General features: G+C 39.5%; 11 protein-coding genes and 1 pseudogene across 18 annotated transcripts; 7 read left to right on the forward strand and 5 right to left on the reverse strand.

The window, feature by feature from the left end:
• Positions 1-4984: 4984 nt before the first annotated feature.
• Positions 4985-8275, reverse strand: CRYAB (crystallin alpha B). Of its 2 annotated transcripts, none has more exons than XM_033121024.1 (3): positions 7867-8275; positions 6611-6733; positions 4985-5332 (listed from the first exon to the last, which is right to left on the reverse strand). In XM_033121024.1, the coding sequence occupies exons 1-3, from the start codon at positions 8065-8067 to the stop codon at positions 5129-5131; spliced, it is 528 nt and encodes a 175-aa protein (XP_032976915.1). In that variant the 5' UTR covers positions 8068-8275; the 3' UTR covers positions 4985-5128. The 2 variants fall into 2 exon arrangements, with proteins under 2 accessions (XP_032976915.1, XP_032976916.1); XM_033121025.1 differs by lacking the exon at positions 7867-8275 and adding an exon at positions 6809-7015.
• A 434-nt stretch (positions 8276-8709) lies between these two features.
• Positions 8710-10359, forward strand: HSPB2 (heat shock protein family B (small) member 2). Its single transcript, XM_033121023.1, has 2 exons — positions 8710-9214; positions 9698-10359. The coding sequence occupies exons 1-2, from the start codon at positions 9121-9123 to the stop codon at positions 10150-10152; spliced, it is 549 nt and encodes a 182-aa protein (XP_032976914.1). The 5' UTR covers positions 8710-9120; the 3' UTR covers positions 10153-10359.
• A 3127-nt stretch (positions 10360-13486) lies between these two features.
• Positions 13487-19965, forward strand: C11H11orf52 (chromosome 11 C11orf52 homolog). Its single transcript, XM_033121026.1, has 4 exons — positions 13487-13708; positions 17415-17452; positions 18755-18813; positions 19052-19965. The coding sequence occupies exons 1-4, from the start codon at positions 13677-13679 to the stop codon at positions 19298-19300; spliced, it is 378 nt and encodes a 125-aa protein (XP_032976917.1). The 5' UTR covers positions 13487-13676; the 3' UTR covers positions 19301-19965.
• Positions 19966-20432: 467 nt separating this feature from the next.
• DIXDC1 (DIX domain containing 1) lies at positions 20433-94953 on the forward strand. Of its 3 annotated transcripts, XM_033120540.1 has the most exons (21): positions 20433-20578; positions 21654-21745; positions 56858-56987; positions 60805-60930; positions 63037-63268; positions 63870-63977; positions 69390-69502; positions 70929-71077; positions 73689-73778; positions 75046-75099; positions 76458-76508; positions 78550-78654; positions 79043-79096; positions 79593-79685; positions 79913-79984; positions 80702-80791; positions 81135-81296; positions 81803-81869; positions 88996-89101; positions 90059-90167; positions 91675-93966. In XM_033120540.1, exons 2-21 carry the CDS (start codon positions 21689-21691, stop codon positions 91753-91755), a joined length of 2049 nt encoding a protein of 682 aa, XP_032976431.1. In that variant the 5' UTR covers positions 20433-20578; positions 21654-21688; the 3' UTR covers positions 91756-93966. The 3 variants fall into 3 exon arrangements, with proteins under 3 accessions (XP_032976431.1, XP_032976430.1, XP_032976432.1); XM_033120539.1 differs by lacking the exons at positions 20433-20578; positions 21654-21745 and adding an exon at positions 28140-28490; XM_033120541.1 differs by lacking the exons at positions 20433-20578; positions 21654-21745; positions 56858-56987; ... (1 more) ...; positions 63037-63268; positions 63870-63977 and adding an exon at positions 66297-66782 and having other exon boundaries at positions 91675-94953.
• A 2118-nt stretch (positions 94954-97071) lies between these two features.
• Positions 97072-123392, forward strand: DLAT (dihydrolipoamide S-acetyltransferase). Its single transcript, XM_033121828.1, has 14 exons — positions 97072-97689; positions 98128-98229; positions 98555-98679; positions 98843-98996; positions 101123-101249; positions 103016-103203; positions 104154-104307; positions 108802-108869; positions 109729-109821; positions 110166-110273; positions 114128-114243; positions 117387-117549; positions 118115-118251; positions 118831-123392. Exons 1-14 carry the CDS (start codon positions 97411-97413, stop codon positions 118958-118960), a joined length of 1944 nt encoding a protein of 647 aa, XP_032977719.1. The 5' UTR covers positions 97072-97410; the 3' UTR covers positions 118961-123392.
• Positions 123393-124235: 843 nt separating this feature from the next.
• On the reverse strand, positions 124236-131092 carry PIH1D2 (PIH1 domain containing 2). 3 transcript variants are annotated; one of them, XM_033121829.1, is made up of 7 exons: positions 130706-131092; positions 130383-130530; positions 128346-128548; positions 127601-127724; positions 126980-127225; positions 126378-126643; positions 124236-124429 (listed from the first exon to the last, which is right to left on the reverse strand). In XM_033121829.1, the coding sequence occupies exons 1-7, from the start codon at positions 131060-131062 to the stop codon at positions 124295-124297; spliced, it is 1479 nt and encodes a 492-aa protein (XP_032977720.1). In that variant the 5' UTR covers positions 131063-131092; the 3' UTR covers positions 124236-124294. The 3 variants fall into 3 exon arrangements, with proteins under 3 accessions (XP_032977720.1, XP_032977721.1, XP_032977722.1); XM_033121830.1 differs by lacking the exon at positions 130706-131092 and having other exon boundaries at positions 130272-130462; XM_033121831.1 differs by lacking the exons at positions 130383-130530; positions 130706-131092 and adding an exon at positions 130272-130293 and having other exon boundaries at positions 128346-128564.
• Positions 130520-139872, forward strand: NKAPD1 (NKAP domain containing 1). 3 transcript variants are annotated; one of them, XM_033121835.1, is made up of 6 exons: positions 130520-130650; positions 131784-131860; positions 133952-134052; positions 135535-135684; positions 137079-137132; positions 137563-139872. In XM_033121835.1, the coding sequence occupies exons 2-6, from the start codon at positions 131792-131794 to the stop codon at positions 138059-138061; spliced, it is 873 nt and encodes a 290-aa protein (XP_032977726.1). In that variant the 5' UTR covers positions 130520-130650; positions 131784-131791; the 3' UTR covers positions 138062-139872. The 3 variants fall into 3 exon arrangements, with proteins under 3 accessions (XP_032977726.1, XP_032977724.1, XP_032977725.1); XM_033121833.1 differs by having other exon boundaries at positions 130521-130650; positions 137560-139872; XM_033121834.1 differs by lacking the exon at positions 130520-130650 and adding an exon at positions 131063-131201 and having other exon boundaries at positions 137560-139872.
• A 177-nt stretch (positions 139873-140049) lies between these two features.
• On the reverse strand, positions 140050-142106 carry TIMM8B (translocase of inner mitochondrial membrane 8 homolog B). The gene is made up of 2 exons (XM_033121837.1): positions 141951-142106; positions 140050-140440 (listed from the first exon to the last, which is right to left on the reverse strand). The coding sequence occupies exons 1-2, from the start codon at positions 142032-142034 to the stop codon at positions 140273-140275; spliced, it is 252 nt and encodes an 83-aa protein (XP_032977728.1). The 5' UTR covers positions 142035-142106; the 3' UTR covers positions 140050-140272.
• SDHD (succinate dehydrogenase complex subunit D) lies at positions 142104-150902 on the forward strand. Its single transcript, XM_033121836.1, has 4 exons — positions 142104-142261; positions 144809-144922; positions 146433-146577; positions 149916-150902. The coding sequence occupies exons 1-4, from the start codon at positions 142210-142212 to the stop codon at positions 150079-150081; spliced, it is 477 nt and encodes a 158-aa protein (XP_032977727.1). The 5' UTR covers positions 142104-142209; the 3' UTR covers positions 150082-150902.
• A 48954-nt stretch (positions 150903-199856) lies between these two features.
• On the reverse strand, positions 199857-221031 carry IL18 (interleukin 18). Its single transcript, XM_033121249.1, has 6 exons — positions 220830-221031; positions 213816-213902; positions 213012-213023; positions 208943-209077; positions 207868-208001; positions 199857-202819 (listed from the first exon to the last, which is right to left on the reverse strand). The coding sequence occupies exons 2-6, from the start codon at positions 213892-213894 to the stop codon at positions 202601-202603; spliced, it is 579 nt and encodes a 192-aa protein (XP_032977140.1). The 5' UTR covers positions 213895-213902; positions 220830-221031; the 3' UTR covers positions 199857-202600.
• Positions 221032-224077: 3046 nt separating this feature from the next.
• TEX12 (testis expressed 12) lies at positions 224078-229430 on the forward strand. The gene is made up of 5 exons (XM_033121250.1): positions 224078-224114; positions 225690-225768; positions 226511-226622; positions 226721-226772; positions 228901-229430. The coding sequence occupies exons 1-5, from the start codon at positions 224110-224112 to the stop codon at positions 229043-229045; spliced, it is 393 nt and encodes a 130-aa protein (XP_032977141.1). The 5' UTR covers positions 224078-224109; the 3' UTR covers positions 229046-229430.
• A 6306-nt stretch (positions 229431-235736) lies between these two features.
• On the reverse strand, positions 235737-236220 carry LOC117031054 (pre-mRNA-splicing regulator WTAP-like; annotated as a pseudogene).
• Positions 236221-243364: the final 7144 nt, after the last annotated feature.

Genomic DNA, 243364 nt, shown 5'->3' on the forward strand with positions numbered 1-243364 from the left:
TCTGCCACCACATTGTAATTTGGCTCTAACTCCGCACTGTCAAACAAGGCTGCAGAGAATATTCTCATATATGTCCCTTTATAGACCTGTGTAAATTACCCTTTTTCTGAATTGCTGAGGCATGAGGTATGCGTATGTTTAAATTGACTGTTGCTCTCAAGAATGGCTGTGCCACTCACACACCCACCACCAATGCCTGGGGTTTCCTATGTTGCCATATCTCTGCCAGCACTTAGCATTATCCAGCTTTCTATTTTTTTGCCAAGCTGATAGATGTGTAAAGTGGTGGTTGTCAACCAGGAGCAATTTTGTCCCTCAGGAGACAATTGACAATGTCTATAAACATTTTTGATTGTTATAACTGGTATGTCTACTGGATCCAGTGGGTAAAGGCCAGGGATGCTGCTAACCATCCTACAATGCACAGAAAAGCCCACAACAAGGAATTATCTGGCTTAAAATGTCAGTAATGCAATATTGAGAAAGCCTGTTTTTAAATGACACTATTGTTATTTTGATTTGCATTTCACTAACTACTAATGATTTCCAGCATTTCTTTGTAAGCATTTTGGCTTTTTGGTTTTCATTTCTATAAATTTCTTATGTATAGTCTTTGTTCATTTTTTTTTATTGGAATAGCTGTCCTTTTCTTGATTTGCAGGAGTTCTTTGTATGTTCCATCTATTAATTCCTTGTAAATTTTAGAGAGTGCGTATATCTTCTCCCTTTCTATCAACTCCTGGGGAGAACTCAAGATGGCCACAAATTCCTTGACACTTCTCTCATCAACAGGTGGAAGTCTACGCCCCTTCCTTTTAAATGTAGAATCTATAGTTGCAGGTTCTGGAACTGCTTTGACCAAAAGAATATGGCAAAAGTAACACTGTGCAAATTCCCAGGCCCAGGCCTTAAGAAACTGGCAGCTCCCACTTCCTGTCTTGTGGAACACTCCTTGGAGCCCCGAGCCACCATATAAGAATTCCAGCTACCTGACAGAGAAACCCAACAGAGAGGCCCTGACTCTACAAAGAGAGGGAGAGGGGCCCAGCTGAGCCCGGACTTCCACTCATCGTCACCAAGCTAAGGAATGAGAGTCATGTCATCTTAAAGCGTAAAGATCAGACTACCTACCAGCTGAATACCACCAAGTGACCCCAGTCAATGCCACGAGGAGCTGAAGTATTGCCCAGCTGAGCACTGTGCTACAAAATAGTAAGGTCTAATAAAATGATTATATTTTAAGCTACTAAATTTTGGGGTAGTTTGATATGCAGGAATAGATACCCAGAATAGTATTCTATAAGATTGTATCCTACAAACTTGTTGAACTCTGTTATTGGTTCCAATAGTTTGTCTGTTGAGTCTGTTGGGGTTATGTTGGCAGATGATTATATAATTTACAGATAATGATAGTTTCATCTCTTCTCCTCTAATTCTTACATCTCTTATTATTTTTCTTTTATTATGGCATCAGCCAGAACCTTTCATGCCAAGTTAAATATTAGGAGTGATAGTGAGCACCTTTGTCTTGCTCAGAATTGTAAAAGCAGTATATTCAAATTTTCTTTGGTTAAATATAATGGTTGGTTTTGGGTGTTGCTATGTCATGTTTACCAAGTTAAGGAAACTCCCTTGTATTCCTGGTTTGTTAACAGACAGGAATTTTCCCCCCTTTAAATATGGGGCCTGAACCATACATAATTTAAGATAATCATAAGATTTATTTTCTTTTACTCTATTAAGGTAATGAGTTATATTGAGAGATTTTTCCAACATTGACATCCTTGCCATTCCTGGAACATTTTATTTTGAGTGATAACTAAAACCATGGGTTAACAGCTATTCCTACCCAACCAGCACTTTGAAGTCATTACTCCATATTCTTTTGATCTTTAATGATGCTGAGAAGTCTGCTGTCGGTCTATTTGTAATTCATTCATAGTCACTATATCTTTTTGTGTTCATATCTTTTAAGATTTTCCCTTTATTTTGAATTTTCACAGTGATGTTTTTTACGTTCATATTTGGTATTGTTTATCCTGCCCAGTGTCTGAGGACTCAGGTTTGACTTCAATTCTGGAAAATCTGTTCAAATAATGCTTTACTATTTTTTTCCATTAATTCTTCTAAACCACCTATTTGGATACATATTGGAGTCTCTCATTCTTTCTACCATATATCTTCACTGTTCTGATTTTTTTTTGGGGGGTGGGATTCAACAAAAGCAGTGTTTAAAGGGAAATTTATAGCTTTAAATGCCTATATTATGGAAGAAAACAAGAGTATAATCAATGATCTAAAGTTTCAACCTTAAGCAGGTAGAAGAGGTAAGAGCAAATTAAAACCAAAGTAAATAGAAGAAAAAAATTAACAATAAAGCTGAAATCAATAAAATATAACAGAGAAAATCAATAATGTCAAAGTTGGTGTTTTGAAAGGAAAATTATGTTCATGGAGTAGAAGACTCGGTATTATAAAGATATCACTTTTTCCCAAAATGATTTATAGATTTAATGTAATAGCTATCAAAAGCTCAAGATTTTTAAAAGAAATTGACAGGATGATTCTGTTCTGATTTTTTAATACCTTTTTTCCACAACTTGCCTCATTCTGAGTGAATTCCTCAGCTATCTTTCAGTTTGTAAATATGAAGCTTTGTCCCTTATAGCATTTATAACATCAGCTGATTTCTAATATATATAAATGGTTCTTTTTCATATTCATATGTTTTTTAACGTGTCTGCTTCTCTTTGTTTAATATTTATTATTCTTTTCAAATGAAGTTATTCCTTCATTTTTCTTTTTGTTGATTTTATCGTTGTCTATTTTGGTTTTCAAAATAGGTCAAATAATTCCTTGATTTCTGGTTTTGACAACTGTGTGAACTGATATATAATATAAAAAATTAGTGGTTAAGATACATAAAATAGAACTATGGGATTCACCAAGATATGGAATACATTAGGAAGAAAAAAAATTGAGACAGAAGGTTATGGATACAGTTGTAAGTATTTTGAGTTGTGATGCTTTTATATATAATATAAAAAATTAGTGGTTAAGATACATAAAATAGAACTATGGGATTCACCAAGATATGGAATACATTAGGAAGAAAAAAAATTGAGACAGAAGGTTATGGATACAGTTGTAAGTATTTTGAGTTGTGAGCCTTTGGGAATTCAAACAAACGTTTGATAAGTAGTTGGACATGTAATTCTAGTTCTCTGGAGACACATCTGGCATGGAAGTATAAATTCAGAATATGGAAGCACATTGGTGAGAGTTGAAGATATGGGAGTTAATAGTATAATATAAGTTTATCAAAAAGAGGGATGGGAAAAGGCCAACAACAGAATTATTGGAAAGGCAAACTTGAATTACTGGCAGAGAAAGATGAGCTCATAAAAAAAGAGAAGTGATCAGGAAGATGGGAGAAAAACCTGTTTAGCACAATGTCATAGGAACCAAGGGAATGAGATTTAAAGAAAAGGTGGGTAGTCAAATGGATTAGCAAATGCAGAGTATAAACGTCAACAATAGTGGAAGTGTCTATTAGCTTTAGCAAAACTTTCACTTTCATAAATACAGTCTCAGAAAAGTGGTAGGTTGAAGAGTAAATAGGAGACAGACTTTTTGACAAGATAGAACAGTAAGTTCATGTTTGATGCAGTCCCTCTATTCCTAACATAGCAATCATAGAGTTTTTTTAAAGCAGAAAAGATAACAATATGGACAAAATAAGTAACAAAATATTTAAATAAATAAAAATAAAATTCAGGAAATGGGCATGTTAGCTTCTAGGTCTAGAAGAAGACAGTGGCAGCTATGAGTTTGACTTCTATGGAATAAAGGGATTAAAAATGTTCAATCCAAGATGGAAGAAACCAGCTCATTGCTTAAAGCCAGGAAGCTATTATGGGATTTTCCCATTTGTGAAAAATCTGGGAGAATCCTGTTCATCAAGCTTCTGGGGGGCTGTAGTTGAATAGAAACTATGGGCTTAGTGAGGTGGGAGACACAGACATAGCATTGTGATTACAAACTTATATAAGCCATCCTGTGGCACTGTGATGATACCCAATATGATAACAGGACAGCAGCCCCACTCATCATTGTAAAACCTGGTTTAGAACTGGGGAGGGATGTAGAAAATGAAATGGAGACAAGTGCAAAACTACTGGGGAGTAGGGAATGATGAGCCCAGAGATAAAGAAGAAAAAACATTTATGCCAGATAACATACACCAGGGCTATTTTTCATTAATTGAATCAGAAGTTTTGTCTAGGCTAACAAAATAAAATGAAGATGTTTTTATAGAGTAATATGTCCTTGTTTAAGCTAAATAATAGACTCACTTATTGATCAGTTATTAATTATAATTCTAAAACAACTTTTTTATGGTGGGTCATTGAATTGGGTATTTCCCAGTCTTGGTTTTAATAGGTATTTGCTGGATAATTTAGAGACTACACCTGAGAGGCTTGTTTGATGATAATCACTCAAGTCCTATTGAATTGCCTTTGTGAATCAGCTGAAGGCAATACTTATCAACAGGAAAATGTCAAATATCATGGGCGGTGAGGTGGTACCATCTCCTCCCTGGAAACATGATTAATTTCAGAGAGGCACTAGGGCTTTTTATGCGTTGTTTTCCAGAGTTTATTCAGATTTGTTGTTGGAACTGAGGGCCTAAATCAAAGAGGGAGGACAGAGAGGAACTCCTTGAACTCTGCCAAGGGCTTTAACTACTTTTTCTCCTTAATTTACTCCTTACAACAAGCGTACAAATCAGTAACCCCATGTTATAAATGGAAGTCCTACAGGCTAGAAAGATTAAATGACTTGCTAAATTTATAATGTTAGTAAGTGGTGGAGATATTCATTCTGACTCTGGAGCCCCCTAAATCATAATGTGATGATTAAATGGATGTGCTGTATTTGTCCATTTGAAAAAGTAAACGTGGAATATTCAAACACAAGACAGTTATCTGTTGCTGAATGATATTTTATTAGCTTAATAATTTGGGCCTGCCCTTAGCATTAATAAACTTCAGCACTAGTCACAAGATTTCCATTCACTGGTGGGGAAAGTTTTTTGTTTTAAAAAATGCAATTAGAGAGAGGGCATCTACTTCTTGGAGGCTGCAGTGACAGCAGGCTTATCTTCACGGGTGATGGGAATGGTGCGCTCGGGGCCAGAGGCCTGTTTCCTTGGTCCATTCACGGTGAGGACCCCATCAGATGACAGGGACGAAGTAATGGCTAGAGGGTCCACATCCGCTGGAATCCGGTATTTCCTGTGGAACTCCCGGGAGATGAAACCATGTTCATCCTAATCCAAGAGAACAAGGAAAGAGGCAGAGAGATAAGAACAGGAAAATAGCACCACTTGCTTAGAACTCAAACATCCTCCTTCCCCTTAGGAATGACCAATACTGTGGCAACATGAAAAAAAGCTGTCCTTTTTGGGACGAAGAAGAAGCTGCCTAGGTGGTCACTCCTACCAATGAGAATCTGAGAAGTCTGAAACAGGCAAAACTTCATAACCCGGAGGCATGGATATGTTTAGATGTATTTCCCAGAGGATTAGATCTATGTTTGTTGGGCCTACAGGATTTGGAATATCATCCGGCATTGAAGATCTGAATCCCTAAGGAAGCTTAGAAATTGTCTTGACTCTTCAGGGAAGGTCCCAGAATGTTCCAGGCCAATAGGACTGCTACCATTAGGGGAAAAAAAAAAAAAAAAAAAAAAGACTCCATCCAGGGAGACTCTGACCCAAACTAAAATCATACACACAAAACAGAAACAGGCGGAGGGACTAAAACTGTACTGTTTGATGAATAAGGTTCTCAGTTATCACCAATTGGTAAGAAGCAAACCCATCAAAAAACCCTCCCAGAAAGTGATGAGAAGTTATTCCATCCTTGAGTATTCTGCTAAAGAGCAGTGGACCCTAACCCTTATATCTGCTGAATCTCAAGCATTTATCCAGACAGGCTCTTAATTAACTGATTTCTACATGGGCTCTACAGTATTAGGAGCTGAGTACAGCTCTGAAACTTAGGCAGACCGTGTAGTTCAGGACTAAGAAGGGCTAAACAGAAAAGGATTCCTGAACATCTAAAAGAAAAGTCCCAAACTCAAGAGCCTTCGGGGTACATGCAGTTAATGTAATTATGAAAAGCAACCAGGTGTCGGACAAGCACTATGCCTAAGTCAGCGGTCTTCATCCTTGACTGTACATTAGAATTACCTAGGGAGCTTTATAAAAATGTTGATGCCTAGGTTCCATCCCTAAAAATTCTGATTTAATTGGTCTGAGATAAACCAGAGCACTGGAATTTTTTACAATTCCCTTTGTGATTCTAACGTGGCTAAGGTTTCGGACCACTGGCTTAAATGGGAAGCCCATTTGTCCTATCTAAGGCAATCAAATCAAAACAAACAACGGATCATGTCTCTGGCCAAAACAACAACAACAACGCCAGGTCTATCCCTGTTCCAGACCCTAATGGTTTAGGACTGAAATGTTGCCAGCCTCAAAGGCTGATGGTATGTATATAGTATGCCCTGAATGAATGAACAGTAGAGAAAACAAGCTGCATACCTGGCGCTCTTCATGTTTGCCGTGCACCTCAATCACATCTCCCAGCACCTTGACCTTGAGTTCCTCTGGGGAGAAGTGCTTCACATCCAGGTTGACAGAGAATCTGTCCTTCTCCAGACGCATCTAGAAATAGTAAGGTGGAGAGGAGGGGGTAGGAGAAAAATATGGTAGGAATGTGGATAAGTAGTGCAGTCTTACCATTCTGCTGACTTGCTTTCTAGGCAGGTAATTTAGTCTCCTCTTTTTGGCAAAAAAATTCCTTTTTAAATAAACATGATTCTCTGGTTTAGGGGAGCCACCACAGTGGTACCCAAGGCACAGCACTTGGTCATCAGGATCAAACTTTATTTACAGGGACAGGGAAGACAACAGGCCACCCAGGGGGAATAATCACAAGGATGGGTCTGGGCCTGGCTTCTACTGCCTCTCTGACCCCAATGCCTGGCCTTGTCATTTGTCTGTTAGACAAAGGCCTCTTCTTCTTGCTCAGGTCTCTGCCAAGTTTCCCACCCACTCAATCTGGAATGTTGTGCTGGCCATGATTGTCTTTCCAAAGCCCTTGCCCACTCAGCTCCTATTTATTCACACTTGAATATTTTTAAACTAGAGTGTTATCTGTGACGGCTTCTGTCCACCTTGTATGTTCACTCCATTCTCTCGCCCTCTTAGGACAAGTGGGGGTCCTAAGACTGGACCTACATCTTTCCTCCTTAGGCTTAGACCCAGGCCAGTGCCCTGTCACAGCCCTGAGAAACTCAGAAAATCACAGAAGAGGGAGTAAGAAGGAAGAAAATAGCGGTTGCTGTCTCCAGCTCCATTCAGTGGGGATGACAAACTCACAATGAGGTAGGGCTGTCTCCTGGTCTGAAACTTAAGATGATAAAATTTGTCAGGAGTATGAGGTATTAGAAATGGTGAGCAAAGGAGTTTGAAGGCAGCTCTTTCCCTGTAGATACTTATGAACAAAACCAGAAAGGGGCATCCTTCTTAGAAGTTAGGGTATGGATGATCTTCCTAGCACATGGGAAAGATGTAGTAAGTAGGATATAGAGAAGCATCAAAGACAAACAGGTGACTGGGGGAGAGACAGAGGAACTAGTAACCTCATCTTTCTTCGCTGCAGGACACGCAATTGCGTAAGAGATTTAGGACACTTAGACATAGCCAGATTTAGACAGACAGGAGAAGTAGAGCAGACAGACATTTTTCCAGAAGGTTCAGGAAGAACTCTCCTGTCCTACAGAGGGGAGACTTACCTCTGAGAGCCCAGTGTCAACCCAGCTGGGTGCCCGCAGGAATGAGGGCAGCCGAAAGTAGAAAGGGCTCAGGGAAGTAGAAGGTGGGAAGAAATCAGACTCCAACAGGTGCTCTCCAAAGAACTGGTCAAAGAGGCGGCTGGGGGAGTGGAAAGGAAAGAAGGGGCGTCGGATCCAGGGGTGGTGAATGGCAATATCCATGGTGGCTTTTTGACTGCTGGGGGTCAGCTGGCTGGTCAGCTCCTTCAGCTGCAGCTACAACCAGCGCTTTATATATGCAGTCTTGTGAAGCTTCTGGAACGGTGATGTCAGGGGTTTTATTATCCTAGCTCACCACCCGTTCATAGAGACTTGTGATCGGAGATTTGGCAGTGTGACACATACCCAGTACTCACTGAGCTAAGAAAAGAGAAATACAAACACGTCTGAGCTGTCCAGTGACTTGCCCTGGACTTGTTTCACTAGCTTTCTGCCCACACCCTATCCCCCCCACCCCGTCCCTCCCGCCCCCCTTGACTGGGACAGAGTCAAGAATCCCAAGCAGGCAGGAGGTGTGCCCCTCCTCCTCTCCAGCCTAGGGAGCCAGGGGAATCCAGCCAGCAACTATCTTGGGCCTGGGCAGGAACTGGAATCTTCCTTGGCTGGGCCCCAGAGACATTAACTCTTTGTGGGTCCCTGGAGGAGAGCAGTGATCACCAACATGTCTGTGGCAGGCATCTGTGTGGTGCTCAAAGTTGATGTGGGTTCAGGTAAGGACCCTGACATTAATCTGGGCAGGAAGAGCCCTCACCCCACCCCAAAGAGAAGGAAGAAAAGTGTTCCTCTTTCACCTTATAAGGCTGGCAGAACATTAAATCCAGGAGAGCTTTATGAAGTGGGGTGCGACTGAGGAGGAGAAAAGGTGGCGTGGACAATGTGCAAACTGTGAGGGTCTCAGCGAGGCCTCTCTAGGGCCTCTAATGCTAGCCACCGCTCCCCAGCTCGCTCCCCAGCCAGGACCCCCAGCTGTCCTCTGGAGTCCCCTGCGACAGCTGAAGGGTGTGCAGGGGAGGGGGCGGGGGTCCAGGCAGCGCTGGTCACACACTCTTGGCTGGCGCTCAGGGCCCCGCTGCCCGCCCCTCCCCGAGGCTCGAGGCTCGACACTATTTTGGGTGGTGTAGACCCCGCCCCCACCTCGGACCGAGCCCTGGCTCTCCAGGCAGCTGGTGGGGTCTCGGTGCACCTCGGACCGGGGCCTCTGACACGTCTGCAACCATGTCGGGCCGCTCGGTGCCACATGCCCACCCAGCCACCGCCGAGTACGAGTTTGCCAACCCGAGCCGCCTGGGTGAGCAGCGCTTCGGAGAAGGTATGGCACAGCCGCCACTTCCTTGCCTCCCACCCCCACCGCCTGAAATTCTGGGCTGACCTCCCAACGGTGCTGGCCTCCACCCCACTCCGGGCTTAACTGAACTCCTGGGGCGAGCCATCTCCCACCCCAGCTCCCCCCTCACTCCCTCCAAGCAGGGCTCTTTTCCCTTTCTACTGACCTCAGAGTAGAGGTGGTAAGAGCAGTGCTCTGACACCTGCCCCCTGCCCCCCTAAGGATGCCTCTTGTTCCCCTTCTGTTTACCCAGTTCTGCTTTGGTTTGCCCTCCTCTGCCCCCATCTCATTTCCTTTCTCAATCCCTTCTCCCCGTTGCCTCCTTCTAGTCGCTGTGTCCCCCACCCTCTCCCCTTACCTACTTCTGACTCCCCTCCTGCTCTCCCCAGTCCTCATCTCTCATTTCACCCCGTTCCTACCTCATGCTCCCTCATCCTGCCTCTTGCCTTCTCTTTCTCTGCCCCTCAGGCCTCCTACCAGAAGAGATCCTGACCCCCACCCTCTACCATGGCTACTATGTCCGGCCCCGGGCCACCAGAGCTGGGGAGGGCAGCAGGGCAGGGGCCTCCGAGCTCAGGCTCAGTGAGGGCAAGTTCCAGGCATTTCTGGACGTGAGCCACTTTACCCCAGATGAGGTGACCGTGAGGACTGTGGACAACTTGCTGGAGGTGTCTGCCCGGCACCCCCAGCGCCTGGACCGCCACGGCTTCGTGTCCCGAGAGTTCTGCCGCACCTATGTCCTGCCTGCTGATGTTGACCCCTGGCGGGTCCGTGCTGCTCTCTCGCATGATGGCATCCTTAACCTGGAGGCGCCTCGGGGTGGCCGACATTTGGACACTGAGGTCAATGAGGTCTATATCTCCTTGCTCCCTGCACCTCCTGATCCGGAGGAAGAGGAGGAGGCAGCCAGAGTTGAGCCCTGAGTGCCACAGACCCAGCACCCAGCACTTTCTCCCTCGTGCAATGATATGAGCAGCTGCCACCACCGGAGAGGCAGCAGCATCCTTGGGGGAATGGAAAAGTGCATGGGCCACAATGTATGGTTTGGTCCCTTGGGACATGTCCTAGTCTTTGGTTTAGTTCTGGGTGGAGCTGAATAAACCCAAATCTCAGGGCCTTGTTTGTGCCGCTCCCTATTCTGTGGCCTGGAGGAGGGGGTGGGCAGGGAGGGAAGAGGTCTCATAGCCATCTAGAGAAAATGCTCCTCAGTTAGGTGTACCCAGCACTACAGAACCCTGAGCTCGCACTTGGATGCTGAGGTCACACCCAGAAGCTAACACTGGCTCCAGATTAAATTCCTAGCCATAATTTTCTCACAATGCAACAAAAGAGAGAGTGATCCTGGGAGGGAAAAGGGATATGCCATCCAAACAGCCCAGAGGGCACTGTCTGAGCTGGTGATTAGAAACACAAAAACAAGGGTCTCCAGACTGTCTGGCTTATTTGGGGTAGGGGTTGGGAAAGCAGGTTTTGGCTGGAGAGGATTGCCTACAGCCCTGTTTTCCCATCCTGAGGTCTGTCCACTGAAAATGGTCTCTGATTCTGAAGGACCAAGTATGTATACACAAGGGTACAGACGCAGAAATCTCTGCCATTATCACCAAACCACTATCCTCCGCACAGGGGAGGCCCATGACAGAAATTTGCCTCCTATCTTGGAACATACCAAGAGAGGAACCACTGCATCACTACCCCACACATGGTCATTCCAGGCTAAATGCAAGGGAAACAAGGGCTGTTGGTGATGGCCAGGGCAGCATCCTTTGGAAGTGGAGTCTTATCACGAAAGGTATGATGTGTGCAAGAGACCCTGGGTATCTGACCCCTCAATTACTCTCTGTGATCAAGAGAGCAGGCATGTGTATGATTTGGAGAGGACCCGGACCTCCCTGCCCCAAAATATATATTTTATGAGGCTGTGGTGGACATCTGAAATTCTTCCATTAAAGTGGTGGATTCTTAGCTTTGTTGGGTTATAGACCCATTTGAAAATCTGACAAAAGCGATAGATCCTCTTACCAGAAAAATACATATGCTCCCAAATTTGGCACACAATTTGAATAGGTTCATACAGCTCTTAAGATCCATTCATATACCCCTCTTAGGGATCTGTGGACCCCCCAGGGTAAGAACCCTCACTTGATTAAAGGATTTCCGTCAATTTAAAATGAGAGCATGCTTCAGAGAAATAACTGTTGATATATCCATTTGTTCGCTCAACAAATATTTGTTAAACCCAAGTAATATACACTATAGGGGATACACATTGTAAGTATAAACTATAAAAACTATGGTCTTTTATTGTTTTCTCTCGGGAATATTAGTACCTAGCTGAGAAGAAAAAAAGTAATAAAAGGATCCTATTCAGACTTCAATCAGAACAGTTTCACATTGATCTGTTTTGTAACTGGGATTTTTACATAAGCTTTACTTAAAAGAAAGGGTTCCTTAGCTAGAAAAAAAATTGAGACCTTTGATTTAGTTCAAATCCCCACCCTGTTCAAATTGTTTCAAGATTATTAGTGAACTTCTGGGACATTTTGAGTGACATAGAACTAAAAACTTCATAAAGTAGCCTACTTCATTTTCCTTTTAGTCAAATCTGTTATAAATTCTTCCTTCTATTAAACCAAAATCTGCATTTCAGTAACATCTGCCCATTGGTTTTGGTTATGTCCAGAAAATAAATGCAATTCTTCTTTCACTTGAGGTTCTTCATCTGAAGGACTTAAAGATAACCATCCTATCCTCCTAAGGCTTCCCTTCCCCAACTAAACATACCTAATTCTTTTACCCATATTTTACAGGACATTCCATAACAATTATTACCCAGACAACTCTCTCTTGAACACACTGCCTTTTGACAACACAATCTGAAATCCAACATGTAGACCTAAAATTATTATTCCACGACTGACTGGTACAGCCTTTGGTGAAGTAATCAATACCCTTGTTTATCACTCTAGACTTCTATTAGTGCTGTTTTAAGTGTATCACATTTTCTGGAACCAACCGCTACACACTGTTGGTTCTTTTGGAGTTTCTGGCCATATAAAATCTCTTAGGTGTTTTCCTTTACATTTCTCCTTTAAATTAGAGAAATTGTCTGGAAAGGGACCAGATGCGGAGGGCTTTGAGTGCCAGGCTAAGAAGCTCAGGTAATAGGATGAAAAGGATACAGTTAATAGTAGAGTACAGAATGGATTGCCGGGCAGAAGCATGACTACAAAATAAGGCTGGTGCAATGACCTAGCACAAGATACTAAAGCAAGATGCTTTACCATCTGACAATTTGCTGAGAATAAGAAGTAATAATAATAACAATAGCTAGGGCTTACTGAGAGCTCCCCATGTGTCAGACCCTGGACTGGCACATTATCTCATATAATCTTCACCACAATTCTGTATGGCTGTCACTCCTACTGTCCCCATTTTTCATAAGGAAAGAAGATGGAGAGGAGTGAAGAGTCCAGGGCATTCTCTGTGGAGTGCAGGGCTGAGTGGTGGGTCTTGAATACCCATAAAGAGCACACAAATAACTGGGCATTGGAGCAAGACACTAAAGATGGGGGTGGGAGGATAGGAGACAAGAATTACGGGTTTTACAAATTCTTCTAGAGCCCATTATTTTCTACAGAGGAATTTGCTTGACTGCATCCTAGTTGCTGGTAAACGTGGAATGAGTGTAAGTTCGGGTCATTGGAAGGAGAAGCTGAGTTGAGGTTTAAATGGAGATTCTGTAATTCTGTACTGAAAATGGGGAAGTGAGTGGTTAAGAAGTACTGAGGCCATTCCAATCATAGAGTCCTATGATTTTTGACCAGAAAGGGGATTAGGTAATAGGTTCAGCACTCCATTTCACAGTCCTAGAAAAAAGGGATTTGCCCAAGTTAATTCCAAAAGCAAGGGAGAAAGAATATAAAAGGAATACATTTCCCTAAATTTAAGTTTCCAAGAGACTCCGGTATTCAAACCCAGATTCTGGACAGAGATAATAAGAAATTGATACTGATTGCCTTGAAAGTGAAACTCAATTAAAGCTGAGTAGTGCTGGGAAACATACGGTAAGACTATTATAGAGGATATATTTCAATGACAGTGTGATGTAGTGGAGAAACATTTCCTAAGGAAAACCAGAGCCCTTATCTAGCTCAGGTTTCTTTTCACTGAAGCTTGAAGCTCCAAGTTCATAGCTTCATCAAAGCAGCTCCAAATCCCAAAGCTGAGATAGTTCTCACCTGGCGTCGGTGTGTGTTCCTCTACCCTTTGGCTGGGAGCAGTCACCTGGGAATCATTCCAGCAGGTGGCTTCCAAAGTCCAACCTGCTAGGTTGAAATCTGACACTAACAGAGACTCCCCGGGAGTCTGAAAGCTAAACCAGGAACCAGGAAATGCACAAGCCTCTTTATGTAGAAAAACAGCTGGGCTCCCTCAGAGACAGAGCACCATGGGAAACCGCCTGTGCTGCGTGAAAAGCTGGTGAGTAGGGGGTAAGGGGGAGGGTAACATCTCTGTCAGTAGACATGGAAGCCCTGAGGATAAGATAGAGCCTGCACATTAGATAGTTCTCTGCCGATCTCCTACTGCCACCTTCCTCTGCCTGGCACCTCCTGGTGCCAACACTAGAACAGCACCTCCTTCTGTGCTCACTCCTTTCAGGAGACTTGGGAAAACACAGCCAAGCCAGCTGTCTATAGCATACCCAGAGAGCTGGAATGGTGAATTGGTATTGTTTCTCTTTGTCTTCCTCTTCCTCTCCTTTCCTTTCCTGTCCCTTCCCTTCTTCCCCAGATGATGATAATTGTGGCATTTGATAGCTTACTATGTGCCAGGCACTTTACACACAATCTCATTTAATTTCCCCCAACAATTCTAAAGGGAGGTGGCCTTACTCCTCCCATTATTTACAGCTGAGAAGCTGAGGTTCAGAGCAGTTGTCTGAGGCCACATGGCTTCCGTGTTTCCCTGAACATAAGACCTAACCGGAAAATAAGTCCTAGCATGATTTTTCAGGATGACATCCCTGAACATAAGCCCTAATGCATCTTTTGGAGCAAAAATTACTATAAGGCCCACTGTTATTTTCGGGGAAACTTGGTCGTAAGTAAATAAACCAAGATTCCAAGATAGGTCTGTCTGATTTCAGAGCCCATACTTTTAACCACTGCATAACACTGCTTCCCAAATCAAGCAAATCACCTTTGGAGAAATGTTTATTTGGAAGGGCAGAAGTGGGGAGGACACTCTCCATGGAATATTTGAATGTAACTTTCATGCTTATTTGCTGTGTGGCCTTAGGCAAAGCCTGTAACTTCTCTTTTTTCTCATATATCAAATAAAGATAATATGACCTATGTAGTTAGACCACAGGCTTGAAGAGTAGAGAATATGTGAAAGCCCCATTGTAAATTAATCGTAATGTCTTTATTGTTCTTTCTCAGAATTGTCATCACTATAAAACCCTGGACCCGGTTTTATCATGTCTAGTGTCTTAGCTACACTGTTCCATGCCTGGGTCAGTCTTGAGGATGTCTTGTTTATGAATAAAACATTATTATATTTAGAGAGATAGGTGAGGTACATTGAAAAATGCATATACTTACATGATTTGAAGTCAGTACACTGGATTCAAGTCCTGTTCCTACTAAATTATTTATTAAATATTTTATTGAACATTTATATGTACCAGGCATAGTGATAGATGCAGAAGACATAGTAATAATAAAAAATTTGGTCCCTGCTTTCTTAAGATACAGTGTTATGGCCTTAGGTGACCCATCTGTAAAATGGGAACAATAACAGGATTGAAAAAAACAAATAAAGCACTTTTTAAACCCTGAGATGTCCTACAAACGTAAGACATCTAGAAACATACAAGCTTCTAGAGAAAGGGATGTAACAGCTACTTTCACTTCCTTTCTTCCCAAGTCTTCATATTCTTCATTTTTGGTTATTAGTTCCTCTGATGGTGGTGTCATAGGAATCAGCTTTTCCTGATGCTCATTATATGCCAGGCACGTAGTTGAGTAGTTTACATTCATTATTTTATTTAATTCTTACAATAGTCCCATGAGGTTTAGGTTCCGTTATTATCCTCTTTTATTAATAATAAAAAAAGGAAGCCTAATGAAATTAAACACTTACTAAAGTTCACACAGCCAGTCTGATACCGTCAGTCTGACTCTAGAACCTGGCTAAAGACGCTATATCAGGTATTCGAACCAAAATATATTTTTTCCTCTTAAAATATTAGTCAGACTGGATAAATATTACTTTTCTCTATTTCTCATCTCAATAAACTTCCAGACACTTAAAGATACTATGATAATTGAATATATTTTTATTTTAAAATATTATTTTTTTGATTACAAAAGTAATACATATTCACTATAGAAAATTTAGAAAATACTAAAGAGTAGAAAATAAGAACCATAAATCTAAGCACCCAGAAACGACAGGTACATTTGAGTGTATTTCCATGTAATCCTTTTTAAATGCCTACGTGCATAGTTTTTATCTCCAAATATATCTTACTATCTTTTTTATTGACTTAATAAAGAGTAAAATTTTTGATGCTATTAGATGTTCTCCCAACATCTTGCTTAAATGGATATGTAATGTTCCATTGATTGGAGATGCCATTTATTCAGTTAGTTACCAATGTTGGACATTTAGGATATTTCCTGTTTTTGTGGGGTTGTTTTTGCAATTGTAAATAATGTTACGAGCATCCATATTTGCACCTGTTTGATTATGTCTTAGGATACAGAATTGCTACATATTTATATTTAAGGCTTCTTATTGCCAATTGTGTTCTAGAAAAATTGCACCAAGTTTTACTCCTACTACCAATAGAGGAGAGTGCCCATTCAGTTTCCTTAATTCTAAGCTAAAAATAAAATCTTATCACCTGTGAGTCTAACTGAATATTCCATTTGGGTTGTGTCCAGGTATTGTGCAATATCCAACTTGGGAACAGGCTCTGTTCACCAAAATTGGGTCACGCAAGTATGTTATTTTAGAATTAATATTTTCTTCTTTCAAGTAGAAGTAAGCAGGAAGACAATAGTGACAAGGAGCAAGGAATTAGAGGCTAGGATAAGGTAAGAGAAAGGAAGAGCTGATGTGGCAGAAGAGAAAGTAGAAAGACCTAGAAGTAATTTCAAAGCTTTTCTTCTGAACCACCTATAGAGTTAAGATGGTGACTCTAAGTGCTTTCCACTCAGCAAGTTAAAACCAAAAATCAAACCGAAACACAAACCTCTTGTCAGATTTGTGTGGAAAAATCCTGATTTTTCCACAGTAGTGAAATGGACATGATTTAGAAGTTTACTTCTCTCTTTTTAAGTAGCAAAACAAGGAAATGTCCTTGGGGAGACAGAAGTCAGACTCTGTGAGAGTTGGAAATGTACTAGCAAGAAAAAGCAATGGAGTAAGCCCCAAACTATTCAGCCTATTTCCTCAGACAAGTGTGGTTTCACTGGCCATCAAGAAGTTGACAATCACAGAGACATATTGTCTCCACTGGGGACCCCAGGGGCTCAGAAATGAGTATAACAGGTCTGTACTGCAGCAAGGGCGGGGTAGCTGAGTCATTCACCAAATTCAGAGCTCCCTGTGCTGTGGACTTTAAAGGTTAAACATCTCTCACTTTCTCTGTTAATTAAAAACAAGACAGGGAAGTAGGGAGGTAGGTCACCTGTTAGGATAGGGCTTTGAGGAACGCTAATTAGTCAGCCCTTGTTGTGGCAGCTACTGTGACTCCCAGAATGAGAACTCTGAGTGGCAGTGACCCCCCAAAAAGCACCGAAGCAGAAGCAAGAGGGTCTCTGAATCCAGGAATATCCCATTGTTTGGCAGGTTTCCCTTACCCTCTGCTGGGATTAGCCTGTTAGACAATCCCAGAATAGCCCTCAGCTCAGCTACATCCCTGGCATGTAGTGCCTGATGCTGTATTTTGGGTTTGGTTATGTCAGTTGTACCATGCTGCCTTCCAGAACCATCCCTTTGGGAGGGGTGTTATACCCCTGATAAATGCTTTGGGGCTAGTTTAGGGGCGACTATGTTAGAGGGAGGTGAGGGAAGGTCATCCCAGAATGTTAAGAAGATGACAGAGCAAATGATGAACGAGGGAAGGTAGAGGCCTGGGCTCTTACACATGAGTGATCTGTTTTTCTTTTCGCAGGAGTTGCCCATCAATTTTCCAGAGGAAAAAGAAAACAGGTAACTGTGGGGAAGAGAGGGACTTGGGTGGGGTGGGGGACAGGGCGTAGGGGGCTAGCAAATTAGAAAAGATAATAGAAACAGTGTCTTTGGAAAAGAGGAGTCTTGGAAGGGACAAAGAGAGATAGTACATCAAAGAGAACCTTTGGGTTACCGGGTGCAAGACTAACTCTGAAACTCTGAGTCTCATCCTTTCCATTATCTCAGAGTAGCAAGCTTGGTTGTTCATTCATTCATCCAGCAAAAATTTCCCAAGCACTTATCCTGTATGTGAGGCACCGCAGAATTCCAAGCAGGCAGAGCGGCACAAGAGGAAGGATACACTGTCTAGGTCCAGCAGAGCAGAAAAATCACATTTGAGAGATAGATACGTAATTTGTAATGCCATCCACTCGCGCTATAATAGGTGCATGTTCATGCTGTGGGACAATGGGAGGAGTTCACAAGTTGAAAGAGGAACAGGGAGAAGAGGCTATTTTTAGGCAGAGGACTTATCTCCTGCAGAAAAAAGAAAGAAAAGAGAGAGAAGCGACTGACTTGATTGAAAGTGACCAATTGTTTGGTGTAGCTGAATACTTATCACGTTGCACTGTAATAGTCTGAGCACTTATTTGTCTCCCCCAATAGACTGTAAGCTCCCTGAGGCAGAAGAAACAGCCTACTCACTCTTCTATTCCCACAATGTGGCACAGAGAACCGAATGGGCTTTCAACATATATTTGTTGAACTATGTTAGGGTCTGGTGAAAAACGAGGATGAAAGATTTTTTTTTTTAATTTTTTTATTGGGGAATGTTGGGGAACAGTGAGTTTTTCCAGGGCCCATCAGCTCCAAGTCAAGTCATTGTCCTTCAATCTTGTTGTGGAGGGCGCAGCTCAGTTCCAAGTCCAGTCACCATTTCTAAGAATTGAACCAGCAACCTTGTTGAGGCTCTAACCAAGTGAGCCATCCGGCCACCCCTCCGGAAGCTCAGCGGCAGCTCGTTGTCTTCCATCTAGCTGTGGAGGGCGCAGCTCACTGGCCCATGGGGGAATCTAACCAGCAACCCTGTTGGTCAGAGCTTGCGCTCTAACCAACTGAGCCATCTGGCCGCCTCCAAGGATGGAAGATATTATGAGATTGTGAAAGGGCCAGATTGCACACCCTGCTAAGGTGTGGGAATGGTAGAAGTGAAAAAGGTGAGAACAGAGGCAGGGAGATTAGTTAGAAGCCCACCATATAGTTTAATAGAGATTTGAAGAGGGTAACTTCAGTAGAGACAGGGAAGAGAGAATGGATTTAAGCTGGATTTCCTCATCTCAGGGAGTCAACCAAGATGGACACTGAAGCAGCAGCAGCAGCAGCAGCTGAATGGCACAAAGGTAATGATAGGCCTCTGTTCCTTCTTGCGGGCTGCTTAGATATGGGATCCCAGGACTTGGCTTTTTGACCCTGAAACAGACACATCTCAGTCATCTGCAGAACTTGCTTGTTCTGCCCATCCTCCTCTGCTCCCCAAAGGAGCAAAGTGAAGGGACGTCAGTCTAACTGAGCCTGCATTGAAGGTGAGGGGCCAAACCAGCCAAGAATCTCCATTTTAATACTGTCCATTCCTCACAGGGCCATGACTCAACAGGACACAGGTGTGAGCGGGTGTTAGAGCAGCCTGCATCTCAGGAGAGGAATCAAGGCCTCAGATCAGAGGACAGCGGCTTATATTACGCAGACATTCAAGTGTGCAGCCGGACCCAGCCACGCTCTGCCCAGGAGGTGAAGCACCTGCAGTTACAAAATGCTACAGAGTATGCCACACTTTGCTTCCCCCAGGCCACACCCTGCTATGACAGCAAGAACAGGACCCTAGTGTGAGCCTTGTGGAGGAAGGACCAGTTTCCATCATTTCACCGCTACTCCTGTGGGAGAATCTATTGCCCAAGGATGGCGGCCACATTTTAAGCTTAAAGAATTCAGGATCCCCTGCAATTGTGTATCCCCTATCTTGCTGTCTCCCCTAGGCCTGTCTCTTATTTGCTGCCATTAGCTTGGAGTTGTATTTGCGTTGGCTAGGGGTGGATGGAGTTGCACAAAATGAGGGGGTTAGGCTGATGTGCAGGAAGGTAGGTATGTGACCCCTACCTTTACTCCTGCTCTTAAGAAAAGTGCAGAATACCCCTAAGCACTTGAGCTGATCTTGTTGAACTTAATCTAACGGTATCGTTAAACTCCTTAATGCTATCCTTAAACTCCAAAGCTGAAGAAGAGGTGCTCTGAAAAAGCATCCTGAGCTTTTGTACACAGCCCCGAGGCCTGGCTTGGGCCATTTCCTCAGTGGCTGGGTCAAGGGTCCCCGACCTAATCAGACGAATGAGAGCAGAGGCTGAGGCACGGAGGAAGCATTCTCAGACCATTGGTTGCAAGGACTTTAAATCAATGGTACTGACAGTACTGCGTGGCCGGGAAACTCCCCTGGGTGGGCCTGTTGGCTTTCACAGGTGCGGAGCGGCTAGGATCAATAAATCGCGTACGGAACCTTGTCTGGTGCGTTTTCCGGGTCGGGGATTTGTGGGCTCCCGTTAGTGCAGCGGGTCTCGCCCACCCTAAGGGCGATTTGGAAGTCCAGCAGGTAGAGGCAAGGCTTCCCGCCTCACTCTTCAGGCCTGCCCTGGGGCGGAGAGGGGGTGTGGTTTGGACCGACCAGAGGCGAGTTCCCAGCTGCAGAAGCCGGAGCTCTCTGGCCAGGGCCCAGACCGGTATGAGGCGCCTCTGTACAGGCAGGGGACGCAGCCCAGGCAGGCAGGAGGCGGGGTCCAGGCCGGTACGAGACCGCACCTGCTCCGGCCAGCAACGGGAGGGTCAGGACGAACAGGGGGAGGGGCCAAGGCCTGCGAGGGTTGTGGTCTGGGCCGTTAGAAGGCGGGTCCGGCCCGGCAGGGGGCGGGGTCTGGATCAGCGAAAGGTGGAGTCCGAGACGGCAGGGGCGGGGTCGTCAGGGGCTGACTCCGGCAAGCTGGAGGCGGGTTCGGCGGTGGCCGGCCTCCGGGTCACCATGGCAGCGGGAACGCTGCGGCGACGCTGTAGCAGTAGGAGTTCCTGCTCGGCAGGGCAGGGGACAAAGATGCTGAACCAGACCGACCGATGATTTAAGAGGTAAGTGCTGAAAGGCGGCGAGTAACTAGGAAGTATTATTAGCACCGACTGATCAGAAGTGGGGACACGAGGAGGGGCGAGGGTGGGGTGGGATGAAGGAGGCGGAAGTTTCAAGTTCCGAACCCGCTTGGAGTCTTACAGGTTCTCAGTGTACGATTCCTGATTCAGACTTTCAGAGCTTGGCGAGGAGTGGTAATGCACTTACTTCCCTTTCTCAACCTGGATACCACCCTCTGGATACCACTGGCCCTCAGTTTGTCCCTGATAGGGATGAATCCTTAAGATGGATAGAGTGAAAATGGAATCACAGCACACAGAAAGTTGGTATTAATAGAATCAACTTCATAGAGTGTGAGAATTTTAAGCGCTTGGAACTGTACATAGTATGTAAATGTTAACTGCCATTGGCATCATGATCACTGTCACTATTTTCCCGACCTGTTCTCTGGCACAGACCTCGTGCAAGTGGATTCAGAAGAGATGGCTAGAAAACTGCCTCCATCACTAATTGGCAGAGCAATTCCGTACCCTATTTCCTATTAGCTGGGAGTAATAAAATGAACTCTATTTCCAAGAGTTCTATGACGGTCAAATAAGATGATGTAGGTGATAGCACTTTGTGAACGTAAAGTCTATATAAAAATTTCTGCCTTGGAATAAATGCTGCCTTTCCAGGTTAAAACTGAATTTCTGAGGATGAAGGAAAGTGCTCTCCAGACGCAGAGCTCCCAGTATTTCTCGTGATTGTCTTCAGAATCCTTCCTATGGTCTTGGACTGATAAATGTCGGGAGGAGGGAAAATGCAGCTTTACTTAACTAATGATAGGGAAGCATTTGTCTTTATTACTATTAAAACCTAAGTGGCCAGTTTTTAAAATGCCTTTAGGATACCCTTGCTGTGATTATAATACCTTGGGCTGGACTTCCTGCTAACTAGTGTCCTATTTCTGATTCTTCTAGATGACCAAAGTTGGTAGGTTTGAGGCAGGAGCCTGACCCCACTCGATTGGTTTAGCTTTTGGAATTTTTTTCCTGTCCTGTATTTTTGCACATTTCTTCCTTTTCCCATTTCAAGGTGGCCCTGATCTGGCTCTTCTAGGGACTCTGAAGATGGGAACTCAAATGGTTATGAGACTCTGTAACTCCCTGCTGCCAGCAGAGCCCTCTGTAAGTTTCTGGTGTACTATTTAGAGGAATGTGATGACATTAATGGATTTTTAGTACAGTTCCACAACTGCGGGATTTCTCCATCAGGACTCAGTTCCTGGAATAAAATTGTAATATATTTGCTTTCTTTTCTTGCTTCCCCTTTTTGTGGAAATTCTAGCTCACATGATTCATTGCCTTTATCAGGAATTAATAAAACCATGCAGAGGTTGAAAATTCTAGCAATTAATCAGAACATATGTACTTTTTAAAAGATTTAAATAATGTTTTAATAAAAACAATTCATATTAGTTGTAGAGTATTTGAGAAATACTGCAAACCATGATTTAAAAACAAACAAAAAAACCTCCATAATTCTCCCATCCAGAAGCAATCATTGTTAATATTTTAGAATGTTTTCTTCTAGTCTTTTTTTCTATGTATTTTATTTACATATTTGAGGTCATGTGCACACACTTTTTGACTTTTGTTTTCTTAACTTAATGCTTGTCAATACGAAATTGTTAAAATGTTTGTTATAATGTGGGTACCAATATTTGATAAACATTATAATGTCTGTAATTTTCTTGGTCTTTCCTCTATTTTTGGACTTTCAGGTTTCAGTCTCTCCATTGTAAATAACTAATTGATTTCCTCATTTAAGACACTTTTTCTTAGGGTAGAGTCCCAGAAGTGGAATCCGTAGGTCAAAGGATGTGAATGTTTTAAGTAATAAGTACCTTTTAAAAGAATTGTGGTGTCAGATTTTGTATACATCCTTCAGATGTATACAGAGAGACATTAGCTGGGAGACAGAAGGGTCCTTAGTAGGAATATGGATGGCTACCTCTGGCAATGAGACCCTGGAGAAAGATGATTTCATGGAAGCGTAAGTAGGAATGTGAAGAAGCCCTGACACATTATGAAAGGCAATTCAGAGGCATAGGGGCATTTACAGTGTTTTCATAGTAGAGAAACTCAAGGTTCACTTCCAAAACATCCACCAGATGTCGCTAGTCTCAATTTAATTTTTACCTGCAGGATAGCGGGCAGAAAACTTTGAAATGTGAATTTTAAAAATTCATGTTGAATAAATATATTTGCATATCTGCTTTGGTACAGTTTATATTAAGCACTAGCGTCTGGTGATTACTTTAGTGACATCCTACTCTAGTCTCTCACCATTCTGTCTCTTTTATCCTTTTTCTACCCACGCAGTCTGTCACACTCACCCTGTACACTCGGTCCCCACATAATTAATATTGGATTCTCCGTCTTACTAGTCTCCTTTTACCATTCTTTCAGTCTTGTTTCTTGTGTATGTGTATATTTATGTGTAGCTGAGTTGAAGTTTTTGCTAAAAGAATAGGACCTGTCATTTAGTAACATATAATAGTGCTCAACATATTTTTAATAAATGTTTAATGAAAGAATGAATTAATGAAGGAGAGGAAATATAGAAAGATATCAGCAATTACTTATATTTGTTTTGGAAATACAGTAAAAGAGACAAAGATTCATATTCCTAAATCAACTGTAAGTGCTAAATGATATAGTATACAGCTTGCTATGACCTTTGAATTTTAAAGAGAGGAAGATTCATTCATTTATTCAGCCAATATTTATTGAGAATTTACTATGTCACAGGAAATAATTCCTAGTTCTGGAAATAAACCAATAACAGAACATACATACAAAATTCCCTGCCCTCATAGAGCTTGCATTCTGGGCAGGGGGACACTGACAATAAGCAAATGAACAAGTAACTGTGGAATATACAAGATGGTGATGATGTTAGGAAGAAAAATAAAAATAAAGCAGGCAAATAGGTTTGGGAGGTGGGAGTGAGGGAGTGTTGTCATTTTAAATAGAGTGATCAGAGAAGGCCAAACAGCTAACACGGCATTTGAACAGACCTGAAAAAAGAACAGGAATGAACCATGGGATATCTAGGAGTTGAGTTTTCCAGACAGATTATGATCCGATCTGTCTTGATTTTAACAAAATCAGGAGTGGTCAGAGAAGTTTTACAAGAAAGTGGAACTTGAACTAGGGGTAGCAGAGATTTGAGTAGCAGAAGTGTGGGGCATTCTAGCAGAGGGACAGTCATGAAGGCATGGAGGTGAAAATGAGCCTTGTAAATGAGACATTTACCTATGTAATGTCTCTAACCTAAGAGCCTGTTAACCTAAGCCTAGGGGATTTGTGGGGAGGCTTTAAGAGCTGGGCATGAGGAATTCATATCTGACATACTAGGAAGAGGGAGTTTTTGAAGACGTTTGAGCAGTTGAGCAGCAAGATGAATGTATTTTCTAAGGAAGATTAAGGGATACAGAGTGGCAGAAAAGCCTGGAGACAAAGGGAGCAGTTTAGGAAGCAGGACACGTTTGGAACCTTTGTGGGTAGATGTGAGCCCTTTTGTGTATATTTATGATAATGTCTCTGAAGATAAATGCAATAGAAATTCTAAACATATGTTACTACCAAGGAAATTGTTAATGTGGGAAAACAGAAGAAAGATTAAGAAATTATTTCAGAGAGTCATTTAGAATATTTTTATTGGCCGGTTTTTGGTTTTTTTTTAGTTTCAGGTGTACGAAACAACATGATGATTAGACATTTACACCCCTCACAAAGTGAAACCCCCCCAAGTCTACTACACTACCCCTCTGACATATACACAGCTATTACAGTACCATTAGCTATATTCCCTATGCTGTGCTTTACATCCCATGACTATATATATATGGTAATATATATGTAAATATACATATATATTTAATTATAGTTGACATTCAATATTATTTTATATTAGTTTCAGATGTACAGCACAGTGGTTAGGCATTTATATTACCTATGAAGTGATCCCCCCATAAGTCCAATACCCATCTGACACCCTACATAGTCTTTACAACATTATTGATTATATACCCCATACTGTGTTTCACATCCCCGTGACTATTTTGTGACCACCAATATGTACTTTCTAATCCCTTCGCCTTCTCTCCATCCCCCAACCTCCCTCCAATCTAGCAACCATCAGTTTTTTTCTCTGTATCTGAGTCTATTTCTGTTTTGTTTGCTCATTTATTCTGTTCTTTAGATTCCACATATAAGTGATTCATTGACAATTTTAATTATTTGTTTACACAAAACTGCCTATCTGCTTCTCCACAGTCATTAATGATTGCCCATAATAGATGTATTAAATTTTACATAGGCGTGTCTTTCACACATCTTCCTTCTACTCAGGGAGAAGTCACAGTCAATATTTTCATCAAATGACAGTTCAAAGCCTAGTATCTGTATTAATAGAAGTGATGAATGAGTTTGCTAATGTTTCCTCCACTGGCTCATTCATTCATTCATTCAACTAAAAATATTTACTGAATACCTTCCATGTTGCAAGCATTGTATACTCGTAAAAGTATTGCATAATGATTAAGAACCTGGACTTTGGCATCACCACTTAGTAGCTATAGGGTCCGGGCAAATTACTTATCCTCCAAATCTCTCTTTCTTCATACGTAAAATGGGGACAATAAAAAAATCTACTGTTTATGGTAATAGTGACTATCAAATGAGCTAGTGTATCTAAGTGCTTAGTATAGGGCTTGGCACATAGTAAAAGCTCAATTTTGCTATTATTATGGTTGTATATAGATATTTGGGTAGCTTTTAGTTTTAGTTGGTGAAGGAGGTATCTGCCACCATTGTTAAAATAATGCAGGACTGAGGAAGCCAGGTATAATTTCTGAAATCAAGCAGCATGGCAGCGATATGCAGAAAGCAGCATGCCTGGGTCGTTCACTTGCGCCTGGCGGCGTGAACACCAGGCCTGCAGCAGTGGGAAGTGGTTCTAGCTACCCAGACCAGCTTGTTGTTTTCCCACGTACAGGCATGACAGGATGCAGATCATTGTCCTAGTTATTCCTAGTTCTTGTAGTTAACCCACTTATTTTCCCAGCTCTTATGTTGCTCTCACAATATAGTGTGATGGGGAGGGTGGAAGGAATAATAAATGTTAGTGCTGCTTAGAGCAAAAGCTCAATTCTTTACCTGGACCACCTTCGAAGGCAGACCTTGATAAGTATGGTGAACATACCTTCTGAGCAAAAAAAAAAAAATTGAGATTATATGGTCCAACAGGAATTTTTTTTTTCCAAGTATGAAAAGCAGACTATATATGCAAATTTTTGGAACATTTCAATAGTTGTTTGGGGACATTGGACCAGAATATTTTGAAATTGTACTATCTAAATTTAAATGAATTAAAATTAAATGCCACTTAAATTTTTGTTCTACATTTGCATTAGCCACATTGTAAGTGCTTAGCAGTTACATATGGCTAGTGGCCACTATATTGGACAGCACAGATATAGAACATTTCCACTATCACAGGAAGTTCTGTTGGACACTACTATAGAATATGTGGTTGATATAATTATAGACTTTCAGAGACTAGTGCAATCTTGGACCATATGCCCTATAATAAATCTTTTATCAATTCACCACAATGCTAATTCCTCCAGCATGCTGTGAGATACAGCACAGGGTTGGTCATTAGAAGCCTTTAGTTCAAATCTTAGCTCCCACAGACTAGCTGAGTGACTGTGAGCACCTCCTCTAGCCTTGGTTCCTTTATCTATGAGATGAGGGAGTTGGGCCAAGTGAGATCTTTTTCTGTAGCTTTAAAATTCAGTGATTTAATGAGTATTTTCCCAGGTAAACTGAGTTCACAGGTCCTACTTTGATAAATGACTTGTTTGAGAAACAGTGACCTCTTGGGATAGATAACTGTTAGCCGGACCTCCCTCTGATGTCTCAAAATTTTCTGTTGTGTAGAAAGCATGATGAACTGCCAACCAATCAGAATCCTCTCTCCAGGGATCCACCAACTAGGTGTTTTGGTTTTCTATCGTTATGCATGTAGATGTGTTGCATGCAATTTTATACTTTTGGAAGTATCATACTTCTCTTTTAAAAGGGCCTGATTGTGTTAACATGGATTAGTGACTTACCTGATGGCATTATACCTTGAACTGTGGTTGTGGTGGGGAGAATTCTTGATAACTAAATTCACCAGCTAGATTATGAAGGACAGTGGTCCTCTGACTTGTGGGTTGCTCAAGTTTAGTTTGATTTGTTGTCATGGCTTCTCCCCAGCCTTAACCAGAATGGAACGCAGTGTTCAACCAGCAGCAGCCACTAACACCTCCCTCCTCTGGCTTTCTGCTTCCTGCTTGCTGTGGTCAGAGTAAGGTGTGTCTCTTCTCAGAAGCGTCTTTGTGTTGAGCAGCTTTAGACATTCAGGCAGGATGTTGCTAGTTCTGACTGCTCTGGGGTAAAGATTGTTCTCTAATGGCCTGAGGAGGAGGTCATTAGTTTGAACAAGAGTCTGCTGACTTTTCTTGCTAGGGTACTAATGGGGATTTGGGGAGGGATTCTGGGCCCTGGGCAAAATTATGAGTGTAGAGTCCTAGCTCCTCAAACTGCCTCTGTCACTGACCAGCTGTGTCCTTGGACAAGGCCCTGACCCTTCTCTGAGACTTAACATCCTGTAAACCCTTTCCCTCCATCTGGGATTACGAGGTGTAACATAATACGTCTGGATGTTCTTTCAGCTTCCAGTTTTCCTATAGAAACAAGAGTGTGCACTGAGAGTACAAATGACTAGTCTTCTTAAAAATAATCAAGGCTATGACTTGAATAACTAGAAACAGAGGGGAATAGCGCTCAGTTTCACTTGAGCAAGCTTTACTTAACTCTTTCCAAACCACCAGGACATTTTGCGGTTTTTTATTTTAATTAAAACCCATTTAATTAACTTAAAACTCATTAAAATTACAGGGTTTACATTTTAGCAGTTATTTTAAAAATAAAGGTTTTTTTTTTTTTGTGAAAGCCCTGGTTATCCTTAGTTTGCCCTTGATGTTTCTGTTCTGATCCTTTGTGATTTGTTTAACACGCTATTTCTATTAAATGTGTCCTAATAACCATCAGGAAAAGAAAGAGAAAACTTTAGTTTTAGTTTTCTCTCTCCTTTTTTCCCCCTCTCTCCTTCTGGATGGTTCTTCTCTTTCTCTTTTTTGTTTCTCTCCCTTACGCTTTTCCTTCTTTAGCCTAACCTCACTGTCCAGGCCCAATGTGGGTAAAGGTTGCTGTTTTCAGCCAGTCTGGGAAAAAAATCCTATGATTCACTCCCCTTCCCACTCACCACGTGGTGGGGTGCTTGTGGCCTTAAATCAGCAGATCGTGTGTGTGCGCGCGCGCGCTCACGCCGGCACGCCTACCTAAAGACCTGGTGTGTGTGTATGATTGTAAATGCATCACACACCCGTACACACACTCCTCGAGTGTGTGTGTGTAGTGCGCGCACACGCCAGCCAGCCCGCCTGCGCGCCCACGGTGCTGTCCCTCAATCAGCGGGGCCCCCTGCCGCCCGCCAGCGCCCCTCCAGCTGGTGCGCGCCCAGCTGTTTCTATAGGAACAGCAGCAGCACCCAGGCCCCTCCAGCAGAGGCCCCCGAGCGAGCATGCCCAGTGGAAGTCGCTAGTTTGACTCCGGTCTGGGTTTCCAGTAAGTGGCATGCGGGACTCGGGAGTGATCCCAATGAGCTGAGCAGAGAGTCTTTGTGTGCAGAGGGAGGCGGAGGCGGCGGCCGCCTGGCCTGGAGACCCCGCCCGGGGAGCCCCCGGCAGGAACAATGCTAGCCTGCCTGACCCGGGGGAACTTACTGGACGTCCTGCAGGAGGGCTTCAATGAGGTAACTGCTCCTCCCACTCCCTAGTTCTCCTCCCCCAGTGACTCCTGCCTGATTTCTGAAGGGGTCCTCCGCCCCTCTCCTCCAAAGGACTCCGGAACAATTCGTCCGCGGAGCCCTAAGGGGGCAAAGGTGGTGGGTACGGTGTAGACGGGCCGGGTGAACCGTGATAAATCAAAAGGGCCGCCTGTCTCCAGCTAAGCTGGGCAGTGACCTTCCCTGGGAGTTTACCTGAGCCCAGAAATCAGGACCACAGAGTAAGAAGACATCTCCCAGAAGAGGTCTCCACCCTCTCCGGGGATTCTACCCAAGGAAATCCCCTGAATATATGGCAAAAGTGCTCATTTTATTTGAGCGTAGGGAGGGGTGCGGATGGTATTGCATTGGTAGAAAGTTTGAGAGAGGGCAGGGTGACTAGGTGGTCCATATGAAGTGCCCTCTTCGTGTTGATATCTTTTTCTAAATCCACTGCAGTAGATTTGTCTACTACCAAGGGCATGGTTGGCAGAGAGAACCGAAGAGAAGAGAGGAGGCCTGGATTTCTGGCCCAATTCAGGGGAGCCAGCATTTGCTCCCTTCGGTGTGAGAGTGAGGGACTGGGGCCCCCAATCTGACAGACAGTATGGGCAAGGGCTGGCTAGGGTCTTTTTCTCTTCACTGTTTTCTCTCAAAATTCTATCATTTATCCCGTTTCCTTCTCTTGTGACCCCTCCCCCTTGCGATTTGCTGCATTTCTTTCTTTGCTTCTGAGCTCCACCCCTTTGGGTTGCCTTTTCTCAGCATCCAGGGAGATCCCTACAAGGAGACCTAGACTGTTAGTTGTGTATTTCTTCCTTTTTCCTTTTCTTTCCACCTCTCCCTCTCTTCCCTCTCTGTCTTTCTTAAATTTAAGATTTTAAAAAACAGTTTTTAGTTAAACATTGATCATGTGAATACATTCTTTTCTTAAATATGAACATTACATGCAAGACTGAGTGGCTTGGCCACCCCTCCAATCCTGACCTTTTCCCCTGAAGTAACCATTCTCATGAATTTGTGTATGAGATTTTCTTTCTACAGCTGCACTGCAGGCTCTTTCCTTAATTTCTGTTTTTGATTAAAAGTCTCTGCAGCCTGACCTGTCCCAGAACCTTCCCCAGTCCTGTCCTCTGTCCCCCAGCCTTGTTCCTGACAGAGAGGAAAACTGCAGAGATGCTGTCCCAACCTAACCGACTGAGTCAGAATTTTCCTTTGGTCGTGGGGTGTCACTACCTTCATTGAAGGGCAGAGCTTGCATCCTGCCTGCACTGCAGGACTCCTCATCTTTGCATGGGTCCTCTTTGAACACATGTAAGGGGATTGTTAACAAAGAGCTACAGTCTGAGAGTTGAAACACAGACAAGCCAGGAAGCCACCTCTTTTGGGTGTTTCTGGCATTCCTGTTTCCTCTTTTCTCAATCTTTGCCTTTGGGCTTCCCCTGGTCTCAAGTTTCATACATCTGAGACTGACTCATGCACCGATTGTGGCAGACGCTCCTTAGGTCCTTTTCTGGCCTCCGTGTTTTAAAACTCAATCCTCAGGTATCAGGTCCCTCTACTTTATCAGAAGGAGAAAACCAGCATAGAGTCAGTCCTATTCTTTGCCTTCTTCTCATTTTCACTTCCAACCCTTTCAACTGAAGAGCCAAGAGACTTAGCTATCTTTTTCATGCTTTTTTCACGCTTTAGTGTGTCCATAAATATTTCTTGACCTCCAATTCTTGTAAAACGTAAGGGAAAGGGTGAGTAGTAGTGGAGTCTTCATAAAAACAACAGACACACAACTTTATTATTAATTCATCTCTAGAATAATGCAGTGATGCCTCTTTTTTCTTTCTGACATTTGATTTTTCTACCCATTCTATAAACTTCCCTCTACCCTTTCTACAGGCTAATGTATAATCCATTCCCTTCTATTAGTAGATTTGTTTTCTGATATTCAATGAGTACTTTTGGTTTCTCTGAGAAATTGACAGCAGCTAAATAATACTAAAGTAGTATGTTAAATCTCAATGGTTCCTTATCGTTTAAATAATTCTTTCATATATATAATAACTTATATTAAGTAATTCTTTTCACATACTGTATCACAGTTAGTGTTATTGAATAATACTATGATTACTTATTTCAGAGTTGATGGAGCCCTGATTGACCTATTCCAGCCTCTAGGGTTGCTTAATAGATCCAATAATATTCAATCTTTTTCTTAGAGTCATGTGATAAGGATGTAGATAGGGACTTAAAAGCCAGTGTCAGAATACACTTCAATTCCTCTGAGAAACTCTTCCTACTGAGGCTAAGAATACCACACATGTATCCAATCATCTCTGGGGAATGATCCAAGCATATCTGAAGCTATTCTTCATCACGCAGATGCTTTTAAGGTCTGTGTGGTTAGGGCTGTGACCTCATTCTCTATGGCAAAGAACTGCCACAGGAAATGAAGCTGTAGCCCTCACTGTAATTACTCGGGGAACCCTGCGGCAGAGGGAAACCTTGCCCTCTTAATCAAGGCTTTCCTTTACCCACTGTTGGCTTCTGTTCTCAATCATATGCCACTGTGCATAACTGTGCATGACAGAATTTTCTTCTACCATGTTCCCTGAATAAAGCCCTAGTCTCAACGCACCTGACAAATTACTCACAGAATTGATCCATATCAGTGCTGTCAATGCAGTCCCTTTTATTGACATGGTTAATTTGCACTGTGAATTTTCTACAAGTTTTGGCTACTGCCACATTCTGTAGCCCACCCTGGCTGTCATCCCCTGTCTCCTATGTTCTGGATATGGATAGGCTTTCTGCAGTTCACATTTTCCCTTTCTGCATCTGCCTCAAAGCTATTTATTTGTTTTCTCTGCCACTTGGTATTGATGTTGTCATATGAATGTTGTCTTTGGTTATTGAGCCAGCATGAAGTTCTGCAAGAGTTTTTCTGGGAGCTGGACTTTAAAAAATACTTTGGTGCTTATGTTGGAAGGTTTTGGTAGACCTAAGACTACAATGTAGTTTGGCCAATAAGCATTCATTCATTCAGTTATTTAGTTCATTTATTGGGTGAGCGGATGAATAAAATAATTGAAAAACACCTGGTTCCTGCTTCCAAGGAATTTATAGGGAGAGGTTTAGGTGTACTGATAAAACCATAATAGGATGCTTAATGTGAAAAGTGCCATGAAAGAGGTAGTGTTTATGGGACATCATAGAGATATCTTCTACTTAATGATATCATGAGAAGTATCAAATATTTACCAACCTACCTGCTCACCAAGACCAGACATTTTTTTCCTGTCAGTCTGGTAAACATGCATGCACTCAATTCAACAGACGTTTACTGAATTACTGTGTTTACCAGGCACTGTGCCAGGCTCTGAAACTAAAAGTCAAATAACAGAGAGTCTGTGCCCTAGTGGAGCTCACAGGTCAATGAAAATAAAGTAAATGTTCAATGTGTCAAACTTGGGGAAATTGTGGTGATGTAGAAATTCTGCCTGTCAGGCAGAGCGAACCTATGCCTGGCTGGAACATGAATGGCCCGAAGGACTGAAACTTGTGGGGATTTAAAACGTTGGTCAACAGGAGATCAGTTATCTGAGCCTTTTGACCTGGGAAACTTTCTCAACCAGTTTTTCTCCATGTAGAAAAGTAGAAATTTAAAATTCACGTGGAGATTTATCTGCTTGGTAGTTAGTCCCTGAGAAAGAGCCTTTGTCTGGTGTCATCCCCATAAGGGGGACGTAGAATGAATGAGGAAGAGGGTTGGCACATGGAGCAGCTGCAGCAAACCTCTCTCCTACGTGCCTCATGCCTTCCATGAGGTAGGATTTGCAACATGGGCCTAGCAGAGGCTTTTAGACATTTCCACAATTAATTCCTCTGTGCTTTGCTGTAGAAATTAAAGGCCAGTTACGTCTGCAATGTAACAAAGCACCACACTCCCCAACCTTTTTTCTATCCTGACTGATTCCTCCTCTCCTCACCCAAGCTCACTGGCCTTGCTCCCACAGGAGTCGATGCCAGCTAAACAGACGCTCCCTGGCAGCCAGCTATCAGGCAGCGTTATGTTCCTCACGGTGAGTGATGGGCTGGCCAGGCGTGTGGAGCAGTAATAGGGCACTGTTTGCCAGGTGCTGCTCCCCCAGGCAGTTCAGAGAGTCTGGGGAACACTAGAAATGCTTCGTCAGCCATGACTCGCCTGTTACCTAAGCCAAAAGGACCAAAGACTCAAACTGCGTGAAATCTTCCTGACTGTACCCTTATTTGTTATCCCCAAACCAGGCCCCATGTAAGTGGTCATGGACATAACTTTCAATGGGCAGATATGGTAAGAGCATAGGGAACCAATCCCGAAGGCCCTAAGGGTGGGTTCCATGCCCTGTTTTTGGGGAAAAGGACACTCATAGACTATACAGTGATAAACTCATTCATTCATTCACATGCATTTATTGAACATTTACATTATAGCATATACTTGTGAAGAACAGACGGTTTACGGAACTCACAATTAATGGAAATTTAAAAATAAGGTTGGGAGATGAAATCTTTCAAAAAGTCTTTAGCTCTTTACTTTCTGGTATATTATCATTTGATCACTGGGCTGAATACTAGTACAAAGAGCCCCTACCCATACAGGGAAGAAAAATTTAATTTTTTTTTTTTTTTTTTTAAGATTTTATTGGGGAAGGGGAACAGGACTTTATTGGAGAACAGCGTGTGTTTCCAGGACTTTTTCCCAAGTCAAGTTGTTGTCCTTTCAATCCTAGTTGTGGAGGGTGCCATTCAGCTTCAAGTTGTTGTCCTTTCAGTCTTAGTTGTGGAGGGCGCAGCTCAGCTTCAGGTCCAGTTGCCGTTGTTAGTTGCAGGGGGCCGCAGCCCACCATTCCTTGCGGGAGTCGAGGAATCGAACTGGCAACCTTGTCGCTGAGAGCCCACTGACCCATGTGGGAATCGAACCAGCAGCCTTTGGAGTTAGGAGCACGAAGCTCCAACCGCCTGAGCCACCGGGCCGGCCCTGAAAACTTTAATATTTTTATTTGTGAACTTTATTTTTACCTAATTAGCCACCAGGTTCAATGAATAAGTAGCCTTTCCTGGTTCAGTAAAGACCTGAAGGAGTTAATGGAAAAGAAATACCATATTATGTTATTTTACTGGCAGAATTTAGGCCAATAATAACTCAAGATTTCCAAATGTCGTGCCTGCCTCTCAGTTTCTCAGCGATGTCCCCACCCCCATCTCCTCATCTTCTGCTGCTTGAGGGTCTCAGAGTTCTAACCAGGTATCTGGTTTCACTGTAAAACTGATTTGCTTCCTGAGCCATTCAGGTTTCCTGAATTCTCTCTCCAGCACACCACAGGAGCTCTGCTGCTTTTCTTGTTTGCATTTCTTGCTTGCCAGCAGGAAGCCATAAAGCCCGCTTCTTGGTTGTTTCTACACAAGGAATGGTAGGTCCCACAGACTTCTCTGGTGAAGCCCAGTTAGTGCTTTTCAAACTCTAAACAAACAGGTCTCCTGTAGAAATTATCTTCGACCTTGAAGCTCAGAGGAGACAGAGAGCAGAGGCTGGGTTTACAAACTCTTTTGGAAGGAAGGGCAGTTCCCAAAAAAAACCCCAGAAAGTTTGGCAGCAGGAAGATTTAAAAGTCCAGATTTCCTGCACAAATTAAGATGGTGGACAGAATTGTCTATGCTGGAAGAGTTTTAACTTATATTGTAGGGTTATTTGGAGTGTCTTGGAGGAAGCAGCCACTCTCACAGCTTTAGAGCGCTCCAGTCTTGGCAAGCCAAAATCCTGCTCAGACAGCTTTCTTTTCTTTTCGCTGAGACTTGACTCAGAGGGTTGTCAGAAAAACCCTCAGTCTTTCTAGACATCTGGATTACTCAGGCATCCTTCTAGCTTCCTCAGAATAAGTTAGAGATGTTAATTCTCGGCCGAGGTTAGTTCTATGTGGTCACAGACATCGTTTGAGTGTCTTGCAAGAGCCAAGAACCCAACTTGAACTAGCAGAGATAGAGTCGAATCTGTTGACTCTGTGGAATCCAAAGAAAGGCTGAAAAACTAAACCATGGAAAGGGCAAACATGGAGCAGAGTCTCAGAGAAAATCAAGAACTCAAACACCGATAGGATCTCTCCCTCTGCTCTTTGCCTCTTATCTCTGGTTCTTTCTGTGAGTGGCTTTATTCGCTTTCTCTACAGACTGCTTTTCTCTCTCAGGTGAGCAACATGGCCTATGGCAACATCTAAATGTATCTTACAACTTTGTCGAAGAGAGCCTGGGAGAAACTGAGAAAGAGGGTGGGAGGTGGCAGGAAAGGAACTGATTCTTTTCTAAATGCAAGATGAAAAAATTCCAGAGATCTGCTGGGCTTGAACTCAGGTAGAACAGTCAACTGTGGCTGGTGGTGACATGTTTCTACAGAAGAGGAAATCATTATCAGCTGGACAGCTATCCCAAGAGCTCTTAGCTACTCCCTCCACCCCCTCTGCTGTGGGCCTGATTGTAGTCCTACCTGCTTCTCCAACTGTTGTTAGAAACAGAGCAAGAACTAGGGGTGTTTTAATTTTGCTGCACCTACTGTATGTTGTCTTCACTGAATAATTGACTTATAAAATGATAGTGCTAGAAGTAAACAAAATTCAATGGGCTTTTTTTTCTCTAGCTGATACAGGAAGGCCTTAAGAGGTTACTTCACATGGCTTGTGCTGGTGGGGGTTGGGGGGGAACAGGCTCAGAATCCGAATCCCCCATCTTGGCCCTAACCAGAGAAGCTCTGCTTTTCCCTATTTTACATATCAGGATTCACACAAGTTATAATTTGAGAAAAGATTATGAGGCCCCAAAAAGAAAAAGAAAAAAGAATAAAAGAAAACTGCTAGGTCACCCTCCAGAGAATAACAACCTCGTGCAAAATGCATATGGTATTTCATCTGCTACAGAAGTACCTCTGGTAAATTTTAAAACTAAGCAGTAGAGTGACCCAGGGCCTAGGCTTGCACTACAAGCCTGTTTTAAGATCAAATATCTTTGTGGGGGAAGTGGGTGCTGTGGCTGATCCTCGTGAGTGTCTGCTTTCTCCTTCAGATCAATTTTTTCAGAGCCAGTAGTAGGCATCTATAGCAAGAACAGGGTCTTTCCTGCCTCTCGGGTGAGAAGTTCAGATATCTTCAGATCAAAGGAGACCAACTGACACTTAGGTTAGCGGTTGGATCCCCAGATTGGATTTAGAGGGAGAGGTAGAGACCTAAAGTCAGCGTAACCCTTAACCTGGGGATAAGAATAGCCCCACTCTGTTGTGAATCTCTGTTCTCTTTGTTAGATGCCATTTAATAGGTCCCTGTCAACATGCGGACATGGTAGTCACATGACAAAGGACTTTCTTCAATTAAAACTATTTTTTATCAATGATTTCATTGAAGGCATGCTTATCAGTTTTTAAATTACATGAATCTGGGCAGAATAGCAAATATCCTCAGCATTTTAATATCCACCTCTCCCTGGAATGACTTCAGGATTCATGATGAAGATAGTCGAGCCTCCCAGTTCCTTGACCATCTCACTGCAATGATTGTCCCCCTCTGTGCCACTACAGTGCCACATACCGAGGCTATATCCTGGAACTTACTCCACAGAATGGCCCTACCCTTGAAATCTTGAACTCTGAAACTACTCTCCATTTAAAACCCCAATTTCCACGCTCCTCCATTCCTATTAAACTTACGCTCAATCGCATCAAGTTCTCCTCTCCTTACTCTTCTCTGCCCTCTCAGTTTATCTGCTCTCCTTTAATTTCTTCTCCCCGGTGCAGATTCCACATCCATTACTTCTAATACACTCTCCCCACCATCCTCACTCACTTCCTTTGCCCTGGTGATTGCTGCTTCTCCTCTGACCACTTCCAGTCCTAGATAGTCCATTCTTGGTTTCCTCCACTTATGGCTCAGGCCATGAGGGAATCAAAATTGTGTGATTTCTAGAGGAAATCACATAATTTTGCTGATTAATTTAATTACAAAATTATGATGTCCAGTCTTATTGAGTCCATGGTGCCCCCAGGAAATCTTTAGCAGTCAATGTTCTTTCCAGCCTCCCACAGTGTCCCTTTCCTGAACTCTTCTTCGTTCTCTTCATTCTCCTTGTCCCTTTCACACTCAACAGGTAACCCGCCTACTTCATAGTGAATAGAGGGGCAATTGGATTTGGGCCCCTTAAATTTCCCTGTTCTCCACCTCCAAATTTCCCCACATGCATACCTATTTCTGCTTCCTCACTGTCAGAGGAGGAAGTGGCCCACTTCCTCTCCTCAGGAAACTTGCTGCATCATTCACTCCCTTCCCCTTGTATCTGTTTCTTCTTCACTAAACCCTCAGCTCAGCCTACAAATGTCCTCTCATCCTAAAACCCCTCATTTTCTATTCCATCTTCCTCTCCAGCTAATACCCTTCCTCCTCCCCTCACTGCTTCTGTTTTTATACTTTCTGAGGTCTTCTCAGTTCACTGCCATCTGACTTTTAACCCCAACACTCTACAGTACATGTTCTCAAAAAAGTCACCAGAGCCTGTTAATTATTAAATGAAATGGGCCTTTTAGTCCTCAGCCTGACTTTTGTACAGCATTTGAACTTACTGACCACCCATCTTAAAATTCTCTTATCCCTGGGTTCCCACATAACACTTTCTCCTGATTCTTTTTCTTATCTCTTTGGTTGCATATTCTAAAATAATTTTTTGTTGCTCATTTCACTTCACTTGTCCTTTTTATGTTGATACATCCTATCCTCTACCCTGAGTATTCCCCTTTTTTCTCTCATTGTATGCTCTCTTTGGTGTAGTAGAAATAATGTATTCTTTGGAGTAAGATTGAGTGGGTTCAAATTCCAGTTTCAACACTTGTTGGTGCTATCATCTTAAGCAAGGTTTCCCATATGGAAAATGGGGCCAATAATATTGATTTTAATGTTTGAGAATGAAGATTAAAGGAGGCAATGCATATAATGCGCCTCTTTCAGTGACAGACAAAAATTGGTACTCAGTTCATTTTGATTCCCTTCCTTCCCTTCAGTCCCCTCTCCCCACTCCCTTACCTGCCAAATAACTGCTTATAGTTCACCTTACTTTTTGGGATATTGTAAACCCAGGATTTGGAGCCAGCATTGAGTTCTGATCCTTCTTCTGCCACTTACCAGCCCTGTGACCTTGCGCATGTTGTTCTGAAACTTGTTTTCCACATGTATAATGTGGGAATAATAGTTCTTTATATGATCAGTGTTGGGGGGGATATGTATGTATGTATGTATGTGAACAAATGTGGTAAAGTGCTTAGCATAGTACCTGGCATGTAGTAAGTGCTCAGTAGATGGGGGTCATTATCTCATTTACATCTATGGCTATACCTGTCACACATAGATAGATGCTCTCAAACATGTATTTTCTACCTCACCCCCATCTTTTTGCTCTAGACCTGTATTTTGCCAATTGGCTATAGAACATCTCTACCCTGATGTTTTACAAATAGCTCAGACTCTTATTCAAAACTGAATTATTTGCTTTTCCCCAATACTTGCGCTTCACATATTCTCCATCTTGGTTAAAGCATCATTATCCATTCAGGCATGACTTTTCAGACCTTTTTTTTTTTTTGCCACTGCCTGCATCCTATCAGTCACCTCAGACTTGTTTCTGGAATATGTCCTTTTCTAATTATACTTGTAATGATGAGCGGGAAAAAGAGAGTGGAGGGACACACTCTAGAGTGGGACTAATGAATTTATTTAGCAGTATCTAATCAATTTATTTAGCAATATGTAATAGCAAAAGACAAAGGCAATTAATAGCATATGCTAATGACAGAAAGTAAAGGTGGTTAAGACTAAACTATATACATTGATAACAATGTCATGTCAGAGGAGTACACATACATATAAGTTTAAGAGATCCCAACATATGTTTACTATTGATCAAAAATCACCTGGTTAAATACACAAATATCGTCAGTAAGGAGTATCCAAAAGCAGTAATAAACTCTATAGGATAGTAACTATTACAGTAGATGTCAAAAGCTCACCAAACCGGGGAGAACAGCACTTGAAAAGTCATAAATCAAAACCTTGCCAGGTCTGCAGCTGAGAGAAACTCAGGCGTCTCCCACACTGTTGCTTGCTAGTTCCCGAGGATGCTGCTGCTGTTGCCCTTGCTGTTGTCGACGTTGTTGTTGTTGTTGTTGTTGTTGTTGTTGGAGGTCAAGGCGTCTTCTGATGCTGTAAGCTGCAAGCTGCTATAAATTTTCAATGTGTTAACAAGTTCTCAAGAATGTTGTTCCTGTTGCTGTTGCTGTTGGCTATTGTTGTTGCTAGAAGTCAAGACATCTTCTGATGCTGTAAGCTGCAAGCTGCACACAAGTTTTCTAGATGCTAACAAGTTCTCAAGAAGGCTAACCGTGAGGAACAACACTGGAAAGGTCGGAAACCAGCCAGACATCACCAGGTTTGCTGCTGGAAGTCAGGACATCCCCTGGTGTTGTAAGCTGCATGTTGCTGGAAGTCTTCAAAATGTTAGAATAATGATGAATCACCAATGACATATGACCAAATGACAAAATAATAATTACACTGCCAACTGAGGTCTGTCTTATATATTTTCTCAGATGTACTTTAGAGCCAAGTTTCTTGTTCCTGCCTCCCCCTCCGGGAATGGTCAGTTCTGGGAGGGTCCGGCAGTTACTGATATGAATGCTGCCCATCCGGCCGAAGGGCCAATTCATGCAGATAAGCAACAAGCCCTGGCGCTATGCCTGTCACATCATTCTGATATAACTTAGCTACTTCTTCACTTCATCTACTGATGCGGGCGAAACAGACAGAAAGCAACTTTATCTCATATCTGCCCTTCTCCAGAAAATGAGACCAAAGGGGGAATTCTCTCAACCGCTAATCACAGAATTCTTTTAACCCTAAGCTAACTATCACCTCACGTGCAGCAAAAAGTCTCACAGCACAGACAGAAAAGCAACCTCATCTCATATAGAAAGCAACATTATCTCGTATCTCCCACTCGGGAGAATGAGACCAAAGGGGGAATTTACTCAACCCCTGATCACAGCATAGAAATCACCTCACATGCAGGAACAGATAAAAGCTAATAGACAAAAGCTCACATCAACCAGTGAAGGCAAATTTTCCTCAACATCTACCCTACAATACTGCTTCAGTTTAGGCTCTCATCTTCTCTCACTTGAATTGTTGCCTGGTCTCCTCGTTGGTTTCTCCAAATCTAGATGCTCCTCCTTCTATCCCATATTCTATGCTGTGTCGGGAGTGATCTATCTAAGATGCAGGTCTCACAGTTTCACGCTCCTGTTTCAAAATTCCAGACTTTCCTGCTAAAGGTCTTTAATCCTTAAGTCTGAGTGCTGGTTGGTCTTGTGCTGACCCATTTCTACATGATCATCGTCTGCCACTGACAGCTCTGGCCACACACTAATTTGTTAACTGGTTATCCCTTCGATATACTATATGCCTTCAGGGCGCTTACTTTTTTTTAATCACCTCTCTCTGGGATGCTCTTCTCCAACTGGCAAACATCCTTAAAGATCCAGTTGAATGTCTCCTTCCCTCTTGACCCTTTCCTGATCCCCACATCCTTCCATCCTGTTGCTCCTTCTCTGCATAGATAGTATTTTTTAGCGTTTCTCCATTGCTGCAGTAATCCTTTTGTGCCACAGTTATTCATGTGCCTGTAAATGCTGGGTTTGGCACAATTCCCGGTAGTGTTGGTTGATTTGACTGCGTGAAATGACAGGATCTTGTGAGATGGACTGTAACAAATTGACATTTATTAGAGGTAAATATGGATCAAGAAGACAAACCTTAAAAGAACGAGGATGGAAGAGATTGGTTTAACAGGAGAATGTGTTAAAAATTACTTACGGGTTGTGGTTGACAGGACTGTGTGAGTCAACAATATGAAGTGGAACAAAAAAATGAAGAAAAACGGAGGAAAAGAATGTGAAATATTTTGGATGAGGAAGCTAAGTGTCTGGTTTTATATCCAGAGAATTGTGTTTGGTTTTAGGTATCATGGTTTTAGAGGGACTTAGGCCAGAATAGCAACAATTCTTGAAAGCATTTTTTCAAAAGATTTTTTGAAAATATTATCAAAATAGACAAACTACTAGCTAACATAATAAAGAAGAAAAAAATAGAAAGCAAAAATCGACAAAATAAGAAATGATAATGGCAAAGTAACCAATGAGACAAAAAATTATGAATCTTTGCAGGTCTATGCAGATATATTTTAAAAGATTGAGGAAATGAATAATTTCCTTGGGAAATTCTGTTTATTAAAATTGATAGGGACAGAAAATGTAAACGGACTGATTTTTGTAGAAGAAATAGAGAAGCTTATTACGGAACTATTTCTCAACAAAAATACCAGGCCCAGATTATTTCATAGGGGGATTCTACCAAACCTCCACATTATCAGATAGTCCTAAAACTCTATAAATTATTTTCTAGTATTGAACATGAAGAGAAACTTCTTACTTCTTCATATGAAGGAAAGATAATATTAATACCTACATTTGATAAAGACAATGCAAAAAAGAAAAATACAGACTAATATTTAGGAATACCTATGAAGAAGTGCTACATATATAGTAATAATATAGCACTAATAAATAATTTATTAACGGACAGAATCCAACACCACATTAAAAATATAATTCACTATGATCACGTGGGTTTAATTCCAAGAATGCAAGCTAGATTCCTTATTAGGAAGTCCATTAATATCCTATAGTATTATATTAATAGGTCTCAGGAAAGATAATCATAAAATTATCTCCATAAATGCTGACAAAACTTTCAAAATTCAACATTCATTCCTTATAAAAATAGTGAAAAAAATAAGACTTGATAGATACTTTCTTAAAATGAGAAAATATACATAATTTAGATCTAGAACCAGTAACTTACTAAATTGGGAAATATTACAAGTATTTTCTCTAAGTCCAGAAACAAGGGAAGGATGCCCACTATCTCTACTTCATCATTGTACCTGAGGTATTAGCCAATGCAATTAGACTAGAGAAATTAATTAGAGGCGCAAGGCTTAATAACAAAGTAAAACTATTTCTTTTTACAGATATATGATAGTAATCCTGGAGACCACAGAGAATCATTGATAATAAAACTCAAACAATAAAAGATAGTGAAATAGGTATCAAAAAAGTTGTAAAATAAAAACTACCACTGTAAAAAAAAAGAAAAAGATAAGGTAACAGGTTATAAAATTAACATACTGAAATCAATAGCTTTCATATACACAAAAAGTTACCAATTAGAAACCATAATGGTAGAGAAAACCTCATTTTAATTATAACAAAGAAGATTGAATACTTAGACATGAACTTAACAAAAAAAATGTGTAAAGCCTACAGGAAGAAAATGTTAAAACACTCCTAAAAGACACATTTGAACAAGTAGAATAACAATGATTCTTGAATAGGGTACTTCAGCATCATAAAGATGACTGTTCTCTCTAAATTAATTTATAAATTTAATATAATCCCAATAAAAATTCCAACAGGCATTTTTTGGAAGTTAGGTAAATAGATATTAAAGTTAATATGGAGAAATAAACATGCAAGAAAACACACACAAAAAAGAAGTTTTTCAGGGATAGGGACTAGCCATATTAGACATTACAAGCCTCTATAAATAAAACATTGTGGTACTGGTGCATGAATAATAATCAAATATCCGAGTGAAGTAGACTACAAAAGCCAGATACAGACCCAAGAACTTATAGAAATTTAGTATATGATAAAGGTAGCATCTCAAATCACTGGATTAAAGAAGGACTTTTTAATCAACAGTGCTGGAAGAATTGGGTAACCACTTGGAAAAAGATAATTTGGATCCATATCTCACATCACACACAAGAATAAACTCCAAAGGGAACAGGGATCTAAATGTAAAAATTGGAACCTTAAAAGAACTAGAAAAAAACAGAGGTGAATTCTTCTTTTTTCTAACCATGTCTCAAAATTCAGAGGCAATAAAATAAAATATCAATAAATGTGACTATATAAAAAAAAAATTTCAGGGTGGCTGGTTAGTTCAGTTGGTTACAGCATGGTGCTAATAGCACCAAGGTTGCTGGTTCAATTTCCGCATAGGCCACTGTGAGCTGTGCCCTCCTAAAAAAACTAAATTTTAAAATAAAATTAGTCAGGATCAAAATGGCGGCGAGAGGTGAGCCTCTGTAAAGCTCCCCTGGAATTTACAACACATGGAATACCTATAACTCCACAGAGGACTCCCTGCACAGCAGACAGGCAAGACGAAGAGGCCCACTACTGAATTCACCTAAAGGTGGGTGAATCACGCGAGCGGGGGAGGATGGAAGGGAGAAGTGCGGAGTCGGAGCCCTGCAGGCGCAGGACGCAGACCTAGCTCAGTGCTCTGAGCTCACTGCATCCTGGAACTACCGCAGCTGTGGGAGAGGGAAGAACTCGGACTGCTAGGGCTCTGTTTATGGCCCACAGGGCTGAGGGGACAGCATATAACACGACTGAACCCAACGTTCACGGCAGAGACCTCGGAGCAAAGACTGAGGGAAGAAGGCTGAACACGGTGGTTTAAGCCCTCACTGCCTGAGCAGAGAACGGAAGCCTTAGGCACTGAGACTAGCCGCCCTCTCCCTAGCCTCCCAGAGCTCGCCCCGCCCCCACCTGCCCGGTGCTAGAAGCGGAACAGTAGCAGTGTCAGATCAAAAGAACACAATATTTGCTGTCCTGAGAACTGTGGACCACAGACACAGATTCGCAGCCCAACTAGTTCCGGCAAAGGGGAGGGAGCTGTGGAAGCAGGACTGGCTGTGGTGGTGGTCGCCGTCATTGCTCTGGGCCACTACTCACAACCCACCCCACTCCTGGCCCTGCAGGAGTAAACAGAACTGCTGAAACACACGGGCTCTGAATCTGGTGCAGGAAGAGCTTTGGAACTTCAAAAGCTCTCCGCATACCCACACAGACACTGCGCCCTGTGACCCAGGTGAACTATTAACAGAGGAGAAGCCGTCTCTCAGGGAATCCCCCCATTGTGTGAGAAGCTGAAATAATGCAGAGAAAACATAGCACTACAGTGTGAGAGAGAAAAAAAGGCTGCAGTCGGAGAGAAAATAAAACATTATACCAACAAGTACTGGAAAACAAAAGAAAGACCTCTTACTATCAACCTGTTGCAGAAGCCACACCTGTAGATGTCTAGGAAGAGAAATAATAAATCAGTAATTACCATGAATAACCAAGGCAACAAGACAGCTCAGAAAGAAAGTGAAAAGTCTCCAGAAAAGGAACTTAAAGATATGGAAATATGTGACTTAAATGACAGACAATTCAAGATTGCAGTTTGAAAACACTCAACGAGCTGCAAGAAAACACAGAAAGGCAATTTAATGAACTCAGAAACACCATCAAAGAATAACAGGAGCATTTTACGAAAGAGATTGAAATTTTAAAAATGAACCAAATAGAATTTCTGGAGATTAAGAACTCCATAGAAGAAATTAAGAATGAAATAGTCAGCTTAGGTAGTAGAGTTGATCAGATGTAGGAGAGAATCAGCGACATTGAAGATAGAAACCTGGAAATGACGCGAATGGAAGAAGAAAGAGACTTGAGACTTAAAAGAAATGAAAGAACTCTACAAGAACTTTCTGACTCCATCAGAAAGAGCAATATAAGAATAATGGGCATACCAGAAGGAGAAGAAAGAGAGAAGGGAACAGAGAATATATTCAAACAAATTGTCGATGAGAACTTCCCAAACTTGTGGACGGAACTGGATCCTCGAATCCAAGAAGCAAATAGAACACCTAATTACCTCAATCCCAACAGGCCTTCTCCAAGGCACATTGATTTGAAGCTGTCTAAAATCAACGACAAAGAAAGAATCCTCAAGGCAGCCAGGGAAAAGAAGACGGTAACCTACAAAGGAAAGCCCATTAGATTATCATCAAATTTTTCAGCAGAAACTCTACAAGCCAGGAGGGAGTGGGACCAAATATTCAAACTATTGGAAGAGAGAAATTATGAGCCAAGAATAATATATCCAGCAAAGATATCCTTCAGATATGAAGGAGTAATAAAGACTTTTCCAGACATACAGAAGCTGAGGGAATTTTCTAATATACGACCTGCACTACAAGAAATACTAAAGGAGGCTATTCGACCACCATCAACAGGGACAATTTGTGGCAACCAAAACATAAAAAAGGGGAGAGTAAAGGCCTGAACCAGAATACGGGAATGGAGAAAGTAAGCATGCTGAAGAAAATGGAATACTCTAAATATCAAACTTCCTTTTACATAAACTTAAGGGTAACCACTCAAACAAAATCCAGAACTGAAATATATACTGAAATAAAAGAAGAAACAGAGGGAAACATCATAGAATACCACCACACAGAAATAATAGACAACAGAAAGGCAAAGAAACAATGGAGACACAGCCTTACCAGAAAACTAAAGATAGAATGACAGGAAATCCTCACATATCTTAATCACCCTAAGTGTAAATGGACTGAACTCACCAATAAAAAGTCACAGAGTAGCAGATTGGATCAAAAAACTAAACCCAACCATATGCTGTCTCCAAGAGACACATCTCAGCTACAAGGACAAGCATAGACTCAAAGTGAAAGGGTGGAAATTGACACTCCAAGCAAATGGTATCCAGAGAAAATCAGGTGTAATCATACTTATATCAGATGAAACAGACTTCAGTGTGAAAAAGGTAACATGAGACAAAGTTGAATATTTCATAATGGTAAGGGGGACTATACAACAAGAAGACATAACAGTCATCAATATTTATGCCCCCAATCAGGGAGCACCAAAATATACCAAGCAACTACTAACAGAACTAAAGGGAGAAATTGACCAAAACACAATTATACTAGGGAACTTAAATACATCATTGACACTTATGGATAGCTCATCCAAACAGAAAATAAATAACAAAATAGCAGCCCTAAATGACACATTAGATGAAATGGACATAATTGACATATATAGAGCATTTCACCCTAAAAAATCAGACTATACATTTTTTTCTAGTGTACATGGAACATTCTCAAGGATAGACCATATATTGGGACATAAAATCAGTCTATGCAAATTTAAGAAGACTAAAATCATACCAAGCATATTCTCTGATCACAAGGCTTTCAAATTGGATATCAACTGCAAAAAGAAAGAAGGAAAAAACACAAATACATGGAGATTAAACAACATACTGTTAACGAACGACTGGGTCAAAGAAGAAATTAGAGAAGAGATCAAAAGATACATAGAAACAAATGACAATGAAAATACATCCTACCAAAATTTTTGGGATGCAGGAAAAGCAGTTTTAAGAGGGAGATTTATATCATTACAGGCCTATCTCAAGAAACAAGAAAAATCTCAAATAAATAACCTCACGTTACACCTTAAAGAACTAGGAAAAGAAGAACAAATGAAACCGAAGATCAGCAGAAGAAAGGAAATAACAAAAATCAGTAGAACTAAATGAAATAGAGAACAAAAAGACAATAGAAAAAATTAATGTGACAAAGAGCGGGTTCTTTGAAAAGATTAACAAAATTGACAAACCCTTGGCTAGACGCACTAAGATAAAAAGAGACAAGACACTAATAAACAAAATCAGAAATGAAAAATGGGAAGTTAACACGGACGCCACAGAAATACAAAGGATCATCCAAAAATACTACAAAGGACTATATGACACCAAATTCAATAACCTAGAAGAAATGGACAAGTTCTTAGAAACATATAGCCTTCCTAGGCTGAACCATGAAGAAGTGGAAAATCTAAACAGACCGATCACCAGTAACGAAATTGAATCAATCATCCAAAACCTTCCCAAAAGCAAAAGTCCGGGACCAGATGGCTTCACTAGTGAATTCTACCAAACCTTCAAAGAGGATCTAATACCAATCCTGTTCAAACTCTTCCAAAAAATTGAAGAAGAGACAGTACTCCCCAACTCATTTTATGAGGCCAACATTACCCTGATACCAAAACCTGGTAAGGACAACACAAAAAAAGAAAACTACAGACCAATATCTCTGATGAATACAGATGCAAAAATCCTAAATAAAATTCTAGCAAATCGAATACAACAATTCATTAAAAAGATCATTCATCATGATCAAGTGGGGTTCATCCCCGGAGCACAAGGATGGTTCAACATCCGCAAATCCATCAATGTGATACATCACATAAACAAAATAAAGGACAAAAATCATATGATTATATCAATTGATGCAGAAAAAGCATTTGACAAGATACAACATCCATTTATGATTAAAACACTTCATAAAATAGGTATAGAAGGAAAATACCTTAACATAATAAAGGCCATATAGACAAACCCTCAGCTAATCTCATAAGTAATGGTGAAAAACTGAAGCCCTTTGCTCTACGTTCAGGAACACAACAGGGCTGTCCCCTATCACCTCTGCTTTTCAACATAGTCTTGGAAGTCCTTGCCAGAGCAGTCAGGCAAAAGAAAGAAATAAAAGGCATCCAAATTGGGAATGAAGAAGTTAAATTGTCACTCTTTGCAGATGACATGATGCTATATATAGAAAATCCTAAAGATTCCACCAAAAAGCTATTAGAAACAATCAACGAATACAGTAAAGTTGCCGGCTACAAAATCAACGTACGAAAGTCCATCGCATTCCTATATACTAACAATGGAATCTCAGAAAAAGAAATACAAAAAAAAAAAAAAATTCCTTTTGCAATTGCAGCAAAAAGAATAAAGTACCTAGGAATAAACTTAACCAAGGATGTGAAAGACCTATATGTTGAAAACTACTAGACATTTTTAAAAGAAATTGAAGAAGACACAAAGAAATGGAAAGACATTCCGTGCTCATGGATTGGAAGAATCAACATAGTTAAAATGGCCACATTACCCAAAGCAATATACAGATTTAATGCAATCCCCATCAAAATCCCAATGGCATTTTTTAAAGAGGTGGAACAAAAAATCATCAGATTTGTTTGGAACCATAAAAGACCCCGAATAGTCAAAGCAATCTTAAGAAAAAAGAACAATACTGGAGGTATCACACTCCCTGACTTTAGCTTGTACTACAGGGCTACAATAATCAAAACAGCATGGTATTGGCAGAAAAACAGACACATAGACCAATGGAATAGAATTGAGAACCCAGAAATAAAACCACATAAATATGGACAGATCATTTTTGACAAAGAAGCAAAAAACATACAATGGAGAAAAGACAGCCTCTTCAATAAATGGTGCTGGGACAATTGGATAGCCACGTGCAAAAGAATGAAACTGGACTGCTATCTGTCACCATGTACTAAAATTAATTTAAAATGGATCAAAGACTTAAGCATAAGACCTGACACAATAAACTGCATAGAAGAAAACATAGGTACTAAACTTATGGACCTTGGGTTCAAAGAGCATTTTATGATTTTGACTCCAAAGGCAAGGGAAGTAAAAGATAAAATAAATGAATGGGACTATATGAAACTTAAAAACTTCTGCACAGCAAAAGAAACCATCAACAAAATACAGAGGCAACCAACTGAATGGGAGAAGATTTTTGCAAATAGTGCGTCCGATAAAGGGCTAATATCCAAAGTATACAAGGAACTCATGCAACTCAACAACAAAAAAACAAACAACCCAATTGAAAAATGGGCAGAAGACCTGAAGAGACATTTCTCCAAAGAGGACATACAAATGGCAAATAGACACATGAAAAAATGCTCACTAATCATCAGAGAAATGCAAATAAAAACCACAATGAGATATCACCTCACCCCAGTCAGAATGGCTACCATCAACATGACAAATAGTAACAAGTGTTGGAGGAGCTGTGGAGAAAAAGGAACCCTCATACACTGTTGGTGGGAATGCAGACTGGTGCAGCCATTATGGAAGGCAGTGTGGAGGTTCCTCAAAAAATTATGAATAGAATTACCATATGACCCAGCAATCCCTCTCCTGGCTGTCTACCCACAAAATCTGAAAACATTTATCCATATAGACACGTGTGCTCCAATGTTCATTGCAGCTTTATTTATGGTGGCCAAGACATGGAAACAACCAAAATGTCCTTCGATAGATGAATGGATAAAGAAGTTGTGGTATATATACACTAATGGAAAACTATTCGGCGGTAAGAAAAGATGAAACAGGACCATTTGTGACTACATGGATGGATCTTGAGAGTATAATGCTAAGCGAAATAAGTCAGACAGAAAAAGCAGAGAACCATATGATTTCACTGATATGTGGTATGTAAACCAAAAACAACAAAAGAACAAGACAAACAAATGAGAAACAAAAACTCATAGACACAGACAATAGTTTAGTGGTTACCAGAGGGTAAGGGGGGAGGGGGGTGGGAGATGAGGGTAAGGGGGATCAAATATATGGTGATGGAAGAAGAACTGACTCTGGGTGGTGGACACACAATGAGATTTATAGATGATGTAATACAGAATTGTACACCTGAAATCTATGTAATTTTACTAACAATTGTCACCCCAATAAACTTTAATAAATAAATAAATAAATAAATAAATAAATAAATAAATAAATAAATAAATAAAATAAAATAAAAATAAAAACTGTCATGGCCAGAAAAACACTGTAGACAACATCAAAAGACAGCTGACAAACTGGGAACTATCTGCACTATGTATCAAAGACAAAAGGATAACAGTCCTAATATATAAGGAATTCTTAAAAATGGAGGAACAAAGGACTAAAAACTTTGTTAGAAAAATGGGAAAACAACATGAACACACAATTATGTAGATATGAAAAAAGAGAAAAGATATAAAATGGCTCAAAATAGTACAAAAAGGGTTCAAACTCATAATTAAGGACATGAAAATTAGAAGAAGACTAAGATACAATTTCTCACCTATCACATTGGTAAGAATGAAAAGGTATAACATATTCTGTTGGCAAGAATGTGGGAAAGCATACTCTCACATATGCAAAGTGCTGATGGGAATGCAAATGGTCCAACCCTTTTGGCAGGGAATTTGGCAATATCTAATAATACAGCTTACTTGCCTTTTGACCCAGCAATTCTACTTCTTGGAATCTACCTTGAAGATAGACTTCCATCAACATGAAAATGCATATGCATAGAGTTACTCATTACAGCATTGGTTGCAATTTCAAAATATTGGAAAAAACCAAATGCCCAATTATAGGAGAATGGTTGAATAAACTATGGTATATCCACATAATGGAGTACTATGTATCTGTAAGAATGAATAAGGAAGATCTCCAACCCAATGTAGAGTGTGATTTCCAGAATATATTAAGTGAAGTGAAAAGTGCAGGTGCAAAAAGAATATTAATACTATTCTATTTTTTGCATACGAAGGAAGGAAATAAGAAAATATGTATGTTTTTTTTTTTTTTCTGGATAAACTGTAACTAATGAGATTGATTACAGGAGTGGATAGCAATGGGGCGGAAAGAATGGAGAAAAAGGAGTAGAAAGAATGATGCGGGAGTTACACTTTTCTGGATACATGTTTTTTGTATCCTCAGACTTTTAGAATCATGTTAATCTTTCACCTACCCCCAAAATAATTAAAATCAACCTAAATGTGAGAGAAACCAAAATGGACTACAAATGGTAAGAAATTAACCTGTGTTACAGATAAGATAATGTAACCACACTGAAGGGGGCTGAGAAGAAAAGAACTAACCTAAGTCACTCTGGAAGAAAAGAACTAACTTAAGTCACTCTGGAATCGGTATTTTGACTCTATACTGTAAGGCTAGGGACAAAAAGAACTATATGTAAATATTATGGTTAGGAAATTAATTTTTCATAATGTATGGATTAGCAAGTCTGACACTGTTTTCTAGGATTGAGCAAATATTAGTAAATGTATTGTGGGTAGTGAGAGTCAGGTTTCTCATTATGGAAGAAAGGAATTACAGATAACAAAATGGGAAAGAATGAACCCTGTGGTCTTGGGATAGGGGAGGGTTTAGTATAATTTACGGTATAATTCATGGTGTGTCTTCATCAAGATAAGTAGATACAGATATGCGTGTATACATACACATATTTCCTATATTACTACTGAGAAGGCCAAGAATGTTACCCCAGTGGCATGAGTACACCTCATGCCTAAATTTTGGTTTCTAAAAACTATTTTCCAATAAAAAGAACCGGAGTTCTTTTGAGAAATAGCTGATTCCAGAGTTGAGGCAGGGAAAGTATAAGATGAGGAATCTGGAATATCTTATGATGCCAGGAAGTAAGGAAGTGCTCAAAAAATGATCAGGCCATATGATCCAGCAATCCTACTTCTGGGTCTATATCCAGAAGAATTGAAAGGAGGATCTTGAAGAGATATCTGCACACCCGTGTTTGTAGCAACATTTTTCACAATAGGAAAGAGGGGAAGCAATCCAAATGTCCATCAACAGATGAGCACATAAACAAAATGTGGTATAAACATACAATTGAATATTATTTAGCCTTAAAAAGGAAGGAAATTATTTTTTTAAAGATTTTATTGGGGAAGGGGAACAGGACTTTATTGGGGAACAGTGCGTATTTCCAGGACTTTTTTTTTTTTAATTGGGGAACAGTAGTGTGTTTTTCTTCCCCAGGACTCATCAGCTCCATCCAAGTCAAATTGTTGTCCAAGTCAAGTTGTTGTCCTTTCAATCTTAGTTGTGGAGGGCGCAGCTCAGCTCCAGGTCCAGTTGCGTTGTTAGTTGCAGGGGGTGGAGCCCACCATCCCTTGCAGGAGGCCACAACCCTGTTGTTGAGAGCCTGTGCTCCAACCAACTGAGCCATCTGGCCATCCGGGAGCTCAGCTGCAGCTCATTGACTTCATTCTAGTTGTGGAAGGCACAGCTCACTGGCCCATGTGGGAATCGAACCAGCAGCGCTGTTGCCCAGAGCTCGGGTTCTAACCAAATGAGCCATCCGTCCGCCCCAGGAAGGAAATCTTGTCACATGCTACATCATGGATGAACCTTGAGGACATTATGCTCAGTGAAATAAGCCAGTCACTAAATGACAAATACTGTATGACTCCACGTATCTGAGTTGTCTAAAGTAATCCAATTCATAAAAACAGAAATTAGAATGGTGGTTGCCAGGGGCTGAGAGGAGGGAGAAAATTTGAAAATGTTGTTTAATGGGTATAGAGTTTCAGCAATGCAATATAAAAAAGATCTGTAAGATTCTTTACTCAACAGTGTTACTATACTTAACACTACTGAACTGTACACCTGAGAATAATAAAGTTGGTAAATTTTGTTATGTGTTTTTTACCACAATTTTAAAAAATGACTTGGACATATGAAAAGGATACAGGAACCAACATTTATCCCAATGTCCAAATCAGAACAATCTGAGCAGCAAAATAATGATAGTAATAGATTAATATAATAAATAAATAAAAATAAAACAAATATCCATGAGCCATACTGATATAAATAAATAAATGGGGGGAAAGGAGAGAGTTCTTCCTCATATTATAAATTCCAATTAATAAGTATAGAAGGAATGATTAGAAAATCATCATTGGGAAGCACCACAATAATAATTGTTGCAGGAAAGAAAAATAAATGGATGTTGAATTTAAAATGAACAGGTAAAGAAAGTGATGATGACCAAAAGGGTATTTGTATAGTCTCAAAGCATTTTCCCACAAGATACTTACTAATTACAAAGGGAAAATGGCAACTTTACAGTAGATAAACCTGGCAGACAATAAATACCTTAAGCAAGTGATCACTGTTAACTTCACCAATAATAAAATGTGTCGGTATCATGTGCTTTTTGATAGGATGCACTGAGAAGAGCACAGTATGACTTCTGTGGTATTCTTGTCAAAAATCCATACGCCGAATTTAATTACAAGGAAACCCCAGACAAATCTAAATTGAGGCACACTCTACAAAATAACTGGGCCAATATTCTTCAAAATTGTCAAGATCATGAAAGACAGAAATTTAGCAACTCTCCCAGACTGGAGGAGACTAAAGAGACATGGCAACTAAATGCAGTGTGAGGTCTTGGACTAGATCTTGGACCAGAAAAAGGACATTAGTGGGAGACTTGGTGAAATTTGAATAAGATCTGTAGATTACTTAATGATATTGTGTCAATGCTAATTTCCTGTTTTGATCGTTGTACCATGGTTATGTAAGATATAAACATTTGCGGAAGGTGGGTAATGGGTATAGGGTAATGTGCCATTTTGCCACTTTTCTGTAAGCCTGAAATTATTTCAAAATGAGCAGTTAATAAAATAAAAATAATGCGTAGGGATTTTGAATAAACCCCTAGTGTGTGTTCTGGTGGCCAAGGAAGGAAAGTGAAGGAATGAAGAAGAAGGAAAGAAATGAAGTATAAATACCTTGAATGAGGAATCTGCATGTCTCTTTTTATACTCAGAGTATTGTATTAAGTTCTAATGTCATGATTTCAGAGAGATTTAGAGAGGAAGATCAATAATACTTGAAACCATTTTATATAAAAATGGTTAACCTTGGCTCGCAACTTTGTATGTACCTGGGAGCACTTAAAGAAAGTTCGTATACCTGGGCCCCACCCTCAGATTCTGACTGGTCTATGATGGAGTCCAGATATCAGCTTTTTAAAAAAAGCTTCCTAGGTGATTCTGATGGGTAATCAAGGTTGAGAACGCTTTTGTTAAGGGAATTGGAATCTTTAGCTAGAAGACTCAAGTTAGCTCTATAAGAATTATGGAGGAGCTTGGGAAAATAAAGCTTTCTGAGTTCTACTTTCTGGACAGAATTTGGTGGATTTGGACTAACGGTCTGCACATCAGTACTTTTGAAAATCTTTCCTCGTGATCTTGATATGCAGCCAGCTATGGGAAGAGTGGGCTGACCAAATTTCTCAAACTTTAATGTACCCATGAATCACCAGGGGATCTTTTAAAATACAGGTTCTGACTCAGTAGGGCTGAGGTGAAGCCTTAGCGTCTGCATTTTTGCCAGCCTCCCAAGTGACGCTGATGCTGCAGGTCCGGGTACCACATCTGAGTAGTAGACAGCTACTTAGTGTAGAGCGTTACACAAGAGACTCAAATATTGGATGGATGTGTTGGAGGAACTGGTTTAGGACTAAGGTGCCTTCCGTTCTGAGAGTTGGAGTGAGGTCTTTTAAACCTCAGGGATGCATTGATTTAGGTGATGGTGTGGTAGAGTGGAAAAAGCATTGGCTTGGGAGTTAGAGTGAATCTCATATTCATTACTTACTATCTGGGTGACCTCGACAAGTTATTTCACCTTTTTTGTCTCAGTTTCCAGTTAGCAAGATAGATACAATAAAATCTCCCTGGCAAATTAGCATTAGAGAAAATGTGTTTAAAGGAGCTAGCAACAAAGCACTTGTCACAGTATAGGTGTTCAGAAAAGTGGTGACTATTATTTTTGTTTATACTGTAGAATCCTCTTGTTGGAAGACCAGAGCAGTGATTAATGTGCATGAAAAGTACTGTTAGGAACCTCTAATCACTTTTGCATCAGAGACCACTTCTGTTCAACAGCCAAAAGAAGGTTATGGTTACTTAAGTAGAAATTATCTTGGCCTAATGAAAAAATACTTGTTCTTGTCTGCCCCTGCATCATTAACTTTAGCAATCATTTTAAGTCTTGGACTGATGAAATGTGACAAATGAGTCACTGATTCAAACAAATATTGGTTGAACACCCGCTAATCTGAGTCCAATAATTTTGAACTATTGTAACTTCCTACATAGAGCATAGTTCAGACCTGAGCTCCTTTGGGCTCACTGACCTTTGCCTCCTTTCCTCCTTCAAGAAACACCCCCTGAAGTGTGTTTTCTTAGCACCCTAAGCACCCCTGTTATAGCACTTGTCTCTCTACCAGCATACAAGCTTCTCCTTCTCTTCCTGTCTTCCTTTTTTCCCCTTCAAGCATAAGCTTCTCTGTAGCCCCATAACTTAGTACAGTGCCTGTACTCAAATTACGTTGAACTATTTGTGTGACAGGCCATCCTCAAGGATATCAGAGTCTGAGGTGCGTGGGAGGGTCAGGGAAGACTTACTGGAAAATGTGATGCTTGAGCTAAAACTTAAAAGGAGATAGTAGGAGGCAGTGGGAGGTTGAGTGGCTGGAAAGTGAGGTGGATTTGGGGCACTGCATATGGTTTGGATGAGTTGAAACATGAGGCGGGGGCATATGGGAGAGTAGTGAGTGGAGCTGCAGAAGAGGCAAAGGCTAGCACATGACAGTCTCTAATGCAGCTAAGGATATTGGATTTTATCTTAAGGATCACGAGAGGCCAGTGAAGGATTTTATTCAGGAGTGTGTGGAGAGTGGATTGATGGTGATATTAGCTACAGGGAGATTGGTTAAGAATTATTTTTTTACATATGGTTAGGAGATTTTATACATCAGCCAGGTAATCAGATCCCAGCTGTTACTCTTACTGCCTTTTCTGGTTTTAACTCCTTTCCCCAGAGCAGAGTAGTTTACTGTGGAAGCGCCCTTTCTCTGGTCTGCCTCACACAGTGCTTTGGCTGTGCAGTGGGAGCACACCTTGGATGGCAGTCTGGCCCGTGTTCGGCAGAATGAGTTGGATAGCAAGAGGCCCTTGGTAAATGCTTGGACCACATTTACTGTGTTTCAATACCAGGTCTGCTCTGTCCTAGCTATGGGGACATTGGAGAAATTACATAATGTCTCTGAACCTCATGCATAGACCGGAGATACCGACCCTTCAGTGCTTTTGTGAGAATTGAATTAGATGATGATAATGAGTAAAATAATAATGACCATTTAATAAGCATCAATTGTGTAGCAGCCCTGTTCTAGGCATGTTCATTAGCTCATTAAAACATGTATAAAAACACCAAAAATAGTGTTTAGTTCATGGCAGGTACTCAGTAAATATTAGATTCCTCCCTCCACCTCCTGCTGATCACTACATTTCCTATAATTTGTCAGTAGCTGATACTTATTGCCTTCGTACTATCTTCCAAAGGATTTTATTTATTCCCACAAATCAACATAGAGAAAATAATGAAGATTTAATTTAAGCTCAGGAAGTAGCCAGTGAGTAATTTCCAATATCATTTTATTAAGGAAGTACTTGGAGCTTAGAAATCAACTGTACTTTAACCCAATTATAACTTAATACTGTTAGCTCTTGAACTTAATTTTTAGGTTCAGGGTCTTGCTGCCTGTATTATAACATTGTTAATGTGCTATTTTGATATTTAGTGCCCGTCCTCAGACCACATAATCAGAATAAACATCCACATACAAGCTCTGTTTAGGGAACAAATGGAATATGTAGGTTTTCTGAGGGTTGGGATGAGTTATGTGTCCCTAACTGGGCCTAACAGGCTTTCTTATGAGTATCACAGTCGATTGTGCATAAAGGGCATAAGCGATTGCTCCTGAGAAGCATGATAGGTTGCTAGCAGCAGTGATTACACCCAAAAACTGGCTGTGGTTCTGGGCCCAGCCCTCATCCCTGGTTAACAGAGCAAAACTCAAGGAAAGTAGGAGTCTTAGTCATTGAAACACTGAACTCAAGGAAAATAGGAGTCTTAGTCATCGAAACACTGGTCTGCTTATATGTGTGAACATTGCCACACAAGTCAAAGGTTATTAGCTTATATTTGGAGACTAGGATAAAACTAGAAAGTTTTAGAACATGCTCCATCTCTGACCATCTTTCTTCCCTTCTTTTTTTTTTCCTTTTCGCCTCCCACCCCACTCCGGTTCAAGCCGTTGTTTCTTAGTCTAGTTGAGTAGGACACAGCTCCCTGGCCCATGCTGGTGTTATGAGTCTTGAGTTCCACCGGGCTTGAAGTAGTCGGTCAGCCGCTCAGAGCAGCTCACGGCAGCTCTCGCCAGCTGCCGGCCACTCATGCTGGCCACTGGCCGCTCATGTGGCAGCACACGACAGCATGCGTCAGCAGGCAGCAGCTCATGCCAACCTTGGGCTGTTCATGGTAGCCCAGCTCCAGGGAGAGCCGTTGTTGACAATCTTAGCTGTAGAGGGCGCAGCTCACTTGCCCATGTGGGAATCAAACTGGCGACCTCAGCATTAGGAGCACTGTGCTCCAACCACCTGAGCCACCAGGCAGGCCCTCTTTCTTTCCTTAAAACCTCGTTTTCCCTCTGGATATAGATTGCTCACCATAGCTCAATCTCAAATGCTGCCTTAGAGCGTACAGGGTAGAGATTAAGAATAATATGCAACCTTTCTCTTATTTCCACCTTTCATTTTCTAGCAGCAGCTGCAGGCATATGTGGCCTGGGTGAATGCACAGCTGAAGAAGAGGCCAGCGGTGAAGCCTGTGCAGGACCTGCGACAGGATCTTCGGGATGGGGTGATCCTGGCATATCTAATCGAGATTGTTGGTCAGTTGGCCCTGGTCCCTGGTGCTATCATAAATGAGAACATGGCTATCTTTATCCTCCATATGCCCTTCAGAGCAGATTGTTTCTTCTTTAAAATATATGCAAATAGACTTAAAGTACTGGCCCAAGGTTAATTCATGTATTTATTAGTCAATAAACACTGTGTGTGTGCCAGGCACTGTAGTATGCTTTCAGAATGTGATGATGAGCACAGTCTATGTTCTCAAGAGTCTCCCAATCTAGTTGGAAGGACTGGAAAGTGAAGTCATTTCTCTTAGTGTACTTAGTACTCTGATGGAGTAAGTACAAATAGGAGCACATTGTGGGGTGCGGGGGGAGTCATCCAGTCCAGTCTTAGGGGTTCAGGAGTGGCTTGCCAAAATAATTGATGTCTGAACCGAGCTGGAAAAGGAAATAATAGCCCGGCAAAAAGAAGGTGTGCTACCAGCAAAAGGACCCCTCTACGATACTCAGTATCACAGGGCTGCATGAAAGTGCTTGTCCTCTTGAAGCCCTGGAGTTATTGTCAGTCATTCTTATTAGGTGGTACCGTAACCTTATTTTCATAGCATTTGTCCAAAGCTCTTATTATATTCCATTCACTGAGTGGTAATTGTTTACCCAGCTCTCCGGTATAGACTGAGATCTTTAAGAGAAGGTACAATATAAATTTTTCTGTTTCCACAACTTCTACCCAAGTGCCTGGCACACACTAGGTACTCAAACATTGATTCCCTGTTTCCCCGAAAATAAGACCTAGCCAGACAGTCAGCTCTAATGTGTGTTTTGGAGCAAAAATTAATATAAAACCCAGTATTGTATTAATATATTATATTATATTGTACCTGGTCTTATAATAAAATAAGACCGGGTCTTATATTTATTTTTGCTTCAAAAGATGCATTAGAGCTGATTATCTGGCTAGGTCTTGTTTTCGGGGAAACACAGTTATTAGATTAGTCAACTGACGTTGCTTAGAGTCTTTGAGGGATGTGGGGCTTGCAAGTGGTATGGAAGAAGCCAGGTTTGCTACCGTTAGCCTATACATGAGTACCTCATTGGGACAGTTCATGGATTCATCGGAGTATGCATTTATAATGATAATAATAATGGCAATAGTAATAGCACCTGCCATTTATTGAACACTTTCTGTCTCGTGAAATTTCATTTAATCATCAAGCCTGGAGAAACAGATAATATCCTCATTTTCAGGAAACAAACAAAGAGAAGATTTATGAAAATAAATAAAATTATTGAGTACTTAGAATATATCAAGCGTTGTGCTAGCCATGCTACTTTGATTGATTTATGACATAGTATGATACGAGAACCACTATCTTACTCATTTTATGAGGTTTAGAAAGGCTAAGCAACTTTACAAGATCACATAAGTGTAAGTGGCAGAGCAGAGGTACAAATCTGCTTTGATTCAAAGCTCATTTTAAACATTTAATTTTCTACTTATTTGAATAGATTGTACTTAGAAATATAATCAGGTAAAAAAAATCCAGAAAATACAAAGGATATTAAGTCAAAAAGTTTTTTCCAACTATGTGCCTCTGCCAGCTACTTGTTCTTTCTGGAGGCAACCAATGTTAGCAGCTTTTTGCATTTCTTTCCAAAGATATTCTGTGCATATACAAGCAATATGAATATGTTCCTGTTTTCCCCAAACCCACATTTTTTTGACATTTTATTGTCACTTTGCTGTCTAGAAAAACTCACTGAATTCACTTCCTTTTTTCCCATTCATCCTTTAACCCTCCCTCATTAGGCTTTTGATCCTACTACTTTACTGAAACTAGTGTCCCAAGGTTGCAAACTCTGTCTTGTGAAATCCAGTGGCTGGGCCTCAGTCCTCATTTTATTCAACTTAACAGAATTTGACACAGTTACTCACTCTTTCCTCCTTCAAACACTTTTCTTTAAAAAAATTTTTTTGGTGACATTGGTTAATAATAACATATAAGTTTCAGGTCTACATCTTTATAATATAATATCTGTATATTCTATTGTGTGCCCATCACCTGCAGTCTAGTCTCCTTCAGTCACCACATATCTGACCCCCTTTACCCTCTTGGGCAGCTCCCAACCCCCTTCCTCTCTGGTAACCACCATTCTGTTGTCTGTGTCTATGAGTTTATTTGTTTGTTGCTTTTTGTTTTATATCCCTCATATGAGTGAAATCGTACGGGTCTTGTTCTTTTCATTCTGACTTATTTCACTTAGCATAATATGCTCCAGATCCATCCATGTTGTCGCAAATGGCAATATTTCATCTTTTTTATGGCTGAGTAGTATTCCATAACATATATGTGCCACACCTTTATCCAATCATCCATCAAAATGAATGGGACTACATCAAACTAAAAAGCTTCTGCACAGCAAACGAAAACCATCAATAAAATCAAAAGACAACCAAACATTTTCTTTACTTGGTTTCCAGGACCCTGTGGACTTAGTTTTCCTCCTTCCTCACTGGCTCCATGTTTGCTTTGCTGGTTTTTCTCCTTCTTCCTGACCTCTGAATGTTGAAGTTCTCCAGGTTCAGTCCTGAGCCTTTGTATATTCTTCCCTGTGTATATGTTATATCTTTAGCCCTAAACTTTTCCTTGAGTTCTAGACATGCATATCAACTTACTACTCAACATCTCTACTTGGATGTCTAAAATGCAACTCTAACTTCACATGTCCTAATCAGAAGTTTTGATTTCCTTCTCCCCACTAATCCCTTTATCCTCCAGGTTTCTTCATCTAAGTAATGCATCAGAGTGCCAGTCACCCAGCTCTTAAAGCAGAACACTTAAAAGTTGTCCTTCATTATTCTCTTTTCCTCCTGTATCATATCCAGTCCTTCACATGTGCTCTCTGCTTTAAAAATTTACCTGATACCTGACTTCTCACCTGGCTGCCTCGTCCACTCTAGCCCAAACCTTCATTATCTGTTGCCTTGACTATTTTCATTTTCTTTCTAGTTAATCTCCGTTTCCTCTCCGTATAATCTATGTCCACATAGAGTCAACTTTTAAAAACATGAATCATATCATGTATCTCCCTTACCTCAAACTCTCCATTGGATGCCCATTATACTTAGAATAAAATCCAAGCTCTTTCCTGTGCTCCACGGAACCTTACATGACCTGGCCTCAGTTACTTCTCTACCTTCTCTTAGGATTCGACGCCTCTCTTTCTCCACACTGGCCTTGTTGCTGTTCCTCATAAGCTGAGCTTATCTCCTCCCTGGGGTTTGTACCTGTGGTCTCGCAGTCTGAAATGCTTCCTCCTCAAATCTTAACATCTCTTACTTTATTCAAGTCTCTGCCCAAATGTATTATCAGAGAGGCCATTATCACTCTTCTGTGTTTTTCCTCAGAACACTTAACCACTACCTAAAACTCTATTAAGCATTTATTCGTTAACTTGGTCAGCTGTCAGTGCTACAGATAGAAACTCTATGATGGAAAGGACTTTGTCTGTCTTGTTCACTGCCATTTCTCTGGTGCCCAGAACAGTGCCTGCTCAATAAATATTGAGCACACAGTGGGTGCTCAATAAATATTTGTCGAATAAATAAATATACACACAGTGATTTCACAGGCCCCTGGGAATGGACTTGAAAATTTGAAGGCCCTCCAAAAGGCTTTCATTTTCCTATTCTCTATCCAAATTACAAATACTAAGGCTTTACTCACTTGGATGTTTACATACATAGAATCTTAGTTTTTACATCAAATATTCCCTTTCTCTGTGTCTGGCTACTATGAGACTTTCATAATATTCCTACTTATAACTTCATATGTTTTCTCTCTTCTAACAGCAGGAGAAAAGCTGAGTGGGGTACAACTGAGTCCTAGTAACCAACAGGAAATGAAGAACAATGTGGAGAAGGTGCTACAGTTTGTGGCCTCCAAAAAGATTCGTATGCACCAGACTTCAGCTAAAGGTCAGTGCCTCTTCACGTTCTTGGAGGATGAGTGCACTCATCTTTAGCTGGTCATTGTCACCCTCAGAAGTACCATCGGTTGTGTAGCTGCAGGTTCTAATAGACATGATTAGGATGAAGCCCATGACCTCATATCATTTTTTCCCCATAAAGGTGTCCTCTCAGGACGGAGTGATTATCAAACTCTGACTGCTTTGGAAACCTGGGTAAAGATAGAAGTTCTCTATTCATTTTAATTGAGTAAAGGTTTGCTTGAGTGTGTGTAGGACAATTGATAAAGAAGAAATTATAAAATTGTGATATTAACTTGAGAATGTCTCATATAAGTTATCAATAATGAGGATAGATTATGTTTTTCAAGTTTCTAGGGTTTCATGACCAAGAGTTATTTCAAGTCATAATAGCCTACATTGTTTCCCGTCCAGTTTTCCAGAAGGAACATATTTTTTAGCTTTTTTTTTTTTTTACATCATAGAACAATCCAGGCAGGATAAAAAGGGCTCTGTGACCTCTGCATAGCCCTCTCCTATAGCCACATGGCCAGAAGAGGACACTTCTCAGTCTGTTTTGAGCTCAGGCTGCAAAGAAGAAAGGGTGCAGGTGTCCTCGGAGAACATAGGCTCCCTAGGCCTCCCGTCATTTCTCGGGAATGGATGGTGATCTGGTTCTGTTTCAGCTTTAGTTCCTGAGCCTGATCGCCTGTGGCTCTGATGAGAATCGGGGCAGAGGGAGCACTCCTTTCATGTTAGATTATTGATGTCCTCTGTGTTGGAGTCATTCGGGGGGCAGATACTGACCCCTGAGAGCACCTTGTAGAAGGTATTAATCAATCCTTTTCAAAGCTTTGTGTATTTAAAAGGCTTTAAAGGAAATGAAAAATAATAGAATTTTATCCATTTCCTTACACAAACTTTCACCAGCCCTATCACATTGTTTTCTGCCTGCATTCCTCTTTTCTTTCTAGGGCAAAATTTAGAATGCAATAATATCTCTCATCCAGTCCCCATGAGGAGTGGGCTTGGGGATCTGGCCCATTAAAGTCAGCTATTTTGAGGGAACACTGCCACTCAGGACATCATTGTCTTTTACCTGGAAAAGGGCAACAGCTTCCTGATGAGTCCCAGTGCATTGATTTTTGTCCCCTTCCCATCTGCTCTCCACACTGCAGCCAGAATGATCTTTCTAAGAGTATCTACGCTCATGCCAGTCCTCTGCATCTGAGGGCCCTTAGAATAAAATCCAGAGTCCTTCCTGCGGCTTGTCACGCTCTTTCTGACCTGACCTCCTGTTCATCCCCCTCATCTTTTGCCCTCTCTTCCTGGACTCTGAGCTCTAGCTATGCTCACCTTCCTTCAGTTTCTCTACACAGCTGTGCTATAGAAATAAAATGCAAGTCACATGCGTCACATAAAAGTTTCTAATGGCCACATTAATAAAAGAAACAGTGAAACTAATTTGAACATTTTATTTAACCCAATATATTAAAAATATTATCATTTCAACATGTAGTCAATATAAAAAAACTGTTAGATATTTTGCCTTCTAGTTTTTGTACTAAGTCTAATGAAATATTTTTCCTTGTATTGAGTGTGTATGTATATGCTAAGTAAGCAGTACACTTACAGCACATTTCAATTCAGACTATACCTACCTTGTAAGTGCTCAGTAGCCACAAATGGACAGTGGCTCCCATATCGGACAGCGCAGCTCTAAGGTGTCATGCTCTCTCGCCTCTAGACCTTCATGCCTGCTGTTCCCTCTTCTTGGAATACTCTTTTCCTTTTCTTCCCTCATCTGATGAAACACTATTCAGGTCTCAGTATATAACTCACTTCCTCTAGGTATCCTTCCCTGAGCCTTCCAGACAAGACAAGATGCCTCTATTCTGAGCCCCCGCAAAATCCTGCACTTCTGCTACCATAACACATTATTGTAGTTTCTTGTAATTGCTTTTAAATCTTCTGTCTTCCTGCTGAACATGGCTTTGTGAGGACGGAGACCTTGACTGCCTTGCTCACCTGCATCACTAGCAAACGCGTGTTAAATGAATGAGTCTTCAGCTCTCTGCGTCCCTCTTAGGGCCTCTCGGTCTGTTCTGTCCCTCAGATATTGTGGAAGGAAACTTGAAGTCTATCATGAGGCTGGTCCTTGCCTTGGCAGCTCATTTCAAACCCGGCTCTAGCAGGACAGTGAGCCAAGGACGGGACTCCAGAGCCCCTCTGCAGAGTCACCAACCACACTGTGCCACTGCTGTGGCCCAGGGAGCAGCTGCTGCTCTGGCTGATGTGTGTCATGACATGTCACGGTCAGGACGGGATGTCTTTCGATACAGACAGAGGTAAGGGTAGAACTCTGGGGATGGGAACTTGACTCTCTCTGATATTGCTTCTGTGCAGTAGATGAAAATATCACCTAAACAGCCCCACATTGCAGAACAGAGCGTGGAGTGGAGGTTGGAGAGGGTACTCCAAAAGAGAAAAATGCCCCTTCTTTTAGGGATGTTTATTTTGCAGGTAGCAGAAAGTAAAGGAATTATATATGTAATCGTTTGCTCTGGTGCCCAGAATTTTTACTATATGACTTTGGCACGGTGTGTTTTTTTTTCACTGGGAGATATGTGGGAGCAATGTTCCGATTCATCTGGGGGAGTTTCTCCCTGGAATGTATCCTGAAGGCCAAGCTGTCCTGGAGAGTCATGGCAGGAAACGCATTTGTGTGTCTGCTGAGAGAGAGCAAGATCCTGAGGTATTGCAAAGATTGGTGGAATTACTTGTTTTTGTGTCTATCTTCCCTACTAGGTTTCAAGTGTGTTTAAGGCAGGGGCTTTGCCTTATTCATCTTTTTTCCCGTAGCCCTCACAGAGTGGCCATCTGTCAGTACTTGTTGAGTTGACCTGAAGGACTGACACCTTCTCCTTTGCTGGTGCCCTCTGACTTTAGGAACAGCAGCATGGATGAGGAGATTGAGAATCCATACTGGAGCGTGCGAGCTCTGGTGCAGCAGTATGAAGGGCAGCAAAGGTCCCCGTCTGAGTCCAGCTGCTCCAGGTAACTGTGGCCTTAGATTCTTTATCACTACAGTCCTAGCTAAAACCTGAATTCTTGGGGATTCTCAGGGTTCTCGATCTTGAATAGAAAACATAACAGACAATAAGGCACCTAAACCCTTTCTCTTTCCCTCAGTTTATGTTTGGCTTTCAAGGGTTAGCCTTTCAAGGGTTAACCACTGCCTTGTGGTTTTGTGCCAGCAGAAGGGTAGGGTGGGTTGCCGGTGAATTCCCCACATGTGGAAGCTTTCTTTGTGCAGAGCTCCAGTGCCAGTTCTTAGCTGTGACCACATGGGGGCATGACTGGGACCTATCAGGGCCCGGCTGAGTGGTTCTGATATTTGCCTATCAGCTGCCAGTGTTTATGAGAACCAGTTCCATTGCACTTTGTGCCTGAGTGTAACTCTTAAGTTGTGGCCTGAGAAGGATGAATAAAGCTCATAGCAAGAGAAAATGAGCAGAGTTGTCTTACAGCATCAGAATGTTTCCAACTTTCGTTTTTAGGGCTGAAAATTGTGGCAGATTAATATGCATTTGAGAGGGCTAATGATGTATGTGACTCTAGCTGAAAGGCTGTCTATTTCCTTTAGAGCCAAGTGTAGAGACCAAAACAGGACACAGTGCTCTAATAAAAGCCTGATCAATGCCAAGTAGAATGGCAGGAAAAGACTACTTTCCTGGCTCATGTAAATCATGCTCCTATAAACACATTCCCAGATCATGTTAGCTCATTTACTAATTTCATTGCTGAATCATATTTAATTTATGCTCTTTTTACCTTTTCTCTCCTACTTCAACCCAGCTTAGTCTGTCCTAGTTAAGCCTAGTTGTCCTTTGTCTTATATGTATTTTATGTGTCTTTGTTTTCTTCCTTCTATTTCTTTTTGTCATAAAATTCCATCTTAGTTTGATGGACCATTTCCTAATTTATTGAGGTCACCTGGAATTCTTTCCAGCATTTTAATATACTGGTAACCTTACTCGATTCTCTTTAATTTTCACATTTAATAGATGTGCTTTTTTATGTGTAAATTTCACATAACAAAATTAATCACTAATCATCTTAAAATGTACAATTCAGTGACATTTAATATCTTTGTAACGTTGTGCAACCATCACCTCTATCCAGTTCAAAAATATTTTCATCACCCCAAAAGGAAACTGTGTACCCATTAAGCAATAGGTGTGCTTTTAATGAGAATCTAAACCATTTCTTCCTTGCTTGCTGCTTAGACTATCACCCGGGTACAGAGTCAAAGGATGTTTCGTTGTATAATGAGATCTATTGCTTCCTGCATGGCTATAGGCCTTTTGCTCTTCTGTGTCTGGTAGTGCCTGGCAGTTAGAGAGAAAGAAAAAAAAGTCTGGATTTCTTCCTGAAAGCACCTGCTTTCTTCCTCTCTGGCAGGACTCAGATTGGGGCAGAGGCAGTGAGGCAGTGTGAAATTGGGGCCCTCTGGAAATAGGGCTGCAGTGGGCTGATGGTGACAGTTTTCTAGTAGGGACTCAGAATAGTTTGCATTCCTTTGCCTTTCACTCTTTCCTGATTTTGTCATTTTCTTCTAAGCTGACCTCTTACTCACCTTGTTGGGTTGCTTAGTCGGCACCCCGCTTTTTCCCTGAGACCCAGCAGGCTAGGGCGCATTCTGCCTACTCCCTCCACCCTGGGGAGCCCATCTCATGGCACAGTGACTGTGAAGGCCAGGAGACCCTGGGATGTGACTCAGAACCAGAAGAAAGTTAAGATAGGAAAGATAGCCCCCAGTATCTAATCCCACCCCCCCAATATCTCCCCCCGACACACAACTCCTTGAGAAACACCCTGGCGAAGACCTGGCTGCCTGTTGCTTCCAAGACCTCGGGCCAGCCTCTCACTGTATCCAAGCAAAATGATCCTTAGTTGGGAAAAAAAGAATACACGAAATGCCCAAGGGGAAGATGGGAGGAGATGGGCGTTCGGCGGGTTTCCGAGGCAGACCCCTCCCGCGAGGAGCCGGCTTAGACCTAACCCGACCTCCGTGTCCACGGAGGGAAGGCTCAAGGTAGAAGAGGCAACGTTTTCAGACCTGAGGTTCTCAGGACGAGGACCATAGCCCCTCCTGGGGATTCTGCCCACCCGCGGCCCCTCCCAGACTACCGGATGCTCCCACTCGGCCCCCAGCCCGGCGCCGCCCCTGCCTCCGCCCTCGCCCTGTCTCTGGCCAGAGCTCTAAGCCTGCTGTTGAGAACCCGTCTCGGTCCGAGCCCGGCGCTGCCAGGCCGCGTGTGACAGCCTGTGTAGGGGGTGGGGAGGGGAGGGGCAGGGAGGGAATGGGGAGGTGCTGCAGAGCTGGGATCGCTCGCACGCTGGTCGCCCGGTACTCAACCGCGCAGCGGGAGCCGCGGGAACGTTTCTCCGGGTCGGAGATGGGTTGAGATGCCTGCGCCCGGGGGTTTGCCCGGAGCCGCGCGGCCGCGGAGACCACCATGCCGCTGCCGGAGACCCGCAGCTTGCGAGGGGAGGCGGCTTCCGCCGAGATACTGCTGCAGTGTCTGAGCTGCCCGGACAGCGCTCCTCAGAACCGGGAGCATCCCGGTCCCTGGGGCCGAGACGCCTGCCTCTCTGTCCTTCCTATTCTCTCCCGCGATCGGGGCCAGCAGCTCTGGTAGTTGGCCTGCCCGTGGAGTCGTTCTTCTTGCCCCAGCTCTGGGAGATATGCCCGAATTTGGGAGTGCTGTGACTCTCAGCCTCCCACTTCACCCAGGGAAGCAGGCTTGCTGAAGCCAGAGCCAGGAGAGGGACCATGGGAGGGACGCAAGTCAAATGGTGAGCTGAGACCACTTTGGCTTTGGAGGTGGGGGCATGGGTGGGAGCAGGGCCAGGACTGAAGGATGCTTTTGGCCAGCGACAGATGGGCATGGGTGGGGACGCTATACTGGGGAGAACAGGCTGCTGGCCTGAGATTATCCCTATGAAATACAGTGGGTTAAGGAACCTGGAGCCAGCATAGGGAAAAGAGGAGTGGCCCCTTACCGTCTTGTCTCTGCTAAGGGAGGGCATTTCAGGAAGGGAGCAGTACTCTCTTCCTTATCACCCATTACCTATTTTTTTAAAAATTGATTTGACTCTCATTTGTAAGTATCTTTGCTGGGAGACTGCTTATCTGATAAATTAAGGTTGGAGAGATGTTAGACCTGTGGGAATTAAGAAGTATATCAGTTGGATCTGATTTGTAATACAGTTGTTCCCTGACTTGAGTGGATTATGATGGCAAGTAGGGGATTACTTGTTTATTAAAAAAAAGGGTTTTAAGCTAATCAGGGAGAGCTTATCATATATCATATAATTAATTAGCCATGAAAATACTTTTCTCTGACTTGAGGCAGAGGATTTAATAATGCACCATCCTCATCCATGAGGTTCTTGGGGAGGCAGCAAGATGCGTGCTCTGCCACGTGCCTCAGGGTTTTTCTTCCTCAGGTCTTTTCTCTTTTAACTCGACCACCTAGTTTCATGGTCTTACCTCTCTGGCCTCACATACTGGCAGCCTCAATTCAAGAAAGAGAAATGTTGTTTTCTTCTGGCTCCTCTGCCACTCCCCCACTGGGGTGGGATATGCAGACATCCGCCTCCTTCTGCCCTTATATGGGAGACAGCTCACTTAGGAGGGAGAAGGTGGAGCTGAGCATGCGTCTCCGCTTTTAGGAAAGCAGTTTTCCAGGTTCACAACACCCCTCCCAAGCCCCCCTTTGTCTCACACATTACCCACTGTAGCCCAGCCGAATGCAGACAGTGGGACATGTCAACCATAGCACCTTGTCAGCTGAGAAAGTGTTGTCTTATTATTTCTCAAAGAGGAGCAGCTGTTGCAGGCCTCTTTCTGCACTTGGATCCCAATTTCTATAAGAAGGTGACTGCTGAGGCCTGAACAGTCATAAATCTGTTCTCCTTATAAACGACATAGTACCCTTAGACTAGTGCTTTTCCAGCAGCTAATTCATGTTGGCCGGGAAGTCAGAGTGCCTGAGTAGAGAAAGATGGATAAGAGCTCTATAAAGCAAATACCACTTCTTGCCACTCTTCACCCCTTTTACCTGTTCCGGTTGTAGATCTATAGATAGGGTTGAGTGCCTTTCTTTAACTTGAAGAAGCAAACAACTTTAAATTTTTTTCTGTGGTTCTGATAAGGATGAGACCGTATTACTGGTTGAGGTCATTCCCACCAAAACCCTTAAACTCTGGACCACGAGGAGGATGAGACCCTAGTCCTCAGGTTAGTGCAGAGGTTTTGAAATCTCTAGCTACATCAGCTCGTCTTGGCTCTTGTTTTTACTGGTTTCTAGAGGACGAAATGTTAACTTCTGATCGTGGTTCTGTGAGGATTAGCCTGGGAGACTTCAGGGGCACATTAAGTGGGTCAGTGAATCCTAGACACTGTCACTGTTGTCTAGGTGATGGATTTGGAAAGAATTCCTGAGAGGGGGCTGGGCCTGCAGACCCCACAGCCCCTGAGATTGTTTCAGGGCTGATGTTCTCAAGGTGCAGTGCAAAGCAAACGGGCTTTTCAGATGGAAGCGTCAGCCTCACATTCCATCTTGTCTTATAGATTTGCTGTTCTGGGGATTTAAAATTCCACTTCCCTAAAAATCTGAACAATTTCTTCCAAGGCTACTAGTTTTATCAGAACTTAAGAATTGTTGTGAGGTTTCTGATGACAATTTAAAAGTAGTATGGCAGAGATGTAAATAACTCTTTGATGGGAATAAATCAAGTAAACCTCTACCATTTCTGGCAGCTCTTTTTCCCTTTTGACCTATTGCCCTTTGCCTTAACGCATACTAGCTTTATTGATGTATCACTGCCCCTTTGCCCATCCTGGTGATGTCCACATTCTAGCAATTTCTCCTTGCTAAGTCTTCCTCCACCTCATCCCCTCCTTTGGGATCAGCCCAGAGCTGATCTGCTATGATTATTCTGCTAGTGTTGCTTGTGTCTGTGATAGGTCAATGTATTAGAAATAGATTTTCTCCTTCCATCTCCCAAAGCACTGAAACACATACTACACCAGTCTCTGAACTCGGGCCCAGGGATGGTGGTGGTTGAAGTAGTGGTGATGGTAAGTAAAAACAAAACAAAACAAAACTTGGAGCTCTTTAAAATGTTAGATTATCCACCCTTCTGATAAATCTCTTCTCAATGAATTAGGCTTAAAGGCAGCCTTGCTGTAGAAAAGATTTCCATGGATTGGGTCATTTATTCATTCAACATTCATTTTGTTCATTCAACAAATATTTGTTCTTTTTGTGGGCCAGTTACTGTATTAGGCAGTAGGAATAAGATGAATAAGAGTACGTCTCTGGGATAAATTATGATAGTCGGCTTCTAAACAACTGTTCACAATAATTGTTTCTCTTCCTTTTCCTTTGATCACAGTCTGACTTCACCCAGTCCTATCCACAGTGCAAAGAGCGAATCCATTATCACCCAGTCGGAGGAGAAAGCAGATTTCGTGATTATCCCCTCTGAAGGAATAGAGAACAGAACAGGTACTGTTTCTCAGCCCACCCGGGTTGGCTCAAGGAATAGCCCGCAGCTTGAAGAATTTGGGGATCCTGACTATCCTGTAAGCTCCCTGGCCCGTGCCTCTCCACAGTCTGCATACACGGTCAGCTCTGGAGGGCTATAATGCTTTGGAGCCAATTAATGTAATTATCCTCTTACACAGTGTCACTTCCTATCACCTAGCTGTCATCGTGTAGCAGTATAGACAGGCTGTTCCTCAGTCGGCTGCCTATGAATTAGGAAATGACTGAAATAGTCAGAAGCCTTACTTAAGTAAATAGTTTTTATTATTTCTGTGTTATACGAATAATTTCAGTACTTCCCTAACTTAAACAGGGGTCAGGAAAATAGAGTAGGAGCTGAGGTGTCTGTGAGAACACGCAGTGGGGAGTACGTAGGTCTACATCAGACTTGGTATGAGGGCTGCAGAAAGGACCACAAGGAGTTGCATTCGTTTAGACTTCTCCTTCCTCTGTTTCAGTCACTCTTCTTTTACTTACATAAACAAAGAGGGAAACATGGAAGAACATGATTTAGGTAGAGTTTTATTCATCTATAAGGGATGCAATGTAACCAAAGCCCTCAGAAGAAAAACTGGAATTAAATTCTTCCTTATTCCACTCTTCCTCTAGCCCTGGCATTAGTATCACAGAATCAGTCATGTTACTGAGTCAGAAACTCCTGGGACCCTGGGGAGGGAGAGGGAGGGAGAGCAGTTACTGAGTGCTTTCTCTGAGCCAGCCACCACAGGGCCCTGCACATGTTACCTCATTTAATCTTTACAACAACCCAGAGGGATTATATATTCATTCTTATGAATGAAATCAGAGCAGAGAGACTGTTAAGGTAGGAAAATAAAACCAGAGAGAGATTAAACAATTTGTGCAAATATGCTTTTACTGGTTCGTTTCCTGTGTAAATCACATGGTGTTATATGTGTTATATATGCATTCCTTTGACAGCGTGGTCAAAGGAATATTGAGTTGAGGTTTCCCCTCTGAAGCGCCAGAGCAACCAACAGAAACTTTGTTTTCACTGCATCTGACAGCTCCACTCTTTGTACCTGGCTGAATCAAGCTCTGAGAGTACCAGTTCTGGAGATTTAAGAGTAAAATCTATGTCCCACACCAAGACCCCCAAAGAGGCGGTCTTATTGCTTCCTAAACCTCTAAGGAGGACATATTTCCCCAGCAGAGTCAGGGTTGCTCCCTTAAGCCTGGAGTCTAAGTCAATAGCCTATTCTTTATGTGTCACAACCCCACCTGGTGGCGGGTCCAGTTTGTGCAGTGAGGACAGGTTAAGAAGGCAGGTGACCTGAACTTGTGAACACAGAGGACTGTCTGTGAACTCTTCCTGCTGGAAACTCGGTTTCCTTCAACATGAACTATACTCCCTCCTTTCATTTTGCAGAGGAGACAGACTCTCCATTATCCCGAGACTGGCGACCAGGTAGCCCCGGAACCTATCTGGAGACTTCATGGGAAGAACAGCTGTTGGAACAACAAGAACATTTAGAAAAAGAAATGGAGGAAGCCAAGAAAATGATATCAGGATTACAGGTAGCTCTTTCCCTTGTAGTTTGTCTTTGGTGCACCAGTTTATTATTATTCTTAAGTCACTGGTATCTGTTGAAAATAAACTGACTCAGTTTTGTGTGAGGTGAGTTGAATGGGGAATTTAGATAGAGGGAGTCTTACACAAAGAACAGAAAATTCCTCTTAAATGGACGTTATGGGCTCTTGTTTACAACACAGCTGTTAGGAGTTCTGCAAGCCTGGGAGCCATCATTGAGCCCTACCAAAACCTTATTCTGGCTTTCTGCTTATAAGTGGGTTTCTCCCCTACTTGCAGCTACAAACCTGCAATGGCAGCTTTGACCAAAGAATGGCACTGTGAATAGTCAGGGATTTTCTCCTGGGAATTTTTCAGCAGGAAGGGTGTAAGAGCCAGTAATACCACAGGTCTCTATTCCAATCTATTAATAGCTAAGGGATTTAGTTCACTCCTAATGCATTTGCAAGTGGATGCCAAGGCGTGGTGATCAGGTAGAAGAGGTTTTCATGGAGCAACAAAGCCCTTAGTTTTTTACTATACCTTCAGAGCCAGCTTAGCACATCTCCCCCAGAGACCGACTGACCCACTTGACTTAGTTTCTACCCTGAAATGACCCCCCAGTCCTCTCTTTGTGCATCTGTCCCTATTTGGGGGAGCCCTTATAGTGTGCTGATGACCCTGAAATTGCCTAGGAATATCCCTTTCTGTTTGTGCTGGGAACTGCACTGCCTCTGAATTGTCAAATATTTATGGACATGTAAACAAAGGCCACATTATGTGTGAGGGCTCTGGCAGCCGGCGGGCGGTGGAGGGCGTGCTCCCAGCAAGCTAGCAACAGGGTGGGGACACAAAGCGTTCCTCAGGAAAGCAGGAGATTGGTGCTGTGGGGAAACAATTTGCATAATATATGCCTCAGGAACTGAGAAGAGTTAGAGAAATGTTTACTGCCTAAACATTGCCAAAGATAGTTGTTGATTTCTCCCCATTTGCTGTGTATTTTTAAAATGTCTGCCTTTTAGATCCCTTTTCTGCTACTCCATTAAGGAATGGTTTGATTAATGGAATGGGATTTTTTGTGTGTGTGTTGTCCTTTTATTGGAAGTGTTAAAAGTATGGGAAATTTTGGGATTACACCCAACCAGGTTTTTCCCAGGATAATTTCATTATATGAACATAGATACCCATCAGTTTGGCTCTCAATCTGGTTTGCATTTTTTCGTCTTGGAGAAATCCGGTGGCAGGTTATATAGAAAAAGACGAGAATCGATAAGCAGAAAGTCAGCATCCTAATATTCTCTGCAAAAAGAGGAATTTTAATTCTCAGCCACATGATCACAATGACAATTCAGTTCCAGTATAGAATACAATGGGGCTCACAGCATCCATTGGGCTTCTTAACTCTTTCAGTGATGAACAAGTTGCTTGTTGAGCCACATCCAGGATTTCTGACACTTATTAGTATGCCTAAGTTAGAGCCAGTCGAACACTTTGCCATTAGCATCGGTATTTCTGTAATGTTACTCTCCTTTAGCTCCCTGCAGCCCTGTAGCTTCTTACACTTGTCTATACCTTTTGCCACAACTCCATGGGATAACCAGATGAATTTGCTTTACGAAACTTTTATTGTTAATTAGTGCTTGGTAGACCAACCAGTGGTTGAATGTGTAAATGTTTTTATATATCAACATTTGTGGTACAATTTGTGTTATATTTATTGAAACAGGAATTTAATCTCTGTAACTCTTCTCTTTTGATTAGATTGAGAAAAACTCGTGATATAAAATGGGGACACATTTCAAAATCTTTTATTGAGCTTATAGGTCTTGTGATACCTACCTGCAGCCCTCTAGATCCAAGTTTTGTGAGTCCTAAATACATAATTTTGGGGCCATCTTTAAGAATAAGATTACATTGTCCATACAATATAGGAACTTGGGAGGACAGCGAACATGAGGGGGCCCTGGGGCTTGAGCTTCCTTAGCTTCAGGGTAAATTTGTACCCCTGCCCCCAATATTCTAATGAAAACAAAGCCTGGTGTGGGGAGTGGAAATGAATGAGGACATCTCTCTGCAAATATGTTTTCCTTCTTGTTCTATTCAGGTTGCCTTAGAGAGTAAAAATGCAGAATTATTAAAACAAACCCAAGGCAGTGCTCTAAATGTATTCTATTAGGTTGGTGCAAAAGTAAATTGCAGTTTAAAAGGTTAAAAATAATGGCAAAAACCCCAATTACTTTGGCACCAACCTAGTTACTAATTTATTATAATAAACTTTTCAATGCCAGAATAATTCTACACTGCTTTTAGTTCACTTTTCAGCTGGCAAAATTCAGTTTGAGCAGCTCAGGTTTGAAATGTCACTTCTGAGAGGAAAGTTTATTTTTGATTGTTTTCTGGGGCCAAGGAACCTTGGAGCAGAGGACTTAGGGGCGTCCAGAAAGAACTCCAGGTAGATTCAAGATGAGCAGTTGGAGGTATCTAAGGATCAAAAATTACCAAGAGATTTCTAGAGGAAGCCTGGTTGTGATTTCAATATGGGATGAGCCTACCAAGCCCAACCCTAGACTTGGTTATCTGATGGGAGTTCCATTTCTTTCTGCCTTTGTGGTTATTCAGGCCTTGCTGCTCAATGGATCCTTACCCGAAGATGAACAGGAGAGGCCCTTGGCCCTCTGTGAACCAGGAGTCAATCCCGAGGAACAGTTGGTGAGCGCCTTCCTTTGTGACTGGACACCACATAATCGGGTTTATTTACTGGATTTGTTTTTAGCATTTGACCCAGTTTTCCACGCCTTCTTGAAATGCTCTCTTTTCCTGACTCCATTTCTCCTGGTTTTTCTCATATATTTTTGACGACTCTTCCTTTCTTTTTTCATATATTCATTCAATCAATAAATATTTATTGAGTGCTGACTCTGAACCAGGCACAGTTTCAAGGTGATGGAAATATGCTAATAACAAAACAGACCTAAGACCCTATCGTCATGGAGTTGACGTTCAGGTCCCCTTTGAAGCTTCTCTTTTTCTGCCTATGCCTTAAATGTTGGTACTCTTCAGGCTTCCGCTCTGGGCCCTCTCTTCTATCTCATACATTCAGCTGGGTAATATCTGCCTCGATGACTTCACTCACTTTCCACCTGATTCAGATGCTGCCTCTCCAATATTTAATTCTGGCTCAGCCCTCTCTGTGCAGTGCTAGATTTGTGTATGCAACATTCAACTGCCTGTAGAATATCTCCATCAGCATCTCCATTTCGATGAGTCGTCAGTTAAACAGCTTTTCTCTCCCTTCTCTCCCCACGACCAAAACTACTTTTCATTTTGGGTTTCTTTCTTATTACTATTCACCTACCCAAATGCCCAAAACAGAAATCTGAATTATCGTCCTTGAATCTTTTCCGACCCTTCCCTCTGCATACAATTAGTTACCAAGTTTTGTCAGTTGACTTTTTAAATATCTCCATACCGTTTTTCTCCATACTCACAGCCACTACCTTAATTCAGGCCTCCATTCAGTATTCTAGCGGCCTTCTAACTTGCTTTCCTGATTCCTCTCCTGTCCTCTAATTCATTTTCTATAAAACAGCAAGAACAATTTACCTTCAAGGCAGACTTCATTGTTTCATCCCTTTGCCTAAAACTTCCCATTGATTCCCCATTGCCCTCACTGGCCTGTCACGATCTGGCCCCTGTTTTTCTCTCCAGCTTCATCCCTTGCCATTTCTCTTTTCACTTGCCCAACCCCCTGCACCCGACATACACACAGTCATTCTAAACTGGCCATATTAATTTACCTGTACCACCCCAGGCATATGCTTCCATTAGAGGGCAAGAACTGTTTGTTTCCTGTTCTTCTTTGTATCCACAGTAGGGGGCTAGTGTCTAGTAAGTGCTCAATAAATATTTGTTGAAGGAATGATCTCTGAGTTTTATAGCATAGGTACATAACCATCTCTTTGTGCCTTATATTCAGATTATAATCCAAAGTCGTCTGGATCAGAGTATGGAGGAGAATCAGGACCTAAAGGTATGTCAGGACATGTACATTTTACCCTTTGAAAAAATAATGGGAATGGGACACGTCAACTTCAGGACAGCAAGGGGGAGAGGGAAAGGGATGCAGACTCAGGACTTTAGTTGTATATGTATTATGTCTTTAATTGAAAGAGAGAGATACGTCCTAAACATGACAAAAAGGTAGTATCTTTTTAACCTCGGTGGTGAGTAGTAGGTGTCTAAGTCATTATTGGTTATACCTTTCTGTATGTTTAAAATGTTTCATTGTTTTCCTTTTTTAATTAGAATTAAAAATGGATCTAATATCAGTATGGTTCATTTTTTGTACTTGACATATAACATTATATTAGTTGTAGGTGTAAAACATTGATTCAGTATATGTATATATTGTGAAATGGTCACCACAATAAGTCTACTTAACATCCATCACTGCACATAGTTATAATGTTTTTCTTCTGATGAGAACTTTTAAGATCTACTCTCTTAGCAACTTTCATATATACAGTACAGCATTATTAGCTATAGTCTAATATGATCATTTTTAATGACTACGTCCCAGAATTCTTTTAGGTCAGTAGGTTTTAAGTTCTGTGGAGTCATAAGTATATTGCTAAAACTATTAACCGTCTCCCCAGAAATATGCATGAGTGCATGCACACACACTCACTGACTTGAATTTTTATTAGCCCACCTGTTGCATCCAGGTTAAATCCCCATTTTAGATATGTTAATTCCAAACTCTTGATATGATGTAATAGGAAAAGAAGAGAATGGGGTCCAAGTTATGAGTGTTCTCTCCTAAAATCTCTTTCCTGATGACAATCATGCACATATATTTAATCAATTGTAAGGGAGGGTTAACTAGTATTTCATTATTGGCTAAATGTGTTTTTCTTTGGTTCATAAAGAACAATAGCCTCTCAGAGAATCAGAAGCGCTCTAACCCTTTGTCAAACATTTAAAGCTAAGATAACTTTATGACATCGAGAGTAGGCATATTAAGATATGATTATGTATTTCAGTGAGAGGGATTTAGATCATTATGATTAAGCTTTCCTGTTGGTGAAGATTGCTAAATACGGGAAGGAGAGACTATGGGAATGTATAGTATCTTCTTTCTTGGCAAGACCCTTCTGTACGTGGGCAGTTGAGTCTGGGTACCACAGGGCAAAACAGAACGAGTCATGTTTTTGTTTCTGTGGGTCAGCCTTTACTGTTTACCAGACCAGACCTGTTTTCTGCCTCAATAGATGGTTAATTTTTCATGGAATATTTTATCTGAGTTCTGTGTTTTTACTGACAGAGTGAGGTAATGATTCTGAAGCAGCCCAGGCGCCAGTACCTGATCTAACTATATTTGGTTTGCAGAAGGAGCTGCTGAAATGTAAGCAGGAAGCCAGAAACTTACAAGGGATAAAGGTAAAAAGGAAGACATTTAACTCTTTAAGTAAACTATCTACAAGGTAAAGAAGTCTACTGGTGAGAGGGAAGCTAGTGGGTCCTATAGTCTGTTCTTGCGCGCCCTTCACCGGCTTTGTGCTGTGGGTAAAGGGGGGCTTTGTGGATGGGAAGGGAGACATGTTGAGGAATGTACTTTTGTTGTGCTGAGGCTCATATCTGGTGCTGTCACTTCCCTGTGTGCCACCTTGATTGTTTCTATATGTAAAAACAATCAGTTTTTTTCCTTCAGGTTCAGTTTTTTATTAGTTTTCTTCAGTTCTAAAGAAGAATGTCCTCTTAAAAAAAAAGTAATTTACGTAGGTTTTGAATAGTTAATAATGTTCAAATGGTTTGAAGTAAAAAAGATACAAAAGGATAATCCTTGAAAAGTCTGACTTCCAGCCCTGACCACCCCCCCCCCCGCCCCATTCACCTAGTTCTTTTTCCTAGAGGCAGCTTGTCAATTATCAACAAATATGTGTGTATATAATTTCCCCCAAAATAATAGTATACTATAAATAAAGCTTGACACATTGCTTTTTCTCACTTAGCAATGTATCTTGGAGGTCATTCTATTTCAGCATAAAGACCTCCCTAGGTCTTTTCCTATGGTTGTATAATATTCCAATATATGTGTATATGATAATTTATTGAATCAGTCTCCTACTACATAATGGTCTTTTAGGTTATTTCCAATCTTTTGCTAATATAAAACAGTGATTTATCTAGTAACATTGAATAGATGTTGTTTCACCCAAGTGGGAATATATCTGCTATATAAATACCTAGAAGTGGAAAAGGATGTTCTTAGACTGCTGCTTTTCCCCTCTTCCCTACACTTACATTCATGGGCTTGACTAGAGTGTAACTCAGCGCAGTTTTCACAGTATATTCTATAGCCTTAGTCCTTTGAGATACTTCAAATGTGTCCTATGATCAAATAAGTTGGAGAAATGCCCTACTGACTTGAAGAGGACTTGAAAAGGTTTCTCATAAAGAGGTTGCCTAAAAAAAGTTTAGAATTATTCACCACCAAAGCACTTTTCCTCCCATGCAACACTTACTAACATCCGATACAGCACACTTTGGGAAATGTTTCTCTGAGCTGCCGATACCCGGAGCGTCTTAGCATACCTTTGCCATGTGATGTTATGGCAGACAGCATATTTGAGAATGAGCTCCCACATTCTCCAGAGCCCACACCATTTCTTTGCAGTCTGTAGAGAGAGAAAAGTCAAGGTAAATATACTGGAATGCAGCTCTAGTTCATAGTTTCGTTTGAAGTCACTGTGGTTGGAGGAATGTGTTAATGCTGACCTTAAGCATGTTCCTTAAGCATGGTAGGAACCAAGAGGGTCCATGCTGAGGGAAAGATGGCCTAAAGTTGGTAAGATTCGAGGATATTGAGAAGAGGAACCATCAGTCCAAGAAGAGTTTTGAGCATGGAAATATAATCCCAGTCCTGGACCAGACAAGGCATGGAAGCCAGTGGCAGAAGGGCAGAAGCAGGGCTCTGGAAGGCAGAGTGGGGGTGATTTCAGGGATTCTATATGAAGAGGGTGTCAGGCAGAGATAGGTCCCAGCCCCCTAGGAAATGGGGAGTTAGCAGAGAGGTAGATTGAGCATTTATATGCCCAAAATATAGATGAGAAAGCCAGGGTGGGAGGAAGGAGAGTGCATTGTCATGAAAGTAAATGGTAGACTTGTAATTTGAATCTAAGTCTGTCTGATCCCAAAGGTCTCGCTCTACTATATTATTCTGTCAGGAATAAGGTAGAGGGTAGTGGTGAGAAATAGGTGGGGGAAAAATCAGATTTCAGTCAACTTGGTAGAACAGTAGATAGGATTTCCCTTTATATACTAGTGTCCTTGAAGGGGACAAGAAAACCCTGCTTACCTCCTGGGCAAGACCCTGAGCTCCTTTTGTCTCCCAGTTTGCATTGAGGGGTTTAATAACTTTTAGTAATAACTGGCTGATTGATTAATAGGAGCCTCAATAATTAGTATACTTTTTCCCCAGGATGCCTTGCAGCAGAGGTTGACTCAGCAGGACACATCTGTTCTTCAGCTCAAACAAGAACTATTGAGGGCAAATATGGACAAAGATGAGCTGCACAACCAGAATGTGAGTTAAATGAATGAACTCTGACCCCGTTGTGTCCCAGTAGCAAAATAGGATACTACCCTGTTAAATCTGCCATCCTAATCTCTTATCTTAATTCCAGGAGATCTGCTTTCAGTGTCTGCAATTATTTTATTCTGTGTCAGACTCATCTCTGTTCCTAGATGAAAGCCCACACCACACTGGCCTCGACCTTTCAGCTTTGAGGACACTGCTGAATATTGCACTAAAGACATGGAGAGCAGCTGTGTGTTTTTACCATAGCCGTTCCCTCTCTGGGCTGTATACTGTAACTGCTAACATGAATTCTGGTTACTAAATAGCCAATTTCCTACTAGGGTCAGCAGACAATACCTCCATGCTAGTTAATTCTTTCTTATCCTTCTTGCAGGTAGATCTGCAGAGGAAGCTAGATGAGAGAAACCGGCTCTTGGGAGAATATAAAGTAAGAATGAGCATCAGTGTGGAAATGATTTCCATCTAACCTTTTATGAACAGCCCATTGTTGCTGTTGTTCAAAGAGCACTTAAGTACTCTGTTCTCAAATTTGCTTTCAGCAAGGAAATCCTTCTCTGTGTTCCCTTGATTCACTAACCCTGAAGGTAGAGAACATGGCTAGGAGAAGGAACACAGAACTAAGAGCCTGGAAGCTTCGGTTCAGTCTTAACCTTTATCTCTAACTAGCATGGATTGCATGTAGTGGTCCTCCTACAAACAGTAATTCCCTTTCTCCTTACCCTCCCAAGAATCCTTTGCCCTCCCAAGAATCTTTTGCACTGGGCAAGACTGCCATGGTGTGTGATGTCTTCTGGGTGTAGCTTGAAGAAAGGACCGTTTCCCCGAGGCTCTACTTTCCCTCAGGTGGAAACTGCATCACAAAGGGTGAACTGTTCAATGTCCTTGGATTTGCCATACATCTGGAAACTCTCTTTCTGTTGCAGAAAGAGCTGGGGCAGAAGGATCGCCTCCTTCAGCAGCACCAGGCCAAGATGGAAGAAGCACTCCGGAAACTCTCTGAGGCCAGTTACCAGCAGGTGGGAACATTTTAACCACTGACTTTCCTGCCCCTCCAATCTGAAGAAATCTTTTTCTCCTTTCTTTATCTTTTTTTTTTTTTTTTTTTTTTAAGGAGGGTGCCCCTCACAGTAGCCCATGTGGGGATCGAACTAGCAACCTTGGTGTTATCAGCACCACACTCTAACCAACTGAGCTAACTGGCTACCCGAAGAAATCCTTGTCTGATTTAGTCTCTGATTTGCAGGTGGATCTGGAGCAGGAGCTAGAACACAAAGATGTCCTTTTGACTCACTGTGTGAAAAGAGAGGCAGATGAGGTAACAGTTCGGGGTCTCCCTCCCACACTTACAAGGGCAAAGAGGGAGATTCTGTTTCTGACTCAGGGCTGAACCAAGGCCACAGGTTGGTTTATTAGGAGGCTATTTGATGAGGGGGTTATGAATGCAGATTCCAGGATAAGAAAATGGTTCAGGTTCCAGCTTTACCACTTTTGACCGTTGTGTGACCTTAATTTACTGAGTTTCGGAGCTTTAGAAATGAGGCTCATCTGGAAATTGGAAGTAATAGTGACCCTCTCTGTCATTAGGAAGAACACCTAAGATAATCCAGGTAAATAATTAAACACAGTCCTGGTAGATCCACCCGGCACAGAATGAAGCTCAAGAAATGTTAGTCATTTTTCTTAATTTTTAATTACTGAAGCAAAGACAGGAAGTGCTGGAGCAACATTCTCAGACCCTCCGGTGGCCAGGCAGAGGCTGGGTGGGGATGGGGCCTCCAAGCTGAGGTTTCCATTTTCTTCATTCTACATTCCACAATGCCTACCAAGTGTCAAGTACTGGGAGTACAGTAGTGAACAAAAGGGATAAAATCTCTGCGCTCACGAGGCTTACATTCTAATATAGAGAGACACGAAACAAATACATAATTTTATACTATGTCAGGGCGTGGTAAATGTAAAAAAGGAAAATAAGACAGGACAACTTGGTTTGGAATTCTCTCATAACAAGCATCATTTCTTCTTGCTGCCACAGATGACCATCTACAACAGTCACGACTCTCAAAGCAATGGTTTTCTCCCTCCAGTGGCAGGAAAAGGAGCTGTTTCAGTCACTCACAGAGGGGTAGGTTCTCAGGACTCAGTACCACCTGCCACCTCCAGCTAAAAGCAGAAGAGTACCTTAGCCATCGCCAGTGGACTAGAGCTTTTATATCCCAGTGCCCTAATTCTTGCACCTAGTGGGTGTGGAAAGATGTAAGGCACTTGTTATCCAAAATTAATAATTAGTAGGCAAACAGTAGGCCCGCTTCTGTGGAGGAAAGTTTCCTACACTCCACATCTCCTCTCTCAAAAATAAAAGATCTCTCTTGGAAACCTCTCCCCTGTGTCTTCCTAAGCCCAGGGGTTGGGATGTGGTTCATAACATGGCACGGCACCATGCCAACAGCACCTCACTTTGCCCACAGACCAGCGACCTGCAGCTTGTTCGCGATGCCCTCCGCAGCCTGCGCAACAGCTTCAGTGGCCACGACCCTCAGCACCACACCATCGACAGCTTGGAGCAGGGCATCTCCAGCCTCATGGAGCGCCTGCATGTCATGGAGACACAGAAGAAACAAGAACAGAGGGTAATCCTCTTTCTAGGGTGTTTCTCCTAGGCAAGCTTCCCAAAAAGCTTGGTTTAATCCATTTTAATGTAGATGAATGCAGTGCTAAAAGTTGAGACCCTGCTGAAGGTAAATGTTGCTTTTCTCTTTGGTTTTCCTCCCGGCAGAACTAACTCTTCATCATGGTGTGACAATCCAGGGAAGGAGTTCATGATAACTCTTGCTCCTAGAAACTGTATTACTGTCTAAGGAACTGTTGTTCTTGACCCCCTAGGTCTCTCTTTACTGCTCATTCCCCTTCCCCTCCCCCGGTGAATGAGCTTGGCATTGGATGAGGAAACATGGGAAAATGCATAGGAAACCAGAATGCCTTTTATAAATGTGCATTATTATTGTTAGGATAAGTATGTCCAATTTTATATACTGTGGTAGACATGAGTATATTTTAGGTACACTTTTATGATTTAATTTCTTGGTTAAGTTCTCTCATTTATCATAATTCTTGTGATTTTTGTGTGGCTCCCCAGGTTCGGGGCAAGTCACCCAGAACTCAAGCAGGTAGTGAATACTGGGAGTCCTGGCCCCTTAATTCAAGTAAGTACTCATTATATTAGATAAGAAGTTTAGTATTTTTCATGCTACTAATATTTAGGGGATAGAATTTTTCTTGTAGTATCTCACTTTTATAATATGTTGTTTCTGTAGCAATAATAGAATCAAGTTATTTCTAGGACTGTGAAGACACATACCATCATCATCACCTCCATCACCCCAAGTACCACTTAGCCACCTGCAAGATGCTGATGACTTAAAGAGGCTAAAATATCTTTGGAAAATCTATGCTCAAAATATTTACACTGAACAAAGCAAAATATAAAACAACAAGCACACACACAAATCATCCTACAGTCCCAAATAGCACAGAAAATTTCCAGTTCTTCCTAGAGGCAAAAGCTGTTTCTTTGGGGATTTTCCTTAAAACTTTGAGTGCTTTCAGTTTAAGCCCTGCAAAATAGTTGCGCTATCTAGTGGCCATGGCTAGGAAGTATGTTTTAATCAGCTCTGTGCCCACGCTACATTTTTTTCCATATTCTTTCCAACATGTTGGAAATCTACCCTGCTTGGTAATTCCTATTTTACTTTGTATCTTACCTTTTGGTTTAACAATTTTCACATTTTCTTATCTTTTATCGTTTACCCATGTTTAATCTAAAAATATCTAAATAATTTACAAAAAACAAATAGTAAAAAGCTAACTGTAACCAATTTTGTATGTTACATATACAATTTAAAAAAACACATTAAAAACAAAACCTAAAGTAAAACACTTAAAATGTTTACACAAATATGAAAAGTAGAATTTTTTTATCAAGTAAGTAAAATAGCATTCTCAAGCTTCCAGATATATTTTCTTCTTGAATAAGGGATTACACTGGGAATGAAACAAAGGTTGTTAGTACGAAAATTAGTTTCAGTTCCTTTTTCCAGCATTGCTTTGGAACAGTCACTCATGTTTTCTTGAGAGGCTTTTTATTTTATTGTTATCCTCTCCAATACTTTATTTAGGTTAGTATAAACTGCCAATGTAGAGAAGTCTAAATATTTAGAAATTATTTTTCAAAAATTTTTCCTCCCTGGAAAAATCCTTTTGTATATATGAAGCACTTAATCAAAATACTACAAAAAGGGCCGGCCCGGTGGCTCAGGCGGTTAGAGCTCCATGCTCCTAACTCCGAAGGCTGCGGTTTGATTCCCACATGGGCCAGTGGGCTCTCAACCACAAGGTTGCCAGTTCAATTCGTCAAGTCCCTCAAGGGATGGTGGGCTCTGCCCCCTGCAACTAAGCTTGAACACGGCACCTTGAGCTGAGCTGCCTCTCGGATGGCTCAGTTGTTGGTTGGAGCCTGGGCTCTCAACCACAAGGTTGCCAGTTCAATTCCTCGAGTCCTGCAAGGGATGGTGGGCAGCGCCCCCTGCAACTAAGATTGAACACGGCACCTTGAGCTGAGCTGCCACTGAGCTCCCAAATGGCTCAGTTGGTTGGAGTGCATCCTCTCAACCACAAGGTTGCCAGTTCGACTCCCACAAGGAATGGTGGGCTGCACCCCCTGCAACTAGCAACGGCAACTGGACATGGAGCTGAGCTGGGCCCTCCACAACTAAGACTGAAAGGACAACAACTTGACTTGGGAAAAAAAAAGTCATGGAAGTACACACTGTTCCCCAATAAAGTCCTGTTCCCCTTCTTCAATAAAATCTTTTTAAAAAAAAATACTACAAATAAATTCACAGCAGCCTGTAAACTAGGGTGTTAATCTGATATATGTATTCACATGTTAGTTGAAATCTCTCATCGGAAGATACAAAAATTAATGTAACTCACTAGCCATCTCACTACTGACTTTTTTCTCTTATTTTCCTACATCAAACTTCTTGAAAGAATAGTCTACACTTGCTCTTTTTCATCCTTACTTCCCATTCATTACTCAAGCCACAAGTTGGACTTTTACTCAGTTACCCCACTTAGTGTTCTTTTTGTCAGATCAATGTTGGCTTCTTGTTGTTGAGTCAAACATATAATAAGTACATTAAATATAAATGGTCTAAACATATCAATTAAAAGATTAGAGATTTTCAAATTGGATGAAAAAATAAGATTTAACTATATGTTGTTTATAAGAAACCCACTTTAACTATAATAACACAAGTACTAGGTTGAAAGTAAAAGGCTGGAAAAAGATACCACGGAAACACTAATGAAAAGGTGTGGTTTTATTAATACCAGATAAAGCATACTGCAGAACAAGGAATGTTTACAGGTATAGAAATATAATACAATGATAAAGAGGTCAATTCACCAAGAAGACATAATAATCCTGAATGTGTATGCCTAATAATAGCTTCAAAATACATGAAGTAAAAACTGATAGAAAGGTTTTGCAGTTGGAGACGTTAATACTCTTTTTGCAGTAATCAATAGTACTAGTGAAGAGAATATCAAATAAGAATATAGAAAACCTGAAAAACACTATCAATCAACTCTTTTGATTGACATTTAAAGAACATTTCACCCAATGATAGTAGAGTACATATTCTTTTCAAGTACATTTGGAACAGTGACTGAGATAGCCCCATATTTTGACCATAAAACAAAATTCAATAAAGTTAAAAGAATTGAAATCATATAAAGTGTTCTCTGACCATTATGGAATTTAACTTGAGATCAATAAGAGAAAAATATCTGGAAATTCTCAAATATTTGGAATTGAACTGCATACTTCTAAACAACCTATGGGTCAAAGAGAAATTCATAAAGGAAATTTAAAAATACCTTGAATAAAAAAATGAAAACAATATCAAAATTCATGGGATGCAGCCGAAGCAGTGTTTTGAGAGAAGTTCATAGCATTAAATACATTAGAAAAGAGGAAAGTTCTCAAATCAATGACCCTCTAAATGATCTAAACTTTCACCTTAAGAAATCTGAAAAGAAGAGCAAATTAAACCCACAGAAAGCAGAAGGAAGGAACTAATAAATATAAGAATGGAAATCGATATTAAAAGCAGAAATTAGAATAAAATCAATCAAACAAAAAACTGGTTCTTTGAAAAGTATAGTAAAATGGATAAACCAGCCTGCCAAAGAAAAAAGAGAAAAGACACAAATTACCATTATTAAAAAGAGAGGACACCACTGTAGATCCTGTAGACATTAAATGCATAATTAAGGAACAAATAACTTTATGCTCATAAATTTGACAATTTTGATTAAATGGATAAATTCCTTGAAGTCACAAACTACCAAAACTTACTCAGAGGAATAGATAAGCTGAATAGGTTTATAGTTATTAAATAAATTGAGTTTGTAGTTGAAAATGCTCCATCCATCAAAGAAAACTCCAGGATCAGATGGGTTCACTTAAGGAAAAAATAATACCAATTCTTCACAAACTCTTGCAGAAAATAGAATAGGAAGGAACATTTCCTAACACATTTTATTTTACCCTGATTCCAAAACCAGTATCTCTAATGAACATAGATGCAGAAAAAAGAAAGAAAAGGCATAGAGATTAGAAAAGAAGACAGAAAACTGCCTCTATTTGTAGATGACATAGTTGTCTATGAGGCAAATCCCAAATAATCTATAATAAAGCTACTATAAGAAGTGAGTTTAGCAAGGTCACAGGATACAAAGTCATTATACAAAAAGTCAATTGTGCTTTTATATAGTAGCAATGAATATTTGGAAATAGAAAAAAAAATTTAAATACCATTTATAGTAGGACCGAAAAATGTTAAATATGTAGGTATAAACTTTACAAAATATGTGCAACGTTTCTATGTTGGAAACTTTAAAACAGATGAAATAAATCAAAGAAGATCTAAAGAAATGGGAAGATAGACCATGTTTACCGATTGGAGTACTCAACATTGTTAAGACAGTCCATTCTCCCCAAGTGATATAGCTTCAATGCAGTTCCAATAAAAATCCTACCAGAGTTTTTGTAGATATAAACAAGTTGATTTTAAAATTTATATGGAACAATAAAGGGACAGGAATAACCAAAAAAAAAAAAAAAAGTTGAGAAAGATGAACAAAGTATTGGATAACCACTCTGTATGATTTCAAAACTAACTTAAAAATTACTGCAGTATAGGTGAATGGATAGACACATAGATTAATGGAACAAAAAAGAGAATTCATAAATAGACTCACATGTATTTGGCCAGTTGATTTTCTACAAAGGCTCTTTAATGGCAAAAAGAATGAAGGTTTGGGTCATCCAACCAGAAAAAAAATGGCAAAAGGATAGGCTTTTCAACAAATAGTCCTGGAAAAATTCATGTAAAAACGAGCCTTGACCCATACTGCATACCATATACAAAAATTAACTCCAAATCATAAACCCAAACTTAAAAGCTAAAACTGATTTGTGATGCCTTTTCAAGTCATGTATTAAATTTTCATACACAAAGATGTTTGTCAGTCATTCTCTGAGTGTTTTGTACATGATTTTTCTAGTAATGCCACACTGAAGTAACAATTATCATTTTATCATGATTTAGTGTTGCATAAGACTCGTTCTCCCTCATTACTCTCTTTTCCTTTTTCACTAGAAATTTTTGTGTAACCCAACTCAGTTTTCTTTACTAGTCAATTGAAACTACTCTCACTAATGACCGATGACCGATGACCGACTCTCACTAATGACTCTCACCGATGACCAAACCTATCTTTATCTACTAGACCTCTTTGTGGCATTTGACATCATAATTATTCATTCCTTGAAATTTATTCAAAATATATACATAACATTTGTATTAGTCAGCTGGGGCCACCATAACAAAATAACATAGACTGAGTGACTTAAACAACAGGACTTTCTCACAGTTCTGGAGACTAAGTCCCAAGATCAGGACGCCAGCATGGTCAGGTTCTGGTAAGGGAGAGCTCTCTTCCTGGCTTGCAAATGGCCGCCTTCTTGCTGTGTCCTCACATGGTGGAGAGCTCTGATGTCTATTCCTCTTCTTATAAAGGCACCAGTTCTGTGGGATCAGGGCTCGCTCCACTCTTATAATCTCATTGAACTTTAATCCTTCCTTAAAGGCCCTATCTATATTACAGTCACATGGGGGTTTAGGGCTTCAATACATGAATTTTAGAAGGACAGAATTCAATGTATAGCAATATTATTTTTATATTTTATTGTAACTGTTTTGCTCTTTCACACACACCCCTACCCCCCACTAGACTTTGAGCTTCTTAAGGGTGAGGATTGGATCTAATTTATCTTTGCAACTCTAGTACTTACATAATAGACAACCAAAAGACATTTTAAATGAATAACAGCTCATTTCTGTTCCCCATCTTGGTTAATCATACTACCATGCATCTTTTTTCCCAGATTATAACTCTCATTTTTGTTTTTTTCCTTTTTCCCTGATGTTCAATTTTGTCCCAAGTACCAAGACTTTTACCTTATAAAGTTCTCTCAAATCCATCCCTTCTATGGTTCTAGAACTACATTTTGCCCTACCTCATCTTTCAAATGGTTCTAATTGCCTCTTAATGGGATTACTGGTTTCTGGAGTTCCTCCCATTCAACCCATATTTTGCTGCTAGGTTGTCCTTTCTAAAATGCCAGCCTGATCATATTAGTCCCTTTTAAGTATCTCCCCAACACTGAAGACTAATATCTAAATGTCTTAGCCTGGCAGAGTCCTTTGTGATCTGGCCCCTCCCTCCCTACTTTATTATCCCTATCTTCCACAACTTCTTAACGTATTCTTTGTGCTCCAGCCTTATAAGTTAACTTTCAGTTTTATAAATGCATGATCACATTTCATGCCTTTACATGTATCCTTCCCTCTTGGAATGCCCTTTCCAACATCTCTATCTGATGATTTTTTTAAGTGCTTTGTTTAAGGATTCCCCAACGGTGGAGTCTTGCTGATCTTTTCCAGGTGGAATTAACCTCTCCATCTTCAGTCTTTTTGTGCATTTTATACAAATCTGATTTTAGTGTATTGTAATTATTTGTAATCATATCTGTCATCCATACTGACTATAAACTGTTTTGACATCAGAGACCACATGTGGTTGATTTTTATACTCTCAAAATCTAGCACACGGTAAGGGTGCAATAATCGTTTATTGAATTAATCAATCAATCAAAATGTAATGATAAAAGTGAATATTTTATTTTATTAAACAGCTACCATGTGTCAAGCATTGTTCTAGGTGCTGGAGTCAAAGGAGCGTCATGGCATGTAGGTTTCAATAATTGGCATTCTTTGAAGAGAAATTCTGAAAACGACTGTGATTCCTTTACAAAGGGAGAATATCCCCTTGTCTTTTTTCTCTGGTATTAATTCATCCCTCACACTCGCCCTATTTTAAACCCCTTCCTAGAAATGCTCTCCTGTGGCTGCCAGTTTGATTGGGATCAGTGCCTGGAATTAGTTAAGAAAATATGTGTAGATGGAATTTCAGGAGAGATTTTAATGGAAGTTTAATTATTATTTTTTGGTCCTTATGATAAACGTTTCTGATTGGTCTTTTCTCCTGGTCTCTTAAAGTCATAATCATAAGTACTCATTAATAAAATTTTTCCATACGTACCTATACAAAGGGTAGAGACAAGATGTGGATCAAGAGACCTGAGTTAAAAACCATGGAACCAACACATACTGATCCTTTGTAGCTAAGGGATAAGGAATGTTTTACACCTTTTAGACTGGAAGCATGAGGCCCCCTTAGAATCTGGAGTTTCTAAGGTTGTTTCACTCATCGTTCTTGTTCCTGTTCATTTCTCTTTTAATGAATTGCATGAGCATTCTCTACCACTGACCTCCAAAATCTAAACGTTGGCAATGTCTGCAGCTCTTGCTGTGTGTTCATTCTGCCATAGCTGAAATCGTTTGATTCTTAGCAATAATGCCTGTCAGAACAGTTGCTATTTCCCTGCTAGAAATACCTGAAATGGGTAAGAAATGATGGTCCTTATGATGGTGTCCATGTCCAAAGCACCTCTTGTCTTTGTGACCCCAGTGGTGACTTCCTGTGTGTTATGCCCTGTGGACATTGTGTTGGATAAGGATGTACTGTACTGTGACCTCAGGCAACTTCCTTCTCCTGGGACATTTTGAATAATTGGAAATGAGGGGTGGTTGGGAGAGAGTTGAATGTTCTGAACACAAAGTCTCTCTCTGATTGCAGAGTTGCCTCATTCACAGAGCTCTCCAACTGTCAGCAGCGCCTGCACTAAAGTGCTCTATTTTACTGACCGGTCACTTACGCCCTTCATGGTCAATATACCAAAGAGGTGAGATTCTAGGATCATTATTTCTCTTTTAAAAAAGGACAGGAAGGCAGAATCATTAGTTACTGCCTATCGAACCAGCTGAGAAGTAGTTGAGAAGTATGGTCTAGTGAGAAGAGCAGAGGAGATAGAGATTCTAGATCTAGCTTTACCAGCGGCATTACAAGGGACAAGTCAAGATTTGTTGCTAGGCACAGACACAATAATAATCCTTCCAACCTGCTAAGCAAATATGCTCCAAGTCAGGAAAAACAGTTTTTTTAAGTGCTCAAAAGAGCTCTTGCTGATCGGCCTTGGATTGCAGTGTAGCACTCCGGGGCGATTGCTGATTGATCTTTGTTATTATTCGGTGACTGGAACTAATCTATTGAATTCATGTTTAAACACGTTCAAACCCTCAGCTAATATACTCCATTCTAAGGTAAATGGCTTTAAAATAAAGATTTTTAAACCGCGGAACCAAGTACTGAGAAAGGTGATAGGATTTCCCTTTCCTAGGCAGTCTGCTCACTTGGTCTGGGTTAGAGGTGAGCTTTCTAAAGCTAGAAGGATAAAGATGGTGATACATCTTGATTTAATTCAACCAGTCTAGAGAGTGGAATATTGTTGCAAAAAAGGAAATCAAGAGAACTTAGACATGACATATTGATAGTTCAACAAATTAGATTTCAGAGGCCTTATATCTTATTTCCAGAGAAAAACAGAGAAAAGTGATAAGGCTGCTGCTGAAGCAATAAATCTATTTTAAATCCTCAGATCACCCCATATGCAATGTCATTTTCAATCCCTAATGGTGACTGGTTCCCTCACCTCTGCTGTTTTAGAATCATCTGAGTGATCAGGGACAGTGACCTAACAAGGCCATGCTATTTCTGCCTCAAGAGACTTTGGCAAGGACCTGGGTTTAAAGCCAACACCTTATATTTCCAGCCTATTGATAAACAGTCTATTTTGTTGCAGGTTGGGGGAGGTGACACTTAAGGATTTTAAAGCAGCTATTGACCGGGAAGGTAATCACCGCTATCACTTCAAAGCACTGGATCCGGAGTTTGGCACTGTCAAAGAGGAGGTACAGAATCCCTGGGGAGTCTGGGTGGTATTATTGGTTGCTCCTGAATCCCAAAGCCCCCTACTCACGGACTGGTACCCAGAAGTACCTGAGTTCCCTAACCAGGTCAGAGGAATTTCCCAGAGCCTCAGACCAGTCAGATTACTGTGAACTGAGAAGGTCAGGGCATGGCCCAAGAAGTTGATAGCTTCTTTAGACAAGGACTTTATCATTTTGACCAAACTTGGATAGAATTTTTTGTTTCAAAAGGAAAAAGTTTTCTTAGGAAAAATAAAGGACCAAAGCTTGAACGAAGCTTGGTTTTGGGGTCACTTTTCTATCCGTAGACAAATCTTAGAAAACTTTCTGCTTCCTATGTAGAGCAAAATAAACAAACAGGTACGAATATATGGAACTGTATATTGTGGTGGTAGTTTCTCGGATAACAAAAATGCTGAACTTCTGGAAAGTCATCTGTGCTTCTTCTTAACTCCTTAGCTATTTTCTTAGCCTGCGCTTCTCTTTATAATCCATTTGTCAAAAATTGGCTCTTTTTTTTGGAAGAGAGTTCTGGGTTATGTTCTGGTGTAGAATTAACCCCTGGTCATTTGCAGAAGATGAAAGCATTCACAGACTCACAAGGAATAGGAGTTAGAAAATTTATCTACGAAGAAAGGTGCTGGCAGAGAGGCTGCTGGGGGCAGAATCTCCAGTGGACAACTGCACCTAACTTTAGGTTGGCTTTTTCTTACATTGGGAAGGGGGAGTCAGTCAGCAGGTTTGAGGGCTGACATCCTGACATAGTTTCCTGGGGTCTGATCTGTTTGAAGATAATGTTATCTCTGGACTCTGGACTCAGCCTGGGGCTTTCTGTGTCACCAGTAAAAACTACAAGGGAGTTGCAAATTGGATTCCGGGTGTCCGGGCACCTGAGGATTAAGAAATTGCTCTTTTCCTGACTCATCAGGTTACAGTGTATTGCAAGTGCCCTCATTGTGGTTATAGAAGGAAAAGAGTTGGGAAAGCCAGTCTTTTATTTTGTAAAAATTTCCTCACTGAAACTTTTAATAACCCTGTGCTATTAGTGGCTTAGTAAATGAATGAATGAAGAGAACTGAATGCAAACATGTTAAGACTGGTCTTTTGAACCCTTTCTTTATAAAGCCCGGGACAAAAATTTTCCCCTTTCTCATTTTTTTAATGCTTAAATTACTGCTTTTTCCTGAGAAGCCCACAGTGCTCTATGGTTAGTAATTTATTAATTCATATAAATTTCTATGAGCAAAGACTGGTAGGGATGCTTTTACCATTTTATAGATGTGGAACTAAGAATATTTATTATTATTATTATTATTTTATGGCTTATAACTTTAGGGACAGAAACCAAAGGGACATAGACTCTAACTCAAAGCTTTCCTCTACACTTTCTTATGCTTTAGTTTGAGGTCTTATTTTTATTAGCAGCAGTTGTTTAATGAGACTCTATCTTACTGTTATTTTTTCATTGTGGCTTTTTTTCTTTCTCTAGGTTTTCCACGATGATGATGCCATCCCTGGATGGGAAGGGAAGATTGTAGCCTGGGTGGAAGAAGACCATGGAGAGAATTAATGCTGAATATTAGATTGGGGCTTGTATAACTTGGCACTCCCTGGCAGCTTCACTCAGGAAAGAGGACTAAAACTAGAATACACTAAGAAGTTTCTAGTTTGTGCTGCCAAAACAGAAGCTTCTCCAACTGTGACAGCCACAGGCCAGTCCTGTTTCGGTGCCTGGCATACGTGGTACTAAAATCCCTGTCCAAATGTTGACCATGGGTTCATCTGGAGTTCCTTGTCCATGGGAACGCAGTGTTTTATTCTACTCTGAGGACAACAAACCGAAGGCCTTAACCAATAGGAATGGATGATCTTGCTCTTGTAGGGGCATGGCTGCTATTATTTGGACCTGGGGATTGGATGCATCACTCCTGTGTGTTACAGTATTATTTTAATTGGCCTCAATGGTTGCAGCAATCAGAGTCCCAGCATTTGTACTCACAGACAAAGCAAAGGTACCAGCTTTTTTGCTTCTTTGCAGCTATGAGAAACCAAGAATAACTCATGGGGTGGTACCAAAGATGAAAGCCACTCTTCAGGAATCTTTTGGACTGGACATGGATGGTGCTGAATTGTTCATTGGATGGAAAAAGGGCTGCCCGTATTGTGCTATGCTATGCTAAAACCATAATTAAGTAAGACATTGGGCCGCCTCTTGTGTCTTAACTGGTTCTGCAACTTGTCCTTTAGCCCACAGAGGGCATATTTTATGTACGGCTAGTTCTTTCTGGGGACTCTTCAACTTTAGAGCCATTATTTTTTTTCCTTCCAACTGATGAACTTTATGTTTGAAAGGAAGAAGGAGTGAAAATCTCCTTAAAAATCCAGGCGGGTATGGAAAGGTGCTGCTACCCATATCTTCTAGACTTTCTTTCTCTCATGACTTTCTTTGGCTCATGGCATCTCCTTGGCAGTCAAAAGGAGACAGAGCATTAATTTCAGTATTTGTGATTTATGAAGTACTAAGCATGAGTTAGTCGTCTGCCTCTCTTCGTTTAAAGGCCAGAGTTAATTTCTATTATATATTTAGTCTAGGCTGATCCTTTAGGGCACAAAAGAAACCATGGGGCATGGAGCATGAGTTATAAATGGCAAGGTTGATTCTGGGTGAAAAAACCTAGAATCCTTCCTCTTGTGCCACACTGTCAACTGTAGAAACTAAAAGAAAATAGTTAGATTTCTAGAGATTACTTAATAACTTGGGTTTTCTCATTCATTCACCAAACATGATCAACCAATTGGCCATTTTACATACAGAGAAAGAGAGAGAGAGAGAGAGGTTTTGCCCCCCAAAAGCAGTCTGCCTGCCTGTGACCAACAATGTACACTGCCAACCAGAAGAGGAGGACGGATCAGTTCTGGGTTCCTGACCTGTCTCTAGCTCATCTTCCCTTTTCAGCCATTTCAACAGACTACTCGTTCGAGCTCTGAGATGACATTTTGTTGTTTTATATAACTGTGTCTTTTTAAAATTGTTCATGTTTGGAGAATTCTTTTGTACTCATTAGCTTTTTTGTCTGAGAACCATGTCTATTTTTATAACTTGAGTGTGAGTTCTGTATATTCTCACATTCTGTATACTGTATCCATTTTCTAGAGAACCCAGTAGCTTTTATACAGGCTATTTTCTTCTTATCAGCCCTTGTGGTTTCAGAATAAGCTTTATTTTATTACAAGCATACTAATGATAACTAACTCCTGTTCCAATTCTACCTGCCATTTTAGTTGTGGAGGTAATTTTACATAATCTATTTGATTGCTCCTCTAAGCAGGCAGAAGGAGCTCAAAAGACACCTGATGTCTTTCATTTAAGTTTACCTGGTCTCCTATTGAAAAATGATTTCTCGTAAGAAATGACTGCGAAAGTTTGGGAAAGTCATTCTACAGCAAGAATAATTCATTATGAAAGCAAACAGAAGAAAACAGTATATTCTCAGTTTCTTTTTCCCAGGAAGTCTGGAGAAAAAGTCCACGTTCTCTGTTGCATGAATTTTAGTGTTTTACTATAAGACAGCATGAGGGTTAACAGGCCAAAATTCGTTATAGTATTTCCATTACAATTTATCTTGAATGTCTGTATCTTAATTCAGTTTCTACTTGTCAGTTCTCTTTCAGTAAACGTTCTTACCATTATGTAGAATTTACCTTTTCAGAGAAAATTAAATCAGAGAAAGTCCTCTACCTTATTTGTCTTTTATCTCTATGTCCTTTGGAAAAGGAGCTGCATGGCCTTAATGCCTCCATAGAAAGCTGAAGTTGAGTTCAGGGGAGAAAATGAGATAATTTTCCCCCTTTAACTCATTAATTCCATATGCCACAGGTGATAACTAAACACGATTACAGGATGTCACTCCAGTAATTCTTGTGTAAAATGTGTTGCTAATCCTCATTCCAGTTTCTAAAGACAGAGGAACCTTCTGAGGAGGAGTGTGCATTGATTCATTCTAGCTTGGACAGTCTCCTCTTCGATAAACTGTGGCTGCACTCTAGGATGCCTCTTGACTTATTCGGAGATTGTCCCCTAGAGGCATTTGTGTGGATAGTCCACCCTGTTACTGCTAACGGTCCATTTCTTTGAGAATACTAAGGAACTAGAATGTTTAGAGTTCTAAATTAATCTGTAAAACCCTGTTAGATTTTTAAAAAAGACCCTCTTGTAAAAACTAGTTTAGTAGAAAGTTCAATTCCTTAAAAAGTCTTCATTTAAAAAAGACTGTTTTCACTCAGTTCCCTAAATTAGCTGGAATTGGAACACTTTACAATTTATACCTAAAGAATTTAGGTTCAACTTACTTGAAAATGGCAATCCTACTTACTGACCAACTTTTCAGCTCATTTTTGACCCAGGATGGTTGTAAATTAGGGAAAATATCTTTATGCTCTATTTCCAATCCAAGAGGACTCTGATTACTTAAAAGCATTTAGGTCATAATTATAATAGTTTTCATTGTTTTCCATAAAGTAAGTGTTACGATTGCACACTCCTTCTATTGTCTGAATTTATGTAAGAGGTATAGCTTGCTTAAAATATATATGTAAAGTTATATTTTCTTAGAAACATGGATGTTTGCAACAATTGCTTTCAAAGAGATTATTACTGTGTATTCTCCGTTTTACAATGTTTTCATGAAGACTGTGTTATACCAGAGGCTTCTGATTATCAAAGTAATAACCAGTTTTAATTGCCTGTATATACCAGATTTGTGAACTAATTAAAAAAAATTTGAATAAAATGGAGTTTGCAAACTAAATACTATTAATCATTTTCACTTGCATTTATCAACTGAAATTAATCAATAAAGCAATTTACATTTAGTGAAAGTAAATTTCCTCAAGCGATCTCCCTGGTAGCATGTTTACTCATTACTTGGGGAGTGGAGATAAGGACTACTTTATTGCTACAGATATTTTACTGTTGGTATTTCTAATGTAAGCACAACATAGGTTATTATTATCAAAGAGAATTCATTGATTTGGCATTTCTTTTGAAATTACATATAAACGTGCAAATAAATTACATATAAAACAAATAAGAACTCAAGAGAGTAAACCTTAGAGTTTTGAACCTTCCTTTTCCTTAAATTCCTTCATCCAATCTGTTTAGAGATATTGAGGCCTATTTTCTCAGAACTGATTTGACAAACCTAAGAATTCCTAGCCTACCTCTGGGGTCAACTTACCCCCCACCCCGGATTGTTTGACGTATACCCTCCTATGATTCAACTGCACCTGTCAAAAGCATATTCAAAATGCAAACTTGCTATGTACAGAAAAACAGAAAACAAGGTTTAAGTAGGTCTACCTAAGTAAGTGAACAGAAAACTGAAGATTATCTCCTACAAAGGCTAACTTAGGTCCATTTGTTAAATTCAAATGCAGTGGAAGTATTAATTTATTTTGGCCAATTCAAAATTGTTACATTTTAATAGTAATTTATAAAGTTATAGTATAGCCCTTTCATTAATCACAATTATTTTTCCATTGATTCTTCCAATTGTTATTTGTAAGCAGTTTTACATAATTTAACAATAATTGCTCTACTCAATATTATTTCAAATGTGCTTTTCCATTTAACTTGGAAATTTTATATTCAATTGTATTGCCTGCATATTATTGTTAGGCAGCTGTGCCTGCTTAATCTTGTCCTCATTTTTGGATAGTTATATTTTTCCATTTCTTTCACTGTTATAAAGATACTAAAACATTTTTTTTTTTATCTTGTTTTGAATGCTTCAAGGATACTAGGATAGGATTTTGGGGGGGAAATGTGAACATTATTTTCTCATTATTGCTATTTCTTACTATATTGCCATCTGTAAAAGACAACCAATATTTAGTGCCCTCAACGAGTGCATCTTTCTCTGTAATCTCATTAATACTGGGTTTTTAGACTTTTTAAAGTTTCTAATTTAAGTAGGTGTGAAACAGTACCTCCTGGCTGTTTTAATTTCCAAACGTTTAATTACTAGGAAGTTTCACGTTTTCAAATGTTGCATTTTCCTATTTCTTGTGTTCTTGGCCTTCTCTGACCAACTGTACACTGGGGACTTAGAGATATTAATACAGCACTTGCTTCCTGCTAATCCAATATCATTCTCAACTCAGAAATGAGGTATTTTCTAATTACAGGACGATATTCCTACAGTAAAGTGTATCTAACAAATGTAGGTAACATTTTGTTCGTTAATTCCAAAGACATGCATGCATTCAGCCTCCACTATTGCCCAGATACTAAACCTTGGGGAGACATCAAAGAACAATATAGACATGGTTCCTGCTCCATGGGCTTTTAGTTTAGTTTTAGTATGATATAGTTCAAGCATAACAAAGCTTTTTGCGATTTAAAGGGATTTTATGGCAAATTTAGAAGTGCAAATCTGTTTTGTAAACCTGCATCTTCATACAGGGAATTGTTCAAACCCTGCTTACACTACACCTGAATGTTGGAATATACTTAGCTGCCTTCACACCATTTGGCTGGAAAAACCTATTCACTCTGGTTTCTGGTTGGGCAGCAAACCTGAAATTACATCTTTGTAACCCAATATAGCCTGTGCGGAGCGGGGCCCCACCGTTGAGCCAGCAGGAGCACACCACCAGAGAACACCTACACCCACCACCTCGGGCGGTTCCTCGCTCGCTTCGCGAGAGGAGCGCTCCAAACCCCGCCCCTTAGTCTAAGGCTCAGCGGGTCCTCAGGCTCCCTTCCCAGTTTTTTAAAACTTGGCCACGCCCCTCACGCTCACCGTCTCAGACCCCTACGCGGGTTAGCCTGACTCGCACCGCCTTTTTAGGCCCCGCCCTTTTGCCGTGCCCTTCACCTCTGTAGGGCCCGGTCCTAAGTTTAGATGCCTCTCTTAGGACCCTACCACCTTCTCCTCCGCTCAGCGTCTTAGTTCTCCCAAACGTGCGCCTGCTGAAATGCCCCTACCCTCGTGGCTCCAAAGTAGCCGCCCCTACCCGTTTTGGGCCACCCTTTCCCCTCGACTCAATAGAAGAGCCTGTGTTCCAAACGTTTCTGGTCCGGGCCGGGGGTGGGGTAAATCTTTGGAGCCGGTTTTACGACAACGTGCGGCTGCGCGGCGTGGCTGACGGCAACGCCGCACTGCTCTTGGAGAGGTCACTTCGGAGAAGGCGTTGGTTTTGGGGTGTGGGGGTCGTTGGCACTATGTGGCGCGTCTGTGCGCGACGGGCCCAGAATGCGGCCCCCACGTCAGGATTCAGGCCTCGGTGGACGGCGGTACGGGAGGAACCCGGAGCACCGTGCGTGACCCCGCGGGTTGGTCCAGCTCCGGCTCGTTGCAACAGCTCTACCACAGGGTATGGCAGAGTCCGGGCACTCTGCGGCTGGCGCTCCAGCTCGTGGGCCATACAGCGGACTCGCTTCCTGCAGCAGCTTTTGCGATCTCCTGGCCGTCGCTGTTACAGTCTTCCCCCTCATCAGAAGGTGAGACCCAGACCTGTCCTTCGCGGGACCCCGTTGTCCTTCAGGGCCGACTTCTTGGCCTCGGATCTTCCCCCAGAGGCCTCAGTAATCCTCCAACCCCCTCCCAGTATATGCATTGTCCCTTTTCCGATACCCAACTTTGCTATAGCTCTTGAGTTCCCTCTCTTGATCAATTCCTTTGAAAAAAGAACTCCAAACCTGGGGCTGTCTGTGGATATCTGCTAAGGTACGCGCTCTGTCAGACCCACAGGACTGTGGAGCGGGAAGCCTGTCACTGGAGAGCTGGTGGCTGGAACTCCTTTTATATCCCCAGGGCCCAGCGTGTTATGGAGCTCAAACTCTTTGCATTAAATTAAATTGAATTGAATGAAACATTAAACCAGACTGAGAGGTAAGTAGCCCTTTTAAAATTTCGCGTTTCTTCTTTTTCTCCTCCAGGTTCCATTGCCCTCTCTTTCCCCCACAATGCAGGCAGGCACCATAGCCCGTTGGGAAAAAAAGGAGGGGGACAAAATCAATGAGGGTGAACTAATTGCGGAGGTAAGTTGTTTTAAAATATGCAAATGAGTTAGAAGGGACTGGTTTATTATTTACACCGCCTGAGCATTAACTTTCTGAGTGGGTAGTTATTCCTTTTGAGTAAGAAACTTAGATGTTTTTTACAACTTGATGTTAAAGAAGATTGGTTAGGTAAGCTGTCAGCAGCTAGCCAAACTGATTTTTAGATAAGATTTAAAAAAATAATTTCTTTCTTTCATATCTGTGATAGAGGCTTTATCTTCACGAAACTATGATTCTAAACACAAGCTAATAATAATCTTCATACTGGGAGCGCAAGGCTAAGCGCCTACTTTTGTGTTAAAAGGTTGAAACGGATAAAGCCACCGTTGGATTTGAGAGCATGGAAGAGTGTTACATGGCAAAGATACTCGTTGCTGAAGGTACCAGGGATGTTCCGGTTGGATCAGTCATCTGTATCACAGTTGAAAAGTGAGTAGTACCCTGTTAATTTTTGGAACTTAGGTGATTTTGAAAAATTTGAAAAACTCCAGAATTGAGAAATTAGGAGTTAAAGGCTCCTAAGACTACTTCTGTAGGGGCTAAATCTGCTTTATAAACCCCCTTGTACTTATGCATTTTTTCTCTTCCTTAGACCTGAGGATATTGAGGCCTTTAAAAATTACACATTGGATTCCTCAGCAGCACCTACCCCACAAGCAGCCCCAGCACCAACCCCTGCTGCTGCTGCTTCGCCACCTACACCTTCTGCTCAGGCTCCTGGTAGCTCATATCCCACTCACATGCAGGTGAGGCTCAGCCTCTGGGTGTTTGCTCTAGAAAATTTATTATTTATTCATTAGTTTTTAACTTATGACATTCTGGAAAGTGGCATTAAATATGGCTACCTCTTGTCATTTGAAAGTAAATAGAAATTTAAACAAGAAAATTGATAACTTTTATTCCTAGTTGTTATTTCCAGGTGTGTGAACTTGGACAGTTCCTTTATAACTTAGATCTAAATACAAGCTAATAATAATCTTCATACTAGCAGCACATTTATACTCCCTATATAGAGCTTTTAGTAGACATAGCGCTGTCTATTGAATGAAAGTCCCCAATTGGTGTTTTCCTTTGACATGTGGTATTCTCTTTTCTAAGAGTGGGTGAAGTCCAGTAGTATTAAATGAGAAAACTGACAATAAAGATATAAAATAGCATTGTAGCAAAGCTGAAGGCAACAATCACAGTTGATTCTATTAACTAAATCAGTTTCTAAGAAACTAAATCAATTTATTAACTATTAGGGTTATCCCATGTGTAGTTAAGATACTGGAAATGTATAAAAACCGTGTAGCCTTTTTCTAAAGGTTTAAGACTAGAACTTTAACTTCACTTAATTTGTAGAAATTTCTGTATAGGAATCCTTTTTTTTCCTTTGGACATAATGTTCTACTCCATGGTCTATTATTAACATTCACTCATAATGAAGTTTTGCCTAGTGTTCAGTTCACACATTTATTTCATCCTGTTCAGCAAATTCGGTCTTACTTCATAAGGCTTACTTCATTTCTTTCCATTTTATGCCTGCGGTTTTGTACGCAAGTGTTAGGGGTGTGTCTTAATTATCCTTTAAGATACTGTATAGAGTTACCAGCTCCACTAATTTTTTTGTGTGAGGGTTTTTTATTATTATTAGATTTATTGGGATAACATTGGTTAATAGGATTATATAAATTTCGAGTGTACAACTTTATAACACAACATCTGTATATTATGTGTTCACCACCCGAAGTCTAGTCTCCTACTGTCACCTTGTCTTTGACCCCCTTTACTAACTCTTCGTCCTCCCCCTCCCCTCTTCCTTCTGGTAACCACCATTCTGTTGTCTGTAAGAGTTTGTTTTTTTTGGTTGTTTGTTTTATTTGTTGCTTTTGTTTTATGTTCCACATATGAGTGAAATCATATAGTTCTTGTTCTTTTTTATCTGACTTATTTTACTTAGCATAATACTTTTAAGATCCATCCATGCTGTCACAAATGGCAATATTTCATCTTTTTTATGGCTTAGTAGTATTCCATTGTATATATGTACCACATTTTCTTTATCCCAGCCCCACTAATTTTAAAGAGTAGATGAAGATGACAAATTCTGAACGAGAAAAACATTTTTTAAAAATTTTTAATTAGAGTTCTGAATTTCGTTTTACTTTTTCCCCCCTTCCTGAGACATCAGTTGAAATGATTTTTTTCTCTCAATATAATCCTATTGTTAATTAGACACAAATGACTTAGAAGACAGCAAACAAAACCTATAATAAGTAAGCATCCAATTTCAGTAAGCACACAAGCCATATAAATAAGAAAGCAATTTTACATTTAGATCAGCCAATATGGTGTTTAGATTGTATTGAGGTGGAAGTGAGTATTGTAAAGAACAGTTCTTTAATATTAGTTTTTTTATTTTTGAAATGTGTCTGGGAAGTTTGGGAGAAATGATGTTTCCTCTGAGTAGAAAGGTAGATGCTAATATAGGCACAGCAAAATTTTAATGGAATAGTGTGGACCAAGATCATTCTGTGAAAATGAAAAATTCTAGCTTAATCTAACTGTTAAAAAAAGATGAAAAGAGGATCTTTGCTTGGACATTGAAGAGTTCGTTTTGACTGTCTAGAAAGAAATCTTTCCCATCGGCACATTGCTTTTAACTTTGGGAGGTGGGTCAGAGTATCGCTGATACTATAAAGGCTTAAGATTTGAAGGATGATTTAACTGGTGGGACACTATTGCACACTGAGCTTTTGCTGTTATGGGGGTTTCAGGCAGATGGGAATTTGGATTGTCATAGTCGCTTTCATTCCATAAAACTAAGCTTGCCTGAGTCTCATTGTATCCAAGGCTTCCTAGTATTAAGCAATAATTTTTGTTTCTACAGGTGGTTCTTCCTGCCCTCTCTCCCACCATGACCATGGGCACAGTTCAGAGATGGGAAAAAAAAGTGGGTGAGAAGCTAAGTGAAGGAGACTTATTGGCAGAGATAGAGACTGACAAGGCCACTATAGGTGAGATTTCTTCAACTCTTAATGGTTGAGACACTGACTTTTCCAATGAGGGAAGAGGATTGCCGCCCTATCCTATAATGAGTGAGTGATAACATAAAACATTTTAATTCTTGGGATTCATTTCCTGGAATAGGATATTTCATAACAAAAGTGCACGTGGTCGGATTTGTCAGTTCTATACTGCACTTTTCATTGAATCAAGGATATGTCAACTTAGAGATTATTTTTAAGCCAGAGGTTAGCCTTATGTTACTGAGTAGCTATATCAGAACTGCCATTCTCTAAAGTAGACAAGTGAGAAAAAGAGAAAATAACTTGTAAGGCAAGAAATACCAAAAAATTTAAGATGAACTTGAGGGAAAACAAACTAGGATTTAGATTATTTTCATAGTTTGAGAATGACTGATATGTGTATATATATACTGATTTAGGTATCATATTTCCATGTATTTCTTTTCTAATTGATTGTTATGTTCTGAACAAAACCCACATAGACAATCATATATTTGTGTTACTGTTTATAGGTATTTATAGGTAAATATATTTCTTTTCTGGCCAGTCCACAAAGAGGCAGTGGGAGATTCTGGGCATCCTCTGCAGTGGGTGTTTTCAGATTGTGTTCTGAAATCATGAAAACGTTGGTTTGAAACCCAGTGATTCCTTGATGGCATCTTGGGGCAAAGGAGGACTTAAGGAGCAGGGCTCTAATGTGTCCTGTCCCCCTCCCTCACTTCCACCAGGGCAACAACTCCTTTTATCTTTTTGCATGTTGTGCTTTACCCCCATAATATTTTATCAGAAGAAAGGGTTCTATTTGTTAAAAAGAAAGAAACGAACAAAAAACCTTGATGACAGTAGATCTGCTTTGCATACCGGTATCTGCTTCGAATACCAATATTACTGTAGAGGCTGGTATTCTACAGACTGTAGTCACTAGAGAAGTATTACCTTGGTCAGACTCTTTAAACCCTGTTGTGTCGTTGGAGTCCTTTCTTTCTAAGCATATCTTTTATCGGATATTATTTCTCAGTTGGGAAATAGAAGGATTCATCAAAGATGTGTTCATCAGGGAGAGGCACAATGCCACAGAAAGCGAAGATCTAGAAGGTAAAAGTTGTCCTCTGCATGACAACTTTAGTTTTACTTTTGCAACCCTTCATGTTTTGAGTTCCTTGTAAGAAAAATAGCAGCGGAGTAAAATGTTAGTTGTCAACACCATAGAAATCCTAATAATGCTATATTCCTTTACATTAAAATATTCGATGTAATTCCAAATGTAACATCTTTGAAAAACTCCAAAGATGCTTTGAGGGGTGTAATCCCACATCACTATCGAGCCTAGTAGCTCCCTTTATTTAACATCCATGTGGTTCTGATCTTTAACAGTACAATTGGTGACATCTTGGAGTCTTGTCTGCATAGGGACTGCCCTTGGAGGTGTTTTTAGGAAAATGTTTAGAACTAACACTATCTGTAATCTCTTACACTTTTATTTAATAGATATTTATTTAGTGTTTACTTTGTACCTGGTACTGTTTCTAAGTACTTGAAAAATATTAATTCATTTAATTTTCATAACATCCCTGTGAGGTAGGTACTATTATCATCCCCATTTTGTAGATAAAGAAGCTGAGACACAGGTGAAATAGCTTGCAAAAGGTTATACAGCTAGTTTGAAGAAGAGCCTTTTACTTAAAACTGTGCTTTGAGTTTGGTGGGATAGTGGAATCCATTAAGTTCCATAATGGTTTTTCTTTCTATTAAAGGTTTTGAAGTACAAGAAGAAGGTTACCTGGCAAAAATCTTGATCCCAGAAGGCACAAGAGATGTCCCTCTCGGAACGCCACTCTGTATCATTGTAGAAAAAGAGGCAGATATACCAGCATTTGCTGACTATAGGCCAACTGAAGTAACTGATTTAAAACCACAAGCACTACCACCTACCCCACCCCCGGTAGGTATGCTTTTATAATTGAAGGAACTCTTATTTTATTCCTTTCTAAATGAAGTGATTAGATTAGATAATATTCTGGGTTCCTTCCAGCTCTAAGATTCTATGAATAAGAAAGGAGATAGTCAGTTAACATTTGTGGACACCTACAGGTTGTGTGGCACTGCACCATTCACCCAGTAAATAATTTGATCCTTGTAGCTTTCTTTTTTTTCTTGCTGTCTTGAGTCCTGCTGAGAAAAAAGTTGAGATGACATTCCTTTTCTGCTTTAGGTGTAGATATGCATATAGAAGGTAGTGCTTTGTTCCCCATTTTTAATAGAATTTACTATGTTATCTTTGTTACTGTTGACCCTCTTGGTATTCACATAAGGTGGATCAGCCTTATATTTGTAATACATTTGAACCTTAGCATAACATGGCTTGTTTTGCATAGAATTTAGTCTGACACTATATACTATACCTATAACATGAATGTGTACCAACTCCAAGCACTGATAACACTAAAACAAGGCTTCTGCAAATGCCAGAATCATCGATAGTTTAGGTATACATTTCTTCAGAGAAAACTTGATTTCTGACTGCTATACATTCATGGATAGCTGGCAAGTAGTAGTGTTGGTTTATTTCTTAAGGTACTTTCAAGATGGAATAAATTATTATTTTGAAATTAGGTTAGTAAAAACAAAAACTACATTGGTGATGTAAATATTAAATTCTATGCCTCTCTATGTTACGGAGTAAGATGACGTTCTGTCTTTGACATGAAGTATTGCTATTATTCACATAGCTATATTATGTTGGCTAGGTAGGGAAAATGTGCATTATGATCTTAGGAAAAAAGGTGAAGGTTATTTAATTACTATACGTTTGACTTAATAAAATGTAAACTCCTGATCTTTCAGACCAATCTCTGCAGTGGTGAATTAACAATCTGTAACTTTCTTAAAAAGGTGGCCCCTGTTACTCCACCTCCCCAACCTGTAGCCCATACACCGTCAGCCACCCGCTCAGCTACTCCTGCTGGACCAAAGGGAAGGTTGTTTGTTAGCCCTCTTGCAAAGAAATTGGCAGCAGAGAAAGGGATTGACCTTACACAAGTAAAAGGTAAGTCTTTTTTCTATGGAATGGAGTTGTAAAGCTAAAATTTTATTGAGCTTCTTCCTTAAGACCAGCAAGTACAACTACTGTGTTTCCCCGAAAATAAGACCTAGCCGGACCATCAACTCTAATGTGTCTTTTGGAGCAAAAATTAATATAAGACCGGTCTTCTTTTACTATAATATAAGAGTGGGTTTTATATGATATCATATAAGACTGGGTCTTATATTAATTTTTACTCCAAAAGACACATTAGAACTCATGGTCCGGCTAGGTCTTATTTTCAGGGAAACATGATATGTGCTAGTCATGTAATACCACACTAAATTTGTAACACACTTTGAAGTAAGAATCAGCATTCCCAATTTTTTGGATAAGAAAATAGACTCTTAAGGTATTTCCCTTTTTATTAAGTAATAAAGTTACAATTTAAATCTAGATTTGTTTAGTTCTAAAGCCTGTATTCTTCCAACTACCCTATGTTGCCTTCTGTTTTGATATTCTGCCATTCTTAATTACTGGAGAAAATAGTGGTTATTTCCCCAATTGTCTAGCTGTGGGAACTAAGTGCTGGTTATCATGTCTGCAATCTTGTTATGTGGTTAGAAGTCAAACCCATCTCCAAAAACACAAGAATGGGATGTTATAAATTTTTGGACCTCAGAGGATTCTTGTAATGTTGGAAGATCCTTTTTTCCATCTTAATGCTAGTTCATTAGTATATTACCATACTTTATATATCTGTGATTAGAATTGGGGACAGCAATGTAAGTTGGAATACATTTTAAGGAGAGAAGGGATTGGGTTAATAATTACATCTGAGAATTTAGACAGATAAAGAAGGACCATTTATTATGTATTTAGCAATCTTAATAAAGATATAAGTGGGGAAATCCCAGTATTCTTATTATACAGTTAGAGTTAGGTGATTCATTTATTATTTAAACAAACACTCATTGAGGTTTTTCTATGCAGTCAACATTTGCTCATAAGACACAAGATTTCAGTTTCAGATGGTGATACTACCAACAAAAAAATTAAATGAACAGAAAGGGAGTATAGTATAGTAGTTACAAGTATGGACTCTTACTGGAATGCTTGGATTTGAACCCCAGTTCTGCCGTACACTAGCTATGTGACCTTTTGTGTCTCAGTTTCTTCATCTGTATATGCAAATAATACCTTATAGGTTGTGAGGTATTATTAAATAAGTATTCATTAAATAAGTTAATAAATAGTACCTGCACATAGAAAGCATATATAGGTATTAGCTATAATGATAATAACAACTTTATTATTAAATAAGATTATTTGAATGCTAAAAAAGAAATAAACCAGATGATATATTAGTGAGTTACAGGGTGAATATATGTGCAGTCACAACTGTTTTTAGACAGAGTGGTTGGGGAAGATCTTTCTGATGAAGTGACATTTGATCTGACCCGGAAGATAAGAAAGAGTCAACTATGAGCCAACCATGTGAAAAACTGGGGAAAAAGAATTTGGGACAGAGAGACTAGTAGTACACATTCTGAAGTGGGAAAGAGCTTGGTATATTTGAGGAACATAAAAGTGGCCCATGATAATGGAGCATAGGGAGAAGGGTCTAGTGGTAGGAGATGAGGTTGGAAAGGAATAAAGGGGTGAGAACATGTAGGACTTTACAGGTCATGGTAGTGATAGAATTTGAATTTGATTTCAAGTACAAAAGGAAGCCACTGAAAGATTAAAATGAGGAAATAACATAATATTTTTAAAAGATCATTTTGGCTACTCTTTGCAGATAGATTAAATGAAAGCCAAGGCATCTGTTAAGGTTCTGTTTCTGGATCCAATCATGGTGGGTTAGACAGCTGCGGTGAGAGTGGAAGTGGAAAGAAATGGATAGCTTCTAGATACATTTTTGACATAGAATCAACAGAACTTAGTCAAAGATTAGATATGGGGACTTGGCAACAGTAATTTCAAAAGAAAGGTGTGATGGAAGCCAGTCTGGATAGGTTGAAAAGTGAAAAATGGATGAAGAAGAGATAAGATAGCATTTGGACAACTCATTCAGGAAGCTTTGCTATGAAGAAAAGCATAGACATAGAGGTATCACTTTGGGAAGGTAGGGGTTCAAGAGAGGACTTGAAAATGAGTGATAGGAGAATGGGTCTAGTATAGAATTTCTCAACTGTGGCACTATTGACGTTTTTGACCAGATAATTGTTTGGGAGGGTGGTGGTGTGTGTCCTATGCATTGTTGGATGTTTAGCAACATCCTTGACTTCTACCCCGATATGGTAGTAGCATCCCACACTTGTAATAACCATCGGATACCCTACAAAATCTTCACTACATTATTGATTACATTCTTCAAATTGACTGTAGTGTCCCCGTGGCCATCTTGTGGTTACTGACTGCTTTCTAATCCCCTCACCTCCCCCCTTATCCCAGCCCCCCCATCTAGCAACCCTCAGTTGGGAAAAAACTTTAAATCCTGAATCCTAATGTTCAGAATTTGACTTGTCTCAAAGCTACCCACGTTATGTCTTGTATTGCTTTGATGCAGGGCACTTGCACATCATTATCCTATTTAAAATTTTTTCTTAAATTTTTCAATTGCAATTGACAATGTTATATTAGTTTCAGGTGTGCAACTTAGTTACTAGACATTTATTGATACATAACTTATGAAGTGATCACCCCATAAATCTAGCACCCATCTGACACCGTAGTTATTACAATATTATTGACTATATTCCCTTGCTGTACTTGACATCCCCGTGACTGATTTTATAACTGTCAATTTCATCACTATTCCATTTCATCCTCAACATTCCTGCGAGCAGGGCTGGTAGTATAATTTCTATCCTACAGCTGAGGCTGAAGACCAGATGAGGTTAAGTGACTATAGTTAATCTGTCTAGTTTATGTTTGACAAAAACCCTACATTTTTTACTCCTAGGCTAGTATTCCCTTTTTACCACATTGCTTTATGATGGCCTGTTGTAACTTCTTAGGGATATAGGCAAAAGAATTTTAAAGATATCAACTAACTCCTACTGGGTTTCCCTGAAAATAAGACCGGGTTTTATACTTTACTTCCCTGAAAATAAGACCGAGTTTTATATTAATTTTTGCTTCAAAAGACGCATTAGGGCGTATTTTCAGGAGATGTCTTATTTGTTCATATACAACAATCTACGTTTATTCAAATACAGTCATGTCATCTTCTGGAACATCATGATAACGTACTAAATGCGTCCATCTGGCTGATGATCTTAACGGGCTTATTTTTGGGGTAGGTCTTATTTTCGGGGAAACATGGTAATAGGAAATTCTTATTGGTGGCTGAAAGTTAGCATAAGGCAGGTGGTACTACTGTAGCGATCCTCCTTTTGAGGGGTTGCAGTATCCAAATCAGCCTTGGTTTAAGGGGAGGTTATGGTTTCTGTCTTTTGTAAAGGAGGGGAATCTAATAGGGGTACTGCTACCTCTGTTCTAGAGCTCCTGGTGAGGATAAACACAGTCCTAGCCAACTCAGTTTTCATAATGAAGGAAAGGAGTTGGGACGAACTGCATACAACGAGAATCCTTTTAAAAGTCTGCCTTGGGGGAAGATGAATCAATTTGATCAAATTTTTTCTAGAAGTGGGCCAGTGTAAAAGGTATTTTAATAACTAAATTCTGAATCTCCTTAGAATTCAGGTTCAGGATTATCTACTTGGGTCTGAAGTTAAACCTAAGAGATTGTGGATGGGAGGAGGAAGGAAATTGTAAATGAAATTAAGCCTATTGAGAGAACTTTGAAGACGTTTTCTCATGTGTGGCGTTGTACTCATTTCCTTCAGAGTCTCTAACACAGGCCAGTTTGGAGCCTCAGCTACTGTGAGAAAGCTATGAAAAATGGAGACCACGTAAGGAATGAATGATTCTAAAGATGAGATCATTACAATTAAGAGTTATTCATGCTGTTTTGGGGTAAAAAAATTGACTTGCCTGATTTATCTAAATTGTTATGTCTGTCAACTCTGTACAAAGGGAATTCTTTATGATCAAATGAAGGTAGACCCAAATGAGATCTATTTTAGGGTTCAGAAAGGGTTTTTTTGAGCTAACCAGGAGAAGGAACCTAGAATTCCTCTTAGAGGTATAAATTGTATTTAGCATTATCCTTATGCTGGCATTTCCCGATTTAAATGTAAAAAAGATATTATAAAAAAATAAAGTACAACTTAATTAGATAAAACTTTGAAAGAGGATACTTGCTATAGTTAAAAAGAAAAGTACCACTGCAGATCAAACAAGATCAACCTTGTGTGAATTAAAATGAATAATTGACAAAAGCTAGTATTTTCAGGGAGAACTTTAAGGGGCAGGATTAAGGCATTGGTTCCTTCCGAGGGTCTTTGGTAGAGAACCCTTAGGAACTTGCACTTCCCGATCACAGTGTGGGTCTCTCTGAGGACTCAGCAGTAGGCTCTCATCTGTGTGGTATTTATGTATCTCTTCCAGGAACAGGACCAGAAGGCAGAATCATCAAGAAGGACATCGACTCTTTTGTGCCTTCTAAAGCTGCTCCTGTGAGTTACATTTGGCTTTTCCCCCCAATTTGTCCCTGCAAAGTGCTTTGTCCAGCCTGTTAGACCCTTTCATACATTATTTATGAATGAAACATACATTATTTATGAATGTTTTCTTTTGTCTAATTTCACTGGCTGACAATATATAGATATAAATGTGATGTCATTCATCTGCAAAAGCAAAGATGTTATATTACATCGACATGCATTCCAAATTGGGGTTTTTTGAGTAGTGATACTAAATTTTTTCTAATGCATCCTCTCCTTTTCATTCAAGCCCTGTTTTTAAAAGCATGCTTGGAAGTTGGTTAATTAGGGTTTGAGTTTTATTTGGTTAATAATCCACATAGGGATTAAATTCACATAGCCAACTTCTGTTTGATTGGTTAAGGTGCTAAGATAATAAGCTAAAAGTAAGAAAAATGATTTAGTTATTTAGACGTTTACTTCAAAATGAAAGATTTGTCATTGTTTTTTCTTAACACTATTCAGGAAAATGAATTACCTTGTTTATATTTATCTCAGTCTTTTCAACTTAATTCAAGAAAAGCTTTGATTGCTTTTCCTGAAGATAATTTTGCAAAAACAAAATTATTTTGACATAAACTAGTCATTAAACATATTCTGGCTCAAAGAACAATGACACTTAAAACATGATTACAGAATTCTAAGTATAAAAATTAAAAACAAAGCACATCCAAATCTGAGTCCATTTTGCTCCCTTTGGCTAGAAATAGCTATTTTTCTGTAAGCCTTTTAATTTTTACTTTGTCATCTGGAAAAGAGTCACTAGTAGTTGTTCCCAGTTGCTCTTTAAGATTGAGCCACAGTTACTAAAAGCATTTTTCCCTTCTCATAGGCTCCAGCAGCTGCTGTACCTCCCCCAAGTCCAGGAGTGGCACCAGTTCCTACAGGTGTCTTCACAGATATCCCGATCAGCAACATTCGTCGAGTAAGTGTATTACCTAAATCTGGAACTAAAGCTGTTGAGGGCATGTTTATTGCATCCATGGTTTGAAACACAGAGACTTTTTTTAGTTGGGTATCTTAGATGATTAGTTTAAGAGATGTTTGGTTTGCCCAGTTAAATACTTGGAATAAACAAATACTGTGTTCTGATTAAATCCTATTAGAAGGGGCTAAGGTCTGGTGTAGTCCTCCATCTTCCAAATCTAGTAATTAATGCTTGAGGTAAGCATTACCAGGGAGCAGGGTATAGGGTCAAACAGAGTCCTGAATTAGGTAGGGTTTCATCTCAATTTATGATAATTGACTTTTGAATCTCTTTGATTTCAGGTCATTGCACAGCGGTTAATGCAATCTAAGCAAACCATACCTCATTATTACCTTTCTGTTGATGTCAATATGGGAGAAGTTTTGTTGGTACGGAAAGAACTTAATAAGGTAAAAGGTCTGGAAATTCCAACTCTATAAATTCCAAAAATCTTGTTTTTCCCCACTAAATATTGATATTTTTGCCCATATTTTTTGTAACAGTATGCCAGTTGATGGTGGGAGATGGGTGTCTTCTTAATTTTAACTTGTAAAGACTGTCCTGGAGAATTTTCATCTTCTAACCCTTGATTAAAGCTTATCGTTTAAAGTTGATCCATGGATCCATTTTAGCCTAGCAGAGTCACTGATTCTATGAGACTACTTGAGTCTTTTAATAGATAAGAAGCAATGTGTTTACTTGTGTTTATAGTTAAGTATCAAGCACCTACATAGTGTTTAGCCTGAGGCACTTTTGGGAATTCAGCATAAGGCATAAAACTCCTCCATGAATTGATGATTTAATTGAAGAGAGAACGCATGTGAAAAAGAGGGGGCAAGTTTTATTAAAGTAAAAATATTCATTTGTAGACCAGTTTCTTTATGGTAATGCCCCTCATCTGCTAGATTGCATTGTATATATGTTAAGTGTTATAGGAGTTCAGAGAAAGGGGAGACCACTGAAAGCAGTTGGGGAATTTACAATGGTATAGGGAAAACTTGGTTGAGCCATGGAGCATCGGAAGCATTTGGATTGGCAAAAAGCTGAAGGAAGTTCCTTGTCATGATGGAATATCATGAAGTTAAAGTGCTTTAAAAACAAAATAGATACAGAATATGGGGGAGATAAGTTACCTTCTCTAGAGTGGATACATAGTTGTTGGTTTAGGGAAGACCTTGATTTATAAGCAGAATAATTTGGACTTGATGAATTAAACACCAGTAAAAGTGACATGATGATAGCAAAATTTTAAGAAAAGTTAGTCTAATAGATATATACTGGCATATCTTAATGGCCGAGACTATTTTTACTTGTCATATAATCATGAAGTGATAAGGGTCTGTATTAGAGGGTTGCATTAAGAATGGAGTAGGAGAGAAGAATCTGAAAGATATTTTCAAGGAGGTGAAAAGTGAAAGGCATACTCCTTAGAGTGGCACACAGGGCCTTATACCGGCTGTCTGTAACCTCTGGACTTCCTCTCCTACTACTTTCCCAATTGCTCACTCTGCTGCAGACACAGTGGTTGCCTTGCTGTTCCGCCACACGCCACCTGTATACTTCTACTTTAGGCCCTTCACACTTGCTGTTGCCTCTGCATGGAATACCTTCCTTTAGTATCCTCCTGGCTTCATTCCTCCTCCTCCTTAAGGATTTTACTCAGTACAACCTTCTCTGATTTTCTCTGGTCACCTTATTCTAAAGTTAAGGGAAGCCAAGTGAGGTGAGTGATGAGTTCTCTCTTTAGTTCTTTTTCCCTGCTTTCTTTTTCTCCTTAGCACTTAACTATGTGACATACTATGTTTCACTTATTTCTTGTCTATCCATCCCCTTTAGAATGTAAGGTACCTGAGAGTAGAATTTTTACCTATTCTTTTCACTGCTTTATATCCAAGGCTTTAGAGTTACATGCCCAGTAGAGTAGACTTCCAGATATTAGATGCATGAATGAGTGAAGGAAGCAGTGAAGCATCAGTGCAGCTTGGTAACTGGCTACAGGGGTTAAAGATGATGGCATACTTTTATTTTCAAAATATTAAAACCATTTTATAATAAATTTATTTGGTACTTAGGCATGAAAAATATGTCCAGTATATTATTTTATTTAATTCTCTTAAAAATTTATTTAGATATAATTAAATAGCATACCATCCACCCATTTGAAGTTTACAGTTCAGTGGTTTTTAGTATATTTGGAATTGTATGACAATCATCACAATAAATTTTAGAACATTTTCATCATCCCGAAATGAAACCATACATCTCTTAGCTGTAACCCCAGCTCCAATCCTCCCATCTTCCCCAGTCCTAGGCAACCACTAATCTACTTTCTGTCTTATAGATTTGCCTCTTCTGGATATTTCCTATAGGGGTAAGGATTTCATTGACTCTGTAGATCAATTTGAGGAGTATTGCCATCTTAACACTATTAAGTGTTCCCACTCCATGAATATGGGATGTCTTTCCATTTACTTAGTTCTTTAGTTCCTTTCAACAATTTTTACAGTTTTAGAGTACAAGTTTTTGCACTTCTTTGTTAAATTTATTCCTGGGTGTTTTATTCTTTTTAATACTGTTGTAAATTTTAGTTTCAAATTGTTCATTGCTACAGTTGACTCTTATATATTGATAGTTTCTCCTCTAATCTTGTTTTTTAGTGTGTTTCTTAGGATTTTCTATATACTGAGTCATGTCATCTGCAAATAGAGGTAGTTTTGCTTTTTCCTTTCTAGTCTGGATGCCTTTTATTTCTTTTTAATGCCCAGCTTCTCTGCCTTGCACATCTAATAGAATGTTGAATAGAAGTGGCAAGAGTGGACATCCTGGTTTTCTTCTTGATCATAGGGGGAAGTCTTTTACCACTGAAGTATAATAGATAGTGAAGTTTTCGTAGATCTATTTTATCATCAGGAAGTTCCTTTCTATTACTAGTTGATGTTTTTATCTTGAAGGGGTGTTGAATTTTGTCAAATGCTTTTTCTGTGTCTATTGAGATGGTCATGTGGTTTTTGTCCTATATTCTGTTAGGACGTTATTACATTAATCGATTTTCAGATATTAAAGCAACCTTGAATTTCTAGGACAAATCCCATTTGGTCATGGTGAATAATCCTTTTCGTATTGCTGGATTTGGTTTGCTAGAATTTTGTTTTGAGGATTTTTGTATCTGTATTCAGAAGAGAGATTGATCTGTAGAATTTTTGTTTCCTTTTTTTTTGTGATATCTTGGTCTAGTTTTGGTATCAGGCTAATACTGGCCTCAAAATGAATGGGGAAGTGTTTTCTTCCATGTTTTTTTTTTTTTTGCAAGAGTTGTGAAGAGTTGATATTACTTCTTCTTTAAATGTTTGGCATAATTTACCAGCAAAGCCAGTTGGGTCTAGGCTTTTCTGTTTAGGTAGTTTTTTATTATCAATTCATTCTCTTTAGTAATTATAGATAAATTCAGAGGTTCTATTTCTTTTTTATTTAGTTTTGGTAGTGTGTATCTTTCTAGGAGTTTGTCCATTTCATCTAGGTTATCTAATTTGTTGGCATCTGGCTGTCCATAGTATTATCTATAATCCTTTTTATTTCTATAAGGTAGATAGCCTATTTCTCCGAAAATAAGTCCTAGCCGGACAATCAGCTCTAATGCGTCTTTTGGAGCAAAAATTAATGTAAGACCCGGTCTTATATAAAACCCGGTATTATTATATTTATTACATTACATTACTGTGTTGTGTTGTGTGGTGGTGATGGTGATGTGATTGTGATTGTGGTGTGATGTGATGTGATGTTAAAGACCGGGTCTTACAGTAGAATAAGACCAGGTCTTATATTAATTTTTGCTCCAAAAGCCGCATTAGAGTTGATTGTCTGGGTAGGTCTTATTTTTAGGGAAACACGGTAGTAGTATCCCCTACTTCATTTCTGGTTTTAGTAATTTGAATCTTTTTTTTCTTTATCACTCTAGCTAAACATTCGTTGTTTTGTTGATATTTTCAAAGAAACAACTTTTGGTTTTGTTGATGTAAATGAAAATGAAGACATAATATACCATAATGTATGGGATGCAGCTAAAGTAGTGCTTAGCAGGAAACTTATATCTATAGAGACGTACATTTAAAAAAGACGGAAAAAAACAACTTTTGATTTCTCATCCTTTGTACTTCAGGACATTTGTATATGCCTCCCTCCTCCACCCTCCCTTCTTTCTCAAGATTATAGTTTCAGTCTTTGGGAAGAGAATTTAAGAAACGACAATGGTTTCTTGTCTTTGCAGATGTTAGAAGGGAAAAGCAAAATTTCTGTCAATGACTTCATCATAAAAGCTTCCGCTTTGGCATGTTTAAAAGTTCCTGAAGCAAATTCTTCTTGGCTGGATACAGTTATAAGACAGTGAGTATAACATTGCTGGGGAAGGTATATATCCATCAGCAGTTTCTTGTGTTATCTCATGTATAAGTAGGAGTATTGGGGGTAAGGAGAAATGAAATACAGAGGGAGAGGTGACTTCCATAGGTAAAACAATTTGAAAACAACATAAAACTACTTAGGAGATAGTGCTAAATTTACTTAGTAAAGATTATAAGTTCTTTGTATGAGTTCAGGAAAGGAAGATAAGTATATAGATACGTATAATTAAGTTGGTAATGACTCTTCCAAAGCAGGGTTGAGATGGTTTTTGTTCACCAGTTCTGCTGAACTTGGTGGGGGAAGCAAAATTGCAAACAAACTATATAACAGTATTTATTAATGTTACAGTGGCATGTGACTTTGCTCAGGTGTCTTTCGCATGATGTCTCATTTAATCTTTATAACCACCTTATACTCTTAAGTTAGGCGATTGCACTCACATTTTCTGTTTGAAGAAATTGAGGTTCAGTGAGTTAAATTTAACTTTCCCTGAGTTAATATGTTAGTAAATAGCAGAACTGTGATCGGAATCAGTATTCTGACTTCTAAGCCCAGGCCTTTTCTACTATGTGGCTCTTTTATATTACTATTATTATTATTATTATCATTATCAATAACTTAATTTTTATTAAAATAATAGTATATATGTTAGAATATTGCTCCATGGCTTACAGTGACCTAGTCAATCTTTAATCTGAGGTGCACTCCCAAAGGGAAACACAACTTTTAAACTTTTATTTCTTCTGGTATTTACCTTCATTATTTCTAAATAACATTTTTCTGTTTTTATGGATTTTTTTCATTTCTCTTACTTTATTGACTGACTTCCTATTAAAGAAGGTTAAGAGGTTAAGATTTAGCTTTGTTGTACACACACACACGCACACACACACACCATCATTCTACCAAATTGATTATAGCACAAATTTTGGATAAATCAATATTTTATGAAAATGTTGTTCATGACTGACAGAACACTGAATACTAACCTGATTTTAATGATTGCCTAAGAGAGGGCTAGTTTTCTATGTACTCGTGAATTCTTTCTGAAACTCCCCAAGAGAATTCTAAACTTTTCAGTCTTGTCACACATATTAAGTGATCCACTGGTTCTAACTTTTTCCTTGGTCACCCCCCTCTTGGAGAACATCTGAGGGACTTACTATTACAGTTTCCTAGGGCTGCCATTATAAATTACCACAAAATTGGTGGCTTAAAACAAAAATTTATTCTCGTATAGTTCTGAAGGCCAGAAGTCAGAAATCAAGATGTCAGCAGGGCTGTGCTCCCTCCACGAGCTTTAGGGGAGGAACTATTCTTGCTGGTTCCAGTTGTGGTGGCTCCAGGCATTCCTTGGCATGTGGCTTCATAACTCCAACCTCTGCCTCCACCTGCACATGGCCTTTTCTCTATGTTTCTGTCTTTTCTGTCTCTTACAAGGACACTTGGCATTGGATTTAGGGCCCACCCAGATAAACCAGGATGATCTCATCTCAAGATCCTAATTACACCTGCAAAAACATTTTTACTAAATAGGTTCACATTGATAGATTCTGGGATCAAGACATAGACATACCTTTTAGAGAGTTGTTATGAATATTTACATATAATTCATGTTGACGTATATTTTCATTTCTCTTCAGTAGATTCCTTAGAGTGGAATTGTTGGGTCATGGGGTAAATTTATATTTAGCCTTTTAAGAATATCTAAAGAAAACACGACTTAGATCAAAGGATCGAGCTAGCAGGGCAAGTTCCATGAATTGTTCATTAATTCTTACCAAATGCCCTTCATCCATTTGTTCATACAGCCATTTGACAAATATTTATGGAACATGTACTGTTTGCTGGATTTAGTGTTAAACAAGATAGAAACACCATACAATAAACAAATAATATTGTACTAAACACCATAATTTAATTAAGAAAGTATTTGCAGTGTGATACCTTGGCCAGAGCCCAGCTGTGGTAGCCGCTAAGGGTCTCATACTGTGTTATTCCAGCGGGTCCCTTTGTTTGCAATTGGCAGAAGCCTGCTGCCTCTGGCCAGCTTGGGCACTCTGGTGAGCTTGGGTATATTTTGGGATTTGGTACCCATAATCTTCTAAAGTTTGTGCCTAGAAAGAGCTGGAGTTTTCCTTCATGTGAAGTTTTAAATTTTTCTTGATTACACAATACTTTACCAGGGGCCCTTACACAAATGCCCAGGAGACTGGATATAAGTCAGGAGTCTGGGAACGTGGATGGTGGAAAGAATCAGTGTTTTCCATTAACCTGTAACTGAAATGTAGCATTTCCTCTTGTTAAAAATGTAGAGAACATATCAAAGAGGTATTAATAGTACTTGTGATGACCAGTAAAAATCAGTAATTTTCATATCACATTGTAATTGTTGCAAGTATCTTAAAATACTGTTTTGCTTATCACTACTTTAATATTATAGCCATCATTAGACCTGCTGCAGGTTCTTATTAATGAGTTAATACAATAGCACATACAACACAATTTCATTTTTTGAATAATTTGATAACTAAATTTCAGTATACTTGTTTTTAGTTTTTTAGGGAGGATTATTTGGTGACTTGAGTATTTCTGTGTTAAAAAATACATATATTCTGAGAAGGGTCCCAAATACAAACATGCCCATGGCATAGAAAATATTAGGAATCTTATGTTTTGAGGTGCCACCACCCTACATCCTGAGAACTCCTGTTTCGCCCACAATGCAGTCCTTTCCCTTCACTCTTCCTTTCACCTGCTCATGCTCTGCTTGCAGACTCAACTCCAGCCAATCCACTTTATCTCAAAATCTATGGAGTTCCTTTTGTTTAATTCTCACTGAGTGCTGAGCCGTTTTTTCCTCTTACACCCATATGTTAGGTGAGGCAAATGGGGGGAAGTTGAGAGATTGCATGTGAAACCAACCTAGTGACACATTTTTCATTCTAAAAGTGTAAGTCAAGGAGAGGACACAGCAGAATGTGAAAACCAGGAAAGATACCTGTCTGGCTGAGGAGTAGTACAAACTGAAGTAAATATCAATATTCTTGCTTAACGTGACACATAAGCTCTTAACCAATACTGATGATTGTTGAGGTTTCCTTTTCTTTTTTCTTTTTAAATAGAAATCATGTTGTTGATATCAGTGTTGCTGTCAGTACTCCTGCAGGACTCATCACACCTATTGTATTTAATGCCCATATTAAAGGACTGGAAACCATTGCTAATGATGTTGTTTCTTTAGCAACCAAAGCACGAGAGGGTAAACTACAGCCACAGGAATTCCAGGTAAGCTATTATTTATTTACCTTCTGAATGTTAAGAATTACATTATTTTTAAGGTTGGCATTATGCTTTTATTGCATATTCTACCTTTTGATTCTGCCCTGTATTGTCATTAACACAGGTCCTGAAAATAAAGAAAAATTGACTAACCTTTCAAAAGCTGAAAATAAGACATTTTCCAACTAGTGTACAAAAGCCACACAACTGACTTTTGTCCATATTATAATGGTTGTATATTTTCAATAAAGAGAGTTCCATTCAGGCCTTTTTTTTTTCCTCTTTCAGCTTTATTCATCTATAATTAGCAAATAATTGTATAAATTTAAGGTGTACAGTTTGATGTTTTGATGTGTGTATACATTGTGAAATGATCACCACAATCAAGCTCATTAACAAATCTCACTTCATCTACTTCCATTCCTCCCCTTCTCCCCTTTTTTTTTTCAATGGTAGTTCAGAGTCCTTTCTTAAAGTAAAAGATTATCTTAAGGTCTTTTCACAAAACGTTTGTCATTTTTTCAGATTTATGTTAAGCAATTAACATCTATTTTTAATTTTTTTCCTCTAGGGTGGCACTTTCACAATCTCCAATTTAGGAATGTTTGGAATTAAGAACTTCTCAGCTATTATCAACCCACCTCAAGCATGTATTTTGGCAATTGGTGCTTCAGAGGATAGACTGGTTCCAGCAGATAATGAAAAAGGGTAAGTGCCAAAATAGAGAGGGAGTTGAAAGCTTATTTTCCTTACATTATACCTGTTTTTGAGTCTCAGTTTTATAATTATTGTCATGGCATATTGGAGTTTCAGGTAGAGTCAGGCTTAAGTATAGAATGAAGTTTCTCAGGACAGCAGCTCTTATTTTACTAAATGCAATTAATGTTTGAGATGGGAAACCTTATTTACTGTAGGACAGTGGTCACCATACTTTTTTCTCAAAGAGCCAGATAGTGAATATTTTAGGCTTTCTGGGTCATGTGGTCTCTGTTGCAAATACTGCATTACAGTGTGAAAGTAGTCATATGTAAATGAATTCCAGCAAACCTACATTTGGTGGGATGTGGCCTGTGGCCTATAGTTTGCCTACCCATGTTCTCTGTTTGGTCTGTTTCTTCAAGCTATTAATTTGGGCTACAATTATACAGGACATAAAGAATAGGCAGAACATAATGTTATCTGGTTGGGATTATAGGGTAGCAGTTGGTATTTGGGCTTGTTACTGGTACTGGCTAAAATCCGGTGATTGATTTCAGAATACCTAATAATGTTTTTATCTTTTTCTAGATTTGATGTGGCTAGCATGATGTCTGTTACACTCAGTTGTGATCATCGTGTTGTGGATGGAGCAGTTGGAGCCCAGTGGCTTGCTGAGTTTAGAAAGTACCTTGAAAAACCTGTCACGATGTTGTTATAATTAACGCAAGAATTTCTAAACTCTACAGTCACATTGGTTGATCTTATCAAGATACAAATATGTTATTAAAAAGGTGGTTCTTTTTATTTTAAAGCTAACCAGTTATTTTTGAGTCTGTCCATATAAGTTATTTGTAATGGTCATTACTGAATTTTTTTAAATGCCAGTTACACCCAAATGTTGTGCACATTTAATAAACACTGTATTTTAAGCTGTGTGCTCGTAGTCAAGGGACACGTGGCCTAGCCCTTTGGTGATAAATATGGTAAGTACTTCCATTGGGAAATGTAGAGGTAGAATTGTAGTTCTCTGTTGAGTCAGGTACATGAAAGTAACCTGGATGAAACCTGAAGGTTTTGAAATTTCATTGCCTCACATGTTTTTCTCAGCTTTGAGGGAAAGAGAAGTCACGAAATTCTTGGGGAATGGGTTTGAATTGAAGGTTGATTTTGTAATTTAACCCTAATTTAAATGTATCAGTTACATCAACTTGGTTTATAATGAATGGGAAGGGTAGAGAACTTCAAGGAAAATAAGTGCTATTTTAAGTCACCATTTTCTTAGACTTCTTCAACCAACTGTTCTTTATTTTTCTATAAATCCCAAAATGGTTATTATCGCCTCTTGAGATGAGATATGAATATAAACCAGCTACTTGGTATAAATGAGAATTTGTGTGGGTATTTATTTAAACATCCTAAATGTGTAATTCTGAGAGCAGAATTCTACAATTACCTTCAAATAAAAGAATAATGCTTATAGAATTTAACAGAGAAGTTGTGAAAGTAGAATTCTTCTTACAGTATTAACTGGTGGTGGTTACTTGCAAATGAACTTAATTACCAGAATTTATTACTCAAATTATTTTGGAAAACTATATCATGTAACTATGGAATAAGTGTACATATGTAAAGTATGGTTTCAAGTGAGATATGTGCCAAAGTCCATATATCACCAAGTCTTGTCTGAAAGAAGAGGGAGAGATTAATTGGTAAACAGTTTAGAGTACTATGGACAATGACCAAAACAAAGTGGTCATTTCTACTGACTGTGTTTCCCCAAAAATAAGACCGGGTCTTATACTAATTTTTGCTCCAAAAGATGCATTAGGGCTTATGTTCAGGGGATGTCATCCTGAAAAATCATGCTAGGGATTATTTTTCTGGTGAGGGCTTACTTTCCGGTTAGGTCTTATTTTTGGGGAAACACGGTAGATAAAGTAAAAAAATTGAATGTGTATAAAAAAGGTGTTCTGTGTTTTTCTCTCCCAGGGTTGTCTCATGTAAAATCAGAAAGCCCTAAAGTCCTATTGGAGAGAAAACAGTTACTTAGATTGCTTACTCCCGTATCAGCCTAAATATTTTTTTCCATTTTGTTATGGTTGGGCTTTTTGTAAGGCTTGCGGCGAGATAATGAAGCTAAGAGAGTCAGGCGGGTTGGGAAAGGTGAGTGCTTTATTCTGCGCCCCTGGGCAAAGTTCACCTCCCACAGATGGGGGCCGTTCACATCACGTTGCGCCCAGGGCAGAGCGAGGGAGGCATATATGCGATTTTTGGGGTCGGGGTTGGCTGAGTGAGGTGGCAGATGAGCAGGCCCCCCAGCGCAGATCAGGCGCGAATGGCTACGTCTGGAGTTGTTTATCGCACTGGTGGTCTGCTGCCTTTTCTGGGAAATTTCAAGGGCCCTAGTCTCCGTCATGCGAGGAGGGGTCTGACTTGGCAGAGAGGTATGACTTGGCTCCCGGCTGCTTTGACCAGGCCCGCTGCTGACCTAACACTTTCTTCTGCTGGAGGAGAAGGAGGAGGTGATATTCAAGATAATAAAAATGAATTGGGAACATTATCACAATTCCAGGATTTCTATTGAATTTATGTGTTTTAATAAATATTTGGAATTGTTTATGGCTATTTAAAATAAATCTGACTAATGCTTCCTTGTATATGTAGTATGTGGAGCTATGCCTTGAAATTTAGGTCTTTCATTGTTGAATGCTTCTAAATGTTTATTATTACGTGGTACACAAATGACACTCCATATATTCCGTAAATACTTCCTTTGCTGTATTATTATGAAAACAAGTCAATTCAGTAATTAATAATTATAGCTTGATCTGAAGGAATTAGCTTTATCACAAGGGACCATCATCAGTATGAGCCACCTCTGGTGCACATACATGAAACTTCAAAGATAATTCATTCTTTGCTGATACTTATGGCTCTTCTACTCCCTTGAAAGAAAAATAAAAAGTTGACTTCTAATAAAAATTGTTCTGAGGTAAAAATCTGACCTATAATCTAAACCTGGATTCAGTCTATTTCTCTTACCAGAACTGAAAGAATAAGTTAGAAATAGTGGTTTTGATTCCAATTAGATTGTTTACAAATGAAACTGTGTTTTCAATGTGCCTGGTCTAATTTTTGATCTGTTGGTAATTTTCACATTAAATGAGTAAGACAAGGGACAGCTATGTATGTGTAAACTCTTAATACAGATACATTTTGAGTTTATAGAATTGGTAAAATAGGAACAGTTTAGAAGGATACAATCTGATAGTGGAAGCTCAAGGAGTTACTGAAGCACCTCATGTTGGGGTGTGGCGCACAGCAAGAGGAAAGAGGGCTGGCTCTGTTAGGTCTATTTTATTCCAGTCCTGAGGTTTGTGAGGGTAGTTAACGGCATCCCAAGGCATTTTTCAAGTCACAAGGCATGGTCTACAGGAGGGGTTGACTAGTACGAGAGACGACAGGACTGTTGTAAGGGTGACCTCAAACCAAGTTTATAGAAAAATCTGGTCTCGAAATCAAGAGTAATTTATGTCCATCTCAAATAATTTCCCGTTTTGAAGAAAAGATCTTGGGAAAATTCAAATTTAAACTACTCCACAGTTCATTATTAGTTAATGCTCTTCTGGGAAAAGTTTTGCTTTCTGTAGGGAGGTGGAGGTGGGATGTTTTTATGAATATAAAATCCACTGAAATAAGTGAAAATATTTTGGAAAACAGGATATAAATTTAACATTTAAACATTAAGTGTATTAGATCTTGGTATGTTTTTTATTAATGAGTACACAAATAACATAGCTGCTGATGTAACACGTAAGCACTGGGAGTTGTCTAAGAAACGTCTAAACCTGTAGAGAACCTGAATGAGTTTATTTGAGCCAAACTAACAATTGCTGGGAAGCAAAATCTCAAACGGATTAGGAAATGGTTTAGAGAATGGCAGTTTGGCAGCTTATTTTATAAGAATCAAAGGAGGAGACAGGGTTACATGAAATCCTTTGGTGGTAGATTAAGGGGGTGGGAGAAAGCAAAGTGGGGAAATCTATCGGACTGGATAAAAAGTAAAATGGAAGGACTCATCTTTTACATTGGTGGGTACAGCACATAGAGATGGTATTCGGGGAACAAGAGAACAATGAGGGGTTCTATGGTCTAAGGCTCTGGTGTGGTGGGTTTTGCCTTTAGGGGTCTGGGAAAAAGGATTACTCTGACATTCTAAGGGTATGTTATCTTGGATGCAAAAAGATAATAGACAGGCCTACTTACCGTAGACATTGACCTTTGTCAAGAAAGCTACAGGCCAAGGATGTAACTACCAGCCATGACCCACTTTTAATGAGGAATTTTTATGTTCAGAGGATCCTATGTGGTTAATTTCGGTCTCTTGAGTTTGTAGGGCCCACCATGCTGGCTTCCCTTGAGCTTGTCAGGTTTAGTATGTGGCCCCTTTTCGTCCACAGAGTGTAAGAGGGGAGATTAGCCAGTTTCATGTGGTTACAGGTGTTTCTAAGAAATAACATTTGACTGATTTTGTCAGAAGATAGGGTGAAAGCATTCTATGTTTTTTGAGGGATGAGACTATAATGCTTTGTTAATTTTAGGACATCATACAGTTCTAGAAAATTTTCACATGATAAATTATCCTATTGCTAGAAAGATTCAAATCCAGGCCAGTTTTAAGAAAATTACATTTTTCAAATCACAAAAGTTAAAAAGTTTTAAAATAAGGACTTTATTATTTAAAGACCTAGAAGCTAGTAATTAAAGAACTAGAAACTAGTAATTACAAGGAAGGTTTTTCTTTGTATCTAGGAAAGATAATTAGGGATGTTTAAAGATTGTAAACATTGCTTGCTTGGGATATAAATTGGAAAGTTGATACATTTGTATTAAACAGCTATCTGAACTCAGATGAATGGGAGTTGAAAAGTACATCACTTCTGTTATTTTTAAAAAATATTTTCTTAAGAGAAAGGCCCTTGTCCTAAAGTCAATTCCCTTTTCTTAGAGTTGGATGTAGTTTGTATCATATGCCTGGGCAGCTTGGACTCCTGCCAGAACTGTTTTATAGAAGCAGAGTCAGAGAAGCATAGGCTTGTATATTACTACACTGGATCTGTATTTTTATTGCTGGGGGAAACTTACTGCTATGGCCCACTTTGGTAATAAACTTGCAGAATCTGGGATTTATTCCTTTTTTTTAAAGATTTTTATTGGGGAAGGGGAACAGGACTTTATTGGGGACCAGTGTGTACTTCCAGGACATTTTTTCCAAGTCAAGTTGTTGTCCTTTCAATCTTAGTTGTGAAGGGTGTCGTTCAGCTTCAAGTTGTTGTCCTTTCAGTCTTAGCTGTGGAAGGCGCAGCTCAGCTCCAGGTCCAGTTGCCGTTGCTAGTTGCAGGGGGCGCAGCCCAGCATCCCTTGCTGGAGTCGAACCGGTAACCTTGTGGTTGAGAGGACGCGCTCCAACCAACTGAGCCATCCAGGAGCTCAGCAGCAGCTCAGCTCAAGGTGCCCTGTTCAATTTTAGTTGCAGGGGGCGCTGCCTACCATCCCTTGCGGGACTCAAGGAATTGAACTGGTAACCTTGTGGTTAAGAGCCCACTGGCACATGTGGGAATCGAACCGGCAGCCTTTGGAGTTAGGAGCATGGAGCTCTAACCGTCTGAGCCACGGGCCGGCCCTGGGATTTATTCTTGATGCAAAAATTTACTAGACAAATATTTTTTCAACCAGTAAACAGAATTCTCACGTTACTTAGAAACAAACAGAATTTTCCCAAATGGTATTTAAGCTACTTAAGACCATTACAAATACCTTCAAAACAAGTACATCATGGCATTACTGTTTTCAGTAGTTTTTGCTTAATGCCAAGTTTATTTGAGGAGAAAGGTTTAAAAAGATGACAGCTGATAAGAAAATCTCATTCCATCAAATGGAACTCTTACAAAATATGAAACTAGTATTTAAAATAAACCACTACTTCTCTTCACCCATAATGAAGGTCCTATAACTTGAGCACTGAAAACCCAAAACACATGATGCTCTTGACTTACATCAATGGCATTGTGACGATTAATGTAGCTTTCTCTCTGATAAATTTTGCTGTTGTCATTTCAGGATTCACAGGTTCTGGAAGATTCAGATGTAATCTGTACTTCTCAAAGACCTCAATCAATAAATCATCCTAAAAGTAGTAAACCGAGAGTGATTTTAAAAGACGAAAATATAAAAATATTTCCTGCTTAAAAATTAGTGTTACTGGATTATTGTTCCCCGTTATTTACTACTTTCCCATAAGAAGAGAATCCTACTTATTGCTATGTGCCTTGCAATGAGCAATAAAGTTGCCAGATGTAAATCGTTGCGCTTTTGAGATTATTTGTTACTGCTTCTCAACACATCAACAGTTAACTGATAGCAGTACCAGAAAATGGGTATTGTCATCCTAAATTATGTGCATTGACTTTGGGGTGGACTAGCAAACAGCAAGAAACCTTTTTCCACCCTCAGGATTTTTTTTTTTCAATTACAGTTTACATTCAATATTATATTAGTTGCAGGTGTACAACAACAGCAAAGAAACTTACTGGAGACTGGAAAGCTGATGATCCATGTTTTAAAGTGATAAAGCCCTTAGTAAAACCACCACAATAATTTGAAAGAAAAATTATGTGCCTAGTTAATTTGTGACTTTAGGTTAAAAAGTGGAGGAAAAAAGAATGTTGGTGCCATGCATTGATTTTATTGGCTACATTTAACAAGGTATTACAAAAAGACATGAGCTTAGAAAAGAATTTACCAGTTTGCAAGTAGAGTTGAAAGAGAATATACAGAGCCCAGAAATTCTAAGACTTGAGGACAAAAATGCAACTAATTTTTATTTTCAACCAGTAAAGAGTAAAATTGAGAAATTTTTGTATAAACAAAGACTAAGACAGCAGAGAGGCAAAGACGAAATCAAAAATCTTTATACCCTTTCTTAAAATCTCTAACTGGGTTAAGGTGGACCTCAATAAATCCTTACATTTGGCCCAAATAACAGCTATTAAGTTAAAAAAAAAAAAAGCCACTGAAAAATTGAGATGTCTAAAAATGAATTGTGGGGTATAGCACTGACTGGAATTAAAGAAATAAAATGTTGCCAGCCTGGACTAAAACTAAGTTAAAATAACCTTTGGACCCAACATTGCATGGGCATGAAATAGGCACCTGAGAATAGCATATTCTCCAATGCTCTTTTCAGATGTGGCCCCGATAGATAATGAAGGAAAACAACAACACTCCCAAAGAATGGAACTGAAGGTAATGGAAAACAATGCAACGAGGGGGCTAGGTAATCAAGGAAACTTGTCATAGCCCTAAGTAAGAACATCCTCTATCTCTAGGAAAGGAACCCTCGAAATACCTGCTTACCAGGATTTCAGAATCACTGTGCACCAGCACCTGCTGTGTGCCTCATATTTTTCCCATTTCTGAATTGACACTTAACTGTAGTTATCTTCTATTCTACGTTACACAGTGTGTGGGGTTACGAGAGTAGATAACTTGTGTTTGGAGTTCATAAGTCTGGTTCAGGAGGAGCCGAATCCAGACTACAATGACAAAATCCTGTATTTTGGAGTTTGATACTGGGATTGGAGGTGTTTTCCTTGGGGAAATATGCAAATATTTGTGACCAAGAGGGTTGACTGTGGTAGACTGTAGGACTGTTGCCAATTATTTGCTTTTCTGGGAGAGGATTATATATATACCACTGCCATGTGACTTACTGTGACTACCCTTAAGAATATTCTTCCCTGCCCTATTCATGTAGGACTTGGCCTCGTGACTTGCTTTGGCCAATAGAATGTGAGTCAAAGTGATACATGCTATGTCTGAGAGCAAGTTTTAGGATCCATGGCATGGTTTGGCCATTTCTATTTTCCCTCTGCCAAGAGAATGCTATAGTCAGATAGGAATTGCTTCTTCACCTGTATCATGAAATGTGCAAGATTTGTGGAGCCGTGCAGGCCTAGCTGATCTGTAACCTGAGCAAATTATTGTAAGCCACTAAGATTGTGGAGTTTGTTACCACAACATAATATAGTGAATAGTGACTGATACAAATTTACAGTACTATCTATTCAACGTACCTCAGAAACACTGAGGTCACAGAGAGATACTGAATTAATACCAGGTAATTCAACTTTTAATTCAATTTTCAGCGGTTTCTCATTGTGATCCGCCCCAATTTTTAATTCATAGGCTGGTGTCTTCATCTCCGCCTGGGTCTCTGTACTGGAAATCTCTTCTATCAGGCACCCTGTTTTGCCTGAAACATGGTCTTTTGGCAGTAAAAGTTGAGGGAAATCATCCGAATTGCTCACAGTACTGTTTCTTATCTGTTCAAGGGTTAGTTCTTTATGGAAAAAAAGGGGGAAGATGAAATCACAAAATTAACCAACAACATAATATAATCAAACTATGACCTGCATTGTATGTAGCGTTATCCAAGAATGCAAGATACAGATGAATTAGTTTGGGAATCTTAAAAGAATCTTAAACCAAATCTTACTTGGTTTAAAAGTTTGTAGGATTTAAAAATCTTTAAGGACATGCAAATATTTCTAATATCTTTATCTTTTTCTATCTCAAGTTTCTCATCTTTTAAAACTGAGACTTCTAATTTGCAAAATGTACACAGGATGCAAAAATTTAAATCAGTTTAATTTTCCATTTACATTTGCTAACTTACCCTTTCTCATTTTGTCTCTTAAATCTGTGGGGTCAGTTTGAATTCCCATCAGATTTTGTTTCATCCTTTGAATGCTTCCTTTTACTTTAAACTTAGTAATATGGTAAAAATGTGAGAGAGTGAACTGGAGTTTTTCCTCAATGCATTTCATGGCCATCCGTATTAACTGATCTTTTCTCACTTGGTCCTTTTCTGCTGCTTGGAGAACATCAGGATTGTAGGCAACATCGATGACTGTATAAACATCTGTGTGTGTAATTCAGAGGGTGTGAAATGAAGACAACCTGTTTCACTACCAATATGGTCAGGTAATATATTAAGCCGTAATTCTGATAAAGCTAGAAACTATAAATTCTATTCCTATATTTTTCAGAGGCAATCACAATGATGCTATGTACATAGAACTTCAATTAAGGTATTTCTTGGCATTTTATATGGGTTAAAAACAGCTCATATTATTAGACAAACTATGAATTTTGCATAAAGGTACATTTATTAGTCATTACATTATAACCAAATAAAACATTTTACTTGTAATGCCTTTTAACAAGTAAAATCTGGCCCACGTTATTCCCAATAAAATATTTTAAAATGTGCTTTCTCTCCCATAATTCTATGTACCTGATGTCTCAGACATATCTTCTGGTCTGCCAACACTTAGAGGTACCGGGTGAGTAGTTGATTGGGGAGCTGGAATCCTTTTCCACTGACATAGGTTGATAAAAAGTAGTTTTTCTTTTGGTTTCTAGAAATCAAATAATTTTGTATATCTCAAAGCCTAGCACTTTATTTTTAAATAATATCCTAAAGGTAATACATCACAGAATTGGAAAAGTGAGAATTTTAGGCTCCAAGTAAGTCACTGCATGTATTAAAGCCATGTTTGAGAAATTATAGTTACTTTATTTCCCCAGAGCTGCTGGCTTTTCATCAAGTATGCAGGTGCTGCTCCCAGAGGAACTGGGAGGAGGAATGGGGAATTGATCTAAGCAGCTCTTCTAGGAGAATTTGTTTGACCCTCTTTCACCACTTCCTTACCTCCCCAACCAAATAAATTCTCTTTCTTTGAAAATCCCCAACTCAATGGTTCTCTATTAAATCATCACATTACTTTTTATTTTCATTCTAGCAGGAAAAAAAATGGCTCATTTTGAGATCTCCAAAATATACCAAATATGAATTTCCCTCTTTTACTCCTTCAACACAATCTTCCACACTACATTTCATTTTCCATTTATATGTAGAGTGGCAGTTCCCCCTCAAGTTTTCTTGTGCTAAAGTTGCAATAGTTATGGGTAAGCTCATCTCTGGTTCCAGGATCATTTCATTCAGGACCTCCCCAACCCTGGGCACCAACTCTACATACCAGGATTCTGGTTTGTAGACAGAGCTGTGGTTCTGGGGCAGCACAGAGCTGTTTCCCTTCTTTCAGCTGCTGTTGAATGAACTTCTCATAGCTCTCAGGGTTACTTTCAGACAGGTCATCTAGGAGGTTCCAGAATTGAGTAACTTGGGTGAGCAGACACTTTGAAGATGATTCCATGATTGAGGTGAATAGGCCTCTTAAGTCTGTGGAAAGACATGACTTACGGCAAAAAAAAAAAAAAAAAAAAATCTGTGTAACTTTTGATTCATTTCTTCTTTGGAGGAAGGAGGAACAGTTCAGAAATTGTTTTGGTGAAGTTAACAACTATCCTTAAGATCTATGTCTAAAAGATCAGCACCATTTTACCTTTTCCTTAGTCTCAAATTATCTAGTACTCTTCCTAAATTCTCAGGTTGTCCTCTCAGATAATAAGGTCTTACCTCTGCTTCGACCCTCACAAGCCCTGAGGGGACAGAGTACTCATTTTAAGACTGATTTCCCAGTGATTTTCTTTTTCCAACACCTGGGTTTTGGCTGACTGGTTCCTATCCAGTCTGGAAATTGCCAGAGGTTTGTGTGAAGTGAGGGGCACATGAGACTTCCTTAATCCTCAGCCTACCTTATTAGTTAAAAGCATGGTTGGAGCCAGAATGCCTAGATTCATAAATCTTAGCTTTATCATCTACAAGCTGTGACCTGGAGCAGTTAATTTGTATATGTTCCTCAGTTTAGTCTCCTCAAAAATGAAGACGGTAGGGGCCGGTCCGGTGGCTCAGGCGGTTAGAGCTCCGTGCTCCTGTAAGAGACTGTTAGCATGTGAACTGCTATCTTTAGGTCAGGGTTAACAGCCCCTCGCCTGAAACAACATAATTATAAAATTCCAGGATGTGGGCAGTTGCAGCATGGAGACTAGAAGTCCTGTAGCTTATCTTATACTCCTGGTCTCCTTGTCCTGTAGTAAATCTTATACTCTTTGAAGCTATGCAAGTCCTGTAGCTTATCTTATACTCCTGGTCTCCTTGTCCTGTAGTAAATCTTATACTCTTTGAAGCTATGCAAGTCCTGTAGCTTATCTTATACTCCTGGTCTCCTTGTCCTGTAGTAAATCTTATACTCTTTGAAGCTATGTAAGTCCTGTAGTTTATCTTGTACTCTCAGAAGCTATGGAAGGCCTTGAAAATGCTATATAACCCCTTGGCTTTAAGTGTTTGGGGTCCTTGTTAAAACCCGCTGTATCGGGCAGAGACTCGGACCCCAGCTGGCTGGAAATAAACCTTGCTGTGTGACTTGCATTATTGTGCGGGTTCTCTGTCTGTCTGAGGGGGACAATTCTGGACCTTAACATTCCTAACTCCGAAGGCTGTCGGTTGGATTCCCACATGGGCCAGTGGGCTCTCAACCACAAGGTTGCCAGTTCAATTCCTCGACTCCAGCAAGGGATGGTGGGCTCCGCCCCCTGCAACTAGCAACGGCAACTGGACCTGGAGCTGAGCTGCGCCCTCCACAACTAAGACTGAAAAGGACAACAACTTGAAGCTGAACTAAGATTGAAAGGACAACAACTTGACTTGGGAAAAAAAAAGTCATGAAAGCACACACTGTTCCCCAATAAAGTTCTGTTCTCCTTCCCCAATAAAATCTTTTTAAAAAAATGAAGACGGTAATACATATCTCATAGGGTTATTGTGAGGATTAAGTAAGCTAATGCAGAAAGGCTGGAACACTTGGTAAACACTATAATGAGAGAAGTAATATCCTTTCTATGTCTTGAGATAACCTTCGTAACTCCTCTCCCCTACTGGAAGGTGTCCCAAAGCATCCACAGAATGAGGAAAAGAGGCTTGGGTTCTTTGAACATTATATTAGGGTTAGACTAAAGGGGAAACTTAACTAAAGGACAATCATTCCAGAAGTCTGCGAACCCACCTCTTCTCTCAGTTCCTGACAAACCGCGACGCCTGTTACCAGGGTAACCACACTGGGTACAGCATCTAATTGGGTCCGGGAAGCTCCCGGTAGAAAGGTCTCTTTACATACTGTTCCGGAATCTCCTCCTTCTGGTGCTGGCCTCGCTTTTCACCTGAGCCCGACCCAATTCTTTTCGGGGAAGGCGCCCGCCTCTCTTCTGCATTTGTCGACTTCTTGAGTGTCCTGGAAACCCTCCCTGCGGGAGTCTCTGGATCTCCTGTTGGTGTGGGAAGAATTTCTCAGGAGCACGACTTCCGGCCTGAAAGGGAAGCTTGCTCCCTTTTCTCCCAAGCCCCTTCCTCCCCCCAATCCCCGCCACGCGAGGCTGCGGCGCACGGTATGGGTGTGTTTGTGTGTATTTGGGTAGGGAGGGCGTTTGGAGGGAAGGTTACCGGGAGCTCCTTGGCCGCTGGGAGGCAGGGATCCCGGTGACAAAGATGGGGGTAATTTCTCTGTCTTCGTCTTGGAAGCCTCAATCCCCACTTCAGGCACTTTAGATACTTCTTGGGGCCCAGTCGAGGGTCGTACCGGTCCAAAGCGTCCCCATTGGGAGCGAAACCCGCCTCCGGGTCCATCCCAGAGGAGCGTGAGCCGGGAATGCTCCAGCCAACCCCGGCGTCCCGATTCCGCGCCGGCGCAGCCTCGGGCCTCAGTCCGGAGAGATATCTGCGGGTCGGTCTAGGCTGAGGGAAAGGCCGCCGTGGCCTCGGGCACGGGTGAGGGCAGAATAACCCGTGGGAAGGCTGCATTTTCACGAAGGACTCGGGTGATGCTGCCGAGCTGCCTTTGAGCCCTGACTCCTTGGTTTCCTGGGTCGGAGGAGATCTTATAATGGAATGGTTCTTCGTCTCACACTAACAAGATGCCTGATTTCTTCAGGATCGAGGGGTGAGTGAGCGGTGGGGTGGTTACACAAAGCCCCTGCTAGCTACACATGTGAATAGCCTTTTTTCGAGGCTTCTGTACAAAATAGAAAATAAAATTCCCTTGAATGGAGAAATATAGGCCATCTCTGCATTTGATGTTTTCAGGCGTTTTTGTTACTGTTGATATTTGTGGTCCCTACCACACAAATTGAGGTATTTGCTTCCTCACAAACTAAGTTTGGGATTCGAGAGTTGATTTCTAATCTGGACCTTGTTTGCCTTGGACTGTGTGGCCTGTGGCAAATTATGGCTTTAAGGCATTTCCAAAAAAAGATACTTGCCTCATAATACAGTTATTTTGAGGATGAAATAAAATGGGGTCATTTCAAAGAACTCCAGTGTACATTATCTCCTGTCATCCTCACATTAGTGTGGTCAGGCATTTTCTTCTTTTAATGGTGAAGAAAAAAAACTATTCCTCAAGACCTCTGACTGTAGTTCAGTGATCTTTCCCTTACCTCATGCTTCTTTATAACATTGTAATAAAAGATAAGGTAATAAAGGAAATTATAATTATTAAATGCTATTTATTGATTCATTTCAGATTGAATAATGTCCCGAGTTCCACTGGGGAAAGTCCTCCTGAGGAATGTCATCCGGCACACAGATGCTCACAATAAGGTGAGAGGTAAACCCTGCTTATTCCTCGACCCTTAATGAGGGCCTGCAGTGTGCCAAGCATTATTTTTCTACAGTTGGGAGATACAAAGATGAATAAGTTAGGTAATTACAGTACAGTTTGTTAGGTACTAGAGAAATATAAAATGTTTTACTGCACTGAGTAAGGAATAAGGAAATCTGCCTTAGGGAACTAATTAGGAAAGGCTTTATAGAGTGGGTGGTATTTGAGGTGCTGCTATTTGAACTAATTCTGAATGAACAGGTTCAAGTTTACCACGTGTAAAAGATCATTCCATACAGAGAGAACATCATGTACTGACATATGGCCACATGAAAATGCATGAAGCACTTGGGGCATGGCAAGAACTTGTGTGCATCCATAAAGTAGGGAATGTGGGGGTTAGTGTCAAAAGATGAGGCCTGAGTGGATTGTGATACTTAGAGATTAGACTTTTTCCTGGAGGCAATAAAGAAGCCATTAAATATTTTTAAGCCAGGTGTGACTTGATTGTATTTTAGAAAGATGGTATTTTAGCTGCATAGGGGATAGATCAGATGGGATGAAACAGTAGACCAATTAGGAGGGAATTACAGTGCTCTAGGTGAGAGATGATGAGGGGTTCACATGAAAGCAGTGACAGTAGGGATGAAGATGATGAATTTAGGAGGTAAAATCCAAAGAAATTAGTGACTGGATGGTAGTGATAATTATGGAATTAAATATAACTACCTTGTGAGACTGGGTGAATGATGGTGATATCACTAATTGAGATGGGGAACAAAAGGAAAAGGACAAATATGATGGGAAAGGTAATTAGTTTGGTTTTGAACATGTTAATTGTGAGGTGCTTATAGGATGTCCAAACGGTTGGAAATTCGTATTTGAAGGAAAGGAGAGAAGTTGAGGCTGGACATACAGGTTTGGGGATTGTTGATACCAAGTTTCCCCGAAAATAAGACCTAGTCGGACAGTCAGCTCTAATGCGTCTTTTGGAGCAAAAATTAATATAAGACCCAATCTTACTTTATTATAAGACCCGGTATAATATAATTAATATATAATAAATATATAATACCAGGTCTTATATTAATTTTTGCTCCAAAAGACGCATTAGAGCTGATTGTGGCTGGGTCTTATTTTCGGGGAAACACGGTATGTAGGAAATGATAGAGGTCATGAGAGTAGTAGATGAGGTCACCTAGGAGAGCACATATAATGAAAAGAGGGCCAAGGCCTTTGTTTGGTTTTCTTTGAACTGTACAACTCCTAGTTTGATCATAAGTAGTATTATCATATCACCTGATATTTTGATTCTGAGTCAGGATATATCTATTACCTAAGCAGCCTCTGCAATTACATTAAACCACCCCTAGTTGAATGGAGAGCTTAGATTTGAAAGTGGTGGATAAAAAAGATAAATCTAACACAGATTTGATCAAATATTATAGGCAGACTCGGACATAAAACACATTCTTGTTTTTTGGTCAGTTGTAATCTGCTATTCAGGAAATTCTCTAGCAATTTTTATTCAATTGTAATCTGCTTTTCAGGAAATTCTTTAGCAATTCTCATGCTGTTTTGTTTTGCTTTGTTTTTAACAAAACATGTAATGTTATGAAGAGACTTAGCCTAGAAAGTTTAAAGACCTGTCCTTACTAGCTTTTTCGCTTTGGTAAAATCTCTGAGCTTTTGTTTCTTCTCAGTAAAATATAATGGTATCTGCTTTGCTTTCCTCTTAGGAGTGCTTAAGGTTCTATTGAGGTGATACAATTAAAATCATAAAGCATTTTCAAAAATAAGGTATTATCATTTGCTAATTGCAGCATACTTGCAAAATTGATAAAGCTATAAGTGTGTCTATGCAGGGGATAAAAAGTTCTCCTGTTGCTGTAGAATTCTACATATTTGAGATTTACTTGGTGGGATTGTTTAACCACATTAGAGAAACCAGAATTAGTTTCCCAGGTTCTTGATCATAACCCAGTCTAAAATCCAATGATTAGTACAGACTGTATTTTCAGTTACTTTCCTGTGATGTAGTGTTGTTTGTAGTTAACTTATTTTTATTTTCTTTTTTAAAAAAAATCTAGATACAGGAGGAATCAGATATGTGGAAAATAAGAGAATTGGAGAAACAGATGGAAGATGCTTACCGAGGAACCAAAAGGAAAATGTTACCCAGCAGTTCAAGGTGAAGTTGCGTATGTGAGAAGCAAAATAATGCTCATCTTATTCAGAATCAACTTATGTTTAAAAACATTTTGGTATGGTAAAGATAGATGAATTTAGTTCTGTGAGTCCTTAAGCCTTTCCTCTTTCATAAATCTAGACCCAAGCATGAAAGTAATGGCTATGCCATATATGGTCCCACTCTTTGTACTTATTTGCAATGGAAAATTTAAAAATTCTGCCTTGATAATTGTAAGTGTTAAGGATTCTGTGGATTCTAACTTTATCTAATGTCTTTTAACCTCAGATTTTCTATTTGTATCTCTCAGCCTTTTCTTTACCCTACCATTTTTGCCAAATCACACAGCCTTTGACATTACCTTCTTAATAATGAGTGTAAATATGAAGGATTATACAGGCTTAGTTGTTTTACCTGTAGCAGTGTAGAAATGTCTGAGTATTAGGAACATCTGTTGGGCCTCATATGCCTGTTAGTGTACAACTGGGTGTATTAAGTATTACTAAAAGTAATACTGATTTCTAAAGCCACCCAGGTGAAATAGTTAATAGTGAGATACTTAAGGAGAATGAATGTGCCTGCAGAGTATGTGAACTTTGGAGTGTGACAGCTATGTGTAAATGGCTTCAGATAAGAAAGTATGCAGGGCATCCATGGTAAAGAAAACAGTGTCAACAGAAAAATACGTATCATTTCAGTCTGTTTTCTCTCTGAAAATAGTCCTTTGAGAATTTAGAAGTACTGTTAGTGCAGATGATGATGTGTTTTGTATTTGTTGTTCAATCCCAAGTTGCACTTCCTGGAACAAAATACTGTTCTTTTAGAGTGGACTATTAATGCCTGTCAAGGTGAATAAATCTTTAAAACATATTCTCTATAGAGGCAGGGATTCTGATTGTCTCATTTGCATTATTTTCCCAGTAGCTAGAACAGTGCCTGGCGCAAAGGAGCTCTTAAACATTTTTGGTAACTGATTAGCTGTCTCAGTCTGGTTTAGTGGATATTGTAAGTACAGTTTCAATCAGTGGTTCTCATCTGGTTTTCTACCCCAGCATACTCATGGGTTGGGCCTTATTTCCATTGTTACTGTGACCTCACTACAGCAAGTTGCTGGTTTTCCAGGAAGGGAGTGTTTCAGAGTCTCTAGGGTAGTTTGGAATGTCTCCAGCTGTGATTATGCTCTGCTTCCCACTTTACATGCCCTTCTAGTTGAGTATTAGTGAGCTATATAGTGTGCCCCAGTCCACAAGTCATTTCATTTATATTCTGCAATAGGATGGGTAGTAATAGTCAGATTTTCATTGGACAACTGTACAAGCTTATAGAGAGGAACATCATGTCTTTTTATATGATTTTTAAAAAATATTAAGTATCAGGTTGTTTTGTTCACCCTTAGACTGTTCAATCAGTTTTGTGCATGGTGTTCCACAAAATAACCTCAGAGATCGCTTACAAATCTAAAAGTTCTTCTGTTTTCTCATATAGCCGGATGCGTAGTGATGGTTTTGATGAAGAAACTCAGAGAGACTATTGGAGGCCAAAGAGTGAAATTTCTGGAGCACTGGAAGATAATTTTCTTAAGGCTAAATCCTGGAACAAAAAGTTATATGATTATGAAGCTGACATGCCAGACAGGTTTGTGACTAAGTTCTTGTGACCATTAATGAGATTTGGCCTGAGAATGTGTACTTTTAAAATTTATTTATCCCAGGCAGACAGGTGGCTCAGTTGGTTAGAGCGCGAGCTCTGGACAATGGGGCTGCCGGTTCGATTCCCACATGGGCCAGAGAGCTGCACCCTCCACAACTAGAATGAAGTCAATGAGCTACCGCTTAGCTCCCGGGTGGCCAGATGGCTCAGTTGGTTGGAACGCGGGCTCTCAACCACAAGGTTGCCGTTCGACTCCAGCAAGGGATGGTGGGCTGCGCCCCCTGCAACTAACAACAGCAACTGGACCCTCCACAACTAAAATTGAAAGGACAACAACTTGACTTGGAAAAGTCCCAGAAGTACACACTGTTCCCCAATAAAGTCCTGTTCCCCTTCCCAAATAAAATCTTTAAAAAAAAAAAATTAATTATTCCAGGTGGCCAGTTAGCTCAGTTGCTTAAAGCGTGGTGCTGATAACACTAAGGTTGCTGATTCGATCCCCACATGGGCCACTTGTGAGCTGTGCCCTCCTTAAAAAAAAAATCCTTACATAAATTTATACACAAGTGTTCATAGCGTAATTATGCATAATGGCCAAAAAGTGGGAACCTAAATGTCTTAGCTGATAAATGGATAAATAAAATGTGGTATATGGAATGGTAATAGAATGTTACTTGGCAGTAAAAGGAATAAAGTACCGATATATGCCACAACATGGATGAAACTTGAAAACACAATGCTAAGTAAAAGAAATGAGATACGAAAGGACACATATTTTAATGATTTTTGTTTTTCTTATATGAAATGTCCAGAATAAGCAAATTCAGAAAGTAGATTAGTGGTTGCCATGGGCTATAGGAGAGGGAGCAATTGCGAGTGACAGCTAACAGGTGGAGTTTCTTTTTTGGGGTGATGAAAATGTTCTGAAATTAGATAGTGGTGATGGTTGCACAACTCCGAATATACTAAAAGCAACTGGATTTGTACATTTAAAAGTCTGAATTTTATGGTATGTGAATTATATTTCAGTAAGTTGTTATTTAAAGAAAATTGTACCAATGTAGACAGCATGTCATGAAGTGTTTTTGGAGAAGTACTGCACAGCGAAAGAGAGTGGAAGAGCTGCTCATGTTTCTTACGGAAGAGAATGGCAAGTTCTCTTACAAATGGACAAAGGAATCCTTTGTGTCTGAAGTGATAGTGTACAGTACAGAAACATGTAGCCAACTAAGTTATTGAGCTATAATGTAGAGTTGGTGCTACCGTATCTGTTTTCTTTATTCTGAGTATATGTCTGTATGCATGCACTTCTGAGTCTATTTTAATTTTCAAAAACATATGTATTGCTTTAACAGTATGTGTAATATGTCATCCTACAGATGGGGTCACAGTGGTTATAAAGAGTTATACCCTGAAGAATTTGAAACAGACAGGTAAGGCAAATAGGCTTACTTGAAAAAGTTAGAAACTAAGGTTAGTACAAAGCCTGAACTGTGAACTGAGTTCCTAATTTTTACACAGCATGTAATATTTGCCATTAAAAAATATAACAGAAGTAACAGGTGATTTAGATGGGAGACGATTGATATTTGATATTTTGCCTTTCCTGATTGATGTTCGACATATCTATAGCACTTAGGTTTTTATATATAGTATCCCATATAGTAATTTAATATGGTAGATTAGAATTTTTCTATTCATTTTAAAGATGAGGAAACAAAAATTCACTGAAAGTCTCATAGGAACCCTATGTCAAACTTTTAAAATTCAGATGTTAACCCCAACTTCCTATTCGAGAATTCAGAATATTAAAATATACTTTTTATTTTCTGTGGTAAAGCAGTTTCTCTTTTTTGTTAGTAGTGATCAGCAAGATATTACCAATGGAAAAAAAACATCTCCCCAGGTAAAATCATCTACCCACGAATCTCACAAGCACAAGAAGTCAAAGAAATCCCACAAAAAAAAGCAGAAAAAGAAGTCACACAAAAAACAGAAGAAAAGTAAAAAGGAAGCCATAGATATAATGGCAGATTCCTCAAGCGAGTTCTCAGAAGAAACTGGAGCTTCTAGTACTAGGAAACAACCACATAAGCGTAAGAAAAAATCCAGGAAAAAGTCTCTCAAAAAATCTGCTTTAGTCTTAGAGGCAGAAAGTGACACTTCTCAGTCAGGAGATTCTGCATCTAGCAGTTCTGAGAAAAGCGAGGAAAGAGACACTAAGAAAACCAAAAGGAAAAAGAGAGATAAAAAAATCCATATTCCTGTAGTAAACAATGAGATACAGGAGAGGACAAACAAACGCACAAATTGGAAAGTGGCTACAGATGAAAGGTCTGCTGAGAGCTCAGAGGAGGACTAAACGCAGAAGAAACATTCTTCAGTTTCCCATGTGACTGGATATGTACAGCTATTACACCTTGGGGCTTTGCCAGTGACTCTTACTGCTCACCACAGGGGGCCTGAGGGCAGAGCTCTTCGTGCCACCTGTGTGCGTTCTGATAGACTTGTCTTCTATTTTGGCCTGTTAAACTTGATCCTCTTATTGATAATGGGGAATCTGGTATTTTGTTATGAAAGTTTTTTGAAGAGATTATTTTTTGCAATTAATTACATTCAGCATAGAGTGCATATACAGCAAATTAAAGGACCCAGAAAGCTGAATCCAGTGACCTGGGTATACCAATTGAAATGTTGAATTTTGGAGAAAGCAATACCATATAGAATGGTCTAAGGGAACATTGTGTTGCTCTCATTGGTTTATTAAGCAGTTGCCACTTGACATTTTTGTCTTCAGCCTTGGTGCTTTTTATTTTGGCCCCATACGTGTGGTCCAATAACAAATATTTTCCCTTTATAACACCCACAGACAGCTGTTATTAGAAGAGGATAGGGTTTTCTGTCAAATTTACCTGCTGGACAGGGACTGTAGCTATACTTAGTATACCCTTAAAACATGGTAATTGGATAGTAAATGGTTTTCTAGTACCATTGCTGTATATTGCCTAAATGGACTTGTGTTCAAAATTATTTCTTCACTAGTCTTAGGTAAGTCCTCAACCAAATGGGGAAGAATTAGGAATCAGTCGTGCTGTCTGATGGTGCTATGAACAGGATTCAGGGCAGTGTCTGCCATTTAAATGTTGTCCTCCTCGTTCCTAAATCTATTAATGAACTTTAGACTTTTCCTGAAACTAGGTTGAATCGGTTCCAAAATGAAACAGGCTTCTCAGGGACATACTCAATTCTTCCCAGTCTGCCTTTGGATTAAAGAACCAAGCAGAAACCATATTATTTTCCTTTGCTATATACTGTAATCCCTACTATGTTAATTAAGAAACCAAAATAACACTGAAACGATGGCAGAACACAAGTTAATTTTTTCATTACGGCAGAAGATCAAGTGACTGTTTTTTTCCTGGTTGTCACTTCATTGGCTAAGTAAAAAGCTTGAAAACTCAGACTCATTCTCTTGGTTCTGCCACTAATTGGTTATGAGGTCCGGAGCAGGTAAGTAAACCTCCCTGGCTTTTAACCCCATGTGTAATACAGAAATACTTCATGATAAAATGACAGTGTAAGACACCAGCAATAGAATATAACGTTTCATGAGGTGGTAATATTTTGTAGTTCTAACTACTAAATTTGTTCTCTTTACAGATTTCTAATAAAACGCTTAGTCATAAAATACATGGTTGGCCAGAGGTTCCCTATCCTGTGATTATAAGCAGGTGCTACCTTTTGGGATATTTATTTGAAATAGTAATACTTTGGTACTCAACTGTCAATGTTCCATGATGTATATTTCTACCTTTGGGATTAACAGGGGCCCAAGGCGGAAAAGAAGTCTATAATTACTACCTCTTAACCTAAAGCAATTGTTTTGTTCTTGGAGCAAGTGAAATTTTTGTTGTAAGGAGTGTTCACTTTTTTGTTTTTGTAAGCACTGTTTCCGTGCTATGAAAGTACTGATTCTAAGCAGACTCAGGAAGATGGGCCAGTGGAACAAGGTATCTCCAGGAAGTTGATTCTGTTTGGGTCTTGACCTTCCCTTCCTCCCATACTAGCAGGCCTATCTCTTTCCAAACGAATGCACATCTTGCCTCTTGTTTTTTTGCCATGTTTACCTTTTCTTGGTCATGTATAAGCAATAAAGCTATTTTCTGTTCTTCACCTTTCTCTTCTCTGCCGTAGGCTATATAAGGCTTTTATGGTTCTTCCAGCCCCCTTAAATAGGGCTTAGGGTGGCTCTTCAAAACGTAAGATCTCCCACTTGCACTGGCTTTGGAACATTTATTTCTAGTGTTCCTGCCAGAGATCTCAATAAATCCTAAAATGGGATTTAAAAAATGATTTGGAGAATTCACATTTATTGAATAACTATTGTGACACAATGTGGAATTTCTGAATTCCAAATAAATAAATTTCACTTTTGAACATTTGATCTGTTACTTCTTAACACCAGCAGGCCTGAAGTTGACAAGACAGTGAGCTGACAGCTTTCCCCCACTGGCCCTTCAATCTGCTTAATAACAATTCCTTTGCTGCCTGTGTCACTGTCCCAAGGAACAATCTATTGCCCTCCTTTTTGTACAATCTGGGCAAACCTACTGGTGATAGCAAGAGTAGTGTCAATGAAGCGGTCCACACAGCTAGACAGACAGTTTTCAGTGCGAGAGTCTAGGCGATTCCCTGGCTTCTCCACACATTTATCCCAACATAGCTCCATGAAGTGATGCACCTAAGAGGAAAGAAAAGTAGTAACCATTGGGGTCTGCATATGGGCCTAACTGCCAATTTTCTTACTTCTTTCCCATTTTTACTTTCTGTCACCTGACTAAACCATTCTTGCAATCAGCAAACCATGGTCTCTTTTTCCTCACTTCCTAATCTGTCACCCATATGGTCCAGTTCTTCACCCCTACATTGCAGTAATCCTTTTATCCTTTTCTATTTTTCTCTTCTTTAGTAATTAAAAAATACTTTCCATCAAGTCACCTCTGTTTGTTTAATGGGTCAATTTCTCTGTTAGCCACTCAGGGCACTCTATTGGTTAACCCCAACCCATACTATTTCACTGAGGCCCACACAGTATACTCAACTTGACTCTTAACACTCCTGGAATGCCCTCTGGAGAGATTTTATTCATTGTGCAAACAGTTCAAATTCTTACTTCCTTGAAGACCACTGTTTATTACTTTCTAATTGAGTCAAGTCCTTAGAATGTAAATTTTCAGAATGCAAATATAAAATGTTTTTCTTTTATATTCCCAAGCTAACACCAGTGAAAGCCAGGAGGATATGGTACCAATTAATTGCCCCCCAAACCACTGTACTCATTCTAAACCTATCCCTTAGAGAACAGTACTTATGATCTTAACATTTTGGGGGTCATGAACACAGTTGAGAATCCAAAGCCAGAAAAATACATGTAACAGGCACCGAAAATGTGTGCACTTTCATAGTGTTCAGGACCCAGAGTTCTAACCAAGGTTCTTGCTTCTTATCCACCATGAATCCCCACAACTACAAACAGACCTCTCTCCCTCCCCCAAAAGGGTGGGGGACATAACCATTTACGGAGGGGTCACTATTTGGGAGGCTGGGCACTAACCATTCAGTTCAATCCTTTATGCCACCCCCTTTTACCGGGCGTGGTTAAGTAATAGCTCAAAGTCAGGCAGTTAAGGGACCACGCCCGGGTTACAACCATGCCGAAAGGACTCCAAAATAACTATTCTAAAACGAATAGACGGGATTACTTCAGAGCCCACCTTTTCCCAATAATGTTCTACCACTATCGTTATCCAATACATCATCGCATTTGATCCTCACAATCCAGTGAGGCAGCGGGCGACTGCGAAACCAAGACCCATAGTGTAGATAGTGTAGATGGGTGTCTCGTCTAGGTGCACATGGCTTATAAGTGGCAGAAGCAGGATTAGAACCTAGATCTTCCGAATGCCAGCCCAGAGGGCTCACCGACAAACTAGCCTCTCTTGACCTGGCGTCGCCTAAACCTTCCTTTTCTGCTTTACATCTTCTCTTTTCCCCACGCTGGGCATCCTTAGCGGGCACCTGAGCACCACTGTTCACCAGCGGCAGGAATGCCATGACTCGGTTTCTTTTGCGAGGGGAACCGCGTGGAGCAGAGACGCCTCACCGCGCCGCCGACATACAGAGAGCTCCCCGGGTGCCCGGGACTCGTATTTCATCCTCATTTCTCTTTCCTCTGGTCCTTGTCCCCGTACCTGTGCAGTGAACTGTGCCTTCTGCTGTTCGGCCGCCACCAGGCGCTGCAATTCCGCTTCGTCTGCCTCCCCCAGGTCCGCCATTGTCGGCACCCGGCTCCGGACCTTCCGACCAGCGTGTCTGCGCAAGTGCGGCGGGCGCGCGCCGACTTCCGACTTCCGGTTCACAATGTTTCCCTTGTTTTCTTTTGTCGCTGTTGGGTGAGAGTTGTACGACTGCTTCCGGGTTGCTGGACGACCTTGAGCCTTTCGTAGCGAGATGGCGTGTATCTGGAGGCTGAGTGTCCTTTGCAGTGCCCAAGGAGGCCGAGGTGAGGGGTGCTGGCAGCCGGAGGTTCTTAGCGCAGCCTCCAGCGGGAGAAGGGATGCGGTGAGGCTTCGTTGCTGGGTGGTGAGACCTCTGGAGCAGGGAATCCCTCCCTCCTTCCCTTTGGCCTCTCTTGCTCCTGCTGAAACCACAGCAGTGACCGTTGCTTACGGGCCCAGAGATTCGCCGGAGCGCATATCTCTCCTGCTCTGGGCCGACATGTGAAGGCGTAATCTGAAAGAACTCCTTCTGGAAGTTACAGCCCTGCTGAGGCTATTCATATGAGTTCTCTTTTTCGCCCCATTCACTGTCCGACCCTGAATCGTAAAAGAGGATCCAAGTCCCGATGCCTGGTCTTGCTCATTTGCCCTGGAGCTGGTGTAAGGGTGGGAGGGATCAATTCAAATGCCATGGAACTGGGCATTTGTGTTATACCAGACAATGTAGTATGTTTGGGATTCACATAATGTAGTATGTGAATAAAACATAGTTCCTGCCCTCAAAGAGTTTTCTTTTTTGTAGGGAAAACACATGTAAGCATAATTTGACATAAAACAAAAACTGTTGTGCTGTACATAAATTGTTAAGCCAGTACAGAGGGAGAATATATTTAGCTCTGTGTTTGGAAGGATTACCCTGTCTCTATTTCTGAAGGTGTGCTTGATAAGAGTCTTAAGTTTAAGGAAGTCTACAGGAAGACAGGCATTACAGTTAGAGCTACTGGGATGAGCCAAAGCAATGGGTGAAGGTGTAGAAACTGGTTGGTATGAGAGAAAAGCAAAACAAATCGGATATACTAGAGCATGAAGTTCAAGGTAAGGAATGAGAGATGAATCTGGAAAGGTAAACTGGAATCAAATCACAGAAGTTGTCTTGATAAGGACTGTGCATTTTGCCTGGTATGAAGGGGGAGACTTTAAAAGATTTGACATAGATTTGCAGTTTAGATTGACTACCTTAGTAACAGTGTGGTAGATGGCCATCATGGGAGATGGAGCAGCCTAAGACACAAGTTAGGAAGGTGAGATAGGGCACTGTTGTGGTCCAGGCAAGGACGGTGAGGTCCTGGACTTGGAGAGTAGTACCAAAAAAAGAGAAGATTGTCTCAAGAAATGATGAGATACATCAGTATGATTTGGCGATTGACTGAATTTAGGGGGGAAGTCCTACATGACTTCAGATGCCTGGGTTAGGTTAAAAAGTAGCTGGGATGTCATTAAAGTGGGAGACAAGTTTGGATGAGAAAGTGAGTTGAAGGATTTTAGTTTTGGGGATGGTGAGTGTGAGGACCATATAGAATATCTCAGGGGAGAGGCCCAGCAGGCACTTAAACTTCTGAAACTGGAGAGATATCAGGGCTGAAGATACAAAATTGGGTGTCATTAGCTTATAGTCAGTAGAAGCTGAGTGGACAAAATGGCCAGGGGTGAGCAGAGAAAGGAAGGAGAGCAATAGGCAGAAGATTAGAATTCTGGGAAAACATTTAAAAGTGAATGCAGGAGGAGACTGATGATATATAAGATGGTCAGAGAATAAAAGGGAGAACTAGAAGAAAGTTCTGTCAGAGCAAAGAAGGGAGGAAAGACCACCCATTGCCAGGTGATGCAGAAAGGCCCAATAAGATGAAGACTGAATAGTACCTGTTGGATATGGCCACTTGAGACCATTGGCAACTTAGCAAAGTAGCTTTGGTGGGGATAAAAATAAGTTGCAGATTTGAAAAATTATAGGGAAGTGAGGAACTTGAGGTTATTTGGACAACACTTAAAAGAAGCATGGTTGGAAAGAGAAGAGGAAGAGTGCATGGGCATTAGAGGACATAGGATCAAGGGAAGGGTTAAGTATATTACATCAGTCGAGGGAAAATGGCCAATGGGAAGGAGAGGTTAAAGATACAGGAGAGAAATTACCTTTTATCGAGTGCTTGTACTATTCTGGAAATTAACGCCTTGCATATGTTATTTAATTATCAACAGTATTATGAAGTAAGTGCTATTATTTCCATTTTACAAATGAGGACATTGAGGCTAGAGGGCTTATTTAACTTAATTGCTGATCATCTCACAGCTATAACTGATGGGATTAGGTGAACTTAGGTCTGTCTGTTTTTTTTAACCAAGAGACAGGATCCCAAAGGGGACAGAAAGGGTTGGGTATAAGGGTATGAGTGGAGAAATTGATTTTGAAAAGGAGGATGGTAATAAATGAACTTCCCAAACTAAACTGAATTCTTTGAGGACAAAAACTGTTTCTTTTATCTCTTAACTCCAGTGCACAGCAGATGAATAAATGGAAAGACAAAGGAGCTATAATTTACTTTTTAAAATTAGTTAAAGTGAAGCCCTTTTACATAAGTAGTTCGCTGACTTTTCAATCTTCCAGTGACTACTTAGTCTGACCTCTCAGCAACCCAGTGAAATAGATGCTATCCTCATTTTACATATGAGATGCTATCCTGTTTGGTTGAAGTAGCTTGCCTATGGTCATTTAGAAAGTGTCATTCCCATTAAAGGAGAGGTGCTTATGATCCCCCTAATGTCTCTTTCCTCAGTTCTCCTCCGAACCCCCGTGGTCAGACCTGCTCACGTTTCAGCATTTCTCCAGGACCGACCTACCCCAGGATGGTGTGGAACACAGCACATTCACCTGTCACCCAGTCGCCATTGTATGTTTTCTCCATTGCTGCTATTTTCTGGGCTCTCTGGCTGTCCTCATCTGGGCTATTATAATGCCTTTGGCAAGATTTGCTGTCTGTAGGGGGAACTGTTGTGTCCAACTCTGTCAAATGAAGACCTAGCCTGCACCTTTGGGCAGACAGTGGCAGCATGGTTGAATGATGCCATTTACACTTATAGAGAACCTTCTCATCTAAGTCTTTTTAAAATTTTTAATGTTTTAAAATAGAAAATCGCTCTGTAGGAAGTCCGTTCAATACAGTTTAGTCACTCTTATTTAGCTAATGGAGAAGAGCTAGATACAAATAATTTAGAATAGTAGACAATTAAAAAAAGTCAAGCATGTATACATATATAGTTGTAATTGACTTGCTTATTTTTTTTAGGTTGATATTAAAATCATGGCATTTCTTGGATGAATACTATTAGGTTGGTGCAAAAGTAATTGGCAGTTTTTGCAATTTTTAACCTTTTAAACCGCAATTATGTTTGCACCAACCTAATATTTAGATATTATTTAAATTAGTCTTAGAAAATCTATAGGTGAATAAAGAGTTAACTGTATTCCCATTTTTAAAGTCTGGAAAGATCAGTATTTTACAAAGGTAAAAATTTCTTTTGATTCTACATCAACCATTTAGATATAGTTGCGTCTGAGTTGTGAGAAATTAGCAAATGTCGTCTTTCTGCATTTTAGAATAATTTTATCTTGAAAAGTTTTTGTTTCTGCATTCCTTTGCTTATTTCAGTTAGATTTAGAAGAGTGGTTTTAACTTGGGGTTCATAGGATGGAAGGAAAGCCCCTGAAGTATGCAGTTTTCAGTGTATTTGTCCATGTGCATTTTTCCAGGAAGTCGCTCTATCCTTTTATTAGGTTCCCAAAGGGGTCTGTAATCAAAAAAAGATAGGTTCTCAAAGACATGTTTAAAGCCCATTTTGTTTTTCACTTGTTTAAAAGAAGTTTTTGTGTTCTATATCAGTTTTGAGCAATTTATAAATGATGGGACAGAACCACGACCATCATCCTAAAAGTTGACATCAGAACTTTGCTTCTCTTTGAGTTGGCTAGTATAATTTTGTTTTAGGATGATTTTTAATAATACCTTACTTCCAAAGATGAGAAGGTAAAAATAAACGAGTAATATTTCAAAGGAATTTCTCAGATGTCACTTACATACATAAGGTATCTCTGTCCATTATACTGAAGTCCAAGATTGGTAATTCTGTAAAGATATTTTGTCCATCTTCTTGCCTATAAGTAAAGTGGATCTATCTTCTAATCACAATATGTAGGTGTTGAGACACCCTGTACTAAAAGAAGGGTAGATAGCACCTCTTTTCAATTACCTCTTTTCTTTTACCCACTTTATGCTCAGAGTTAAGTCTTACATGCATAGTGTTTGCCATTCTATCAGTGTGGGTTACTTTGTGGCAAATATTGAATGTGAGAGATATATCTCCCCCTTCAACCTTTATGAAGCTCGTCCTTCCTTTCTATAGCTGGTTCCAAGGCTGCGTCTCTCCACTGGACTGGTGAGAGGGTTGTCAGTGTTTTGCTCCTGGGTCTACTTCCAGCTGCTTATTTGAATCCTTCCTCTGCAATGGACTACTCGCTGGCTGCAGTCCTCACTCTCCATAGTCACTGGCAAGTACAGCAGTATTTTTAGTATTATGTTGTCTACTAGTTTGTTTGATGTGAGTTTGTTTCATTATTGCATATAAGGGAGAAGTGGACTGAGATACTCAGGACCTATAGAAAACTTTAAACCATACATAAAATATTTCTATGGCCATATTTATAGGCACCTCCCCATTCAATGTCGTCATTCCCATATCTAATAGGCATTTTGAATGTAGCGTGCTATAAAACTGAGCTTCTAATGTTCCCCAAGATCTCTTCCTTCAGCACCCTTGCCCATCTGAATTAATAGTATTTCCATTCTTCTGTTTGTTCGAATCCCAAACTTGATCACCATCCTTGATTCCAGTAGTAATCTCCTAACTGGTCCTCCTGTCTATTCCCAACACAGCTTCCCTAGTGATCCTGTTAAAATATTAAGTCAGGTCAAGACATTCCCCTTCTCAAAACCCTTTGTTATCTCCTAATCATACTCAGACTAAAAGTGGAGTATGTGGTCTAGACTCTATGATCTGGCCCCCTGTTTATTCCTTCATCTCCAGCTACTTCTCTTCTTTATTCACAATGGCTTCCTTGATAATTCTCAAACATGCCAGGGACACTCCAAGCCTCAGGACTTTATTCTTAACTGTTCCTTCTGCCTGAAACCCTTTTCTAGTTATATACTTGGATTGTTCCCTCATTTCCTTCACATCTTAAAAGTTACCTTCTTAATGAAGCCTTCTCAAACCACTTACTCAAAATTGTACTGTCCTTCTCAACATTCCTTATCTCTCTCCCTTGCGTTATTTTTCTCAGTAGCACTTAATTGCATTCTAATATACTAGATCCTCTCTTTATTATTTTATATATTCCTTGTCTCCCCTCAATAGAGTAAAAACACAGGTACAGAAAATCACAATAATGAAATCTGTGACTAAATGAATAATTATAAGGGTAATACCACTTGGGTCAAGAAATAGAACTTGGCCACCTAATCCAGAAGCTTCTTCCTTGTGTTCTATCTCTCATAACTATACACCGTCCTTCACCAGGAACCATTATCCTGATTTTTATAGTAATAATCACTTCTTTACATTTCATCATAACTTTATCACCCAATGTGTATCCTCTGTAGTCTAGTTCAGTCTTGCCCTTTTTTTTTTAATTTATTTTTTTAAGTGTGTTTTTCCAGGACCCATCAGCTCTAAGTCAAGTAGTTGTTTCAATCTTGTTGTGGAGGGCGCAGGGTGAAGGGTGTGAAGGGTGCCCTTCTTCTGCCTGCACTGTCCAGTTGCCACACTACAGCTAGCGGGACCTTTTTAAAAAGTAAAATTACATTTTTCCAGAGAAGATACACAGATGTTCAATAAATGCTCAATATCATTTGTTATTAGAGAAATGCAAATCGAAACCATGAGATACCACTTCACACCTACAAGGATGGCTGTAATCAAAAAGATGGGCAGTAAGTTGACGGGGAGGAGGGTTATCACTTTGTGAGGAGTTTATACTAATTATGTATATCTAATAATTATGTTTTGTACAGCTGAAACTAATAAAAAACAAACAAAAAACCAAAAAGATGGGCATAACAAGTCTTTCAAGGATATCAAAAAGTTGGAGTCCTCATACATCTCTGCTGGGAATGTTGAATGTTGCAGCCACTTTGGGAACAGTTTGACAGTTCCAACAAAAAGTTATAGAGTTACCATATGACTCAAAGATTGTGCCTTTAGGTGTATACCCCCCCCAAATTGAAAACATAATGGCCCCACACAAAAACTTGTACAGTGATCTTCATAGTATTATAGTATTTATAATAGCCAAAAAGTGGAAGCAATTTAGATGTCTATGAACTGATGAATACCTAACCAAATGTGACATATTTTTACAAAGGAATACAGGTATACCATGGAGATACTGTGGGTTCAGTTTCAGACCAGCGTGGTAAAACTAATATTACAATAAAGTGAGTCACGTGAAATTTTTGGTTTCCCAGTGCATATAAAAGTTGTTTACACTATATATGCTGTATAGTTAATGAAGTGTGCACTAGCATTGTCTTAAAAAAATGTACATAATTTTAAAAAGACCTTTTTGCTAAAAAATGTTAATTTCGGCCAGGCATGATTTTTTTGCTGGTGGAGGGTCTTGCCCTAGTAACATCAAAGATCACAGATCACCATGCAAATATATAAAATGAAGAAAAAGTTTGAAATATTTTGAGAATTACCAAAATGTGACAAAGAGACATGAAGTGAGCAAACACAATTGGAAAATGGCACAAATAGACTTGCTCGACACAGGGTTGCCATAAACTTTCAATTTGTAAAAACCCGCAATATCTGCAAAATGCAATAAAATGAGGTATGCCTGTGTTTCTTGGCCATAAAAGGATTGAAGTATTGATGCATGCCACAACATGGATAAACCCTAAAAACATTATGCCAAGTGAAAGAAACGCGACACAAAAGGCCACGTATTGTATGATTGCATTTATATAAAATATCCAGAACTGGCAAATTTACAGAAACAGATAACGAATTAGTGGTTGGGTAATGGCTGAAGTACAGGGCAAGTCTTCTGGAGTTAAATAGTGATGATGTTGCACAACTATGAATAAACTAAAATTGTGCACGTAAAAAGGGTTAGTTTTATGGTATGTGAATTGTATCTCAGTAAAACTGTTACTAAGAAAAGCAAAATTAGATCACTCCCTACTTAAAGCATATCTGTAGTTTCTCATTATATTTCAAATGAAATTCAAATTCTTTTTCGTGACCTTCAGGGCCCTATGTGATCTGTCCCTGCCTTCTGATCCCCATGGTCTCCAGCCACACTGACCTTTTTACTAGTCTACAAAGATGCCAAAGTCATTGTAACTTTTGCTTGGAATGTTCTTCTCATTCAGGTCGTCCTTTCAAAAATATTTCTTCCTAGCACATATGCACTCATTTCTCCTTCACTAGAGTGTATGTTTCATAAGGGCAGGGGTGCTGTCTTCCTTGCTCTACTCCCAAAATCTATAACAGATGCTGGCATATAATATCTGCTTAATACGTTCTTTCTGAATCATTGAAAAACTCTAGCGCATTTATTTTAGTTAAAGAAAACCCAAGATTTTGTAGACAGAGTAGCAATTAATTACTATCTCTCACATAAATAACCCTGGAAAATTGAATCTGAAGAATGAGAAGATGTCTATTATATTATGAGGGAACACTTGATTCCTTTATTTTGGTTTATGACTGACTGTTGGATTTTGAACCTGATTGATTATCTTTTTGCAGCCAAGTTATGTGTATAGTCTTCTGCCATCATTTGTGGTTTTTCATTTGTACTCTGATTTTTTTTGTCTTTAGGGGCCTTGGACAAGTTGCTACTGACTATGTGCAAGCGAGTGCATTGCAGAAAGCTGCCAAGGCAGGCATTTTGGCACTCTCAGCTTTAACATTTGCTGGGCTTTGTTATTTCAACTATCATGATGTGGGCATCTGCAAAGCTGTTGCCATGCTGTGGAAGCTCTGAATTTTTTGACTTCATATGTTGAGAATTGATTGTACACCTCTTTGCCTCTGCTCTGTCATGCCATTCTACTCACATAAGAAGGAAATAAAAGATAAGTCCATTGGTGAGATAAGTCTCTTCTCCCAATCACCTGGTTAGTCTTACAATTTAATCTTTGAGGAAAAGGTTTATGAGGAATTGTATTCAAGAAATTGTGAGACCGAGTTCCTTCTTCTGGTGAGTTAATGGGGTTGTCTCCCAGCTTCTCACAAGACTCACATCATAACTAAACATTATGTATGAGCTTTTGCATTTTAATTTATCAAACTCTTAAAAGAAATTCACCTTTATTACTATCAATACCTGATCAAACTTCTGTGTTTGTGGAATGATGGAGAAAGGAAAAGACTTTTAATTCATAAGTAAGGACTGCGGACACTTGAGCAGTGCTTAATGTTTGAAAACTTCCCCCTCTGTTCAGTTGATACCAGTTACTCATGGTTGTGTGTCCTTAAGAAACTTTAAAACTAGGAAATGCTGATATTTCACATTACTAATTTCTAAATCCTAAGAAAAAGAGCCTGAAGAACTTCTGAATATAGAAAAATTCCACGTAGGGAAGAGGTTCCATATTAGATGCATCAAAATGTAACAGATTCTAAACAGATTTAATCCTCAAATGTGTTCATTTTACTTTTCTTGAAATAATCTGTCCACAAATATAAGACTTTAAGTAATCGTTATTTTTCCCACTCTGGGAATCTAATGTGAAAATGTATGAAAACAAAGTTTTTTAAAAAAATAAAATTCGATATAATAAAAGTGTATTCTACCCTTTTATGTATTAACTGTCCCTGGTTTTATTCAATAGAATTGAGTGTCTGTGGCATCTACAGCTCTAAAACAGTGTTTAAATTTCCTTCTGGGGCTTAGCAGTTTGGTAAATCAGACAAAGTACTGTAACACAAAACTTACATGTAATAGGCAGAAATACACTGAGTATAAGTAGTTTGGTATGAGGAGAGTATTAATAGGAATTAGAAGTAGGTCCAGGTTCTGGCATTCTCTGAATGTAAGCCTTTAGAACTCAAATTATATTCTGTATGCAGTTAGTCTGGTCCATGGGGTAAGGCATGATGGTGTGTTTCTTCTAGCACAATAGAGGAGCTGGGACTTGGCGCATTTCACTCACCGAGGCCCTCACTGGGCAGCTGAGGCAAGCTGCTGACAGGAAGCTGGCTAGAAGGGTAAGTAAGTGTGTTCATCAATGTCTATACTAGGGCTTAAAAATAAGCTCCCCTTAGCATGCTTATGGCCTTGTAGGAGATGCTGATGTGTATTAAAGGTTTAGGAAGAGGTGATTAATTCTGTTTTGCGGTGGCTTAAAGGTTTCCAAATGGAGTGATACCTGAATTGCAGTGGTTCTCTAAGAAGTGATGGCGGGTCAGTCCGCCCTGATGGGAGTAGTCTTTTGTTGCTGACCTTGTTTAGAATTGCTGTTTCATGATGATAAAGAGCAGACCTTTTGTTTTATATTTGTTTTGAAATTCTCTAGACAGTGATCCCCTTCGTGTCACTCCTCCCCTCACCCCAGCCCCCACTACACCGCTGCTGTAAAGTGTAGTAATGAAATGGAGTTTTCCATATAGTCAAAATAGGGAGGGCAGTAACGGTAATAGGGGAATCCTGTAGCTGTCACCAGTGCCACCAGATCCTAGTTTGGATCTGGAAGGGTGTCTGATGCTGATAAGCTTCATTCGATAGTGACTGAGAAGTTACAGTGGAGGCTGGTTGGGTACTGTCTGCCCTTCCTGGTTGGTGTCATAATTAGGATGGAGACAAACTGTCACTTTGGAAAATGTAGGGTGCTGTGAGCTATCGGAGCAGCAGAGAAAATGAGCTACAGCAATAGGAGGTTTCTGAGGTTGAGCAAGACATGTCAGAATTGTACTTCAGAAAGAATTTAGGTGACATTAGGAAGGTTGATAAACTGGAGGCGGAAGGAAGTGTAAGAGGATAGAGGTACTTTCATAGTGGCCGTGGAAGATAAGAGTCAATTTCATAAGGTATCGCACAAGTCAAAACATTTATTCGTTGATAAATACTGAGTAGCTCATGTAATTAGCACTGTGCCAGGTACTATGGACGGAGATAAGAATTTCTTTACTCTCAAAAGGAACTCATAATCTAATTGGAACAACAGATAAATGATTGCAGTACAGTATGATAAGTGCAATAACAGTTAAGCACATTGAACAGTGATGTAACAAAGGGTACAGTAAGAATTTGCTTGTTAGTTTCTTGGAAGATAAGAATTTTGACCCGGGTTCTGAAAGATAAGAAGCTGCCGGGTATCCAGGGAAGCTGGGGTGAGGTGTGAGGCTGCCTGGAGGACGTTAGACCAAGCAGAAGGTGGCACATAACTTGGCATGACTACAGCATAGAAAGGGACTAACTGTAGAGGACCTTCTGTGCCATGATAAGTAATGAGACTGTTTTCGTGGCAATGAGTCACTGAAGATAATTATTATGCAAATGACATGGTCATTTATTTTAAATTAGTTATTCTAGGAGCTGGATGAAGGATGGATTTGAGGGAGGTAAGCACAGAAACAGAGACATTATTTCAGTGATCCAGAAAAATGAATTCTGAAGGCAGTAGTAGTCAGAATGAAGAAAGAACAGATTCAAGAGATATTTAGAACTTAGAATCAATAAGAGTGATACCAGGGTGTGAAAGATCAAGAGAGGAAGTATGCTCAATTTTTGGTCATAAATAGGTAGGTGGGAAATGTTGTCATTAAGTTTTGAAGGGAAATAGGTATGGTTCTGGAGGGATAGGTCACTACCAGAGTTTTCTATCTGTGAGATATCCAGGAAGAGATAGAATTTGTCAACTTGGCTAAAGTCTACAACAGACTAAATTTTAGAAATCATTTTGCTATGACACACCTAAGAATGCCATACAAGAACGCCTTTCAAAACATATGACTGAGCTTCCAAAACAAAATCCTCTGAGGCCAGAACAAAATTAGCACATTCAGGAAGTAAGCAAATGCTGAGGACATCAATGGCCGTAGGAGCACTTACTAATCCCAGGTGGCCCAGAATTTTAAGGTGACATGGGCCAGGAGCAAAGCTTTGGGCTCAAGTGGGAGTTAGGTTGGAGACTAAAACCAAGAACCACAAAGAGTTTTACCTTCATAGAAAGGGTGAATTAAAAAAAAAAAAAATTAGCTGAAAAAGCAGCAGAGAAACTTGTCGGCCTTGTCTTGGTTCTGGTTGGAGGAAAGAAAGTCTTCAAGAATATGTGGCTAAGGGCCAGCCTTTGTGCCAGAATGTGGCCTGAGTTCGTGCTATCTACATGTCTAAAAAGACTACACGCTGTGAAAGTAACCTGTTTCTAGGTTGGTAGTACCCTAGATGCCTGGTAGAAGTAAACAGATCCTCCCTGGAGGAAGGTTTCCCCAACACAAGCCTCAAAAGTCCCCACAGTTCCAATGAATGTGAAGTTCCAGCAAAAAAAATCTCAATACCGGCCGGCCTGGTGGCTCAGGCGGTTGGAGCCGGTTCGATTCCCACATGGGCCAGTGAGCTGCACCCTCTATAGCTAAGATTGAGAACAATGGCTCTCCCTGGAGCTGGGCTGCCGAGAGCAGCCGGAGGTTGACGTGAGCTGCTGCGGGCTGCTGTGTGCTGCCGTGAGTGGCCGGCGGCCAGCGTGAGGGGCTGGCAGCCAGCGAGAGCTGCCGTGAGCTGTTGTGAGCAGCCGACCTACAACTGGCAACCGACTGCCTGGGGGGCGAGGGGGCGGGGGGAGATGCGCAAGACTCATAATACCAACATGGGCCAGCGAGATGTGTCCTATACAACTAGACTGAGAAACAATGGTTTGAACCGGAGTGGGAGATGGGGAGGCGGGTGGAAGGGGGAAGAAAAGAAAATCACAGTACATACAGGAACACTCTGACACGAGTCAGCACAAATAACAAGCAGAACCATACCCACAAAGAATTCAGAGCCTGGCAGAATTTTCAGACAATATAAAATTGAGATGGAAGTGTAAATGTAACTCAGTCGTCAGATCAGGGATCAGAAGGTCTTTGGAGAAAGTGGTCTACACCCAATGTTATCGTCTCCATCCGTAGACTCTTGGGAGGTAGGTGTCTGCTTAGCAAAGTTGTCTGTTTCTCTGGAGTCCTTGTAATGAATGTCAGAAGTCAATTCTCTGGGTCTGCAGATCCAGGTTATAGGATCCTAATCACCTTCACACTATGCTCTGAAAAGTGTCCCTGGCTGTGGGCCTGGAGTTTAAGAGCTGTATGTGAAGTTAAAAGTACCTGAAATGGTCACTTCCAGTGTGGTTGTAAGGATTACTTTTATTAGTGTCTCTTGTAATAAATCTAGTCTCCCAGCAGTATTGCATGCTGGTGATGGTGGGGGACAGAATATGTCTTGATGATATGCCTTTCAGAAATACAGTTTGTGTGTTGGGCTGTGTATATGAGATTCATTTTTGAAAAAGACATAACAATTGCAACATACCAACGATGTATTTGTTAGAAGGCGAGTCAAGCCCAGCCTCCTGGGATTTTTCTATAACAGTTTCACATGAGAGCCTATGAGGATTTTGAAATCTAAATTGCAATATCTTTAGGCCTGGGCATAAAATTTAGAACTAAGGGAAAGTTTCAGTCTAACCAGAAAAGATATAGACTCTTACTTAAAAGTACTTAAAGGGTTATCATTCGGTGAACCAAATTAAATGCATTTGTAAACGTTCAAATGCTCTTTGATGTAGGGATTTCTTCATATGTCTTCTGGGTTATAATTAAAATGAGTAAACTTTTTACCACTTGTTGAGCTTCTTGGGTAAAATTTTTTTTGACTAATATTTTTGGAAAGTTCGAGCCAATTTGTCCCTATACTTTGGGTTGTTATTATTTTCTCCAGGATAAATATCAGTTTGGAGGTAGTTTGGGAGACACCATGCAGCACAAAACAGTCTTGACAAAGCCAGTGAGTGTCCTTCCTCTTATCTGCCCTCCCACTCCAGTGAGGGCAGAGTGTTGTAATGAGTTCTTCTTACACAGAAATCAGATGGGATAACTGGTTTTGTAAGGTGCTGAAACGTTAGAAAGGGCTCTTTGTATGGTAGTAGGCTTTAAAGTATTAAGTTTAGTATAGGTTTTATTCTTTTTTTTTTTTTAACAGTACTTTCTTGGGGAAGAGTGTGTACTTCCAGGACTTTATTTTTTTTTCCAAGTCAAGTTGTTGTCCCTTCAATCACAGTTGTGGAGGGAGCCGTTCAGCTTCAAGTTGTTGTCCTTTCAGTCTTAGTTGTGGAGGGTGAAGCTCAGCTCCAGGTCCAGTTGCCGTTGTTAGTTGCAGGGGACGCAGCCCACCATCCTTTGCGGGAGTCGAACAGGCAACCTTGTGGTTGAGAGGACGCGCTCCAACCAACTGAGCCATCCGGGAGCTCAGCGGCAGCTCAGCTCAAGGTGCTGTGTTCAACCTTAGTTGCAGGGGCGCTGCCCATCATCCCTTGCAGGACTTGAGGCGTTGAACTGGCAACCTTGTGGTTGAGAGCCCGCTGGCCCATGTGGGAATCCAACCGACAGCCTTCGGAGTTAGGAGCACGGAGCTCCAACCACCTGAGCCACTGCTCAGCCCCTAGGTTTTATTCTTAATAATGGAAATTTTCTTTGGGTGTCGACAATAAGAATAATTTCAATTTTTGTTTGCCTGCAGAGGTTAGGAAACCCTTTTTATTGCACAATATGCTGAAAGCTCAAGCAAATCCGAATGCTCATGCATAGACAGTACAGACGTTAATTCTTAATTATTTAGCAAGATGGCATGCTCTTAATAGAGCTATCAGATCAGCTGTCTGAGATGTTAGTTACAAAATATTCCAAAATAGAGTATTTCCAAAGATACAGCATATTTAGAACAAAGTATACCTTGATTCTTTTTATGTTATGAGTCATCATCAAAAGATAACTTATCAGGATTGTACAGGATAACATCAGTTAACTCAAGACTGGGGACCTTAGCGTTTAACAGCTGTTGAACAATACTGAAATCAGGAAGGGGAAGTAAGGTAGCTAGATTTAGATTGCAGCAACATTTAATAGTTACAAAGGAAGCAGACAATGAAATATTATAGAAGGTAATGAGCTTATATGGTTGCTACTTTTGAAGAATCACTAAAACACAATCCTGTCTTTCACATGTACAGTGAGAAGTGTTTAGCATAGTTAGGAATGCCCAACAAGATTATTAAAAGAAAGACTATTATTTAAGAAAGAAAAGGCCTGTGGAACATCTGTCATCTCATGGGCAGAACTCTGGTACATTTTAAGATCAGCTCATATAGTGTTTTAGCTAATCAAAATATGAAGAATACCAAACATACCTAATTATTTTCAGTCTCTCTCCTTTCATGGGGTAAGAAAATAACATAATAACCATCTGGATACTCCAAAGAAAGGTTAGCTATAAAAGACTTTTTGACAGTTCTATTATTCTGAATTTAAGCCTCTTGTTCAGGAAGTGAAAACAATTATCAAGGAAAATTGGTTATTAAATATAGGCATAAGTCATATATTACGAAATATAAGAAAACATCTTGCTTTAGAGTGTCAATACGTACAATAGGAAGCAGTTTTTAGAAGTGAGGAACTTTTGCTGAGACTGATTCAAGAGAATGACAAACTTATTCTGATTTTCTCTTTAAAAATGATTTACAAGTTTTTTTATTTACTAATCTTAATGTATCTTTATATGTATATTGTTATACATATGCAAATATGCAAATAAATGATAGATTTCAAACTTTTTTCCTTTAGTTTTAAAATGTAGTTAATGTTAGCATATTAGGCAAACACATATCTTGTTGGATTGTCTACCTTAGTAAACTATAAAAATTCTATTGATGAATAGACAAAACATATCCATTTTTTCAAATCTGTATATTCTTTTATTGCAACTACTATATCTAGTATAGTCTTAATTATATTAGTTATAACCTTTAACCACAACAATAAATTTCCGTTCCCTTATAGACAGAGGAAATCAGAAAGCAGGTGACTAAGAGCTCATGTACAAAGTACCTCAGTAAAACAAATATCATCCAAGGGCATAAGAACTTTCTATTAAATGTGTTGCTTGATGGGCAATCTATAATGTATAAAAATATTTAAAAATACTAGATTGGTGACCAATGTTTTGTATTCTCTCTCTTACTTAGAAATTGCCCAGGTGTCCAAGGATGATTGGCTAATTAAATTAAACAATAGGAGGGAAAAAGGAAGAAATGCATAGTAAATTACCCTAAATAAGATGGTAGAAATTAAATCCAGATACATCACTGATCACTGGGAGGGCAAATGGTTTAACTTTGCTGGTTAAAATATAGAGATTCTCAGATGAGATAAAATGAAAGTTAGCTATATAATGTATAAGAGATATAACTAAAATGTAAGAACACAGAAAAGATGAAAGTAAGGGGATAGAAAAGTACAGTACAATACAAACCAAAAGAAAGCTGGTATATCTATATTTACATCATTCAAAGTAGACTTTAAGGCAGAAAGCATTGTTAAAGGGAGAGGGTCATTATATGATAAAATAAAAAAATTCACCAATACAGAGGGTGCCAAAAAAATGTCTACACATTTTAAGAAAGGAAAAAACTGTATTAAAATTGTAATAATATATACCGATAACAAAAGATGAATACAAGTCATGTTTGATTTCTGCAATTACAAGACATGCTCAAGGTGGTTACCATCAGAGTCCATACACTTCTGATTACGGTGAACATTGTTTGGTAGACTTCTGTGGCGAGCGTGTAAACTGTTCCAACACCACAGCAGAAGCAGCAGGACTTGTTGCTTTGCGAGGCCTCCCGGATCTTCCCTTGTGCACATCACACACAGCACCATGCGTCTCAAACTTACCACAAATGCCTGCAATTGTTAGGTGTATTGGAAGTTCAGCTGCATACTCACACCTCCATTGTCATTGTACTTCCACAACGTTCTTGAATTGCGAATACCACTTCAAAATGGTCTGTGGTCGTCGAACGACAACCATTTTCTTTGACTGTTCTGCCTGTCACATGGTGACGCTAGTATTCATTTGATTAACACCATCTTTTGAGTAAACGTCATACTACACATTGCTACTGTAATTCAATTCAACTTCAAAAAGTAATACATAGAGGGGTGGTCGGGTGGCTCAGTTGGTTAGCTCTGGGCAACGGGGCTGCCGGTTCGATTCCCACATGGGCCAGTGAGCTGCGCCGTCTGCAACTAGAATGAAGTCAATGAGCTGCCACTCAGCTCCCAGCTGGCCAGACGGCTCAGTTGGTCGGAGAGCGTCCTCTCAAACACAAGGTAGCTGGTTTGACTCTGCAAGGGATGGTGGGCTGCGCCCCCTGAAACTAACAATGCAACTGGACCTGGAGCTGAGCTGCGCCCTCCACAACTAAGATTGAAAGGACAACAACTTGACTTGGAAAAGTCCCAGAAGTGTACACTGTTCCTCAATAAAGTCCTGTTCCCCTTTCCCAATTAAAAAAAAAAAGTGATACATAGATAACATCTCTTAAAATGTATATACATATTTTTGGCACCCCTGGTATGTTATAACAATCCTGAACCTGAATGCAATTGATAATCATAGTCTCAAAATTTCTAAAACAAAATTTGACAGAATTCTATTGACATACTTGACAGAAAGTGTGGAAAATGTCAAGTGACTTTTAGAGTTGGATGGATCAATTAGAGAAAAAATAATGATATAAAGATTTAAATAATAAAATTAGCATGCTTGATTTAGTAGACATATAGAACTTTGACCCCAGCAATTAGAGAATACACATTCATTTCAACACCACACCTGACCATGTATGTAGACTACAAAAAATGCCTCAAATACCAAAGAATCCATATCATACAGATCACATTTTCTGACCACAGTGCATTAAAATTAGAATAACAATAAAGATAACCAAAACAACTCAGTGTGATCTATTTGTAAAGTAAGAGATATGCCAGAATAATTCATAGGTCAAAGAATGAGTTACAGTGGAAATTAGATAATAGAGAATATACAATTAAAAATGATATACAGCAAAACTTGTTTCCTACTGTCAAAGATATCCTAGATGCTATATTTATAGCTTTATAAACATAGAGTAGAAGGGAAGAAAGATTGAAAATTACTGAGCTAGGTGTCCAATTAAGAAAAACATTAAGTACAATAAATGAAAGGAAGGATTTGCCTATTAGGCAAAGGCTTACATCTCACTTCTTGAAGGTTCTAGTCTCAACTATTTACTTCATTGCAGCAAATGTGATCCATTTAACAGTCAAAGAAATGACAATACACTTAGATCTTCTACCATGCCTAATAGTTTAGATGGTTTTTTGGGCTACCACAGATCATTAAAGAAGTGTTGGTAACTCAGTGAAGACAATGTAGTCGGGGTCTATCTGGATATAATCTCACACTCTAAGCAATGTGATTTAAATAGTTGAATAATTTTAATAGATGTTCTTCATAGTTTATCTTCCTCCCAAAGCATACACATCTTAACCATATTATTAACAGTGGTTACATTACATATTTTGGTAATGTTGTTTGTTTGGTTTGTGGCAGTCAACATATATTCCAATCAGAAAAATAGATTAAAAAAATAAAACAGTGCTTGGTAGTGTGTATTTTATCATCCTGCTGGAATTGACGTCTTCCTCCCCTTCATTCTTTGATGAGATTAGCTGGGTGGGTTTCAGTAGTGAGAAGACATACTCATAAGCTGGTGATCTTAATCTTTATTTTCAGACTGAAGAGTGTTGGTATCTGGAGACCATTCTCACTCTCCAGAAAGTGTGTTCACTTATTCAGTTAACATTTGAGCACAGGGGATGGACATAGAGACAAATTTGTTTGTACTGTATGAAATTTTAAATACTGATGTAGAGGAGGGGAAAAAATGTGCTGTATAACCACAACTGAGAAAACAGGGCCAACACGCAAAGATAATTCTTCTAAAAGTGTTAGTTATTTGAAAAGTCTACTTGTTCTACTGAGCATGGAATGGATTGGGAAACGTAGATGTAAGCTCAAATCGGGGAGCAAAGACTGAGGAGAGCTAAATTGCTCTGCAAAATAGAATAAGGAGAATTTGAATGTCCTAGAACTAATCCAGGAAGGGACTTGGGAAAGAGGTCAGAGGGGTAGATGAGAAAAGAGTTGGCAAGGAGTGAGGCTAGGATCTGGACAACCTTGGGGCAATAGTAACCAGTGAAAAAAAATCTGACTGTGGTCTGACCAAAAGATGGACAAGGGGGTCTGTGTGCAATTTGAGGATTTTTTTTCATCTTGAAAACATAACTCATACTTTTGACCTTCACAAAATTTCAGTAATATTTTACTACCATATTTCACCAAAAAGAAGACCTAGCCGGACAATCAGCTCTACTGTGTCTTTTGGAGCAAAAATTAATATAAGACTCAGTATTATATTATATCATATCATATTATGTTATTTTATACCTGCTATTATATTACATTATATTATATTACATTACATTATATTATATTTGGTCTTATATTATAGTAAAATAAGGCCAAGTCTTATATTAATTTTTACTCCAAAAGATGCATTAGAGTTGATTGTCCGGCTAGGTCTTATTTTTGGGGAGACAGGGTATGTCTTGCAAAAGCGTTTTATTTTATTTTGGAAACTACCAGGAGTGACTTTCTATCAGGGTCAAAGCGATGGCCTTATTGCAGAGCTCATGTTAGACGCCAAGATGATTACAGACTGTATCAATTTCCTGGAAGAAGGAGTTTGGAGCCAGATGGGACCATGAAAATGTAAGCCTCCTAAGAATTTGCAGAAATCTTTGGGGTAGGAGGTGGGGGCTTAGAGCTTCCATATTGCATGGAATACTGCATCTTCTTTTTTTTTTTTTTTTTAATACTGCATCTTAAGAAAACTTCAGATGACATCTGAGATACACTATGGAAAACTCCTCTCCAGTGTTCCTTTATACCGGGTTTACCAAAAATATATATACAAATGGACACTTTGGTCAGTGTTGTTCAAGCAGTAGTTCGCCGTAATCAGCAGTGTCTGGATGCTGATGGTAACAACTTTGAGTACCTTTTGTAATTATAGAAGTCAAACGTGACTTGTATTCATCTTTTGTTATCAGTATATATTGAGTATTACAATTTTAATACAGTTTTCCTTTCTTAAAATGTGTATACTTTTTTTGGCACCCTCTGTATATATAGCATTCAGGCTCAGCCTTGTGCATTGAGTTTTTGCACCACTTACAAGGTGTGATTTGAATTAGCTCTAGCTCCTAAACCTAGCCTACCTGGGTTTTGTCTTCTCTTCTGTCTGAAGTAAAAACCTTACCTGCAACTCTATTCATTCTTCTAGTCTAGAGAGCATGAGTGAGGCATTATTTCAGCAAAGTCCCATCTACATTACAGGATTGCAGTAAAGATTTTTTTTTTATTATTGGGGAAGGGGAACAGGACTTTATTGGGGAACAGTGTGCACTTCCAGGACTTTTTTTTTCCAAGTCAAGTTGTCGTCCTTTCAGTCCCAGTTGTGGAGGGCGCAGCCCAGCTCCAGGTCCAGCTGCTGTTGCTAGCTGCAGGGGGCGTAGGCTACCATCCCTTGCGGGAGTCGAACTGGCAATCTTGTGGTTGAGAGGACGCGCTCCAACCAACTGAGCCATCCAGGAGCTCAGCAGCAGCTCAGCTCAAGGTGCCGTGTTCAATCTTAGTTGCAGGGAGCAGAGCCCACCATCCCTTGCGGGACTCGAGGAATTGAACTGGCAGCCTCGTGGTAGACAGCCCACTGGCCCATGTGGGAATCAAACTGGCAGCCTTCGGAGTTAGGAGCATGGAGCTCCAACTGCCTGAGACACCGGGGCCGGCCCTGTAAAGATTTTAAAAGATGTTAAAATATTTAGAACATTTTAAAATGCTATACCAATATAAACTTTTATTACTGTATTATTATTGTTTTTATTTCTAATGATAATGATGATAGTAAACATTAAATTAATAGTTACCTATAATTATATACCAGGTACACTGCTGCTTTTCTCATTTAATATTCATGACATCTCTATGAGACAAGAGGTATCATTTTTATCCCCATTTTAGAAATGACAATAAATACCCAGAGCCAGCAATTAAATACAGATCCACCTGAGTCCAAAACTATCCTTTTAATGGTTAAATACCATTTTAATGGACTTACAGATTAACTAATTGTTGTCTTAGAAAATAAATCAATGAGAAAATACAAATAACTCTATAGAAAAATGAGCAAGGATTATAGACAAATGGCTTTTAAATATATGAAAATTACAATGCTTTATAATGAGAACCATAATTAGATACCATGGCGATTACTAAAGATGAGAAAGTTTAATAACACAATTGGTGAAATTATAGTGAAGCAGGCAGAAAAGCAGAAAAGATGAAGAAAACAAAACAGCTTGATGAGGATCCTGTGAGAAAGAGAAGTTAGAGTCATTCAACATCTTGTCCAGTTCCATTCAACATAGTATATATAAATATTCACAGAAAAAATGGAGTTGCTGCACCCCAGGAGCTCCTACTTTGGTGGGGAGACATATAGGTAAGTGGAAGTTTATGATACAGACTGTAACAGGTCTATAATATGAATAAGTTCACAAGGTAAGTCTAAGGAGAAAGAATGGGGAATGAGATTCACATAGAAGTTAATTTTCCCACACAGCATTTTAAAATTATAGTGTGGGAAAGGATTGATTAAAAGCAAAGCCCCTAGGCCACCTGTGGGGACAGAGCCCCAAAAAGCAGTTTCCAGGCTCTCGGCCTCACATAGAAAGGTGCTGGCTCAGGTAGTAAATGGCCATCGACTGTGATCAAATGGCCAGCAGCTGTGGCTAGTTGGCCGTCAGCTGTAACCAGTGAGCCATTAGCCATGAATATAACGGCCGTGGCTAGGCTAGTAGCAAAAAAAGAAAAAAAGGGGGAGCTAGCAAGAAGATGGTGGCTGAGCCTGCAAGCGGCACAGTGAGGGTTGAGAATTGTGTTGCTCCTGTTTCCTGTTTCTCCAACCCAGCCGCCAGCGAGAGTATAGAGATATGACTCCCCTACCTATGGCTCCATGGGTGTTCCTTTTTGGCCTCACCATGTCCTGCGTTCTTATGTGGGGAGTGGGACCAGAGACCCTGCCGGACGCCCCGCACGACACTTGGCGTAGTCGGCAGGATCCCCTGCACTACACATGGCACAGCGAGCAGGGTACGGTGTCGGCCAAAGCTCCCCGGAGGGCAGTGGAGCAGTTTGTGCCTATGAACACTCAGTTGCAGGAAGACCAGGAGGAGCAGCTGCCTGAGAGCTGGACCCCGTGGAGGGGTGGAAAGACATGGACGGTTCCCCAACCAGCAAAGGCCGGAGAAAGCGAAGGTTGTTGGGGCCCTGTGGGCTGGGAAGTGCTTGCTGAGGCAGCCCGGATGCAGGACTTGTAGTCCCAGGAGGAAAGGCTTGCTGAGTCCTCCGTGGGAGCTGAGGGTGAGGTCAAGGTCATCCCTCACCCCCAGGACAGCCCTGGCAATGACTATGGACTATGGGGAATTGCCTTCCATCCCTAATTTAATGGACAGCTTGACTGTTTGGGAACATACCACCATGTAGGGGAACTGGCGGATGTTTGCTTTTGTATCTTGACCAGTCACCATTGAGAATATGTAAGCACCTTGACTGTGAGCCACTGTTGTTCCAGCACGGTACCCTGAGAGGCCCAGAGAGAGTGGCAGTGCCCTGAGAGCCCTGGCTGAGTCCAGGAAGTCTGGCTGTGCCCAGAGAGAGTGGCAGTGCCCTGAGAGCCCTGGCTGAGTCCAGGAGGTCTGGCTGTGCCCAGAGAGAGTGGCAGTGCCCTGAGAGCCCTGGCTGTGTCCAGGAAGTCTGGCTGTGTCCAGAGAGAGTGGCAGTGCCCTGAGAGCCCTGGCTGAGTCCAGGAAGTCTGGCTGTGCCCAGAGAGAGTGGCAGTGCCCTGAGAGCCCTGGCTGAGTCCAGGAGTTCTGGCTGTGTCCAGAGAGAGTGGCAGTGCCCTGAGAGGCCCTCATGTGCCCGGGTAGACTAGTGGTACCCTAAGAAGTCCAGGAAGTCTGGCTGTGCCCAGAAGTACTGGTGGTGCCCTGAGAAACCCTCGCTGTGCCCGGGGAGACTAGTGGTACCCTAAGAAGTCCAGGAAGTCTGGCTGTGCCCAGAAGTACTGGTGGTGCCCTGAGAAACCCTGGCTGTGCCCGGGGAGACTAGTGATACCCTAAGAAGTCCAGGAAGTCTGGCTGTGCCCAGAAGTACTGGTGGTGCCCTGAGAAACCCTGGCTGTGCCCGGGGAGACTAGTGATACCCTAAGAAGTCCAGGAAGTCTGGCTGTGCCCAGAAGTACTGGTGGTGCCCTGAGAAACCCTGGCTGTGCCCGGGGAGACTAGTGGTATCCTAAGAAGCCCAGGAAGTCTGGCTGTGCCCAGAAGTACTGGTGGTGCCCTGAGAAACCCTGGCTGTGACCAGAGAGCTTGGCTGTGTCCAGGAAATAGCATTCACCTCCAGGCTCCTTGCACAGGGCCCCTCGCGGAAGACGCTTGTCACGTAGATTGTGAGGCGAGAGCTTGTAGGGGTGGAGTGTGGGGACAGAGCCCCAAAAAGCAGTTTCCAGGCTCTCGGCGTCACATAGAAAGGTGCTGGCTCAGGTAGTAAATGGCCATCGACTGTGATCAAATGGCCAGTAGCTGTGTCTAGTTGGCCATCAGCTGTAACCAGTGAGCCATTAGCCATGAATATAACGGCCGTGGCTAGGCTAGTAGCAAAAAAAGAAAAAAAGGGGGGAGCTAGCAAGAAGATGGTGGCTGAGCCTGCAAGCGGCGCAGTGAGGGTTGAGAATTGTGTTGCTCCTGTTTCCTGTTTCTCCAACCCAGCCGCCAGTGAGAGTTTAGAGATATGACTCCCCTACCTATGGCTCCGTGGGTGTTCCTTTTTGGCCTCACCATGTCCTGCGTTCTTATGTGGGGAGTGGGACCAGAGACCCTGCCGGACGCCCCGCATGACACTTGGCGTAGTCGGCAGGATCCCCTGCACTACACCACCCCATTGAAAGATGCACTAATAGTTGCAGTGAAGGTGAAGAGAGGCTTCTGAGATGTACAATAAAAAATTTGCTATAATAAACCAAAGTGAAGATGCAGTGTAAGAGGAAAACTGAGCAATGGTACATGGTAACAGGTGTATAAACAATCAGAAGCTGAAGTAGAACTATTATCATACTTTTGCATCTCCTATTTCCTTTGCCTGGAATGACTTTCCTCATCTTCTCTTTCAACTCTTCTGTTGTCACACAGCGGCCTAGCAGACTGTCCCCCCATGTCTTTCCTTAAGGAAAGAAGAGTCTGTGAGACTATGCATCTCTAGGACTGTATATTTCTCTCTATTTAGTCTCCAAAAGAGGGTTTGCGGCCAATGAACAAGATTCCCCATGGGGGGGACAACTGAAGCCAGACAGAACCCCATGGAGACCCCCGATGAGCTGCCTTAGAAAGATTTGGGAAGGGGCCTTGTCTCCCCTTCCCTCTGCCTGGGAAAAGCGGCTGCTGGCTCTGACTTTTCCCTCTCACCTAATTGGGAAAGAAGTCTTGAGTGATAAGATTAAGCTCTCTCTGCTCAGCTCTGTGAAACAATTTCAACATGTGATATATGTCCCTTAAAAGAGTTGCATACCTCACCTCAGGACTTTCTGCTTCGGCTGTTTGAAGATCAACATAATTGGTTTGGGTTGTTTCTATAATGTGATAATTGAGTCTCACAGACCGTGCCAAAAACACTGCTACTCCCTTGTGTACTTATCAATAAAAACCGCCAGGTGGCTTTATTCTGGGCTTCAGTTTTTCAGAACTGTGAGACCCTGGCCTTCTGAGATTTAAATGCATTAAGTCTCTTTATGTTTCTGTCTCAACAACTTAACCCAAAGCCGCCCCTTCTCGCACCCTCACTTCTCGTGTTGTACTGGATGCGACATCTGGCGCCTAACGTGAGGCTGCACGAGAAGGGAAGGACGACTTATTAGAGTCTTAGGGGTCTGCAGACAGGGCTGAGGGACTCCAAGCATCTGCCATGGCAACTACCTGGGGTAAGGAGGTAGTTTATGGACTTGGAGAATTTAACCAAGGTAACGAAGGAATTTAAAAGAAACAACTAACGTTTTCGTGTGAAAGAGTGTGATTGTGTGAGTGAATGCTTACAACTCCACGGCCTTTTTGGCTACGGAGTTTGCTTGGGCTCGTAACCGCGGTTCCGTAAGGCGTCATACGGCATCATGGCGATCTGGGGTCTCCCCAGCCAGGGTTGGGGATTATACGACCACGCCTTAGCAACACGTGTTCTAATGTCTGGAGAGAGAGACACCGCTGGCCGAGCATCAGGGTGGGGATCGAGTGCAAGTCCTTCTCTTTCCTTTCCTGTTCCTTTCCTAACATGGGTAATACAGAAAGCAAGTACAGACCTTATATTTGCCTGCTTAAGCAGCTTATTAAAAAAAGGAAACGTAAAACCTCAGAAAAGAAATTAGAAAAACTCCTTGAAGTAATTGAGATTCATTGTTCCTGGTTTCCAAGCCTAGGGACGCTTGACTTAGATAAATGGGAGACAGTTGGCCAGGACCTCCGTGATTTACATGCTAACGGAACGTCCTTTCCCAGTTCAATTTGGAAAACCTTTGAGCTGGTTCGTTCAGTTTTGGAACCGCTCCAAACAGATTCAAAAGAAGAGAAAAGAAAAAGAGGATCAACATCAACTTAAAAAGACAAAGGAGGGTCAAGATGATGACCAGGGGTCCGGGACAGCATCCACTATCATTCCTAAAAGTCTGTATCCAGATTTAAAGGAATGTTTTAGGGACGATTGCCCCCCTCCTCCATCTCATTGGCCACCTCCACCGCCCCCTAGCTTAGAACAAAAGGGGGAGCCTTCCGAATATCCTAAACAAAATAATAATTCCTTTCTCAGTAAAAATATTCCTCAAACAATTAAAAAGGATATGCGCTCTTCATTGTCAGCTATAGAGCGTGGCATACATCAAGCTAAACTCGACAGAGCCATAGATGCACTCAATTTTCCAGTTATCTTTAGACAGACTGAAGCCCCTAATGCAAACCATCCTGAAGGGGTCCATGAGGCGATTTATGAGCCTTTCCCTTTTAAATTGCTAAAAGAATTAAAACAAGCAGTTTTGCAGTTTGGAGTCACTTCTCTGTATGTCGTCGGCCTTGTTAAAGGTATTGCTGATGGCAATCGGATGAGTCCCACTGATTGACATGCTTTAGCTAATACCTGTCTGACACCTTCTCAGTTCCTCCAATTTAAAACTTGGTGGATTGATGGTGCAGAAACACAGGAGAGACAAAATCAGGCTCGTAATGTAGATATTTCTGCTGACCAGCTATTAGGAAAGAGACTTTGGGCTGAAACACGTGATCAGCTAGATATGGAAGAATTGGCTGTCGGACAATTAAAAGAAATTTGTCTAACAGCATGGGAAAATATTGAGATAGAGGGTAAAACTCCCTCCTCTTTTCAAAAAAATCTTACAAGGTCCGCAAGAACCTTACTCAGATTTTCTTGCCCTTTTGCAAGAGGCAATTCATAAACAGATCACCAATCCTGCTGCTGCAGATATCATTTTACAAATTATGGCTTTTGAGAACACAAAGATTGTAAACGTGCCGTTGGCTCACAAAAAGAAAAAACTGATGCTATAGGATATCTTAGGCTGTGTCAAGATGTAAGGATGGAAGACCATAAAGCTGCTATGTTAGCTGATGCCATTACAGGGGCAATTCAGGAAAAAGACAGATTTTCTGGCACTTGCTATAATTGTGGCAAGTCAGGACATACTAAAAAGAATTGCAGAGTTAAAAAGAAAAGCGGTTCCCAGCCACAAAGTCCTTCGTCTCCCCGGGGTCCTAAACAACCTGGGGTTTCTCCTCGGTGTAAAAAAGGAAACTATTGGGCATCAGAATGTAAATCAAAATATCATAAAGATGGGACCCTGCTTCAGGGAAACGGGAAGCGGGGCCAGCCCCAGGCCCAGACAATAACCGGGGCGTTTGTGAGTCAGGCAGCACCCCAAAATTACCATACGGTGCCTCCTCCTCAAAACTATCTATTCAACAATTAACTCCTGCCACTGAAGGGAGTGCTGCAGTTGATGTTTATACAGCTCAAGATATACTGCTGCTTCCAGGGGAAGCCCCCCTTTGTGTGCCCATAAGCATACTTGGACCATTCCCTCAAAATACAGTTGGATTCTCCCTAAGAGGTTAAGTCCAGCTCCAATTTCAAAAGCTGTAACAGTTTTTACTGATGGCTCTAGTAACCGCAGGGCAGCGATTGTGAGTAAAATAAATAAACAGGTCATTCAAACTAATTGCACCTCTGCACAGAAAGCAGGGTTAGTTGCAGTTTTAACTGCCTTACAAGATTATACTGAATCTTTAAACATAGTTTCTGATTCGGCTTATGCTGTACACACAGTACAAAATAGTTTCTTTTTAATCAAATCCAACAGGTTGTCAGAAACTGACAACATCCTTTTTTTATTACTCATATACAGGCTCACACCTTCCAACCGGGACTACTGACCCTTGGCAATGCTGCTGATGATTCATTAATTGCTAATGTTTTGGTTACTGAGGCAACTGAGTTTCATTCTTTAACTTTAACCCATACAAATGCTGCTGGCCTTCGAGCTCGTTTTCCTATTACTTACAAACAGGCCAGACATATAGTTCAAACTTGCCCAACCTGTCAAATTCTCAATGCTTCTCAAGAATGCCTTGAAGGGGTTAATCCCCGAGGATTAGTCCCTAATGCTATCTGGCAAATGGATGTACCTCATGTCCCTTCGTTTGGACATTTATCTTTTGTTCATGTCACTGTCGATACCTCCTCTGGTTTCATCTCGGCCACTGCTCAAAGAGGCGAAAAGGCTGGACATTCCCGCAGAAATTTGCTTATCTGTTTCTCCATTAGGGGCCTTCCTCAAGCCATTAAAACAGATAATAGCCCTGCTTACACCAGTAATAAATTCACAAAATTTTGTGAACAATGGAAAATCAATCATACCACAAGGATTCCTTATAATCCCCAAGGACAAGCTTTTGTAGAACGTGCTAATTGTACCCTTAAAAAACAACTTCAAAAACAGAGGGGGGAGACAATAAGGATCCTCCAAAAGTACAACTAGCCAAAGCTATGTTTACTTTAAATTTTTTAAATTCTTCTGGCTCTAGCAGTAATACAGAGCCACACCTTGGGCGCAGAGCTGCAGAAAGACATTTTAACAATCTCCGTAGTCCTAAGGCCTTGGAGAATGTGCCCATTTGGTGAAAAAACATTCAGACTAATCAATGACATCTAGGAACTTTATTAACATGGGGAATAGGCTTTGCTTGTATTTCTCCAGGTCCTGAAGAAAAACCTTTGTGGATTCCTGGTTGGTGTGTCAAACCATACCATGAGCGACAGCCCACAGAAGAAAAGACATCTATAGATACCCATCCACTCCTCTAGAGTGTGGGAAAGCTCTCACTCGTCACAGGAGAGGAGACACTTCCTGTGGCTGCAGAAGGACTTTCTGCTTTAAATCCTGTCAAATGGATAAAAACTTTGGGTGATGGGTTTGCTGGTGCCATTGTTATTCTGTTTATTGTTCTTTGTTTATTTTGCTTAGTCCTCAAATCTAGACAAGCGGCCCACCAGTGAGCCAGTAAATGAAAAAACTGCACAGTCTGTGTTTCTCATGCTTCAAAAACAGAAAAGGGGAGGTGTTGTCACACAGCAGCCTAACAGACTGTCCCCCCATGTCTTTCCTTAAGAAAAGAAGAGTCTGTGAGACTATGCATCTCTAGGACTGTATATTTCTCTCTATTTAGTCTCCAAAAGAGGGTTTGCGGCCAATGACGAGTAAGATTCCCCACGGGGTGGGGGGGAACTCAAGCCAGGTGGAACCCCATGGAGACCCCTGATGAGCTGCTTTACAAAGATTTGGGAAGGGGCCTTGTCTCCCCTTCCCTCTGCCTGGGAAAAGCGGCTGCTGGCTCTGACTTTTCCCTCTCACCTAATTGGGAAAAAAGTCTTGAGTGATAAGATTAAGCTCTCTCTGCTCAGCTCTGTGAAACAATTTCAACATGTGATATATGTCCCTTAAAAGAGTTGCATACCTCACCTCAGGACTTTCTGCTTCGGCTGTTTGAATATCAACATAATTGGTTTGGGTTGTTTCTATAACATGATAAGTGAGTCTCACAGACAGTGCCCAAAACACTGCTACTCCCTTGTATACTTATCAATAAAAACCTCCAGGCGACTTTATTCTGGGCTCCAGGCTTTCAGAACTGTGAGACCCTGGCCTTCTGAGATTTAAATGCATTAAGTCTCTGTATGTCTCTTTCTTAAAAACTTAACCCAAAGCCGCCCCTTCTTGCACCCTCACTGCCTGTGTTGTGCTGGACGTGACACTCTTCCTCATCTTTTTATTCATGTCTGTAATTCTATAGAACTCTGTGTGTACATAGTTGCCATCAATGTCTTTTTTTCTTATTTCTTAATTTTTAAAAAGATTTTTATTAAAATATAGCTAAGGTGTAACATTATATTAGTTTCAGGGGCACACCATAGTTATTCGACATTTATATACCTAAAGAAGTGATCACCATGATAAGTCCAGCAACCATCTGACACCGTACCATGCTATCACAGTATTATTGACTATATTCCTCATGCTGTGCATTACATCCCCATGACTTATTTGTTTTATACCTGGAAATTTGGATCTCTTATTCCCCTTCACCTTCCCCCCCCTTTTTAACTTTTCAATTACAGTTGACATTCAACATTATTTTACATTAATTTCAGGTGTACAGCATAGTGGTTAGACATTTGTATAATTTGTAGGAATTGATCCCCCTGACTAGTCTAGTACCCACCTGGCACTGTACGTAGTTATTACCATATTACTGACTATATTCCCTATGCTTTACTTTACATCCCCATGACTATTTTGTAACTATCGCTTGTACTTCTTATTCCCTTCATCTTTTACACCCTGCCGCCAACTCCCTCCCATCTATCACCCCAACAAATCTAGTACCAATATGACACCATACATAATTATTATAATATTATTGACTATATGCCTTATGCTATATCCTACATCCCCATAACTCCTTTGTAACAACCAATTTGTACTTCTTAATCCCTTCCCTGTTTTCACCCATTTCCCCCTCCCCCCCACCCATCTGGCAACCATCAAAATGTTCTCTGTATCCATGAGTTCGTTTCTGTTTTGTTTGTTTATTTATTTTGTTCTTTAGATTCCACATATAAGCGAAATCTCATTGCATCTGTCTTTGTCTGACACTCACTCAACTCAGCACAACATCCTCCAGGTCCATCCATGCCACCACAGATGACAACAATCCATTCCGTTCTCTGGCCAAGCAATATTCCATTGTATATATGTACTACCTCCTCTTTATGCATTTATCCATCGACAGATAGATACCCAGGTTGTCTCCACATCTTGGCCACTGTAAACAATGTTGCAATGAACATATGGATGCACACATCCCCTCGCAGCATTTGGGTTTCTGCAGATAAATACTCTGAAGTGGGATTACTGGGTCGTTCTTTGTCTTTTCTTATGGCCTTCTTTTAAAGTCTATTTTATCTGTGATAAGTATTGCTACTTTAGCTTTTTTTTGTTTGTCTTTTTCATTTCCATTTTCATGAAATCTTTTTCCATCCCTTTACACTCTGTCTGAAGTGCCTGTCTTGTAGGCAGCATATATGAGTCTTGTTTTCTTATCCATTCAGCCACCCTATGTCTTTTGAGTGGAGAATTTAATCCATTTACATTGGAAGTAATTGTTGATAGATATGTAGCTATTGCTATATTATTATTCATAATTTTGATATTTTTTTCTTCCATCTTAAAGAAATCCCTCTAACATTCCTTGTAATACTGGTTTGGTGATGAAGAAGTGCTTTAGCTTTTTCTTGTCTCCGAAGCTCCTTATCTGTCCTTTGATTTTAAATGATAACTTTGCTGGGTTAAAGTAATCTTGGTTGTTATTTCCTTGCTTCTCATCACTTTGAATATTTCCTGCTAGTCCCTTCTGGCCTGCAAAGTTTCTGTTGAGAAATCAGCTGGCAATCTTATGGGAGCTCCCTTATAAGTTACTAGTTGCCTTTCTCTTGCTGGTTTTAGGATTCTCTCTTTGTCTTTAACCTTTGCCATTCTAATTATAATGTGTCTTAGTGTGGGCCTGTTTATAGCCCACACTATAAACAGATTAAATAAGGTTCATCTTATTTGGGACTCTCTACACTTCCTAGACTTGTATGTCCATTTCCTTCATCAGATTAGGGAAGTGTTCAGTCATTATTTCCTCAAATAGTTTCTCAATTGCTTGCTTTCTCTCTTCTCCTTCTGGTACCGTATGATGCAAATGTTGTTATGCTTGATGTTGTCCCAGAGGGCTCTTAAACTAGCCTCACTTTTTTGGATCTTTTTTTTTTTTGCTGTCCTGATTGGGTGTTTTTTTTCTTACCTTGTCTTCCAAATCATTGATTCAATCCTCTGCTTCATCTAGTCTACTGGTGATTCCTTCTAGTGCATTCTTCACTTCAGTTATTGTATTCTTCACTTCTGACCAGTTCTTTTCTGTGGTTTCTAGGTCCTTTTTTATGCTTGCTATCTCTTCATTGAAGTTCTCACAAGTTCCTTGAGCATCCTTATAGCCATTGTTTTGAACTCTATCTGGTAGGTTGCTTGTCTCCATTTTGTTTAGTTCTTTTTTTTTTTTCCTTGAATCAGTGCCATATTTATTAATGTCTGGCATGTACAGGGCAGTTTAAAGGATGAAGATATGAATAATAGATGTTTTCTACCCTATAAAACTCCAGTCATATGTGTGATGTTGATGTATGTACATTGGAAGGGCAGAGGAGGATACAGGTCATACATAGTATGATTGCAAGTATCCCTCCTAGCTAAGGTGAACTGTGTTATTAAAAATGAGGTCTAAACAAAGCACCTGGGGACCCAGAAGAGAGTGATTCTGACTTGGGGTGGGGCAGGAGTCAACTGCAGTGCTTGTTGCCACAGTTTGGGACCTGCATCATGAATATCTTTACAGCCTTGTTGAGTAATGTGGGCTTTATTATCAGGGCAGTGGGGAACCTTTGAAGGTTGCTCATGTGTGTTTGTGAAGACTTTTATTTTTGTTGCAGCTATTTTTTCCTTTGGTTTCTCCCCTTAGAATAGTTTCTCATAGGTGGAACTGCTTGATCAAAGAGGAGAAACATTTTAAGATGCTTAAAAAACACTGTCAAATTGCTTTCCATAAAATGTAGTGTGTTCATAGGATCTCTTCCATGTGGAGGCGCTGGTGTCTGTCTATAGAGGTCTCAACAAAGGAAGCTTTTCTCACAGCCAGGGTACTTTTGAGTTTCTTCTTCTGAATGAATCCTCTGGTGCTCAGTAAGTCCAACATTGACAAGTTCTTCCAGGTTGGAGTTCTCTGGGTTCTCTCTCTCTAGTTATGATGATCTATAAGTTTTGCTAAATCTGGGGATTTCCACATTGATAGCTTTGCTAAATCTTGGGATTTCCACGCTGATTTTCTAAAACATTTTTAGTCATTTTTATAAAATAGAATCATGGATAGCAGTCCTCTCTAAAGGAACAATGCATGGATGCAGAATTCCCAGTTTTTTCTGCTTTGAAGAAGTTTCTTCATTTTTCTCTCTTGATCTCAAAACCTCGTATCCAGTGGACACTCAGCCTATCCTGAAGTCAAATAATTGTTTCATTTCTGTAGAATCTCCAATCCCTCCATCCATGTCATATCTCTGTGCTCCACTGGGAAGCTCAGGTCAGGTTGTGGTACTGGATATCTTTCCTTAATTTACTTTTCACCAAAGCCCTAAAGTAGTGGCTCTTAATCTGTTTGGTGGTTTGGAGAACTTGATGAAAGCCATGGATCCACTTCATAGCAAATGATTCATCCTTCATTCTTCTCATCTGAAGGTATGTGTAGTTTTGCAAATATCCCCATCGAGCACAAAGCCTTCAACTGCGCCGGCCAGGGAACCGACCCTCCAGGTTTGCTTCCATTCTCCCCTCATGGAATTCATGAGCCGAGCTCCCCTCATGGAATTCACCGCCGAGCTAGGAGGGAGATAAATAACGATCCCGCCCCCGCAGGGGGGGACAATGAATGACACGTCCCAGGCAAGTTTAAAATCCGGTTTCAAATCGTGAGCTGGTGGCACAAGCCCGAGTCCGGAGCGGTCCTCGGGGACGTCCAGCCGTCCAAAGCAGGACTCTGGCTGGGCAGGGGACCGCCACTGGTCACTAGTCCCACAGCCCTAAACCCCCGGCAGTACCGACCGGGACTGACGCTTTCCCCACGCCGCTCTCTGCCGTTCAGGCACCTGCCCATGGCCTTGTTTAGTTCTTTTTATGGAGTTTTCTCCTGTTCTTTCATTTGGGATGTATTTCTTTGTTTCCTCATTTTGGTTGCCTCTGTGTTTGTTTCTATGTATTAAATTGATTTGCTACATCCCCGAGTCTTGGCCAAGTGGCCTTAGGCAGTAGGTGCCCTGTGGGGCCCAGTGGCATGGCCTCTCTGGTCACCTGTACTGGGTACTCCAGGAGTGGAGTGTCCCTTGTGTGGGCTGGGTGTGCTCTCTTGTTATAGTTAAGCCTTGGTTGCTATTGCATGTCAGTGGTGGGATTGATCCTCAGGCTGACTGGCTATGGGGTTTGGCCACATGCACAGCTTACAGTCTGCTGTGCATGGGACTTACCCCACTGAGTGGGATTTGCCCCAGTGAGCTCTGGTGTCTGTTGAGCCCTTCCTTTTTGTGTACCCCTTGTGGGGCTAACTGGGTGGTGCTCTGCTGTGATGTGAAGACAACCTCCAAGTATGTTGTTTCTGGGGCCTTTTGTGAGCAGCTCTGTGCAGTCCCAGGTCACCCACTGCCTGTGACTGGCTGGGGACTACCTGGTAAAAGCTATGAACCAGAATACCTGGTTGTCTGCTGCCTATGCTAATCCTGGAGATGTGTGGGAGAGGCCACGCTGCAAACTGAGGATGTCTGCCACCAGTACAGTGCCTGGTGTAGCTCTGCAAGAAGCCAGGACACCCCAAGGCCTAATGCCACCTTCCAGCTCCCTTAAGGTTCAGCCACTGATAAAGTCTCGTGCGGTATGCAAGTTGGGTGAGGCAGGGTCTCAGGGAGTCACTAGAGTGGGAGGAGTTGTGGTCACCAGGTTATGTAAATTTTGGTTTGGTGCCAGAGCTGAGCCTGAAGCTACTCAGCAAAAGTCTCAGAGCACACCAAGGCCAGTTGCTGCCTGCCTGGGGTCTGTTGGACACTGATAGTTTTCCAAGAAAGAGTACAATGGAGGTGGGGCTAGCTGCTCTTGGAGAAAGTGCCTCCAGTGTTGGGTTGGGTGGGGTCTCAGTGAGTCAGCAGGGCAGAGCTGCAGAGCTCACCAGACCAATCAGATTCAGATTTGGCCATAAGCGTAGGAGGAGGACTCAACACAAGTAAGATGTCACCAGCCTACTGGCTTCATGGAAGGAGGACACCTCACAGTGAAAATGCCAACTGTCCTCCAGCCTTCATCCCAAAGCCACGCAACTCAGTCTGCCACCTGTATGTCTCTGACACCTCCCGAGTTACTGTTCTTCTGCTGGAGCCCAAGGTGAGTGCCCGGGAAAGAGAGAGTCTGTGCATGGACCCTTTAAGAGGATGCCTGGGTTTCCCACCGGCTGTCTTCTGTCCCACCTGGATGATCGGAATCTCCACTGTTTTTTACAGCCAGATGTTGTGGGGACTCCTCTTCCCAACACCAGTACTCTGGGCTGGAGAGGACGGTGTGGGGCTGGGATCCCTTGCTCCTCTGAGAGGAGCCTCGCCAGCTGAGATATCCCTCCTGGTTCTCAACAGCCATATGGAGGTTTGGGGTTAGCCAATTCTGCCTCTCTGCCCTTCCTACTAGTCTCGACGTGGCTTTTTCTTTATACCCTTAGTTATAAAACTTCTGTTCAGCCAAACCTCTGATGGTTCTCCAGGTTGATTGTTCTATAATTTAGTTGTAATTTTAATTTGTTGACAGAAGGAAGCAGTCACAGTGTTTATCTACTCTGCCATCTTGCATCTCGCCATAAACGTCTTTTCATCTTCTTTTTCCTTTAACCTTCCCTCCTTTTCTTATTTAGTTAATTGACTGAGAGTTTTATATTCCATTTGGATTTAATTTGGTTACGTATTATTCTCAGAAAATTAACCCAGCTCTAAAACTAAAGGTGTTGCTATATGAATCTCATTGTATTTATATATTTCCTCGATGGGTAAAAGTTCTGTTACTGCCATATATTCTGACAAAAATGTGTGTTTGTGTTTTGTATTTTGTCTTTGTTTTTTCAGCCATGCTTCCCAGTTAAAACAACAACAATAACAATTGTGCTTAGTAACCAAGTGAAACACAGCAGAATCATAATTCTCCTTCAATAATAACAAAACAGGACAATTTCCCCAAATCTTGTGATTTGAGTCTGAATCTTATATAGTTTTCTTTTATTCATTGTCAGAAAATACCTCCTTTTAGTATTACAATACCTACTAATCACTTAAATAGCTCCTTTTATTTTGGTCTGGAAAAATAAATAAGCAATTTTACAAATTGGACTTCAGTATCAGCATTATGGCTATGAAACAGATCTCTAGGAGAACCTTAAAAGGATCTGCAAGTAAAAGAACTGTCTCTAAGTTAAAAATTCACATCTTATTATAATTTAGAAATTTTCTGGTCATGTTTTACTTACCTAACTGAATTGTGACACTTTTAAGGGCTGGGATCATGTCTCACATACTTTTGTATTCCTACTCCTGAACTCAGCACACTGTCTAGCACATGCAAAGTAGTCAGAAAAAAGTTGTTGAATGAATGAATGAGTTGTGGCTTCTGTAGCCTCTGTTGTTGTTATTGTTTTTTTAATTATCAAATGAGCAGTGCATGTCTATGTGAAGGAGGTGTTATAATTATAACTGATGCATTGTGTAGCTAGGGAATGATCAACAGATGCCCAAAAATACTGCAACATTGTAAATAAATAGTTTTGGCAGTAGTAGCTGCTTCTGACAAAAACAAAAAACAAAACAAAACAAAAAAACTAGACTTTAAATAGAAAAAAGCTAGACATAATGGCCAAAGAATGCAGAAAACTAAGATGATTTGTGCCCAGCTCTTAATATACAAAAATGATTGAGTAAAAACATTGAAAGGTCAATGCCACTGAAAGAAAAGTTGCCCCAGAAATGAAAGGCATGCCATGCCATTCAGGGCCACAGGGAGAAGCACCAGTGTTAGTCAGGAGGCAGAAAGGAATGAAGGAAAAGCATAGGCAACAGCCTCCGTCATGTTTTCTGCAGTAAAGGAAAAGCAGGGAAAGGCAAACAACTTAGGATTGTTTGAGTAATTCCAGCAGGCTCTGGCGCATAGGTCTGTCCCCAGTTGTCTGGTATCTGTCACGGGGTTCATTTAGGACAGGGGAAATATTGGCTTTGTGTGTAAGGGCAAGATAACAGAGGTGGTTGTGGAGGTATGGACTTGGGATTGGTTGGTTTGCATAGGAAAGGAGGGCTCACCAACAACTTGTTTCCTGTCTTAGGAATAGTATAGTACTGAAGAGAAATCTCTCCCTAGCTAGCAAACGTGACCCCCACTCCTCCAAAGATGTCAAGACATCATAAAACATAGAAAATAAAAATATGATTAACACATAAGACTCTAGAACTTAAAAAAAAATGTTATGGTAAATAAGTATATGAATGAGAAATTTTAACCTATACCCATTTATATGGTTCTGCTTTAGGTATTGTATTAAATCTGTATATTAACTTGGAAAGCATTGCCATCCTCACTATGTTTAGTCTTCTTGTCCATGAGTATTTTGTTAATGTTTTAGGGTTCCTTTATTTCTCTTAATAAGTTTTATCATTTTTCTCTGAGTAGCTTTTATTACATAAATTAGATTATTCCCAATATGTTCTTCTTACTATTATAAGTGAAATTTAAAAAATCATGTTTTTTACATGTATCACTTATATATTGATGAAATTATTTTATGGCATATGTAAAATTTTGCAATTTTGCAAAATTAGCTCATTACCTTTAATAAATCTTTAATTTTAAAAACTTTTGCTATAAAAAATTTAAAACTTATATAAGTACCCATCACCAAGCTTCAACAACACCAAAATTCTTCTTATTTCTTCTATTTCCCCACTCCCACACATTCATGTCTTCTTCAATTCCACTTAAGATGCCCAACAATTTCCTATAATTTTTTAATGGCTCCAGCAAAAAGTCATTCAGATGTATGTAAAGCTACTGAATCTTTGGAATACTTTTTCTTTTCTCTTGTTCTATTGTTTTGTTTTTAAATAGTTTCCATGATGATTTCCTGTTTTTGTTCTCAACTCTGAACATGGTGATATCTATTTAGATTCAGCGTGTTACCAGGCAGAGTGAGTAAGGATTTCCTTTGGCTCTGACTTCTGTTCAATGGCTTGATGGTTGAATCCTTCTTTAAAATATATATCTGGAGAGCAGACTGATAAGCATATATCCCAGCTTTATTCCCAGTCCAGCAATTTCTCACTTAGTCTACTTCTGCTTTGTTGAAGTTGCATCTCTCTCTTACTCCTATTGCCTGGTTTTCTATTAATCTTAGCTAATTTAGTACATGAACAATTGTGATTTTCAAAAAAATGCTCTCCTAGTAGGATTTCCTTTGCTTCTTTTCCTAACTCTAGGTCACACAAGGGTTTTACTCAAGGACTAGCTAATTTCCCCAAACTTTTTGCCCAGTTGTTTTTTGAGATTTATGTGATTGAAAGACAGACAACAAAATAAAACAAAACAAACCAACTCTAGTATGATTTTCTCTTTTGGTGGAGGCGTGGAATGGGTGATTTTCAGGAGAGGCAGAGTGAACAAAAAGCAAGAAAACTGCCCTTTCTAGTGGAAAGAAAGGGATATTGTTGCTACTTCAGGACTAGCTTATCCAAATCTTTCCTGGCCTATCTCAATATTTTACCGTACAAAGATTTTTTAAAAAAATATCATACACTTAAAAGGATATTAGGATGTTGTGAATAAAGAAGAAAGTGGCACTCTCTATTGTCTACCAATTCTACTTCTGGTCTTAATATTCTTCCCCTAAGCAGATGGATGTGATTGATGGCTGATGTTGAATTAATGATGCCTCCTGAGCACCATATTGGTGCCTCTGCCAAGTTTGTGGCCAGGGTACCTCCTTCCCAGTCCTAAACTATGACCATGACATGTTCCTCTCCCTCAAGGCTGTGACAGCAGAATTAGGGGATTATTTATCATTGGTTTATATCTTCCTGTGACGTGGAGGCTTGGAAAATTCAGTAACTGTTTATTTCGCCTCTTTGTCTTACCTAATAAGTTTAGAAAATCAAAATATTCTTCTGGCCAGATCAGGGTCTAACGCACAGATTATCTTCGACTTGGTGTACATTTTAACCCAAATATATTCAACATCTCACCAAATATAATTAATATGACCTCTGTCTTTTTCTAAGATACAATGATCTTGATAATATTCTCTGGAAAATTTCCATTCATTCACTGACCTATATTTTTGTTTTTCTTCATTCCCATCCTCCAAGGTAAAAGAAATGCAAACAGGAAGTTTTACACAATCTCCTTTGGAGACGTTGCCCAGTTTCCTACTAAGTCTAGAGCCTAAGTTTCTGAGTTGGTGGACGCATAGTGCAGAGGTATGAAGTTTTAGTTTTGGGGTTCCCATTCTCTCTCTTCCTATCAATTCATTCTTATATTTTGCTCATTTAAAATGCTTTTAAAACCTTATTTTCTGTACTTTATATCTCTTACAATGTTATCTAAAACATTAATTGACATTAAGATATTAAAATCTTGCTTTTATAAGTGTGCATCTTCACTCGCTTTCCAGTGTTTGCTTTCGTACTTCCATTGCTCCTACGGTGAAGATGGGCACTTCAGTCTGTCAAGCTTAATGACACCATTGCTTATTCATAATCACAATTCTTTGTTTATATCATGCCTTATAGTTGCAAAGAGATTTCATATATCATTATTCATTCATTCATATATTAAAAAATATTTAAGCATCTACTGTGGACCAGGCACTGTGATGGCCCCTTGGAATATAAAGATGAAAGACAACTTCTGATTTCCAGGCCACAGTCTCAATGGGGAGGCACATAGGACAATAGACAGGATACTGTACTCAAAAGTAAACTTCTGAAAACAGTTTGGTTTCTAAATGGACTTTTTTTTTTAAACTGGATAGTGAATATATTGACTAACAGACACTAGAATTTTGTCAATTTGACAGTTTTATTGCGTGTGTGTGTGTGTATACAGATGTGTGTGCATAAAACCTGAATAAATTGGTATTCTGGCTTTTGAAATAGTCTCCTAAGAGCATGGCCAGAATTAAATCTCTACTGGTCTCCGGACAAATGTAAGGATGCGATCCTTGAACTTGAAGCTTGTATCCTTGATGACACCTGATAATCCCACCAAGGCTCAGGCAGATGGGAGCCCGGTCTGGTCAGTCAATTGTCTCCTCTTTTCTTCTAACATTGGTTAATAGTGCCAGATAATCAAAGGATTCTTGTAAAAGGTAAAACTTTTTTCTCCTTTGCTAGCATTCATGTCGTAACTCGCACAGAAGGAATTGAGCCTTTTCCCATGCTACTTTGTTAACTGGCATTATTCTAAGTGGAAATGGATTCTGATGACGTGAGTATTATTTCCTGGGCAATAAACATCTTAAATAGAGGAGTCAGCAGAACCCATGAAACTTAAGAACTAAGGTCAGTCACATGGGTAGTGGACCTGCTTAATCTGAATACAACTTTCTCTTCAGATCATTTTTCTTAAACTTGGGTGGAAAGTCCCACATCTCTTGCTCAATTTGGCAGCTGCAAAGATGAGCTAAGGCAATAGTACTCTGGTGATACTGTAGTGATATCTGTAGCTATAATATTTGAATAATCACAGTAGCTAATCCATTTTAATTTGAACTTTCCCTTTATATGTTATTAAGAATATTGTAATATCCAATTGAAAGGAAAGATGATTAAGAAAAGGACTCCAAACCACAGCAAAACCTAAATGCTGTTGTCATGCAGGGTGTCAGGCGGGATCTCTGATCTTGCTCCCCACATAAGAATGCAAGATATGGTGAGGCCAAACAGGAATACCCACAGAGCCTTAGATAGGGGAGTCATACCACTATATTCTCGCTGGTGGCACCCGCATCTCTGCAACCCACTCTTGCTAGCTCAGCCCCCATCTTCTTGCTAGCCCCCATTTGCTGTTAGCGTAGCCATGGCAGTTATATTAGTGGCCAATGGCTCACTGGTTACAGCTGACGGCCAACTAGCCACAGCTGATGGCCATCCAATCACAGTTGATGGCCATTTACTACCTGAGCCAGCACCTTTCCACGTGAGGCCGAGAGCCTGGGAAGTGCACTCCTGGCTCTGTCCCCACAACAAGTAAACTTTAATTTCAAACCTGAATTTTTGCTTTGAGAACACAGAAAGATTATTTCTCAAGTTCTAAGCTAATTGGATGTCCGCCTCGTAAGGCAGAACTTTAAGATGATGCCACTTCTTGACTTTCAAGTGGAGGCAGAAAATCACACATGGCTGAAATTACCCAAAGAAATCACTTGATTGGCCTTTCCTGACTATGGAATTGTGACTTTTTCTCCATTGCCCAAGGGAGACAGTGTAGCTATATCTTCTCTGCCCTCTTGCAATTTCATTAATGCAACAGGAAGTGGGTGGAAATTTTCCACCTCTGAGGAGGAGGTAGAAATTTTATATAAGGAACTCAGGAGCCTGAGTTAAAAGGATACGCTCTAAGAGTCCAATCTCTTGTTCCAACATTCAAGGTTAGGGAGCCTAGCAGGAAGGAAACTGTGTAAGACTTGGTGGCAGGTAAGGCTAGGAGTTCCAGTTCTCTGCTGCAAAATAATCACGATGGCTGGAGATGGAACCAGTGAGCTGGCCAAGTGAGGAAGAGAAGGGCACAGCACTTGTTCTGTGAGGTGGCCAGTGCTGGAACTGGCGTCACCCAACTTTCTCGGCACAGACTCACTTTCTGAGGAAATAGCTGCTTCAAAAGAGCTGTCATCTTGAGAACCCCTAACGGAACTTCAGAGTGAGGCATGAGCTGGTCCTCTCTCAAGGAACTCTTTAGTCTAGACATAGCAAATGGAAATGGAAAGTCCCTCAGGGGTTCCTCAGGGCATCTGTGACACTAGCTCCTAGAGTGACCCTTCCAGGAACAACTCATCTAGTGGAGAGGGAGGCATCCTTCAGCCGCAAATATCAAGTGGGCTGGAGCATCTCCTTCCCTCTTTGGACACTATACTCACACAGGATTCCTGCACACTTAGGAGAAGCAGAGCGCCTTGAGGAGATGGAACTGGACTTGTACTTGGGAGTCTGAGCATTCCATTTTGGGGGGAGGGCATTGTTCACATCTCCAACTGTGGGGTTGGATACTACAGTCACACACATATAAGAGCAAACAAACATTTAAAATAAGAGGCTTAATTCTTTCTGTGAAAAATAAGGGAAGAGATGCCCCTCTTTTTCTTAGAGCATTTACTTTAGAAAACTTGTAATTTTAAGTTCTTTATCCTGCTCTTTGAAGTATATGTAAATACTTTTAAAAGTTAAAGGACGGTTTTTGCCAGCTTTGTGACCCACACGAATGGCTTTCTCAAAGACCTGAGGGCCACCCTTTGAAATGTAAACATTCAAGGAAGATAGTGCCCAGATCTCCGAGTTTCTGTAGGTGGGAAGGAGCTTACCTCTGTGAGCACCTGCTCCCAGTTGCAAAACTACCTCCTGCCTTAAAGATAGAAATTTTTTCTTTATATGATGACGTCCTTTTCCTTGAGGACTAGTTATTGCTTACCTTGAGAATGTGTGTGTAATGGGATGTATCTGCTTAGCTACATATGTATGACTAACACACAGAGATTTCTTTCAGTCTTTGCCATCTCTTATTTGGATTGCCTGGGATATGTATCACATTCTTGTTTAATGCCTATTCAATAATAAAACTGACTTTGTCTTCCTTTGTAGATCAGTTTTCTGGGTTGGGAGAAAATTTTGTTTTGAATTATATTTCTCAACACACACTAATGCCATAACCCAAGAGAACACAGATAGGAAAAAAGAAAAGTTTACATCTAATTGATTCCCTCAGACTTTACAAGAGAGATGCCTTATCATTTATTCCTTGTCCCTTTCTCTTCCCCTCAGTTTCTCCAACTTTTTACTTTATTTATTTTTTGGGTTTTTTTTATTGGGGAATATTGGGGAACAGTATGTTTTTCTATCAGCTCCAAGTCAAGTTGTTGTCCTTCAATCTAGTTGTAGAGGGCGCAGCTCACTGGCCCATGTGGGAATCGAACCGGCAATCCTATTGTTAAGAGCTCGTGTTCTAACCAACTGAGCCATCCGGCTGCCCCTCTCCCACTTTCTTATATTGCCTGTCTCTCTTTTATCCTGTTGAAAGATAACTTTCAAAATAAGCCTAGTCATTACTCATACAGACATATAAATAAGCACATATTGAAGATTTTATTCTACTCATTAATCAGTGAGGGAACCAGGAAGAAGTTATAACTGGTTCAAAAGAGAATCCAAAGAACAGACCATTTTTAGATCAAGAATATTGAAATAAGTATGCAAATAGTGGCAAAACTGGTTTTCCAGAAGAGAGGAGGGAAGGCGATTGCTCTTCCACTGGACAGGACAGAACTTGCATGTCTATAAGACAAGAATTATTTTGTGTTGCTTTAAGTTATGTGTAACTTACAGACTGGTAAAAATAGCTCCCATAGAATTGGAATCAGATAACTGGAGGAATCCTTAAGTCCATCAATGGATGAATGGATAAAGAAAATGTGATGTGTATATATAATGGAATATTATTCAGCCATAAAAAGGAATGAAATCTTGCCATTTGTGACACCATGGATGGACCTTGAGGGCATTGTGCTAAGTGAAATAACTCAGACAGAGAAAGACAAATACCATATGATCTCACCTGTATGTGGAATTTAAAACGACTATAAAAAAAAACCAAGCTCATAGATAGAGAACACATTGGTGGGGAGAGGGGAGGGTAGGAGAAATGGGTGAAGGGGGTCAAATTTCCAGTTATAAAATAAATAAGTCATGGGGATATAATGTACAACATGGTGACAAGAATTAATAATACTGTATTATATATTTGAAAGTTAGTAAGAGAGTAGATCTGAAAAGTTCTCATCACAAGAAAAAAAATTCTGTACGTATGTATGGTGACGGATATTAACTAGACTTATTGTGGTAATCATTTCACAATATATGCAAATATCAAATTATTATGTTTTACTCTGAATCTATGGTATTTATTAGTTATACCTCAATTGAAAAAAAAAAGACAATGCAGTTCTCTATTGAACACAAATTTTCCTCTACAGTCTTATTCTTCTTACTGTAAAAAAAACAAACGAAACACATGTTATGATACTTTTGAGAAGTCGGCAGTATGTAGTAATTGTTTCCTCTTTTTCTCTACCAAAACAAGTCTCTTACATTAAATCTGATTAAAAATCACTTATTCTTTTTTTCAATTAAAGTTTATTGGGGTGACAATTGTTAGCAAAGTTACATAGATTTCAGGTGTACAATTCTGTAATACATCATCTATATATCCTATTGTGTGTTCACCACCCAGAGTCAGTTGTCCTTCCATCACCATATATTGTATCCCTTTTACCCTCATCTAGCACCCCTCTTACCTCCTCCCCTCTGGTAACCACTAAACTATTGTCTGTGTCTATGAGTTTTTGTTTCTTCATTTGTTTGTCTTGTTCCTTTGTTGTTTTCAGTTTTATGTACCACATATCAGTGAAATCATATGGTTCTTGACTTTTTCTGTCTGACTTATTTTCCTTAACATAATAATCTCAAGATCCATCCATGTTGTTGGAAATGGCACTATTTCATCTTTTCTTGTGGCAGAATAGTATTCCATTGTGCATATATACCACAACTTCTTTATCCATTCATCTATCAAAGGACACTTTGGTTGTTTCCATGTCTTGGCCACCATAAATAAAGCTGCAGTGAACATCGGACCACAAATATCTTTATGGATAAATTTTTTCAGATTTTTTGGGTAGATACCCATGAGAGGAATTGCTGGGTCATATGGCAATTCCATTCTTAATTTTTTGAGGAACCTCCACACTGCCTTCCATAACGGCTGCACCAGTCTGCATTCCCACCAACAGAGTATGAGGGTTCCTTTTTCTCCACAGCCTCTCCAACACTTGTTACTATTTGTATTGTTGATAATAGCCATTCTAACTGGGGTGAGGTGATATCTCATTGTGGTTGTTATTTGCATTTCTCTGATAAAAATCACTTATTCTTGGAAGAGTTCACTGATTAAACTTACCTAGCTTGGCTCTCCTATTATTACCATCATCATTAATAAACATTTTTGTATTTAATGTGCTATTGTTTTGTCTGACACTTATTGTCAGTATAAATAATTATAACTCTGTAAGGCCACGAATAACTGCAATAGTTATTAGGATTACTAGTAAAGGTGAAAAAAATTTAAGCAATTGCTTTTCTTCAATTGCAAGATGCCAAATAACCTGCCTGACTAATTAAAAACAAACAAACAAACAAACCAGTTTTAAAAGCTGAATTTACTAAATGAACGGATGATTTTGGCTTACTATAGATGCAGCATACAGTGTCTTTTTTATTTGCTTTTTAACATTTTTTTCAAATATATTTGTTTTATTTTCTCTCATAGAAAGTCACATTTATTAAAAGCAGCTACTATGTCTGGTTCATCTTTGATGTCAAGCACCTCGTACAACACCTGCACATTGTTGGTGCTTCATAATATCTGCCAAATGATGGACTCTCTGGCTCTGAATTTCTTGAGGGCAGGGATCTTGCCTGCTGTCTCTCAGGCATGCTCAACTGATATTGGCTTGAGTGCCTCTACTAAGGTCTCAATTAGTCTATTCATTTTGAACCTCAGTTTTCTTCTGTCCTTGGGGCCCAGACATGTCCAATAAATAGTGTCATGGTTAATGGGAAAACCTATGGCATCATGGAAAAAGCACTGGATTGATTAAGGGCCAAGAGGTCTGGCACTACCAGGGACTAGTGAGTGAACTTTGGACAAAATATTTCACTTCCTGAGCTTCCATCTTTTATTTCCTCTGCACCTCAGTTTACATTTCTGTGTCATAGGAATAACAGTTTCTCTCTCTCTCTCTCTCTCTCTCTCTCTCTCTCTCTCTCTCTCTCATTCTCTTTTTCTCTCTCTCTCTTTTTTGGGTTGGGGCATTATGATTATAAACAGGATCTATTCTATATGTTGAGTTCTATGGAAGCAATTAAAGGAGGTGGAAAAATATGGGCTGCAGTTTTAAGTTTTCGTCTCAATTTTTAAAGTCACAGGCAGGTATGTTGGTTGTGTATATTATTATGAATACACACACAGTAGGTTTTTCTCTCGGTTGTTTTAGGGATTGAAGTTACACTTTCTTTGTAGTCATTATTTCAAACATGCGGCAATTCGGTAATCAATATCAGGCCTATCTGGAGGACTTTTTGAAAATCTCTGTCTGTATGTGATATTGCCTGTGGACAACTCCATTGTAAATGTAGTGGGACAGGTTTTTATAGAGAGAGCAAATAGTAAATGAACTATACTTTTCAGGTATTCAGCGTGCTTGAGAGGTAAGGTAGGATAAGTCGGGTGTCTGTTAGCACTGTGATGTCGGTCCCAAACCCAGGGATCATCCTGGATTTCTCCCTACTCTTACTCTCCAATTCACTGGCAATTCCTGCTGCCTCTCCTCCAAAACACACATGAATCTGACAGTTCTCTCTGTCTCCACGCTACATTCTCAGCCACTATCATCATCCCTACCTGGGCTAATGCATTGTTTTCTGTCTCCCTGCTTCCACCTTTACCCATTAAAGTCCATTTTCCTCCTAGTGGCCTGAATGATCTTTTAGAAACATAATTAGATCACACACCCCTGCTTAAAGCCCTCCGTTAGCTTTTAGATAAAATCCACACTTCTCTGACCAAGCCCCTACTACCTCTCCTATCGCACCCATGGCCTCTCCTTTCTGCCAACTCTCCTCCACCCACAGTGGCCTCTTTCTTTCCCTCACGTACCCCAAGCTTATTCCAGCCTCAGGGCTTTTCACTAGCTGTTTTCTTTGACTAGAATGTATTTCCTCATAATCTTAGCATGGGAACCTCTGTCTTGGCATTCGGATCTTAATTTAACCGTCACCTCTTCATAGAGGTTCTGAATTCTCCACATAGCATTTTTCATTATCTGATATTTTGATTTTTAAGAAAAATTAGTCTCATTTCTCCTCTACTAGACTGTAAGCCCCTGGGAACAGGGATATGTCTGTCTTATTTGTTGAATTGTTAGAATCTATAAAAGCTTTCAGCTCGTAATGGGCACTCAATAAACTTTTGTCAATGCATTAAAGGCACTCAGTTCTTGTTAAGTTGGTTTGTCTTCCTCTGCTTGTGGGTGAAACTAACATGCGAACTTCAAGGCTACAACATACGGCTTCCAACCTTGATGAGCTGGCTGGAAAGCAATGAGGTGAGGTGGTATGGTGGCAGATCAAAGACTGATATCAGACTACGAAGAGGGGAAAGGGCCAGGAAAACAGGCTGTTGTCTTCATGGACCCTCCAACTGATAAAGCTTGTGACTTTGGCAGGCAGCCCAGGCTTAATCACTACTTAGTAGAGTACGCAGACTCTGCCCTACCCCGCAACACTTCAGGTTGTTTTTACTTCCTTAAGCAATTTATGAGCACCTGCCATAGACTGTACCAGTCTTTGGAGCCTCTGCAGTAGGAACTCGATTCATGGATATCTGTATGGTTAAATGAAATAATGTCTGGCACATAATAGGCATTCAATAGGGTGGGTTTTCATTACCCTTTGCCTGGGTACAACCATCCCTGTCAGGATTGCAGGAAGGAAGGGTGAAACCTTTCCAGATATTGGAAGGTTGAGGGTGTGAGGTTTCAACAGGTGGGAAAGGAATGTGGACCAGCCAGGGCCACTGTGTTAGTTTTAGTTTTGTACAATGTGCACCACCTACACAGCTCTCCTCAGTGCCCTGGCTCCAGCAGGTGTTGGTGTTCTTCTTCTATAGTAAGTATTTTCACATGTCAGATGCTGAGGCTACTAGCCACTGCTGAGTGATGGGCAAAATCAAAAGTCACAGATGTTGCCCTCTGCCCCGCTCAGAAAGCTGAGGCAATTGCCTGGGGTTCTCAAGACTTCAGAGAAGTTGGAAGTTTGTGCATTTGGTCAACTGACCTGCTGTGTCTGTAAGCCCCAGAATGTATGCTTTCCCTTCTTCATTCACTCATGTCTGTATATTGAGTATAGAGTACCTGCTATGTGCCAGGTTCTGCACTAGGTGTTTAGGATATATTAGTGAACAAAACAAACAAAGGTCCTTGCCTTCATGGAGGCAACATGTCATTGGGGAATCGGACAATAAATAATAGCATAGTATATACATTAATTATGTAGTATATTAGAAGGTGATAGGCCTATAGATGAAAGTCATGCAATGTAAGGGGAATCAATAGTGCCTGGAGGTGGGATGGGGCAGATTATGGTATTAAATAGAATACTCAGGGAAGCCTCATTGAGAAAGGGAGATTTCATCAAAGTCTTGACGGAGGTGGGGAATTAGTCAATGAATATCTGGGTGAGAGAATTCCAGGCAGAGAAAACAAGTAGACCCGAAGGTGGAAGTATGCTTGGTGTGTTTGAGGGGCAAAATGGCCAGTGCAGCTGGTGCAGATAGAATGAAAACAGAAATAGGAGACAAAATCAGAGAGTTAAGTGGGGACCAGATGCTACAGCCTTGTAAGCCATCATAAAGACTTTGGATTTTACTCTGATGGAATGGGGAGCCTGTGCAGCATTTTGAGCAGAGATATCTCATGATTTTACTTATGTTTTCAAAAGGACCTGCTATGGGGCCAGCCAGTGGCTCAGGCGGTTGGAGCTCCGTGCTCCTAACTCCGAAGGCAACTGGTTCGATTCCCACATGGGCCAGTGGGCTCTCAACCACAAGGTTGCCTGTTCGACTCCCGCAAGGGATGGTAGGCTGCGCCCCCTGCAACTAGCAACTGGTAACTGGACCTGGAGCTGAGCTGCACCCTCCACAACTAAGACTGAAAGGACAACTTGAAGCTGAATGGGGCAGCCTCCACAACTAAGATTGAAAGGACAACAACTTGACTTGGAAAAAAGTCCTGGAAGTACACACTGTTCCCCAATAAAGTCCTGTTCCCCTTCCCCAATAAAATCGTTTAAAAAAAAAAAAAAAAAAAGGACCTGTTATGTTGAGAATAGATTATAGAAAGAAGCCGAGGGCAGGAGCTTAGGACAAAGTGGGAAGTTGTTGCAGTAACACAGGTGAGAAATATCTGGTTCAGATCAGGGTAGGATCAGTGGAGTTACTGAGAAGTGATTGGATTCTCAGTAGATTTTAAAAAGAGCTAACCTCGAGCCGAGGGAAGGTATAAAAGTAAGAGCTTTTGCCTCAGTCACGGGGCACCCCTATTTGGGACCTCCTCCTGCTCGGGAGCTCTGACCTTTGCTTTCAATAAACTCTCCTCTTTTAAAAAAAAATAATAATAAATAAATAAATAAAAAGAGTTAACCTCATTTCCTGATAGGTTAGAAGTGGGGTTTAGAGAAAAAGAGGCATCAAGGGATAGATACATAAAGGTGTTTGGCTTGAATAACTAGGATAGCATTGCCATCAACTAAGATGCAGATAACTGTGAGTGGAGCAGATTTTGGGGGGCAGGGGGAATTCAACAAAAATTGAACTGAGCTGTAGGTACAAGCAAAAACTTGAATGAATCACAGAGACATTTTGTTGAATGGAAAAAGCCAGTTCAAAGCATTTACATAGTATATGATTCCATTTCTATGACACTTTGGAAAAGATAAAACTATATGGAAGATGAACAAATCCATATTTTCCGGGGGTTAGGGTTGAGAGGTGGGTTTGACTACAGAGGAACAGTATGAGGGAATTTGGCTAACTAACTATTCTGTATCTTGTGTTACTAGTTTCATGAATATATACCTGTTAAAATTCATAAACTACACACCAAAGCAAAGTTAATTTTACAGTATGTCAATTTAAAATTAGCATATTAAAACATTAAAAATATTATTAAGTGTTTTTATTAATATTATAAGAATTATTTATCTGATAATAAATTGAATTTTTTATTATTTATCTGGAAATCAATATTATTTATCTGTATATAGTAATATATGTGGAATTTGTCAGCTTTTAAAAATTACAATTTGGTTTCTTTTCTTGTTCTAAATAAGTGTTTACTTTGCACCTGATTTTTTGTTTATAATATTGTATTGTTATTCTTTTTTTTGTTTTAATTGGGGAATATCAGGGAACAGTGTGTCTCTCCAGGGCCCATCAGCTCCAAGTCAAGTTGTTGTCCTTCAGTCTAGCTGTGGAGGGCACACCTCAGCTCCAAGTCCAGTCGCCATTTTCAATCTTTAGTTGCAGGGGTCACAGCCCGACATCCCATACTGGAATTGAATCAGCAACCTTGTTGAGAACTCGTGCTCTAACCAACTGAGCCATTCGGCCGCCCGTGTATTGTTTTTCTTAAAGAGGCTATTCAATTGGATAGGCCTCAGGCCCCCACAAAACCAGAATCTGTTCCTGCAATGCCGGAACAGGCATCAGACTGGAGACCCTGTGCAGTAAGAAATTCACTATTGGTCTATACGTCTCCATTTTCTAGGGACTGTACCCTAATCAGTCAGTGGTTATATAAAAGTTCACTGTCAACTACTGTGCGTGCAGAAGGTAGATTGAGGGGGTACTCCTGGATACTAGGATCCTATAGGCAAAGCCCTGCAGGGACAAGTGCAATAAGAGCGTAGGCAGGAAGACAAGGTTTAGTGGTAACAACAGCAGAGATGCCTGAGGGCACCATACAACCTCTGTTTCTAGGAGGTGTCTGCCTAGGCCATGCCACAGAAGGTACCCCTCAAGGACTTCAATCACAAATCATGGTCTGGAGAACATTCAGGGCTATGGTGACAAATGTAGATGGAGGAAACTGCTAGAATGATTCCTATTTTAGACAAAGGAAGGGTGAGATGACTTTTAGGCATCCAGGCAGAACTGTTGAGTAGAGAGTTGAATATATGAGTCTGTAGTTCAGGGGTTCTGGGTTTCAAATATAAATTTGAAAGTCAATATTTATATGGTATTTATTTCTGATTCAGATCTTGCTCTGACCAGGGAGCACTGCCATGTGATGGTTCTCCCTTCCCTTTCTGTTTTCTTCTGTCATTCTTTGGCCTTCACTCCCCAGCCCACCAACAATTCAGCCATGGAAATGAAGAGGACCCAGAGGAGACACAATTGATTTGGAGGTACAGAATGAGCTGGCTGCCCTCCTACAACTAGTACCCACTCTCCTTCCCCATCTAGGAAAGGAAGCGTCAGGGCAGAGGAGGAGGTAAAGATGGGAAGAAAACCAAACAGAACTTTATTGTTGAGTGGGTCATGGAAACCTGATTTCCCACCAGACTGTGTTCTAGAGATGGGGTATAGGTCAACACCCCTACCAACAAACACAGATTGCTTTGTGAGATATAGGAGTAGAGGGGATCTATGCTCCCCTCTTTTGGCTTGAGCCCTAGGAGGCAGCAAGACAGCAAAAAGAAAATGGTTATGTGGTATATCTAGTAAAATAAGACCTGAAAAACCTCTCAGAATTCTCTGATCTTCAATGGGTCCAGAAAAACAATATACCCAGGAATATCACTGAAGTAGGCTAGCTTCATTAGAATACTTGTGGCTGAAGTAATAAAGAAAAATCCAATTCAAATGGATTTAAACAATAAATGGATTTTTATTGACTCACTAATAAAGTTCAGAGGTGGGAGTGATTCGATCAGGCACTGGCTCCATTGCTGTTCTCTTATGGGTGTTGGCTTTGTCCTCAGGCTGGCTTCCTTCCTAATAGCAAAATGGTTCTATCAGTTCCAGGTCTCACTTCTGCCTTTTCAGACAGGGAACTTCTTTTCCTAACCATAGAAAATTACTCCTGGGCTTCAGTTTGCACCGATGTCAGTCATGTGCTTCCCCCTAAAAGAACAACTGTGACTAAGGACTTGCCATTAAGGCAAGAAGGGTGGGATTATGCCTGAGCCAGTCAGGACACACCAGTGGAATTGGTTGGGAGGGGTGGTGGTTTATGTCAGTTTCACTCCAATCACACTACACATGGGGAGGGATCACATGGATCCTGGAGCAGCAACCAATAACATCAACCATGTCTGTGGAAAGAGCCATGCTCCTAAAAGGGCTTTGTGGACAGGAGTGAGGGCCTGCTCAATAGCAACTGTGGACAGTTAGTCAGGGACCAAAAGGGAGTGATGAACATCTCAGCAGATGTCAGAATCTGTGATAATCACCAAGGGTTAGATTCCCTTGACACCCTGGTATTATTTACTCTATGGAAGTTAGATACAACTTTGGAGAAAGAGGGGCACCTAGCAATGACTAAAATTAAGTTTCTACTACCTGAGCTTTGTGAGAATCTGGAGTAGAAATTAAAATACAGAAAATGAAGTTGCATTTCTTACCCATCAGAGTTTAAGGATGAAGACTTATTCCAGCTATGTTGGTTAGCACTCTGACCTTCAGAGATAACTTCCAACAAATCCATGTTCACATGCTAGGAGGAGACTGTCCTTCCTCAGTCTTGTGTATTGAAATTCTTTTTGTCCTTCAAGGCTTAGCTTTTTCTGAGAAGGCTTCCCCGACCAGCCAACAGGAGGTCCTCCTCTCCTCTGCTCCTTGCTTTTATCCCTCTTTTTGCCAGGCATGTTTGTAAGGCCCAAGGCTCTGCCTGATATGTGCCTCTGGTTTTAAAAGGCATTGTGTTTAGAATATGGTATCTGACAGCTTCCTGGAAACAGCTCTACCTGTTTTTTGGTATTTCTGATATCCAGATATTTCTGGAAATACCTCCAACAAAAGTATCTGTTGTTTTGTTTTTGTCACATGGCTTAAAAAAAAAGTTAGTGGTTCTAAAATATCTTGCAGACTATCTTGCATTCTTAGAGCCAGAAGGAGAAAGTGCTTCCTTTGTAGGTCAATTGAGGAGCTCTTTTGACCTCCTGGGGGCGGGGGAGTCTCAGGCATCTTACCCCAAATTTGATGATTTCCAGTGCCTTTACCTTTGACTGTTTTCACTTTCTAGATTCCTGAGTTAAGCTCTGTGAGATATACTTAATTTAGGTCCTAGACAAAAAACAGTGTCCATTCATGCAGATGAAGGCCCATCCACAAGTAAACCCATGACTATTGGAAGAAAAGTCAAAGGCTGAATTTTGAGCATGCCTTCAAATGTGAGTAGAAAGTTTTGTTCTGCTATATGGGTTTTGTGGGTCCAGAAACAATTATCAATAGATTTAGCAAAATTGCAGACTGTGAATTGCTATTTTTTGTGAACTAGGTGAAATTGGATTTCTTTTGTGCAACAAAATAAAGTGTTTGCAATTTGGATAATGACAAGCAAAATAAAACAGGCTTACCTATGACCTGACATTTTCCCTTCAACTATAAAGCCCATGTGTTGAAAGAAGATAGGGGGAAAAGCTACATATGTATAAGTTCCTAAAAGAATGGTAGGAAAAGCAGTGATGTTTTTATTTTTCAGAGTGAACAATGAATGTGCATATTACAGGAAAAGAAATTACCTAAAACAGGATGGGTTTAGTTCTTATAGGAAGGAAAGATCCTGTTTCTTTCTGACAGGTGATGTGTACATGTTTGCGTGTGTGCATGAGAATGCAGGTAAAGTGAATGGTGAGTGCGTGAAGCGTGAGAAGGGAAATAATACTTATTAGTTATCATGTTCCAGTGCCAGTTACTACTGAGAGCTTTACATTATCTCACTTAATCTGTACAACTACCCTATGAAGTAACTGTTTCTTTTCATTTGCATTTTATATGTGAGGAAAATGAACCTCAGAAAGCTCAGTCCACAGCACCCATCTCTTGTGATGTGTACTTTGGTTATAGGACAAGTCTTGGGTTATGGGATAAGATTCGAGCAAGGTTGCATATCCCCAAAACCCATTCTCCTGATTTCATCACATCATGCTACCTCCTGAAATATCCACAGTATATTTTCGGAGTCAAAATATAAGGAAACAAGACCAAAGGAGTTTAGAAAACAAAGGGGCAGTCCTTCAGTTTCTTAAACGTGACAAGGCCTGAGACACCTAAGCTGTTCTTAGGTACATTATGTTCTGTATTAATCATTACTTTTTATTTTATGACAAGGTTTAAGAATGTCAGATTTATTAAAAGAAGGCTAACAGATAAGATGATCAGCACCTGATCAGATTTATTTTTCTAAGACCCAGGCCTGTGGCAAACTGATTTTAGCTTCTAGTCAATTAAAAAAGTGGTCAAATTTTTCTTGTACATTGTAGATGCCTGACCACTGCACTGTACACCTGAAGCTGAATAATATTGAATATCAACAATAACATGTATATATATATATCGGTCTGTATGTATATGTATGTGTGTGTATGTGTGTGTGTATGTGTGTGATGGGATGTGGAGTGCAGCATAGGGAATAGTCAATGGAATTGTAACAGCTACATACGGTATCAAAGGGGCAGTAGATTGGGGGAGAGCGGTTATCACTTTATGAGGGGTGTAAATGTCTAACTATTACATTATTTTGTACACCTGAAACTAAAAAAAAAAAAAAAATGTTCAAGTTATGTAATTAAGAGAAAAGGACATAAAATAGAGTGTTTATTTGAACCTAGTATTATATATTTTTTACAAGTACTCTCCCTGTCTATTAAGATCTTGTTAAAACAGTCTCAAACCCCATTCTATGAATTGAGTAAAGTCTAAAGTTCTCAAAGTTTCTTCAGATTCCTGAGACTCAGGGCTAGACTTGGTTCTAAGATACTGTTTCCTCCAACAGTGATTATCTTCATATCCAAAGCATGTCACTCTTCTGTCACTCTTCCCTTCACACTGATTCAGATGTGAAACTCAGCGATTCCCCTTAATTTCCACAAAAAAATGAATCACTCAGTGTTCTGTGTTTAGCAGATTTTATTAAAGGTTTATGGAGATGAGGCATTTACAATAGAGTAATGCAAATAGAATTGATGAAATACAGATACAATTTAAAACTAAGACATGAACTCTTCACATTTTAATCTCTCTCTCTCTCTTTTTTTTAAAAATTAAAGTTTATTGGGGTTGTTACCAGAGAGTGGGCCCTTCTCGGCACAGTGTCCAGGTTCTTGGGCATCTCGAGCAAAGAATTGAACAAGATACCGAGGTAAAGTAGTGAAAAGCAGTTTATTAGTAGAAAAAGTACACTTGAAAGAAATAGAAGCTGACCCGAGCAGCAGACTATGGCTCAAGGGCCATTATTAGAAGAGTAAGTACACTCCAAAGGGTTTGGAGCGGGCCCGAGCAAAGGCAAAGCTCAAGAGGCCCTGACTGACTAGGACTTGGAGTTTTTATCCCTTTTTTCTCTAGAATGGGCTGTTCCTTTCTGGGAGTGAGACCAATTGATTGACAAGAGGCTATTACCTCATCTTTTTAGATGGCGCATGTTCCTTCCCAGAATTCAGTCTGTTATAATGATATTAATGAACTTCCGGGCATATGTGTGATATTATAATGATGGTATAATGAGGCCCAGGTGAAATGAAGGTCATTGTGCCTTTACATTGTGCATGTCTGAGTGGCCAGTTTAATCTAGTTGGGTATTTTGTACCCATTTGTTCCTCATAGGCGTAGATAATTACAATGAAAAGGGGAAGTTTTGGGTGGAGAGGGGAGGTCTTTTGGGCAGTCGCATTCTGTGGGTTGCGCAGTGTGGGGACAGATCCAGGAGTGCTGTTTCCAGGCTCTCGGCCTCACGTGGAAAGGTGCTGGCTCAGGTAGTAAATGGCCATCAACTGTGATTGGATGGCCATCAGCTGTGTCTAGTTGGTCGTCAGCTGTAACCAGTAAGCCGTTGGCCACTAATATAACTGCCGTGGCTACCCTAGCAGAAAATGGGGGCTAGCAAGAAGATGGTGGCTGAGCTAGCAAGAGCTGATTGCAGTTAGCACGGCGGATTGCAGCTAGCAAGTGGGGTTGGTTGGCAGAGAGAAGTGGACAGCAGGTTGCAGATAGTGTGGCTCCTGCTTCCTGTGTCTCCAACCCAGCTGCCGGCGAGAATATGGTGGTATGACTCCCCTATCCATGGCTCTGTGGGTGTTCCTTTTTAGTCTCACTGTATCCTGTGTTCTTATGTGGGGAGCGGGTCCCGAGACCCCGCATGCCACGCTGCATGACAACAAGTTTTAGGATAATTGTCCAAAACAGGGGTAGGAGCTAAAAAACTGGGGAAAAGGAAACTTAAGGAGAAGGAAACTTAAAATTTCTATAGGAAAGAAAACAAAGCTTTTCAGTGTGGGGGGGTCTACTCGTTGGCCCGTATCAGGGTGACAATTGTTACTAAAGTTACGTAGATTTCATTTTAATATCTCTGAAATAAGAATGTGCCTTACAATTGAAGGCGGTGTCTTTTCTTTCTTAGTGGTATATAAAGTAATGGTACATTTTACAATCAATGGCATCTTAGATTCAATGAAAAAGGAAATTATACCTCTCTGTTTTCAAAACGTCTTCTGGTGATTTCTACTACTTGAGCTCTACCTTCTTACCGTGGTGCTTTGGTCCAGGCAGGTGCCATTTGTCACATTTCTTCAGCCCTGTATAGAGCATATAAAATGTATTATGTATGTTGGATTGAGGTTTGCAAAACAAGTTGTTTACTAGTAGGGACAGGACTATGGCTGCACATGTGTGAGACTGATAAGAGTGAAGTAAAAAACATGTTTTTGTGTGAAACTGAGCATAACAAAATTGAGGGATAAACACCTTTACCAAAACAACTTCTGGTTATCACCTCAGAGGTAAAAAACTCCTGGCAAACAACTTCTAGTTACCACCTAAGAAGTAAACAAGTCCAAGGAAAAGAGGACAAAAGCAGAACTCCAGAGTGATGCTGTGAGCAGTCTGGGCACTCGGCTAAGACCTTCCACGAGCCTCTCTGGATGAGACACTATCCGACAGAGTCCTCTGCGAGTGGCAAGCTGCCAAACGGGGACTATCCGAAGTTCTCCTTGCAAGACCAGCTCGCCTCAGACCCGACGGGGGCCCAGTCGCCTCTCCCGGACCAGGGACCGTTACCACCTTGATTGACCCTGGGACTTGGATCGTTATTAAATTCTGTTCTATTCTGTGTAACCTTCTGTGCCGACCAGAGCGTTGGCCTCTGGAGGGACATTGGCTCCCAAATAAAGCTGTGTTACTCACTCTATCTGAACCTGTGTGACAGGGCTTTGTTCCCCACTCGTGTCACAAGTACCACGCAGGGACCTAGGGCCCTGCGGAGGGATTAATGTCCCCTTGACTTTCAGGAAGAGACTGAAATGTGGTGACTGTCCTTCACAGGCACTCACGACAAGCCCACTTCTGATTTTGGCAGTAACTGCTACAGTTCCATGTCAGCTCATACTAACAATATTACCTTTAGTGTACTGTGTTTTTTCATTTTCCGCTGCAAATAAATCTGCTTGGCCAAGTGTAACTGCAGAACCAGTTCAAAATGGTCCCATTTGGTTTAATGAGATATTGAGTTGCTTTTCAGAGACAACAGACCAAAACCACAAGTCATGCAGCCAAAGCATGTGCAGAGGAAAGAACATTGACTTCCAGCTATACCAGGAACCAAAGTCTTGTCCCCCACCCCTTCCACCAGAACTAAAGGACTGGGACAAAATGGGAAGTTGAACACTTAAACCCTTTCAAAAGCAAAGGGCATCTCCAGGAAGATCCCGGGCTGACGCCCCATAAGTGGCCAAGCTCCAAGGTCCTCCAGTTAAAACTTGCCCTACCAGTGCTACCAAGTACCTGTTCTCCCTAATCTCTTAAAAACTCTCCCCAAACCCTGGATCGAAGAGTTTGGGCTTTTGAGCATTAGCTTCCCATTCTCCTGGTTGGTGCCATTTATAATAAAACAGCTGAACTTTCTTTATTGCAATTCTCAGTGTTTAGTGTTTGGCTGTGCTAGCGATGGGTGGACGAACTCTTTCTGTTCGCTGAGACAAGCACAGCTCAGAAGTGTGGGAGTTAACGTCCCCAGGGCAACATTCAACTAATGGTTGTCAGGACCTGGTGGGTAAATGCCCCTTCTCCTTTGCTCCAGGGATGCATTCTGCATGCTTCTCAGGAGGTTCTGGACAAATCAAGTCACAGTGACAACTTTGACAACATATGGGTACTTCATACCAGCTTTTGCACCTTCCCTTTCTCACCCTCTTAGCTTTCTCACTGCTGCTCTCTGGGATCATCTCTCAAATTACCTGCAGACAAGTCCTTGTTTCAGGCTCTGGCGTGTGGTTTTTTTGTCTTGTTTTGTTTTGGTGGGAAATAACTCAAGCTAGGACTCTCTCTGTACTCTCCCTCTCAGAGCCCCATCTTTTCTTATTTGGAACCATACAACTCTTTCCATTCCTTACATACAGATTGAGCTCAGGCTCTTCCTTTGCATTTCCAAGATTTCAACAGCAGCTTTGAAAGGATTGTTGTAAATGTACACCAGATTCTGTCTAGGGTGAGAGGTAGGTAGTGTTTCAGTTTTTCAGCTTAAATTCCTATAGAAAACAAACAAACAAGCAAAAAACAGTAAGGACCTAGCCAAAATGTCAAAAAGGGTTATCCGAAGGTGGAAGGATGGGTGGTTTAAATTCTCTTCTTTTTGTACTATTAAAAAAAAGAGACAACGGGCCCAAAATGGAGTCACTTGTGCTAAGCCCATGTCACTAAATCAAGACTTAAACTAATTGCAATTTCAGCCTCTACCAGGAATGTAATCTTTAACCAGTCAATTTGGAATTTTCTGGTCAGCAGTAGTGAGACAATCCGCCTGATAGATCCCTTCTGTCCTGCAGAGAAAGATGAGGTGATGTGCTCTTTCCATGTCCCCGTCCCCTTTTCCTATAAAAGCCTTCAATTTTGTACAGCTCCTAGGAGCTCCTTTCTCCTCAGAACTCCTTTCTATTTGCTAGATGGGATGCTACCTGGTTCATGATTCATTGAGTAAAGCCAATTAGATTCTCAGATTTACTCAGTTGAATTTTGTTTTTTACCAGTTTCTTTGTATTTTCTAAAATTTCTGTGAATATATCTTAATTTTATAGTAAGGAAAAAACAAGAAAAGTTAATACAAAAATTTTATCAAAGTGACTTTTTTCTCTTTTAAAAATAACTTTATTGAGGTATAATTTACATACCATAAATTCACCAATTTTAAGTATACAGTTCAATGATTTTTAGTAAATTTATCTAGTTGTGCAACCATCAACATATCCAGTTTTAGAGCATTTTTTCCTCTCCAATAAGATCCTTCATATCTGTTTACAGTTAATCCTCATTCCTACCCCAACCCTAAGCTAACATGAATAACTTTTCTGTAACTATAGATTTTCCTTTTCTGGACATTTCATATAAATAGAATATTTTAATATGTAATCTTTGCGTTTGGCTTCTTTCACTTAGCATGTACTTAAAGTTTATTCATGTTGTAAAATGTATGTGTATTTTACACTTTTTTTGTTAGTATTGGTATTCCATTATGAGTATACCACATTTTGTTTATCCCTTCACCAGTTGATGTGTATTTAGGATCCCTCCACTTTATGGCTATTGTGAATAATGCTGATATGAGCATTAATGTATGAATCTTTGTGTGAACATGTTTTATTTCTCTTGAATAGGTAGGAATGGAATTGCAGGGTCATGTGAAAAATTTATATTTAACCTTTTAAGAAACTGCAAAACTGTTTTCCAAAGTGTACTTCTTCACATTCCCACCAGCAATGTAGGAGAATTTCTGTTTCTTAACATTTTTTGTCAACACGTTATTGTCTGATCACAGCCATCCTGGTGGCTGTAAAGTAGTAACTCCTTGTGGGTTTAATTTGCATGTCTCTATCGACTAATGAATGATGTTGAGCTTCGTTTCATGAGCTTGAGCCATTTGTATATCTTCATTGAAAAAATGTGTATTGAAATCTTTTGCTCATTTACAAATTGGATTGTCTTCTGATTGAGTTATAAGAGTTCTTTTACATTCTGGATACAAGTTCTTTCTTTTTTATCCCCCCATATATGTGATTTACAAATACTTTCTCCAGTCCTTGGCTTGTGTTTTCATTTTCTTAGTGGTATTTCAGTGCAAAGTTGTTTTTAAAGACATTTTAACTTTTAAGTAAAGATTCACAGGAAGTTGCAAAGATATTATAGGCAGGTTATATGTATCCTTCACCCAGTTTTACTCCCAAATTTTGAATTTTGAGTAAGTCCAGTTTATTAATTTTTTTTCTTTTCTGGATCATACTTCTTGGGTTGGGTCTAAAAAATGTTTGCCTAACCCAAGGTCTTGACATTTTCTCCTGTTTTATTCTAAAAGTTTTATAGCTTTAGCTCTTACATTAATGTCTCTAATCCATTTTTAATTATTTTTGTAGTCAGTGTGAGGTAAGAGTCTACTTTTTTTTATTTTTATTTATTTATTTTTTATGCAGATATACAATTGTCCCAGCACCATTTGTTGAAAATTCTCCTTTTCTATCAGGCTGCCTTTGTCAAAAAATCAACTGGCCATAAATATAAGAGTTTATTCCTGAATTCTCAAATCTGTTCCATTGATCTATGTTTATCCTTATGCTAGTACCAAACTTCTGATAACTGTAGATTATAATTCTTTAAAATTGGGAAATGAAAGTTGTTCTTCAACTTTGTTCTTTTAAAAAAATTTTGGCTATTCTGTGTCTTTTGATTTCCATGTACGTTTTAGGTACAGCTTGTCAATTTCTGCAAAAAAAGCCTGCTGGAATTTTGATAGAAATTGAGTTGAATCTATGGATCAATTTGGGGAGAACTTGCATCTTAACATATTGAGTCTTCCAATTAATGAAAATGGATTGTCTCTCCATTTTAGATCATACTTGATTTCCTTCAGCAATATTTTGAAAATTTTATTGTACAAATCTTGCATTTCTTTTGCTAAATTTATTTTTATATTTCTTTTTAGTAATATTGAATTTGATTTTATTTTCAGATGATTCATTCTTGTATATAGAAATGCAATTTATTTTCATAATATTATATTCTGCAACCTTGCTGAAATTGTTTAATAGCGGGTTTGCGTGCATGTTTGTATGCACATAAGTGTGTGTATTCTGATCTTCTACCTACAGAACCATGTTGTCTGCAAATATGGACAATTTTACTTCTTCCTTTCTAATGTGGATGTCTTTTCTTTTTCTTGTGATTGTACTGGCTAGAACCTCCACTATATTGTGAATAAAAGTTGCAAGAGCTGACATTGTTGCATTTTTTTCAACCTACTTAGCTGTAGGTTTTCACAGATACCCTTTATCACAATGAGGAAGTTCTCTTCTCTTTCAAGTTTGTTGAGAATTTTTATTATGAATTGGATTTTGTCAAATGCTTTTTCTGCATCTATTGAGATGATTATGTGGTTTTATCCTTTATTCTATTAACATATTACATTAATCGATTTTAAAATATTAAACCATTTGCATTCCTGAGTTGAATGCCACTTGCTCAGAGTGTACAATCCTTTTTATATGTTGCTGGATTCAGGATCAATCTGACTATTAAAGATATCCTGACTTTGGAAGAAATGCAGAAATTAGTCAAGTCAATGGTCTCTTTATAAAATCTTGATGGTTTTAATGATATTAACAGAAAATTCAAATATGGGTATCTTTCATCATTAGGACCATTAACCCAAAAGATTTAAAACACTTCTACTGAATATAATCTATGTTCCAATTAAAGATGTAGAGTGTGTTTTCAAACTATGCATTCATTTTACTATGCAAATATTTTATTCATCTGGATAAGGGGGAGTCATTTCAATTTTGTGAAAGCTTATTATTCATTTCATAGTGGTATCTGTTGAGATCATTACTTATTTCATCACTACAATTATAGGCCCAAACTCTTTTCTGAAAGACAAAAACTCAAGTCATACTGCAATTTTAATACCTAGTCCTTGCTTTGAACAGCGAACATTATAGATTTATCACCAAATTTGTCCTTTTCTTTCAAAATGAGTTTGAAAAAGCCATTCTCTTTTTTACAAGCTAGAAAGTATCCTTCATACAATGAAGACTCGAATATTATCTTGTCATGTCCTGGAACACATCTCTGAAAGAATATGATGTCACTTTTTTCATCACTGATGTTATCAGGAGGATTCATTTCCTGTAGAGAAAAAATATTAATTTTTTTTAGGCCATGGACAATTTGAATATGTGCAGTTTATTTAGAAGTATATTACTGCACAGACCTAAAAGAGTTTTTATTCTCAAGAGTTAAGAAAAAAAAATCTCTGAATATAGGAGTACTAATCTCCTCTCCCTCTTAATTTCTAATCTCCTATTCTCCTTGTCCACTTTGGCTTTTCCATGTAATGCACATTCAGGTCTAGGACTCTAGTTTTTCCCAGTATTAATCAGATAGCTTCCTTCTCGCCTCTCCCATTGAGTGGAGCACATAACTGCCAAAGATGAAGTAGAATTCCAGCAAAGACCACAACCTTTTTGGGCTAATGTAGTTCCTGTCTTTTCCAACCATTCAGAGCTAAAGACACTGATGACCTCCATCCATAGGCCTAGCCTAGCTCTAGTTTGTGAGCCAACTGTGAGAGGCAGAAGTGGCAGGAAATCTCAGCTTCTTTTTTCCTTCAGTGGATCCTAGAACTGAAACTTGCTGTAAGTTTCAGTTCTAGGTGCTCTAGGGCTAGGGCCCACTGCAGCTGCCCTAGGGCTGGGTACTGGGTTTCTCTATGATCTTGACATAACTGACCTAATCAGCAGCTTTCGACTTTTCCCTGCCAAGTACTCCAGTTCCATATTAGTCCTGAATTTCTATTCTGAAAGTAATCTATTGGCTGGGTGCTGCTCTGAAAGGCCAAATGCTGATTCCTATGCCTTTCAGACACAGAATAGGGTTTGCTCAAGAATGGCTAGAACACTTGAAACTATAATCCTGCTGGTCACTTAACTGACAGTACTGTCTACACTTTTCTTATTATTGTTCCATACCTACTTTTCAAGATGGACTATAAAATCTGAGGACCACCCAAGGTTCTTCCCATATTAATCCTGGAACCAGTAGACATTTGAACTTAATTTTGATCTTAGGTAGCAAAGATTCTTATTATCCTAACTAAGGACTGACAGGGAGATCTCCAAAATAGCATTCCAGCTTCCTCTTAGGATGCCTGAAAGAAGTTTGGGTACCTCCAAACTTCTCAATTAATTATGGAATTTATAGTTGTTGACTGGTAAAAATAATTCTCCAGATAAACCCACAAGAAAAATGGTTTATTCAGGAAAAAAGAAAAAGAAACAGAAACAAAAACCACCAACGCAGTGTGGGAAACGCACACCTCCAACCTGGGGATCCAACTGGCTCCTACACGAAGAAGGAAAATAATGGCCCGGTTCCAAGATGTCTATTCTATTTATTAGCATCCCGCCCCCTGAAGTTACCAAAATGTTCAACAGGAAGTCAGGGCTAGAGAGTCAACGCGGGCCCAGCTCCACCCACAGTCCTCCCAGCTCCATGGTTAAGCATCCCAAGATGTCAGTTCACTTTTATCATAGTCATAACTTTTAAACTTTGTCCTTTATCAACAAGTGTGAGTCCTGAATTAATGACAGTATAAATTGGTTCCCCAACTGGAACATATTTTTGCAGCTGTCTACAGTATCCCAGAATTTAGGAAGAGACCCTAAGCTGGTGGAGCCAATTTGGGACTAAGCTAAAGTATAATGTAATTGAGAAATAATCCTTAGGCAAAACTTCAAAAGCTCTAGAAATATTAGGAGATGAATCTGTTAGTTCAAACCTAGTATAAAGTTATAAAGTGGGGGTGTGGATAGGTAGAATAGGCAATCTCTAATCATAGTTCAATGTCACATTTCAGAACCGGGGCAAGGAAGCCAAGGAGGCAGTAGCTTTCCTTGGTTTTGGTGTTGACTATTCATAACCATCATAGGGAAGATGCACAACAAATGGATGTGACAACAATCCTGGTGACCATGAGGAACCCCCAACTTGGAAAGCCCTACATGGTGAAACTTAAGTGCTCTAAGGGCCTAAGGGATTCTTTACAACAGGAAGGGTTGAATCTGAACCCAGGGAACGTGAAGCTTGACCTAACATCTGCTTTTTTTGGCCCTTTATGCTTTAGCAAATTTGAGAGAAATCTGACCATTCCCGGATGTTTATATCAATATAAGAAACGGACAATAACAGTACTTCTTGAAGAATCCCTCTTCATAAAGGTGCTTGCACAAAGAAAACGGGTAACCATAAGCACCAGGACTTTATAGATAGCAATTAACACAGAAAGGTGAACACATAATGGTAGCCAGGTGTGTCTTATTATGTAGAACATAGTCTATATTTACAATCATTTCTAAGATCCGTGTTAGTGTGGGGAAAAGGGATTAAAGAGCACGAGCTAAAACTAGCCCCCTTCCTACTTTCCTTTCTTTATTCCTCCAACTAATATTTACTGAGTTCCTTTCAGAAGCAGATTTGCTATGAAGCTAATGAAGCTTAAATGTCAGACTACCTCACTTGCACAGGTGTCGTGCGGGGGACCCTGCTCGCTGCACCACTTGTCGCACAGGGCGGCCTGCGGGGTCTCTGCTCCTGCTCCCCACATAAGAACGCAGGATATGGTGAGGCCAAAAAGGAACACCCATGGAGCCATAGGTAGGGGAGTCATACCACTATAGTCTTGCTGGCAGCTGGGTTGGAGACACAGGAAGCAGGAGCCACACTGTCTGCAATCTGCTGTCCACTTCTCTGCAATCTGCAACCCGCACTCCACTGTGCTAACTACAATCCACGCTTGCCAGCCACCATCTTCTTGCTAGCCCCCATTTGCTGCTAGCGTAGCCACGGCAGTTATAGTAGTGGCCAATGGCTCACTGGTTACAGCTGACGGCCAACTAGCCACAGCTGATGGCCATCCAATCACAGTTGATGGCCATTTACTACCTGAGCCAGCACCTTTCCACGTGAGGCCAAGAGCCTGGAAACTGCACTCCTGGCTCTGTCCCCACAACAGGTCTCTTCTAAGGCCCCTTCTTTTCTTATTCTAAATAAATCAACTTTATGCCTTTGGTAATTTTTTATTCCTTCTTTAAAAGGGTTGTCTAACTTGTCTCATTAGGGAGACCACCTCAGGGATAATGTTGATGCCTGATCACTGCACTGTACACCTGAAACTGAACAATAATGAAGGTCAACTACAATTTTATATATGTATATATGGTTACAAGAAGTGGAGTACAGCATTAGGAATAGAGGCAGCGGAAATGTAATGGCTGTATGCAATGTCAGAGGGGTAATAGATGTGGGAAGGGGAGTTATCACTGTCTGAGGGATATAAATGATAAATGTTTAACTGTTACATTGTTTTGTACACCTGAAACTAATAAAAAATGTTAACAATAAATAAATAAATAAATAAATAAATAAATAAATAAATAAATAAATAAATAAATAAAAGGGTTGTTGTGGGGACAGAGCCAGGAGTGCAGTTTCCAGGCTCTCGGCCTCACATGGAAAGGTGCTGGCTCAGGTAGTAAATGGCTGTCAACTGTGACTGGATGGCCATCAGCTGTGGCTAGTTGGCCATCAGCTGTAACAAGTGAGCCATTGGCCACTAATATAACTGCTGTGGCTACGCTAACAGCAAATGGGGGCTAGCAAGAAGATGGGGGCTGGCAAGTGCGGATTGCAGTTAGCAAGTGAGGTTGGTTGGCTGAGAAGAAGACAGCAGGCTGCGGATCAACCCAGCTGCCAGAGAGACTATAGTGGTATGACTCCCCTACCTATGGCTCCGTGGGTGTTCCTTTTTGGCCTCACCATGTCCTGCGTTCTTATGTGGGGAGCGGGAGCTGAGAGTCCCTGTGTGACAGTTGTCTAAATTGTTGAGTTTCAGGCTACCTAAACTTGAATTTGCCCCAATTTCTACTATATGGCAAGCATTCTATCTTTTTTTAACACTCCCCAGTTTCTCTTAATAATAATTCAGTTATAGTTCAAGGCTTATCCAACTTTCTGAATCTGCCTCTGCAGCTGAATTCATTTCCTTCTGCCCCACATGAACTGAGTTTGGCCAACTCCCTCCTTCCTTTCTGATTTTGTTGCTAAGTAACAACATGCTTACTCATCACCCTGTTAGTTATCCTAGGCCTCTAAAGACATTATGATAAGTAAGCTTCCTGCTTGTTAGGCCAGAAAATAGGGACTCCAAATTGCCACCCAAAGGCGTGACACTCTGGCTGGAGAGGGATGGCTAAGGGATTTGTTTGGAGGCTGTATTTGTGGCATACACACTGATTTTACTTGGATTATATTTTAGAGTTGCGTTTTAATTCCTCCCAAATTGCCCCTTGGCATATCTACTAAGGTCATACTCTAACCTTCAGGGGGAACTGGGTGATCTTGGCAGCAGTTCCTTATTGGCAAATCCCCACTCAAAGTCTGCGTGACATGGGATTCGCTTTTGAAACACTGTCAATTTGTGGGCATCCCCTGGCTGCTCTCACTGGGAGTAGTTTGCTGGGTCAATCTGTAGCTACTGTTAATGGTCATTTATAAATAATAATGGAGAAAATAGAGAAAAATAATGAGAAAAACATGGAGAATAGAGGAAAAAAGCAGTGACCAGAAAGATTTCAAATCTGGCTTTGAGATACAACATACCATTGTTTTTACAGATGATCTTGCTAATTTTATTCACTTAGATTTGCATTAAAAATAACATACATCAACTGAAAGCTGAAGGATGTAACCAATAAGCAGGAACAAAACAATTAGGGATTAAAATAACCATTATAATTCACAAAGTATGTAGAGAGATTACAGAAGGATAATTAGCTTCATTCTGTGTATAAGGACTCATTTTGGAAGGTCACATGCAATTTTCCAACATGATAATTCACATATGTATTCTACATCATTATTTATCTATAGATTGATTATTCTGAAGACCCAGGTTATGAAACAAGTGTTGAACCCCTTTCACCCTATGGCAGGCTCAGAAAAAGCATGATGTTATTACAATAGGTTAAAGAGTTGGACAAGTTTTAGTATTAATAACTATTTTAATGGTTTTCTGCTTCTTGCCATATTTGTTCTAGACAAAAGGTTGAACTGAGGGCATTTAGGTTTTCTAATTTTTCACATAAATATGACTAAAACAAATTTATGTTCAGTCTTACCTTAAAGGAAATAATTTTGTTCTTACAGGAGAGAGTAGACATTTTATTACACTTCACAGAGATGGCTACTGCCACACCTCTAATGAGGCTATCTTTATACACATATATGATGAATTTCGTCTTGGATGCATTTTCTGAAATAAACATTAACAAATGAGAACACTAGTTAGAAGAATTTTTGCAAATCAATATTTATAGAAATTAATCAAAGGATAATCCTTAATAGATTCATTACTAATCCTGCACTCTGAGATTCAGCCAGTTAGCAGGAGACTATACATAGCTGCTCACACATTCTTTAAAATACATTCAAATATGTATTACAACACAAGATTGTCTTTAACTTTTAAATGCTAAATGGAATAGTAAAAATTTATCTGTTAAGGTAGAAGTTCAGTATTTTTCAAGAGGGCACATTCACTGTTTCAACTCTGTCTAAACTTTGATATTTAGAATTCATATCTTGGAAAGTACAGTAAACTTATTCATTTTCTAAGGCACTCTAAATTTCTGGTAGAAAACAGACTTATTTGAAATACTTGTGTATTTATTTTTAATTTTGAGTTTTGAAAATGCTATCAGCAAATTCAGCTTTAACCAGCAGGTATTAAGGATCCAACTCTATAGAGATCTTATACAGTTAATACAATTACAACGAAGGAATTGGTGATCAAAATGTAGGCTCAGAGTACCATGACCCATAGCAATATCTTTAAAAAATTTTTTCCAGTTAAATTTATTGGGGTAACATTGGTTAATAACATTATATAAATTTCAGGTGTACAACATCTGTATACTCTACTGGGTGGTTTCCACCCGAAACCTAGTTTCCTTCCATCACCATATATTTGATCCCTTTTACCCTGTTCCACCCCCCAGCAATATCTTTATTGTATCAATTTTTTACCCCAACTAAAAATTATGGATACTCTATAAATTTTCTTGTAAGTGAAATGATTACTACTCCTATGACTTTTCATTTAAGGGCTAGGTCTATCATAGAAAAATGTAGTCAGTAAAATGTAATAAGAAGTGACTTCTTATTTCTATGTTTGCAAATATATTTTAAAAATACCTGCACAGTCAGCATCAGTCATATCTGCGAACAGAGGGTGTCTTTCCTGGTACATGAAGAGAACTTGGTTGTTCAAATTTCGTATGACTGAGAATCTAGGTTCGAGCTTGCTAAAGTGATCTGATTCCAGGTTTTCTACAATGCACATTAAATCTCATTAAATAATAAGGTTTTATCTAAATTTACAAATAGGCAAACTATATATTTCAGTTTTCAATAACTATTCATCACAATCTTCTGCTACAGATACAGCTAAGATGAACCTGCAGATGAACTTGCACGTTTTTTAACCCACCCCCAGTGTTTTTTAACCCACTTCCACGGGTACACCATTTGTTGTTATCACTTAGAATTACTCTACCTCTGACATCTTAAATTCAAATATCCTGCTTTCTGATCTTAATCTCCTATCCTTCTAGTTTTTAAAAAAATTTTATTGGGGAATATTGGGGAACAGTGTGTTTCTCCAGGGCCCATCAACTCCAAGTCATTGTCCTTCAATCTAGTTGTGGAGGGCACAGCTCAGCTCCAAGTCCAGTTGCCTTTTTCAATCTTTAGTTGCAGGGGGCGCAACCCACCATCCCATGTGGGAATTGAACTGGCAACCTTGTTCAGAGCTTGCGCTCTAACCAACTGAGCCATTCGGCTGGGCTAGTTTTGTTTTTGGTTTTTAAATACTTTTCTTCCATTTCACTGACTCTTGCATTCTTCCTGTCTTTCCTTCTTCTTCATGAAGCCTGGACCTCATGGTGTATCCTTTGATCTACGCTTTTGCCAGTATCTTCAATCCCGAACTCATTTGTTTTTCTACTACAAAACTCCAAACCTGGCTGCTGAGTGCTGTTGGTAAACAATTATACAAACGTGCAAACTGGTGCCAATGCAAACATATCAACTGTCAATACTTTTTTTTTTTTTTTTTTTTTTTTTACAGTTCAGCACCCTCTCCCATAATCCATAGGTGCAATTTCAAACCTTCTTCACTCTCCCCAGGATCTCTACATCACCTCTGCTTTCACTTTTAGCAAATGATTTCCTGCTACTCCACTTATAAACTTAACTGTGGCACCACCAGTTATTTCCTCTATCCCTTTTGTCCCAAGAGGAAATGTAGAAAGTTGCCCTTTCTGGGATCTAAGACTAACCCTATCTGTGCTGACGTACTTTCTCCTGAAGCCTTGATTTACAAATCATCCCTTCTCTTGTATCAACCCAGAAACTCTATTTCCTCGATTTTATCCTAAAGAAACAATTAGACAAATGTATAAAAATTTCTCTACAAGAATGATTATGGGAGTACTGTTGACAATAAACTGGAAACAATTTAGATGTCCATCAGCTGGGGATTGAGCGAATGAATTCTGATATGCCCTTACTGTAGTTATCATGCATTTAATATAACTGTAATTATTAATTGCCATGGAAGGTTGTTCGTGTGTATTAAACTATAGAAATAAGCTTAGGCATAGTGTAATATATACAGAAAGAAGTGTAGAAATATTACATCCAAACGATAGCAATGGTTATTTTCATGTTTTTATTTTTCTTCATGTTCTTAACTTCATTGCCTGAATTACTTACAACACATTCTTTTTATAATTAGGAAAACATAAAGCTCTTACAGTTTGAGATTTAAAGCTCCTCCATCAACCATATCCTCCTTTGTAACTAGCCATGTTTCTCTCCTTTTAGTAACCAAGCTTCTGGCAAGAATTTCCCTTACTTTCCATTCACTTTTCTACTTATTGTAATCTGCCTCTGCCTCCATTTCTCTGTCAAACTGCTTTTACTGAGACCGCTAAACTCCCTATTGCTAAATGTAATAGATGCTTTCCTGCTCTTAATTTTCAAGGCTGCAAAATTCAACACAGTGCCTATTACCTTCATCTTGAAAACCTCTCCTGGGATTCTGTGACAATCTCTTGGTTTTTCTTTTTCCTCTTTGGTTACTCTGCTGTTCTTTACTAGCGTCTCTTTCTACTGCATTCTTTAAATGTAGGTATTCCTCAGAGTTTAGTTCTTGGCTTTCACTTTCTCATTCTACACATTTCCTGATATCTTTTTCTCCTCTGGCTTCAGATGTCATTTCTATCCATACACCTTCTGCATCTGTATCTCCAGCCCAAATTTTCATCCTGAGTTCAGAACTATATGTCCAAGAGTCTACTGAACATTTCCACTAGGATGTCCCACAGATAAGATTCAAAACTAGATTCGTCATTTATCTTCCTTTTTTGCCCTACATACTTCTTGTTTCCTATTTCACTGAATGGTACAAACAGCCTAAGTGAGAAAACAAAGACATCATCTTTTCTGTCTTTCTCTCTATCCCCTTCCAAATCTAACCCAAACCATGTCCTATTGATTCTTCTATTTCTAAAGTATTACTAAAATCCATTCACAGCTCTTCATAGGCATCCTATTGTGCCTGCCTGAATTCATGCCACCATCATTTCTTATAGGGACTATAATAGCCATTTAATTGGCATCTTCATTTTTTTGTCCCCACATCGATGTGTACAACTTCCACATAGAGCTTTTAAAAGGAATGGGCCTGTCTTTCTCTTCTTTTGAACCCTTCCTTGCTAGCTGAGACATGGACCCAGGAAGTGTGATGATGATTTTCAAATATATGAATGAATTCAACAACTAGGGGATGATGGAATAACAAGGCGGAAGAAACCGGAGATCCCACCATAATCAGGCTGCATCTAACTATACTAACCTTGAACTGCCTACTTGGACTTCTATTTGAGGAAAGTTATTTTCTGTTGTATTCAGTCACTATATTTTCAGATCTTTTTGTTGCAGCACACTAATCTGTATCTTAGATCATACATATTGTGCTTAATTACCCCAAAAGATAAGATTACCCCAAAGATAAGATCCAAATTCCATATCTTGGAATAAGAGAAGCTTCTCAATCTGCACCCTATTTATCATTCTCCTACACCGGCCCTATGGCCATTCTGAAGTGCTCGTAATTCCTCAGACATGCTGTTCTTTCCTTCACATCTTGGCCTTTGAATATGGTCTTCTCTCTGCCCAGAATACCTTCTCCTATTCATTCTTAAAATATGTGCCTCCTCCAAAGTGCCCTACCAGAATCTACTGGACTGAATTAGGTGTCCTTTCTATATGCTCCCATAGCATCTTGTGCCTAAACATACCATATTCCAATTGCCTTCCTGTGTGCCTGCTTCTCTCTGTAGGAACTGTGTTTTGCTCACTCACCACTGCATCCTAGTGCTATCAGTGCCTGTGATATAGATGCCAATATATATTGAATTAATAAATGGAGAATAGGGCAATCTTTAAGAAACATGCCAATTATATCTCAACAAAGCTGGAAAAAAAGAAACATAAAGAAATAGTATTTTTTTTAAAGTTGCTCTTTCCTATTTCTAGAACACTAAGGATCACCTAAATGGGGAGCATGCTATTTTTAAGGAAAAGTATGAAAAACTAATGACCTTTAATAATGTGAGCATCTGTTAGAGGATCACAGGCTAGATGAGTATGATCGTCCCTGAATGTCAGAAGGACAAGGGCTGGGTACATCCACTATATGAAAAGACTGAATGACTCAACCTCATAGTTCTGCTTGCTCCAACCTTCCCTATCTCTACTTTTCGAGAAATTTTCTTTCCCTGGGAGTCTCCTACGTCTCTTCCCAAAGCATTTCTGAGAGAGAGGGTTGAAGAAGAAAGATGTACTTGGTTATGGACAACAATTCTTATGTTTTTCCTATGTACTCTAGAGAATCCATGACATCCCACTAATCTCAGAAACTGTAACAGGCAAAGTCTGTCTCGTAGATTTCAAGAACCGGAGAATTTCCTAAAGTTTACAGAAGCAATTTTGTTAGTTCTTTTTGGTATTCCTTATGGTCATCTTTATTCCAAGGCTGTGCTATTGGGCCCACATTCTTCTGAGGGGAGATTAGCTTCTCACAGAGATTGGTACTAGTTTCTCTCAGCTGAGAATGGTGATATGGATGTCTGTGGGATGCTTACTCAAGTAGCTACTTTTACTTTTGCAAAGAAAGAGAAATAAATTTATACTTTACCATCATTTTCAGCTAAAGGGGAAAAAAGAGAAACAAAATATGTTAAATTCAATATTGCAATTCAGAATTTCCTCTCATCCTACCCTTTTATGACTCTTCTCTGCCACTCCCCATTATTTAACCTCTATTTTACTGATGATGGCCTCTGTTGGCCTCCATTAGAAATATTATATGGTCATCCAAGAGTTCCCAAAAAATGAAGCTTATTAGACTTAGTGTGTTCTCAGGTAAGTTAGATATAAAACCTAAATCTGAGGTTTATAAATATAAATTTGTAGCTAAAAAGAAATTTTATAAAGTGATAGATTTTACTTTTAAATTTATTGCTTCAATGGAAGGTCACCTAAGGACTTTCTATGAAGCTTTCAAATGAAGCCAAACTGCCGATGGAAGATTAATAAGAATGTTTTTATTTGTCAAATATATGTACATTCAATGGTGTAACTCACTCACAGAACTCTAGATTTAAGGCATCTCTTATATAATTCACTAATTAGCTTTGGGAAATTGTATTCCCTGAATGTACCCAATTTTGAGGAATTTTCATGATGTACACCAGCTGCCATTTTGTAAGTGGGCTACTGCTAACTAAGTGCCAAAATATTTGCTGGGACAAGGTGCTGGGACCTCGGATATATTATGGTTAATTTATAGAGGTCCAATATTTTTTTTCCAGAGAAGAATGTCATTAGCATTACAATGCAATTTGGTGACAATAAGGAGTAAATAGTTCATCTCACAACATCTTTTCTAGTTGAATACATATATCTGAGCCCTGTATTTGGCCTATTGCTTTTGACTTACCTATAAAGTAAAGTGTATTGTCAGTAAATTTCATTCCCACAAAGTTGAGGCAATCGTCTTCTACTGATTCAGCAGCCATCTTTATTCCTAATGAAAGCAAAGAGTCATTTGTTAAAAGGTAACGATTGTTCCTTGTACACAAAAGGAACCATTTATTCCTTACTGCCTGTACTGCCTCCAAACTCAGAAGTCAGTGTGCTGATGAACACTCTGGACATTTAATAAATGCTGGGAGTCTTCAGCTTATGAATACACATGTTCAAACGTTCTGTAGCAAACCATCAGATATTTGGTATCTGGAAAGCATTTTCTCTTTAAACAGTGGATCAGTGGTTCATTATTGAACTGATTTATTGTCCCATTATTGAACTGAATAATATTATCAATATAAATATGGGATGCCAGAAACACACCTAAATCATGTCCTTTAACTACAGATTGGTTCTATCTGTCTTACAACCAGTGGGTTCCTGTGCATGAGAAACTGAAGGTTTGTGACTGCATTATCAAAGTGCTACATAGTGTTTCCACCTGGGAGCTGGGGCAGAGAGGGAGGAGGCTGAAGGGCTCTAGCATCTGATGGCCCCTTTCTCCCTGAGCAGCAGCAGTTTTTGATCTAGAATCTGGATACTATGCTTTTTACAAGTAATACATAAACACAATTTTTCTGTTACAAAAAAATCAAATAATGCAGGTTTTGAAAATGTTAAAAATTCCCCTTTCTGCTCTTCTTCCCTGTCTCACCCTACCCCACTACACTCCAATATAGTATGTGTCTTTCCAGACCTTTGTCTATGGAGCAAGGGTTCTAAATCTGGGAAATTTGTGAACTTGGATGGGAAAAAAAATGACATATTTATTTTCACCTACTTCTAACTGAAATTTAGCAGTTCCTTCTATTATGGTATAGGAAACAGACCACAGTTATTAGCAGTACCTGTAACTGTCACTAATAAAAATACATATTTCCTATTGTATTGTAATTGTTGCAGAGACCTTGAAATATCGTTTAAAATCATTACTACTTTGAAATATATGGAAGTTTTTAGTTCCACCGGTAGATTATTTTATTTAATGTGTTAATAAAGAAGCATATATATACTATATCAAAATTTGTTTAAAAAATTTTTGACAATGCTATTTTAATATGGTGGGTTTCCTTTATAATTCTAAGTATTTAATTTTATGCATGTAAAAACATTACTCTGATAAGGGATTCACAGACTTCACTAGATTGCCCATGGTAGTGGTGGTGAGGGGGGTCTATGCCACAGAAATGATTAAGAAACCTACTCTAGAATTCAGTAGTACTTTGGGTCCCTGAGAGCAGTTATGGTTGGGGCTCCAAGGAAGGTGGTTGGGTTGCAGTTGTCACTTGTGGTAGGGGTAATTATAAGTCAATGCTCAAATTTTTTCTAGCATAGTCTGCTGATTCCTAACAAATATGGTAGAGGAAGCAGGAAATTAAAACCCAGTTGCAAAAACCTAATCCAAATTAAGCTAATCCCAAATACTTGTTAGTTGGTTGCTATTTAAGTTTCATCTAGGTTCAGTTCCTTACAAATACAAATGTGGATAGTTATTAAATTTACATAGATATATAATATACAAACGTGTGTGTATGAGAGAGAGAGAGAGAGAGAGAGAGAGAGAGAGAGAGAATGGCTACAGTCCTCTTCTCTACAAACTTTAACATTATACATTATGTAATGCACACATACTTTATGAAAGTAATTCACCTGAAAAGTACTAAGTAGTGAGTGTAGGAATTGGATGAAAATACTAGTGTTAACTACAGTACGTATTTAGTTAGTGAATGAGTGAATTAATTTAGAGAACACAGTTACCTTAAAAAACAATACTATACCGTATTTGAATTCATTCATTTATTAATTATTGAGTATCTACTATGTACTAGGCACAGGGCTAGAGAGCTGACAAAGCACACATGCATGAGACTTAGTTACTACCTTTCAATTACTCAGAGTCTAGTGGGAGAAACAAATATATAAACAATTACAAAATAGTATAATGTTGTAAGAGCTGGATTTATAAGAGATCCTCCCTCTGCCTGGTGATGTTGAAAGTTTCTTAGAGGAAATGATGATTGTGCTATTGACAGAGAGGCAAGCATTTTCAAGGCCAGAGGAAGAGCATTCCATAAAGAGGAAACAAGGTGAGCAAAAGCCAGGAAGCAGGGAGGCTTGGGCCTCATCATTTTTATGTAATTAATGCAAATGCAGTCACATTTTACGGGAAGAATGTATTTCTGAAGATCTCACAAAGTTCAAGATTAACTTTTCCTTGCGAATAAATATAAAAGTATGTGAGGAGATATCTATGGAGTCCATAAATCTACAACAAAATATATTCTTGCTTTCTTTTTTACAAAATTTCCAGCATTATTACTAATGTTTTGCAGAGTGCTCTCTCCACACGGTCTATCATGGTGGTACTTTGGCCATTTTAATATTGTTTTCTTGCATCTAAATTTTGTTCCATCTTATTTCTTTGGAGATGTTTTTCAGCACAAGCAGTAATAATACCCGCTGGCACTCTAACATTGTTATCAGATTTAAAAAGGTTTTAAATTACAGTAGTAGTGAATGTGAAAACATCAATAGCACAACAATAACCTGTGTGTCAAGCCTTTCTGAGATATTTCAAGGATAGCCTAGCTGCTAATACGGAAGCAGGTACTGACATGGAAGCAGATAATTCTACCAGGTATAAGAGACACGTCCGTGTGACAATAGTGTGAAGAGTGCACAACTCACTTGGCCTACCTAGCTTTGATATTATGGCATTTTAGATAGGCTAATTTAGAGTTTACATACGTCTATTTTGCCTATAAAGTGAGCCTATTATTTTCGTATCACATTTGTTTGATTTTGCCTAATTCAAGTCACATAAAATGCAACTTGCAATGTAGTTTTGTTTAACAAAAGCTTGTAAAGGAGAGTCAGATTATAAAGGCCTCATTTAAGTAAGATAAAGAGTTTGAAAATTTTTTTTGAAAAAAATACTACCTTACTTTAAGTAGGAGAAAGATGCAGTCAAATTTATATTTTAAAAAGTGCACTCTGGCAGCAGTGTAAAGAATGGATTTGATGGGGCAAGCGTAGATAAAGGCCAGAAAACAACCTTATAAGGAATTTTAAATTAAGGTAAGAGTTGATGAGACTATCTAAACTAAAATAGTGGCAGCAGGGATGAAAGGGAAAGGATGGCTTCAAGAAAGATTAAACAGCAGGACGTTTTAGCTGATTGGAAGGAGGTCAAAAGGAAGGAGGAACTGAGGATGACTTAGAAGTTTTTGACTTGGGCAATTTGTTGAGTGTTACTTCATTAACTAAGAAAAATAATGAAAGAGAGCCTTGAGTGGAAAATAATTAGTTCACTTTTGCAAATCTAAGAGAGAAATGTCACAGAAGTCAAGGGAGAAAAGAGCTTTAAGGAGGGGCTGATTGAAATCATACTGCAGTGTCCATAACTTAGATAGGAAGTCCATAACAATTAGGAAGTTTTGTTGTCAGTAGAACAGTTTGGGGAAAGTGGAGGTAGCAGAAGGCATGTTAAGACGGATCTAAGACAGAATGGGGTGGGAAAAACAGTAGAGATAGTAAATACCAACTATTCTTTTAGGAAGTTTGGCTATAAAGAGAAGAAAGAGGGTGGTAGTTATTTGGGGATATATAATTTGCAAATTTCAATTTCTGGTTCCAGATTCACACTTCCAACTGTAAGATGTGCTAATGAATTACTTTCCCAAACATGTCCAAATTACCTGTCCAAAAAATTGAAACCTAGAAGTCCTTCTTGACTCCTTTACCTAACTTTTTCTGTCTCATAAATACTGTAGATTACAACTCAGAAATGTCTTTATAGTTTGATATCACCTCTCCGTCTCCACCAGTACTGTTTTAAATCAAGCCCTCAATCTCTTTCAGCTTCTTCTACTTTAATGCTCCTCTTTTTGGTTTTCTTGCTACCAGATTCTTTTCCACTCCCTACTATTGCCAGAGTTATTTCCTCTGCCAGGCAGGAACTTCTGGGGTTTTTTTTGTGTGTGTGTGTGTTGTTTTTTTTTGCCTGTGAAGCCCTTCATCTTTTAAGTCCCAGCTCAAACATCTCCTCTAGGAAAACTTCCCTGACTCTTCCAGGCCCACCTAATCATTCCCAGTACCCACCTCCCCCAACCCTCCCTCTTTCACACTTCTGAAATAGCTCTTACATTGAATTAAGATTATTCTGATGACAAATAGGTCTGTCCAGCTTCAATGTGAGTTTCTTTAAGACAACAAATTGTCTTTTTTTTTTTTAATCTTCAACACCTGAAAGGACTTATACACAGTACATAAATAAATGTTTGCTATGATAAAACTTTCCACCATGACAACAATGTGTAAAGGGCTGGTAGAGTTTTTTTTCTGTCTTAATACTTTCACTCCATCTTAAAGCCAATGAGAAAAAGAAAGAAAATGAGGGAAGTCTGAAAACATTTTAAAAAATAGAATAATTTCTATAATATTCTTCCTCTTTATTTTTCCTAGTAGCTTCTTTTTACTTCACGAGTGTTGATTTTGAATTTTTTATTCTTACACTCTTTTTGTTAGATCTCAATACATCTATGATTACAACTATTGTGTCTCCTTCTCTTCACCCCAACTTTCCTTTTCCTTTCTCATCTGTGCTCCTTTGCTTTCTTAATTCTAATCTATGAAAATTATAGTTCCCACTGGATAGAAATGCTTAAAGATATCTCATCTAAGATTCTCAGATTATTGACTTTTTTTTTTTAAAGAGTTATGAACCACCTCAGAAAGATCCTCCCAGGAATATGTAGTGACAATTGGTTCTTTGAAACAAAAGAAGTTTTAGTTATACAAGCCCTGGAAACTAGCTGGAGGATAGTGGATGGTAAAAAACCATGTTGGAAATTAGGTCACATGTGTTGCAGTCCTGTCTGGGGCTAGTCATTTAATTCTGAGGGTCTCAGTTTCCTCATTTGGATAAGCAGGGAGTTGAAGGTCCATCTTTAAGGTCTTTTCCAGCTCCAACATTTTGTAATTCTAGATTCTAGATAAGCTGCAAGGAGAGAACCATTTCTATGTGGCAAATGCCCTAGTAGCCACTTCCTCATAATTCTAAAACAACACATAATCATTATTTATTATGTAGCCAGCATTGTTAAGCTAGTAGGAGTTTAAAAACACTATTATCGCTTCTCAGCCTTTTGGCTAAGATCAAGTGTAAAAACATACTATTAAATTAAAAGTAAAAATGCCTTGAACTTGAAAAGCAACTATAACTATGTTTATCCTTGCTGTGGAATTCCAATTCTGCAGAACAGCGTAGCATGAAATGAGGAAGCGTATTACCTAATTCCCGAAAATTGGGTATGTAGTTATTGTGACAGCAACAAGATCAAACCTAACTTTTCAGTTTTGTAAATCATTTTGTCCTTGAAAATTTTGCCATCTTCTTAATGTATGTATGTGGGTGTGGCAGAGGTGGGGGTGAAAGACAACTTAGGTAAAAATTTAGGTAAATAATTAAGGATAAAAGATATATATAATCAACTGCTAAATGTAAGCTCAAAGCAAAAAGCCAAAACGGAGCTGATGTAGTTGGAATGGCTTCGTGTGAAAAGGAGAATTGAATTTAATCTTAAAGAATGCTTAAGATTAAATAGATGGAAGAACATTTATGTGATAATTAAAACAATGTTGTGGTGTGGGGTGGACTGAACAGGGCCATTTTTTAAATTGTAGCAAACCAATCCTGCTGCCCTGCAGTGAACACAAAGTAGAGTGGGGTTAAAAATAGGGAAGGGCTTTGGTAGTCATGTAGAAGTCATGAAATTAATCTCAAAGGCAATAGGAAAACGGGCTATTGAGCTGGCAAGCGCATTATGAAAAAGATTAGAGACAGGCTATGAAACTACTCTAAGAATTTGTGTAGGATTTCAAGGAAGAATTCATGATATTCATGTTGGCGTTATATGAACAAACAAGCTAGATTAAAAAAGATGTTTTGAAGGAAGATTTAATAGAACTTGAAATAGCTGTATATAGGCAAAAAGAAAAGAGGATTTTTAAAATTTTTGTTATTCATCTTTCAAAAGAGAGATACTTATTCAGCCCCTTCTTTATTGTGAAATAAAATTCTCCTGAGGAATGCTATAATATCCAACTGTAGCCCAGTCCAAGGGTGCTGATGCAGATTCCATCAAGAGTATCAACCTTTGGCAAGTTTTTTGTTTGTGTCTAAAAGGGCGTTGAGACTCCCTTTAAAGAAAAGCTTATTTATTTTATCATTCTAAAGCAGCAATTCTCAGGGGGTTCACGAGGTCAAAGCTATTTTCATAATAATTCTAAGTTATAATTTGTCTTTTTCATTCTCATTCTCTCATGAGTATACAATCGAGTTTACCAGAGGCTACATAATGTGTAATATACATAGACTGAATCAGAAACAGACAAGAATGCAGCTCTCTTCTATTAAGCCAGACATTAAAAAGATTTGTAAAAAGAAAAAAGAAAAAAACAATGTCACTCTTCACAGATTTTTTTGAGAATATAGTTATCTATAATTAAAAATGTTATTTATACTAACATGTAATGTGCTTATTGTTGTTTTAAACTATATTAATAGGTCACTTATTTTTTAAATTTCTCAGTTTTAATTTCTAGGACAGTAAATAACAGTAATACAGTATTATAAAAGCTAGAGAAACAAAAGTTCTTCTGGGTTCTTAATAATTTTTAGGAATGTAAAGAAGTCATGAGACCAAATAGATTGAGAATATTTGCTCTAAAGTGGTACTCTCCAATGTTGGCTAAAAGAGAGAAAAAAGTTTCTATTCTGACTTTGCTATGTTGCTTATGTGGTTACTGACTGCCCATCATAGTGATGTCAGAAAACTTACATTCCTCTCAATCGCTTTTCTAGCTTATTGATTTCTAATTGCCATGCCCAGGTTTCCAAATAAAGAGGAATGATATTTCTTACCTGTGCCCAATAGTTTCCTAGGAGAGAAATCGATTTGGAAGGTTTGAAGTCCCTTTCTTTTCCTGAGGCTGTGTAGATGGTAGAGTGTGGCTGTCCCTTCAGTAGCAAAAGCAGACAGCCAGGAATGAAGAAAGCCTTGAAATCAAACTCCTTGCTGTTCGTGAACACAGCTTTGGGACAAGGGAACCAGGCGCTAAGGAGGAACGAGGAAGAAGGTTGGAGGGAGGAGACTTCTGGCACGCCTTGGACCCGCCTTCAAATGTGAGCTCTTTCTTAGGGCAATAGGACTTAAATTGTCAGAGAATATGGATAATTCTTTAACATAAAATCACTATTTTAACGAAATAATTTCTCTGTAAAAGTTGGAGTTCTGACAATCCAAAGCTTGTACCTCTTTCAAAAATACATCCAAGAAACATTTAAAAAAGCACCTGCTTGGTTAACTAGAAGCATCTTCCTCACATTAATCTGTTTGAGATTTTCTACTCCCATTTCAGCACAAAACTTTCTTAGCTAACAGTGCTGAATAATTAGCCCTATTAGAATAATTCCTATAATGCAATGATAGCACCTAAAATGTAACTTTTGAAAAGCAGAGTATAAATATCACAGCCTTGGAAATAATTAGCAGAAACCAAGTTTCTTAGACAATTTTCTCTTGAATGTGTGCTACATTGTATTGCCTTTCTAGCAAGGGAATTAGCAAAGTGACTTTTTGTTTGTTTGTTTTGCTGGTACAGAGACTGTATGGAAATAGAGGGGTTCTGGGGTTAGGAAACACAATGCTTATATAAACAGCTAGTTGTAATTTCTTTTGTTTTGTTTTTAACAAGATAGTGTTTTTATTTCATAAGGTCATAAAAACAGCATGTCCACAGTAGTGATTACAAAGGAAGTCTGTGGTAAGATGGTCAGAGGTGCTTGGTGTGGTAGCTATCAGAAGGGAAAAAAAAGCACATTTAGGAAGTATGTGATAAGAATACACACATGATTGAAATTGAAATAACAAGTTTTCATCCTCCAATTGTAGTGTCCAATTGGGCCAATTAACATGAAAGCATGAAGTAGAGTCAAACAGTGATCAGTAGCAAAGCACCTAAGAAGTTAATGTTAAATGGCCTATTGCCAATTATTTTTCTCCAGCTGTAAAGATGTAGAATGCATAATTTAACCCATTTCTTAGTTTTGGGACAAACATTTTTTTCTTTGATATAGAGTAACCCAAATGTCTCCATGTCCTGCCTACTTCATAGGATTGTTTGTGAAGATTTAATGAGATGATGATAGCCCTTTAAATATTTCAAAGCACTAGACAACTACAAACCTCCACATGCTCTCACTTATTCTTACTCATTTAGTTTATACAATGGAGATACAATTTGAAAAATAGGATAAAATGTCCATGGTATTCTCTTAATCTGATGTAAACATTTATGATTAGGTGGAATCATTTTTCCTGGAAATATTTTAAGAAATAAATAACTACCTATTTAGAGATCATACAATGTGAAGGCTGAGAGAGGAAATTAGATCAGTATTTCCCACACTTTTGGATTTAATGGACCATAAAAATAATTATAACAATAATGATAATAATGAAGAAAAGATAAACAGAGTGGACAACTTGATATTTTACTAAGTAAGAAAAGGACATTGAAAATCTAAAAATTCTTTATATTTTTATTTCATGAAAGGACACTTTAACACCAAAAAATTGGTAATGACATAGTATCAGAATAACTGACTACTTTAAAGTAAATACCCTGGCTTTATGAAATTTTCATTACTTTCCCCTCATTTTACCATAGGTGGGGAAAATCTCAACAGATTGTTATCAGTCCTCAGACAATGATTGGGATTCTTTAAAGTCTCTCACTAACTTCTCAATAACTACACCACAATTATCTAGCCTCATTTTATTAAGTGACTGATAGTTCACAATATTCACAAATCAAGTTAAACAAAATGAGTACCTGTTTCCTAGAAACTTATTTAAAACAATTGGTTTTTTTCACAAACAGCCAATAAATAAACATACACATGCAACACTTACAAGTCTTTATGACAACTGACATTTAAATAAGCCAAAGCGGGAAAACATTAAATTTTATATGTTAAATATAATTTGCTAAGATGTGTTAACTATAAACAAATGTCCAGTAGGTACTCCATCACCAAAAAGGGTTTATTCAGAAAAAAGAAAGGATTGCCACCCAAAATTTGTAGCCCTGGTGAACCATGTGGAGCTTCACACTGGATAAAGATGGAGGAGGTAATTTACAGAGAGGAAATTAAGAAGAGGGGCTTCCACAAACAACCGTACAGCTGTAACAGAGTTCTATCTGTAGGGCTTTTAAAGGATATAGGGTGTGAGAGCTCCCTATTCCAGTCTAGGTTACAGTCTCTATCAAATTTTGACAGGTATAAATAAGATCGTGTACTTGGAATTTATGGGAGGTGTCATTGACCTTTGTTTTATGAGCTGATATTCTTTTTTTCTTCCACATCAGCTAACTAGGCATTATTTTAGAATGTCTATCTTTGAAATTGCAGGTCAAAGTCAGAACATTAAAGCACCCAATGAGGCTAGCTTCGAGTATGTGGGTCATGAATGTTACAAAATATTTTTTGAAAGCTGTCAATTAAGTCTAAGGCTGCCAATTAAGACTAAACTTATTGCCACATCAAGAAAGTAATTTTCTAAAAGGGTGTGTTTCTGCAAGTTTGGTTGCAACAAAGAAAAAGAGGTTAAGGAATGGAGGCTCTCATCTAGAAATCTTGCTTGCAGGCCAGGGGAACTCAGGTATAAAGTCTTCCTTCACACAAACCATCTGGAATAAGATGTAACTTTACTTGAAAAGTGGTGGTGGGTGTACTATTTTGTGTTCCTTTACTGAGATTCCAAGCGGCTGGGACACAGTTTGGCCTTACTCTGGCAATTTTTCCACGTTCTTCTGGAGAGACCAATCTCAGATTTTCCCCTTCTTCCCCAAACACACACTGGGTAGAGGGGAGAGGTTTTTGTTTTACATAGATTTCAAGTCGAGGGAAGATGAGAAACAAGCGGAAGAGAGCCGCTTTTCCTGGCGGCTCGTGAGCGCCGCATGCCCGACCACGCCGTCTCCTGGCTCCCGGAGGCTGCGCAGTCGCATTACGTGATTAGCGTGCGCTGAACGCCCTGACGCCATACGCCGTCCCACACGGAGTCTGCGCACTTGTGCTCAGCCGGCCTCTTCGTTCCCGCGCTTTCGCTGAAGAGGGAGGTCCTGACAACGCCGCCATGTAGTAAACTGGTCTTGGGTTTGGGCTGGAGGGATGTCCACCTGTGAAAGTGTGAAAGAAGGCAGTGAAAGAGGATGGATGCTTCCTCTCAGGGTTTCTAGGGGGACTGAATCACAAGTAGGGAGGAAAGGAGAGGGAGGCGGAAGTGAGAAACAAGATAGGTAAAATGGCCGGGACTGAGGCGTTGTTGAGGAGAAAAAGACTGGAAGAAAAATAGTTGTATAAGGCAAAGGGGTAGTGCTTGGTAATGACTAAATCTCAAACGCCTTAGATTGCATAGCTGGGGTCAGTGGCTGTGAATGCTGTTTGTCACAGGACAAGGCCCAATCTCTTGATCAGGATTTACCTGAGTCCCTAAGTTGTGACGGAACAATTAATTTATTTTTTACAAAAACAGAACTAATTTTAAAAGTTTTCATTTGATATGTGCTCGTGCAGTTATTTTGAGAGAGGAGAGGAGGAAGAGGAGAGAAGAGAAAAAAGGGAAGGGAGAAGAGAGCAACTCTCATGCTGGCTTCTCTGAAACATTTTCAAAATTCCCAAGGCAAAGGGAGCACAACAGTACATGTGTAGTGTTTTCTACATATCACTATTATGGCCCTTAAACTGATATGTTAAATATACTAGAAGGGTACTAACAGGAATGTAGAAGCATTATACAGAATTTAGTAAACAAACATCTTTATTATTGTTGCTGTCTTTCTGTCATATATATATATATATATATATATATATATATATATATATATACACACACACATATATATATATATATATATGAATATTATATGTGACTAAAACAGATTCATTACAATTATCCAGGTTAGCATAGTTTCTGAAAAAACAAGCTAAGTAAACTGGTAACTTGAGTGTAGACAGGGCTCCTCGTCTTTTAAGATGTAGAGACTATACCATTCTAGTTTCAACATTGTTTTCTTTAAGTTTAAACTTAATCTTTCAGACTCCTAGGTAAATTACCATTAGGATTTATGGGAAAGTAATTTAAAAGTAAAATTTGAATGTAAAACCAAGAATGTAAGATAGGACAGTGGAGATAACCTCAGGATAGACGCAATCTTGGTTCTAATCTGGCTCAGTTTTACTTGTTTGAACTTGGTCAAATATCACTCCCTGTTTTCATGTCTGTAAGGTATGAAATTGGCTTAGATGAACTATCAAGGTCGATTTCAACATTAAGATATTATGAAGGTAGAAGAATCTTAAATGAATCCTGAAACAAGGCAGAAATACCAGAGACTAATTTGGCTAACTGTATATAGAGGGAATAGATGAAAATCATGGGGATAGTAGCTTGGCACCAGGTGATGCAGGACTTTGCATAGATGGGCTTATTCTGGAACAGGGACAAAGGGGAAAATTTTGAGATAAGGGAATGCAGTAATTAGAGTTTTGAAAGGCTATCCAAATAGCAATTGAGAGGATGAAATAGAGGAGTAGGTAAGTAACAGATAATGAAAGCCTGAATTAAACTGGCAGTAGGAGTGGAAAGGGAAGGATTTAAGAGATCTGTAGCAATGGAGTTTTTACTTAAATTTGGCATTGCTCTAAATTTTGCAGCGCTTGCCTCCAGAATATGATGGCAAATCACCTTATGAAACCTGATATTAGAAATTGCAAGAGATCAAGAGAGTTGGAGGTAATCTCTATGTTCCTGGAGGCTTAATCTGTTATATACTTGTCAAACTTCTTCCATTTAAGAAAGTGTTATTGATAAATGGAATTTAAGTGTTCATATTCCCAGAGCTGGGATGGGCCCAGAAGGTGCTATGTTAACTCCAGCATATTTTTTAGTAAGCATATGAGAAAGCCTCCAAGAAAGATTTGGGAGATTTCTTTGTTATAAGTTGTGATCTAGAGACAGAAATGGGTTCATGCCTTTATGATATCTAGGACTTTAATTATTTTGATATCATAAATAGGATACCTAGGTACTGGAGTTGTTGATTTTTTAAAGAACACTGTATCCTGCCCTTCTTCACTACTACCCCCACCAATTGGTCTGTTTGCATGTTGGGACATTACTTGCTCACTTAAAGATTATGTGATCTTGCAAAATTTTTCAAGCATTTGGCTATTGTCTAAATGAGAGTTTTGCTATATTTCTATGGAAGTATCTACTGGTTCAAGATACAGGAAACTTTCTTATCGGGGGTTAATACCATATTCAAAATCCAATAAAAAATTAGAATAAAATTTAGTATATTGAACAAGATGCTTGTTGGGACTAAAAGTTTCCTTGGTAATAAAATTTCAAATGACTAATTAGGACACAGGAACAAAATATCTAGCATGTTTGCTTTTTTTTTTTTTTAACAGAATGTATATGTCCTAAGGATCTTGTTGACGGTTTACCTGTTTTCTTTACTTTCTTGTATTAGCCTCAGATGCCAGATAGTCCACAACTATCCTCTCTTGGAAAATCAGATTCCTCTTTCTCTGAAAGCTCTGGACTATTTTATAAAGATGAAGCCCTGGAAAGAGATTTGAATGGTGATGTATAAAAATGCTTGCTTATATTTCTAAAAATTTATTTTGTAATACAGAAGGTTTGTTCTATTTCACAACTTAACTCTGATTTTTTTTAATAGATATGAGCAAGGAAATTAATCTAATGTTGTCTACATATGCAAAGATCTTAAGGCAAGTACTTATAGTATATTCTCTTGAGTCTTCATCTTAGAAATTTTCTTCTGGAAATTCCATAATGGCAACTTCAGTTCAGTGGCTCTGAAACCTATCCAGTAATTATAATTTTGGAATTTTTTATTCTACCTCAATTTCTTAAAATAGATTAATTGGTTATTCTCAAAGAATAACTCCAACTTTTCCACTAAACATCTTTTGTTTTGCTATTACCAAAACTAATGCTAGGCTGGACATATTTTGGTCTCTAATTAGATGATATAACATTTAAAATTTTATGAAAAAGAGACCTCTTTGAGAACAATACCATCTGGTGAAGTTAATAATAGAGTGATATTAAAGATAAAACAAATATATTTATGAAATATTTAAATATTATCTGCATATATTTGGAGGCTGAATTTAAATATTTTACTGTCCTGATGTTATCATGTTTTATAAGGTGGTTTTTTAAAGTACTAGCCAGTCATTCTATTTGAATAATGGTTTGTGTGAGTGTTAAAATAATGTATAGTCATGCACCACATAACAATGTTTCAGTCAGCAACAGACCACAGATACAATGGTGGTCCCATAGGATTATAATGGAGCTGAATTTCCTGTAAGAAATGGAGGGATTTGTGGTTTCGAAGGAATTTTTTTCTCTGGGAGCAGCAACTGTGGGGGTTGGCAATAGATTTTCTCGTACCCAGGGCCCCTCAATTTTCAGTGCACTAATTACATCCCAGACAGTCAGCCACTGATCTGTTTCAGCACAGAGAAGCCTGTTCCCTCCCTACATATTCATAGGGTGTTATGGCCCTACCAAATCTAGGTTGATGGCCTTCAGAATTCTTTGTTGAGGACTTGATATCCTGTACGAGGACACAGTTCTGCAGGCGCTACCTTAACAAGTATTAGTTCCACTTCAATTTTAGTAAAATCTTTTTTTTGGTAGTGTGGAGCAAGCCTGTTCCTGTACTTTGGAAATATTTTCAGGTTGTAATGATGTAAAGCAAAATTTTATTTCTTCCATCAATTCAGGGCTCTCAGAGAGAGCTCTTTGTGCCCAATAAAGTCAATGGAACCAAAAACAAATTTCCAAATTCAAAATATTGAGTCCTCAGTTCTATACCCTCTCCATGTTAAATACACTCTTTATTTTTTATTAAATATATACAAAGTTCCTTTATATGACTACTGCTCCAACATGCAATAGGCAAACCACATTGCCATGACAATCCCCTATTTTCCTTTTTCTCTCCATCTTGATTTCTAATTCCTACTGAGCCTCAGGCCACCTTTCACTTCCTCCTGACAGTCACTGTTACAGTGATTTACACCTTACCCAGCCAGTTTCTCCTCGATATTTCCAGTCAGTCTAGCCCACATTACTATTCATGGAGCAGCATTGACAGCTTCAAGGTTCTATTTCTGACATTATCAGAGGAAGCAGGGGGAGGGCTGTGGAGCAGTGTTTATAAAGCCTACAGCAGTGTACAGTAATGTCCTAGGCCTTCATTTTCACTCACCACTCACTGACTCACCCAGAGCAACTTCCAGCCTTGTAAGCTCCATTCATGATAAGTGTCCTATACAGGTATACTATTTTCTAATACTTTATGCTGTTCTTTACGATTTCTCTGTTTAGATAAATAAATACTTACCTTTTTGTTACAATCTCCTACAGTTTTCAGGACAGTAATATGCTGTACAGGTTTATAGCCTAGGAGCTATAGACTATACACTATAGCCTAGGTGTTTAGTAGGCTGTACCATCTAGGTTTGTGTAAGTGCACTCTGTGATATTCACACAATGACAAAATTGCCTGATGACACATTTCTCCAAACATATCCCCTTCATTAAGTGAAGCATGACTATGTATAGTTTAATATTAGAATTATAATCTACATGATACATAGTCTCTGGTGTCAGGAGACTTTGAGTAATCAAAAATATTTGTGAAATTAATTTAACTTTTGCTGAAGAGTGGAAATTACTGAAGCTTTCCGATGTACAAAGCTATTTAAATGAAATAGCTAACAAACATAGCATAATAAAGAACATCACTATGATAGTGTGTTTAGACTATTTATAGTTGTGTTACAGCTATTTAGTTTAATGTAAAACTTTTCCCCCCCTTAGTGAGAGAGCAGCAGTAGATGCATCTTATATTGACGAGATAGATGGACTCTTCAAAGAAGCCAATACTATTGAAAACTTTCTAATACAAAAAAGAGAGCTGCTGAGACAGCGGTTTACAGTGATTGCAAACACATTGCACAGATAAGATTGTATACTTTAAATAAGCTGAGAATTTAAACCCATTGTTGTAGTGAAAGAATGACAGTTATGCTCTGAGAGCTTTCTAGTTGTTAAAGAAAACGTATACCTTAAACATAAGAAGGGGAAACTCCTTGAATTTCTTTTCTAGATGTAAAAGGGGCTTTAAACTGGATGTTAAAATGAAGTTTGTAGCTTTTCTTTTAAGGGTCAACTATTTGGCAGATTTCATAAAAGTGTATTACTTAAGTTATATATGGATTCCTTTCTTTTTTGCCCCTAAATCTAGCCTTTCTTCAACTTCTAAAAGAGGGTTCAATGAGTTAATTTGACAATGTTTAACAATACTGCACTTTTTCTTTTAGAATATTTTGTTTAAATAGCTGATAGCTTTGGAGATCATTTAAAAATGTTTTTTATGGTATTATAAAAAATTAAAACTTAAAGGTGATTTGTCTAGTTTCTGAATATGTAATAAATTATAACTGTGCTATTGCTATTTAGTATTACTATTTGATTATTTTCACTATTAGTTATACATGGCTAATAAAAGTTCTTCATGTAAAATTATGTTTTTATGATAAAAGTGGTAAAATAAAAAACAGAATTTACTAACGAGAACCTTGTATGAGTTTGCTTTTTTTATATAACCATATCAATGTTTCAGTTAATGAATTGTACTCAGAAGCCTTATCAGCTTGTGGTATGGGATAAATATTAGCGGTCCAGAAGTAATGAGATTAGCTAAACAACAAGGCGACCTTGGTAAGTCATTTCAATCCTATTATAGTTCAGAAATTGAATTTGGACTAGTGGATATCTAATACTTATCTAGCTAAAAAAAAAACCTCCCTTTGATGAAAGGTACTATTATTTTATTGAAAATGTTCAATATGTTATGTAATTATGTGTGATAACTATGTTAATCAGATTTTAAAAAATCACGGCACCTATTTTTTAACCATATAGGTAATTCAATCTATTATATGTATATCTTGCCAATATAAGCAATCACAAATTTGGACATATTTACAAACAATACTACAAGGAATTTTGTATTCATTAGGTGGACAGCATGTTTGCCTTGCTGCCTTCTAAATGTTAAAATAAAATCTCATTACATCACATTCCTATTTTAAGGCATATATACCATATTACATGAATACTCATACAAGAAAGGATTGAAAACTGTAAAATAAAATATTTACTAATATTGGTTATTAAGTGGAAAAGTGATTAAGTTTGTAGAGGTGTATGCTAATGGCACAGGATAGGTTGGAGGCTAATGAAATAACTACTAGAAATGGGATTTTTAAATATTAAATGCAATCAGAACTATATTTGAGTTGATATGCCATATCAACTGGATTTTGAGTTATGCTGTTACCTAGTAGAGTTCTTGAATTTTCTGAATACAAAAATGACTCTACTGGCCCATCATTAAGAAACGTTCTTGAGTTATTTTTTCTAAGCATTTATTATTAATGGGAAAGCTACGGCTAACAGATTCTTTCAGAATGGACTTTTAATATACTTATTATATCTTGATGGTGTCACCATTGTTCAGCATCTGATTCTTCCCTGTTCAGGTTCAGAGAATTGATTTGATCATTTCATTTGGTATGATTAAGACTAGGGAGGTGATTGTTTAGTCAAACAGTAGGTACCTCATAGGGTAAAAGTTCCTGAATGCCTAATTAAGGCTTATTTTTATCAAATTTTGATTTCTTTGGTACCATCCACATAAGCTAGAATAATTATCTCACCATTGGAGATACGCTGTTGCAGGAATACCATTGACGTTTAATTTACACTTCGAATGTCACTCTTTCATTTCAGTAAAATCTCAAGTTAAATAATTTTTCACTGATTACAAACCAAAATATATATTGAATATCTTTGTATGTCATACTCTGCTAGGTACTGTGGGAAATACAGAATAGTTTAAGATACTCTTTCTTCTACCTTCTGACAATTTTAACCACTCCTTTTTTGAAATACACTTACATGTCTTTGCTGGAAAGACGTGATATATAAATGTTAAAAGTATCTCTGTGGCACTGCTCAGAGTCTTGGTGGGAGTTACTAGAAGGCCTTTGGCAAGGTAGTCAGAGAGGTAGATTTTGAAGTGGGTTTTTGAAAAGGAAGGAGAGAGGATATTTCAGACAGGAAAAAGTTTGTTTAAAGGCCTGGATGAACAAAAACATATATGTTTATAGTCATTTCACTGGACTGAGAATTCACAAAGGGGAATATGTATCATCTAAACTTCTAGAGAGCAGGGACTGAATCTTGTTTCTTGATATTCTCAATTTGCAGCACAGTATTTGATACATTGGTGCTCAAAAATGTTTGTTAAATTAATAAAATTGTGTATGGTTGTAAGTTTCTTAAGGGTATACCCGCACAGGGCCTTATTCATACTAGGTTGTCAGAAAATGTTTTGTAAATTAAATGAATAGAAAAGAAAAGAAAGCATGAAATGCCAGAAGGGCAGAGAGACAAAGGATAAAAGGTAGGCTGTGGCCAGATTGTAGAGTTCTTTGTTGACAGATTAAATTTGGACTTTATTCTGTAAGGAAAGAAGAGATCTGAATCTTTCAGAGAGGAGTGGCATAGTTAAATTGATCCCATGGATCACCTGAATTGTGGTGTAAGGGCAGATTTGAAAGAGAAGGTTTAGGGAGGAAGAACCTAAATTGGTGGTCTAGTTTCAGTATTTCAAATAGCTACTCATTATAAATAGGTTGTTGGACTACTTGTCATGGAAATGAGACTAAGAGAGATTGCTGGCGCTTTGTAGCCCCACCTTTCCATTTCCGTCCTATTCTGTCACTGAGCCAGGGACAGCCCAGGAAATGTTTCACTTCATTCACTCTGCTAATGACTGTGAGAATTTGGAAGTCATGGGATCTGCTGTTACCTAATCCGATACAAAAATGTTTTTTCAACTCTTTCTCCGTTTTGTCAGCAGTCTTTCTACCATTGCAGGGGATTTCCTTTCTGTGATGGTACACTGGATCTCAGGTAGGGGATTGGCCCCTTCCTCCCTGTCATCCTGTACTTAGAATTCTGTGCCTCTTTCCTGAAGAATACTGGGGGCTTCTGAAGTTTTCCTCTCTTTGGGGAGCAGATACAGGCAGATACACCATAGAACTGGAAGTTAAAGAAGACAGAATCAGGATTTGTTGACTTGTCATCAGGGAAACAGCCTTCCAATTTGTATATTTTATATGACATAGCGGCAGGACTCAGGGTTTCTCTTGAATCTGCAATAGGAAAATATTCACTATTTAGACCTTTCTCAATTGAAAATCACTATTACATATTCTAATGTATTAGGTTGGTGCAAAAGTAATTGTGGTTTAAAAGGTTAAAAATAATTGCAAAACCCACAATTACTTTTGCACCAACCTAATAAATGTTTGGTTTTTCTATTTGCATTCTGGGCACGGCCTTAAAACCTCTGTTTATTGTTTTGTAGCTTTTCATTGTAGCTGTTATTGTTACATGATTTTATTTCTTGAAATTGGCTAATAATGATGCTATCAGAAATCATACTGATATGCACAATAAACTTTAAAATTATTTAATTCAATAATTCAATGCGAGGCAATGTGTTAGGTACTGGGGTAGGGGCAAAATCAAGACCCTGTATTCAAGGAGTACTGGTAGTAGAAGTTATGAAGTATATTCATCGTTATTGCACGAGACAGATGACAGTAAGTGCCATTAGAGTACTAAAACAGATGCTGTGTGAGTGCAGACTAAGGAAGATCAGTTCTTGCTATAGGAAATAGGAATGTTGACTTTATAAAGCAGGTGACATGGACACTGGATCTTGAAGGGTGAGAAGATAAGTGAATTTCACCTGAAGATGGGAAATACCCTACATGAAGAGAAGGGTACAGTTATGAGGAGAAGAGGAGAGAATGGGGAGTGGTCCAGATTGGCTGGAGTGGAAGGCATTAGTGAGAGGTAGAATTGGACAGGTAGGTTGGTGTGAGACTGTACAGTACCTTCCGCAGTGCCTAAACAAGCAGTTTAGACTTTATTTGGTAGAAAATGGAGTCATTTGTGAAGGTTTTATGGAGGAATATGTAATACAATCAGATCTGTACTTAGATTAATTTAATAGCAGTGCTTCCCAACGTTTTCACATCATAATACCCATAGAAAATGATAATAGTTTTACCTTACACTGCAGTAAATTGGATGTGATCTGGAGCCCCAGTGAGCTGCTAAGAGCTGGAGGCAATTATCTGGGGCCTCTGGCCATCCCAAAGGCTAAGGGGATCAAGACGCCAACCAATTAGGAAGCTCAGGTTTAGAAGATAGCTTCCCTATCTAGTTTCTCTATCTAAATAAGAGGCTGTGATAATACCCATCTAACAGCTTGTGAGGGCCTTAATTAGGAAAGCAGAAAGGAAGTGACTGGTAGGCAAGAGAAGTTGAAACATCAGTGTTGATGAGGAAAGGTTCAAACCAGAAGAAAAATCAGAGGGATGGGGGGTTGCCCAGGAGAGGTGGACTGGCAAATCTTTGCAAAGGATTTGCCCAGGCACCCTTGCAAACTTCTGAGCCCTAGTAATTTATACTGGCTACCCTGTCTCATCCCCTTAGCATCTTCTTTCCAGGCCTCTGTTAGTACAGTCAGCAGAATTTAACCCTAAGTGAATGTGGATGGAATAGTGAAGATGACGGATTCAAGACCCACAGAGATTTTGAAGCTCGGTGATTGAGCAGATGGGAAAATTGATTTGGAAGGGGGAAAATGAATTCTCTTTTGACATGTTGAGTCACCTGCAAAACGTAATTGGTGAAATTAAGAGTCTAGATGAGATTACCAAAGAAGAATGCTGAGAGTAAAGAGTAAAGGTCCAAGGTCAGACCTTAGGAACACATTCATGAGGTGATAAGGGGAAGAGGAGCCAATAAAGGGAATTAACATTTGGAAATTATCTACTATTATTATATTAAGTTATGATGATAGACTTGAACTGGAGGTGTTATCTTCCTTTTATCCCTATTATCGCCATTTTATCATTGAAAAACCTGAGGCTCAGAGTGTTTATTAACTTGCCCAAAGTGTCAGCTAATAGGTAGTGAAGCTGTCATAAAGCAAACAAAGAGGGAACAGAAAAGTTAGAAAAGTGCAATGTCTTGGAAGTCAAGAATAGAAAGGGGTATAAGGAAGTGTTGACCACAATGTCGAGTACTACGAAAAGTTAAAAGAGTATGTAATAAACTGCCAACAGCATGCTATGGAGTACAGAACATACAAACATTTATTTATCTTCCAAAATGTAAAATGTTTTAAATTCATGACTCTTTATTCAGACAAATACTCTGTCAGGGTATTCAATTTAATTTTACTCAAGTAAGAGGAGTAAAATACCAGACCTCAGGGAATTTATTTTAATCTAAGAGGAGAGTAAGACAAATATGCATAATATTAATAAAAGTAGTTTTATTAATATTCTCTTAAGTTTTCCTCTAAGTTTTCTCTAAACTCTAATTCTCTAAATTATCCTCTACGTTTTCAAAGCGCCTCTTTATATTTCTAATATTGTGGTTCTCAAAATTTCGGGTGCCTAAGAACACCTGCTTGCCCTACCCCAGAGATTCTGAATTAGTAGGTCTGGAATGGAGTCCGTGAATCTACGTTTTAGCAATAGCACCAGGTATTTCTTTCTTTCTTTTTTTTTCAAGGCATATTTAATTTAATATCAAGAGTGCGATACTAAAGGCCCAAATACAATGAAGGAACGCATTTCCCTGTTAACACCAATGACAATTCTCTTTCAACATGTGCCTGTTGAATGGAATGGGGATTTAATAAATTTCACTACTAAAGAAAAAGAACACAGTGAGTCTCATCACAGCCAATATCCTTATATAGAATCTAGTTGTGAAATGAATGTTTATAATGCTTCAAACAGTTTAAACCTGAGGTTTGATACCACACCTTCATGTTTGTACAGTCCTCAGTGAGATTATCTACAGTATTAGCAACCATTCAAAGAACAAACCATTGATTAAAACCACATTGATTTAACGCTCAATCAAGTAATATAGTGCCAAACTTAATGGTTAAATATATGAACTACTTGAACTGACATCTATTAGTTGATTCTCTCATAGCTATTAAGTTGTTTCTTAGGAAATAAATCCTTTAAAGGCAAAATTCACCTCATCTGAGTTTTGACCCAGAAGTTCACAACAATCACAAGTCCACAGTCTTATTGGCAAAACTGTATACAGTGTCTCTGAGTCACTGTGCTCAAGGTTAAGAGCGATGCATTCCATTTTTACATTTTACTGGAATTTTGCATGTTCAATTCATGATTTTAAATCTTTAGGTTTTCATTCTTTCAAACTGTCTGAAGACACAGTGTGCCACAGACTTAAGACTTCTGTTTCTCTCTCTACTTTCTTCAAACAGAAACATTTCTCAAGTGTCTGCATGTTCTAGAAGGGGAATTTTTCGGAGGTGGCCACTTCTTCAGGCCTATGAAGCAAGGGAAGAGGGAAGAAAAAATAGCTGAAACACAAGATTGATCTGGAAAGTTTTACATTGACCATTACAAGCTGGACAGTCTAAGAATGTGGCTTTCTTGGGCTCAAAATTCTGAGTTTTGGTGTGGAAACGAGTACTTGGCATCCCACCACAGTTTTCTCGTAGTAGGAATGTCAGGGAAGTCTTGACTGGGGAGTATGATTTGTTTACCTATCAGGCGTAAACTTCCAGGCACTCAGTTCATTTTGGGCTTGTTCCAGTTTGTCTTTAGTCTGTTCCAGTTCACCTTTCATTTTTAGGAAAAACAAGCTGATGGCTGGGTCCACCATTGTTGATCTCAGTTGGGCCACACTAGGCTGCTGGACTTGCTTTAGGTACTGCATTTGAGTAGTACACTCTTGCATTTCTTGCTCCTTGGTTGCAAGTCACATTACAAGGATGTTTTCCCTGTGTGCAGACTCTTGCTGTTGTTGCTTCAGTTTTTCTTCTCACTCGCTTAAGCCAGTTACATCATTAGAGTTAAGATCTGTGTACTTGTCCTCCAAAGCTTGCACATATGGTTCATGCTGTTCCCATCTTAGAATTAATTCGTCTCGTGCCATAAATTTGAAGTCTGTTTCACTCAGTTGAACATTTTTGGGAAGAGGTTCCTTATTGGTCATCTTGAATCTGACCAGTGGCCTCTCTATGGGGATGCAACCGCCATCCACAGCCGGACCCCACCGTGGGGAGGAAGGGCAAAAAACAGCACTCGATCGGGGGTCTCAAAGCACTGAGGAAGGGGCTGCGCCTCATAGCACCAGGTATTTGTGTTTCAAGTAGTCCTCAGATGATATTTTGAGAAATAACACTCAAACAAAACACTGATTACAGTGTAAATGATCTGCTTGTAAGTCTGTTTACTAGGCAGTGAGTTCCTTTACATCAGGGTTCTAATACTTTTTATCCTTTACCACTGCCTAACACTTTGTTGAATGAATAAATAATTCAAAGAAAGAAGATATTACATGTTGTTGGATTGATCATTAAAAACTACATGAATAATAGCTAACGTTTTTTTAAATATTTACAATTTCTAAAAACTTCACATAGCCTAACTCATTAATTATTTATAGCCTTAGAAATAATAAGAATTATTATAATATTATCCCCATCTTAGAAAGGAGAGAACAGCACAAAGAGGTTGATTGTCTTATTCAAGGCTATTTATTTGGAAAATGGTAGGCCAAGATTTGAAAGCAAGGATTCTGGAGCCTGGCAGAGCCTGGGTCCACACTTCGAAGTATTACACTGTGTTGCTTTTTATTTATTTGTTTGTTTGTTTGTTTGTTTATATTATTAGTTTCAGGTGTACAAAACCATGTAATAGGTAGACATTTATACCCCTCACAAAGTAATAACTCACCTCCCCAATCTACTACCCCTCTGATATCGCACACAGCTATTACATTTCTACTGTCTCTATTCCTTATGCTGTACTCCACTTCTTGTGACTATTTGTATATACACATATATATACATATACATACACACACAAATTATAGTTGACATTCATTATTATTCAGCTTCAGCTTCAGGTGTACAGTGCAGTGATCAGGCATCCCTGAAGTGGTCTCCCTAATAAGACAAGTGTCCATCAGATACCCTACAAAATCTTTACAACATTGTTGATTATATCCCCCAAATTGTCTTTCGTATCCCCATGGCAATCTTGTGGTTACTGATTGTGTTTGCTAATCCTCTCACTTTCTCCCTCATCCCCACCTCCCTCCCATCTGGCAACCCTGTTTTTCCTCTATATCTCTCAGACTGTTTCTAATTAGTTTGTTCATTTATTCTATTCTTTAGATTCCACATATAAGTGAGATCATATGGTATTTGTCTTTCTCCATCTGACTTATTTCACTTAGCATAATGTTCTCTAGGTCCGTCCATATCGTTGCAAATGTTAAGATTTCTTTCTTCTTTATGGCCAAGTAATACTCCAATGTATAAATGTACCACAGTTTCTTGATCCAGTCGTCTACCGATGGGCATTTCAGTTGTTTCCATGTCTTGGCTATTGTGCTGCAATAAACAGGGGTGCATAAATTTTTTTGAATTAATGTTTTGGATTTCTCTGGATAGATACCTAGGAGTGGAATTGCTGGATCATAAGGTAATTCCATTTCCAGTTTTTTATCTCCATACTGATTTCCATAGTGGCTGTACCAATCTGCAATCCCACCAGCAGTGCATGAGGGATCCCTTTTCTCCACATCCTTGCCAGCACTTGTTGTTTGTTGATTTATTGATGATAGCCATTTTGACTGGGGTGAGGTGGTATCTTGTGTGTTTGGTTTTTTTTTTTTTACATTTCTCTAATGATTAGTGAGGTTGAGCATTTTTTTCATATGTCTGTTTGCCATCTGTATGTCCTCTTTAGAAAAATGTCTCTTCATGTCCTCTGCCCATTTTTCAATTGGGTTGTTTATTTTTTTGAGGTTAACTTGATTGAGTTTTTAATAAATTTTGGATATTAACCACTTATGAGATATATCATTGATAGATATCTTCTCCCATTCAGTAGGATGCCTTTTTGTTTTATTGATGGTTTCCTTTGCTGTGAAAAAACTTTTAGTTTGATGTAATCCCATATGTATATTTTTTCTCTTCCTTTGCCTGAGGAGATATATCAGTAAAAATATTACTAAGGGTAATTTCTGCAAACTTTCTTCCTATATTTTCTTCTAGGAGTTTTATGGTTTCAGATCTCACATTTAAGTCTTTAATCCATTTTGAATTTATTCTTGTATATGATGTAGGGAGATGGTCCAGCTTCATTTTTTTGCATGTGTCTGTCCAGGTTTCCCAGCACCATTTATTGAATAGACTGTTGTACCCCAATGTAAATTCTTGCTTCCACTGTCACAGATTAAATGACTATATAGGCATGGATTTATTTCTGGGCTCTCTAGTCTGTTCCATTGATCTGTGTGTCTGTTTTTTATGCCAGTATCATGCTATTTTGATTACTACAGCCTTGTAGTATACTTTGATTGCAGGTATCGTGATGCTTCCCACTTTGTTCTTATTTCTCAAGATTGCTGAGGCTATCCAGGGTCTTTTATGGTTCCGTATAAATTTTAGGGTTATATGTTCTATTTCTGTGAAAAATGTCCTTGGTAGTTTGATAGGAATTGCATTAAATCTATATATTGCCTTAGGCAGTATGGACATTTAAAATATATTAATTCTTCCTATCCATCGGCATGGTATGTGTTTCCATCTATTTGTATCTTCTTTAATTTCTCTCCTCAGTGTCTTATAATTTTCTGAGTACAGGTCTTTTACTTCTTTGGTTAAATTTATTCCTAGTATTTTATAGTCTTTGAAGCAATTGTAAATGGGACTGTTTTCTTAATTTCTCCTTCTGATAGTTTATTATTGGTATATACAAATGCAACTGATTTCTGAATATTAATTTTGTATCCTACTTTACTAAATTCATTTATCAGTTCTAATAGCTTTTCGGTGTTCTCTATATATAGTACCACGTCATCTACATATAATGACAATTTTACTTACTCCTTACCACTTTGGATGCCTTTTATTTCTTTTTCTTGTCTGATTGCTGTGGCTAGAACTTCCAGAACTATGTTGAATAGAAGTAGTGAAAGTGGGCAACCTTGCCTTTTTCCTGATCTTAAGGGGGATGGTTTTAGCTTTTCCCCATTGAGAATGATGTTAGCTGTGGGTTTATCACATATGGCCTTTATTATGTTGAGATATGGTCCCTCTATTCCCACTTTCTTAAGAGTTTTTATCATAAATGGCCGCTAGATTTTGTCAGATGCTTTTTCTGCATCTTGATATGATCATATGATTTTATTTTTCATTTTGTTAATGTTGTGTATCACATTAATTAATTTGTGGCTGTTGAACGAAACTTGCATACCAGAATGAATCCCACTTGATCATGGTGTATGACTTTTTAATGTATTGCTCAATTATGTTTGCTAATATTTGTTGAGGATTTTTGCATTTATGTTTATTAGGGATATTGGCCTGTGGTTTTCTTTTTTGTAATGTCTTCGTCTGATTTGGGATCAGGGTGATAGTAGCCTTGTAAAAAGTGTTTCGGAGCCTTCCCTCCTGGATTTTTTGGAATAGTTTGAGGAGAATAGGTGATAATTCTTTTTTGAATGTTTTGTAAAATTCACCTGTAAAGCCATCTATCTGGTCCAGGGCTTTGTTTTGTTGGGAGCTTGTTGATTACTGATTCAATTTTCCTGGTAGTAATCAGTCTATTCAGGTTTTCCATTTCTTCTTCAGTTAGCCTTGGAAGGTTGTATGCTTCTAGAAAATTATCCCTTTCTTCCAGATTGTCTAATTGTTGGCATGTAGTTCATATTAATTTCTTAAAATTTTTCGTATTTCTGTGGTGTCTGTTGTCACTACTCCTCTTTCATTTCTGATTTTATTAATTTGGGTCCTCTCTTGTTTTTGATGAGTCTGGCTAAAGGTTTGTCGATTTTATCTTCTCTAAAAACCAAGTCTTGGATTCGTTGATCTTTTATATCATTTTTCTGGTTTCTATTTCATTTATTTCCACTCTGATCTTTATTATCTCCTTCCTTGTACTGCCTTTGGGCTTATTTGCTGTTCTTTTTCCAGATCCCTTAAGTATGAGGATAAACTGTTGATTTCTGATTTTTCTTGTTTCTTTAGGTAGACCTGCATTGTTATGAATTTCCCTCTTAGGATTGCTTTCACTGCGTCTCATAGACTTTGGGTCGTTGTGTTTTCATTTTCGTTTGTCTTGAGATATCTTTTGATTTCTTCCTTGATCTCATTGTTGACCCACTTATTATTTAGTAACATGTTATTAGCCTCCATGTATTTGTGTTACTTCCAGTGTTTTCTTGTAATTAATTTCTAATTTCATAGCACTGTAGTCAAAAAAGACACTTGATATGATTTCAATTTTCTTAAATTTATTGAGACTTGTTTTGTGGCCTAACATATGGTCTATCTTGGAAAATGTTCCATGTGCACTCAAGAAGAATGTATATTCTGCAGCTTTGGGGTGAAATGCTCTAAAAATATTGATTAAATTGAACTGGTCTAATGTGTCATTTAAGGCTGCTGTTTCCATGTTTATTTTCCATCTGGAGGACCTGTTCCTTGTTGTTAGTGGTATGTTGAAGTCCCCAACTATGATAGTGTTACTGTTGATCTCTGTCTTTATGTCAGTCAATATCTGTTTTATATATTTAGGTGCTCCTATATTGGGTGCATAGATGTTACTAGGGTTATGCCCTCTTGTTGGATCGACCCCTTTATTATTATGTAGTGCCCATCTCTTTCTTTTAATATATTCTTCCATATTTTAGAATATATTTTAGAAGAATATAGGATATTCTTCTATATTGTATATTTTAAAGTCTATTTGTCAGATACAAGTATTGCTACTGCAGCTCTTTTCTCATTTCCATTTGCATGAAATATCTTACTACAACCCTTTACTTTCAGCCTGTATGTGTCTTTTGATCTGAGGTGAGTCTCTTGTTTACAGCATATGCAAAGGTCTTGTTTTCCTACCTACTCAGTCACTCTATGTCTTTTGATTGGAGAATTTAATCCATTTACATTTAAAGTGATTATTGATAGGTACATAGTTAGTTATTGCCATTTGTTATTTGTATTTCTGGTCTTCATTAGTTAGATTGTTTTCATCTTTCTTCTGTTTACAGAAGCCCTTTTAACATTTCTTGCATTGCTGACTTGGTGGTAATGAATTCTTTTAGCTTATTCTTTCTGAGAAGCTCTTTATCTCTCCTTCAATTTTAAATGATAGTCTTGCTGGATAAAGCAATCTAGGTTGTAGGCCTTTGTTTTCCATCACTTTGAATACATCCTGCCACTCCCTTCTGGCTGCAATGTTTCTGTAGATAAGTCATTTGATAGTCTTATGGGAGTTCCCTTGTATGTAACTCGCTGTCTTTCTCTTGCTGCTTTTAGGATTCTCTCTTTGTGTTTAACCTTTGCCATTTTAACTATAATGTATCTTGGTGTGGACCTGTTTGGGTTCATCTTGTTGGAACTCTCTGTACTTCCTGGGCTTGTACATCGATTTCCTTCACCAGGTTAGGGAAGTTTTTGGACGTTATTACTGGAACTATGTTCTCAATCCCTTGCTCCCTCTCTTCACCGTCTGGTATTCCTATGATGTGCATGTTGTTGTGCTTGATGTTATCCCACAGATCTCTTAAACCATTTTCATTGTTCTTTATTCTTTTTTCTTTTTGTTCTACTTGAGTGATCTCTGCTAAATTGCCTTCTAAATCGCTGATTCGATCCTCTGTCTCATTTAACCTGCTGGTAATTCCTTCAAGTGTGTTCTTTATTTCAGTTACTGTATTCTTTAGTTCTAACTGGTTGTTCTTTATGATTTCTGTATCCTTCACTATGTCATCGCTAAGCTCCTTAAATATTCTTATCATCAATGTTCTAAACTCTGTCTCTGATAGGTTGGTTACCTCTATTTCATTTGGTTCCAATTCTGGAGGTTTCTTTTGTTCTTTTATTTGGGACATGTTTCTTTGTTTCCCCAATCTGGCTCACTCTCTGTGTTTGCTTCGATGTATTAGGTAGAACCCCTAGGGTTCTCAGTCTTTGCTGGGTGGTCTTATGTAGTATGTGTCCTTTACATTTGACTTGCACCACTTCCTTATTCTTCTGTGTGTGTGCTCCAGAGGGGACCCTTGTGTTGTGTGTATTGTCCTGTTAAAGTTGAGCTTTAATTGCTTTTGGCTTGTCACTAAGTGGGATTGACTCCTGGCTGACTAATTGTGAGACTTGGCTCTGCCCACAATGGATGAGCTGCTGCATGACGGTTGACTGCTCAGATGAGGCTTGGCCTCTATGGACTCTTAATGCCTGTAGAGAATTCCCCTGGATGTGTCACTTGTAGGTCAAACCTGGTAACGCACTGGTTTGGTCTGGAGTTGGCCTCTGGGTGTGTTGAATCTTGTGCCTCTTGGGCTGGGCCCTGGTGTAGGGCAATTTCAGAACAAAAATCAACAAGCACAACATCAACAAAGAAAAAACCAAATACACTCACATGTAAAAACAACCAATAACCAAAACTCAACACAGGCAAAAAAATCAAACTACAAAAAACAAACAAACAAAACAAAAGAAACAAAACAAAAAAAAGCAACACCAAAAAAAAAAATCAATATCGAAAAATGGAAAGAGGGAGGAAAAGTAGGGCAAGGAAAAGAAAAAAGAAGAGAGAAAGAAATGGGAAAATATATATATGTATATATACATGTATACTGTCATGCAGGGTCTCAGCTCTCGCTCCCCACATAAGAACACAGGATATGGTGAGGCTGAAAAGGAACACTCACGGAACCATAGATAGGGGAGTCACACCACTATACTTTCGCTGGTGGCTGGGTTGGAGACACAGGAAGCAGGAGCCACACTGTTCGCAACCCTCAGTGTGCCGCTTGCAGGCTCAGCCACCATCTTCTTGCTAGCCCCCATTTTCTGCTAGCGTAGCCACGGCAGTTATATTAGTGACCAATGGCTCACTGGTTACAGCTGACGACCAACTAGCCACAGCTGATGGCCATCCAATCACAGTTGATGGCCATTTACTACCTGAGCCAGCACCTTTCCACGTGAGGCCGAGAGCCTGGAAACTGCACTCCTGGCTCTGTCCCCACATATACATATATATATGCTAAAAATTATAATAACACTTAAAAAAAAAAAAAAAGAAGCGCCAATCTTGGCCTAAGCTCACCAAGCTAA

The sequence above is a fragment of the Rhinolophus ferrumequinum genome, chromosome 11 (genome assembly GCF_004115265.2).
Source record: "Rhinolophus ferrumequinum isolate MPI-CBG mRhiFer1 chromosome 11, mRhiFer1_v1.p, whole genome shotgun sequence".
Taxonomy (NCBI): Eukaryota; Metazoa; Chordata; class Mammalia; order Chiroptera; family Rhinolophidae; genus Rhinolophus; species Rhinolophus ferrumequinum.

Bases quoted from the DNA above. Each gene is read 5' to 3' on its own strand.
- TEX12 (XM_033121250.1), top strand. The intron at 226,623-226,720 runs GTGATGTATAAA...TTTTTTTAATAG, and splicing joins CCTGGAAAGAGATTTGAATG to ATATGAGCAAGGAAATTAAT. The intron at 226,773-228,900 runs GCAAGTACTTAT...TCCCCCCCTTAG, and splicing joins ACATATGCAAAGATCTTAAG to TGAGAGAGCAGCAGTAGATG.
- TIMM8B (XM_033121837.1), bottom strand. From the start codon at position 142,034: ATGGCGGACCTGGGGGAGGCAGACGAAGCGGAATTGCAGCGCCTGGTG. The intron at 140,441-141,950 runs GTACGGGGACAA...CTTTCCTCTTAG, and splicing joins AGGCACAGTTCACTGCACAG to GTGCATCACTTCATGGAGCT.
- C11H11orf52 (XM_033121026.1), top strand. From the start codon at position 13,677: ATGGGAAACCGCCTGTGCTGCGTGAAAAGCTG. The intron at 13,709-17,414 runs GTGAGTAGGGGG...TTCTTTTCGCAG, and splicing joins CTGTGCTGCGTGAAAAGCTG to GAGTTGCCCATCAATTTTCC. The intron at 17,453-18,754 runs GTAACTGTGGGG...TCCTCATCTCAG, and splicing joins CCAGAGGAAAAAGAAAACAG to GGAGTCAACCAAGATGGACA.
- IL18 (XM_033121249.1), bottom strand. From the start codon at position 213,894: ATGGCTGCTGAATCAGTAGAAGACGATTGCCTCAACTTTGTGGGAATG. The intron at 208,002-208,942 runs GTATTTTTAAAA...TGTTTATTTCAG, and splicing joins GACTGATGCTGACTGTGCAG to AAAATGCATCCAAGACGAAA. The intron at 202,820-207,867 runs GTAAGACTGAAC...TTTTCTCTACAG, and splicing joins ACAAAATTATTTCCTTTAAG to GAAATGAATCCTCCTGATAA.
- HSPB2 (XM_033121023.1), top strand. From the start codon at position 9,121: ATGTCGGGCCGCTCGGTGCCACATGCCCACCCAGCCACCGCCGAGTAC. The intron at 9,215-9,697 runs GTATGGCACAGC...TCTGCCCCTCAG, and splicing joins TGAGCAGCGCTTCGGAGAAG to GCCTCCTACCAGAAGAGATC.
- CRYAB (XM_033121024.1), bottom strand. From the start codon at position 8,067: ATGGATATTGCCATTCACCACCCCTGGATCCGACGCCCCTTCTTTCCT. The intron at 6,734-7,866 runs GTAAGTCTCCCC...TACTATTTCTAG, and splicing joins TTGACACTGGGCTCTCAGAG to ATGCGTCTGGAGAAGGACAG. The intron at 5,333-6,610 runs GTATGCAGCTTG...CTCTTGGATTAG, and splicing joins GCAAACATGAAGAGCGCCAG to GATGAACATGGTTTCATCTC.
- DLAT (XM_033121828.1), top strand. From the start codon at position 97,411: ATGTGGCGCGTCTGTGCGCGACGGGCCCAGAATGCGGCCCCCACGTCA. The intron at 97,690-98,127 runs GTGAGACCCAGA...TTTCTCCTCCAG, and splicing joins GTCTTCCCCCTCATCAGAAG to GTTCCATTGCCCTCTCTTTC. The intron at 109,822-110,165 runs GTAAGTGTATTA...CTTTGATTTCAG, and splicing joins CGATCAGCAACATTCGTCGA to GTCATTGCACAGCGGTTAAT.
- NKAPD1 (XM_033121833.1), top strand. From the start codon at position 131,792: ATGTCCCGAGTTCCACTGGGGAAAGTCCTCCTGAGGAATGTCATCCGG. The intron at 135,685-137,078 runs GTTTGTGACTAA...GTCATCCTACAG, and splicing joins GAAGCTGACATGCCAGACAG to ATGGGGTCACAGTGGTTATA. The intron at 137,133-137,559 runs GTAAGGCAAATA...CTTTTTTGTTAG, and splicing joins GAAGAATTTGAAACAGACAG to TAGTGATCAGCAAGATATTA.
- SDHD (XM_033121836.1), top strand. From the start codon at position 142,210: ATGGCGTGTATCTGGAGGCTGAGTGTCCTTTGCAGTGCCCAAGGAGGC. The intron at 142,262-144,808 runs GTGAGGGGTGCT...CTCTTTCCTCAG, and splicing joins CAGTGCCCAAGGAGGCCGAG to TTCTCCTCCGAACCCCCGTG. The intron at 144,923-146,432 runs GTATGTTTTCTC...TCCTTTCTATAG, and splicing joins CCTGTCACCCAGTCGCCATT to CTGGTTCCAAGGCTGCGTCT.
- DIXDC1 (XM_033120539.1), top strand. From the start codon at position 28,431: ATGCTAGCCTGCCTGACCCGGGGGAACTTACTGGACGTCCTGCAGGAG. The intron at 69,503-70,928 runs GTACTGTTTCTC...TTCATTTTGCAG, and splicing joins AGGAATAGAGAACAGAACAG to AGGAGACAGACTCTCCATTA. The intron at 79,985-80,701 runs GTAACAGTTCGG...TTGCTGCCACAG, and splicing joins TGAAAAGAGAGGCAGATGAG to ATGACCATCTACAACAGTCA.
- PIH1D2 (XM_033121829.1), bottom strand. From the start codon at position 131,062: ATGCAGCCTTCCCACGGGTTATTCTGCCCTCACCCGTGCCCGAGGCCA. The intron at 127,725-128,345 runs GTATGTAGAGTT...TTTGATTTCTAG, and splicing joins GTCTACAAACCAGAATCCTG to AAACCAAAAGAAAAACTACT. The intron at 126,644-126,979 runs GTAAGTTAGCAA...TTTTCCATAAAG, and splicing joins AAGAGACAAAATGAGAAAGG to AACTAACCCTTGAACAGATA.